A 288,358-nucleotide genomic window follows, 5' to 3' on the forward strand; every position below is an offset into this window, starting at 1 on the left:
ACCCAGAACTGATCCCTGTGGGACCCCACTCGTTATGCCCTTCCAGCATGACTGTGAATCACTGATAACCAGTGATCACTCTAATTTTTCCCACCCATGTGCAGAATGAATTTTGTTATGTGCACCAATATGGTGGTGATGACACATCACCTTCATATTCTTGCACATAACAAAATTCATGTGGTGGGTGGGCTGAGGGAGTGTGGGAGGGATCTCAGGGCAGGGACAGAGGGTTGGGGCGGGGGGATGAGGGCTCCAGCTGAGGGTGCGGGCTCTAGGGTGGGGCTGGGGATGAGGGGTTTGTGGTGCAGGCTGCCCCAGGGTTACGGTGGGGAGAGAGGACTCCCTCCAGCTCTCTCTTCCTGCAGCAGCACCTGGGCTGGGGGTGGGGGGGAGAGGTGCCCCTCCCCCAACTGTGGCAGATCCAGGGCTGGGTTGGAGAAGGGATGGGCTCCCCTGCGCGGCATTTAATAGGTGGTTTCGCGGCTGTGTAATTTACAGGGAACTTAGCTGATAACTACTCTCTGGGAACGGTTTTCCAACCAGTTATGCACCCACCTTATAGTAGCTCCATCTAGGTTACATTAACAATTAATGCAGTGAGTTGCCTGCTACCTAAATTTATCCTACACTTCCCTATTTGATTTTCATTTACCCTATAACTATTTTTATTGCTGTAGTAAATTAGAAACGTGAGGTTATTGCATTAATATTAGTCTCATTGGTAAATTGCTCTGGTTTTTCCAACAAATTACTTCAGTTATACCTCAAACAAGAGGTTAATTCTTTGCTTATTGTTATCAAAAATCAGGATTTAAAAAAAAACCCCATGTGCATGGACTCTTTCTTTCTCTGCATCCACCCCCCCTTAATTGCAGGATTATTGTACGGAGATATAGGTATAAAACTGAGACGTCTGTAGAAAATAGGCTGAGGGACCAGATCAAGCTGACTAGGAGACAGGGTTTCCTATTAGTCTCAGTAAGCAGTTTATCAACCCAAGGGAAAATTTATCTGCTTTTTTATAGATTGAGAAGTTTAAGGGTTTGTCCTCAAATGTGATGGCTTGTGTTTTGCTTTATATTGCAGTTTAGATGCTTTGCTGCTTTTATACGTATAGATTAAAAACTTTGTCAACTGCATATTGACAAAAATGCCTTGGGACTTGTCTTTTATATTCTTTCAGAAACTCACAAAAACAGGAATGATGTTAAACACAGTATTAGTGTGACTATGTAACAGCAACAGAATCACAAGGGGTTTTAGCTCAAATCCTAAGGTCAGATGCCACATGAAAGAAAATTTGCTTAAGATAAATTTTTCAGCAGTTCTGTGCATAATATAAAGGGAGGAGAATTTTTCCACAGGATTATGCACTTCACAAATGAAGATCCCACTCTATGGGCCTTACTATAATACACTAGGGCCATTTTATGCTGCTCTGGCTATGTAAAGGGACCTTAAAGTGGGCAGAAATGGCCTCTGGGGAATATCTCCTGGGCAGACAACCTCCTTTTCTAGTGTACAACTGGTATAAGGGTGGTATATGCCAGCCCTGCTGCCAGCATCTGGGATAGGGGCAGCTCAGGACATGGCTGGACATGGCAGGACATTCTCTGGAACCATGGAAAGTAGTACATAAATTAGAGTAGCCAAAAGGCTGCTCTAATTTACGCTAAGGACTATGCAGGTCCCTGCACAGCCCCTGACTATAGGGAACACAATGGTAGCTGAAAGCTACCCTTGCCCCGTCCCCGTCCCCCACTTCCTGACTCAAGGATAGGACCAAAGTAACTGAGAACCAGGCTCTGTGCTTCTGGCTACAAGTTACCGATGACAAGTGGCTGCAGATCAGCATTTCAAATACTCACATGGTCTGAGTCAATAAACTCCCAGTCTGGGCCTACGTTTGGTGTTTTGGTTTTTGTTAATTCAAGGTGCCTTGTTCTATATAATAAGCTTCCTAAGTAATAGTTTAAACTAAGAACACACTGATTGCCTTAGTAACTAAGAACAGCATTTTTGAAAGGCACCTGTTTACAAAGAAACACCAGTGTCCTCTCTGATAATCTGGGTTATCCTAGGCAGAAATGTTATCACAAATACCTGAAAAGTGGAGGTAGGTTGCCTATGCCAGTCTGCCACTAGGGGAAGCCCATTGTTCTCTGTTCTCTAGGGCTAAAAGAAGATTGCTCATATTTTGTCCTCAGTGTAGTCTATTGCCCTTTCAATATTTCCAACATCGGATACTTAGGAGGCTGCCAAACACTGAATTATACAGGCTATACCTATAACCGAACAATTCAATTTGTTATGCATTGCAGCATTCTGCAGTAGAGATTGAGGAATTCATGTCAGTGAAATGAACAGCATTTACCAATCATGCCTTTTGGCTATAGTCACCTAAACTGTGCCATGAAAACAATACAAGCCTGTAGTATGGCACAGTACACACTACACTACACACTACAGCTAAAGCATGTGTGTCACATGCCTCCTATTTCACTGACATGCATGCCATCAGGCACTGTAAGGGTATGTCTACACTACGAAATTAGGTCGAATTTATAGAAGTCAGTTTTGTAGAAAGCAGTTTTATACAGTTGATTGTGTGTGTCACCACACAAATGCTCTAAGTGCATGTAGTCGGCGGAGTGTGTCCACAGTACCGAGGCAACCGTCGACTTCCAGAGCGTTGCGCTGTGGGTGGCTATCCCACAGTTCTCGCAGTCTCCGCTGCCCATTTGAATTCTGGGTAGAAATCCCAGTGCCTGATGGGGCTAAAACATTGTCGCGGGTGGTTCTGGGTACATATCGTCAGGCCCCCGTTCCCTCCCTCCCTCCTTGAAAGCAAGGGCAGACAATCATTTTGCGCCTTTTTTCTTGAGTTACCTGTGCAGATGCCATACCACAGCAAGCATGGAGCCCGCTCAGCTAACCGTCACCGTATGTCTCCTGGGTGCTGGCAGACGTGGTACTGCATTGCTACACAGCAGCAGTTAATTGCCTTTTGGCAGCAGACAGTGTAGTATGACTAGTAGCCATCATCGACGTAGTCCTGTGTGCTCTTTTAATCGGGCGCCTGGGCAAACATGGGAGTGACTCAGCCAGGTCATTTCCCTTGTTTCGTCTCATGGCGATTCAGTCCTACTGGCAGTGTGCTGTTTTTTAACCTCCAGCCAGCAGAAGATGATGGTTAGTCATCATACTGCTGAGCACCCAGGAAATGATGATGGCTAGCGGTCGTACTGCACAGTCTGCTGCCAGATAGATGAAGTGGCTCAAAACAAGAAATAGACCAGATTTGTTTTGTATTCATTTTCTCCTCCCTCCCTCCTTCCCTCTGTGAAATCAACAGCCTGCTAAACCCAGTTTTGAGTTCTATCCTTGAGGTTTTGAGTTCTACCCTTGAGGGGGCCATTCAGTTTCTCGCAAAGCCACCCCCTTTGTTGATTTGAATTCCCTGTAAACCAACCCTGTAAGCCATGTCATCAGTCGCCCCTCCCTCCGTCAGGGCAACGGCAGACAATCGTTCCGCGCCTTTTTTCTGTGCAGACGCAATACCATGGCAAGCATGGAGCCTGCTCAGATCACTTTGGCAATTAGGAGCACATTAAACACCACGCGCATTATCCAGCAGTATATGCAGCACCAGAACCTGGCAAAGCGATACCGGGTGAGTAGGCGATGTCAGCGTGGTGACGTAAGTAATGAGGACATGGACACAGACTTCTGTCAAAGCAGGGGCCCTGGCAATGTGGGCATCATGTTGCTAATGGGGCAGGTTCATGCGGTGGAACACCAGTTCTGGCCTCGGGAAACAAGCACAGACTCGTGGGATCGCATAGTGTTGCAGGTCTGGGACGATTCCCAGTGGTTGCGAAACCTTTGCATGCGTAAGGGCACTTTCATGGAACTTTGTGACTTGCTTTCCCCTGCCCTGAGGTGCAAGAATACCAAGATGAGAGCAGCCCTCACAGTTGAGAAGCGAGTGGCAATCCCTGTGGAAGCTCGCAATGCCAGACAGCTACCGGTCAGTCGGGAATCAATTTGGAGTGGGCAAATCTACTGTGGGGGCTGCTGTGATGCAAGTAGCCAACGCAATCAAAGATCTGCTGATATCAAGGGTAGTGACCCTGGGAAATGTGCAGGTCATAGTGGATGGCTTTGCTGCAATGGGATTCCCTAACTGTGGTGGGGCCATAGACGGAACCCATACCCCTATCTTGGCACCGGAGCACCAAGCCGGCAAGTACATAAACCGCAAGGGGTACTTTTCAATAGTGCTGCAAGCACTGGTGGATCACAAGGGATGTTTCACCAACATCAGCGTGCGATGGCCGGGAAAGGTACATGACGCTTGCATCTTCAGGAACTCTGGTTTATTTCAAAAGCTGCAAGAAGGGACTTTATTCCCAGACCAGAAAATAACTGTTGGGGATGTTGAAATGCCTATAATTATCCTTGGGGACCCAGCCTACCCCTTAATGCCATGCCAAGTGCAGAATGGTGGTAGAATGTGCATTTGGATGTTTAAAGGCACGCTGGTGCAGTTTACTGACTTGTTTAGACCTCAGCGAAACCAATATTCCCACTGTTATTACTGCTTGCTGTGCACTCCACAATATCTGTGAGAGTAAGGGGGAGACGTTTATGGCGGGGTGGGAGGTTGAGGCAAATCGCCTGGCTGCTGGTTTCACACAGCCACAAACCAGGGCAGTTAGAAGAGCACAGGAGGGCGCGGTGCGCATCAGAGAAGCTTTGAAAACCAGTTTCATGACTGGACAGGCTACGGTGTGAAAGTTCTGTTTGTTTCTCCTTGATGAAACCCACCGCCCCTTGGTTCACTCTACTTCCCTGTAAGCTAACCACCCTCCCCTCCTCCCTTCGATCACCGCTTGCAGAGGCAATAAAGTCATTGTTGCTTCACATTCATGCATTCTTTATTCATTCATCACACAAATAGGGGGATAACTACCAAGGTAGCCCAGGAGGGGTGGTGGAGGAGGGAAGGACAAGGCCACACAGCACTTTAAAAGTTTAAAACTTTAAAACTTATTGAATGCCAGCCTTCTGTTGCTTGGGCAATCCTCTGGGGTGGAGTGGCCGGGTGGGCGGAGGCCCCCCCACCGCGTTCTTGGGCATCTGGGTGTGGAGGCTATGGAACTTGGGGAGGAGGGTGGTTGGTTACACAGGGGCTGTAGTGGTGGTCTGTGCTCCTGCTGCCTTTCCTGCAGCTCAACCATACGCTGGAGCATATTGGTTTGATCCTCCAGCAGCCTCCGCATTGAATCCTGCCTCCTCTCATCATGCTGTCGCCACCTTTGAACTTCAGCCCTCTCTTCAGCCCGCCACTTACTCTCTTCAGCCCACCACTTAATCTCTTCAGCCCGCCACCTCTCCGCCCGGTCATATTGTGCTTTCCTGCACTCTGACATTGTCTGCCTCCATGCATTCGTCTGTGCTATGTCAGTGTGGGAGGACAGCATGAGCTCGGAGAACATTTCATCACGAGTGCGTTTTTTCGCCTTCTAATCTTCACTAGCCTCTGGGAAGGAGAAGATCCTGTGATCCTTGAAACACATGCAGCTGGTGGAGAAAAAAAAAGAGGCAGTGGTATTTAAAAAGACACATTTTCTAGAACAATGGCTACACTCTTTCACAGTAAACCTTGCTGTTAATATTACATAAACAGCATTTGTGCTTTCGTTCCAAGGTCGCATTTTGCCTCCCCCCACCACGTGGCTAGCCCCTCACCCCCTCTACCCCATGGCTAACAGCAGGGAACATTTCTGTTCAGCCACAGGCAAACAGCCCAGCAGGAACGGGCACCTCTGAATGTCCCCTTAAGAAAAGCACCCTATTTCAACCAGGTGACCATGAATGATATCACTCTCCAGAGGATAACACAGAGAGATAAAGAACGGATGTTGTTTGAATGCCAGCAAACATACGCTGCAATGCTTTGTTCTACAATGATTCCCAAGTATGTGCTACTGGCCTGGTATGGTAAAGTGTCCTACCATGGTGGGTGGAATAAGGCTGCCCTCCCCAGAAACCTTTTGCAAAGGCTTTGGGAGTACATTCAGGAGAGCCGCAAATGCCAGGGCAAATTAATCATTAAACATGCTTGCTTTTAAACCATGTATAGTATTTTAAAAGGTACACTCACCAGAGGTCCCTTCTCTGCCTGGCAGGTCCGGGAGGTAGCCTTGGGTAGGTTTGGGGGGGACTGTCTCCAGGTCCAGGGTGAGAAACAGATCCTGGCTGTCGGGAAAACCGGTTTCTCCGCTTGCTTGCTGTGAGCTATCTACAACTTCATCATCATCATCTTCCTTGTCCCCAAAACCTGCTTCTGTGTTGCCTCCATCTTCATTGAAGGAGTCAAACAACACAGCTGGGGTAGTGGTGGCTGAACCCCCTAAAATGGCATGCAGCTCATCATAGAAGTGGCATGTTTGGGGCTCTGACCCGGAGCAGCCGTTTGCCTCTCTGGTTTTCTGGTAGGCTTGCCTCAGCTCTTTAAGTTTCACGTGGCATTGCTTTGGGTCCCTGTTATGGCCTCTGTCCTTCATGCCCTGGGAGATTTTTGACAAATGTTTTGGCATTTCGAAAACTGGAACAGAGTTCTGATAGCACGGATTCCTCTCCCCATACAGCGATCAGATCCCGTACCTCCCATTCGGTCCATGCTGGAGCTCTTTTGCGATTCTGGGACTCCATCATGGTCACCTCTGCTGATGAGCTCTGCATGGTCACCTCTGCTGATGAGCTCTGGCCAGCGTGGCAAGCTGCAGGTGACCATGCAAACAGGAAATTGAAATTCAAAAGTTTGTGGGCCTTTTCCTGTCTACCTGGCCAGTGCATCTGAGTTGAGAGTGCTGTCCAGAGCGGTCACAACAGAGCACTCTGGGATAGCTCCCGGAGGCCAATACCGTCTAATTGCATCCACAGTATCCCAAATTTGACCCGGCAAGGCCGATTTAAGCGCTAATCCACTTGTCACAGGTGGATTAAGGAAATTGATTTTAAGAGCCCTTTAAGTCGAAAAAAAGGGCTTCATCGTGTGGACGGGTGCAGGTTTACATCGATTTAACACTGCTAAATTCGACCTAAACTCCTGGTGTAGACCAGGGCTAAGCCAGGTTCTGGGTAAGTGATTTCCTTTCAGTAGACTCACACATGGTGGTTTGGTAAAGTAATTACAAAAGCAATATTTTTCAAATGATGATGCCAAATATATAGTATATATAGTTCATATAGTTTGTGTCTTATTCATGCTTAGAGGTACTCTTTCTCTTGAAATTCTGATACGAGGCAAAATGAAACAGAAGCAACAACAGAGCAAGATCCTTTACAGTTGAAAATCTATCTTTGTCCCATTTGTAATCTAGTCACTGGTTTATGACTCAAATCCTCCAAAATTCACACAATGCTCTTGAATTGTAGATATTTTATTTTGATCAGCAATTTTGGTGCAGACATAGGTGAGAGAAATCCATGGAGCCAAACAACAGCTTAGCTGCAAATGGAGAAGAGGAAAAGTCATTTCAGCTAAGGTTGACTAACATTTGGTCAATATTTCCCCTCTAAATCCAACTTTTTCTGATGGCAGAATATAGCTAGTGTTGGTATTGTCCACCTAGTCGGTCCAATCAAGCCCCTTTTAGGTGTTATTCCATCATAAACAAAGACATGAAGAAATAAAGATTCAGCCAGCCTGGAGGATGGGACAGTGTAAGTGTAGCCTCAGTTTGGTGAAAAGACTGCAATTAGTCCATGCAAATTAAAACCTAGTTCTCTTGTGAACAATTAATAAAGATCCAACCTTTCTCTTTCAGGTAATTCAAAGTGATCAGGGCTGTCGATTAATTGCAGTTAACTCGCGATTAATTAAGAAATAATAATTGTGATTAAAAAATGAATCACAATTAATCGCAGTTTTAATTGCTCTGTTAAACAATAGAATACCAATTGAAATTTATTAAATATTTTGGATGTTTTTCTACATTTTCAAATATATTGATTTCAGTTACAACACAGAATACAAAATGTACAGTGCTCACTTTATATTATTTTTATTACAAATATTTGCACTGTAAAAATGATAAAAGATAGTATTTTTCAATTCACCTCATACAGTACTGTAATACAATCTCTTTATTGTGAAAGCGCAACTGACAAATGTAGATTTTTTTTGTTACATAACTGCACTCAAAAACAAAACAATGAAAAACTTTAGCGACTACAAGTCCACTCAGTCCTACTTCTTGTGCAGCCAATTGCTAAGAGAAACGTTTGTTTACATTTACAGAAGATAATGCTGCCTGCTTCTTATTTACAATGTCACCTGAAAGTGAGAAGAGATGTTTGCATGGCACTTTTGTAGCTGGCATTGCAAAGTATTTAAGTGCCAGATATGCTAAACATTCATGAGCCTCTTCATGCTTTAGCCACCATTCCAGAGCCTAGCTGCTCCCAGTCTTATCATAGAATATCAGGGTTGGAAGGGACCTTAGGAGACCATCTAGTCCAACCCCCTGCTCAAAGCAGGACCAATCCCCAATTTTTGCTCTAAATCCCTAACTGGCCCCCTCAAGGATTGAACTCACAACCTTCACCCCAATGCTCAACCCACTGAGCTATCCCGCCCCCTGCCCCAAGCACATCTGCCACTCCCGGCTCCTCCCCAGCGCTCCCCGTCCCATCCCCCCATCTGCCAACCCCCGAGCTGCTCCGCCTCCTCCCCTAGGAGGCGCAGTCCCCCCCATTCAGCTCGGGTGTGGGCACAATATGGGCGCCGACGATGGGAGAGTTCAATGTCCTAACGCGCATGTGCACACAGTTGGCACGTGCGCATTCAGGGGACCCTAGGCGCAAGGTGCGCATGTGCACGGGCGGGCGCTCGGTTCGGAGTCCGCGGAAGGCGGCGTGCCGGGTCGGGGTGAGTGTGGACGGGTCGGGGGCTGGGAGCGCGCCTGCATCTTGCCTGGGCCCCGGGCGCCGTGAGCGGGGCGGTGACCGCGATCCCCCATCAGCGGGGGCGCGTCAGGGCTGCCCCGACACTGTAGGGCCCAGAAGGGGAGGGGCAGGATCCCCCCGAGCGCCGCAGTGTCTTGGGGGCGGAGGGGCGAGCGGCCCCCACGTCCTGGCGCAGCCGGGGCCAGGCTCGGAGTGGGCGGGGAGGGGGTTGTGGGGCAAAGACCTGGCGCGCAGGGGCACGGAGAGTGGGGTGGCCCCTGGTGGGATTGCTCGCTTGAGCCACCTTCCGCTGGCTGTTGGGCCGAAGCGTGGGCAGAGCTGGGGGATGTTTTTATGCTAAATCCGTCTCCCCTCCACCCCCCGCATAGTGCTGGGGGTGTGGGCCTGGGCGGGATTGCTACCTGCTGCAAAGGTGTGGGGGATGATGGCTACTGCGATGGTGCCCCTGCGGTTTCCACCTGCCCTGACAATGATAGGGTGCTGGCGGGAGCAGGGGTACACGGTTGAATTCCTTCCCCTGAAATTGAAGGGGATCGTACATCTGTGGCATTAGTAAAGTAGCCGCCTACCTCAAAGCTTGCAGCAAAGTCTTGATATGCAGGGTCTGTTGTCTGGTGAGTCCTGGGCTTATTCGGACTCCTGAGTGTGGTATAATGTAGTGCCTTTGGGTGGTGGCAAAATAAGGTGATTGTATTGTCCTCATGCACTAATGTGATGTCAAGATGCACTTTCACACCATATTGTTTTTTTTTTTTTTCATGCTGAAGAAATGGGTGGCAAACCTTGAGAATCAGGATTGTTTGGTTCCCCCCTTTCCAGTCCAGAAACAGAGATGCTGTTCTTTTTTCTTTTGTTGTACACTAGGCATAACAAGATTTGCCTTCCATGGGTATTTTAAAGTTTGTAAAGCACTTGGTGTACCATCTTGACATTGGTAACTCACAGGTCAACCTCTCAGCTAATGAGGTATCTTGCTTCATCTAGTCCTATCTTAGCTTGTTTTTCTGACATCTCTTCCTGGATGTCCAGTCATCATTTTAAATTAAACATCACCAAAACTAAGATACATATATATTTAAGTCTTTCTTCTCAGGTTCTCCCCTCTGGCCATTTTCTTTATCAGAGTAGACAACACCGCTATTCTCCCTGTCACTCAGGCAGTGTAGCTTTTAGGTGTCATCTTTGACTGGGTCATTGTGTTTTTAATCTTGCTTTTTAAAAAAAACCAAATCTCTAAAATCTAGCCTTTTTTCCCTCTCTCTACTAAGTGAAGACTCATCAAAGCCCTCTTCCTGACTTGACTGCTGTAACTTTTGCTTTCCTCCAGTCTGTTCAGATTAACGATCATTTTTCTGGTTTATCATTCTGATCACATTGAATCCCTCTTTGAGGTGTCCACTGGCTCCCCATTGACTTCCACATCAAATATATGTTTCTTATTGTTACCTTTTAAGTCTCTTCATAACTTAGCACCATCTCGTAACTGACTTAGTAACCTATTATGGTGTCAGCCCCTGCTTTTACTCTGCAAGTATTCCCATCCCTTATCACCCACCAGTCAGCTGCTTGCTTAAACACCTCTATGCTTGCTGCCATGCTGCCCTTTATGCTTAAGGAAAACTCCCTGGTAATATCTGAAGAGCCACTATTTTATCCTTCATATCCTTCTATAAGGCTGGTCTCTGCTATGATGCTTACTGATAGCACCTTGCTAATCATGGCTAAGCAGATGACCAGCTGAGACTATTTCTCTCCTTTCCTTTCTCTACTCCTTTACTTCCTATCTACCCTCAAAAAATAAAGTAAAAAACTGCAATTCATGTAACTAGCAAAGTTGTGACAGCATATTGATTGCTCATTTGTTGTATCTACCCCTGTCCTTTTGTTTGTGTCTTTAAATTGTAAACCTTTTAGGGCAGGTGTTCTCTTTTTTTGTTTCTATTTCTGTATAAGGCCCAGCACTGTTGGGCCCCAGTCCTGAATGGGGTCTTTGGGTTCTACTGTGATATAAGTAATTGATCATCATTGCCCTTGGTTACAAAGTCTGATTATAAGAAGAGATTGTCACCTCTTATTTAGTTTACTTTTATTTCTCCACACAGGAAAAAATAACATTATTTTATTTTCCAGATCATCGCTTTGGTCCTTTTTGCCTCTTGGAAGGTGACATACATATGCAGTTAGATGACTGATGACAGAAACTTGAATCAAAATGCCTAATTTCGAACATCCAGAGTATCCTGAAGCTACCTTGCTTCACTTGGAAAGTATGGTGCCCTGTCGAGAATCCCAAGTGTCATCACTCATGTCAATATTTGGAGAGGTAGCTCTTGCTATATTGTGTATTTGGGTAGATCATAGATGTTCTACTAAAATGTTTGTTTTTATGGACAGGTTGAAAACAAACTTAAATGCATTATTACTCTGAGCTAGGCTAGCTGTTTACATTGTAATTTGAGATCTTGTATTATCCATCTTTCATATCAGCCTCTGGCTAGTAGGTGTCTGATAAACTTGGAAACACAAGATGCTCTAGCTACTGTAAACAAGGGGGAGCTTTATAGCTATTTTCCCCCTCCTGGCTGCTGTTAGTTGGCTTTCCATTACCAGTCATTCTTAGCTGCTGTGAGGTGGTGATAGGAAAGATCCTTGCCCCTCTACTCCTCTCATCTTTTCTTGGGTGGTCCTCCCATATGGATAACTCTGGTACCTGTCTTTGCTGTTGTGCTGGTAGCTTTCCCAACAGAAACAACATGAAACATGATTCTTGATAGCTTCATTGCTGCCTATAAGGCTCTGGAATAGCTACTATACAACTTACCAGAGATTTGTTAATTTTTACTCTACTGGTGCTTGGCAAAGCTTTTGCAGTAGCAAAGGCAACGGCGCTTTTTATCTGCAGACTCTGGGAAGGCAGCATGGTATCCATTTACATTCAGTTAACTGTGTAAATTGATGTTGATAGTTTGTCTGGTACCGCAATAGAGTTTTTTTTACAAGGTATATATAAAGCTTAAATACTGGATATTGATTTATTTATTGTAGCTATAAAGGCTGGAAGCTTAATTTGTTTTTAAACAAAAGCTTAAATTCTGCAGAATCTTTATGGCTTAGGCTGTCCCCATGTTTTCCAAGGAAAGCTTTCTGCTTGCCACTGGAGAGTGAATTTTTCAAGCATTGCCTTCAGGACATATTGAAGACTTATCTTTACTTGGGCACTTGTTTTGAAGTCATGACCTGGGTGCATTCAGTTTTATTATTCAGAAGATGTTTTCTGTTAACTTTGTGTCAGTTTGGGTTTCTCAGGCCTTAGCTACACTTGCACATGATACTGCAATAAAGCCTCCCAGAGCGCTCTAACTCACTCCCCATCCACACTGGCAAGGCACGTAGAGCGCTCTGACTCCCTGGCCAGAGCGCTGCTGTACTCCACCTCCCCAGAGGGATAAGGTTTGCTGCATATTGGGTGAGACGCTACAGCATCAGTGTGAATGAGGAGTTACCTTAGAGCGCTTTGATTGCCCTCTGGAAATGTCCCATAATTCCATTAACTGAAGTGGGCTCCCTTGTCTTTGTTGTGAACTGTGCAGGGGGGGGGCGGAGGTGGCTCTTTCAAAGCTCTGTTTCGAGAGTGCGGGCTGCTTATCAGCTCTGAATAAAAAACAACTAATGTTTGCTTTGAGTGAGTGAGAGAGAGGCGGGGGAGGAAAGGGGGTCTGTACTTACAAGACAGTGTACTGACATACTCTCAGCACCCCAAAAAGCCACTCTCCTCCCCCCTCCCATACACACAACTCTCTCCACTCCACCGCCTCCCCATTTGAAAAGCATGTTGCAGCCACTGGGATAGCTGCCCATAATGCACTGCTCCCAGTGCAGCTATAAGTGCTGCAAATGAGGCCATGCCAGTGCACTTTCAGCTGTCAGTGTGGACAGACTGCAGCGCTTTCCCTACTGTGCTGTATGAAGGCTGGTTTGACCCAAAGCTCTCTACATCTGCAAGTGTAGCCAAGCCCTCAGTTAATTTAAAAAAAAAAATGTACAGCTGCGTTAAAGCTACAATGGGCACATTTTGACAAAAAATAAAGATACCTTCAGAATGAATTGGATTTGCTTCCAGTCTTCTCCCTCAAATCTCAGTTCTCTCATTTTTATTTTATTTTTTTAATTTCCCCCCACTTCCTCCTTTTCATTAAATTTAAACTGCTTTGGGTTATCCCTTTAATCATACGAACATAGGTTTTAACAGTCGGGTAAAATTTTCAAAGCATGTAAGTGATTTAGGCTCCTAAGATACTTACATGGTTTGGGTAAAATTTTAAATATCAGCAGCTGAAAAATGGCTGCTCAGGCTTTGTGAAACAATAGGAGAGCTTCAGATATTAATTTTTTATTAGCCCTTAAAATGATTTCTAAGTTTACCTTGAGAAATATAGCATGAATACTACTATACTGGGTAACAACCATGGTTTTAGGTATTATGGGTGAGGAGGCTTGCCTCCCTCTCTGTCCTTCTCCCTCTCCTTTCCTGTTCCAATATCTTCTGTCTTAGCCCTTTTGTAACTTGTATTTATCACTACATAATTTAAGAAATTACACTTTTTTTTTGAGTTGTAAGCGTAAATTAATTGCTTTCCATTATAGAAAATATCTGGAGGGTGGAAGTTGATATTCAGCCTTTTGACTCTAAAGGAGAGTACTACCAAAAAAACCCTCAAAATGCATAGTAAGACACAGAGCCCGGCTGTGCTACAGTGCTAAAAATAGCAGTGCAGTCTTTCCTGCTTGAGCTCTGCAAACTGGGAAAGGGGTAGGACTCAGGACCTGAGCTCCGGCCCAACCAGGAACATCTAAACTGCTATTCTCCATCACTGGAGATTTTTAAGAGCAGGTTAGACAAACAGTTGTCAGGGATGGTCTAGATAATAATTAGTCCTGCCTTGAGTGCAGGGGACTGGACTAGATGACTTACTGAGGTCCCTTCCAGTCCTACACATCTGAGTCTATGATTTTTAGTGCCGTAGTTTGATCTTGTTTTTTGCAGTGTAGATGTACCCTTAAAGGGTCAAAAGCAAATACGATCTTAAGGCCAGTCTGACTTCTTTACACATGTTGAATAGTACTCTGCAATTAGTGCCATCATTATCAGTGGGACATCTTGACAAGTAAGCTACTACTCAACATGAGTAAAGGTGGCAGAATCCAGAACACTTTTTTTTCCCTAAAGAAGACATGATCTAACTCGGGTTAGCTAACTTGAGTTAAAATCCCAGTTGTCATTTTCTTATTAGTTAACAGATTGAAGTAAAGCCAACACACTACCTTGTCTTCACTAGAATTTTACCTCAGGTTAGCTAACCTGAGTTAAGAACGCACCCTTTGCCTAATGAAGACACAGCCTTAATGTTCTGGGAGTTTCAGTGGTGGCTTTAGGGCCTTTTTTGAACCCTGCTCTCAGGTTTGGAGGACCATAGAATCAATGTGATAAAATACCATGTTGCATCTTAATTGGAGTGTACTGTATTTGACTCTCTTAATTTAAAACAAAGCTTTTCTTCTGGCAGAAAACTGGATGAGGCAAAGGTCTCTAAATCTCAGAAATAAAGAGAATGTTAAGTATTAACATTTTTTTAACTTTTTTCTAGCGTCAGCATTTTAGCTTCCCATCCATCTTTATCTATGGACATACATCTAGTGGCAAGACCTATGTGATGCAAACTCTTCTAGAAACGTTAGAGGTAAGAATAAATTCTTATGAAATTCATAAAACACTTTGAGCCAATGAGGAATTTTAAAAAAAAGAAAAAAGTTCCCAAACTAGCTACTTTCAGTTTGGTGGAGAACTGCAAGAACAATTTATTTTGCTCCTATTTCTTGTCTGTTATTCTTACAGTATCTCTCCCACTTATTGCTTGATGCCACATAAAACATCTTCCTTCTCATCAAGGCATTTTGGATGCTGCACAACACAATGCAAATTAAAATAGAATAAACTCATAAAATTCAAAATTGATAAAAGGAAATGTTCTGGAGTTGGTGGGTCTAGTACAGAAAGGTGGGTGAATGGTAATTAATAAAGGGCCAATGTTGATCATAATAAGCCTGGCTAGAAATTAAAAAGAACAAGCAAACAAAAAGGCTTTTTTTTTTTTTTTAAAGTGAGGAGTGGTAAACTAAGATGGCTGTCTGGACTGACTGCAGCAAAGACATCACTCACTGATCTGAGACAGTCATTTACAGATAACTTTTTTTGAGCTGAGAAATTCACCTTTAAATCTATTTTATTTGCATATAAAACTGTATTGGTATGCATGCTACAAATACTAAATATCCAAATTTTACTGGTTTTTGGCTATTTGTATTACAATGATGCCTAGAAGTTCTGATCATGTTCAAGGCACTACTGCACTAGGTGCTGTACAGTATATGAGTAACAAATTAATCATCTGGTAATCAGAAATGCAACATTCACCATTTTCTAGCTATTACAAAATTAAGAATCTGAATAACTCATGTGCAAAGCCATATAACTGCTTAAATAAATATATATAGATATAGCGTATCCTCCTGGTTAGCAAAATGAAGTACCAAAATATACTAACTGAAGTGAATGATTCTCTCTCTAGGAAAATTACTAAAGTACAAATGCAAAATAAGATTAAAATCAATAATTTAAGTTTTTTTCTGTTCACTGATTTAATTCATGATTTAAAATTAGGGCTCTCGAGCAGTTAAAAAAAACCTTTTTAATTGCATGATTAATTTTAATAGAATACCATTTATATAAATTTTTGGATGTTTTCCACTTTTTCAAATATATTAATTTCAATTACAACAAAATGCGAAGTGTACAGTGGTCACTTTATATTTTTTATTATAAATTTTTGAACTGTAAAAACAAAAGAAATAGTATTTTTCAATTCACTTAATACAAGTACTGTAGTGCAATCTCTTTATCATGAAAGTTGAACTTGCGAATGTAGAATCATGTATAAAAAAATAACTGAACTCAAAAACAAAACAATGTAAAACTTAACAGCCTACAAGTCCGTTCAGCCAGTCGCTCAGACAAATAAGTTTGTTTACATTTGTAAGCGATAATGGTGACCTCTTCTTGTTAACAATGTCACCTGAAAGTGAGAACAGGCGTTCGCATGGCACTGCTATAGTCGGCTTTGCAAGATATTTACATGTCAGATGCACTAAAGATTCATATGTCCCTTCATGTTTCAACCATCATTCCAGCGGACATGTATCCATGCTGATGATGGGTTCTACTCGATAACGATCCGAAGCAGTGCAGACTGACGCATGCTCATTTTCATCATCTGAGTCAGATGCCACCAACAGAAGGTTGATTTTTTTCTTTTTTGGTGGTTCGGGTTCTGAAGTTTCCTCATCGGAGTGTTGTTCTTTTAAGACTTCTGAAAGCGTGCTCCCCACCCCATCATTCTCAGATTTTGGAAGGTGCTTCAGAGTCTTAAACTTTCGGTCAAGTGCTGTTGCTATCTTTAGAAATCTCACATTGGTACTGTCTTTGCATTTTGTCACCTCTGCAGTGAAAGTGTTCTTACAACGAACGACATGCTGGGTCATCATCCGAGACTGCTATAACATGAAATATATGGCAGAATGCAGGTAAAACACAGAGCAGGAGACATACAATTCATGGAAGCATGTCCTCTGGAATGGTGGCCAAGCATGAAGGGGCATACGAATGTTTAGCATATCTGGCAAGTAAATACCTTGCAGTGATGACTACAACAGTGCCATGTGAATGTCTGTTCTCACTTTCAGGTGACATTGTAAATAAGAAGTGGGCAGCATTGTCTCCCTTAAATGTAAACAAACTTGTTTGTCTTAGTGATTGGTTGAACAAGAAGTAGGGCTGAGTGGACTTGTAGGCTGTAAAGTTTTACATTGTTTTGTGTTTTGAGTTCAGTTATATAACAAAATAAATCTATGGTGAAAGCGCAACTTACAAATGTAAAGAGATTGCACTACAGTATTTGTTATGAGGTGAACTGAAAATTACTATTTATCCTTTTTACAATGCAAATATTTATAATAAAAATAATATAGAGAGACCATTAGACTGCCATAATTGAAAGCTCATTTTGCAAACCTGCAGTCGTGAGTTAAGAGTGTTTAAGAGCTGATTTGAGCAATCTGATAAGGCAAATAAGATGTCATATAAAATACGAGCTTTGAGAATCTTAGAGCTAGGCCAACCTAACTTTGTCCACCCTGTTGGCGTCTTTTACCTTGTTTTATTGATGTGCCTCTTCCTTTACATGACTTTTTTTGGCTAAAAATTGCATCCTGTTTGCGCACTTAACCACTTGAATTTTTGTTGCATCGATGGTGGTGCTGGAGTAGACCCAGCCCCTCTCCCTTTAATTGGTTAACCGGTTAAATGATACAATTTTAATCATTTAAACAGTTATCTTTTTAAACTATATTTACATCTCTAGTTAGGATAAGTCCAAGAGAAGGCCTGAAGTGGACAAAAGTTTTGTATACTTAGTAACCATTACATCCTTGTGGGCATCTCCATACATGAGGGACTTAGAGCATGTTCCATTAGGTCCAAAGTAGCCTCTACAGCTTGTCTGAAGAATATCTATGTTGCCAAGTTATGCTACACTGAGTTGAAACCATACACTTAGACATCAGTCACTTGACTTGACAACTAGATCTTTGTGCAGTTTGTGAGAACAGTTCTTTAAGTAGCAGTAACCACCATTCAAAAGACAATTTGTTTAAGACAATTTAATCTCCCATGAGTGAGGCTCTTCTTTACAGTACTCAAAAAAGGAGATAAGGATGCTTTCTACTAAACATTGTTTGCATAGGTTGTCAGCATGTATCCACACTTTCCCACATCCACTGAGCCTTTTATATGGGTTCTAATTAAGTGGGACGAGTGTAATGAGCTCAGTACCGGGGCTTCTATATATAACCTTGCATGCGAGGTTTGGTTCTGCAAGGAATGTGTGTGTCCTAGTGACTACTGCTTTCCAGAAGGTTTTGATGTTCAGTGAAGAAGAACATATATTTCCTGAAGAGTGAGGTTCTGTGCCAGCAACCTATTTTAAGAGCTACAGTTGCTAGGTAAGTAACCTTTCATTCCTTATATATATGTGAGTGAGAGATTCCTTCCATTTTTATTGTTCTATGTTGTTCCATTAAGGCAGACAGCCTTAACTTTTGAACATTAAAAAGATACTGCCAAAATTGACAGGCCTAAAATTTTACTTAGAAGTAGCAGTAAAATCACCCCCCCACACACCTTTTTAATTTTAAAGCTCATTTTAGTGCTGAGATCTTTCCTCCCCCAACCCCCACAAAGTAATGGCTGAAGCTGTGGAAGAAGTCACAAAACTTGAACTCTTCTGCTGTAAACAAAATAAGAGCAGCTCTGGGTTTTCAGATGATTAGGGGCATGGGTTCTGGTGAAGTTTGTACATAGATCGTGCTCTCTCTCTAACTGGTCAGTTTCATTCCTCTGACCAGTCATGGAGTCAGGGTGGATTGATTTAAATCGCCAAGTGCAAAGCCTCAATTTAAATCTATTTTAATCAGCTTTTCTATTTGTACTTCAGTTATTTTTCTGAAGAGAGGTGCATTCTCATTGGTTGATACAACCATTAAAACATGTTGATTTACAGCCAAATAGAGCCTTAACACTACATTTGGTACTTCTTTTTGCTACCTAGGAGGGTACGCTGTAACTATATACATTTATTTAAGAAGTTATATCTTAATATTTTCAGATACTTATTAATTGTACATTTTAGTATGTTAAAAATGGTGACTGATTTATTGCTTATTTACTATATAATTAACTTTTTGCTCATGATTTGTGTCAAGCTGCATTAGGATGGTAAATGGAGTTTAATTAAACACACAAAACAGCATGTAAAACTTTTTATTAAACAAAATCTTAAAAGTTTTGGATACATAAACTTCTCTAGTCAAAGTGTTTCACATTTACAACTAAATGATTTATTAAACAGAGGGATTAACGGTAGTCAGTGAATTAAACTAATTATTTCAGGTCAGCCTAGAAAAATAATATAACAGGCTGACCTATTGTGCTATATTTATGAAGCTTGGCCACAAAAGTTAATGTTTTCCCACTGATTCTTTCTTTATACAGAAAAACAGTCTTCAACTCCGTTTTTCATAAAGGCCCATGGTTTCAGAAAATTTTTTTTATTTAAATGTTTTAAGAAATAATATGTTTAGGCCTTCACATATTTTGTATTAAATTCACATTTCATTTTAAACAGGCTTATTTTTAAAAGAACTTATTATAATTTAAATAGCAAAATAAAAAATTTGTCATTTTTATAATCCACTCTGAAAGGAGTTAAATATGTAAATAACCTTATGGAAATAAGAATCTTATGTATTTCAATGCTTTGACTATACAGGACTTCACACACTGAAGAAGTACGAGTTGTGTACTGTGTTCACACAGACCTGCAACCCAAAACAAACTGATACAGCTAAATTGTAGCATAACCGCCTTGAAATGTCGATATAAATAATGCTGTAAGGTGATCTTAGGGCTTCTGTTAATGAAAAGTGTTGCAGAAATTGATTTGAGAAATGAAGTGAGGAGATGAGAACCTGAAATAGTGAAGCAGTCTTTGCCACTGTAAAAGCTCATGGCAGGAGTATCTTTGAATACACATCATGCTATATGTAATGCTTCCAATCATCAGCACATTTTCACAGATAAATCATGGGTGCATGCTTCTGACAGTGCATTGGAACTATATATCAATACCTTGTCTCAAGAGCGTATGTGGAAGTTGCATTCCAAATATTTTTTTCTATTTAAACTAAATTCTAGATTTATTTAACATGAAACTTTACTGTCAAATGGAAGTCTGAGACCCAGACTGAGTCAGACGCTTTAGACCCAGTATGTGTAATAGATTAAAAAGTGTGTTTGATCAAAAATACATCCTTCTTTTTTCTTCTTGTGAGTTATTCTGAAGAGGGTTTTTTAAACATAATTTACACTGAATGTTTCATATTAGTAACTCTGTCACAAGATAATATGCTTAAAATCTGTTTAGTTGCCCTTTGTGGTATGTAAAATTTTGAATTGCTACACATATGATAATCCATTATTGATCATATTTCTGTAAATATTGTGTGCCTCTGGGGGTGATGCAGTTTATTCCTATGTCTGGGGAGCAAAGAAATTAGAATATTGAGCTCTGATTTTTAACCATTTAGATTATTTTTTATCATTTTGTATTTCTTTCAATATAATTGTCTCTCTCTTCTCCTTTTTTAGCTTCCTCATGTGTTTGTGAACTGTGTCGAATGCTTTACTTCGAGGCTCCTTTTAGAGGAAATTTTGACCCAGTTGCAGAACCTTTCATCTGAAAATAAACACGGTTCTCATGTGCCTTGTGACACATTTAATGATTTTGTATGTCTATTTAAGCAAGAAATTATTACTCAAGATCTACAGAATCAAACAGTATATATTGTAAGTAATTTAATTTGCATGTTTCTCCTGTTTTTATTTTGCTTAACTGTATTTATCAGAGTTCCTGTATGTATGAAAAAATAGGTGTTGCTCATCAATTTACATAGTTTCTGTACTGTGCTGTGTGAGCCTGAATCAAAGCTTATTGAAATTAATGAGAATCTTTCAGTTGATTTTCACTGGGGTTTGCTCAGGCCCTATATGCCTCTTTTTAGAAGACTATTCACGTGCAAATACTAATAGTAGATTGTGCTAAATAGTTAACTAAACATTTTAACAAAAAAATGTTGCCAGTAGAGAGAACGGAGTTGATTTATAATGAGGCAGAGAGTCAACCTCACAAATCTCTTTTGGGAGATAGTTCTATTAGAGAGAAACCAAATGGGGGAATAGGGGAAGCTACATGGGGAGTACCCAAGTGGAGAGAGTAGCTAGGCTAGCACAGGTTTAATCTAGAGGTCATGCTGATTGGTTCCAGTGGTGAGCTGGAGCCAGTTCATACCGGTTTGCACGAACTGGTGGTTAAATTTTGAAGCTGGTTTAGACCCGGTTGTTAAAGGGGTGGGGAAGTTCAGGCGGGACAGACAGGATGTGGCCCGTGGGACCGTCCTGTCTGTCCTGCCTGAGCTCTCGGCTGGGGAGGCTCCCATGTGAAATTTTACTGACCCGGCAGTACTCCGAGCCTTCGGTGGCACTTCGGCAGTGAGTCCTTCACTCGCTCCGGGTCTTCGGCGGCATTTCGGCAGCGGTTCCTTCAGTGCCACTGAAGACCCGGAGGGACTGAAGGATGTGCCGCCGAAGACCCGGAGCAAGTGAAGGAACCAGTTCTTGAGCTTCTGGCAGCTCATCACTGATTGGTTCCCTTATAAAAAGGGCTGTTTAACTCCCATAAAACTTCAATCTTCATTAGCAAGATTTAAAACTCAGTTCTTACCTGTAAAGGCAGCCAGTGTGGAGAAAAGTAGAGCAATGAAAAGTTAAATAGGCAAAATTTTGTACTTCATGTGAACAGTGGATGGAGGAAGAAAGGAGTCCAGCAGAAAGACTATAGTTGTACTCCAAGTGAAAAATAATGCATGAAGTATAGTTGTAGTAGCAGAGAACTTCAAATAATATAAATAGTGGACGCACTCTCCAGAATGTATTTTCTTTGGGAAAAAGGGAACAAAAGATTTGTTAAAGGAGGCCAAATTGACCATGTGACTAAAATTGAAGGTGTTCAGATCGCAAGTTTGATACCACTGGAAGACCTTTTTTTTTTTTTTTTTTTTTAAATATTCTCTCTAACCAGTTGAGTGTGGTGGTTTGCCTTACTTGAAGTCAAGTAAGGAAGAAGTGAACAAGCGTGTTTAAACATCTTCATGTAAATTTTGCAGGCACAGCTAAATGTTTTATATTTTTTTAAAATACATACAGTATTGAGTTGATGAAGTTCATACTCTGTATAGTGGATTCATTAATATCTTGTAACTTATACAGGAGTGTTTTGAATAAAGTTTGAATATTTAAAGAACATGGAAGGTTAGTCAGAACTTTTTTAATAGATAGCTACAAAAGTAAAATGAGTATTCTTAAACATGACTGTAAGATTGAAATGTGTGCCAGGGAATTTTACATAACACCATTGCTTTCATATTGGTATATGACTTAGAGGGGAAAATGCTTGATTTAAATATCCGTAGGAACATTTTATTTAGCATTACTATCCCTCAGAATATTAGACGTTACTTGAAAATTGATATTGGAAGACAGGGCGTTAAATACTGTGAAATGATCAATTGTATTGGGTAAAATGTTGCTAGATGAGGAGAATTACTTGATAAATTAGCGTGTTTCAACTCTGTTAATGGAAACAGATAGGAATTGGGGCGGAAATCAATTTGTGGGAATTAACTTGTCTCCTCTGGATTTATTAAAGGATGGTTTAAATTGAGATTGATGAAAGAACTGTGTACTGGCAGCATAAACTGGCAAAACTAATATTATTCTATTTGATTTCTGGGGTAAATCATTTAAAATATTTCAGCCCTAATTAAATCAGAGAAAATTAAGATAAATGGTTGCTCTCAGGCAAAGATTTCTAATCCAAGAACAGGTATTGAGCATGAAGACAAAATGATTTGTTCTATCTATTTGAAAGATGATGCTGATATGACTTGTATTTATTCTTACATTTAGAATTAGTGTTCTTTATAATGACAGGTTTCAGAGGAACAGCCGTGTTAGTCTGTATTCGCAAAAAGAAAAGGAGTACTTGTGGCACCTTAGAGACTAACCAATTTATTTGAGCATGAGCTTTCGTGAGCTACAGCTCACAACATCTGATGAAGTGAGCTGTAGCTCACGAAAGCTCATGCTCAAATAAATTGGTTAGTCTCTAAGGTGCCACAAGTACTCCTGTTCTTTATAATGTGATTTAACAATGAAATTGTAGCAATATTAAAAAAAAAAAAAAAGCTAAAACATATACCAAAAGTTATTCCATATTGCTTTCTGGTTGGGTTCATAACATCTGCAATTATAGGCTGTTGGTATTTGAGTGTGTGGGTGATGAGCCACTAGAAGTGCACCAACAACTACTAGCATACAACTGGTCATGTTATCACTATATATATTATCTGCTACAAAAAAACCCAGTCTGATGTGTTGATCTGTTTTGTTTTGTTTTTAAATTGTGTACTACTGTGCCAGAAAAAAATAAGTCTGAAGAGGGAATCTCTTCAGTATAATAAATAACGTTTAATATTTTCATTAATAGTTTACAGAGGAACAGCCGTGTTAGTCTGTATTCGCAAAAAGAAAAGGAGTACTTGTGGCACCTTAGAGACTAACCAATTTATTTGAGCATGAGCTTTCGTGAGCTACAGCTCACTTCATCAGAAATTAATAGTTTAGTAAGTCAGTTTGGGATGTTAGCCTTTGAGTATGTATTATGGTGCAAAGGGGCGATATAGAAAGTGACTTGGAGATTCATTTATATATCTTTTCAGTGACCTGGACCCTAGCTGTGCATTGTTAGACGCTATACATTGCTTAGTCATAACTGAAAAGGCCAAACCTATCAATTTGGATGTGGATTTGGACAAAGGCATTCCAATTTGTTTGCTTCCCACTTTATTATTAATTATTTGTATTACAGTGGCACCTGGGAGCCCTGATCATAGACCAGGAACCTATTGTGCTAGGTGCTGTACAAACGTGGAACAAAAAGCTGGTTCATGCTCAAAGGAGCTTACAATCTAAGTATAGGACAAGAGACACATGGATCTAGACGGATGGGGGAGTACAAATAAACAGTGAGACAGTGTTAGTCAACATGATACGCCATGGTCTCTCTATGCTAGCAGCCTATGGAAAACAGTTGCTTAACACATGCTTAATTCAAGTTTTTAGAACTTGATGCTAAACAGTTACAAGGGAATTTTGTTAAAGGAACACTAGTGAATATCTGGTGAGTAAAAATGCATGTGTTCCCTCTATAAGAAATTCTGAGTAAACTTGAGCAGTTCAGGTTTCCCAGAACAGATATCTTGAGTTCTGGTCCAATCAGACTTCAGTCTGAAATCTTGGGATGATGTAATCTTTACTACCTGAATAAAACAGATTCCAATAACATGAGCTTTTGTGACTGGGGTACTGCTGTATAATGTCCGTCCCAGTTTTGTGTGATCATGAAATACCATTTTTTAAATTCGACATTCCTTAATTTTCTACCTAGTGCTCTTCTTCCATGAGCAATGAAGATTCATGCCTTTCAATGGTTTGGAAAAAAAAATCATAAATAAAACTTTTTGAAAAGAAGGAAACTCATTAATGGGAACAGAATAATATAATCCTCTGCAGATCTGTAGTGTCATTACAGCAACAATAATCCAAAAGAAATAATCAACTTTAATATCAGTAGTTAAATTCAGCGTAGTAAGTGGAACATAAAATAAACCTGTGTTTTCCCTCTTTTATCCTTCAGTGAAGGTATTAATTGTGTTCATCTTAAGAATTCTTTAATGAATTATAATCCGCAATATTTTCACTCTGGGTAAGGCCTCCATTTCTCTCTTCAATATAGTAATTGTTTATATGCAGTTGTGCCCATTTAAAAAGTTGATATTTACTAATAGTTACCACATAGTGTTGGTTTTTTTTAGTTATTTCTTGGAGCAGTATTAGGCTTCCACGTAATAATACAAAGAATCTTGTAAATCTCTGGACCTAATTTTTGAGGCCAAAATACATTATTATTAGAAGAAAATCAGACTCTTTACTCCTGGGGGAATTCTGCACCAAAAAATCAATAATTCTGTGCACAATTTTGGAAATTCTGCATTTTTATTTGCTAAAATAACACAATATAATCATGCTAGTTTCAATTATTTTGGTAATTTATGTCAAAATATCTGTCAGCAAGTATGTCTGTAACAATACAGAGCAGGGAAAAAATTCTTGTAATTTTTTTTTTGACAAATAGATTTCTGTATTAATATGCCAAGTAAGAACTTTATGTAATTCATTTAAATTACAATACAGAACTGTATTTTCTGCCTCTGTCAGAAACAGCGCAAAGGCTTGGGGGAGTCAGGGGTAACAGAGGAGCTGAGGGAGAGGGAAAGAGCCTGGAGTGAACCTGGAGGGTGTTGGGTGTGGGTGGGAGGTTTTTCTTTGGGGCAAAGGCGGATTATTAGGGTGTTGGGATGCCTCCCCCATGCAGACTCTGGCTGACCCCAAGCCTCTTGCATTGTCAGGCACATCTGCCCGGTCTCTGAATTCCTCATCCCCATGGGTGTCTTCAGTCCCCCTTCCCCATTCCTACGCTCAGCACTGTCACCCTACTAGCTCCTGAGCCCATGGTCCAGTCTGTACCCCCCACTAGCCATTCTCAACCCTAATCTGTGACACATACCACCCCCAGCAGCCCTGTGTGACCCACTCTGTCCTAACCTCGCTCCGCCGGCAGGTGCTCTGGTGAACTTCTCCTCCTGCTGGAATTCTAGAGCACTGGGCTTAGAATTTTTGTATTTTCCCACACAAAATCCATTTTGCCTATGTGCTGCAGTTCTGCCTCTTGCCCACAGGAGGCCGCTGTGGTGCTAGAACAGCCAGCATGAAGGCAGCTGGCTGTTCTGGTGCCCCAGTGGCCTCTGGTGGGGAAAAGGCAGAACTGCAACATGTCTTAGGCAAAATAAATATTATGTGGGAAAATACAAAATTCTGTGAGACAGAGGAATTCTGTGCATCCACAGATGTGCATAATTTCCCCAGGAGTCTCTCTTTATGAACCTCAGAAGGATAGCTACATTGAAAAAAATTAAGCAGTTCCTCAAACACATTTAGTAAAAGGTAATCTTGATGGAAAAAAGTATTCTTTTGTAATAACATATTCATGCAATATCCTAATGTGTGGGATATTTTAATCTTCTGAAAAAACATAATGCTGGATAAAAATGAAACTTTTAATTGGCTGCTTCCGATGTCATGGCTTTATGAATAATACTCAAATAAGTCACTGATGCATTTCCACTTCATAACTGCAGTAAGACATGACAAAGTTGGTTTCTAGGGGGTTATCACTTTTCTTGGATGGCTAAACTGCTAAGGCTGCTCCCATCACCCTTGAAACAGCAATCCCCCAGACATGCTCTGTTTGTGTCTTACCACTTAAGTAGTTACCTTTGCCATCCAAAGTTATGGGTGAAATGTGGCTCTATCTGCTGGACTAGAAAGTTTTTTAAAATCCACATAAAAGGTCAGAATAAAATTGAGTATATAATAAAATTTGTTTGTTAAAAGGTGCTGGATAAAGCAGAGCAGCTGAGGGAAATGGAGGCAAATGTGTTGCCAGGGTTTCTTAGACTACAAGAAATGGTAAGTGACTGGGTAAAGTATTTTTGATGTATATTTCATAGAAGTTAAAGATAGATACAGGGTATTAAATCATCTACCCATTCTCACTACCAGTGAACTCCCTAGAGTAGAGAAGTTTGGGTATAACTTTTTTTTTTCCTGAAAGTTGTAACTTTTTGCAGAATTTTGGTCAGCGGCAGAACTCAAATCAGAATTTAAATATCACCATGGTCTGTCGTTTTGTGCTCTGTTTATTATTCCATTTAATATGTTGTCCTGTAAGGTCTGCTCTTTTATGCATTCTTTTGAAGCTGCTTCCACTGTACACTGCATCTTCTAAAATATGTATTGCTTTTTGAGATTACAAAATTCTGCCACTCTTCAAGGTTTTTTAATAGTTGCCAAAGAGTATAAAAATCTTGGAAGGACTGTAAGGTATATAAGGAGCAACTTCTAACTGAAAAGAGCTTAGCATAGCTCAGCTACTACTGTCTTGGTTAAACGGTAGCATGCTCTTAAAGCTTGGCAACTGGCTGTGTGGGGGTGCAAACCATCCTGAAACAGCTGCTTTAGTGGGAGCTAAACCCAAGTGTAGCGAGTGCGGGGTTGGACAGATGAACCGTATTCCCGGAGTGTTTGTTTTTTTGCAGTTTCTCCAGCAGTGTCTGAGAACCCTTTGTGGTGGCCCTCCTGGAGACAGGTGCAAGGACTCTTGGAACATTGGTCATGCAATTGTGGCTAGTCCTGTTTTTATCACCCGCAGAGGCTCTCTGACTTTTGGTGTGTGTGTAACAATCTCTTAAGAGTTTACCCTGTTGCAATAAGGCAAAGGCATTACTCTTTTGGGATTTTGTTTGGGATAGGAACAGAATATATTTTTCTGCTGCTCTTGCTAATGATTTAGGAAAGGACTGGACTTGAGTTAAAGCCCATTAAAGTTAGTGGGAGCCTTTCTGTTGTCCGTTGGGCTGTGTTGTTTTGTGAAATTGACTATTCCAATGGCTGTGGAAAGCTGTAGAGACTTGATGTGCTTGAGTTAGTGGATGGGACACTTTGTAGCTGTATGTTGATCTTGCTGGCAAGACACTTCTGTAGGTGCGTGTCAGTGTCACTCACTTTCTGCCTCACGTTTTCTTAGCAAATAACTTGTTTAAAGACCTAGTGTAAAATAAATGAAAAACGTGGTCGTTTACATTTTAATAAATATTTTTTAAATTGCTGATTAATTTGCAGCTGTAGAGGTAGATTAGAGAAGCATATCAATCCCCTTGCCTGTGGTGGGGACGATATTTAGGTAATTCATAAGCACTGGAAAATAAATAGATTGTTCCACCTTTCCCTTAAAGAATATCTTTGTGCAAGATGGAAACTGTATCCTGAATCATTGCACATCAGCCTATTGTAAATCTGTTTATTATATTTGAAGCTACCAAGAAACAGAAGTGTATGTAAGGAAGAACTGCATGCGCTATGCTTTTTCTGATAATCTGTGCTAGTCCCTTATTCAGTTGCACTTTCTGGAATCCATGTGCCACACTACTTTTCTGTTTACTTCAGTGGTTCTTAATTTCTGGTGATTTTTGTATTGTGGAAGTAACCTGAGGAAACAATTTTTTACTTTTCAACTTATGGGCTGCTTCTAGAACTCTGAAATCTCTTCACGGAAGAATCATACTGGAAGGCATCTCTCTCTACTGCTGAGTTTTTAGTACAGTTGCAATCTACCTGCGGAGATTAAAGAATGTAGCATTATATTTGTATGGTATAAGCTCAGAACATTTTGAGGATTGATTGGTTTACCTTAACCATGTAGTCTTCGTTCACTGAGCAAAATCTGTCCTAACAGTAATGATAGATGAAGATGACCCCCACAATGACATGTGGAATAACGGAATTGCACATTCTATTAAAATTGTATATGACATGTGAATATGCTAGCCTGTTTTTCTTTTTTTAAAGTAAGCTCTCAGATATTTTAAAAAAAAATTAATAGGACATCAGAAATATTTCTCTCTCATTCTTAAATTGTGGGAACTGTGTAAAATAATTTTTCATATAGAAATATTCTCTAATGACCAACTTAATATTAAGTTGGAACTTGCATAATGCCACAGACTTTGCTGAGGTGAAGGTTTAGTTACTTACCAGTCATAACCACATTTAAGATGGCAAAGCAATCAGTTAAGTACAGAGCTAACTTTGTAGTGTCATGAGTCAGATGACCTTTATAAATTAAGCCTGAGTGTGTTCCCTTCACAAAATTTTGGTCCTCCTTTACCTCCTCAACTTGTTCTGTACAATCTCCTAATGAAATTCTGGGTTTAATTATTGAAGTGAAATGTTGGCTTAATTTTGGGAAGGGAAGCAACTTCATATTGCCTGGTACCCCAGGTCCCTAGTAGCTTAAATGTCAATTAAACGGCAAGAGATATACAGGAATCCCAGATAATTATGAAAATTGCAAATGTATGAGCTCCTTGATTAGGCCACCAAAAGACTTATTAATATGCTAATAATTTGTGTTAAACACTAAATTTGATGAAATTCTTCAAATGAAAAATCCTAACACTTGTTCTTCTGATTAATATTTTAACATGCAAGGTGACCTTTTCCCTCTTTCTTCTTACAGACAGACAGAAATGTCACTGTTATTTTCCTTAGTGAAATTGTGTGGGAACTGTTTCGTCCAAACACTGGGTGCTTGGAGCCATTCACCTTGTATTTTCCTGACTACAGCATAGGTAATTTAATTTTTTTTCTACTTTTTTTGTTGAATGAATAACTAATATTAGTACTTTGGATCAAGGACTTTCCATCTAAGCATTTCAAACACCCAGGCCTGGTTTACATGTGGGGGGGAGAATCAATCTAAATTACACAAATTCAGCTACGTAAATAACATAGCTGAAGTCCTTGTACTTAAATCTATTCACTGTGGTGTCTTCACTGCAGTGAGTCGACAGTTGACGCTCCCCAGTCAATTCTGCCTGCACCTCTCGTTCCTGTGGAGTACCAGAGTCGACGGGAGAGCGCTCGGCGGTCAATTTATTGCATCTAGACTAGACGTGATAAATGGACACCCCCTCACACCACTCCCCCCCACCCCCCCACCCCGCCCCCCCGGGATCAATCGCTGCCTGTCGATCCTGCGGGTAATGTAGACAAGCCCTTAGTTCTTTTGTTAAGCAATGAGAGTAGGCTGAAGCTTCAGCTTTAAATCAGTTAGAAAATGTGACAGTTGTGTATGCTGGTTACTAGAATCCAGAAGGCAGTGTTTTGTTTTTTAATAACTAGAGGTGGCTTTGGTAAAATTACAAGCTCTATATTCCCAATCACCCTCTACTTAGGCATCAGAGATACCCTCCTTCTTAATTCATGTAGATTTCCAATATGGATCCCCTATCTCAAACCACACACTGCATGCTAACTAGTGAACTGCCCACCAGGGTCAGAGACTCCAGCCTTCTCATGTCCTCAGTTTTCCTCCCAGGGAACACCCATAACACATTTTGCTTTTGCATGCAGTCTGAGAACATACCACCCCGAATTATTATGCCACTTTAGTCTGCAAAGCCCAATCTACCTCATCCATTTTGACTAGAAATCCCATTTTACTTTTTTGTTCTTGTTTGAGAATTGTTTCTGGGGATCCCCATTAGTGAGATGCACATGGCCGTCACAGGAAGAGCTCAGCCAGCTGATGGAAGTACAGGAGCATGTTGGGAGATCTGAGTTTCTCCCCCGCAGCTGTGGTTAGCTGCAGATGTTGAGACTGTTTCTATATCCTTTGCCATTTTGGCAGCATATGGTTTAAGGCTTTTCTTGTAATTAGTTGTCAGTAAAGTTAGTGTGGTTTAGCGTTGTGATGGTGTTTAAGTTTAGGGGGTGTGGTGTGTTTTTTGGGGGTGTGTGGTGTTTTTTTTTTTATGTTGAGGGAACCGGGCCATTTTTGGTTTTGTTACCCCTATTGGTAGGGTTTTCTTTTTGCTGTTGATTTGGGTTCTACTGTACAGCTGACTATCATTGTTTGGCTTGTGTTGCACTTAATTTTTAAAATATGATTAGTACAATAAGACAATCGCCAGCTTTTTGGGGAAAAAATTCAAACTTGTTTATATCTGAACAGGACATCTACAAAAGATTCTGTCCCATTATCATCCTCCAGAATATTCTGCTGATTTCTATGCTGCGTACATTAATATTCTGCTTGGTGTCTTCTACACAGTCTGCAGGGACTTGAAAGAGCTTCGACATCTGGTGAGGGATCCTCTAGATTTATTTTTCTTGTCCAAAATCTCAAAGGCTAGATTTATTGTTCAGTTTGGATAAAGAGCATGTCATAAGCATATTGCATCAAAAGGTACTGGGCTTATTTAAATCAGTTAGTGAGGTATGGGTGTCCTTATATCCCTGGGGGCTTGTATCAGTCTTGTCTCTAAGGAGGGCCTCACCAGACCTGCAAAGAAACTGATCTTAAAAGAAAAAGGGAGAGTCAGTCTGACAGGAAGAAATACTACTTGCCACATATTTGACATTTTAAGTAAGGCTTTTGAGAGGTGGATGGCTAAAAATAAAAAGGGACGATTACCTGGATATTTTCCGGAGATAAACAGTCTGCATTGCTCTCTTCAATGAGATTCAGTATTTTTCCAGAGTGCGTCATGTTCATTTGCTGCATACAGCAAAAATCAGCTTTGTTAGTGTAAACTCTAAAAAAAAAAAAAAAAAAAAAAAAAAAAAGGGGTGGGGGGGGTTTAACCTATGGAAGAGTGGAATTCAGCTTTGAAGAGTTGAATAGAGTCAGACACACCAAATAAATCAATGGGACATCCTGATATTCTGAAATATTTTCATTACCATGATACAGATTTATTTTCTATTGATGTGAACACCACACTGCAAGGCAAGGATGTTGCACGGTGGTTACTTTGTGATACTCCATGACTATTTAACAGAATAGCTGCTTTCATTCTCCACTCCTAGGCCTGAGAGGTAAGGTAGTTTCTCCCTTGTCTTAGCTGTTGAGGTATGAGGAGAAGTTGTATAGGAGGGAGCAGCTGTTAGTGGAGGGAAAAGGGCTTGGCAGCAGTTTCCTTCTGATCTCCATAAAACACTGACTAAAAGCTTGTTAATCTGCTTCTGCTACACTCCAAATGTTGCCTTGTGTGCATTAGAACATAGGAACGGCTACAGTGGGTCAGACCAAAGGTCCATCCAGCCCAGTGTCTTGTCTTCTGACAGTGGCCAATGCCAGGTGCCCCAGAGGGAACGAATAGAACAGGTAATCACCTAGTGATCCATCCTCCTCCGTTGCCCTTTCCCAGCTTCTGGCAAACAGAGGTGAGGGACACCATTCCTGCTGATCCTGGCTAATAGCCATTGATGGACCTGTTCTCCATTAATTTAATCTAGTTCCTTTTTTAACCGTTATAGTCTTGGCCTTCACAACATTCTCTGGCAAGGAGTTCCACAGGTTGACTGTGTGTTGTGTGAAGAAATACTTCCTTTTGTTGTTTGAAACCTGCTGTATATTAATTTCATTTGGTGACCCCTAGTTCTTGTGTTAGGAGAAGGAATTAATAACACATCCTTATTTACTTTCTCCACACCAGTCATGATTTTATAGACCTCAATCATTTCCGCCCTTAGTTGTCTCTTTTCCAAGCTGAAAAGTCCCAGTCTTATTAATCTCTCTAAATATGGAAGCTGTTCCATACCGCTAATTGTTTGTTTCCCTTTTCTGAACCTTTTCCATTTCCAATATATCTTTTTTGAGATGGAGCAACCACATCTGCACTCAGTATTCAAGATGTGGGTGTAGCATGAATTTATGTAGAGCAATGAGATATTTTCTGTCTTATCTATCCCTTTCCTAATGATGCCCAACATTGTTAGCTTTTTTGACTGCTGCAGCAGATTGAGTGGATGTTTTCAGAGAACTATCCACAATGACTCCAACCACGATCTTTCTTGAGTGGAAAGACCTAATGTAGACCCTATCATTTTATATCTAGGAGTTGAGAGTGTTTTCCAGTTTGCATTTATCAAATTTGAATTTCATCTGCCATGTTCTTGCCCAGTTTTGGGAGAGCCCTTTGTAACTCTTTGCCGTCTGCTTTGGACTTAACTATCTTGAGGGCTTCCCTTAGCTGAGGGTCACTGAGGGAATTTGCAGACTTCGTGCTTGCACTTGCAATAAACTGATGCACCAGAGCCTTAAAACTTTAAATCTCATAACATCCATGTTAAGTACTGTAGCTAGTATAGTAAGTAAAAGCCAAAAGTTTTTAAGAGTCCACTAATTATGCGTACCTCAAGTTTTGAATATGTAACTGATTATTCAGGTGAGATCAGTTGGAGTCATGAGTTCTTGATGTGTCTGAGTATAACATTCAAGTCAAGCAGCTATGTATGAAGGCATCCCAAATTAGTAGGCACTTTGAAAAATTGGGCCCAAATGACTTGCTCAGGCAATGTGAGTTATTAGGAGAGCAGGCAGACAACCCCACGAGTCCTGACTTCCAGTCATATCCTCTTACTTCTAGATACACTGCATAGTTTGGAAGCATATTAGGCAGATAGTTTGCCTGATACAGTTAAACTACAATTGTTAGAGGCTGTTTGTTTTTAAATGAACATTGATTAAAACAGTGGATGAGAGAAAGCAGCACAACTTCATAAAGGCAGTTTACAGGGAAGAAAACTGCCTTTGTTTCCACTGGAAATTAAATGCAAAACTTCTTACGTTTTGCTATATTGTATAGATATGAAAATGTAAATTTTCACTTCAGAAAAGCAGTACACAGCAGGCAGTTAAACACACCTACTACAGACTACATCTGGTGCATAGTTTTGTAGAAACATGGTTTCTGAATTTGATCCAAAAGCTTTTCTATTGGTCCTCAGTTCTGTAAATGTTTCTATACTCCTATTAAAAATTCTAATAGAAACAGATAACCCAAACATTGCAGCGGTGCACAGAGGATCTGAAAGTGAAATTTACTATAATTTAAAAATGAAACTGATTCTATTACCATTGTCCAAACTGAGAAAGTCAAAAGCAAACAGGTAAAGAAATGTTTTATTTTATCTGACAGTGACTTGTGTAATAAAAGTTAAAATTCTTGACTTCAGCAAAACTAATTATTTGATTGAATTCGTTCATATTCAGATAAGTTTACATATATGTGCATGCACATTTATTTTGAACAGACTATGGGAAAACCACTGAATTTCACAAAAGCTAAAGTAAACGATGGCTTACGGTATAGTGTTCTAAGCTAGTTAATGGAATAATGAATACATGTTAAAATATGGAAAGCTTTAATTCTGTCTGTATTGCTATCAAATCGGAGTTAATTGTTCAAGGAGTGAGATCAGATCATGATCTGCCTGGCAGACTTGGGTTTTTAGGAAATTTGTGCTTCATTCAATTGTCTGTCTATCTTGGGAACACTGAAGTAACCAAAGCAAAGGAGCATGGGGGTATGGAATTTTGACACTTCTATTCACCTTTCAGATTTTTATAGATGATGTATGCTGTATCCTTAATGCTTGACAATAAAGCTTAAATTCTGAATTGGTAAAAGTAGCAAGAGGTCAGTAGTCAGCCATAGCTTACGTTTGGTAATTCCATGCACATCTTTCAGTTAACTTCCCCCCTCCCCCCCTTTTTTTCCCTCCCCAACCCTAAATTCTGACTGGGGTTGTGGGAAGGGGAAGAGAGTGGTTCCCCCCTCACCCCCCATATTGCCTTCTTCCTTCCCCTCTTTGCTACCAGACCAGCTTCACTGTAAAAGCTCTGAGTAAAGGCAGGGAGGCCATCTTTATTCTGCATAAAACTGAATTGGCTAATAGCTAAGCTAGGCAGAGCTGAGATCTTGGCTGACTAAAGTAGAGCTGGGTGGGAAACGTTTTTCCTATCCCACAAAAATTGAAGATTTCACAAAAATGTTTCGCAAAAAGAAAAGGAGTACTTGTGGCACCTTAGAGACTAACCAATTTATTTGAGGATGAGCTTTCGTGAGCTACAGCTCACTTCATCGGATGTAGCTCACGAAAGCTCATGCTCAAATAAATTGGTTAGTCCCTAAGGTGCCACAAGTACTCCTTTTCTTTTTGCGAATACAGACTAACACGGCTGTTACTCTGAAACAAAAATGTTTGCAGTTCTGTATCAGGACAAAGCCAAGACCTTTCAAATTTAGAGAGGGAAGGTGTAGGCACTCACCTAGGATGTGGGAGACACAGGTTCAAGTCCGTGATCTGCCCTATTCAGACAAAGTATAAAATGAGGGGTTTATTTCAAAATGCACTTAATCATTTAATTTTTGAATCTCTACATTTTGCCTTAAATCTAACCTATGAAACATCAAATCAGTGGGTACTTGTTCAGTAATGAGCTACTTCTTAGTTACTGCCAAGGAGCATGATTGTCTTTACACAATTTCAGTGGTTATGATTGCATAACTTGAATTAATAAAGAAATAAGAGATTATGTATCTTTGTTGTATACAAGTCCCTTGATCTTTAGCTCATTTGAGTTTTGAGATCACTGCATGGTTAAACAAGTATAGACAATAGTAGATAAAAGGATCAAGATCACAGACCCAGCTTTTTTCCCCTGTATCTGTGTATCTATAGCTGTCTTGGTAAACTATTGTTTACTGTGTTTCACTGATAAAATTGAAGATTCATGCTAGAGTGTGAAGTTAAGTTAGAAGCAGTCTTTTTCTTAAGAATACATAGAGAATAAAAATTAGCATAAAGGATTTGTCATTATGCTCTTTTCAGTTCTCATCAATGTTACACTCGTAATTTATGATTATATGTATGTTTACTTTAAAAAACAAAAAAAACCAAAACCCACAACCTACTATCCTGTTCACAAGACTGTTAAATGAGCTGTTCAGAGAGTGGCTTTTCGCTGTAATATTAGAGTATGAGGCCACTTAATGTGTTTACTGTTTTAACTTTCTGATATATTAAGTTTTATATTCTCACTTAAACACACATGCACACTGTATTTGAACATTACTTAGTATGTTAACTGGTGCATTTTTATTGACACCGAGACATTATATGGATGGCACCTAATAAGTTATTTTCCTGGACATCAAGCTAGGTATGTATCTCTTGGTGAGTGGGAGTAGGGAATCAGTGGGAACAACAAAATAGTCAAGATACAACACTGGCATACACAGGATCTTGTTGAAAATGTAATTTTTCTGTTAGTTTTGATAACCATATGCTGCAATTTTGAATGCACCAGAGAAAAATAATCCAGGGTATCTTTAATGTACGTTCTCTTTAATCCTATTAAAAGGAGCAGCAAACTGAAAATAAATCTTAAGCAATGCAAACACTTGTGGTACAGTTGTGGTTTAATTATTCTGCAAAAATTACCATAACTTAGAAGTAAAAGTGCCCAATAGTGCACAAATAAGGCTGGCTAAGAAGAAAAGAGTCCTGTGAAAATAGGAGTAGAGCTGCCACACATACTACCCAGCTAGTTTCCCTAGAACTTCGTATGTCCAGCAGTCTGTACCGTGTGTTGTTTCTTCTTCTTGGAGACAGGCTAGACCTGTGTTCTTGTGCTGTTACTGGAGTTTATTCCTAATTCTCTACCTGTCAGTACAATAAACTGCAGGATACAGGCTTCTTTTTGTAGTGGCTTTTTTTCCCTTAAAAATCCACCTAGATTTTTGTTAATTTTAAATTAGATCCTGAGCCTGTATGGCTCTCTGTAAGCTTAAATTCCGGGGGGGGGACACACACACACACGCACACTCTTGAGGGCTTGAGAGGAGGAGTGTATGGCCTGACTCAACCTCCTTTTATTCATAGGGGGGAAAAAAAGGATAGTTGATAGGGAGGAGAGAGGAAATGGGGAGGCCAGGAAACATTCTTCTTTTGCGGCACTCGAACAGCCCCATGCCAATGGTGCAGACTTCCTGCTGTGCCAGGATCCTCAGCAACAACAGCACCAGAGCTAAAGGTCATCTACTTTTACACTTTTTACCTATAGATACAGTATGCTTGAAAGGATTTGCTACAGTAGTTGAGTCATTCAGATTTGAGGGGCTCAGCCCTGCAGGCATGTATGTTCTTGAGCAATGGTCCCCAAACTGTGGGGAGCACCCCCCCCCAGAAGGGCACAGAGAAACATTCTGGTCGGTGCAGCAAGGCCCAGGCCAGCCCCCATGGGTGGTGGGGAGGGAGTACCACCCGGCCCCACTTGACCCCCTGCCGCAGCTCAGCCCTCATTCCCTCTCCGCTCCCAGGCCAGTTCTGCCTCTAGCCCCAGTTCCTCCCCCTGCTCCACCTTCAGCCCAAGCTCCTGAACTGAGGAAGCCTTGGCTGTGCAGTAATGGGGGCGGGGCGCAGACAGATTCCATTACTGGTAAGCAGGGTGCTTGATAGGAAAAGTTTGGGTACCACTGTTCTTGAGTAATTTTGCTAATTGGAGTTGTCCCAAAGTCATCAACTGGTCTACTCACATGAATAAAGATACTGTCTGTAAGGGTTTCAGGACCCAGTCCTACAGGCTTTTGTATGTGAAAGGTCTTTTGCATGGCATATGTTAATATAGACTAGTATAAATATTTCATAAGTTTCTGAACTACTCTACATATAATAGAATTTAGATTAATGCACACTGCTTTTTACTGCTGCATATGTGTTTTATGATTTTATGTATCACTGTAAATATGGTTTTGAAGCTGCATTGAAATCAATATGTTGATGTCTAGGTATTACTATAAATGCTGCATAGAGCTTTCTAAAGATATGGGGGCAAAGTTATTAGTTGGAAAGGTTGCTGTATTACAAAATTCCAAGTATAAGGGTCACAGGGTCCACTCACCACAAATGGCATCTCCCGCTGGCCATCCTGGGGATTTAGCTGTGCCAGCTTGCGCTCTCCCTCCAGCATGGTTTTCACCCGTCTTGTCTCACTCTGCTGCCCTGCTCACTCCTGGGTCTGTAGCTTCCTCTGTGTGGCTTGGTCCTCTGGCCAGGCCACTAAAGTCCTCCCCTTCTAGGGTATTCACAGTCTTTCCAGACCTGCTGTCTGACTGGTGTGTCCAATGCCGTAGCCACTCCCGCGGTGGCTGGTAGGGGAAGCCAGGCCCACATTCTACACTGGGTTCCAGCCCCAGGACCCTTTAACAATCCGCCACAGACCTACCTCTTGCTGCTGGTTTTCTGGGCTTCTTCCTGCATATCTTATCTGCCTGGCTTGCTCTTGCCCCCTCTTGGGGAGTGACTGCAGCCTTTCCCAGCAGCAGCCCCCCTTTCTGCAGTCAGTTACTAGGCTTTATGCAGGCCCTGCCTGTTCCTCCACAGGTGAGCCTGTCCTTAATTAGCTGCCTCCAGCCTAAATTGCCCCTGCTTGTAGCCTAAATAGCTGATTGGGCCTACCTGGCATAATTCAGCTCTTGTGAGGGTAGTGTGGGGAGTCCACCCCATCACAATTAGTAAATATCCAACTTCATAGGCTTATACAAATTGGAAAAAGTATACATTAGATGCCTAGATAGAGTAGAACAAATAATTCTTATCTTAAACTATTTTTGCTTATTTGAAAGTGGAAGAAGGGTTTCTGAAAATTGTGATTTTTTTTTATAATTTCTTCTCTGCATTTGCATGTAAATAGATATAATCTATTATTGAACATATTTGCAGCACTGATGAAACAATGAGTTTTAACCAAAAAAGGGTGAAGGAAATGAACTTGTCTTCAGTAAGTTACTTTCTGCACTACTGGTTTAAAAAGATACAATTGCTGTATTGAATTTTTTTTATATATCAGCATATTATAGTGAAATATTTTGTGGAGGTTTGTCTTTGCTTTTGTTGTGAATGTCATCTTGTTGTTTGTATTCCTGAATATTACACTGTGAAACATTACGACCTAAGTCAGAGTGAAAACCTTGGAAGCAAAATGCCATAATTAGTAGTTGAAACATATTTTTATTCACTTTACATCACCCAGACGTGTGTTATATGCTGTACAGTATAGACTGACCATGTCTAATACGTTGTCAATTTTTCTGTCTTTTTTCTGCAGGCTGCACTAAATTTTACTAAATATTGTGAACCAGTGGTCAGAGGAGAAGGTAAGTGCTTTGCTTTTCTATTAGGCTGTTTCTACGAGTGCTGCAACAACACTGCTGTAATGTAGACACTTGCTACAGCAGTGGAAGAGGTTTTTCCCATCTTTGTAGTAAATCCACCTCCTCGAGAGGTGGTAGCTAGGTTGACAGAAGAATTCTTTAATCAGCCTAGCAGTGTTTATGTCGGGGCTTAGCTTAACTATGTCTCTTGGGGTATAAATCTTTTACACCAGTGAGCGACGTAGCTAGGTCAGCCTAAGTTTAAGATGTAGACCAGGCCTGAGTAGCAGTCCACATTTAAAATGGTGCGGCTCCACCTGTGCCTCTTCTGGAGTGCCCCGCTTTGATTCACTTTCCATTCACTCTGACAATCACAGCAGTGTTGCTTTTACTGTCTAATACGGCTTCCGTATGAGGATAGATTAAGAAGACTAGTACTTTCAGCTTGGAAAAAGAGATGACTAAGGGGGGATATGATTGATGGCTATAAAATCATGACTGGTGGGGAGAAAGTAAATAAGGAAGTGCTATTTACTCCTTCTCCTAACACAAGAACTAGGGGTCACCAAATGAAATGAATAAACAGCAGGTTTAAAACAAACAAAAGGAAGTATTTCTTCACACAACACACAGTCAACCTGTCGAACTCTTTGCCAGAGTATGTTGTGAAGGTCAACACAATAACAGGGTTCAAAAAAGAACTAGATTAAATTCATGTAGGATAGGTCCATTAATGGCTATTAGCCAGGATGGGCAGGGATGGTGTCCCTCACCTCTGTTTGCCAGAAGCTGGGAATGGGTGACGGAGGATCACTGGGTCATTACCTGCTCTGTTTGTTCCCTCTGGGGCACCTGGCATTGGCCACTGTCGGAAGACAGGGTACTGGGCTAGATGGACCTTTGGTCTGACCCACTGTAGCCGTTCCTATGTTCTAATGCACACAAGTCAACATTTGGAGTGTAGCAGAAGCAGATTAACAAGCTTTTAGTCAGTGTTTTATGGAGATCAGAAGGAAACTGCTGCCAAGCCTTTTCCCTCCACTAACAGCTGCTCCCTCCTATACAACTTCTCCCCATACCTCAACAGCTAAGACAAGGGAGAAACTACCTTACCTCTCAGGCCTAGGAGTGGAGAGTGAAAGCAGCTATTCTGTTAAATAGTCATGGAGTATCACAAAGTAACCACAGTACAACTTTGTTGCCTTGCAGCGTGCTGTTCACATCAGTAGAAGATAATTCTGTATCATGGTAATGCAAATATTTCAGAATGTCAGGATGTCCCATTGATTATTTGGTGTGTCTGACTCTATTCAGCTATTCAATTGAATTTCACTCTTCTATAGGTTAAACACTTTTTCAGAGTTTACACTAAGAAAGCTAATTTTTACTCTACGCAGCAAACGAACGTGACACACGTCGACTCTGGAAAAATATTGAATCTCATTTGAAGAAAGCAATGCAGACTGTTTATCTCCGGGAAATATCCAGGTAATCATCCCTTTATATTTTTAGCCATCCACCTCTCAAAAAAGCCTTACTTAAAATGTCATATATGTGGTGAGTAGTATTTCTTCCTGTCAGACTGACTCTCCCTTTTTCTTTTAACGGTTTCTTTGTAGCCATAAAATACTACAACTATACTTGTGTGTCTCAGATAGGAAAATACAAACAAGTGTTCAGTGTGTTTTATGAGATGTTACGAAGCTATTAAGTTAATGTGTGAAGCAGATTTTAAGGCAAAAAGCATATAAAACTGTTTATTAACTGGACACTGAAGCAGTCCTCCACCAATGGAGATTTGCTTAGTCTTTCACCAATGCGCAGGCAAACAGGTGGACGTTGCATCATGCCTGGAAAGTCAACAATAATTCAGACTGTCTGGAAAGGGCCGTCTAAAGGAGAGAGCCCCTTATGGATAATGTTCTGTCAGCAGCTCCTCCCTGTTATAACAAAGGTCAGACATGGGTAAGGTGTTTCTGCTATCAATGGATGTGTTAGGTATGACTCAAGTGTCCTGTCTTGTTCTATAGTCTTTAATTTTTGGTATACTTAATTGGTGGGTTTTTTCAGTGTTGGGCTTTTGGGGTTTTATTATTGACTGACATTTTAATTTACAAAAATGAAAACCCCTTTTAAACATGCTTATAATCCAATAAATCTCATAATTCTATTTGGTAGGAAATAGAGGAAAAAATATAGGGTGCTTTTCAATAATTCATGACTTCTGAAACATGGAAATCCATCACCAGAATATATAAGGATAACTGAAAATGCTCTTTTCAAAATTGCCTCTGAAGTTCCACACTGTATCATTCATGTCTTACTATGCAAACCTCAGGATTCTTTAAGGTACTATAAATATGAGAGGCAAACACACAGGCTCCTCAAAATCATCTTATTGGGGCAAGGTTTATAAATCCACTGCACCATCATTGACCTGCAGTTCCTTTCTTTCCTTCACCTCCTGCTTTCATGGAACAAAAACCTTCTTCTCTTCATGGGATTATTTTTAAATAGCATGAAGAATTTATAGGTGGCTGGGTGGTGGTGAATTAAATTCTTGATCAACTTTTATTTGTGAGAAGGGCTAGAGACTGTCTCCATAATGGCACAGGAAAAAAAAAATTCAAGATGTATTTTAGAGACAAGCATAATCTGTGTTTGAATGAAGGGTATTTGTTCAAAAATTATGTGTCTCTGTGATTCAATCTGAGTGAAAAACCATAACCTTGCTCATAGAAAAGGCTTTGGTGGTTAAAGGACCCAAATAAAGCCCCCCTCCACTCCCCCTTGTTAATCTGTTGGATCTGACATCCAAAGACTTTCCTAAAACTATAAAGTGACCTGTGAGGAGTATCTGAGGGGCTCATTTTAAAAAGCATCAGAATCTTTGGATCTATCCCCATTGGGTAGAGCACTTGTGTACTCTCAAGCTGAGAGAACTTCTCAGATCTGTTGTTAGCAGCTTCCAGAAAGAAGCAGCATAGGTGCTCAAATATAGCAAGAAACACTGATCTTCAAAAACTGCTAAAGAGTTCTCTCCCCTTGGGGGTTCTAGAAATAGCTGCTCCAAGAAGCAGTCATTAATGGTGTCTAAAAACTTCATCTCAGAATCCCATACTGAGGGACTGCAGATATCCCCCATTATGATTGAGTTTTCTACTTTTAAAGCCACTCTAATCTCCTGGAGCATTTCACAATCACTATCACCATCCTGGTCAGGTGATGGATAGTATTTTCCTACTGCTATACTCTTATCATTCAAGCATGGAATTTCTATCCACAGATATTCTAAGGTACAGTTTGATTCATTTAAGAGTTTCTCTATTTGACTCTGTGCTTTCTTTCATATACAGTGTCACTACCGCACCACCTAATGTGTCAATCCTATGTATGTTGTACCCTGGTATTACCGTGTCCCATAGATTATCATCACTCCACCAAGTTTCTTTAATGCCTATTACAGGGAGTCCTCGGACTTACAACGTAGTTCTGAGGAATGAATTGTGTCGTAAGTCAAAACGTTGTAAATCAAAACCACTTTTACCATAGGAATCAATGGTATGAAGGGGCGACTGGTTCCTGAACCAAGGCTTGATATACTATTTTCACCACAGTAACCCAGATTTTTGTACTAAATGAATTATAGATGACTAATGTTGCATCAATGTATTTACTGTACCCTGTTCGTTTGAATGGTGTTTACAAAATACAAACTCACATATGCTGCTCAGAATGCAGGCAACACAGGCTCAGAAAGCCAGGGAGAACGACACACAAATGAGTAAGGTAGTTAAATGAAAATTAATAGGTACAGTCACAAGAGTGAAATGCCTGCAGGCTGCATGGAAACTTTTAAAAAACATCATAATAGAGGCTCAAATTAAATGTATACCCCAAATTAAAAAACACAGTAAGAGGACCAAAAATTGCCACCATGGCTAAACAGCAAAGTAAAAGAAGTAGTTGGAGGCAAAAAGGCATCCTTTAAAAACTGGAAGCTAATCCTTTTCAGGGACCATTGTCATGTACTTCCTTAAAAGACAGGAAGTACAATCTCTTGCAGTCTTTGTGGTGGTTGAATCAGTTCCATTGGATTTTATCAGGGGAGGGTTCTACTCCAGGTACTGTACTACTTGGGTTCCCAAGACAAGAGGAGGATGGAGACTGATTTTAGATCTCAGGACTTTGAACAGCTTCATCCTCTCTTTGATTCAGATTAGTAACCCTGGAAGTGATCATTCTCTCTTTGGATCTGCGGGGGTTGGTCTGTGTGTGTGTCTCTCCCTCCCTCCCTCCCTCCCTCTCTCTCTCTCTTCAAGATAAACACTTTCATATAGCTGTGACCCTTATCTCACGTTTCCTATGGTTCATTCTTGGCAAAGACTACTACCAATACTGCATCCTACCCTTGGGTTTTTCAGCTGCCCCAAGGGTCTTTAAAAGTGCCCTTGGCGGTAGCAACTCATCTTTGTCAGATGGGAATAATAGTCTTCTCTCCCTATTTGAACGACGCACTCCTTTCTCGAGGTGCAATCAGTAACCAACAGGACCCTATCTCTTTCCCACTCCTTGGGCCTCTGCCATTCTAGACACCATTACAGCCAAAGCATATTTGCCCATGGAGAGACTTGCTATAAGGTCCAGCCTCATTTCCACAATACGTCAGACCTGCAAGCCACAGTGAGGATTTGCCTTCAGCTCCTGGCCACATAGCAGCCTGTATATCCATAACATCCCTTGCAAGACTACACTCCTATTTTCTTCAGGTTTGGCTGTGCACAAATTGTCCAAGTGGGTGTCATACCTCAGAGGGTCATCAGCTTCCTCAATAGGTGGAAGGAGCCTCAAAATGTCTGCTTTGGGAGTTCCATTTTCATGTCCTCCCCCACAAAGATCATCTCTATAGATGCCTCCCTAGTAGGCTGGGGCACCCATTTCCAGGATTTCACAGCTTAATGGAGACCTTTCTCCAGATCAACATTTTAGAATTCAGTGCAGTCCATTAGACTTGCCATCACTTCCTACCCAACATCAGGGCCACTCAGAGTAATGCTGGGCAGCAGGGCTGCAATGTATTTTATAAATCACCAGGGAAGAGCAATATCCCAGTCCTTATGCACAGAATTAATAAAACTATGGAATTGGGGTACATATCTCACCACATAGAGATCTTAGCACTGGTCTACACTAAGGGGGGGGGTAGACATAAGATACGCCAACTTCAGCTACGTGAATAGCGTACCTGAAGTTGGCGTATCTTAGTTCAACTTACCTGTCCATGAGGACAGCGGCGAGTCGACCGCTGCCGCTCCCCCATCGACTCTGCTTCTGCCTCTCACGAGCTGGAGTTCAAGAGTCGACGGGGAGCGTATTTGGGGATCGATATATCATGTCTAGATGAGATGTGATAAATGGATCCCCGATAGATAGATCACTACCCGCCAATCCGGCAGGTAGTGAAGACCTGCCCGTAGTGATTTATCTACTGGGACTGAAGAACACTGTAGCAGACTTCCTGAGCAGGAAGTGGGATCTGAGTGACACAATATTTCAGACATCTGGGGTTCCCCAGAGAGAAATCTTTGTAACACCATCCATGCAGAGTACTGACACTTCTATTCAAGGGGAAGGCACAGTCACAACTTGTTGGGAGATGCCCTCCTTACGCTCTTGGCCTCACATGTCACTCTGTTTATCCCTCAGCACCGTTGTTTCTGAAGGTCCTAAATAAGTCCACACAAGAGAAAGTGGTGGACATCATCATAGTGCCATCATGGCCAAGGCAGGTATCTGATTTGCCTGTCCCTGTGACCACTACTTCACCTTCCTCTGGCAGCAGATCTCCTCACCCAGCAGTCAGGCACTATGTGACCCACCTCCATACCTGGCTCCTAGGTGGCTCTCTAGCGTACAACAGGACTGGTCTTCAGAAGACCAAATGATATGGCTCAATAGTAGAAAGCCTACCTACAGAAATGAAGATGTTTTCAAGCCTGGTGTATCCATCTATCTATACCTCCTCTTGAGTCTCTCCTTATGCACGTTCTCAATTACCTGCTAAATTAAAAACCACAGGCTTATCACTGAGCTCAGTTCAGGTTCACCCTGCTGCTATTACAACTTTTCACTTCCTCATGAGGTCTTTGCTCACTCAACCATTGCAGGATTCATTAAGGCTCTGTTTAACTTTTATCTATTTATGAAGAACCTGCTACACATGCACTTCAGCTTAGTCCTCAACGCTGTGAGAACACCCCCCCCCCCCATTTGAACCTACAGGGAGTTGTGTCCTTCATTTGTCCTTTTAAGACCTCATTCCTCATAGCCATCACCTCAGTCAGAAAAGTAGGGGAACTCGGAGCACGTAAGGCTGACCCACCTTACACTCTGTTCTGTGGCAGTAAGGTGACGTTATGTCCCCATTGCTGTCTTCTGCCTCAAGTTTAATCAGAATTCCATGTTAATCAGGACATTCATCTACCAGTGTATTACCCCAAGCCTCGATCTTTGCAAGAACAAGGGAGTCTCCATGTGCTGGATACACAAAAATGTACCTTGGCAGGATTAAGCTTCTTGGCTTTTCCTAGTCTGTTTTTTCCTGTTTCTATGGCAGAAAAAATGAAAGGGCAAAGACTGAAAATGGGTTTCAGGATACATCCTCACCAGTAACAAAGCCTCGAAGGTGCGTTCTCTACCTAGGGAGATGGCCCATTCCACCAGGGCTCAGTCTCCCTTTACGGCCTTACTGAAGAACATACTCATCTTGGACATTTGCAAAGCTGTCACCTGGTCTTCAGTACGTTTTCTCAACACTGCTCTTGTCTGTGCATCAGCTCTAGAAGTGGCCTTTGATGAGCCTCTTCTTTGGCTCATACTGAATCCACCTCCTCAGCACCCTTCCCCCTCAGTTGGGGTGCTCCTTGGGAAACTGCCAACATGGAGCACCCATAACAGCAATAACTCGAAGGAGAGGTTACTTACCTTGTACAGTAACAGGAGTTCTTCAAGATGTGGGTACTGTACTACCCACCCTCCTTCCCCTCAGCTTCAGAGTCATTAAGAGCACAAGAAAGACCATATTGTATCAGACCAGTGGTTCATCTAGCGCAGTATCCTGTCTTCCAACAGTGGCCAATGCCAGATGCTTCAGAGGGAATGAACAGAACAGGGCAATTATTGAGTGATCCATCCATTTTTTGTCCCAGCTTCCAGTGGTTAGAGGCTTAGGAAACCCAGAGCATAGATTGCATTTGTGACCATCTTGGCTAATAGCCATTAATGGATCTATCATCCAGGAACTTATCTAATTCTTTTTTGAACCCGGTTATACTTTTGGCCTTCACAACATCCCCTGGCAACGAGTTCCATGGGTTGACTGTGTAGCTTGTGAAGTAGTATTTCCTTTTGTTTAAAACAAACCTGCTGCCTGTTAATTTCATTGTGTGACCCATAGTTCTTGTGTTATGTGAAGGGGTAAATATACTTCCTTATTCACTTTCTCCACACCATTCATGATTTTATAGGCCTCTATCATATCCCCTCTTAGGCATCTCTTTTCCAAGCTGAAAAGTCCTAGTCTTTTTACTCTCTACTCTTGTGGAAGCTGTTCCATCCCCCTAATCATTTTTGTTGCCCTTCTCTGTACCTTTTTGAGGTTGGCAACCAGTACTGCACTCAGTATTCAAGGTGTGGGTGTACCATTTAATACCAGGCACTCGAATTCACCCATCTTTAGTATATAGACTTCTAGCATTTATATACAAACACTTATAAAAATTTTTCACTTTTTAGCTGTCTGCCATTATGTGATGTAATTGAATGGAACTCTTTTTTCATTTGACTTTCTCTTCAGTTCCTACCTGTACTCTATCAACTTCATTCCTATCTTGTTTACTTAGGATATAGAGAATTGCCGTTAATAGATACTTCCCTAAGGGATGTCTCCATCTGAACTATGTGCTCCTTTGCACCTGTCGGCTTTCCCTCAGCCCTTACTTTAAAAACTCTTCTACAACCTTCTTAATTTTACATGTCAGCAATCTGGTTCCATTTTGGGTTAGGTGGAGCCCATTCTTCCTGTATAGACTCTTCCTTTCCCATTCTGTATAGACTATATTTGAGAAGGAACCGTAGTGGTGGCAAGCCTGTCCCACCCTGTATACCTTGTACCTGAGCACAGGGATGCATAGGGCACAGGTCTGGACCTGCTCACAAAATCTTGGCTCACGAATCCATGGATTCTGATGTGGAGGACCCATAGGGACAAAACCATCTTGAACTCCAGTTACTCTACAAGGTAAGTAACGTCTCCTTTTCATTTGGATATAACAGGTATTCTTTCTTTAAACACCTGTCTTTCTTTTTTTAGCTCACAGTGGGAGAGAATACAGCAGGATGATGGAGAACCTGGGCACTTGAAAGGTATCAAATAGATGCAATAATTCTAAATAGTAGTAGTTATGGTAGCAGTTATTAGTGATGTGATTGCTGATCCCTAACAAACAGTTGAATGGAATTACTTTACTGAGGCCTAGATTGTACCTCCTTCCTTGGTGCAGAATATGCCTGGATGTTGAGCCTGGGCATGGGGGGGGGGGGGAAATAAACCACTACTCCTACGTGCAAAAGGGTGGGGAGTAGGCTGATCCACAACCCTGTGCATGACCAGCAGAGATGGCTGGATCTGAAGGAGAAATATGCTGCCTCTGGTAATGGGCTGACACAGCATATACCTGAGCAAAACAAGAACCCTGGACAAGTTGTGGCTGAGAGGTATGTGAATCATGACTGTCACAATTCCTTTCTACTGCTGCCTCTGGAGTAGTGCAGCTCTGTGTCACCACCACCCATTAGGCAGAACTGAGAGTTAAGTCTTAATCTGCTCTTTAGTTTTCAATTACTCTTCAGGGAAGATTAACATAATAACAGCCATACTGGGTCAGACCAAAGGTCTGTCTAGCTCAGTATCCTGTCTTCTGACAGCGGACAATGCCAGGTGCTTCAGAGGGAATTGACAGAACAGGTAATCATCAAGTGATCCATTCCCAGCTTCTGGTAAACAGAGGCTAGGAGATTACTAAAATGTCTTCTTTGAAAAGCCCCTCTGCCATTCAGCAATAGGTTCTTGCCCGGTTCTGAATTTTTGGACCATCTTTTCCCCCTAGTCTCCACAATGGTAAGACTCTCTTCTTTTGAGAGGCAGTCAGATGCAGTATGTTCTGTCAAAGCTGTGGTGATAGCTTATAGATAATGTGGTAGTGATCAGAGTGAGATTCAGACCTTTACTTTTTAAACAAATATGTTACTTTTGCAGTGTGTCTGGTCAAGGGAAATAGAATCATAGGGTTATTCGTAAACCTCCTATTTTCACCAAATGACAACAATACACTTATTCCTGATTAGCTCAAAAAAGAGAGATTTTACTCAGTTACTTTCAGGATACTTTAAGCTTATACGCTAGGGAAAATGGTTTTGTTGGTAAATAACATTTCTGACATTAGCATTGTTCTAAAGAGAAATTAATATGTAATAAACTGTACTGTGGATGTAATTAAGCAAACAGTTATTCAATGCATAATTCTAATCCCAGCAGGTCAGAAAGATGGAGTAGGAACACAGGCATTTCAGTATTCAACTCAATTGTCTACAAGCAGGAGTTTCTTTTATCTGGGATTGCATTTTTAATTAAAATACTGTACGAATAAAACAGCTACTTGACTGTTGGTAGAAGCTGAAAAAAATATGCCGTGCTTTCATGACTACCTGAAAGGAAACTTGTAAATAACCCTTCTCAAGTGCTCCACAATTATATTGTGGACTCTGAAATTTACACTAACTTTTAAACACGTTCCACTGTTTTGATCCTTATTCATTAAATGTACAAAGATTAAAGCCTACATTTTTTGTTTGTTTGAGCATTGACAGGTACATGCTTGGTATTGTACAAAGCACAGAAGACAAGCTACAAAGGGCAGGGAACAGTCTAGATGAAAAGACAAAACTGAGCAGTCACAAAATAGACCCTCTAGGAAACTGACCTCTCCAGCCAACAGCAAAGATAAGGCAGCTTGAGCCTGCTGGTCATACACATTTTAAATAAAAAAAAAATTACAGTGACTGGAAGAAAGTGGGGAAAGAGAAAAGTGTAGAAATGGAAGGGTGAAAGGAAGGAGGAAATACACATTGTAGAATACTCTTGTGTATGTAAAATATATGTAAACTTGCAAAATGCATGTATAGTAGACTAGACCAAACAAATCAGGCTGAGAGTTTTGAAGGTAAAAGTGGTGAGCTGGAGCCTGTTCGCACTGGTTTGCTTGAACCGGTTGTTAAATTTTGAAGCAGTTTTAGAACCAGTTGTTAACCCGCTTCCCTGAAGGGGGCGCTGAGGCTTTGATGGGCTCCGACCAGGAAGTGATGTAATTCCTCCTCTGGCCACCGGGGGCGCTGCGCTGCGGGAGCCATGTGGGCTGCCGCTTGGCCCTGGGCATGATCTCTGTTGCTGCTGCTGCTCCCCTGGCCCTGGGGCTCCCGCTGCTGCCTGGTGGGTCCCCCACTGCTCTGCTGGGCCTGGGCTGCGTCCTACTGCTCTCCCCGTGAGTACCCACCACCCTGCCTCCAGCCATCCCCTGCCTCCAGCCATCCCCTGCCCGCAGCTAGCCCCCGTCTCCAGCTGCCCCCACACCCTCTGTCTCCAGCAGCTCCGCACCCCTTGCTTCCAGCTAGCCCTGCCGCACGCCCGTCTGCAGCTGGCACCACGTCCACTGGTGCCCTGCAGTTCCCAGGGCAGTAACCCTGCACACCTGCTTCAATGAGGGGGGCATGGAGCAGCTGGGACCCACACATGTGCACACCCTAGGGTGACCAGACAGCAAGTGTGAAAAATCAGGACAGGGGGTGGGGGGTTATAGGAGCCTATGTAAGAAAAAGACCCCAAAAGCGGGACTGTCCCTATAAAATCGGGACTTCTGGTCACCCTAGCACACCCCCAGGGAGTGGCTGGGACCCACACATGTGAAATGGAGCTCATTTCTAGTTCAAGCCCATCTTTTTAAAAAAAACTTTAGGCAGGGTTAACATACATCCGTATTTTCCCAGACAGGTCAGGCTTTTTGGTTCTTAAATCGCCGTCCGGGAAAATACGGACGTATGGTAACCCTGTTGGTACAAAAAATACATACTGGGGCACATCCCTTAAATCAGAACTTTTTATAGGGAACCGGTTGTTAAGATTTTGGCAGCTCATCACTGGGTAAAAGGTTTCCAATCCTAAATAAAATTAAAAAACCAACATGTCCAGATGCTGAGCTGCAGCTGAGAAACCAGCCACCACCTGGGTGTTGATGTGTGTTCAAAGATGCAATTTGGCTCCCTAGTTGGAGTCTGGCTCATTGTGGAGCTGGTTCCTTGAGAAGTTTATAGCAGCCTGAAGGTCAAATCTCAACTGGGAAGAGGACAGATTGACAGTTTTGCCATATCCACACTAGCGAACCAAACTGTCTTAAACCAGATTGGCCTGAAACTGTTTTAAAATGTGAGGATGGTTGTTTTTTTTGTTTTTGTTTTTTAAACCAATTCAGCAAACAAAGATCATAGCTCAGTGGTTCCCAGATCATTCATGAAATCTGTCGTCTTCTTAGTAGTGGTATTTGTCACAGTTCAGGGTAACTGGACCTGTATTCCCCCTCCATGGTTCAGCAAGGGCATCCTCTCTACACTTGTGGCTCTTAAGCCATCACCTATCTTGAGTGGAGACCTGTAACTCTCTTCCTCGTGACCAGGGTACTTCTAGACTGCACAGCTCCTTGCCTATACTGTGACCTCCCCAACAAATTCAGGTTCCCTAAGTCGGTCTGCTTTGCTTTGCTGTTATGTTCAGAAACAGTAAAGAATGTAATTGCCCACCGTTAACCTACCACACAGCTCTTTCTAAGTAAGCACATTTATTCTTAAGGTGAAAGCATTACAGAGAAAACACTGAAAACAAAACAAAACCAACAACCCTACACACATGCTAATAAGCTTACTGGAGGTCATCCCCTGACTCCAACAAGGGCTCTGGCTGGTGAACAGTTCTTCAAACCCCACACAGGTGTTTTCCTCTGGTTACTAGTTCATTATTCCTTTTGCACAGAACAAGAAAACTCACTCTTATGGGGCCTCAGTAGGCCAAAGTCCTTCCCTAAGGATCCCCGCAACCATGGACCAGAGATCCTGTCCACTTGCTGAACCAGAAAGATGGCCCTAAGTTAGTTTAAACTCAGGCTGTTCATCCAAAAATCCTTTCTGTGCCTGCTGGTTCCTGGAGAATCCAGTTTGAACCAGTATATGTGAGTCTTTCTCCAGGTAGTGGTAGCTCTCTGAAAGTGTTACAACCTGAGTAAATTTGCCTAATAATCACCCACTGTCCCTGGAGGGCTGTTGTCCCTGTCCTCCATGGAATTACGTACAAACCGTATCCCACAATGATACATACATTCAATGAGGTTTCCCCTGGATATTGAAGAAAATTGTCATCTGTTGCTGTATTTATTTAATCTTTGTATTACCGTAATGCCTGGGAGCCCTAGGGCAGTCCACCAGCAGACTGAGTGCTGGTTTTGTTTTGATTCAAGGGCCACCTATGCATGTCACATTGTTCCACAGCACTGCCTGCTTTACTCTTGGGATACCCGGATTGTAGCAAATATCCATCTCTGCTGACTTACAGGAATGGAGCAGGCAGAGAAGAGGAATGCTGCAATATGTTTGCCCTTGAGAACCAGAACAAAACTTGTCTAATTTTAAGCCTCTCACAGTTAGAATGCTCCCTCAGTGACTCATAAACTGTGTTTGTTTTTATAGGACTTTCTGCACATGCTCACGTAGAACTTCCTTATTACTCCAAATTCCTTCTAATAGCTGCATACCTTGCATCCTACAATCCTGCCAGGACAGATAAGAGGTTCTTCCTTAAGGTAACTACTATGTATTTTTTTCTTACTGCTGTATGCCAGAGTCATGTGTACTTCTTCACTCAGGTCAGAACTCCTTTAGGTCATTTACTTTCAGTTCTCTTTTGTATCTTATTTATTTGGTTTGAATAAAACTGTGACTTTGGATCACATATTGTGGTATGTTGACAATTGTCACATCATTACTGATGTTTAATATGAAAAATGAACTGTTCTGATAATTAAAATATGCAAAATATGTATGTAGCACTATTGTCTTGCATGGCATTTATAAGGTGACATAGTCCCCTTCCCTGAAGTATTTGTGATCCTGCAAATCGATGCGCTGGTGTGTACTATTATTCACAGTTTGAATCCCATGGAAGAGAGCAGAATTCCATGTGGATCTAAAGGGTTTGCACTAGTACATCTGTCTGGAGAATAGAGGCCTTAATTTGACAAGATACAGACGGCGGAGGAGAGGAAAAGGTTGCAACAAAAAGCAAAGTGATTGAGCAGTTATGCTTACCATTTATATTAGTAGCTGTAACGGTTTTTATATTGTAAAATGTAGGTGTTGTAGGCAAGGATAAGAAATTGGAGAGTGAGAACACTGAGGGATAGAAGCTTGCTAATTCTTTAAGAAATCTTTTTTTATCCTCCCTCCATCGCAAAACCTATAAATATACTGTCCATGTTCTGAGATACATATACTGGAGTCCTTAGTGATGATATACTAATTAAGTAATAAACTTGGACGTGGTGTTCATTTTTTATGGTGGTTATATGTGCCCATAATGAAAACTAAATGTTTCACATTGGTCTGTATCATTTTGTATGTACTTCAGAAGAGGAGAGAATTATTTGTAACGATAATTTACAGATATGTGTACATAGCCAAATATTTCATTTCTAACATTTGGGAAGAGAAATATCACTGGAAGAACTTACTTGCTGAAAAATAACTCCTGTTTTAACTTCTGATTTCATGCAGACTTCTCTCTCTCCTCAGGATCTAAATTTAACTGTGGGAAATAAGTCAACAAAAGCATTTATTTTATTTATATATACTAAAAAGAACAAGGAAATTATGAGTGGTGAAAAGATATGGCTTTATTTATCTCCGTCATTGTAGCATGTCTGAAATCGGGCTCCAGTCCTTCAGTCCCTGTGTATGGGCATACTGGTGCTTCTCTTCAGTGCAGTGAAATGCATAGTTGGAACATGCTCCTCAAAGACCTTTGAAGTGCGAGGCCATGTAATAAATTTGTTGGCTTTTTAATTAGTCAAGTTAAATATCTTGTCAATCATTGATAAAGCATGAATAATCACCATTTCTACCACAAGTATCGCCTGAGAGCACTTAATCAGGTGTTAAGGCCAAGTTCACAAATTAGCGATATCTCAAAAGCTAGAACAAATAGCACTTTGGGAGAAGCTTTCTAATCCTGTGTCAATGTGTCCTGGGAGCTGTAGAAAGAGAACTTATGGTTGGAATTGTAATGAGATCTGATGGGATTTGGGCAAAAAACTTTATATTGGAATCATTAACCAAAGTCTCATAATTAAACAGGTGTGAACCAAAGGAACGTTGTTGAATCATTAAAGGCGATACTACTATTATTAAAATAGTTACCACTGTAGATAAATTGAGACAATGTTGCAAATTAAAAGCAGCAGAATGTTGACAAACAATTACAACATCAAAATAATAAATCTCAGTGATGTCATGAGTTGAAAGAAAATTCCAGTACAATGTAACGTACAATTTTTCCCTTAAAATCTCTTAAAACATTTTAAGTGCCCTTTTGAAAAAGGATAACAGTTGACAGGAGGTCACCGTTTTGTGCAAAGTAGGATTGAAAGAAAAAATGGTCTTGTTCTATTGCATACCATATTGAAAATCTGCTTAGAATTTATTTTAAGAAGTGTGTACATGTGTATTTTGTACTTTATACTAATGCTAAAATGGATGCCTATCTATGTACTGTAAGCAGCCTTGACATAACTTAAAAATATATTACAGATAAGATTTTAATGTAACTAGTCAACTGCAATAGTATAATTCATATAACCCACCACCCGCAATCCAGGTAATTTTAAAAACTCCAATTATCTTTCCCTTACCCCTCCATCAATTCCTTATTTCTTCCTCAGCCCCTGTGCTTTGCCCTTCCTTGATCCAATCCTTTCTCCCTCAACACAATCCTTCTAGATGAATTTTATCTGCTCACAGGACATCAGCTACTTTCTTTATTCCAGTTACATTTTTACCTGTCTACTCTTGACGTGACCTTCACATCCTGTATGTTGGCCTCTTTTTGACACTTTATTGCTTTATTTTTGGCTATCCTGTTGTCATCTTAAATATAAACGAAATAAAACTGAGTTCCTTGTATAGACTTCAAAAATGATGTAGGTGCAAACTGGATGCATTTAAAGATCAAGGGGCAGCCGCTTTCCCATTTCTAGAAAGACAAAGGAAACACACTATGGCCTTTTCTCAAGCTGATTTTGAGGCACGGGATGGGGTGAGGTGGAAGGAGACTCATAGAAATGGCTCTCTGCCTCTTCTGATTAGTGTCAAATTAATTTCTTTTCTGATGGCTAAGTATTTAATTTTCTGATTTTTAAATTTGTACATTCCCCCTTCCCCCCCCCCCCAATAAACCACTTTACAAACATCGCAACACCGCAGGGTGAAAGTTTTCACCCAATGTTCACACAGTTTATATATGAGGGAGCCAAGAAGTTATGCCTAGAGTGTGTTAGATACTGAATAAGCAGTATGCTGTTAAGGACAAAGATAACTAATTGGCATGTGATAAGTAGGCAGAACTATGGTAGTAGTACATTACTATAAATATGTAATGAACAGTTGTACGTTTGTTTTTTTTCCCCACCCTATTCAAGTTATATAACATGTAACTTTTTGCTGTCATATTTGCTCATATTTTGCTTCTGTGTTTACAGCATCATGGGAAAATCAAGAAGACAAACTTTTTGAAAAAACATGAAAAGGTATTTATTTAGCTTTCAATCCTCACTCACAACTAAATACTGCTTTCACCTGTAGTAGTGGCTATATATTTTCCCCTTGCCACCTGAATGTATGATTTAAAGAGCATACAAGAGCATTGCCTGCTATAATCTCTAGTTTATTGGTTTACTTGACGTTTACTTTTCATACAAGGTGTTGTAATTTATTAATAGACATATTTTTGTTTTAAGAGGACACGCATTACATTTAATTAGTCATGTAGTGGAGATCACTTCTGGTCTTGTTAGATAACATCAATTTGTACATTTCTCATGTTTCTACTTTTTTAAACCAATACCACTTTTCCTTCAGATGTGAAGTGGTGCAGTGGTTTTGCTTATAAAAAAAAAAAAATACTGATGTGGCTCATGTTAGAAAAGCAGAGACCCATTGCTTCATCCTCTTTTTTATGTCTGAGACTAAGTTTAAACTTTATGGACAAAATTCTGTGCACATACAATGTGAGAGGAACAATAGGCCAAAATCTTCAAATCTGGTGCCTCAAGTTTGGCTCCCAAATCCATATTTAGGTATAAAATTAATTGAATAGGCACTGATGTATTAGCTAAATATGGGACTTGGTATTTAGAAGGTCATAGTTAAGGCTATGTTTATGTCACAGAGGTCATGGAAGTCACAGAATCCGTGACTTCCAGAGACCTCCATGACATTCTCTGCTTCAGACCCAGGGGCGGCAGGACTCTGGAACAGACAGCCAGTGGGGCTCTGGCAGGGTTCCAGCAACAGTTGACAGCAGCAGCAAGTGACGGGGTGGGGGTCTCCTGCGAAGTTCTAGCCACAGGTGACAGACTCCTGAAGGGGCCCGCCTCAGGGTTCCAGTGATGGGCGACAGCCTTGATTAGGGGGAGGGGACACCTCGGATGAGCGGATGGGGTGTCCCATTTTCTCTCCAGGGTGACCATGTTTCCCAAAGCTCTCAGCTGCTTTTGGCAGAGGGGGAACCCCACAGGTCCCAGCCACTACTGTAGTGGGAGAAACCATGGAACCGCAGCAGCAAAAGTCACAGACAGGTCAAGGCTTTCATTAATTTTTGTTTATTGCCTGTGACCTGTCTGTGACTTTCACAAAAAATAACATGACAAAATCTTCACCTTAGTCATAGTACATGTAAACCCCGCTGTTAGTTAGATGTTCAGTAGCTTTGAAAATCAGACCACTTTTAGGTGCCTAAATATGGATTTAGGAACCTAACTTTAGTCACTCAGGGTTAAAGTTTGACTGCTTGTCTGTTGTGTGTAAGGAAAATGTATGTTCCTTAAGGAAATTTGTAATTATTCCATCAGGAGAAAGGATTTAAAGAATAGTGGCCAAACCCTTTACCCAAATAAGTTGTTGTAACTGCATGGATTTCAGTGGAGTTGCACCAGTGTCCGCTAGAAGAGAATTTGATCCTATGACTGAGTAACATATGTGTAAATTGGTATATTAAAAAAAAAAATTCTTAATCCACATAATTTCACCTGTCTAGAATGATGTGAAATGTTAAGAAATTATTTATATTAACATCTATCTTGTAAATCCTTAACTCCATAGAAAACAAGTATCCTTTAGTTATAGAACTCTCATGTGTTTTGTCTCTGGCATGTGAACTCCAGAGGATTTTCAAAGATTCTAATTATTTTCAGGACTGTTCTCTACCCTGAAAAACATCCACATCTCAAGTTGTGATCACAGGTCTTGTGGGAGGGAAAGAGAAACAGGAATGAATAAATACTGCATCACAGCCCAAATCTTCATCCTTCCCCTCCAGCTGCAGGAGGTGCCTTGCTCTCTTTCCTATAGGCAATAATATCTCATTTAAGGTGGCAAGATGGGGAAAGGCAGGAACACAAAGCAGCTGGATAACCAGAGATTTGATGATGGGACATAGAGCCCTCCAGTTCATGGTCTCTATTTTGAATTGGATTCATATTGACTGACTGTGACCAAGGGCTAGCACCATTAGCGTCATAGTTTATTGGAGATGGATTGATGTCTCTGTCTAATCCCTAGTGGACAGATGTACTTGCATTTAAAAAAAAAGTTTTATATTTATAAATATTTTATTTCTATTTGTTTGTTTGTTTATTTAAGCACCCACAGGTGCTGTGCAAACACATAGTAAGATGTGGTCCATGCCACCAAAGATTTTACAATCTAATGTAAAACAAGATGCAAAAAGTGAGTGTAACATGGAGTAAGAAGAGGAAGGAGGTCAATGTAACAGTGACAAGATCATGAAGTGACATAAACTAGTTAGTGCACAAATTGCTGATTGAGTCAATTACCTTTTTTCTGTTTTGTTTTTTACAAATTCTTTTCCTATTTTCAATTTTTTTCAATAAAGCCCCTGCCTATTTCTGTTTTCACTTATTTAAACCTTTCCTTACTTCCATGGTTTGTTAGCCTCTGCCTGTTAGCTTGTCACTAACTGGCACGCACTTATTAGCAGTATTAGCATGTAGATTTAAACTTCTCTATGACTGCATCTGTAGCACAAACTAGAGATGTGGTTCCCAGCTCTCATACACATACTTGCACTACCTCTCATCGAGTACAAACAAGCCTGAAACTGGTCAGGACGCACTTGGCACGTGACACTTCCTGGGGACGCCCAGAGTTGTGAGGCACCTTCCCTTATGACAAGGAAGCCTTATCTGCGCCTACTGTGGGTCAGTTCCCCAACACTACTAGCCTCTGGCAATACAAGCACTGCCTTCCAGGCCTCTACAGGCCCTGCTCTGTCTTTACAGGTAACGATAAGGTATACTGCAACCTCTGAGCACCGCAAGTGTCCCCCTGGAGTGTCTGCCCCTGTTCCACTGGACACTCTGAATTCACAGATCCAGTGCTCCCAAAGGAATAGTGTACACCAGCTTACCGGTTACACTTCAGGATCACCACTCCACTCAGCACACAGTACTTATATACGTTTGTAGGAAAAACAAAACATTAACAAAGAAATACAGACTCAAGAAAAAGCAAGTAGAATTAATGGAAACGGTTACATATAAAATCGTAACACTTTCTAAAGCCTATATTTAATTAACAAGACATTGTCCTATCATATAGAACAAAAATTGATCCAAAGTCCTTCTGGGGTATTTCATCCAGGCTTGGCTGTGATCTTCCATTCATGAGACAAATCACATTGTCCTCTTTTCAGTCCCAGATATATCAAAATAGCTTTTTGATCATTATTCATAATCAGGGCATCGCCTGCTGATTGTTCTTCCCTGTGGCCTCCCTCTTTTTGACCTTGCAGTCTTTTAATTAGCATCTGGCTCCGCATGCTGATAGGCTTACCTTGTGAGAGAGACGATGCACAATTCACACGTGACCAAACAAAAAGAGATGAATCTCCAATCCCCTGCCTGAATGAATTTGTCCAAGGCCAGTCACCTCCTGGTGACCTGCTTTTAACTTCAAGGCTTTAAGAACATAATTCCCATCTGAATAAGTATTATCTTAAATATTATTCATTCATATATTTCACAGTGACTAAAATGACCAGTGTATTGAGACCTCACATGCCACCGTTTGGCACTCTTATTTTGGAGATGTCAGATGCAGTGGAGCCTTCTAAACCTTATTCACCCCTCTGCCAGTTGACACCAAGATGTCCTTGGGTCACAGCATGGCTAAGCTGTGCTGCTGCCTCCTCTGCTATTGTGGTTTCACTATTCATACTCTTGTTAGCTCAGTGATTGTGTACGCAAGCTGGGAATCGCACCCCTAGCTCATAGTGTAGACACAGCGTAAGTGTTACCCTACAGTAGGGTTGAGGCACGTGAGTGGTGTGGATTGAAGAAGCTTTTGTTGCTGCCCACAACATAAATGACTTTCAGATAAATAGCGGACTCTTACCAGTTTGAATGGTTAATCTAGCACATGTCATGACCACAAAACATATTTTTTAAAGGAAGAATTCTTTGTCTCAAATTAAAATGAACCTTTTGAATTACCATTTACATTGAACATTGCCACGTGTACCTAAAATTGTTTTTTTGTTTGTTTGTTTTTTGTTTGGCTAGAGCATTGGTATGGGGTGACATTTTTTTCTAGCCACCATTGAGTCAGACTGCAAGCCTTGCTTTGCTAGTATAGGAAGCTGCTCTTAAGACTTGAGTGATCTAATTCCTGGGATTCAAGCTACTTCCTTGCAGTATTTAGCTTCAAAGTAAGACTGATTCTAATTAGAATCTCTGTTTGGAGCCCCTAAAAGTATTCTACATAATTCCATTTATTAGAATTGAGAAAACACCTTTACTGTATGGAAAATAGCTTGGAGTTGAATGTGTTCCCTTGATACTAAACTTCAGCTCCTGGGTTGAGATGGTTCCATATAAGAAACTGAGAAGTGTATCCTAGGGTTTAATCTGTATTTAATCTGTATTTAATCTGATCTATGCAACACTTTAAGTGGCTTTCCGGAGCAATTGCAGTATCCTGTTTCTCACAGGTTTCAGAGTAACAGCCGTGTTAGTCTGTATTCGCAAAAAGAAAAGGAGTACTTGTGGCACCTTAGAGACTAACCAATTTATTTGAGCATGAGCTTTCGTGAGCTACAGCTCACTTCATCAGATGCATACCGTGGAAACTGCAGCAGACTTTATATATACACAGAGAATATGAAACAATACCTCCTCCCACCCCACTGTCCTGCTGGTAATAGCTTATCTAAAGTGATCAACAGGTGGGCCATTTCCAGCACAAATCCAGGTTTTCTCACCCTCCACCCCCCCCCCACAAATTTACTCTCCTGCTGGTGCTAGCCCATCCAAAGTGACAACTCTTTACATAATCAAGTCGGGCTATTTCCTGCACAAATCCAGGTTTTCTCACATCCCCCCCACCTCCATACACACACAAACTCACTCTCCTGCTGGTAATAGCTCATCTAAACTGACCACTCTCCAAGTTTAAATCCAAGTTAAACCAGAACATCTGGGGGGGGGGGGGGTAGGAAAAAACAAGAGGAAACAGGCTACCTTGCATAATGACTTAGCCACTCCCAGTCTCTATTTAAGCCTAAATTAATAGTATCCAATTTGCAAATGAATTCCAATTCAGCAGTTTCTCGCTGGAGTCTGGATTTGAAGTTTTTTTGTTTTAAGATAGCGACCTTCATGTCTGTGATTGCGTGACCAGAGAGATTGAAGTGTTCTCCGACTGGTTTATGAATGTTATAATTCTTGACATCTGATTTGTGTCCATTTATTCTTTTACGTAGAGACTGTCCAGTTTGACCAATGTAAATGGCAGAGGGGCATTGCTGGCACATGATGGCATATATCACATTGGTGGATGTGCAGGTGAACGAGCCTCTGATAGTGTGGCTGATGTTATTAGGCCCTGTGATGGTGTCCCCTGAATAGATATGTGGGCACAATTGGCAACGGGCTTTGTTGCAAGGATAAGTTCCTGGGTTAGTGGTTCTGTTGTGTGGTATGTGGTTGTTGGTGAGTATTTGCTTCAGGTTGCGGGGCTGTCTGTAGGCAAGGACTGGCCTGTCTCCCAAGACTTGAGAGTGTAGGGTCATCCTTTAGGATAGGTTGTAGATCCTTAATAATGCGTTGGAGGGGTTTTAGTTGGGGGCTGAAGGTGACCGCTAGTGGCGTTCTGTTCTTTTTGAATACATCAGGCTGTCACTCCTTTAAGAAATCTTAAAGCTTGGGTACATTGATCGGGTTTTGTGAAGCGGTGTAAACTTGTGGTGTGATCAGAGAGTTAAGTCAAATAAATAACCGAGAGGTAGGGGATCTTCCACTGTAAAAGAAGAATGTAAACACAAGTAATGCCAACTAGGAGAAAAGCCTTAGTTGAAGTGGAGGGAGCTTTTCAGGGAAGAAAGTACAAGGTGTTTGTGGTGAAGAAAGCTGGGAAAGAGAAAAATGAATCAGAAGAGCTTTTAAAAAGAATACAAAGAAAAAAGTATAAAAAATTCTGAAAGGGAAAGTGTCTTTTATAAGTTTTTAAGTATTTCATATATAATGAAGTTTTTCTGCTTAGCTCCTTGTACAAAAGTCTTATAGAAATGAGACTTGAAAATTTCTAAACTATGCGTATGGGAATTTTAATAGTTTCTGCTACAGAATTCTATAAACTGCTTTTGAAATCCTTTTGAAAGGATCTTATTTAATTCTATCCCTATTAAATTATAGGGCTTTTTCACAAGGTACTGTTTCTAGTAAATAGTCTGAAACTTCAAAGTATGGGAGTCAGTCACAGTAGAGAGACTTGTGAATTCCCAGTACTGTTGAGAAGTATCTGTACAGTGGTTACGCAAATCTTTGTACTCTAATTATTGCTGTTAGCTAATTAAAGTATATGTATATACATACTTAAAAAAATAAAGTGAAAGTTACTCTTTGAACCAAATTCTACTCTGTGACATTGGTGCATCCCCACCTGCCTGCATTCCTTATACAGACCATCTTAAACAAGGGCTTCCTTCACTAATTTTGTTTTTGTATGGCATGTACCTCAATCATTCCTGTCAAGAATATAGGAACAAGCGTTCACTTCTCCTCTCTCCCACCCGTCTACACATACTTGCTGCCAGCCTCACCCCTGGACCTGACCCTAATTCTTATTCCATTCATACTGAAATCTAGAGAGCATTACAGCTTCTTGGGTATATTCCTAATTTTAGAAAATCCTGTATAATGATGGTCTCTTGGAGTTAGTCTCAGAGCAGAATTTCATAGCTAATTTCAGTATTGTGCTCAGGAAAGCTTCTTTCTTTCCAGCTTCCACAGTTAATCCTACTCCCCAGGAGAACTTGAAAGTTTTAGATGCAACATAGGGCAAGCAATTACAAAGCTCCTGTGACTACTGGTGATGATGATTTTTCTTTACTGGAAGGAGTTAAAGTAAAAGTAATGTTACTGACTTTATTCAAATCCTAAAAGAAGAGAGACAGGCCTGTAATAAGGTGGTAGGTGACCTGCACTACATTAAAAAGAAACGATTCCATCAAGTTATTCAAATGACATCCTAAACTAAAAGGATGTCACGACAGTAGTTTGAGAGATTAGATGTTGCCAGGATCTCCTGAGTTCTAATTCTGGCTCTGACACTAATTGTCTCTGGGGCCAAATCGTTTATCCCATCTACCCCATTTTTCCTCATCTTTAAAATGTTCTCTTTTGGGGGGAAGTATTGGGAGGATTGCTCAAAATGCTACCTGAGTGCTTTTATGATATAGATGTCAAATTAATTCATTGCAGCATTGTTTGGGTTTTATAACATGACTTTGAGACTCTTAAATTGTTTAAAATTGAAATTATTTTTAGCACAATTACCATTGGAATGTATAAAAACTAATGTGGTTGCTCTAAGTCAGTGGTTCTCAAAGCCGGTCCACCGTTTGTTCAGGGAAAGCCCCTGGTGGGATGGACCGGTTTGTTTACCTATCGCATCTGCGGGATTGGCTGATTTTTGGCTCCCATTGGCCGCAGTTTGCCACTCCAGGCCAATGGGGGCTGCGGGAAGGGTGGCCAGCATGTCCCTTGGCCCGCGCCTCTTCCCGCAGCCCCCATTGGCCTGGAGCGACGAACCGCGGACAGCGGGAGCCGCGATTGGCGGAACCTGCGGACGCGGCAGGGAAACAAACTGGTCCTGCCCACCAAGGGCTTTCCCTGAACAAGCGGTGGACCAGCTTTGAGAACCACTGCTCTAAGTAAAGGGGCTTAGGTTAAGGTACTGACTCTGAGAACGTGACTAAAGTAAAATTCCTAGTAGAATCTCCTTAATGGATGGACCTCTTGGAAATAAAAATGCCAATAAAGCACTTGTGTTCAATAAGCAAAATATACAAAATGTTCTCTTTATGTATTTATATGTTTAAAGTAACAACATATTTGAGGCTAATAGGCTTCTAAGAGCCACTTGCCTGGCAAATATAGCTTCTGATTGTGTGGGTGTGTAGTAGGTTATGTGATGACCATAACAATAAATCAAATCCAGTACTTGTGCTCTGGGTGACTTGTTTATTGGGGTTTTTGTTTTTTAAATCAGAGTTATTCACACTGCCCACTTTTGTGTTTAATAGTGTCAGGAGAGGGGAAAAATGGTCTTGTGGCTAAGGCACTGACCTGGGATTCAAAATCTACTTTCAGTCACCGGCTCTGCCACAGACTTCCTATGCAATCTTGAAGTCATTGATCTCTCTGCATCCGCTCTCCATCTGTAAAATAGAGAGGTGCTTACAGAGATGTTGTGAAGATAATTTTTTGTGAGGTACTCTGATGTATGTACTCTCCCTGCTATAAGTACCTAGACAATTCTATATAACAGTTTAGTGTTTTTTAAAAAAAAAAAAAAACTCTCTAGTTCCTGAAGGACCCATTAACATGGGAAATTTAGGACTTTTTTTTTTTTCCAGAGACAACTCTTATTTTCTATATCTTTCTTTTCCTCCCCCTTTTTTTGTTTATAAACATCTTGCAGGAAAACAGTTTTATTTTTTTTCTTTTAGATGTCGTATTCTTCTATTGAAGTCACTATTCTGTGTGACAGTGGTATTATGATTTTTATGATAAGTGAAGAGTAAGCATCAGGTACAGAAGCTCTTGTTAAAACAGTTCTTAATTGGGATAAAACTGACTTACATTGTTTAGCACTCAATTCTGTTACCCGTAGTGAGGGTTGTACCTTGCTCCCTGAGTAGTCCCATGATAGTGCTGAATCTAAATAAGCATGGCACAATTGAGTCCTAGGTGAGTTGGGCTCTTTATGACTGACAGGAAACTGAAGACCTGTGAGAAAATAGAATTTTTTCCCTTTTGCAACATTAGCTACAACTAGGGACTGTAGAACATTCACATGAAGGATCCTAGCACACTAACACCAATAAATAATAAAATAAAGCTGTTTACAACTTGAGAATGCCGTGAAATGTAGTCTGCCAACTTCTGTCCTTAGGACTAAATAATAATTCTTTTTTTACCTTTAACACTATATATATTTGACAAAATTGTTTTATGTCCTAAATGTGTTCTTAATTATGCATAAAGCATTTTGGACACCTGCCAGGTTAAATGGGTCTCTGTGTAAATTCAGAGCTGTGTATCTATTGAATGTTTTCCATACAGTGGCTGTGGGCCTTTGAGAAGGGATACTGTAAATAAATTGCCACCTAAAGACTAATAGGTATAATAAATAAGATCCCGTAGTGCTGTGCTCCAGAAAAATCCATTTAATTGAATGCCTTCTCTCTTACAGACCAGTAATCACCTCCTTGGGCCAAAGCCATTCCCCCTGGACAGATTGTTAGCAATATTATACAGTATTGTGGACAACAAAGTTGCTCCAACTGCAAATATATTTTCCCAGGTGAGTACAGATTTACTTGGGTTTTTTGTTGTATTTTTAAATTGCCTGGAACTTCTGAAAAGATTTACTGTGTTCTCTCAAAAGTAATCATAAGCTTGGGATGTTTTGACTTTGCAGTATAGTTAATCCCCTGGTAAAAAGTGCTTTCTGTCATCTAATGAGAAATGAACTGTAAGTCAGCAGTTTAAACCTAAGATTCTGGATAATTTTTTTTCTTCATCAATTATGAATTAAAAAATCCATCTCTATAAAGCTCTGAAACATTTTAATTGCTAACTTCCTGGATTCTGGAATGTGATCTGCACTGGTGGGTCTCTGTGCCAGCACGGACTTAGTTGAAGTCAATTAGATTACTTGCATGCTTAAAGTTAAATATGTATGTAAGTGTTTGGAGGATCATGACAGCCAGAAGAAAAAAAGTCCCATTCAATTACATCATGTAATGGCAGACAGCTAAAAAGTGACAAGTTTTTAAAGTGCTTATATACAATGCTAGAAGTCTAAATAATAAGATGGGCGAACTAGAGTGCCTCATATTAAATGACGATATTGATATAATAGACATCACAGAAACTTGGTGAAATGAGGATAATCAATGGGACACGGTAATACCAGGATACGAAATATATCAGAAGAACAGAACAGGTCATGATGGTGGGGGAGTGGCACTATATGTGAAAGAAAGCGTAGACTCAAATGAACTAAAAATCTTAAATGAACCAAAACTGTACCATAGATGGTCTATGGATAGTAATTCCATGCTTGAATAATAAGAATATAGCAGTAGGGATATATTCCAGACCACCTGACTAGTATGGTGATAGTGACTGTAAAATACTCAGGGAGATGAGAGGCTATTAAAATAAAAAACTCAATAATAATGGGGGATTTCAACTATCCTCATATTGACTGGGTACATATCACCTCAGGAAGGGATACAGAGATAGTTTCTTGACACCTTAAATGACTGCTTCTTGGAGCAGCTAGTCCGAGAACCAACAGGAGGGGGAGGCAATTCTTGATTTAGTGCTAAGTGGAGCACAGGATCAGGTTCAAGCAGTGAATGTAGCTGGACCGCTTGGTAATAGTGACCATACTATAATTAAATTTAACATCGCTGTGGCAAGGAAAACATCTCAGCAGCCCAACACTGTAGCATTTAACTTCTGAAAGAGGAACTACACAAAAATGAGAAGGTTAGTTAAACAGAAATTAAGATACAGCACCAAAAGTAAAATCCCTGCAAGCTGCATAGAAACTTTTTTTTAAAGACACCATAATAAGAGTCTCAACTTAAATGAATACCCCAAATTAAAAAACATAAGAGAACCAAAAAAGAGCCACTGTGGCTAAACAACAAAATAAAAGAAGCAGTGAGAGGCAAAAAAGTATCCTTTTAAAAAGTGGAAGTTAAATCCTAATAAAGAAAATAGAAAGGAGCATAAACTCTGGCAAATAAAGTGTAAAAATATAATTAGGAAGGCCAAAAAAGAATTTGAACAACAGCTAGCCATAAACTCAAAAAGTAATAGCAAAAAATGTTTTAAGTACATCAGAAGCAGGAAGCCTGCTAAACAACTAGTGGGGCCACTGGACGATTGAGATGCTAAAGGAGCTCTCAAGGACAATAAGGCCATTGTGGAGAAACTAAATGAATTCTTTGCATTGGTCTTCACTGTTTAGGATGTGAGGGAGATTCCCAAACCTGAGCTATTCCTTTTAGGTGACAAATCTGAGGAACTTTCCCAGCTTGAGGTGTCACTAGAGGAGGTTTTGGAACAAATTGATAAACTAAACAGTAATAAGTCACCAGGACCAGATGGTATTCACCCAAGAGTTCTGAAGGAACTCAAATGTGAAATTGCAGGACTACTAACTGTCATCTGTAACCTATCGTTTAAATCAGCTTTTGTACCAAATGACTGGAGGATAGCAAATGTGAAGCCAATTTTTAAAAAGGGCTCCAGAGGTGACCCTGGCAATTGCAGGCCGTTAATCCTGACTTCAGTACCGGGCAAACTATAGTTAAGAACAAAACTGTCAGACACATAGATGAACATAATTTGTTGGGGAATAGTCAACATGGTTTTTGTACAGGGAAATCATGCCTCTGAGAGGGTCAACAAGCATGTGGACAAGGGGATCCAGTGGATATATTGTATTTAGATTTTCAGAAAGCATTTGACATGGTCCCTCACCAAAGGCCCTTAAGCAGTCATGGGATAAGAGGCAAGGTTCTCTCATGGACTGCTAACTGGTTAAAAGATAGGAAACAAAGGGAAGGAATAAATGGTCAGTTTTCAGAATGGAGAGAGGTAAATAGTGGTGTCCTCTAGGGGTCTGTACTGGGCCCAGTTCTATTCAACATATTAATACATGATCTGGAAAAAGGGGTAAACAGTGAGGTGGCAAAATTTGAAGATGATATAAAACTACTCAAGATAGTTAAGTCCCAAGCAGACTGCAAAGACATACAAAAGGATCTCTCAGAACTGGGTGCCTGGGCAACAAAATGGCAGATGAAATTCACTGCTGATAAATGTATAGTAATTCACATTGGAAAACATAATCCCAACTATACATATAAAATGATGAGGTTTAAATTAGCGTTTTCCACTCAAGAAACAGATCTTGGAGTCATTGTGGATAGTTCTCTGAAAATATCCGCTCAAGGTACAGCGGCAGTCGAAAAAGCTAACACAATCTTGGGAATCATTAAGAAAGGGATAAATAATAACATAGAAAATATCATATTTCCTCTATATAAATCCATGGTATGCCTACATCTTGAATACTGTGTGCAGATGTGGTTGCCCCATCTCAAAGAAGATATATTGGAATTGGAAAAGGTTCAGAAAAGGGCAACAAAAATGATTAGGGGTATGGAACAGCTTAATAAGACTGAGACTTTTCAGCTTGGAAAAGAGACTACTAAGGGGGGATATGATACAGGTCTATAAAACCATGACCGGTGTTTAGAAAGTAAATAAGGTTGGTTATTCCTTCTCGTAACACAAGAACTATGAGTCACCAAATTAAATTAATAGGCAGCAGGTTTCAAACAAACAAAAGGAAGTATTTTTTCACACAACGCACAGTCAACCTGTGGAACTCCTTACCAGAGAATGTTGTGAAGGCCAAGATTATAACAGGGTTCAAAAAAGAACTAGATAAATTCATGGAGGTTAGGTCCATTAATGGCTGTTAGCCAGGATGGGCAGGGATGGTGTCACTCGCCTCTGTTTGGGAATGGACGACAGGGGATGGATCACTTGATGATTTCCTGTTCTGTTCATTCCCTCTGGGCATTGGCCACTGTCGGAAGACAGGATACTGGGCTAGATGGACCTTTGGTCTGACCCAGTATTGCTGTTCTTATGTTCTTAAATTAAGGCATCCTTTACTGTATTACAGCAATGGGTAATGGTCAACAAAAGGTACGGGGAAAGGTTATGGGTTCCAGCAGTGAAAGATCACACGAGGTGTTTGTTGTTATATGCACATCTTTGTATCTTGGCTCCTTTTCAGTGGAACCTTATTGATTATCTTTATCGAATATTGTCTTCAAGTACCTGTTTTTAACTATCCTATACACAATCCTAAATACTTAATGAAATAACATTTCAGTAGATGGCAGCATAATTATAGTATATGGTGTACAGAAAGAAACCTACAGTTTTCATTAGCAGTTTGGATTTATCAGGCAGCAATAGCTGCTCCATTGTTAACGTTGAAGCTAGCTTCATATTATAAACCTTATTCTCAACACTCTCACCTTCACCTTTGAGGATCACTATAAATCTCTATTACTTTCCTGCTTTCCTCTTTTATTCCTCTTAAGTTGCCTCTTATCATTTGCTTTCAAAAACTGGTTTTCCTTGTGCTTTTACTGTTTGAGCCAGAGCTGCATCTTCGAGGGAATAAGTTCTAATATGCTTAATTATAGTTAGATTTTTACATCCTTCTAACCCCCGCCCGCCAAAAACAAAACAAAAACACAAAAAACCACCACCAACAAACCTCAGTGTTAGGTATTGAACACTTAAGATATCCTTGCTGTCATATAACCCTTCTTCAATTTTAGACATACAATTTGTACATAGCATATTTCCCTCCCTAGCTCTCTGTGGTATGTTACAGGATAAATATTTTAAAAACAAACACATCATGCTAATTTAAAATGTACACTAGATGGCATTGTTGTCAAGTTATATCTTTAATAGTTAAAGTTTTCCTCTTAAATATATGTAGATTAAACTTTAAAAACTGCAATAAATAACAAGGTTGTAATAAACATCCAACAACCAAGAGAAAGCTAAGGGTTGTCAATCAACTTTGAGCTTGAATTTTATGGATTTTCGCTGATTGTGATAACATCTTTTATTACATTAGATTTTCAGTTAAATACTTTTTTTCTTCAAGTTTCTAACTGGAATGATATCAAATACATTTTAACAGAATATAATTTAAGTTTTAAAACCAGAATTTAGAATCATAGAATCATAGAATCATAGAATATAAGGGTTGGAAGGGACCCCAGAAGGTCATCTAGTCCAACCCCCTGCTCGAAGCAGGACCAATTCCCAGTTAAATCATCCCAGCCAGGGCTTTGTCAAGCCTGACCTTAAAAACCTCTAAGGAAGGAGATTCTACCACCTCCCTAGGTAACGCATTCCAGTGTTTCACCACCCTCTTAGTGAAAAAGTTTTTCCTAATATCCAATCTAAACCTCCCCCACTGCAGCTTGAGACCATTACTCCTCGTTCTGTCATCTGATACCATTGAGAACAGTCTAGAGCCATCCTCTTTGGAACCCCCTTTCAGGTAGTTGAAAGCAGCTATCAAATCCCCCCTCATTCTTCTCTTCTGCAGGCTAAACAATCCCAGCTCCCTCAGCCTCTCCTCATAAGTCATGTGTTCCAGACCCCTAATCATTTTTGTTGCCCTTCGCTGGACTCTCTCCAATTTATCCACATCCTTCTTGAAGTGTGGGGCCCAAAACTGGACACAGTACTCCAGATGAGGCCTCACCAATGTCGAATAGAGGGGAACGATCACGTCCCTCGATCTGCTCGCTATGCCCCTACTTATACATCCCAAAATGCCATTGGCCTTCTTGGCAACAAGGGCAGACTGCTGACTCATATCCAGCTTCTCGTCCACTGTCACCCCTAGATCCTTTTCTGCAGAACTGCTGCCTAGCCATTCGGTCCCTAGTCTGTAGCTGTGCATTGGGTTCTTCCGTCCTAAGTGCAGGACCCTGCACTTATCCTTATTGAACCTCATCAGATTTCTTTTGGCCCAATCCTCCAATTTGTCTAGGTCTTTCTGTATCCTATCCCTCCCCTCCAGCGTATCTACCACTCCTCCCAGTTTAGTATCATCCGCAAATTTGCTGAGAGTGCAATCCACACCATCCTCCAGATCATTTATGAAGATATTGAACAAAACCGGCCCCAGGACCGACCCTTGGGGCACTCCACTTGATACTTGATAAGTCTTTCCATCAATAAATAATTTAAAATAGGTTGAACAAGTTTTTATTGTTTTTAAGCATTTATGAGACTATTTTGATATTTCACTCATCACATTGTAAGCCATGTCTCATTAAAATAAAGCCTTGAGAATTGTATAATTCTTACAAAATCTGATTATTTTGCTAGTCTGTATATATAAAACTTTGTGGAATCTACTAATAAGAAGCTATATGAAAATTAGTACTGTACACTGTTTAAAAATGTTTTTCAAAGTAATAGTTGGCTCTTAGTTTGTTCAACAGTATTTTATTTTATCTACTTTGTGATCCACAGAGGAAAAGCTCTATTTTAGAGCCACTTGTTACATTTAAGTACAGTCTCACAATGAATTTTCAAAAACATGAGCCCATCTCACCTCTAAAGTTTATTAACTTTCAGCAGAAAATGTTAATCACTTGTAAAGGCTGCTGTAAAATCTAGAATATGTCATTGACAATGTCTTGATTCTCATTTCTGTGCCAAATTTCTATCCATGCAGAAATTCTACTCATTAACTTTTCAAAATAAGTCTTTCCATCAATAAATAATGAATAGACATACAGATTTTTAATTTTAATTTTAATGTTAATGTTAATGCTAAGATTTATTAAATCTAATTTTGTTTTTTACAATATAGACTTTCAAGGTGTAATTTGAAGATTCATCTGGGTTTTGCCTTTTATTGTTAGTCATAGCCCTTAATAAATGGGCCTTCCTTTAACTTTTTATGTGAGTAAATGTGTTCTTTTTTGTATGAGACTGAACTTTCTGGTTGATGAAATGTATGAGACCAAATTTTTCCTGGTGTAACTCCACTAGAATCAGCAAAGTTACACTGGGAATGAATTTGGACCATTTATTTTCTTTTCATTTCCTCTCTTGTTAGCATAGACTTTCAGCAAATCAAACTTCTCTCAAAAGAAATTTGTCTTAATTACCACTTTAAACGTTGAAACTCATTTTGGCCTTAGTACTGTGTTTTTAAATACAGTTTCACACATTTGCAGAGAATATCTAATGTATTTGAGGGAAACTTAAGAGATTCCCCCCACCCCCTTTCTATTATACTGTGTGTGTTTGCCTGTGAAGGCGTTCTGTTCACTAGGATGGTTTTGAATTATCTTTTTCTTCTGAAATGTTTATTTTTTTCAATTGGATTGTTCTAATTGGCCTGAGATAAGACATTACTGGAAATGGTAAGATTAATATATTTAGTATAGTTTTAAAATGTTTCCAGTAGGTTGCTTTTGTGTCATTGAAGTCATTTTTTGACAAGGCATCAATATTTCTTGAACTTAAGAGGAAAAAAGGGCAGATAGGAAGCAGGCTCCTAAACCTCTGAAGTTCTAGAATGAGGAAACATACTATTTTAGAGGTTATTCTTTAGACACACTTTTGTCTAATCATTTAATAAGCTGAAGATTTTATATTTGCCTTTCATAATCCCTTAATACAACTTTCTATACCTGGGTGAACATACATAAATACAGTTGATCCTATTGGGTTGGGCATTTGCCAAATCAACTTTGAGAACAAATGTTATTAATGAAAAATGGGAATAAATCCTACAATTACATAAGGCCCTAAAAACAGTGGAGCCACCATGATTTGCTGGTGCAGATTGAATAAAGGCCGTAGAGGATTCCATCTTCTACACACCACTGAGCCCTGCTTTATAGCACATCTGTGACAGCCCTATGGGACAACTGGGGTGTAGTCAGTGGATATACCTGGATCCAAGTGTATATGTGGATCCACTAGCTAAAACCTCAGTATAGGGCAGGTACTATTACTACAGTTTGGTTGTTGGAGAAGCTACCTAGTTGCTTTATGCGCATTGGGAGGAAGATTCTGTGAGTCCATTTAATTTTGCCTTTGCATGAGGGATGAGAATTTGGCTTTAGTTGTGCAGCATTAAGAGAGAAAACTATTGAAGATTATTGTATTTTTCTTGTTCCCTGTTTAAAGCCTAATAGGTATTAATAAAAACCATACTTGTGAATATATGTATGATTTCTCTGTGTTCTCTCTCACCATACAAAAATAAAACAAATTTAAATACTCTCATCCAGGCTTTATCTCCTGGGTTGACTACTATAGTCCCGACCACCCGTATCTTGGACTGCTACTGTACACACATACACTCATACACCCTTAGGTCCATTCAAAATTTAAGTTCTAAAAGATGGCAAATGATGCTAACCTCCATCTTTTGTTAGTTCTCTTCTCCTGCTAGTTCATAGGTGGTTTCTTCTGTGCCACCTTTTATATATGGAACACCTTCCCTGAACTAATCTGTTAAACCACCACACTGTAGTCCTCCACATCCCTCCTTAAGACTTGCTTCTACCATGATCACTAAAATAAACTGTGACCCAGAATTGGCTAGGTCAGCAGGTATTACTATTATTTTAAAAACATATTTTTGTTCTTTTACTAAATGAAAACTTCCTGCAAATTCTGCATGTAGCCCATTTACACAGTCCTATCACTCTTGGCATTTTTCTAATCTTATTCTCCCCTCCTCTCCCCTCTGATTGTTTGCTGGACCCACTTAGTGTGTCATGCCTTAATTTAGGCCCTGATTCTACAAGTACTTATGCACACATTTAACTTAAGTATATCAATAAACCCATTAAAGTCACTGTCGGATTTGTGCTGGAAATGGCCCAACTTGATGATCACTTTAGATAAGCTATTACCAGCAGGACAGTGGGGTGGGAGGAGGTATTGTTTCATGGTCTCTGTGTGTATATAATGTCTTCTGCAGTTTCCACGGTATGCATCCGATGAAGTGAGCTGTAGCTCACGAAAGCTCATGCTCAAATAAATTAGTTAGTCTCTAAGGTGCCACAAGTACTCCGTTTCTTTTTGCGAAGACAGAGTAACACGGCTGTTACTCTGAAACCTGTCCTAAGACTAAAGGCTTTGGTGTGAGGGTTGTCTTTTACTGTGTGTATGTTATGGCAATCAGCAAAATAGGGTATACCGTGCTAAAAGAGCACAGTTGGGTCTGAGAGCTCTACCTTGTATAAATAATAATTGTAACAAATATTAGTTAGAATAAAGAAATGTGTAGAAATGGAGAGGTGTATACGCTTCTATGCACAATAATTAAGTGTGTTTATAGTTGAAAAATGATTGGAATAGAATTGGGTTTTATTTGTATTTTCACTTTATACTATCACATAGTATTATAGTAGAACAAACTATGCTGGGTAATTTGAAAGGAGTTTGATGTTTATTTGGATCAAAAAATGAAGATGTCTACTGTCCCCCCGCTTGGGTTAAATTCAAAATAGGAATTATATGTATTTCGGAGTGGAGTAGTATAAGAGAACTGGAGCTCTGCAAAAGCCCTGTGTCCTCCCGCCATTTCCAGATGTTTTCTGTTTTTGTTTCTGTTGTCAATCATTTCATAAGTCGTGAGCATGCAATATAAAAAGTTTTGTGGTTCATTTGTTCCATGTTTCTGGTGTGTTTAACACCAGCAAAAGCAACTGAATTTATACAGGTCTGCCACGGGTATTACTCATAAAATGAGTGCAAACTGTAACATATACATGGCACTGTCTGGGATTCAAGTGTAGAGGAGGAACTTTCTAATATGGCAAAGCAATGGATGTAATTCCAAATGAAACTGACACTGGAGTTTGAGCCTTTTAACTTTGAAAAAGGATATATTTTATATTTACAGTTATCCTTCTTAAAGACTGTTACGCTAAATGCTAATTTAACGTGACGCCATCAAAAAAAAAAAACATATTTAATGTGCTTTCAGCAAGATGGAGCCAAAGGGACATTGCTTAAAAGTCAAACTGTCCCCTACAGAAGCATCAGAAATTTATTCAGTTTTCTCCATTGTCTCAAGTGGATTAGATTTGGGAATAACTCATTTTTATATATTATTTACATAACACTGTAGGTTTATGTGGCAATTTACAGAGTTTACTAAAAGACTCATTCCCTGACCCCAGCAGCTTAAAAGGGTAATTTAAATAAATCTTGTTTATTCTCTGAAGAATATCTGATGTTTTTTGTTTATATTTTATCCCTCTTTTTTTTCTTGATGACAAAGTGTGGCACCTGCTATACAGATTGAAGGAACCATGCTTGTTGCCCGTTCCGCTGTTGAATAGGTCAGCTGGAGTGCTCTTTTTACCATGGCATATCCTCCCCCAGGAGACCAAAGGTAGCAACACTATGTAGTGCTTAGTCTCACTGGTGTAGTAAATTAGATTTCCAAATCTGTTCCTACGCCTGATTTTGGTGTGTTTATTGTTACGCTACTAGGCCAGTCATGCAATACGATCTTAAAGGGACCCAGTCAGCTTTTAAAAATCATGTTTCTAACAGCTCAGATTATTGCTTTTGTAAATAAAAAAAACAAATTTCCTTTTTTCTTTTAGTTTTTCTCTTATTCAGTTGACAGCACTTAGTGTACAGTCAGCTTCAATCTTTTCTGTTTGATCAGTTGCACTTCCTTCCTCATGTTCTAGCATGATGCCATCACTTTCATGCACTGATCTGGGGATTGCTTCTATGTATGTTTTACTCCAGGCCCTCTTTGAGAGTAACAGGAGCAACAAAAGAGCAGTTGAAAATGAAAAGGGAGCATGCAGTCATTCTCACAGACGGGGAGTATTTGGCCAAAGCATACATGGTGGCTTTTCCCCAAAGGGTCTTTCCAGAAAACAGAAACAAGTTAATTTTTTGAAAACTGGTTTAAAAGCAAAAATCAAGATATACCTTTCTGTTTCTAGACAGTCCCCATTGGTTTCTGGGTTTTTAAAATTTAGTTTAAAAAGACAGTGCCAACTTGATTTTTTTAAATATGTTCCTTTTTTTTCTTTTTACTGGCTTGGAAGTGCCCTCCTCCATGAGGGACCAGTAAGATCTTGCTCATCCCCCTCCCTCTCACAGTGTAAGGTAGAGCCAGTGCTAATACTTCACCAGAGATTACTGAAATATTTATTGTAAACTTGGGAAATGTGTTGGGCTGTGGGGGTGAAATGCATTTTTATCCTGCTGCATCTTGGTCTCAACTGACTTGTGTGTTCATAACCTGGAGATGATTCTGGTTTTCAATAGAGATTACTTCGTATAGAAATGACGTTTTTGTTTTCTTGCTGAATGTCAGAAATAGTTTGTGAGATCATAGAAATTTAAAACCCACCCCAGAAAGAATTATGTAGATCATGCTTCCAAATTTGGACATTATATAACAATATCACTAACTTTTTTCCAGTCAGGAAATATTTTACTGCAGTTGCCCTCAAAATTATACACTATTTCTAATTGGCGTGTGTGTCTGAGGGACTTGACCCGTGGGAATTTTTTTCCCCCCAATATATAGAAAAGTGTTATTTCAACACTGGGGATGAAATATTAAGCTTTCAAAAGTGAGGTGATTGTAAAAGTTAAGGATGCGCTTCCTCAGTTTTAATTCATCACAATTTATTTTGCCTTGAGGGTTTCCACCATGCTATAGCTTCTGGGATACAGATAAATAAGTGATCTTTCAATTCCCAGCCCTAGATTTAAATACAAAGATGACACTCACGCTGAGCATGGTCAGATCATAGGTCCTCCAAGTAAAAGCTGAACTGTGCTAAAACAGAATTTATATCTGTGTGCAGTATTTAGGGTTAATGTATTTAAACAAAAATATATTTGTCTCGGACGCAGCAAGAAGAAAGACAAAATACCAGGAATGTGGCAGAGTCTGCTGGGGTGGGTGGGGAAGGGCGGTGGATTTAGCCGTGTCATGCTAATGGGCTCTCTTACACAATCAGGGAATCTATGTCCTTTGTACATCACTCAGAGTCCCTGGCTATGACTGCAGCCTGATGGTTGAGAACAAGCTGCATGGTTGCTCCGTGCTCATCAGAGTTGAGTTATTAAGAGGACATTCCTTTTACTGTTGTGTATACAAGAAACAATACCCCATTAAAAATGTTTATCTGTACTATTGCACTTGGTCACCACTATATACATTCCTTGTACATGTGTATGCACATGTGTCCATGTTTGTGCCGTATTTGTCTAAAGATCAAGACAATCCCTAATAAATGTAAGGGCTTTTAGGAAATAAGGAAGAAGGGAAGGCAGTAAATCAACTGTCTCCTCTTCCCTGCTTCTTATTTTCCTCATTTCTTATGACTTTTCTTGATTATTAGACAAATCTGGCAGAAATGTGTAAGCAAAAATGGGAACTGTGTATGGAACACAGCAGGGTATCATGGGTTAGCACTTCAACAGAGTATGGCAATTCGAGAGCCTGCTGTTAAACTAAAGAAAATGAGCAGGCAGTACTTCTCTTTAACCAAATAACTGACTAGACAACTTCAAGCCTCAGCATGGCTGTGAATAAAATAAAACCTGGACTCAGATCTCAATCAAAATAATGTTTTGTAATTAAAGCTATGGAGAAGCAGCTACTAATAAGCTCTGTAGGATTAATAGGTTTTTAAAAAAAGTTTTTCTTTGGGGAAAAATTGGTCTGAGCCATATTTTGTTGAATGGTCTAAACTAGATTTTAAAGTATTGTGATTAATTTTAGATATATAATTTGTGCTGTCGGTTTCCTAAAATATAAGTGTGTTGTCTTACTCAGAAGCTAAATGAAAAAGAAAAATTCCTTTCTAATTTAGAGCAGTAAATTTCTGTACCCCTGGTTTGGTTAGTAGGTAGAAAATTGCCAGGGATCTCCAAACATTCCTGGAACAAAGATGCTGTATGACTCTCCAGGTAGTTGCAAACCTTAATATCTTGCTGCTTTTTATTATTTTGTTGCTTGTGATTATATGCTGAAGGAGTCTTCAGTAGCCGTTCTTATATGCTGCTTATGATATAACTTGTTAACTGGAAAGCTGAATTCATTTAAACTTTACATTATACTAAGTCTTGTATGTGACTTTGCAAAAGTGAGATGATAAACGCCTGTATTATCACACGTTAAACACTGATGATACTGTGCACTATACAGTGCACTTTAAATGAAGACAATCCCTATACCAAGGAGCCTCCAGTGACAAGAGTCCAATTGTACAGTTTCACTTTTCTAAACATTCAGTGGTTTAGAAAAAGGATGTGATCTGTTTTTTTCATCCCTCTCCTAAAGATTATATTAATTTACAATAATTTCAAACAGATTTTCAGAAGAAAATCTTATGATATAATGGAAGGAAGGAGGCTAGGGGGCAGAACTTTAACACTGGTACAATCTATACGGAAGCACAGAAAATTAATCAGTTTCAGTGGTAAACGTTCTGTCAAGATTATTAATCCTAAAAGTTGACCTACCTTGAAAGTCTTCCCTTGTTTAGTTTTAGTTTCTTGGCTCCAGTAATTTTTTAAACAAATTTTGCATAGGCACAACATAAATAAGCCAATATATGAACATTACGACAGGGGATTGGGGTTTTTTTTGTACCAGTTTTTGTGAGGGGCGCACAGTATATTGGATTTTTAATTAAGTATTATGGTATAGTAGTGCCAGAATATGGTATATGATTGCTCTTTTCAAAGGTAACATCAGTCAGGTTAAAAATAAAGAGCTTTCAAAGCAAACGAATGTTTAGGCTAGCAATCTTGACAGTAGCGCGTAACTGCTTCAGTGCAATACATTCATTATGTACATTCATAAATAGAGCACATATATTGTGGCCCTCTGAGTAGAACACTAAATACTCTTTCATACTGTGGTATCACCTGAGACTGCATCAGGTGTAGCGTGGAGGAGGTTTCATATACTGATTAACTACTGATTACTTTTTTTTATTTTCTCCTTGTGTTACTTATACATTTTTAAAACGTTTGCAACATTAAGACTATCAATGAAAAAAATAGTTATTTCAAAGTTAAAATAAAGTTATTTCAATATTCTGTTCAATATACAATACACAGTATCTAAAAGTGGTCAATAAAAAAATGTGTTTAAAAAACAACCCCCCTCCATTTGGAAATTAGTTTATTTTTCTTAATGGAAGACGTATCATTTATTAGTCCGGGAACAAGTTCACACTGTTTTTACATCAAGCAGTTCCAGCTGAAGCTTGTTAGTGATTGCCTTCCAGATTTAAAAAAAAAAAAAAATCCACACTGTAGTACACGAACTCCTATTGTTTGGAGATAAATAATCTGCTCATCCCCTCTGCAGATGAGAACAAAGAACATAATAGTACATCTGGTTTATCTGTTAATAGAGCAAAGATTAATTAAGCAAGTACTGCACAACCTCTTAACTTCTGTATCTAAATCCAGCTTGCATATGTGACAGATTTAATGTATCTTTTAACTATTTAGTGTCTGTGTACATAATTCTATTCCAAAATGCTCTCCGTTTCATAAAAATAAATTTGGGGACAGTGTTAGGATAGGTAGTGATATTTGTGCTTGGATTAGGTAGAATCAGAGGGTTTAGTGGTAGATTTTATAGCTATAAATCTGTATTCCTCTCTGTTATATTCCCCATAAGGCCCTATGGATTTGTAAGCATCGCTGTCTGCCATGATGCAAAGACACAAAATATGATCCAGTATTCCTGGTGGAAGATTCAGATATAGTGTTAAATTCTTTTCCTGTTTGGTCCATGCCCCTTCCTGCTGTCTTGTTACTGCTCCCCGCTCCTATTCTGTACATATATACCACTGAGATACTTGAGTGCCTTTGTTGCATCATATTTAAAATTAGTTTGTAGTTTATCTGTATTGGGAGGCACCTATAACAATTTTGGGTGCTGTCAAAAATGAAATACCAATGTGTATATGGACAACTTATTTTAGCACAAAGGGGTAACAAAATGGAATGTTAAAGAATGTATTTTATCATGTGACTAAATATTTGTAGAGAGATGTATTTCTGCTTTGTCAAGTACAGTTCTAGTCACTGATTTTTTTACTTGACCCCCCCCCCCCCCAAGACCCTTTGCTGCTTTCTATTCATTTAATTGGGAACAGCGGGCTTTGACACAGCATCGTGGACAAAAGAAGCAGCTGCAGTACAGTTAATTTGGAAGGCAGGATTTTAAAATATGAAGCCTATTGACAAAAGAATGCCCCTTCATAGATGGTGAATAGTAAGAATTGGAATAATGTAGCTGTTCTTCTTGTAGGGAAATTAACAAATATATTATTTTGAGGAGTGGACTTCGGAAGATCTGGAGCTGGAAATTAGAGTAAATTTTCACTCTGAAAAGTTTATATACTTGGTAAACAGACGTAGAAGATGACAATTATTGTAGCTTGTTTAAAAATATAACATTGTGACAGAATGAGGCTAAGAAAAATACAACTTTCTGGTTTCCCATGACAACCTAAAACTTGATCCAAGAAAGTGAAGCTTAATGGTCTTGTCCTGAATGCAGCAAGGTGCTGATGTTCCATTAAAAGTCCTGCAATACCTGGGTAGCATGTCTGACCAGAGGATGATTATTATTTATTATTTTCAGGGTTGAAAACTGTGCAGAAAGTCTCACGGTACATAGATGCTGTACAAGGACCCTCATCTAAGATCTTGTAGTCTAATTTCACTTATGTAACAAAGGGGCAACAAAACATTGGGATAGAGATGGAGAGGAGAAATCAAGAGGACTCTGCAATACAGTTATATGGTGACTTAAAAGGATGGGCATAGCATAGTTCAGTAATCTAAAAACTGCCCTCCACAAATCTCAGGTTTCCTGTGAAAGCCATTGAAGGACCAGAGAAATCAATGACTTGCACTCCTGACCATCCCCTCTCTCTTGTGAATTCATCCTGTGGACTGACTTAACCAGTTGTGCTGCACAGTGTAATTTGGGAAGGGACACACTATGAGCGGTGTTGCACTGCTGGCTGGCCAGTGTCAGGCCTCCCTTTTAGGAAGGCTGCTGTTGGTTAACCCAGCAACAAGCACTGAAACTCTGGCAGTTGAGAAGAGTGTGTTGCTGGCAAAGACCTTACTTCTGTGGGAATCCCTGGGAGAAAGATGGGCCAGAGCTTTGCTGCTTTTAGGTCAAAGTACAAGCCTGATGTCTCTCAATAATGGTAGCAGCAGAAAAGCCTGGCAGTGTCTCCTGAAAGACAATACTGAAAGTGATCCCACTACAGGAAAACATAGTATGAGGAAAGGGTGCAGAGCCGGGTCCCTTCGTTAAACTGAAATGTTATCTGTGTAAATGGGGCATACATATAACTGGTGCACTAGAAACGCAGAGATGAATAAAAGGCCAGGCATTTCTCAATTACTGAAAGTTTAGAGTGTAAAAAATATATAACTTTTTTATTCATAACTAATTATTTTAGGCACAGTTAGCAGCTTAAATAAAAACTGAAATGTTTTAATACAACTTTTGATCATATGGACAGAATGCAAATGCAATCTGTCTGATTTGGAGATTTGTCATGAACATCTGATGGGGCAACCTTGAATATTTGAATGAAGATAATCTCAGTTGCCCTGCTGCTATCCACATGTAGAACACTAATAGCAGATTAATAGCAATAATTCAGTGTTTAATTTTTAAATATTCCACTTTTGTTTTGTTTATTAGTATTTGTTCTTGCAATATAATTCTAAATACAAATGGTATGTATGGATGTTGTGGTATATGCAGACATTTCTAGCAAGTTGTGATGGTAGATTATTATAACAGTGTAAATTCAATATTAAAAGATATTTATATATCTGAAGAGAAGTAATTTTAGTTATTGTAATCAATTTAATGCAAATAAAATGTACGTATTAAATTCATGATTATGTAGTGTACATATTTTATAAATTTTTCTTTCTAATAATCAAATGATCAGACTCAGTAGCCTGTGAAACAAGATGTCAGCTTCTTCAAGTGGCAGTGAATTCAAATTCTGATGAATTTGGCTCTAATGGGAGGGATGGTAGCAGGGGCATTGATTATAATTGATACACTAGAGATGTAAAAGCCAAGTTGATCTTGTTTAGTGATTGGATAGTGGTGAGTATAATTCAGGGTACCTGTGACCTAGATAAAATGGACATGTTGGTATACTGCTACCTAGGTATCAGAGCAAGAAGCATGAAAAAGAATGGCGAAGGATAACTTGGAGAATAATGGTGACGCTTTACTTATTATAACTTAAATTGAAAACAAAAAGATTGACTGAAGGATTGCTGAAAGGACATGGGCAGAAAACTGAAGACTCTGGTTACAAAATGATCTTTTTCAGCCTTTTTCCTTTATTCATAAGTACTTGGCTCTGGAAAACTGTTTGCAACACCTATTTTCTAGCCTGACATGGTTTCTAACGGATGCATAATGCTGATGGTATAGGGAGAAGCTTTGTAATAATTTGTGTGAATGTAATGCTTCTGAAAGATGCTAGATTGACCACTCAGGAGATTGACATAATCTTTTTATTTATGGAATGCATACAGCATCACAGAGTAATCTCCTCTACATTGTATTTTTCTAGTGTCTAGAAGAATCATCAGCTGAATTCAACCTCCATGCCCATTCAACTTTTGGCTTCTCCTGAGACAGATAATGTGGTTGTCAGTTAGTGACAAATGAGTTGTTGTTGAATGAAAAGGAGTACTTGTGGCACCTTAGAGACTAACCAATTTATTTGAGCATGAGCGCTCACGAAAGCTCATGCTCAAATAAATTGGTTAGTCTCTAAGGTGCCACAAGTACTCCTTTTCTTTTTGCGAATACAGACTAACACGGCTGTTCCTCTGAAACTTGTTGTTGAATGTGATCTGGGCGCTTACATGCTACAAACTACTTTTGAGGCTATCAGAGTAATTTCATAAAACACATTAAGCTGCCATCAGAAATAGGAACTTTTGGTCATACCAGACTCATCTGTCTAAACAAATGTGACTTATAAATGTAAGGTTTTGTATACCACTACCAGTTCCCCAAGCTATTTGGTCCACTAGTCAAAAGCTTAACAGTTACAATTTGGCAACGAATTGTGTAGCACATTATCTAGGAGACTATGGTCATACCATAATATAGTGGCTGATAGAAAACCAGGAAATACATGGGAAAAGTTAACATATACAAACCAAAAGGTCTGGACAATATTCATGCTAATACCTGGAGCCAGATTATGATCTTATTCACGTCGACTAGTGCTTTACACCAGAAGTATCTCATTTTAAATCAAATTGCAACTCTTTTGGAGTAGGGTACTACTTAGGGGCTGACACTGACTTCAGTGGGGCCAGGATTTCAGCCAGTGTGAGTAAAGCTATTAGGATTTTTTATAGTATTCAGCACCATAGTATCAAAGATTGTTTAGCTGATCTCTTAAGAATGTACTGAACATTAGCAGTCACTTAGAAACATTCATGGATTACTGGGACTTCAGCAAAAAAATATTAAAAAAAAAAAACCAAATGTGGTGAGTTTCAAAATGAAAAGTGATCATTGCAATTAATATCCAATTAATTTGTCTTCATTCCCTAGTAAAACTGTGAATCACATTTTTAAAAATATAAACCAAGTGCTAAGCACCCATCTTCTGGAAACCAAATTCCTTTAATGTGTGTCAAATTGAACAAACAAAAATCAAGGCATCCAAAATGACTAGTCACTTCAGAAATTTGTGGCCATAGAGAATAATAGCAACCAGATATATAAACAGCATGGATTTGTAGAGAACTCACACTAGTATGATTTTTTTCATAAATTATAATAAAACACTATTTAATACAGGTTATTCTGTCCCTTCCTTGTGTGTGCATGTGTTTTTTGGCGGGAATGGAAAGGGATAGCTTTGCTTTTGTTTTCTTATCAATATTACATATTGCTGTGCAACTAATGAAGGCCAAAGCTGATAAATTCAGCAAGATTTTGTAGAGGAAAATAACCTGAAATAGAGCTATTAGTAAGAAATACCTGGAAAGTGGTTATAATGAAAAAAAACTTAGAGATGAAAAGCAGCAAGAATTGGGGACTAGAGGGGACTGACTCTAGTCAGAAGAAAGAGTAAAGGAAATGTGCATGCATACTTATTAATGTGTGCTTGGTGATGTACAGCCCAAGAGAGATGATTTCCCCACCCCCCAAATTTTGGCAAAATAGCTACAGAGCTGCAATATAACTGTCTGCAAGTATTTGAAGGCTGTAAATACCAGAAAAAGAATAATTTAGAAGTAATTAAACAAAAAATTAGAGGAAAATAGCTTTTAATACCATGAACAAGCTTCAGTCAGTGGTATCTTAAACTATTTAGAGGTCTCCCATGAGGTTTAGTGGAAGACTCCACTTCTTGAATCATTTAAAATGACACTGGACAAAGCACACACAAATATACTTTTACTAAAGCGTTCTGCATTGGGGGGAGGAGAAAGAAGATGACTTAGATACTTTCCATCTCTAATTTTTATGATCACACAGTATAAATTGACAAAATAAGCCTCATAGTTTAGTAGGAAGGCATAATTTATGTAAATTCTCTTCAGAATAGGCATTAACCTTGATCCTTATTTCAATTCTGCATTAAGTCTTGCCTTTGATACAGTAATCTTAATTAAAAGTGAATATTTCATGATTTAATTCCATCCTCTCACCACAAGAACAATACTCTCTCCTCTATATTACAAGTAAAAATGCCATCTGTAGAAAATAGTATTGCAAATTTCAAATTATAGGTTTGCATAAGATGATATATATTAATAAAAATATCAAAACTTAGGGTTTTTTAACTGAAAAACTAACTCTTGTCTTTAAGATTTAATTTTTAAGGTTTAGGTTTAAAATTAGAAATATTTTTCCTTAATTTGACCTCTTTTATATATACTGAAACAGAGAGAAAATGTTTGTTCTACTAGTAACTCTCGTACTTTCAGTGAGAAGTACCACATTGATTAAGAAGTTTTTTTTTGCGCTAGTGTTGACACAAACATGTGATCGTGTTTGGGTTTTTTTAAACAGTCAGTGCCATCTGAGTATTACTTTCCATTTCATGCACTCTTGAGAGTGAGAAAGGTGGTCTTTTCAGCTTCATTTTATCTTTTTAAGGAGTTTGTGGAATGGCAGGTCAGGGATTTGGAAAGAAGGAAAATGAGCGCCGAAGAGTTTGCACTTTGCTCCTATATTTTCCTCCTTTGATTTTGATTTTGTTTCAGAACTCTCACATTAGTCTTAATAAACTAGCACTATTCTGAATAGTATTGATACTGGTTGTGTAAATGGTGCACAAAGAAAGATATCTTCTTGTCATAAGGGACTGTGCAATTGAAGTCACTACTAAACAAATACAGCTGTATTATTTCAAAACCCACAAATTCAACACTTGGCAAGTGGGGCAAAGACAACTGGGGAAGAGACATTTTGTTCAAGCCTCTAAAAGCAATTTGCAAGTAATCCAGAAATTACGTACACAGAATTATTTGGTAGAATAATTTGTAAACCTTCTAAAATCTTATTTTTCCAATTATACTGTTAGGAAAGTTGTTAATATGTAACAACATCTAAATAAGCATTGTACTGATACACAAATGAGAGAGTGAACAAACTGTCTGGGTGGCAAAAATATTCAGTCTTGACCATTACAGATATGTGCACTAAGAAAGCTTTAGGGGATAGGATCTGCTATTTAGAAGTGACTAACAGAATTAAAAACACACAAACTTTTGATTATACAACTCAGTTGTAACCCTGTCAGCGGTCAAGGAAACAATCAAACTACTGGAAGTATGCCTGGTATTTCAAAGGATTCAGTTCCACACTAAAGCTGATGATGGTATTCATAGAATCACAGAACAGTTTCTGTAGAAATAAAGTTGTGATTAAAATCTAATGCCTTGATTGGGATGAGTTTTATTTTGCCTCTTTATTAAGTAGCTGATTTGATTGAGCTTTTGAACTCTGTGTATAAAAGCCCTGGAGCCTTTGGATATTTGAGGAGTTTGGACTAACCAATATCAATTATTTTGGCCTTCCCTCCAACTAGCAACTAGATTTCTTATTTATTTAAGAATTTTCTGATCACTTTCAGGACCTGAGAGGTTAATACCTCCTGACCTCATTTATCTATTGGTCAGATTCAAATATTGAGCTACAGCTATGATTGCTTAAGTGGTCACCCTTAAAAAAATGTCATTTACTGTTACCATTATTTGTACAGTTAACTATATTTAAGATTGGTAGAATGATTTTTTTAATGTCAAATAATATCAGTGTTTGTTTTTATCAATTTAAATGTTCACTGTTGTAGGAAGTTTTTTGGGGGGTAGATACTGACCCTACACTTTGAGATTCAAAAAGTTAAAGATTCATAAATCGTTAAAGCACAAATTGTCAACATCATATGCCTAAATATCCTTACATCAACAAATCATACATGTTTCTACTATTCATTCAGTAGTCAATTTAAAACAAACCTAGTTTAAAAGCTGCCTGTATCACTAGAATTTGCCTATAAAGTCTTCCGTTCCCACAGTTAGGAGTTTTGAGAAATAAAAATTTATAATATATCAGGCTTTTTTTAGAAGTACTGGAATGTGTAATCTTTTGCTAGAGCCAGCAGATTATTCCAGTTTTCAAAAGCTCTCCAAATTTTGAGCTTATGGCCTTATAATAGTACAGAATGTTGAGCTGCCCAAGTCGGTCCTCGGAGAGGCACATGCAGTGTTTGTCTTGAACTTTTTTTAACAGGCTGAATGATCTTTCCACAAACATTAAAGTTACTTGCTCTGTGAGAATATGTAATGCCATGCTGGACATGACAGGCAATGACTGGATTTTACTTCTGCAGTATTCATGTGCTGTTACACTGTCATGACAGGGCACTTCACATGCCATGTACAAGTCAAAATTGTGCTTGACTTCTTACACTGTGCCAGGGAAAATGCACAGAGTATATTCCTAGTCACTAAAATTGTGTGACATCTGGGCCTTGACAAATGGATCAAACACTTTACAGTTGGAAAAAGTGATCCTGATCCAGTGTCTCTTGGATACATTGCAGGATATGGGTGCCTTTAGGTAATTTTGAAATTCTGATGCAAAAGCATTCATTGCTGATTAAAGGAATTGCGTTTTGAAGCCCATTGACTTGAGTTCCACTTCTTTTTTAGGTTTCATCTAAATCAGCAATAACTTGTAAACATCGCAATTAAACAGTGTATCAATGCGGTGTATCAGGGTGCATTTGTGTCCATTTGCAAATGAAACCCTGTGGATTTGTCACAAAAATACATGAAGAAAATATAGTTTGCAGTACAGTTCTCACTGGTTTCCATCATTCTCAACCATCTGGCAAAGTTTCCTTGCCTTCTTTGAGGTGACTGCATCCTCTTCAGTTGGAGAGTCTGTCACAGTCCCAATATGCATGATTGAATTTTGCTGCCTTGAAACAGGAAACACAGCGTAAGAGTGCGCACGCAAACCTGATGGGCTCACATTGTTGATCACACTGTCTTTAAAAACACCCCCCTTGTCCTTGGCAAGTTTAAATATTTCTGGAAAATATACCACAAATTTGGTCACATCATGGAACTCGTTAGTTTTGATTGCAATGAACAATAGCCACATTCAATAGATGAGCAATATGTGGAACATGCAGCACATGTGGATACATTTCTTTTGAGCCCTTTACTAAGCATTGTATATACATCACAGAATCACAGCTAGTTGCCATACTTAAAATCTGAATACCTTGCCAGTCCAGCCAGGAATCAGTTGGCTATTCTGTTGTTTTGCCTGTAGCTCCAGGCCTCATGAGCCACATCCATTTTGGTTTACACAACAGTATACATGTAACCTATTCACAAGAAAGCACGAGCCTTATCACATCTAGAACTTCCAAGGCCAAGTATGGGGGAAGTATGTTAGGAAAGGGAGGTGAGCATTAGCTAGGTCTTGAGTTTGTACTTAACCTAAAACTTTTTCTTTTCTTTTTATGTTGCTAATACTAGAAGGTATTGAAAGGGGAGAGAATGGCTATCTCTGGAAGAATCCACGGGCCTACAGCTGGGGTCTGCAGGGTTCGAGACAGGCACTGCTTCCTTGTTACCATGAGGGGCGTAGGCAGGGTTGCCCCCAAGAGGCTATGCATTGCAGGAAGTCCTGCCCTAAGGGGACATGAGCAATAGCCCTCAATCATTCCCTGATTGGCTGGCACTCCTGTAGCCCATAGGATGGGTTAGATGAACAAATACATAGAAGCTAGGTTTTGAGCTAAAGTTAGCAAGTGTAGAAAAGTATGACAAATTGAAGTTGCTAGTGTGGGAAAGTTGGAGATACAGTGTTGTGGGAAAGTTAGAGTTAGCCAGGATATGACCCAGGGTTATGTTACCATTACATTTTGGATATAACTGGTTTGAACAAGGTTTTTAATGTGTGTTTTAAGAATTGTGAATGTTTTATTAAAATTAGGGCTGACAAGCAATTAATCGCACTATTAATAATAGAATACCATGAATTTAAATATTTTGGATGTTTTCTACATTTTCAAATATATTGACTTCAGTTACTACACAGAATACGAAGTTTACAGTGCTCAGTTTGCAAATATTCGTAATCAAAAATAAATATAGTGTAAAAAAAAAAGTATTTTTCAATCCCCCCATTTCATGTACTGTAGTGGAATCTCTTTATGATAAAAGTTGAATTTAAAAATGTAAAATTTATGTAAAAAGAACAAACACACCTGCATTCAAAAACAAAATAATATAAAACTTTAGAGCCTACAAGTCCACTCAGTCCTATCTCTTATTCAGCCAATTGCTCAGACAAACAAGTTTGTTTACATTTGCAGGAGATAATGCTGCCTGCTTATTATTTACAATGTTACCTGAATGTGAGAACAGGCATTCCCATGGCACTGTTGTAGCCAGCATCACAAGATATTTACATACCAAATGCCCTAAAGATTCATATGTCCCTTCATGCTTCAACCACCATTCCAGAGGACATGCGTCCATGCTGATCACAGGTTCTGCTCGATAACAATTCAAAACAGTGTGGACCAAAGCATGTTCATTTTCATCATCTGAGTCAGATGCCACCAGCAGAAGGTTGATTTTCTTTTTTGGTGGTTCAGGTTCTGTGTTGCTCTTTTAAGACTTCTGACGCCTCGTCCCTCTCAGATTTTGTAATGCACTTCAGATTCTTCAACCTTGGGTCAAGTGCCGTAGCTATCTTTAGAGATCTCACATTGGTACCTTCTTTGAGTGTGGTCAGATCTGCTGTGAAAGTGTTCTTAAAGCGACGATGTGTAGGTCATCATCCGAGACTACTATAACATGAAATATATGGCAGAATGTGGGTAAAACAGAGCAGGCGACATGCAATTCTCCCCCAAAGAGTTCAGTCACAAATTTAATTAACGCATTTTTTTAATGAGCATCATCCGCATGGAAGCATGTCTCTGGAATGATGGCCTAGGCATGAAGGGGCGTACGAATATTTAGCATATCTGGCACATAAATACCTTGTAATGCCAGCTACAAAAGTGCCATGCGAACCTCTGTTCTCACTTTCAGGTGCCATTGTAAATAATAAGCAGTAAAGAATACGTGAGGCAGCCATGTGGAGTTCGGTACACACCTTTTCTTCTCACTGTGCTCTAGTACATTGTTTCTGCGACAGATGCCTCATTCGGCACAGCGGTCCTCCGTTCCACGGTTCTGCCATCTTCCTCGCACCCTCCTGCTATCTAGGTACTCTTTGTCAATCATCCTTAGTGGAATACAATATGGGCCGTCACTTGAGGAGGAGGAGATGGGGTTACTTACCTGTAACTGGAGGTTCTTTAAGATGTGTGGTCCCTGTCTGTATTCCACTGAGGGTTATGTGCATGTGCGCAGAGCCAGAGGTTTTCAAAGTAGTATGGCTCGGTGGTCCGTGCACATGCCCTTTATTGCCTCTGGCGAAACCATGGGGGAATACAAGGGCGCATGTGCGGACTGCCAAGCAATACTACTTTCAAAAGCTCTGGCGCATGTGCATAACCCTCAGATAGGGACCACACATCTTGAAGAACCTTCAGTTACAAGTAGCTAACCTCCTCTTCCAGTGTTCCTAATGTATACCATTGCAAAGTGTGCTTCAGAAAGAACTCTGTGTCTTCCTCTCCTAGCTAACCTCCTCTTCCAGTGTTCCTAATGTATACCATTACAAAGTGTGCTTCAGAAAGAACTCTGTGTCAGAGCAGGACACTTACGCACTGTTTAGAGAACCCAGTCTCCATAAAATACTGAATTCAGAGTTACGAATCATACAGAGCCCATAATATGTGCATAAACTGTACTTAACTAAAGAATTCCACTGAAACCCTCCACAAACCGGTCAAACTCTTCTTTGCCAAGACAAAAATGGATAAAAATAAGTTTGTTTTTAGGCTAAGCTCTTTTGAAGTTATAGTGAGCCAAAAAAGTTGGGAAAATCTTTTTCCAAGTGAAATCACCTCTTTTTTTTTTTTTTTTTTTATTTAAACCCTTATCTCAAATGCCTTGTCTAATTATCCTCAGACTGACCATTAGGGTTTTTTTTTCTTCTGGAAGTAGAATGTATGTGTAATTTCAGGCAGATACATTTGGTGCAAGTACAATTAAATGGGGGTCAAAATTGGGCTTCCAGTTGGAAGCTAGTTTTATTTTTAACTAGCTTTGTCTCCACAATAGATATATGGAAATGTTTTTCATAACTCTCTGATTTTTGAGTTTCAACCAGCGTATTATCCAGAGAGCACTTCTGTCTGTTTCAGGATTGATCGCCTCCAAATGGACAAAAGTTAGGCATCCATGCAGATTCTTTTGGATCAGTTAACTGATTAATACCACTGACTAGAGTTTACAACTCTAATGTAGTCGTAGATGTGCTGTTTAGTCATTATATATTTGAATACTTGGTTGCATAAATTAGTGGTTTCTCACCAGCAGTTTGGAAAAGGGATCTGGTCTGTGAATATGGTGTCTGATGATTTAAGCTGTAAGCAGGGAAGCTAACCTTCAAGAATTTCTGCAACCAGCCGAAAAGCAGCATTTAGGGCGATAAATTACTTCTTGAAACGAGTCTCTTTAAGATCTTAAGCTTTGTATGCGTGTTTTGTTTTATTTGCTTAGTAATCTGTTTTGTTGTGTTTGCTGTCCCTTATAATCACTTAAAATTTACCTTTTATAGTTAAACTTACTACTTGTTTATAATATAACCCAGTTTATGCAATTCATATCTGGGGTGGGAGGCAAGAAGCTGTGCATATCTCTTTCTGCATTGAGGGGGAGGGTGAATTTTTATGAGCTTGTGCTATTTAGTCTTTTCTATATAGTGCAAGACAATATTATTTTGGTTTACTCCCCAAAGGGGGTGTGCACTTGAGTGCTGGGCAATTTCCTAGTGGAATTTTCCCATAGAGAGCTGCTTGCAGACTCTGTGTGATTCTACAGCTGGTGTGTCCCCACCTGTGTGTGTGTGTGTGTGTGTGCGCGCTGCCAGAGGCCGGAGAGCCTGATTCAGCAAAACAGGGAGAGGGAGCCCAGGCTAGTGGAGCAGGTGGGTTCAGTGAAACCCAAGCACATCAGGTGGCATCCTGGACTTGGGGGGTCCAACCTGTCATGCTCTGTGTCTTGTCTTGTTCCAGGCCCCTCAAGTTCTGTTGGCTGCAATACTTTCATGGCTCGCTCACAGTGCAGCAGAAGCCTAGGTTACCACATCTTTGCAGACCGTTCCAAGAGGAATTGTGTCTGTGATGAACTGCTGGTTGAAGTTCTGGACAGGGCCAATAAGCAGGCCTAGTACCAAAGACAGAGGGACTTATAGCTAGAGGAAAGGCATAGCAAGAGGCCAGCAGGAAGGCTCAGGCTGGCTGTGCACCTTGAGGACAGGGCTGCAGCATGGGAGCAGGTATTTACTTTGCAGTTCCTGGAATAGGCATGTTAGCTAGGGTAGGATGACAGAGCTCAGCAGAAAGAACTGTTTGAGTGGCTCCTATCACTAGTGGCTGCAAAAGTACTGGCTCCTGCTCCACCCACACCACAGCTTGATTCCCCTCGGTGGTAATCTGCGTTGAAGTCCAGGAACAGCTTGGACAACTCCATGGCTGGATGGCCCGTGCAGTCGGGCCATGTGACTGAGTGGGCAGGGCCATTGTACCCCATGCAGTCCTCCATATTTATTCCCTCCCCCATGAATGCCTCCACCCCTCTCCCCTGGTACCAAATGCACAGCAAATATAGAAGGGAGGAAAGGAGAAGGGGGTGGGAGCAGAGAACAAGCAACAATAGGGGGCTTCTGTCTTGTACTTGGTTTCATTGTGCAGTTTTTGTAAAGGTTTTCTCGTTACTGGTGTTTTGGTATGATAATGGCACATGGTAAGTGGTCAGGTTATTCATAAGTATGTTGCATGGCAGTCAATCCCCCCTCCTTCCCCACACACACACTTTCAGCACATTCATAAAGGTACTATTTTCCATTGGCCCTTGCAAGTTCATAATGTGAGAGCACACCTTACTTCTGTTGCCTGGGTGCCTCGAGCTCCAGCTGTGGTAGGTGCACTTTCTGGCTGAGTACCGATTTAGCAGTCCATCACTGTCATAGTTCCCGTCAAAGGGTAATAGCTCACCTTTGGCTTCACAAAGACAGTGAAGAGCACAGCAAGCCACAATAATGTGCACCACATGGATGACACTGGAATCTAAATGTCTGTAGATATCTCCAACCCGATTTAAATATGCCAAACGCACTTTCAACAACCTGCTGAGTATAATTAAACCTTCTTTTTCCAGGTCTCTGATATCAGTGCAGTTTCATAGGCCAAGGAGGGTACACAGGGTCCCCCCACAATAACCATGGGAGACAGTAACTCCCTTTATGACAATGTCATTTGGTGGAATAGTGTCCTAGCCTGTCCTTGAATATAGACTCCTGATCAGCATCATGAACTTTTCCAATGCAGCCCACTTTGACATTCATAAATTGGCCTCTAGTCCACAAAGGCCTGTATAACAATGGAGTATTACTCTTTGTGGCTTATATTCTCATGTGCTCTTTGAGGAGGGCAAAGTATGGATATGAGTTCATAAGCAGCCCCAGTGTAGTTTGTAAACCCTGTTATCTCAAATCCAGTAATTACTTCAGGAATAACTTTTATGCCTGCCATCTTGGGGTAAACCACATGCCTGATCGATCCAGAAACCTCCACCACCACTTTACCTACAGTTGAATTTCCAGCACCAAACTGCTTGGCAACAAACCTGTAGCATTATGGGGTAGCCAGCTTCCAAAAGAGTGTAGCAACCCACTTCTGGACCAGCAAGGTTGGCCTTGTGTGTGTTTTTACGCTGGAGAGTCAGTGCAAGCTGCTCACAAAGCTCCAGAAATGTAGCTTTCTTCATGCAAAAGTTCTGCACTCCCTGCTGGTCATCCCAGGTTTGCAAGATGATGCCCCACCAGTCTAGGCTTGTGGCTGTGCTCCAGAACTGCTAGCTGCAGCTATACTGAGAGTTGTGAGTAGTATCAGCCAGTTTGAGTCTGATATATCTATCTCCTTCTCCTGCTCCATTAACTCTGTCAGGTGCCTTTGGTGGGTTAAAAAAATACTGCCACAATGTGCTCCATTGTTTCACGGAAGCTCAGCTCGTTTTCTGAAACGGCAAAAGCAGAAGCAAGATAAGTTCTTCAAATGATGCCTTCTCCATGCTGCTGGCTCAGGTTGCTGGGAGTGCACAGACCAAAATGACAGCCCAGAAGAAGGTGTAGGCAGACTGTTCAAACTTCCTGTAACGAGCAGGGTGGAGACTGTGCTGCACTGTGATGCAGTCCTGTGCTGCACTGTGATGAAGGGCCTAGAATGGATACATTTCAGGAGGGCACTAGGTAGTCTGGGACATGGTTAGTTGGACTCAGGTCTGTGTACTGCAGTATGGATGCCAGAGCCCCCAGATTCAAGCCTGGCTTAGAAAATTTTTAACCTAAAGTTGACAATTAGTGTAGACACTCATGCCCTGGGTTCTCTAACCTGGAGTCCGCTGACTTGAATCCCACTAACCTTGGGCTTACATTGTAGAGTAGACATACCCTTTGTCACGAGCCATGATGGGAGTAGTGTTTCTGTGTGTGGGACTAGTGACACTGCTCTTAGAATACTGCTTTCAGTTTTGGACTTCTTAACATTAGAAAGACATCAACAAAGAGGAGGGAATTTAGAGGAGAGCAACAAAAGGAGGTGGATGGAGTAATTTAAGTGGAGGAAAGAATAAAAGAAAATACATATAGCTTGGTCATGCAGTGCTTTAACTATGGGGGTATGACTGCATATACGTATTTGAAGGATATAAACAATTTGGAAAGAGAGAATAGGGCACAGAAGAAGGTATAATAAAAAATAATGGGATGCAATTAACCAGAGAGTTGTAGGCCAAATACTAGAAAAAAATTCCACATTTTGTTAAACTAGGAAATGATCTCCCAGGTTAAGTGGTGGAGTCAGTTAAGATGTGACCGTGTTGTTAGGTGATATTCATATTACCCAACTTAGTGTTTTCCAGGGTAAATGTTAAGAACCTGGGGCAAAGCAACATAGAAGAACAGACATCTGACATTGAAGTTGAAAAGTAAATGCCATTTTTTGGTATTATACTGTAATATTCTGACTTGCCTTCATTCAGAACAATAGCCTTTCCTTTTTAAAAGAACTTATGAAAACTAAATTTTCATCTGTTATAATTACAATACTAACTTTCTAAAAGATTATCCTAGTTTAAAAAAAAATTGTATTATAGGATTGTTACTCATTATTAAGATAAGATTATGTCACGGAGATCACGGATTCCGTGACTCCCGGAGATCTCGGTGACATTTTCCACCTCCGCCCTGGGGTGGCAGGGCCAGAGCTGTCAGGTGGCGGGGGCAGCTCTCAGTGCCATGGAGGTCCCACACAGCTCTCAGCCACCAGCCCCGGAGCTCGAAACCACTGCAGGCTGTGGGGAGACCCCAGAACTCCCAGGCCTCACTGGCAGCAGGTGCTGCCCCACCCCCTCCCTGCAGCAGGGCTAGGGTTCTCAGCCCCACCCCGCCCTGGAGTTCAGTCATTCCCTGTCAGCCCCCTCCCCATTATTTTTAGTAGAAGTCACAGACAGGTCGCAGGCTTCCATGAATATTTGTTTATTGCCTGCGACCTGTCCGTGACTTTTACTAAAAATAACCATGACAAAATCTTAACCTTACTCATTGTTCAAATAATTTTTAGAAGGAAGTGCTTCTTCTGGTTTTACAAAGGCTGACATACTTTACATACTCTGGGACTGCTTCTGACTGAATCATTTTGAACAGCTTTTTATGCTAGCATAATTTGTACTGGGGTCATTGAATTTAACTCCATGAGACTAATTCTGCACAGTCATTTTGCTGGAAATGTGTTTTCTAAATGACATCTGGTTTTCAAACTGCCTTTCGTTATACAGTAGTGGCTTTAACATCTATATGAATGTAACTACCAGAAGCAGTGGGTTTTGAGCAAGTGCAGCCAACAATGTTATATTTTTTGCTCTAAAAAAAGCTATGTATTTTCATTAGGTTGCAAAACGTTAGGATTTATGATTCAGAAAGAGAACAGTAAGAAGGCACTTACCCAAGTATGTCATACCCTAATTGGAGAATGACCGTCCTTAATTTTTCAATAGGTTTTGGTTTCAAAACCATAAAACAGATGAAAGTTGTGGTTGAAAGTAAGCCAAACTAAAGAGTTATTATTAGTACTCCCTTTTTGGGCAGGGTAATTGAGAATTGTAGATTCCAGAGATGGAAAATATCTATTAGATCATCTAGATGCATAGATTCCAAGACCAGAAGGGACCATTGTGATCATCTAGGCCAGGGGTCGGCAACCTATGGCACGCGTGCCGATTTTTAATGGCACGCTGCTGCCTGCCGGGTCCCAGCCGCCGGCCCCGCTCAGCCCGCTGTCGAACCCAGGCAGCGGGCTGAGCGGGGCCGGTGGCTGGGACCCCAGCAGGCAGCAGCGTGCCATTAAAAATCCTGCCCACCCCGGCCCGCTCTTCGCCCACCTGCCCTCCCTCCCTCTCGCCGATCAGCTTTTGGCCCTTGCACGGGAGGGTGAGATGCGGAGCTGGTGCACGCTCGCTGCTCCGGGGAGGAGACGGAGAAGAGGTGGGGAAGTGGGGTGAAATCAGGGCATATCCCCTCCAGCCCCCTGCTGTGAGCCGCTCTGGGCAGGGGGCTGGGAGCACCCCCATGACCCTAGCCCACGACCCTAGCCCACACCCCCAGCCCTCTGCCCTGGCTCCTGCACCCCCCACATTCCCACCCCCACCCTGCCAGTCTGGGGTTCTGGCTGCCGGCCCCTTGCCAGCCGGGGTCCCGGCCGCAGGTCCCGCTCAGCCTGCTACCAGGCTAGGTGAACGGAACCCCAGGCTGGCAGTGGGCTGAGCGGGCCAGCAGTGTAAGATCAGCATTTTAATTTAATTTTAAATGAAGCTTCTTAAACATTTTGAAAACCTTGTTTACTTTACATACGACAGTAGTTTAGTTATATAATATATAGACCTATAGAGAGAGACCTTCTAAAAAACGTTAAAATGTATTATTGACACGCAAAACCTTAAATTAAAGTGAATAAATGAAGACTCGGCACACCACTTCTGAAAGGTTGCCGACCCCGATCTAGTCTAATCTCCTGTATAACACAGGCCATATATCTTGGTCAAAATAATTGCTAGATCGTATATTTTAGAAAAACATCCAATCTGGGTTTAAAATTTGTCCATGATGGAGAATCCACCGTGATTGCTAGTAAATTGTTCCAATAATTAATTACTCTCACAATAGACAATTACCCTCATTTCCTGTCTGAATTTGTTTAACTTCAGCTTCCAGCCATTGGAACATGTTATATCTTTCTCTGCTACATTGAAGAACACATAAATAAATATTTGTTCTTCATGTAGAGACCCATAGGCTGTAATCAAGTCCCCCTTAACCTTCTCTCTGGTAAGCTAAATAAGCTAAATTGAGCTCCTTGAATCTATCACTATAAGGCATGTTTTCTACTTCTTTAATCATTCTCATGACTCTTCTGTGAACCCTCTCCAATTTATCAACATCTTTCTTGAATTGTGGGCACCAGAACTGGACACAGTGTTCCAGTGGCAGTTGCCCCAGTGCCAAATATAGAAGTCGAATAACATCTCTACTTGAGATTCCCCTGTTTATGCATCCCAGGATTGCATTAGCTCTTTTGGCCACAGCGTGTCACAGGGAGCTCGTGTTCAGTTGGTTACTTACCATGGCCCCCACATTTTTTTCAGAGTCACTGCTTCCCAGGATAGTCTATCATCCTGTAAGTGTGGCCTATATTCTTTGTTCCTAGATGTGTACATTGACATTTAGCTGTATTAAAACAAATATTGTTTGCTTGAGCCCAGCTTACCAAGCGATCCAGATCGCTCTGAATCAGTTACCTCTCCTCTCCAAATTTTTGTATCATATGTAAACTTCATCATTGATGATTTTGATTTCATCCTGGTCATTGATAAAAATGTTAACTAGCATAGGACCAAGAACCAGTTTCTGTGGGACCCTAATGGAAGCACATGCACTCAATGACAACTCCTTGTTGACAGTTACATTTTGAGACCTATTTGCTAGCCAGTTTTTAATCCATTAATGTGTGCCATGTTAATTTTATATTGTTTTATATAGTTTTTTAATCAAAATGTGTGGTACAATTTTCAGAAGTTTTAAGTATATTACATCAACTCGTTACGATTATCAGTCAAACTTGTAATCTCTTCAAATAACGTATCAGGTTACTTTGACAAGATCTATTTTCCATAAACCCATATTGATTGGCATTAATTATATTACCCTCCAATTCGTATTAATAGAGTCCCATATCAGCATCTCTGTTATCTTGTCCAGGATAGATGTCTGGCTGACAGGCCTATAATTACCTAGGTCATCTTATTTACCCTTTTTAAAAATTGGCACAATATTATCCAGACCTGCTGATTTAAAAATGTCTAACATTAGTAACTTCTCTGTAACATCCTCCAGAGATACTAGTGGAATGGATTCAGAGTAACAGCCGTGTTAGTCTGTATTTGCAAAAAGAAAAGGAGTACTTGTGGCACATTAGAGACTAACCAATTTATTTGAGCATAAGCTTTCGTGAGCTACAGCTCACTTCATCAGATGCATACTGTGGAAAATACAGAAGATGTTTTTATACACACAGATCATGAAAAAATGGGTGTTTATCAGTACAAAAGGTTTTCTCTCCCCCCACCCCACTCTCCTGTTGGTAATAGCTTATCTAAAGTGATCACTCTCCTTACAATGTGTATGATAATCAAGGTGGGCCATTTCCAGCACAAATCCAGGGTTTAACAAGAACGTCTGAGGAACGGTGCAGGGGGGGAAGGAATAAACAAGGGGAAATAGGTTACTTTTTATAATGAATCAACCATTCCCAGTCTCTATTCAAGCCTAAGTTAATTGTATCCAATTTGCAAATTAATTCCAATTCAGCAGTCTCTTTGGAGTCTGTTTTCGAAGTTTTTTTGTTGAAGGATAGTCACTTTGAGATCAGAAATCGCGTGACCAGAGAGATTGAAGTGTTCTCCGACTGGTTTATAAATGTTATAATTCTTGACATCTGATTTGTGTCCATTTATTCTTTTACGTAGAGACTGTCCAGTTTGACCAGTGTACATGGCAGAGGGGCATTGCTGGCACATGATGGCATATATCACATTGGTAGATGTGCAGGTGAACGAGCCGCTGATAGTGTGGCTGATGTGATTAGGCCCTGTGATGGTGTCCCCTGAATAGATATGTGGGCACAGTTGGCAACGGGCTTTGTTGCAAGGATAGGTTCCTGGGTTAGTGGTTCTGTTGTGTGGTATGTGGTTGCTGGTGAGTATTCGCTTCAGGTTAGGGGGCTGTCTGTAGGCAAGGACTGGCCTGTCTCCCAAGATTTGTGAGAGTGTTGGGTCGTCCTTCAGGATAGGTTGTAGATCCTTAATAATGCGTTGGAGGGGTTTTAGTTGGGGGCTGAAGGTGGCGGCTAGTGGCGTTCTGTTATTTTCTTTGTTAGGCCTGTCCTGTAGTAGGTGACTTCTGGGAACTCTTCTGGCTCTATCAATCTGTTTCTTCACTTCCGCAGGTGGCTATTGTAGTTGTAAGAATGCTTGATAGAGATCTTGTAGGTGTTTGTCTCTGTCTGAGGGGTTGGAGCAAATGCAGTTGTATCGCAGAGCTTGGCTGTAGACAATGGATCGTGTGGTGTGGTCAGGGTGAAAGCTGGAGGCATGTAGGTAGGAATAGCGGTCAGTAGGTTTCCGGTATAGGGTGGTGTTTATGTGACCATCGTTTATTAGCTCTGTAGTGTCCAGGAAGTGGATCTCTTGTGTGGACTGGACCAGGCTGAGGTTGATGGTGGGATGGAAATTGTTGAAATCATGGTGGAATTCCTCAAGGGCTTCTTTTTCATGGGTCCAGATGATGAAGATGTCATCAATATAGCGCAAGTAGTGTAGGGGCGTTAGGGGACGAGAGCTGAGGAAGCGTTTTTCTAAGTCATCCATAAAAATGTTGGCATACTGGGGGTGGGTTGGGGAGAAAACCTGGATTTGTGCTGGAAATGGCCCACCTTGATTATCGTACACATTGTAAGGAGAGTGATCACTTTGGATAAGCTATTACCAGTAGGAGAGTGGGGTGGGGAGAGAGAAAACCTTTTGTAGTGATAAACACCCATTTTTTCATGATCTGTGTGTATAAAAACATCTTCTGTATTTTCCACAGTATGCATCCGATGAAGTGAGCTGTAGCTCACGAAAGCTTATGTTCAAATAAATTGGTTAGTCTCTAAGGTGCCACAAGTACTCCTTTTCTTTTAGTGGAATGGAAACAGTGTTATCACCATATGATGAGACTATATCAACTGTTTTTCCCCCAAATACAGAACAGAAATATTTAACTTCTGCCTTTTCTGCATTATTATTAACTGTTCTATCACTTCCATCTGGTAATGGTCCAATATTATGGTCAGGATTCTTTATGTTCCTAATGTAGTTAAAAAACTCCTTTTTATTGTCCCTAACACTGCTGGCCCTAGAGTTCTTCTTGTGTCCCTTTGCTTCCCTTATCAATTTCTGCAGTTCCTAACTTCTGATTTATATTAATTACCATCAGCTTTCCCTTTTGTCCATTTGTTATCTATCATTTTTAAAAAAAGTTTTTATTGTTGCCTTCACTTCTCTAAACAAGGTCAGCTTTTTATGGGATTGTGGCTTTTGGGGCATCTTTTAAGGTGCTCTTCAGTGTTTCCCAATTATCATTTACATTTTTCTGATTAAATTCTTCGTCCCAGCTCATTTGGTTTAATGGTTTTCAGGTTTTAAAATTGGCTCTATTAAAGCACCAAGTGTATTCTGATCTGACTTTATTCTGCTTGCACATTATAAATGTGATCAGGTCAGGATCGCTTGTACCTAAGCAATCAGTTCCTCTTTATCTGTTAATACAAGGTCTAATAACGAATTTTCCCATGTAGCTGCAACAGTTCTTGCGTTAGGAAATTCATATATAATATTTAGAAATTCCAAGGATGTTTTAGTGCTGGCAGCATCAGATGTCCAGCATATGTCACTCAAATTGAAATTCACAATGATCATGCAGCTTTTTTTCCAAGATCATTTTCTTGGAGTTATCAGTAACTTAGAAACAGGTAATGCCATTTTTGACACACTGGAGAGATGGGCAAACTGCCGCCCGCGGGCCACATCTGGCCTGCGGGTCCGTCCTGCCCGGTCTCTGAGCTCCCGGCCAGGGAGGCTAGCCCCCCGCCCCTCCCCCGCTGTTCCCCCTTCCCCGCAGCCTCAGCGCGCTGTGCCGCCAGCACTCTGGCCCGCTGCTCCGGCCGGGCAGGGCAGCAGCGTGGCTGTGCGCTCATGCCGCTCTGAGCAGCGTGGTAAGGGGAGGGGGTCCCGGCGGGCAGTCAGGGGACAGGGAGCAGGAGGCAGTTGGATGGGGTGGAGGTTCTGGTGGGGGGCGGTTAGGGGCTGGGGAGCAGGGGGGGTTGGATGGGGGTGGGGTGTGGATAGGGGTTGGAGCAGTCAGGGGCAGGGAGCGGGGGGGGGTTGGATGGGGGTGGGAGTGTGGATAGGAGTCGGGGCAGTCGCGACAGTGAGCAGGGGGATTGAATGGGGGGAAGGGGCAGTTAGGGGCAGGGGTCCCGGGAGGGGGCATTCAGGGGACAAGGAACGGGGGGGTTGGATGGGTCGGGAGTTTTGAGGCGGGCAGTCAGGGGGTGGGAAGTGGGTGGAGGTAGATAGGAGGCAGGGGCCAGGCTGTTCGGGGAGGCACAGCCTTCCCTACCCGGCCCTCCATTAAGTTTCGCAACCTGGATGTGGCCTTCAGGCCAAAAAGTTTGCCCACCCCTGATAGAGTGCTATTCTCCCTCCCATTTTGCCCATACGGTCCTTCTTAAATTGGTTATAACCATTGATTTTAATAATCCAATAGTGCAAATCATCCCACTGGGTTTCACTAATAACAACTAGATCGAACTTATGCTCATAAATGAGCAATTCCAGTCCTTTTGTTTGTTACTCAGGCTCCTGGCATTAGCGTGTAGGCAATTTCAGTTTTGGTCTGAGTTCTTATCTTCCATCTTTTTACCCTCCCCTTTTGCTATTAGTTTAATGCTGTCCTGACTACTCTAGCCATTTTGCCCACGAGAAGATTGGTTCCCCTTCTACTGAGGTGAAGGCCACCCAAACTATACAGCCATCTCACCATAGAAGGATGTTCCACAAAATCAAAACCCTATACCTCTTAGCTGTCAACGGTTCACTCCAGAATCTTCTGTCTTCTTTTGTTCATGAGTTAGGAATGATCTCAAAGAGGAAGACTTGGATATTCTTCAGCATGCTTCCGAGTTCCATGAAGTCCTCTGTTATCTGTGAGATATCCCACAAGTCAAGAGCATCTCAACTCTTTGGCCTTACCATCAGTCTCGGTAAGACGGAGGTCTTGTTCCAACCACCACCTCGTTCCAGTGCTCCGGCACCAGCCATCTCCATCCCAGGCAAATAGCTGAAAAATGTGGATCAGTTAAAATGTTTAGGCATAACCATCTCTAGTGACAGTTCCCTTGGTAAGGAAATAGTCTCCAGAATCAGTAAAGCCAGCCTGGCCTTTTGCTGACTTCGAACAAAAGTCCTTGAGCAACACAACATCCATCTCTCCACCACACTGAAGATCTATAGTGCAGTGGTCGTAACATCTCTCCTGTATGGTTCTGAGACATGGACTCTTTATAGACAGCACATTAAACAGCTTGAGCAATTTCACATGTACGCCTTCTGCTCAATAATGAGATTTGCCAGCAGGACAGAGTGACCAATATTAAGGTCCTTGAGAGAGCAAACACAACCAGCATTGAGGAAATGCTACTGAGAGGACAATGTAGGTGGACTGAACATGTCATCGGAATGGAAGACCACCACCTCCCAAAACAGATCCTGTATGGGGGGCTGAGGTAGGGCAAAAAGAAAGGGTTGTCCATATAAGTGCTTCAAAGATAGCTTGAAGAGCAGTCTCTAGTGGTCTGGCATAAATCTCGAAGAACTTGAGCAAATGGCTCAGAACAGGACTGATATGCAACAAGTTCAAGCAGCATCAAACATCATGGATACAGACTTTCCATGGTCTCAGTTCAACTGACTCTGGGCATGAGGATTTGGACTTCAGAGTCATATGCATAGCCATAGATGAGAATTGCGACAATATTGTCATTATCATTAGCAATGGACTACTACTATCCCGCAAGACCATGTCATTAATGCCGATATGAGCCATCACCAATGGAATCTTGCCTGTCGACATTAGAAGCCTATCCAGTCTTAGAGTGATGTCTCATGTCTTGGCTCAGCAAAGCAGCACGCTGTCCTGTTGTCCACTTGTCCCTTGCAGAATGTTCTTTCAGTTCTTCAGAGAATTGAATCTCCAACAACTATCGTATGTCGTCTTTGGATGGTTGGACAACTCTTTGTGGGCAAGCTTAATTTTCTTACAGGTTGGGCCAAGTTGCCATCCACATGTGTCCTGTACAGCTCTCTCTTTGCCTGATCTTGAGAGGTATCTTCAATATTTCCACATTGAGGACTTGGTATCTATTTACATTTACAGCTGTGTGGAATTCTCTCTGGTGGCCACAGCCTGCCCATCCCCATCTGTCTCCTGCTGTGTAGAATGTCGCCTTGAATTCTTGCCTCTGATGCTTACAAACCTCCTGGCCTGCTTTCTGACTTCCTCTTTCTCCCCGATTCCTTGGTGGCCACCTCCATTCTTCCTTGAACCTGGGGTACTGCTGTTTTCCAAACCTGGCTGGCAAGGAACTCCTCAGCTACCGTGATTCTCAGTAGCTTCTCAAGGTGCCCCTGCAGTCCAAGAATCATTTCCTCCAGGACAGTCACCAACTTACACTTTGTGAGCAGGACATCCCTTCTGGCTGTAGGCAGGAAAGAGAACATGGTACAACCATTTCAGGTCTCTATCGTTGGCCATCTTGATATCACAACACGGCTTACTCTAGAGTGAAAGTCTCTAAAACGCCTTCTCTCAACTTCCTCCAAAACTCTCCTGTTAGCTGCTTCTGTTCTTGGCTCATGAGATCTCCTTGCCAGTGACTTTTTATAACAAGTTCTTCCCTGCTTCAAGCAGCTCAGCTCAACCCCCCTCACCACCTGAGAGCAATTTACTTCTGTCTTCAAACAGCTGGGCGCTCCAAGGATTAGAGCCTCAGGGCCTTTGGCAAGGCACTTGTCAAGGTTCCTCCCCCACTCTGAACTCTAGGGTACAGATGTGGGGACCTGCATGAAAAACCTCCTAAGCTTATCTTTACCAGCTTAGGTCAAAACTTCCCCAAGGTACAATATATTCCACCCGTTGTCCTTGGACTGGCCGCTACCACCACCAAACTAATACTGGTTACTGGGGAAGAGCTGTTTGGATGCGTCCTTCCCCCCAAAATACTTCCCAAAACCTTGCACCCCACTTCCTGGACAAGGTTTGGTAAAAAGCCTCACCAATTTGCCTAGGTGACTACAGACCCAGACCCATGGATCTTAAGAACAATGAACAATCCTCCCAACACTTGCACCCCCCCTTTCCTGGGAAATGTTGGATAAAAAGCCTCACCAATTTGCATAGGTGACCACAGACCCAAACCCTTGGATCTGAGAACAATGAAAAAAACATTCAGTTTTCTTACAAGAAGACTTTTAATAAAAATAGAAGTAAATAGAAATAAAGAAATCCCCCCTGCAAAATCAGGATGGTAGATATCTTACAGGGTAATTAGATTCAAAAACATAGAGAACCCCTCTAGGCAAAACCTTAAGTTACAAAAAAGATACACAGACAGAAATAGTTATTCTATTCAGCACAATTCTTTTCTCAGCCATTTAAAGAAATCATAATCTAACACATACCTAGCTAGATTACTTACTAAAAGTTCTAAGACTCCATTCCTGGTCTGTCCCCGACAAAGACCAGCATATAGACAGACACACAGACCCTTTGTTTCTCTCCCTCCTCCCAGCTTTTGAAAGTATCTTGTCTCCTCATTGGTCATTTTGGTCAGGTGCCAGTGAGGTTACCTTTAGCTTCTTAACCCTTTACAGGTGAGAGGAGCTTTCCCCTGGCCAGGAAGGATTTCAAAGGGGTTTACCCTTCCCTTTATATTTATAAAAAGAAAAGGAGTACTTGTGGCACCTTAGAGACTAACCAATTTATTTGAGCATGAGCTTTTGTGAGCTACAGCTCGTAGCTCACGAAAGCTCATGCTCAAATAAATTGGTTAGTCTCTAAGGTGCCACAAGTACTCCTTTTCTTTTTGCGAATACAGACTAACACGGCTGTTACTCTGAAACCTTTATATTTATGACAGCACTGATCAAGGTCTAAGAGTAGAGCCTCTGGGCCCACAGCCCAGCTGTGCAGCCTGTACACAGAGAATGAACAAACAGTTGACCAAACAAACTAGGCAGACTACATGCACCACTTACCAAATCCCACTATTTTCAAGCACTGAGTCTGCAGCTACCCCCTCCAAAACTCTCCTTTTATCTGCCTCTGTTTGTGGCACATCTTTTTGCCAATGCAGAATTGTTCTCTGTTGTTTTACTGGTGGTTTATCTAGCCCAGTTTTGCAAGTACCACTCAGTAGGGCTTCCATCACCCCTCTGGGAAACTGTTTCATAGGCTAATAGCTCTTATGTAAGTAAGGTTTTCCTAATACTCAGCCTAATTGTCCCCTTTACATTCATGGCATTGATTCTATTTATATCCCTCCTCCCCCTTTTAAACTATGCTGAATAATTCCCCTCCCTTCTATCTCATACAGTTGTTATCTATATTGGTGGACTTTTCCTACCATTAGTCAGTCTTCACTTAGCCAGGCTATATATTTATATATATTTCCTTGTAAATCGGTCTATCCAGCCCCTAATCAATTATTGCTTTTCTGTGAATATTTTCCGGTTTGTCATTATCTTCCTGGTAAGAGGCAGGGTCTTCTCAGTGAATGCTCTTTTCTCCTCCACACAGCCCTAATGACCTGACAAAGCTGGTCTTTGTTACCCTTTAAGGAATTATGCAAATTCCATCTCTTAACTATAGCTGGTCGGTGAAAAAGATATTGCCTTTAAGTGTGGCTTCTCTTATACCTGGGAGTTAGGCCTCTAAGTTTGACCAGTGGAGCTCAGAAGTATTTCAGAAGGTGTGTTCTCTTCAGGGTACCACCCTCAGCCACTTGCTATTCGTCACCCCTAACTCTTGATAATCCACCTACCCAAACACACACTTTTCAAGGATCATTCTCACACAACTACATTTCAGGGGAAATGTAGTCATTGTTGGATTTCAGCATAGCCTTGACACCTGTTCTGTTATGCCTTGAAGGTCAAGAATTCTTCTCCAGACTTCCTGACTACCCTTTCAGAAAATTTCAGTCACTGGTATGTGACATTTTACTGTTACTGTGGTCTTTGCTACTAAGACTAAATTATAACTACATCCAATTTTACTTTTCTGAACAGTCTTAGAATATTACTTCTAATTTCTTTCGTTCAAAATATTCTTGATAAATGTCCTTTTTTAAAATCACCCACACAGTTTTTCTGGCTACTTTCAAGTCTGTTCTCACCAGATGTTTTTTCCAAGCTTTTGTGACAATGAAATACAGCCACTGTGATACATTCCATGAAGAAAAAGCTTTGAGAACTGAATTTTTTTGCTAAGAGGCACGATTACTTTCATTTATATATTTCCAAACATGGAATAAATTTTTCTATATTTTTATTTGAAAACACATTACTTGCCAGGGTTTATGCTGCCTGAACTTTAGAAATAGTGAGATTTTTTTCAAATCTACAGTTATAAAACAGCATTATCACCTTATTAAGATTTAGTAGAATATGGAAATTTTAATGGGAATCTTTTTATTATATATCAAACTGCAAGTCCCCCATCCTCCGAGGAGTGCACAGACCCCAAGTTAACATCCAAACGCATTCCCTTCCTGGGGCTTGGCTTTATTAGTAACCCAAAAACAATAATACAACAGAAAACATAGTCTCTGCTTCCTGTGTGACTAGCTGTCACAGGAATACCTCTTCCTAACTCTCCATTTTCCTCTGTCTAGAAAGTCACTGCCACCTCCCCTATGTCTAGAGTTTAAGTTCATGAGCCAGATTTACCCCTGTGATTAAAGCAGAATGTCAGTGCCTTCTATGCAGGGTTCTAAAACTTGCTGACAGGACGAATTACCAGAAGAGTCCTGCTGCCCTGTTACATTTTCACAAAGTACTAAACTAGTATAGCTCTGTATTGTGTGGGCAGTAATATATTTAAGGATGTCAGTAATTTGAAATTGTTTCTTTCGAAAACACAAGTTGCAGTGGATTCCCATTCTTTTGTCTTAACTTTGGGGACAAGACTCAGACAGAACTTCCAAAGTGTTTTAAGGGTTGCATACATCTCTTCCCCCTCCCAGCATACGGTACATTCTGCCACTGCTTCATGGATTTCAGAACCCCTAAATGTACAAACTGATGTCAGTTCTCTTTCAGTTGCTACTAGCACTTAAAGGTTCGCCACCCTGTTCTTTTTTTTCTGTGTACCTGGTGCATCAAGTGTAGAACCTGTACATTCTCTGTATCAGATTAGTCTAAAGTAGTGCTTCTGAATGGAGGGCATAAGAATCAGCTAATGTAAGCAGTGTGCTAAGATTTTGGAAAATGTATTTAGGTCCCTGTACAAAGGACTTTTCTTGAGCCCCTACTTAACTTACATAGCCACACACTATTTGAGAGTCACAGTTTTAGTGGCTAGACTTCCTTGCTTTGGCACTAACACACTAGAGACTATGTCAAACCTTTTACTGGTTAGCCCTTTTATAAGGGCTGTGGAGTGACAAGGGTTTGTTTCCCTACTTTCTGTCCATTAGGCATCTTTCCTTAACTTGTTCTTTACTCTCAAGTTTTTTTCAGATATTTTGAAAAGTCTTTTTTTCTATTTTCATAGCTTAATCACAAGAAAACTACAAGAGAAGACTGTGTCAGGAACAAAATACTGTTGCATCAGTTTACGGTCACACATCTGGCTTCCCATTACAATACAATTTCTGATGCTTAGGTATTCCAGTGTGGTAGTTATACTGTTTTGATGCTTCATGACCATCTTCCACCTGTTTCTCCTATGTAGCAGAAGGTCTACTTGGGAAGGGTATGCTCCACCTGTTGGTGCATATAGTACTTAGGCTTCACTTTGTAGACATTTATGGAATTAGACTCAGTCTTCCATATCTTTTTGGCATTATCCCCCCACAAAAAGCAGCCAGCTTGGTCCTGACTAGTTTGCCCTATTTTCAACCTTTGTTTATGTTCCTCTTTAATCTCTGTCATTTGAGGCTTCTGTGCTTGGTGTACATCAGTCTCCTCATCCTGAGCCCCCTGCGTCTATTTGAATCCACAGCAAACTCAGGCTTAGTGTAGATTCCTCCATATATGCTCCTGGAGGTAAGGCTTGTATCCAGCGAAGCACTTGTCTCCTAGTGACCGCCAGGCATTTCAGGGAATGCTTTACCAGCTAGCAGAGGTGTTAAACCTTTCTTCATTTGGGAAAAACACTCATAATAGATTTGATATTTTGCAGTCCAGCAGTAATGTGAATTAGATTGTGTCATAGAATCATCATAGACTATCAGGGTTGGAAGGGACCTCAGGAGGTCATCTAGTCCAACCCCCTGCTCAAAGCAGGACCAATCCCCAACTAAATCAGTGAGGGGACTGGTAGATGGAGCTTGGCTGAGGAAGGTGAGGGGGATGAGGATAATGATGAATGAAAGAAACTCATGCTGCTAGAAAACCCAACAAAATATTTTCTGCCAGCAGACAAAGTGAGAAAGTGATGGCCGTAGGTGACAAAACACTGTTGCTGCTCATGACTTTCCCCAAATCTGACAGAAAAGTTATGCAAGGCCTGGCTGCTTCCACATAATTTATCTTGGACTAGCCACAACACACATCTTTTAGCCCCATGACCATGTCATCATGCAGCAGATAGCTCCACTATGTTCAGTCCTGCCATCTTACAAGATTCCTTTAAGAACTGGTGAATGTATTTCTGCTGGATCACAACACAGTGCTAATGGAGTCACCTTCTGAGCCTTTAGCGGAGTGCTTTTTATTTTGCCTGCTACTAAGGAAATTGTAAAATATATGGATAAAAAGCACTGGATAAGAGCTAAGTATTATTTATTTTTAGTATTTTGATTTTTAATTCCAATCAGATCTTTGAGAAGAGTGAGTGAAATGCAGTCTTTAATGACTGATCCACCATTCACTCTAAGTTGTCCTTTGTTCTCTTTCCAAATTTATAATTAAATTGTTTTCCGAGTTCCACTTGGTTCAGACCATCATCCTCCAAATATTTTTTACTACACTTCATTGTGATCCAGGGAAATTTAGACTCCATACCTTTTTAGATGTCAAAACATCTTTAGGGTTTTATTTTTTTAGGATTAAAACATTTTAGAACATCACTTACACATTGTCTTTTGGGGATCACTATAGGGGAAATTACATCTGTACACATCTTTCTAAGTGGGTTTATATATACAGTATATCTATAGATATAAAAGACCTGTTTATACATTAATCACAATGACGGTACACCAGGCCATCAGTATCCTTGTATTCTCTCCTGTGTTTTCCTACCTAGCAACTACCTCAATAGTCTCAGCTTTTTATACCCAAATAATCTTTAGGGAGTATTTATCCAAACCGTCTCTCACATGTATTGCTGAGTGTTTAGAATATGACCCACACTGAGTGAGCATTAGAATTCAGTCATCTGTAATAAAAGTGGCTCGTCTGTCTGCTGGTGCAGATATTGGCCAAACTGCCACTTGGAACTCAAAGCACACTTTCTAGAAGCTTTATTGTTTAGAGTTGGAGGGCAGTCAGATGCCCAGTTTAGTAGGGCAGTGTTTGTTTAATTATTGCAACTCTTAATTTCGTAATGGTTGCTGCTTGCTAGTCTTCGGGGGTTGAGAACTGTGGAAGCAATTTGGGAAAGGAAAAAAGGAAATTGCTTAACTGTAATTTGTAGTTCTCATACCTTGTTTCTCCCTTAGATCTACACTCTTTCTCTCTCCAGTGTCTTTAGAGTTTGGAATGTATGTTTGCTGCTCTGCATGAATTGGAAATAGCAGGCTTATCTACCTTTGCTTTTTAAGCATAGTCTCAGTATCTGAACCTGTAGGCTTATAACTCTGTTTAAACATTCACTACAAAGTGATTTTTGACCCATGTGCGTTGCATTAAACTTACAAGATTGAGAATTTACGGAAGAAGCATAGTTGGAGGGCTGCAGTTGACAAGGTAAATAACCTTGTTTTACTCTAAAAAATTATCAAAACTTTCGTATCTTGTAGCACGTTAAGCTTAAAACATTAATCAGAAACTTGATATCCAGCCTGACAGTATTTCTGATTTATAGGCAGAGGATTTAGTAAGCAATTTTACAATACGGTACTGACCTTCTGTTCCATATACAGTATTTGATGACAGTAGGGGAAGTTGGTCAAAATTTGTTATTAGTGCAGCACTGGAACATTTGTAATGCAACAGCAAGGTCACTTTCGATTTCTGCAGCCTACATAATATTTAGATGGGTCTAGCTCCAAGCTATCAAGGCTTATGGTGTGTTCATTGGAAGCTTTTATGAGCCTCATGCCATTCCTTCTGTGGGATATGACCTGCTTTCATTGGTAGTCTCTGAATGTAGGAGGCCAGCTGCAAGCATATCCTGCAAAAATGATTAGCCAATAATGGTGCACTGGGGTGTAAAATAGCAGTTGTAATAACGGATTACTCCATTATGTTTCTTCATTGACTGAATAAAGACCTGATTGAGTGAGGAATGTAGAAAAATGTACTATTCTGACTTAAACTTAAAGGATTTGATAAAATAACAACTTTAGGGGTAAGGGGAATGCCATTAAATTGAAACCAGAGAGATTTGCAAATTAGAATTTGAGTAATTTCCTATATTCTCACTTTTCCAGAGTGCTATAGACACTAACAAAAGGAATTGTGAATCAGCTGCCTTTAACATAATTTATAGATCTAAGGTAATTTATGGAATATTCAGGTTTGTGGGAACAAATGAAGTAGTAATCATATCATAGTTTTCAGACTTGTATTGTCATATGTTATAAACCAAAATTTAAATAGAGAAATACTAAGGAGATTAGAATAATATTTTAAAGTAATCAATTTTGGGGTATACCTTTAACCAGTAAGGAAGGTTTGAAAGTTTCATATTACTTTAGCGTTCCTTTGCTTATTTACACATACATTTACTGTGGTTAAGTACTTGCTTTCTTGATAGTTTGAATTTGCATGCAGTTGCCTAATGCAGGCATTTACTCTTACTTAAACTCTTTAGTACATTATATTTAATCACATACAGACTTGTTAACATTTTGCTTTTGAAATGTAGGACCATTTCCATTATATCTTTTCTGCCCGGTCAGATCCTGAACGACACAATGTCACTGTGTCATGGTGCATTGTCACCAGCTGAGGGGAAGTAACTAGGAGCATCTTCTTTCCTTCTCCCCAACACACAGCATCACAGAAAGAGGGGGCAACAGAGCAATCAGAATTTTTTTTATTTAAATAAGGCCAAAGTAGTTACATCAGTATATTCTGATGTTCTCACTCTGCTGTGATGTACGTCAACTAAGCAGGACAAATGAGGCTGCATTCTAATGGAATATATTCACAAGTATAAAAGACTATCTTAAATCTGTGTCCTACAGTTCAATATTTGCATTTTGGTGTATTGCACTTCAGGATGAATTTTTCAGAACATCCCTGTGCATTTGCAGAAATAGTCTCCCAGGCTGAAGCTCCCACCTGCTTCTTTAGAGCTGTGGCAGCATTGCACCAATACATTTCTCCTTTCTGCACTTGTTTCGTTTTTGTTTGTTTTTTTTCATTCCTGCCCCAGTCAAATGGTTCGCCAATCCTGACACTTCTTCCAGAAGTGGCTTTTTGGAGGCAGCATTTTCTGTGTGTGGCTCATCTGAAACACTTTCTTCCTTTCTTCCTCCCTTCCCCTCCTCGCTTATTTTGTTATCCTCTTTTTCATTTTCCACACCACCCATGAATAAAAAAGGCCATTCTGGGTCAGACCAGTGGTCCATCTAGCCCAGTATCCTGTCTTCCAACAATGTTCAGTTGCAGATGCTTCACAGGGAATGAACAGAACAGGGCAACTATCAAGTGTAGTATCTGTTCTTATCCATTTAATGGACTGAATCACAGAACATTACAGTAAATGCATTACTTTGCATTTATCAACATTGAATTTCCTCTGCCATTTTGTTGCCCATTCACCCAGTTTTGTGTTTTTTTTTATAACTCTTTGCCGTCAGCTTCAGACTTAACTATCTTGAGGAATTTTGTACTGTCTGCAAACTTTGCCACCTCACTGTTTATCCTCTTTTCCAGAATATTTTTGAACAAGTTGAACAGCACAGGTCCCAGCATAAATCCTTGGGGGACCCTGCTATTTATCTCTCTCCCCTGTGAAAGCTGACTGTTTCTTCCTATCTTTTAACTAGTTACTGATCCATGAGAGGACCTTCCCCCTTATCTCATGACTGTTTACTTTGCTTAAGAGCCTTTGGTGAGGAACCTTGTCAAAGGCTTTCTGAAAGTCCAAGTACACGATTTCAACTAGATCGCCACATGTTTGTTGATTCCTCAAGGAATTCTAATAAATTAGTGAGGGCCCTTTACAAAAGACCTGTTGACTCTTCCCCAACGTATTGTGTTCATCTGTCTGTGATAATTTTGTTCTTTACTATAGTTTCAACTAATTTTCTTGGTACTGAAGTTTGGCTTTCTGGCCCGTAATTGCCAGGATTGCCTCTGGAAACTTTTTTAAAAATCGGCATGACATTATCTATCCTCCAGTCACCAGTTACAGGGGCTGATTTCAACAATAGATTACATAGCACAGTTAGTAGTTCTGCAGTTTCATATATGGGTTCCTTCAGAACTCTTGAGTGAATACCATTTGATTCTAGTAACTTATTACTGTTTAACTTTTTGGTATGTTCCAAAACTTCCTCAACTCCTCCATCTGGGGCAATTCCTCAGATTTGTCACCTAAAAAGAATGGCTCAGGTGTGGAAATCTTCCTCACATCCTCTGCAGTGAAGACTAATGCAAGGAATTCATTTACCTTCTCTGCAATGGCTTTATGTTCCTTGAGTGCTCCTTTAGCACCTTGATCGTCCAGTGACCCCACTGATTGTTTGGCAGGCTTCCTGCTTCTGATGTACTTAAACACTTTTGCTGTTAATTTTTGCTAGTTGTTCTTTAAATTCTTTTTTAGCCTACCTAATTATACTTTTATACTTGACTTTCCAGGGTTAGCACTCCCTTCTATTTTCCTCACTACAGTTTGACTTCCAGTTTTTAAAGGATGCCTTTATGTTGCTATCTGCTTCTTTTACTCTGCTGTTTTGCTGATGTGGCATTTTGGGGGCCTTTTACTGTTCGTTTTTATTTGGGGTATACATTTAGTTTCAGCCTCTGTTATATTTTTTTAATCGTTTCCCATGCAACTTGCAGGCATTTCACTTTTGCGACAGTTCCTTTTAATATCCATTTAACTAGCTTCTGTGTTTAAAAAATATTCTCGTTTTTTAAGTTAAATGTTGCTGTGGTGGGTCTCTTTGGTACGTTTCTCCCTACAAAGCTATTAAATTTAATTACACTATGGTCACTATTGCTGAGCAGTTCAGTTATATTCACCTCTTGGACCAGATCCTGTGCTGCTCTTAAGACTAAATAAAGAATTGCCTCTCCCCTTCTAGGTTCCAGGACTAGTGCTCCAAGGAGCAGTCATTAATGGTGTCCAGAAATTTTCTCTCTTCATCCCTTCTGTGACGCCTGGCAGACCAGGTGCCACCTCATGCCAAGGCCCCTAGGTCTCACTACCCAATACATAGCTGGAAACCAGTCTGGCTCACTGGTGTGTTAGTATTGTTAAAATAGATGCTAAGTTTATAAGTATGTGTTTATACTTTATGAAATGCTTGTAGGATGCTGCATATTAGGGCTGTCAATCGTAGTTAACTCAAGTGATTAACTCAAAACAAATTAACTAGATTAAAAAAAATTGCTATTAAACAATAAGAGAATACTAATTGAAATTTATTATGAATATTTTGGATGTTTTTCTACATTTTCAAATATATTGATTTCAGTTACTACACAGAATATAAAGTGTACAGTGCTCACTCTGTTTTTATATTACAAATATTTGCACTGTAAAATAAAACAAAATAAGTATTTTTCAGTTCACCTCATACAAGTACTGTAGTGAAATCTCTTTATTGTGAGAGTTCAACTTACAAATGTAGATTTTTTTTATTACATAACTGCACTCAAAAACAAAACAATGTAAAACTTTGGAGCCTACAAGTCCATTCAGTCTAACTTCTTGTTCAGCCAATCACTAAGACAAACAAGTTTGTTTACATTTATGGGAGTTAATGCTGTCCGCTTCTTATTTACAGTGTCACCTGAAAGTGAGAACAGCATTGGCATGGCACTTTTGTAGCCAGTGCTGCAAGGTATTTACATGCCAGATGTGCTAAACATTCGTATGCCCCTTCACACTTAGGCCACCATTCCAGAGGACATGCTTCCACGTTGCTGACGCTTGTTAAAAAATTAATGCATTACTTAAATTTGTGACTGAACTTCTTTGGAGAGAATTGTATGTCTCCTTCTCTGTGGTTTTACTCTCATCCTGCCATATATTTCATGTTATGGCAGTCTCGGATGACGACCCAGCACATGTTGTTTGATTTAAGAACACTTTCCCTGCAGATTTGACAAAACACAGAGAAGATACCAATGTGAGATTTCCAAAGATAGCTACAGCACTCGACCCAAGGTTTAAGAATCTGAAGTGCCTTCCAAAATCTGAGAGGGTTGAGGTGTTGAACATGCAGACAGAAGTCTTAAAAGAGCATCACTCTGGTGCAGAAACTACAAAACGCACCACCAAAAAAGAAAATCAACCTTCTGTTGGTGGCATCTGACTTACATGATGAAAATGAATGTGCGTCAGTCCACACTGCTTTGGATCGTTATCGAGCAGAACCCATCATCAGCATGGAAGCATGTTCTTTGAAATTGTGGTTGAAGCATGAAGGGGCATTCAAATGTTTAGCATATCTGGCATGTAAATACCTTGCAACGCCAGCTACAACAGTGCCATGGGAATGCCTGTTCTCACTTTCAGGTGACATTGTAAATAATAAGCGGGCAGCATTATCTCCCATAAATGTAAACAAACTTGTTTGTCTTAATGATTGGCTGAACAAGAAGTTAGGACTGAGTGGACTTGTAGGCTCTCAAGTTTTACATTGGTTTATTTTTGAGTGCAGTTATATATAAAAAAAATTCTAGATTTGTAAGTTGCACTTTCATGATAGAGATTGCACTACAGTACTTATGAGGTGACTTGAAAAATACTTATTTTGTTTTTTTTACAGTGCATGTATTTGTAATCCATAATAATATAAAGTGAGCACTGTACACTTTTTACTCTGTGCTGTAATTGAAATCAATATATTTGAAAATGTAGAAAACATCCACAAATATTTAAATAAATAGTACCTATTATTTAATGATTTGATTAAAACTTCAATTAATCATGATTAATTTTTGTAATCGTTTCACAGCCCTACTGCATATATTAATCTCACTTATAACATCTGCACCTCATATTATAAAGTGATATTAAGTGTTTGCATTGTAATCCTCTGTGATTGTGTAAGTCATCAAGCAGGAAAGGAGCATTAATTATTGTAAAATGCTGGCTTCCTACAGAGGGTGTTAGGTCCTGCCCACCAAGAAGGCCCATTGAAACGAAATGAGACATTGTGAAACATCAAAGAACAAAGACTTTTATTAATTGTCTTCCACTGCACTCCCCTCCAAGAAGAGGAGATATGCGGGTGAACTCATCCCATCGCTTAAACCCTGGAGGGAAGATAAAAATCCTGACGAGAAGAAACTGTATCTCTGTTTTGCTTGGACTTTTGGAAGGGCAAGTTTTCTAAGCATAAGGATGGGATCCCCAGCTGCTTAGCCTAGGTTAGCTCTAAAGGACATATAGAGCTTGCATATTACAGAAGTTTCTATCTCCTTTTGGAACCTAAGAGTGTAACTCATTTATGTATGTATGTTTACCTGCTTTAACCTTGTAAATAACCTTTTCCTTGGTAAATAAATCTTTAGTTAGTATATTATAGGATTGGCTACAAGCATTGTCTTCGGTGTAAAATCTAAAGTGCAATTGACCTGTGGTAAGTGACAGGTCCTTTGGGATTGGAAGTAATCTAAACGTTGTTGAGAGTATCTGGTGTAAGGGACCATCTGTTACAGAGGCAAGCATGTGTAGGTGGCAAGATAGACTGGATTACCCAGGGGACTGTCTGTGACTCCGTCAGGCTGTTATAGTGCCTGAGGAGTTTACACTTGTTATTTGGTTGGTGAAATTTAAGTATAGAACTCACAATCAGTAAGGGGTTTGTGCCCTCTTTCTTAATGGTCTGCCTTGAAGTTGGTACTCATGCTCTTGAGCCCCTCCAGACAGCTTGACATCTTCCTGAGGTGACATAGGGGGATAGCTGAAATCCCCCATTATTATTGGGTTTTCTGTTTTTGTAGCCTCTCTAATCTCCCTGAAGCATTTCAGTCATCATCACCATCCTGGTCAGGTGGTCAGTAATATATTCCTACTGCTATACTCTTAATGTATGTATCTTCGCCAATGTCCTCCTTTCCCTTCAACCTTTGTCTGCCCCACGGCTGGGCTCTGTGGGGAGAGGAGGGCTGGTGGCTGCCTCACGGCTGGGCTCTGGGGAGGAGGGCTGGTGTATGGGAGGGGGAGACTGATGTTTGGGCCAGGGGGTGCCCCATGGCTTGGCTCTGGGGGAAAAGGGGTCTGGGTGTCTGGGCCAGAGGGTGCCCTGCAGCTGGGATGGCGGGGGATGGAAGTGCGGGTGTCTGGGCTCTGGGGGCCCCAGACAGCCCACTCCAGCACTCCCCAGCTGGAACTGGTTTGTTAGGGATTTTTTTAACTCTCTACTCCTGGGGGAATCTTTTTTGCTGTTGTCTGTATTGTTGACACACTTGTTGACAGCTATTTTGAAATAAATTACCAACATAATGAAACTGGAGTGATTATGTTGTGTTATTTTGACAAAATATGCAGAATTTTTAATATTTTGGCACAGAATTCCCCCAGGAGTAACTGTGACAGTAAGGAGCCAGACAAAGACAAAGCTTGAGCAGCCAGTAATGGTGTGCGGGCTAAAGATGGTGGCATAGTTTTGTCTTTGTCTGTCATCCTCTTGTCATTCCAGATGATGGAGTTGGGGATAATGGGGCCTTCATTTCTTCCTTTTCCCCCAGCAGAGTCCTGGTGGCTAGTTGCTACAAAGTCCATTGTGCTCTGAGCAAAAAGCTTTCCTCTTATGACTAGTACCCAGCTTGCTCTGCAGTGGCAAGCAGAGCTAGTGGGACACTGATCAGTGAACTCACCTGCACACCACACCAAGTTCAGAGATGCCTTTGGCAAAGAACTTTTTGGCATCCCACCCTCAATCTTGGAGTCAGAAGGAGAAAATAGCCACCAATGTGGACAATTTAAAAATAAACCCTGTAAATAACAGTTTGGCTTTAGCCTATAAACCCTTTATGGTATGGATTGTCTCTTTTCTGTATCTGTACAGTGTCCAGCACAACTGGACCTAAATCCTGACTGCAGTCTTTGGGTGCTGGTATAATACAGTATAAATATTTATTACTACAGATGATGATAATAATAATAATAAAAATCACCCTTGAGGGACACACTTAACACAGATTAGCCTTCAGGAGTTCTATTAAACTAAATGTATTTTCATATTGTATTTCTTGTGTCTTTTTCCCTTCTATTTCTGTATCTCCCAGCTTCACTCTTTTCCTATATCTCTACATTTGTACTTCCGCCTTTCTGTCATTTTCTTTCTCTCTCTCTCTCTCTCTCTCGTTTGTTTCTCACCATTCACACTTTTTCTAGGGTCTCCATACTCATTCCTTTCTTTTATTTTTAGTGTGTGCTTGGGCACCATTTAAAGTAAGTAGCAAAGTGTATTCCCTGTGTTTAATATGGTGTATACCCTCAATACTACAGTGTGGAAACTATCAAGACTTTAATGGCATTGAGTGTGCATGTGTGTGTATATATATGTATGTATTGATACATACATATCTAACTCTGCTAAGAGATCATCTTTTGGAAGAAGGAAAAGAGAGAGAAATGTCTATCTGTACACATTGGTTGATCTCTCAAGATAGTGTGTGTGTGCGAGTGTCTATACATGTGTGCACACACACATACATACCTCTCTCTTTCCTTCCTGGTCCACTCCCCAAGGGATGGGTTTTTGGCTTAGCACATGATCTTTAGGACCCTTCATCCTGCCTTCCAACCTTGGGGCTTCTTTCTCATGGCAGGGTAGGGTGATTCAATGAGTTTTTGAAATGTGGTCTAATCTGGCACAATGGGCTCTGGGGTATAAAACTCTGAGTATGACGATTCGAAAAGGTGGTCTCCACATGTGAGGGACGTGAACTTGATGTATGTCTCAGGTGGCTGTCAAGACTTAGAAAGTGCCAATGCAGGGAGATAACGGAACTGTAGAGGTATTTAAGAAGAATTTCAGGGTAACTTCTGATATGAAGTGCCCTAGGTTTCAACCTATGCATAAGGCTGCTCCTGCTGCAGAACTGGTCATGTGAATTTACACCCTTCTGGATCAGCTGGTTTCAGAACAGTGGGACAGTATTGCCAAATGTAGAACTTCCTTATGAAATATTGGACATTTGGTGGCCTTGCAAAAGTTATGTTGGTGACAAATGAAAATTTGGTCATTGTTATTCCTGTTTGCAAAAGTGAGTAATGTTTCAGTGATGTCTCTTGTTTCTAGATCACCTCTCTTGTGACACTCCAGCTTTTGACCTTGGTTGGCCATGATGACAAGCTTGATGGACCAAAGTACAAATGTACAGTCTCTCTAGACTTCATCAGGGCTATTGCAAGGTAAGATTGTTAAATAGCATTTAATGTTCCATGCACTGACCTGTATAAAAGGTTTAGGTTTCAAAACCAGTTATTTGTTTAACCATTTATACTGGCTTCCTGCAGTGCACAGTAGAGGATTGAATAGATTGTTTGTTTGTATTCCAGTAGTAGATAGAGACAACATCCAAAGTTAGACCTTCATTGTGCTAGGCTTTATACAGATATATAATGAGAGAGTTCCTGCTTGAAAGAGTTTATTTAAATTGGCAAGACAAAAAAAGGGAAAATATTATTCTGTGGAATCAAGGCCCAGAGAGACTATGACTTGCCCAAGATCACATTAAAAAGTCAGTAGCAGAACTGAGACATGAACCCAGATCTCCTGAATCCCAGTCTAGTTCTTTCACCTCAAGGCCATCCTTCCTCTTTTCTTTGCATCCATGTTTTGATAGTTGTGGTCTCTGCAACAACGAAAATAAAGAGTTAAGACCCTCTACCAAATTTTTATTGCATAGGGAGGTGGCTCAAAATTCATATCCTTGGTCTTGGTGTTATCGTAACTCTCCATACACCATTCAGTGTATTGACAGGTTTGGGATTTTCTGTTGTGTTTTTACTAATTTCCACTGTTATTAGCAAATGCACAAGTACCAGTAGCTTAATAAAAATGGGAAAAGATTCAAAATATAAAGTAGGGAGATAAAACAGATGTATGAGTCAACAATTTCAAAGAGTTTAAGTAGACATAACACACATTTTAGCCATTCAGTAGCATCAGGGATAGACCAGCACAAGATGAGCAGCCTTTGGTAGGTGTGCAGCATCCTCAACTGCACCGCAGCAATACAGAGGGCTGTTCCTGAGTCACCAGGTGTGGTCATTTCACACACATCTCACCACTCCACATCTGAAATGGTTGAATTTCTACAAGAGATTGCCTGGCATTGAGCTGCCACACTGTCTCTCATCATGCTGAGTGGTGATGGAGTCTGACAGAGAGCAGCTCATTCCCATTCCGCTCACCATAATGTGACAGCATCCGCTGTAGAGATGGTCGCTAACATACTCCACATTGGTCATGTGCTGATGAGTCGGCGGCAATGCACCTCTCATGTATCTTTTTTTTAAAGTGGTAGTTGTGGCATCTCCTGTATTTTTGCTGCAATACAACACCTGATGTTAGGAGGTGGGATATTAAAAAGGACTGGTAACCACTTGGTGTTTTTTGGTCTTATTGTTCCTGTTGTTGTTCTCCAACTGAGTAGCAGAGTGTTTGCACTTTAACTCCCCCAGTTGAGCCTACTAGCTTATTTAGAAGGCCATTTCAGTTCTTAATCTCCTGAACTACCTTGGTGAAGTGTCCTTTTAGGTACTTAAGTGTACAACCTTGAGTTCTTCTTTGAGTGATGACCCTGTGGGAGCTCCACTTCAGGTGATTGTGCGCTCTGAGCCTCTAGTCGGAGAACTTTGACAGCAGTATCTGGCCAGGCTGCACATGCGCTCTCTCCGGCTCTCGCCTGTGGCGGCAGTTGATTAGCAGTGTCAGGCAACCACCCTTCTCAGTTCCTTCTCAGTTGCCCTTGGTCCCTAGTCGGAGCTCTGGCAGTGCTTTCGCTCACTTTACCTCAGAATTAGTTTAGTTAGATTAGTCAATTAGTATAGTGTAATTAGGTTTTTTGATTAAGACCCCTTTACTACTTTTCTCCGCATTTAAAAAAAAAATCTTTCATTTCACCCCCTTAAGGGACATTATTTTTCCTCAGAATGCCAGGGTCTCCTGGCTTTAAATGCTGCCTCTCCTGTCACGAGGCAATTCCAATCTCCAACGGACGCTTGCAATGTGTCCGGTGCCTGGGGGAAACTCATGTACCCCAAAAGTGCACACAGTGCCACAGTCTTAAGGCCCAGACAAGGGAAGTGAGGGACCTTAAACCAAAATTTATCCTGACGGAGAAGTCCCTTCTTCCCGCTCGGAATCTCAAACTTCTCCTGTCGCCCTATCACCGCATGCGGTTTCTGACAGTTCCCTCTCCTCTACCCTGCAAGGAAGGAACCTGTCTCCTAAACGACGGGGACAGAGGAGAGCTAACACTCCCCCTACCAAGATTGTGTCAGAGGAAGCGTTCCCTGACTCTGTCCACTACATCGGTACCGACCACGCCGCAGCTTAGTACCTCTGAGTCAGCAGGGACCGCCGTTCCCGGCGCTTCTGTCAAAGCCACAGACCCTAAGCAGGCAGGCTCTAAGAAGAGGGCAGAGAAGACTGCCCCCTCCACTTCAGCACAATAGCATGGACAAAGCGCTCGGTACCGAGCGACTCTGCATGCTACAGACAACGTCACCTCTTGGCTCTATGATGCACAGCATAGATACTGCACCACAGATTACCATGCCATCCTCTGCATGGTCTACACCGGCTCCGTTCCCATTGGTACCTCGTTGTCTCCCAGTACATCCACAATTCTCCATACCGCCTTCCACACAGATACCTTCATCAGTACTGCAACCTCAACAGTTTCTTGCACCAAAGGACCTGACGATTGCCCCAGTACCAGAAACACCTCTCCTCGGTACTTATAGTGCTTTGGTACTTTCACGGCCACTCACGCCACCAACTAGATCTGCCCCTCCTTTCTGTAGTGAGGGGGATGAGGAAGGGGAGGCTTTCTCCTCCCAACACTCTTCACCTATACAAGGCAGTGTTTGGTCTGCACATCAGGAGCACCCTAAACATGTGTCGCAGCCTGATTTTCAGGGATGGTACGGTCACCTGTCAGGGCCTGAGCCTATGCCCTTCCCACGTCAGTGGGCATTCTGGGACCCGCAGGCAGCTTATAGACAGTATTGCCCCAAACCTGAGTGGCACCACGAAGGTACATAGGCACTCTTCACCAAAACTCACAGTGCCAACAGATACTCCTCCCGAACAGACCTTTGAGGAGATAGAAGTAGTCTTAGATCAGGAGGCAGCTCCTGCTACCACCACTTCATTCTCGCCAGACGAGACTATTGTGCCCCCTCTGCCTACTGCTGGAGATGATTTCAGAAATTTCCAAGAACTCTTCAAAAGAATAGCAGACACATCCCAGATACCCCTAGAGGAGATCTCTAAGTCACATCACGAGCTCTTGGACATACTCCACACGTCCGCCTCCTCCAAGATTGCCCTCCTGATTAACACAGCATTCATGGAACCTGCCACAATCATCTTTCACCCGCTACCATCCCACCCACATGTAAGAGGGAGGACAAAAAATATTATGTCCCTTCAAAAGGGATGGAATTCCTATTCACACACCCTCAGCCAAATTCATCAGTAGTCAATGGAGTTAATGAACGGGGCAACAGCATTGCTCTAGAACCACCTCTTATGATAACCCAATTTGCTCACCCAATTACCAAGATTCCTCCAGGGAGTGTGCAGCCTCTACCCAGAACCCAGAGCCCCCAATGTCCCTGTGGGACCTGACTTCGTTGCTTCGATCTCTCACAACTGCCCCATTCGAACTTTTGGCCATATGTTCTCTTCTACATCTTTCCATGAAAGTAGCCTTCCTAGCTGCCATCATGTCCGCTAGACATGTGGGAGAAATAGGGGCTCTTATGGCAGGTCACTCTCAGACCTCACCCTAAAGTTTTGCTTGAAGTTTCTTCTTCCTTCCACATTCATCAACCTAGTCATCTTCCCACGTTCTTCCCTAAACCTCACAAGGATAGACAAGAGGCAATTTTCCACACCCTGGACATCAGAACAATGCTAGCCTTTTATCTTGAACAGACGAAGTTGTTCAGGAAAACTCCTAAATTGTTCCTCTCCACCACGGAATGTTCCAAAGGCAACCCATTGCTAAGCAGAGACTTTCCAGATGAATTTCAGATTGCATCTACCTCTGTTACTGACAACATGACCTACAACCCCTCCCCCCATGGGTTAGAACACACTTCACGAGATCTGTAGCCACACTGGTTGCCTTCCTGAACAACATGACTATTATCAACATTTGCAAAACATCTAGTTGGACATCACCTCCCACATTCATACAACACTACGTCATTGATGAGGCCTAAGCTTCTGACACATGGCTGGGACACATTGTCCTCTTGTCTATTCATAACCAACTCTGAATCCCTCCTCCCACCAAGGGGCACAGTCACCTAAAGTGGAGCACCCACAGGGACATCACTTGAAGAAGAGAGAGTTACTCACCTTGTGCAGTAACTAAGGTTCTTCGAGATGTGTGTCCCTGTGAGTGCTCCACTACCCTCCCTCCTCACCTCCACTTCAGAGTTCTCATCAATACTCTGCAGTAGAGAAGGAACTGAGAGGTGGGGAGGCCGCACAGTGCTAATCAACTACCATCACAGGTGTGAGATGGGGAGAGCGAATGTGTGGCCTAGTTGGGTACTGCTGTTGAAATTCTCTGACTAGAGGCACAGGGTGCACAATCACCTAAAATGGAGCACTCACAAAGGAACACATCTCGAAGAACCTCAGTTACTGCACAAGGTGAGTAACCTTCTCTTACACCTAGATATATTGGCTTTGGGTCATGTGCTAATCATTCTCCATTCAAGATATTGAATCCTCTGAGGTGAAAACATGAGGACGCTGTCTTTGACACACTGTGTTTAAGACACCAATTATTGAAGTAGCCACTGATAGCTTCCATATTTTGGTTCAGATTGTCCTTAGTCTTTTTGAAGTCCCTGTCTCTTGAAGCTAGGCAGATGTCATCCACATACTTAAATGGCTTGGAGATTGTTGGAGGCAGATCTTTCTGTAAATATATTGAAAAAGGTAGGGCAAAAACAGATCCCTGAGGGAATCTGTTCTTCTGGATCCTCTGTGTGCTCAGTTTATTTCCTAGCATCACCTGAAATTGTCTGTTTCAAAAGATCATTTCTGTAGCTATAACACCCATCGGGGTGACATCTTTGACAACATGATCAACAGGCCAATGTGCCAGACAGTAGTCAAGAAACACAGCTCTGTCTTTTTTCCTTCTGTTGGAAACCATTTTCTTTTCAGGTGGTAAGATCAAGAACTAGGTCTGGAACCTTGCCCTGTTCATCACTCAGATCCTGTTCTACTATGGGCATGATTCTTTGCGGAATTAATTGCTTTTAATTGCTTTTTTAGATTTTAAGTGGTTCAAGGAATAGCAAACAGAACAAAGCAGATTACTAAGCAAATGAAACAAAACACACAAACTGAGATTAACACACCTAGATAGGTAGGATACAAATTAGCAGATTCTCACCCTGAGTGATAAACAGGCTGGCAGATTCTTAAGGCCCAAGTTGCCGTGGCTTTTCCAGGTTTTCTTACACAGGCTAAAAATCCTTCCAGCCTGGGACCATCACTTCCCACAGTTCAGTCTTTGTTCCTCAGGTGATTTCAGGTGTGTTGTAGGGAGAGTGAGATCCTCTCCTGTTGTCATTATCCCTCTTTTATATCTTCCCCCCACTTGCTGGAAAGCTTTTTTGCTATGATCTGGGTCAAACAATTCCCATTGTGTAGTGCTATCTGACCCGGATCAAACTGTTCCCATTTTGTAGTGCTATCTCTGAGAGCTTTCTATTGCACACAGTTCCTGGGGTAATCTTTATGCTTGTGTGCATTTCTTCAGTAAGCCACTAACATTGTTTGGCCTCATCCAACATAGCACATTTGAAATACAGAGACGTGGTCAATATTCCCAGCTTCAGATACAAAAATGATACATTCATACAAATTGGATAAACACATTCAGTAAATCATGACCTTTCAAATGATACCTCACGTGGGACATCTTGCATAAAGTACAACTTAGCTGTACCATATTCATATCATAACCATATTTCTATGAAAAATATGGAGTGTAATTTCACAGCCCTCTGTTGAGATGTCCCAGATGAGGTCAGGAGAACAGCAGTGCTTCCATCATGGGGAGAAAAAGTGGCTGTCTGCGTAAGGTAATACAACAACTATAGATCATTTATAGAAGCCCGGTCTGTGAGATCCAGTCCATTCTTGTCAGATTCTCTTATAGCCCCAGGAGGTGTGGTGATTGTTGAAGCTCCAACAGATGGATGGATGTTGAAGTGTTTGTAAAGATGGGTTGTTTCAGGCTACATCAGCAGGCTTAGAAACATTTGCAACTTCAAACTGACTAACTCTTACAATATCACAGTGCAGCAAAGTAGTTGGTAGGGCCTCCACATAAATATCAGACTTCACATAAATGGCTCTGCCACATTTTCCATGAAGATTGTAGCTAACAGTGTCATAGCCTCTCGCTGTCAGCCGCCTGGCAAGGAAGGAATCTGCATGCTTTTCTAAGAGACAACTAAGAAGCACCCTGTGACAGACCATGAGATTCTCTATTGCTGAATGCTTTGCAGCTGACAGCCCCTCAGTACTGAGTTGAAGAATGGAGAGAAAAGAATCAACAAGAACCACTCCTGCATTGCTGTTGCCGGGATTTGGATTGTCCAGAATCAGTCTGCTGTTTTCTGCTTTAGTTTCCCCCAAAGGGTTTAAACAGGGTGCATGATGAGAACATAGCAGCACTGCTTCACTCATTTCTATAACGCATGCTTGTGTAGTACCATAAAAGTTTGTCTCTATACCAAGGTGATTGTGAATTTGAAACATGGGGAAAGGAGCTCTTCTATTAGCCCTTTATTTTCCTCCCTTAAGTTATCTCCTCATCTTGATTGAACAGAATTTTTTCATATTTTGCTGCATATCATTTTCAAAACGTGGTCAATATGTTCCTATCAAATAATTCTGCCATTTCTATCCATTGAGCCATTACAACGTGTTATGCTAGTTCAAAATACAATAAAGGAAATCAGCCTTATTGAAGTGGTTTGAATTTCTTTAAAAATATTCCTTATATTGTGTTGTTTTATTTTGGAGGCTTTTGTTTTTACTTACAAGGTACTTGCTTTCAGTTGGGACAGAAAGCTTTTGCTTGACAGATGTGGCTCAAAGTCTGTAGCTCTAGTTTTTTGCTCCTGCAACATGGGGAGGTCTTATGAAATTTCCAGTGAGCTGTCTTTGCCAAGTTACTCTGACCTTTTGATGTTTGTAGCCTTCTGGGCTTAGTTACCAGCATTTTTCAAAATTACCTTAAAAACAGATAAGGATTCTGTGGAGGTATCCTGTGAATTATAGGAGGTTCAGTTTGCAACATAAGAGAATCTTTAAATATTGACTTGGACTTGTGTAGAAAAATAATAGAGCAGAAATTTGCACAATATCTAATAAGAATACTGGAATATTATCTTTTTAATTTACTTTATAATTATTAGTTTCAAAACTAATGAAAAATAAAACACCAAAGACTTTCAATACCAATCTGTTAACAGATTTCTGGTTACAAATTCTAATTAACCTGGTAATTGTGTCCAAATAGCATCTTTCTGAAATCAAGACTTACTTATTAAATGCAGATATCCTTGGATTGTTCTTAAAATACATTTTGGGTTTTTTCTCTTATGTTTTTGCAGTGGGAAAAGAACTCACTGTAACAAGCAAATCAGAAGCACAAGATGATTGATCATCAAAAGAAAAAGCTATGCAAATATAGACCTTATATCAAATTCGAATACAACAAAGTACAAGTCTTATGGGGAGTTAAGAAATCAAAGAAAAAGATTATACAAAGAAAAAAATGAAACAAAAATCCACAATGATAATATACAGACGCCCCCTGACTTACGCAATCGTTCCATTCCGGAAAGCCTTGCGTAACTCGAATTTGCGTAAGTCGGAAACGTATACCCGTACGTTACACAAATATTTCCGCAACTCGAAAATCCTATTTTTGGCTTATGGAACTTTTTCCGTAAGTGCGAATTTGTGTAAGTCGGGTCTTGCGTAACCCGGGGAGCGTCTGTGCTAGATAATCAGGTTATATTGATCACTTAAATTAAAAAAAAAAAAAAATTCTTGGGCAAGCCACCAAACTTTTGGCTTCATAGATGTCCCGTTCTTTTCCTGTTGCTTCGGTTTTAGCTTCAAAGAGCATTCTAGCCTCAACAAAATACCAGCTTTCAGGTTAGAAACTGCATTGTATTAATTGCTAGTGGAATTACAGAGGGATAAGTTTAGCTCATTCAGTTTTAAGTTGGTTTTATGTTATCAGACTTAAGTCAGAACCCCAGTTGTGAATACTGTAATGTATTCTATGTCCCTAATACAGATCAGTGTTTTTTCCATGAAAATATTGCTCTAAAATGGTGATCCACTACATTGTCAAAAAGCACATTATGGTTCTGATGGTTGGACCCTCCCCCCTTTGGGGTGCCATCGGATATGCTGGGATCCCACTGAGCCCACCTGTCCTATCAGCCTGGGTTTGCCTTACACTGTGCTACTGTGACAGACTCTCAAGCCCCTTTCCAACACACACACACAGGCAGGGACACCCCCAGCTGTAGAATCTCACAGTGTCTGCAATCAGCTCTCTGTGGGAGGACTCAGCTAGGGGATGCCCAGCACTCTTGTTCACACACCCTCTGGAGTGTAAACCCAAAATTATATTGTCTTGCGCTGTGTAGATCTCTATACAGCGTAAGCTCATAAAAATTCCCCCTCCCTCAATGTGGAGGAAGATATGCACTGCTCTTCCCACCCCTCCCACCCCAGGTTATGAATTGCACAAACTGGATTTTGAAATAAACAAAAAACAAGTTTATTAACTACAAAAGGTACATTTTAAGTGATGATAAGGGATAGCAAACAGAACAAAGCAGGTTCCTCAGCAAATAAAATAAAACACACAAACTAAGCTTAATACACTAAAGAAACAGGTTACAAATAGTAATTTCTCACTTAAATGTTGTTTTAGGCAGGTTGCAGAGTTTCTGCAGCTCAGGGTTCCAGTTACTTCTCTTCACAGGCTACCCCTGTCTCCTTGCCTTTCCCCAGCTTTGTTCTTTTGTTTCTTCAGGTGTTTTCAGTAGTCTTCCTTCTTAGGCAGGGAGGCAGTAGAGAAGAGCTCTGATTAATTCATTCCCGAGCCTTAAATAGGATTTACGTGTGGTGGGAACCTTTTGTTTCCCTGTTTGACCCCCACACCCTTTGGTGGAAAACTACCAGCTCAAGATGGTGTCCTGTACCAGGTGACATGATCACATGACCTTGCATGGTCAAAGCAACCCTGAGACAAAATTTATTTGTAATGTCACAGGAAGGAACTTCAGGAAGATGGGAGATCAGCATCTTCAAAGACTCATTGTCTTTCCTAATGGCCCATCCAGGCTCATTCCCTACTGTCTGGTGGGCGTTCCCCAAGTACACACACAGTTGTAATTGTTACATAGTCAATATTCCTAACTTCAGATACAAGACTGGCACATGTGTGGATAACAACATTCAGCAAATCATAACCTTTCCAGTGATACCTCACATGACCCATCTTGCATAAAATGTATCTTAGTTATACCATATTCATATTATGAGAATATTTTATGAAGAATATGGGATTCAGCATCATAATGGTAGCTCAACCCTAGCTAATACTTAGCACTTAACACAAAATTTGTTGCCAACAATATATAAAAACCAGCATAGATTATGAGAATTCTTATATATTCTCTCTTGTGTGATCTCCAATTTATATAAGCTAAATCAAACCAGAAAAAAAAAAAAATCTGTTCCTCTGGAGCCCTCATTTACCTGTGGTCTCTGACAAGGCTCAAGCTCTCCCCATACTAGTCACTAGCTATACAAAGCAGTTAGAGTTGGTGAAACAGCCCAGGAAGAAGTGTATGCAGTACTTAGACAACAATCATCCCTACGTCTCCTTTGCATCAAATATAAATACCCCTGTCCTCCACCTTTTCTCTGTGTCTAATCAAATACAGAATCAGCTCGTGGATGAGGAGCAGCTAGCCAAAGCTGAACCCAGGCAAGATATGGGATGCTGGCAGGAGGAAAGGAAGCACTTCAAAGATCTGTCCGCCTCTAACACATCCAACGGTTGAGGGAACCTACCTTTAGATTTTGACTCATAGCCTTGGGTTCATTTGGACTTCTCCATGTTATTGGATGTCCAAATAGTCTTGTCAGCAAAAAACACCCAGTTCCATATGCAACATGGCCTAATCCTATCTGATTCAGGGCCTGGCCAGAGTGTGAGCCACACAATCCTGCCCTCCAGGCTTTATTGTAACTCACTGTGCCCAGGAATTAAGTCACGTGAATGATGTCTGGAAAAAACTTCCACTGGTTTAAAAAAGAAAAGAAATACAGCAGCTCATGTGCAACACAGTTTGCTGTGAACAAAACCACCCTGGTGCTCTGCTGCTTGTACTGGATCTGAAATGAATAGAATCCAGTTCAAGGACTCTGTCCTGATATTCAAAGTGCTCCATTGAATTGAACCAGGCCACTTGAGAGATTAGCTCTCCCTTTGCAATGTGACCTTCCACCAAACCTATGTTCCATTGGAACTAGGACACTGCCCAGGAGCATAGGGAGGCTCAGAGCACAGGAGCAGAACCTACACTGTGGAACTCACTCCTGCAAGAGAGCAGTTGTTAGTCTTCACCACTTTCAGAACTCAATGCAAAATATAACTTGTTAGCTCAGCTGTCTCTCAGTAGGACCTGCATACACAACCTATTCAAGCCATTTTTGTGAAGGGGAGAGATTATGTTTGTTTCCAGTTAGTTGGACCTGTTGAGATACTACAGTGATGGGGCCATACCTAGATAGTAATTGATAGGTCTGAAAATGTAATTGTAAACAGGGAATCATCGTTGACTGGAGGTGTATGTCTGGTGGGGCCCTTCAGGGATTGGTTCTTGGCCCTATGCTATTTAACATTTTTATTAATGACCTGGAAGAAAATGTAAAATCATGAATGATAGCTTGCAGATGACAAAAAAATGGGGGAGTGGTAAATAATGAAGAGTACAGTTCACAATTAAGGTGATCTGAATCACTTGGCAAGCTACTCACAAGCAAACAATGTGCATTTTAATATGGCTAAGTATATACATCTAGGAACAAAGTATGTAGGCCATACTTACAGGATAGCAGGCTCTATCCTGGGAAGCAGTGACTCTGAAAGAGATTGGGGGAGGAGGGGTTGGATAATCAGCTGAACATGAGCTCCCAGCGTAACACTGGGGCCAAAAGGACTAATGTGATCTTTGGGTCCATAAACAGAGGAATCTCAAGTAGGAGTGGAGAAGTTATTTTATTTCCATATTTGGCACTGGTGTGACCGCTGCTGGAATACTGTGTCCAGTTCTGGTGCCCACAGTACAAGAAAGATGTTGATAAATTGGAGAGGGTTCAGAAAAGAGCCATGAGAATTATTAAAGGATTAGAAAACATAGTGATAGACTAAAGGAGTTCAGTCTAGTTAGCTTACCAAAAGAGAATGTTAGGGGGTAACTTGAATATAGTCTATAGGTATCTACATGTGGAACAAATATTTAATAATGGGCTCTTCAATCTAGCAGTGAGATATAACATATTCCAAAGGCTGGAAGTTGAAGCTAAACAAATTCAGACTGGAAATAAGGTGTACATTTTTAACAGTGAGAGTAATTAACCACTGAAACAATTTACCAAGAGTCGTGGCGGAATCTCCATCACAGAAAATTTTTAAAACAGGATTGAATGTTTTTCTTCATGATATGCTCTAGGAATTATTTTTGATGAAGTTTTAGATGATCACAATGGTCCCTTCTGGCCTTGGAATCTGAAAATCTCTATTATGTCTTCTGACATCTTTCTCATTCCCTTTCCTTCTCTGTTTCTTTATCTCATTTCCATTATTTCTATCCCCTTTCCATCCCTCTGTCTGTCATGTTTTTCTAAGAATGACAGGCCGTAGTTACAAAAGAAATTGGTTGGTGCTGTAATCCTACACGTAAGAGATTTTTCCGCCTATACTCCATGGTGCCAGCTGCAGGGTGAAACTTATCTCTGTGATCTAGTAAGATTCATTTGCAAACTGCAGCAGATCGTGCTACCGTGCAAGGGTGCACCTGCCTTTAGTTTCTACTCCGGCTGCTTGCTTCTCCCTCTTGTGGGAAAAGGCATCCTATCAGCAGCAGAAGAAAAGGAGCTTATTCACCACCTCGGCCACCAAGCAGGCTACTGATTTCTTGTGCCTTGATATGATAGTGCTAAAACAAATTGCTAGTAAATAAAAGTCCCAGTTGTGAGAGTCATCTGGTTTCTCATCTCCATTACCCAGCATATTTCCTAATGTAAGCCTGATGTATTGAAAGGATAGAGAGTAATACCTTCTCTCTGTCATTCAAGCCCTTCGGTTTTTATCTTTGGACTTCTACAAGGAAAAATCAAAGTAATTTCCCTTTGTTTTTGAAACAAAAATTAAAGTTTGCAAAGTTACCTTTGTGGAGAGGCACATAGTCACATTTCTCCTCCCTGTAGAATTCCTACATGGTCAATGCTACTTGTGTGCAATCATTTTCTTCTCTGCCACAGAGATCCATTTATCACGTAGTTCTAAAATATTTCAGCAGGTCTTCGTACCTTCTGCAGACAAACTCCTTTGTTTGCCTTGTGCTATTACATTTTTTCGGTTGTTGTAGTTTGAAGGCAAGGGGCACATATGTCATTAGAAGTTTTAAATTATTGTTCAGATACCTCCAAATTTAAGAAGTAGGTTAATTCAGGTCTTCCTTTGCAACTGCAGGAGGAAGCTTTTGTGTGTGTTGAATGTGGCAGGTCTTGTCATACGGTCACTACTGGTACTAATCATGATGACATGATGATTACAATAGTTTTTCATTTAGTAGCTGGTAAGGTTAACATTTGTCAGAATGAGTGAGTGTTACTTTAGAAAGCCTTATAAGTAAGGTACTTACTTGTACCTCTCTCTGACATTACAGAATATAATATTGCCATAATGACAGGTTTCAGAGGAACAGCCGTGTTAGTCTGTATTCGCAAAAAGAAAAGGAGTACTTGTGGCACCTTAGAGACTAACCAATTTATTTGAGCATGAGCTTTCGTGAGCCACAGCTCACTTCATCAGATGTGTACCGTACACATCTGATGAAGTGAGCTGTGGCTCACGAAAGCTCATGCTCAAATAAATTGGTTAGTCTCTAAGGTGCCACAAGTACTCCTTTTCTTTTTGCGAATATTGCCATAGTTCACTTCATTTAGCTTTATAATGGTTTTAATAAGTAGACTTCAGAAAACATATGATTATATATCTCAGGAAGGTGCCACAAGTACTCCTTTTCTTTTTGCGAATATTGCCATAGTTCACTTCATTTAGCTTTATAATGGTTTTAATAAGTAGACTTCAGAAAACATATGATTATATATCTCAGGAATTTCTGGATTTTCTGTGCCCAATACAATACTTTGTAGAAACTTTTTTAAAATGTAGATTGCAAAGTGATGTGTGAGCCAAGAATATAAAATGAGTGGCCTGACAAATAAGACATCCAATTAGTTAATCTTTACTTTGCATTGTGATCAGCTATTTTTGCAGCACTGAATACTTTTTTAATTTTATACTTGTCATTATATCCAGTAATTTTGGTCATTTATTCAAATAGTAACCCCAAAAACCTGAATGTTAGATTGTACAGCAGAATGAGTTTGGAGAAAACAATTAATTACATGTTTTACTCCACTGCTATTTTATTCTCCCCGCCATCAAAGTACAAAAGTATACATTAAAATCTTCTATCCTATTGAGTAGCATTCTTGGATTTTTCAAATTTAGCTATGAACATGGGTCAACTAGTGTCAAGACTGAAAGAATGCAGACTGCAAATGAGTACAGATGAAGGAGTTATGCAGTACATAATGCTAAAACAGGTGGTTTGGAAGAGGAACAAAATGTTTAATAGCTTAAAAGATTGCTGCTCTGCATCTCCAACTAGTGTATCGTGTTTACCAGGCTAAAGAAATAAATTGCTGTCAACTTAGATCTAAGTTTGTTTTTACAGCCTAAAGAGTCTTTCTTTCAATCTTTAAATCCTTGGTAAGGGATTCCTTTATTGATGTATTAAATTCCTCTAAAGTTTAAACAATCAAAAGACTAATACTATAAATAATGATGTCTTTATACAATTTAAATTCTGTAATTCAGTGTCTTATTTTATTTATCTCTGAGGAATTGGTTGCTATCTGTTGCAAAGAGTGTCTTGTGTGCATTGTCACCAAACAGATTACAGTCTGAGCACTCGAGGGTTTATTGTTCTAAAATACTGTATGTTTTTGTTTACAGGACCGTGAACTTCGACATAATAAAGTACTTGTATGATTTCTTGTGAAAACAAGCCTCCCAGCCATATGGACACCGTGACAATGACTAAAGCAAGCTGTGTTCCTCTATCTACTTAGCTGGCCAGGGAGAGGAGCATTTTGGCTCTCCTGGATTTGTCCAAACAGGTGCTGGCCCAGCATGCAATCAGATGAAAATATTCTGATTGGTCTGGGTGGATCTGAGCAGAGGACTATTTACCGGGGACCCTGGAGTATTTGGAAGCAATGTGTTAATTATAAACAGCAGGGTTTGAGCACAATCTGTTCTACTCTTAATGATGTTATCTTAACACTGAAATTGCCTGAAACCCATTTACTTAAGACTACATTTTGCTCTATGAACTATCCCCTGTGCTTTGAACATGGCAGCAGCCCTTGTTTGTATGCCCAGTCTTTTCACTTCCTCTCTGCAGGAATCTTTGCAATTGCCTGCCAAAGCAGCTTTTCCTAACGCCACCATTTTAAGAGAGTGAAGCAGCAAAATATAATAAACGTAAGTGCATGTTTAAAATCAAGCTGATGTATGCTTATCTGTGGATCATATATAGATTAGATGTTCAACTCACATATATAGGGATTATGATAGGAAAACCCCAAATTTATCAGCACAGAATTTATCTTGAGACCCACTTGTAAATGTTAACCTTAAAACCTCCTTTTTACCATGTTTTTAAAAAATCAAATTTTAAAATGTATGACTGCTAAATCTATCATTTACATGCTAGATGCCAATACTGGCAGGGCTTTTCCACTTACCAGCTTTCAAGGAGCTTTTTATTTAAATATTCCTGTAGTTCTTTTGAGCTCAGCCAGAGTTTCTTGAGTGCAAAATTCTTGTGCAGTTCTCAGTGGAAATATTTTAGCATAGTGTGTTATTGAAGCAAAGCAATCTAGTTTGACATATACTTGTAAGTACACTCTAAAGCCAGGGTATATACTATAGTTTGGTGCAGCATGGGTTCTTCTGCATTAACGTGTATGGAAGATAAAGATTCAGCAAGTAGCATGATGTACCTGTTGCACGCTATTCTTAGCAGAGAAAACACTACTGTCTGAAAGAGGCAAAAAGTTGAACATATGTTATCATACCGTAAAGCCTTTATCACACTTGCTGAGAAACTCCAACACTTAATTTTCAAAACATCCAAGTTTTCAGCTTCAAAAACTTTTTTTTGTTAACCAAAAATCATGTATGATAGGGTAACCGTAGTTTGTAATAAATTCTAAATTTCCTTCACTTTTCAGAATCAGATGCTAGGCTACCCACTAAATGGCATTTTTTTTAATTGCACTAGAAACTTGAGCAAGAATGTGCAGTATAGGATTTTGAGAGTTCCAGCATCTATTCCTGGGAGTCAAAGAAGGGGACACTAGGAAATTTTAGCTGGCTGAACACAAACTGGATCACCTGCTATGTAATACATACCTACAGGAGCACATCACAGCTTTGCAAGCTATGTTGTCATCTAGTCCAATTCCAGATAAGCTTTAAGGTCTACAAAGTCCTCCAATGGCTGGGCCCTGACTCTTCTCCACAATCTACCACATCAGGAACTCTGACATAAGCAAAGCCCAGTCTGAAGCTCTCAATGATGATGGGTAAGGTTTTATTGGTGGCAAATCCAACTTGTGGAATCCCCTTTCACCAGAAATCAGGATGACTACAAATCCTTAGCATGTTCAGAATAAAATGTAAGAAGCATTTAAAAAAAAAAGTTCCTAAAATAGAAGTGTGTCCGAGCCACATTTATGTGATTATTCCTGCTATTTCTAGTCAAAAGCAAACTCCATGTGCACAAGGGATGGTGGAAAGCAAAGTCCTCTAGACTATATACTGCTCTACACAATTTTGCTGGTGCTTCGATACTGTGGTGGATGGGTTTATTGGAGATACATAGACATCGGAAATGTGAATCTGGCCTCCTATAGGGGAGTACAACTAGTTTTCTTGCCATGATGTTCAACATACAAATTATTAAAGAACATCCTCAAATTGTTGTATGATAAAAGAGAAATGCACCTATTGCCAGCCTGACACTGTTTGGTTCAATGGATTGGGCAAATGTGCTTAAAAGACAGATCAGTAGATGTAGGAGCTGGGTATACCTTTGAGACCATCCTGAGAGTATGGCACAAATTAAAATCCAACTCACTCTTTTTTCTTTTCCATGTGTCATTTGGCAGAATTGTGGGCTACCACCCACCATATGCTATCCCCAAAGCCTTTAATAAAACTAATACACCAAACAATATTAAAAATGTAAGGTTGTCCGTAACTCTGAAATGTTCATAGTTCTGAACAAAACGTTATAGTGGTTCTTTCAAAAGTTTGCAACTAAACATTGACTTATTACAGCTTTTAAACTTTACTATGGAGAAGAAAAATGCTGCTTTCCCTTTATTTTTTTAGTAGTTTACATTTAACACAGTACTGTACTGTTGCCTTTTTTGGTCTCTACTGCTGCCTGATTGTGTACCAAATGAGGTGTGTGGTTGACTTGTCAGCTCATAACTCTGAGGTTCTACTGTACATGTGTTGTACCAGTCTTCTGGGCCTTTTTGGACCTTTGGTTTCCTTTAACATTGGCTAATGTATGTAAATACATTGATCTTTGTAATGTGACAGCAAATTGAGCCAAATCCAATATTTTTCTTGTCATGTGGTTGCATTAATTTCAGAGTCTCAAATTGCACAACAGTTCAAATATAGAGGTTTTGGGGTTTACCTGCAGCTGCTTATTATGTTATGCATAATGAGCGGGGTCTTGCAGGGATCAGTTCTGGGTCTGGTTCTGTTCAATATCTTCATCAATGATTTAGATAATGGTATAGAGAGTACACTTAAAAAGTCTGCAGATGATACCAAGCTGGGAGGGGTTGCAAATGCTTTGGAGGATAGGATTAAAATTCAAAGTGATCTGGACAAACTGGAGAAATGGTCTGAAGTAAATAGGATGAAATTCAATAAGGACAAATGCAAAGTACTCCATTTAGGAAGGAACAACTAGTTGCACACATACAACATGGGAAATGACTGCCTAGGAAGGAGTACTGCGGAAAGGGATCTGGGGGTCATAATGGACCGCAAGCTAAATATGAGTCAACAGTGTAGCACTGTTGCAAAAAAAGCAAACATCATTCTGGGATGTATTAACAGGAGTATTGTAAGCAAGACACGAGAAGTAATTCTTCTGCTCTACTCCGTGCTGATTAAGCCTTTTCTGGAGTATTGTGTCTAGGTCTGGGCTCCACATTTCATGGAAGATGTGGACAAATTGGAGAAAGTCCAGAGAAGAGCAACAAAAATTATTAGAGGTCCACAAAACATGACCTACAAGGGAAGATTAGAAAAAATCGGGTTTGTTTAGTCTGGAAAAGAGAAGGCTAAGAGAGGACATGATAGCAGTTTTCAAGTACATAAAAGGTTGTTACAAGGAGGAGGGAGATGAATTGTTGTTCTTAACCTCTGAGGATGGGACAAGAAGCAATGGGCTTAAATTGCCGCAAGGGATGTTTCAGTTGGACATTGGAAAAATTTCCTAATGTCAGGGTGGTTAAGCACTGGAATAAATTACCTAAGGAGGTTGTGGAATCTCCATCATTGGAGATTTTTAAGAGTAGGTTAGACAACTACCTGTCAGGAATGGTCTTGATAATACTTAGTCCTGACATGAGTGCAGGGGATTGGACTAGATGACCTCTCAAGGTCCCTTCCAGTCCTATAATTCTGTGATTATTAATTATGTTTATTATGGTAGTGCTGAAGGTGTAACCAAGAATGGGGCACCCATTGTGCTAGGCACTGTATACGCACAGAGTAGGTGGTCCCTTCCCAAAAAGCATACAGTCTAAGTGGACAAGACAGACAGAGGGTGGAGGGAAGAGATAGAACATGCCAGCAGACTGAATAATGTGATGGCAGCGAATGTCATATTAGTTGCTTGATTTTTTTATTACATTTCATAACATCCTTTTTAGAATTACACTATTGCTGAACTTAAAAAAAAAATAATGAAAATTTGGAACTGGAAAAGATGTTTCTGAAAATGACTATATTATAACAATGATTTTTTTTCAGTATACCCATACGTGTTTTAGAAAAGTTCTTCAAGGCCACAACCAGGTCAGGAACTTCATTGGGTTAGGTCCTGTACAGAACAAGACCTCCAGTTACTGCCCCAAAGAGCTTATTGTTTAACATTGCACAATTGCAGTTCCTTCTTCCATCATTTTAACTCTCTCCAACCATACTTGGGCTGAACATTTGAGCAGAAATCTGGTGGGAATCACTCAGCCTGAAATTATGAATAAATAATACAGTTCATGGTCCATATTTGGCAAATGTCTGCTGATATACGAGTCAGAGTCAAAAACCTTGACAAATGCCTTGTTATGCAGTAATCCAGCCATACAACTAAATAGAAGTATTACTGTAGTTTGCAACTGGGAAAATATACATTCACTTGCACTAAGGAATACATACGTCAAGGGACAATTTAAATCTCTTGTACAGTGCTAAGCAGAACATTCATTCTCTGGCGCCTCTTTCTTCAATATTTCCATTCTTGCCATACTTCTCAAGCTGCTAAGGCTCAAATGTGGGGCACAAGGTATGACAGAGACCCAAAATAAGGGACACAAATTAATAATGCAGGAAACTGAAAATGCTATGGGATTTCTTCCTTTAGTGTAAATAACTCCAGAACATCATAGCTTCGTGACTATTTGATGTAAATAATTTTCAACCTAAAAGTGGGAACAAATTCAAATTTGTGAGAGATGTAGGTAATTTTGGGACTAAAATGAGTGATGTCCCTCTAAATGAGGTACATTTTGAGAGAGATGCAGTTGTCAACTTTGCTAAGGACCCATTAGACAAAACAACTATCCTTAAAAACTAATTCCTCTCTCTGCCCTTTTGAAAGACATCTCCCAGTGATATAAAACTTACTGCTAAATCAGCAGAATAAGAATGGGCAAGGTGATTGAAGTGTGGAGGATTGATGTAGACTAACTATACTGACAGGTTTCAGAGTAGCAGCCGTGTTAGTCTGCATTTGCAAAAAGAAAAGGAGTATTTGTGGCACCTTAGAGACTAACCAATTTATTTGAGCATAAGCTTTCATGAGCTACAGCTCACTTCATCGAATGCATCCGATGTACTTTTCTTTTTACTAACTATACTGATGATGAATAGCAGGATTTGTTCCATTAAACTAGAAATATTTCTATAATCTACATCTATAAATTACTACAATGTGCCTATTATTGTATAACATGGAATGTGAAAGTTACCAGGCTGAGATTTCACTTATGGGTGAAATCCTGGCCCCGTCGAATTCAATGGCAAAACTCCTGTTGACTCCAGTGAAGCCAGGATTTCGCCCCTTGTTGATACACATGGTGTGGTCTTTAGAATTGTGGCAAGAAGATAGAGCAAGATAATTGTTCTCCCAACTAGCAGTCCCCAAGTATTTTTGCACAACCAGGGTGTAAACAAACTTACGACAGATAGTTATGAAAATATTTTCATATTTTATCATCCAAAAGAGACATTACAAGGAATTACATTACATTAGAGAAATCCTATAAACTCATAACTCCTGGCTTCAAATACTCAGTCTCATTCTTCTGGGAAAGGTTGTGCCCCAAACTTCCACTAGTTCTGGGATATAAAACAAGAAAAGACCAAATTATTTTTAAATATAACCCTCAAGTCCTTAATATTAGTCTAGGCACTATTAAATTCCTGGCTTAATGTTCAGTCTACCTGTAACAAGAGGTGTACATTCCCTAATGTGCAGCGTAAGTAGCTGTTGGCTTCCCTTTCTTTATTGGTTTAGGGGTTTATTTTGGATTATAAATTGGTATTAACACAGTTGCAACTAAAGAGTTGCCATGGGCTGGACTCTCCCTTTGCACTGGCAAAGAAAAGCTAAAGATGACAGTGCTGGCCAAGGCAATCTGCGGTGGGGAGCAGCAGGTTCTGCAGGACAGTAGTCAGGTGAGGGTGTAGCCTGATATGCCACCTGTTGCACTCCACCCACAGAATTTCTGAGCAGAAATCCATCCAAGAGTAAATGTTCCATTTGGCATTGACTTCCCCTCTGTTTTCTAATTGTAAAATAGCAAATCATGCAAAAGGTCCTCATCCTTGGATATATCCAGCTGAGGTAGTGATTTGAATCAATTAGCAAGATGAATTAAATGCAGTGAGAAACTTTGTGTTTCAAATTGTTGGATTGGCTCTGCTAGAATGTTGAATGGATGAATGCTTAACAGAAAAAAGCATAAAGAAAAGGAGTACTTGTGGCACCTTAGAGACTAACCAATTTATTTGAGCGTAAGCTTTCGTGAGCTACAGCTTACTTCATCGGATGCATACTGTGGAAAGTGTAGAAGATCTTTTTATACACACAAAGCATGAAAAAATACCTCCCCCCACCCCACTTTCCCATTGGTAATAGCTTATCTAAAGTGACCACTCTCCTTACAATGTGTATGATAATCAAGGTGGGCCATTTCCAGCACAAATCCAGGGTTTAACAAGAACATCTGAGGAGGGGGGAGGGGTAGGAAAGAACAAGGGGAAATAGGTTACCTTGCATAATGACTTAGCCGCTCCCAGTCTCTATTCAAGCCTAAGTTAATTGTATCCAATTTGCAAATGAATTCCAATTCAGCAGTCTCTCGCTGGAGTCTGGATTTGAAGGTTTTTTTGTTGTAATATCACAACTTTCATGTCTGTAATCATGTGACCAGAGAGATTGAAGTGTTCTCCGACTGGTTTATAAATGTTATAATTCTTGACATCTGATTTGTGTCCATTTATTCTTTTACGTAGAGACTGTCCAGTTTGACCAATGTACACGGCAGAGGGGCATTGCTGGCACATGATGGCATATATCACATTGGTGGATGTGCAGGTAAACAAGCCTCTGTTAGTGTGGCTGATGTTATTAGGCCCTGTGATGGTGTCCCCTGAAAAGATATGTGAGCACAGTTGGCAACGGGCTTTGTTGCAAGGATAGGTTCCTGGGTTAGTGGTTCTGTTGTGTGGTATGTGGTTGCTGGTGAGTATTCGCTTCAGGTTAGGGGGCTGTCTGTAGGCAAGGACTGGCCTGTCTCCCAAGATTTGTGAGAGTGTTGGGTCATCCTTCAGGATAGGTTGTTGATCCTTAATAATGCGTTGGAGGGGTTTTAGTTGGGGGCTGAAGGTGACGGCTAGTGGCGTTCTGTTATTTTCTTTGTTAGGCCTGTCCTATAGTAGGTGACTTCTGGGAACTCTTCTGGCTCTATCAATCTGTTTCTTCACTTCCGCAGGTGGCTATTGTAGTTGTAAGAATGCTTGATAGAGATCTTGTAGGTGTTTGTCTCTGTCTGAGGGGTTGGAGCAAATGCGGTTGTATCGCAGAGCTTGGCTGTAGACAATGGATCGTGTGGTGTGGTCAGGGTGAAAGCTGGAAGCATATAGGTAGGAATAGCGGTCAGTAGGTTAGTAGGCCAGTCGGAGAACACTTCAATCTCTCTGGTCACGCGATTACAGACATGAAAGTTGCGATATTACAACAAAAAAACTTCAAATCCAGACTCCAGAGAGAGACTGCTGAATTGGAATTCATTTGCAAATTGGATACAATTAACTTAGGCTTGAATAGAGACTGGGAGTGGCTAAGTCATTATGCAAGGTAACCTATTTCCCCTTGTTTTTTCCTACCCCCCCCCCCCCGCACCCCCCAGAAGTTCTTGTTAAACCCTGGATTTGTGCTGGAAATGGCCCACCTTGATTATCATACACATTGTAAGGAAAGTGATCACTTTAGATAAGCTATTACCAGCAGAAGAGTGGGGTGGGAAGAGGTATTTTTTCATGCTTTGTGTGAATAAAAAGATCTTCTACACTTTCCACAGTATGCATCCGATGAAGTGAGCTGTAGCTCATGAAAGCTTATGCTCAAATAAATTGGTTAGTCTCTAAGGTGCCACAAGTACTCCTTTTCTTTTTGCGAATACGGACTAACACGGCTGCTACTCTGAAACCAGAAAAAAGCATGTTTTTTTTGTCTCAACTTTCACCATAACCTGTCCATTGTCTTCAGGCGGTCGATCCAGATAAATTGTATGCAGTACAGCTGTTGAACTATATACAGTGTGTGTGGTTTTATTTCTTGCATTCATTATATTGTGTGTTTAATTTATCAGAACAATTAAAGAAAATTAGATTAAAAAAAATCTACAGATACGTTCTGTTTTCCAGCTTCCTTCAAAAGCACATGCATGGAGTTCTTTCTAGGTATACAGTGTGAAAATGTGTGTGCAATAAATTACATTGGAGGAATTTTTTTTTTTTTAAAAAAGTCAGTTGAAATGCATTATTTGGACATTCTGAAGACCACCCTGTTCGTTGTAAATAATATAATTTTTTACACTAGCAATATATTGGTCTAATATAGTGCTGGTTTAATAGCCAAACATATATGAGTATTTAAATAATATCAAAAGGATATTATTAGGGCTGTTGATTAATTGCAGTTAACTTTCACAATTAACTCAAAAAGTTAATTGTGATTAAAAAAACTAATCACAATTAATTGCACCGTTAAACAATAGATTCATAGATATTTAGGTCAGAAGGGACCATTATGATCATCTAGTCTGAGCTCCTGCACAATGCAGGCCACAGAATTTCACCCACCACTCCTGCAAAAAATCTCACACCTATATATGTGCTATTGAAGTCCTCAAATCGTAGTTTAAAGACTTCAAGGAGCAGAGAATCCTCCAGCAAGTGACCCGTGCCCCATGCTACAGAGGAAGGTGAAAAACCTCCAGGGCCTTTTCCAATCTGCCCTGGAGGAAAATTTCTTCCCAACCCCAAATATGGCGATCAGCTAAACCCTGAGCATATGGGCAAGATTCATCAGCCAGATACTACAGAAAATTCTTTCCTGGGTAACTCAGATCCCACCCCATCTAATATCCCATCACAGGCCATTGGGCCTATTTACCATGAATATTTAATTACCAAAACCATGTTATCCCATCATACCATCTCCTCCATAAACTTATCGAGTTTAATCTTAAAGCCAGATAGATCTTTTGCCCCCACTGCTTCCCTTGGAAGGCTGTTCCAAAACTTCACTCCTCTGATGGTTAGAAACCTTCATCTAATTTCTAGTCTAAATTTCCTGGTGGCCAGTTTATATCCATTTGTTCTTGTGTCCACATTGGTACTGAGCTTAAATAATTCCTCTCCCTCTCTGGTATTTATCCCTCTGATATATTTATAGAGAGCAATCATATCTCCCCTCAACCTTCTTTTAGTTAGGCTAAACAAGCCAAGCTCCTTGAGTCTCCTTTCATAAGACAAGTTTTCCATTCCTCGGATCATCCTAGTAGCCCTTCTCTGTACCTGTTCCAGTTTGATTCATCCTTCTTAAACATAGGAGACCAGAACTGCACACAGTATTCCAGGTGAGGTCTCACCAGTGCCTTGTATAACAGTACTAAAACCTACTTATCCCTACTGGAAATACCTCTCCTGATGCATCCCAAGACCGCATTAGCTTTTTTCACAGCCATATCACATTGGCGGCTCATTCTATGATCAACCAATACTCCAAGGTCCTTTTCCTCCTCCGTTACTTCTAATTGATGCATCCCTAGCTTATAACTAAAATTCTTGTTATTAATCCCTAAATGCATAACCTTACACTTCTCACTATTAAATTTCAATTGAAATTTATTAAATATTTTGGATGTTTTTCTACATTTTCAAATATATTGATTTCTATTAGAACACAATACAAAGTGTACAGTGCTCAGTTTATTATTTTATTACAAATATTTGCACTATAAAAATATTAAAATAGTATTTTTCAATTCTCCTCATACAAATACTGTACTGCAATCACTCTCTTTATCATGAAACTAACTTACAAATGTAGATTTTTTTTTTGTTGCATTACTGCACTGAAAAACAAAACCATGTAAAACTTTAGAGCCTACAAGTCCACTCAGTCCTACTTCTTGTTCAGCCAAATCGCTAAGACAAACAAGTTTGTTTACATTTTCGGGAGATAATGCTGCCTGCTTCTTATTTACAATGTCACCTGAAAGTGAGAACAGGCATTCGCATGGCACTTTTGTAGCCAGCATTCCAAGGTATTTACATGCCAGATATGCTAAACATTCATATGCCCCTTCATGCTTCAGCCACCATTCTAGAGGGCATGCTGATGATGCTTGTTATAACAAAAAAGTTCATTAAATTGTGACTGAACTCCTTGAGGGAAAATTGTATGTCTCCTGTTCTGTTTTACCCACATTCTGCCATATACATTTCACACTGTAGCAGTCTCAGATGACCCAGCATGTTGTTCATTTTAAGAACACGTTCACAGCAGATTTGCCAAAAAGCAAAGAAAGTACCAATGTGAGATTTCTAAAAATAGCTACAGCACTTGGCCTAAGGTTTAAAAATCTGAAGTGCAGTCTAAAAATCTGAGCGGGACAAGGTGTGGAGCATGCTTTCAGAAGTCTTAAAAGAGCAACACTCAGATGCAGAAACTACAGAACCCGAACCACCAAAAAAGAAAATCAACCTTGTGCTGGTGGCATCTGACTCAGATGATGAAAATGAACATGCGTCAGTCCACTCTGCTTTGGATCGTTATTGAGCAGAACCAGTCATCAACATGGATACATGTCCTCTGGAATGGTGGTTGAAGCATGAAGGGACATATGAATCTTTAGCACACTTGAGTTGACCACGCTGATTCTCTTCCTCCACCCCACCATGCTTGGTGAGGAGCCCCCTGGATTCCTTCCAACCCCTGGGAGACAGAACACCAATGGGGCTCCCAGACAAGAGAATGACAAGGAGCCAGATGGAATTTCAGTCTCTTCCTCATTCCCCAGACCCTCCCCAGATACCAGGACACTGTCCTACAAAGAGGAAGAGAAAGCGGTAAGAAGAAAATTGGCAAGGGAGGATGTGGGAGAGGGGAAATGATTCAACTTCCCAGTGGCAAAAGACTTGATTTAGTTCTGCTTTTTCTAGTTGTTATAAAGTGCTTATTACCATGGTATTAAGGGTTGGGTTAAACCTAATTGAAACTGGTGAGTATACCTACCGCCCTTCATTTAAGATAGTTGCTATAAACTAGTAAGCTCTTTCATGGAAGCTGGTAGCTGATGCAATTGAGTCCTCCAAAGAAAGGCATTTATGAGACAAACTCAGAAGTATGTGAGCGGAGCAGCTTCACTGGGTATTGTTTTAATAGAGACATGTGTGTGAGGAGAAAAAAAATAGCCTAATTAATTACATGATCACATGCTATCTCATAAGGCATATGCACAAGAGGTCTAAATTAAGGTTGCACAGGCATCCTTAATTCTGCCATTTTGTAACTTTTAAGTACTTGATGTTACAACCTTCAAAATTCTATTAATGTAGTTTTGTGTGTCACTTCACAGGTTTTTAAAAATTTAAACTGGGAGGAAGGTGGGACAGAGAAAAAGAGGCTCCAGTAGGTGTAGCTATATTGACTCCTACATGGTTGATCAACAACATTGGAGCCTTTAAACCCGCAGCACAGACCTCTGCCACTTGAGCTGAGTAATGGATAGCAGCAGGTTGTCAGGCTCTATGTGGACCAACCACAAGATGGAAATGAGACACAGGTTGCCATGGGTTTTGCAGCTATTTACTGATAGCAGGGGAATAACAAATAACATACAGTACCAACTGAAGTTTGTGATGGTGGAAGGTTAGCACACAGATTCTTCTTGGGGAATTCAGCCATACAAACACTGGATCTGATCAGGGTACAGTGTCAGAATGTTATAGCTGTGGTGCAAGAAACAAAAGGGAGAATCCAATGGACAATAGAGACTATTTTAAAAGCATACGAGCAATGGCAAATGGGTGTGACTGGAAGTACATCCCACAGTGGAACCTGTGTGCTTAGCATGAAGGAAAATTCCAGTGGTCCTACATAATCCAGCACACAAGGAGCTTGAAAGGCTGCAGAGCAGGGGTATCATAGCAGTCGTAGAGGCCAGAACAGCCTGGGTAAGCAGCATGGTGGTGGTAAAAACAAAAAACCCACATTGGGCAAATTACAGAGCTCCATAGACCCATAGCCATTGAACTGGGCACTGAAAAGATGCCACTTCCATTGCCCAAAATTGACATTTTGCCAAAACTTTCCAAAGCCAGAAGCTTTACAGCTTGATGTGAGGAATGGGTTTTGGCACTTATGGCTGGATAAAGAATCCAGGACGCTGACAACTTTTGCAACACCATTTGGGTATTCCAGATGGCTGCGCATGTCGATGGGCAGAAGCCCAGGACCAGAGGTGTTCCAAAGAAGACTCGCCCAAGTGCTGGAAGGGCTGCCTGGGGTGAAAATAATTGCAAATAACTTCATTGTAGGTGAAGGGAACAATGATACAGAAGCAGAACAAGACAACAAAAAACGACAAGCTTTTCTACGGTGATGCAGGATGAGAACATAAAACTGCATCCAGAAAAAAATGCAACTTAAACACTATGGGGTGACATATGTTGGACATCTGCTCATAGCAGAGGGACAGAAAGCAGATCTCAACAGGATCAAGAAAGTCAGAGACATGCCAGCTCCAATAGACATGAAATGGGTACAGAGCTTGACAGGAATGACAGTTTTTCTGTCCAAATTCTGTCCACATCTAGCTGCAGTAGCAGAGCCCATTGATAACTACTCTTTTAAGTATGGTCTTTAACCAGCTATGCACCCACCTTATAGTAGGAGCTAGACCACATTTCCCTACTTTGCTTATGAGAATGTGATGTTGGGTGAAACCTGTGATGTGCTGAAACCTTACTAAAAATCAAGATAAATCATATCTACTGCTTTTCTCCTACTGACTAGGCCAGTAACCCTGACAAACAAGGAAATTCGGTTGGTTTGGTATGGCTTGATCTTTACAAATCTATGTTGCCTCTTACTTATTATCCTATTGTCCTAGCTGCTTACAAATTGGATTAATAACTTATTTCAATATCTTTCCAAGAATTGAAGTTAGGCTGACTGGTCTAAAATTCCCCGGCTCCTCTTTGTTTCCAATTTTTAAAGATGGGTACTTTTCCTGAGGATCCAGCCATTAGAGTGACACAAGGAGGACAGGTCTAAAGAAGTTGTGAGAGGTGCAGTGGCACCCTGGTCATACGAGGTAACTACGCAAGTGGGACAACTGATCCAAAGGAACAGAAGAGACAAGCCAGCAGATACAACACCCCAAAAGAGCCTTCAGAGATAACCACAGAACGGAGAGACAGAATAATAGAAACATAGGGCTGAAAGGGACCTTGGGAGAGCCTGAAATGGTTAGAACTATTTGCTCTCTCTCTTGTCTAAATATATAGAAAAACTCAGGCCACAAAAGTGTCAGTAACCCATTTGCTATTTACATGTCAAATGGTTCTGGCTGGTTAAAAATACTGAATTTGAAGTGTGTTTATATCAAAAGAATAAAGCAGTGCACGTTGCTTTAAGAATCTGTGCTTGTAAGTTGCTGAGAAAGTATTTTGTTTTATTTTCAGTAGATTATGCAACAATTTTATGCTAACCTTTTCTGTTTTAAATTCTGTTCTACAGATACCTTCCAGAAATCTTTGGATGTTCAATGTGATACTGTAGATATATAGTAAAATTTTGACAGCTTCCTTACTGCTCAAAACCTGCACTTCCCTGCAGAGATCTTTTCTCCACTGTAGCCTTATTGCCAAGTTGTCATAACATTAATTAAACTGGAAGAATAAGGCATTGCATGTCATTTCTTATTCTGGATGCCTTCATATGAGGGACACATCTCCATGGCGAGACCCCGTATACAAACAAAAAAGAAAAAGCCTAGTAACAGTACGAAAGCTCATATGGGATATTAAGTGCAAAAAGCGGCTAAGGAAAATATTGAATTTAAAGCAAAGAATGTCTGGGCAAAATGAAGAAGAGTTTCTTGTACACGCAATTTCTTAAGCACTAATTTCATTCAGTTACTATGCATAGAGTAGTGAGATTTTAATCTCCATATTTTAGGCATTTTAGATATTACATTAAACTTTAGACACTCTCATTTTAAAAATTCTACAAACTATAGAGAGACTGAATGCACCTTGGTGAAATTATAGATTTTCTGTGCCAGAACATAAATAGTGTATAGTGAAACTTTATTTTACATTAACTACTAATAATTTGCATAGTTATTTCATTTTGCGTCGTGAATCAAAATGCCTTCATTTTAAATGATGTGTTTCATCACACATTTTTTATGTATGGTTAACCTGGCTGTCTGGAAACAAAAAATATAACACATATGTTCATGCTTTGTTGTAGAGAATCTCCCAAAGACATTAATAGATGTTTACATTTTATTTGAAGCCTATTGGGTCAAAATCATTGCTGACTCTCCCCCCATCCCCCAGCAAGCCCATTGAGTACAGAGATTTTCTTGCTCTTAGCTGCTTTTTAAATAGAAAAGTGTAGTGGTCTCATGACAATGCAATGCGCTGCCATGCTGGGGTGCACAGAGCCAGGTCAACAAAAAGCAACATACACAATCCCTTGGGAGAAAGAATGCCGTACATTACTCTTTAGTGACCCCTGCAATATAGTCAAGAAATCGCATTGTTGGGCTCTGGAGAGAGCCATGGCCAGTCTTCCGCCCACTAGAGGAAGGGATGGTTGGGATGTGGAGGCTGTAGGAGCAGGGTGAAGGATGGAGGACAGATCTTTGCCCCTCTGCTAGTTACCTCAGGGATCTTCCCTTTCTCTGTACTGGGATCAGCACTGCTTACCATAAGTAATCTATAGAGACCCTCAAGAGAGGTGTGAAAGTTGAATGGCTTTCCCAGAGGTGACTTCCCAGTCAAGGGGGACAGGAAGTAATGGGATGGGAAAGGAAGAAGAGTGAGAGAGAAAAGAGATGGTTGTACTGCTAGAGACTGAGGCCAGAGGCCGCAATGGTGCATATGGCTAGAGCTCTGCGCGAATACAAAAATTTGGATCCACATCCGCAATAATTAACTTGTACCTGACCCATGATCAATACTCCAGCTTTTATATGTATCCACAGCTGCACCCACTACAGCAGCACATCTCCCTGTGTGGATACAAACGTTTGGCTCCACATCCGATCTACAATCCACAAAGATAACCATACAACCGCATCTGCATCCGCGGATTTGCAAGGCTTTACGTATGGCCCTGATTCACAGTGCGTGAGAACTGGCCCACAGATAACGATGTTGGGAATAATGGCAGCTGTTTGAGCCTGCTTTTGAAGTTGAGGGTTTTATCATGGGTGAGGCAATCCAATCGTGCAATACTAAATATCAGCTAAACTCCCCATTCCAGAAAAATGAAACCCAACATCCTCCACTTCCAAGAATCCCCTCAGACAAAGCCTAGGTAATGAACAGGTGCAGCATGCCCTGAAGGGCAACAAGCTTTTCCATACTAAGGGAAAGAAACCGTGTCAAGAGCCCTCTCTCTTTAGTACCCAGAATAACAAATCTAAAGACTTCTAGCTCTAGCTTCCTAGCTAACCCCAGCTGCCAGGCTAACACATGAAGAGAAAGTCAATCTTGGATACATGGGACCCAAACCATTAAGGCATTTTGAGATTAAAACCAGGACCTTGGATTGACCCTGCAAACTACCTGGCAGCCAGTATGTTCCACAGAATTTGCAAATCTCCAAATGAAGCACAGGAGAAAATCACTGGCGGTGGGAGCTAGTGTTTAGCTCAAATGATCCCACTTTCAACCATTTTCAAACAGCTTGGTGCCAGTAGTAGGGCTGTGCATACAGTGATAGAGTGTCCATAGCGATAAATTGCTGAGAGAATAGCAATTCCTCAAAAAATATGCGAGAGTGGCTCTGACATCCTCTGGCTTTACAGGGGGAGGCTTTGAAGTGAAATATCTACCACTAGGTCTATTCCTCTGTTGCCTTGCATCTTGTGCTGTCATTTACACCTAAATAAAATCCTAAGGGCTTGTCTACACTACCAAGTTAAGTCAACATAAGGCAGCTTATGTCTACCTACCTGTGGAGGTGTACACACTGCCATGTTCCTCCTGCCAATTTAACTCTCCTGCTACATTGACATAATAAAACCACCTCAACAAGAGGTTTTGCCCTTAGGGTGACATAGTGTCAGTGTAGACACTGCATTGCTTTTGTTGCCCAAAGTGGCCTCCAGGAGATGTCCCACAATGCCCATCGTGACCGCTGTGTCACCAGTTTGAATTCCACTGCCCTACCGCCAGGTATAGAGGCATACACCTTCTCCCCTTTAAAGCCCTGGGAATTTTTGAAATTCCTCTTCCTGTTTGCTCACTGTGGAGAGCTCACATAGCAATTGTCCAGCTGACCATGCTGGCTCCCTGCAGCAAACATGGTCCTGCCTGGAGTACACTGGTGGATCTGCTGGGTCTGTGGGGAGATGAAGCTGGGGAGTCACAGCTCTGCTCCAGCTGCAGAAACTTTGATACCTACAGGCAGAGTACTCATGGTCTAGAGGAGAAGGAATATGATATGGACACACAACAGCACCATACAAAAATCAAGGAGCTGAGGTAGGTGTACCAGATGGTGCAAACCATCCCGATGTGTAGAAAGAATAGTAAATATGGCAGGTGACCAGCTTGGCTTAACAGTGAAATCCTTGCTGATCTTGAACACAAAAAAGAAGCTTACAAGAAGTGGAAGATTGGTCAAATGACCAGGGAAGAGTATAAAAATATTGCTCGGTCATGCAGGAGGGAAATCAGGAAGGCCAAATCACACCTGGAGTTGCAGCTAGCAAGAGATGTTAAGATTAACAAGAAGGGTTTCTTCAGGTATGTTACCAACAAGAAGAAAGTCAAGGAAAGTGTGGGCTCCTTACTGAATGAGGGAGGCAACCTAGTGACAGAGGATGTGGAAAAAGCTAATGTACTCAATGCTTTTTTTGCCTCTGTCTTCACGAACAAGGTCAGCTCCCAGACTACTGCACTGGGCAGCACAGCATGGGGAGGAGGTGACTAGCCCTCTGTGTAGAAAGAAGTGGTTTGGGACTATTTAGAAAAGCTAGACGAGCACAAGTCCACGGGGCCAGATGCGCTGCATCTGAGAGTGCTAAAGGAGTTGGCAGATGTGATTGCAGAGCCATTGGCCATTATCTTTGAAAACTCCTGGCGATCGGGGGAGGTCCTGGACGACTGGAAAAAGGCTAATGTAGTGCCCATCTTTAAAAAAAGGGAAGGAGGAGGATCCTGGGAACTACAGGCCAGTCAGCCTTACCTCAGTCCCTGGAAAAATCATGGATCAGGTCCTTAAGGAATCAATTCTGAAGCACTTGAGGAGAGGAAAGTGATCAGGAACAGTCAGCATGGATTCACCAAGGGCAAGTCATGCCTGACTAATCTAATTGCCTTCTATGATGAGATAACTGGCTCTGTGGATGAGGGGAAAGCGGTGGACGTGTTGTTCCTTGACTTTAGCAAAGCTTTTGACGCCGTCTCCCACAGTATTCTTGCCAGCAAGTTAAAGAAGTATGGGCTGGATGAATGGACTATAAGGTGGATAGAAACCTGGCTAGATTGTTGGGCTCAACGGGTAGTGATCAATGGCTCCATGTCTAGTTGGCAGCTGGTATCAAGTGGAGTGCCCCAAGGGTAGGTCCTTGGGCTGGTTTTGTTCAATATCTTCTTTAATGATCTGGAGGATGGCGTGGATTGCACCCTCAGCAAGTTTGCAGATGACACTAAACTGGGAGGAGAAGTAGATATGCTGGAGGGTAGGGATAGGATACAGAGGGACCTAGACAAATTAGAGGATTGGGCCAAAAGAAATCTGATGAGGTTCAACAAGGACAAGTGCAGAGTCCTGCACTCAGGACGGAAGAATCCCATGCACCGCTACAGACTAGGGACCGAATGGCTAGGCAGCAGTTCTGCAGAAAAGGACCTAGGAGTTACAGTGGATGAGAAGCTGGATATGAGTCAATAGTGTGCCCTTGTTGTCAAGAAGACCAATGGCATTTTGGGATGTATAAGTAGGGGCATTGCCAGCAGATTGAGGGACGTGATCGTTCCTCTCTATTCGACATTGGTGAGGCCTCATCTGGAGTAGTGTGTCCAGTTTTGGGCCCCACACTACAAAAAGGATGTGAAAAAATTTGAAAGCGTCCAGCAGAGGGCAACAAAAATTATTAGGGGACTGGAACACATGACTTATGAGGAGAGCCTGAGGGAACTGGTATTGTTTAGTCTGCGGAAGAGAAGAATGAGGGGGGATTTGATAGCTGTTTTCAACTACCTGAAAGGGGGTTCCAAAGAGGATGGATCTTGACTGTTCTCAGAGGTAGCAGATGACAGAATGAGGAGTAATGGTCTCAAGTTGCAGTGGGGGGAGGTTTAGGTTGGATATTAGGAAAAACTTTTTCACTAGGAGGGTGGTGAAGCACTGGAATGCGTTACCTAGAGAGGTGGTAGAATCTCCTTCCTTAGAAGTTTTTAAGGTCAGGATTGACAAAGCCCTGGCTGGGATGATTTAGTTGGGGATTGGTCCTGCTTTGAGCAGGGGGTTGGACTAGATGACCTCCTGAGGTCCCTTCCAACCCTGATATTCTATGATTCTACGGCAAAGGAGACAGTGGCCAGCGAAGTGAAACCCAAGGATGATGAGGTGGCCGAGGAAGTGGAGTTGGAGGAGGATGGGGGACAGGAGACAGGGATGACTGGTGGCATGGCAAGCCAGCACCTCTTTTTAATTTTGGAGGGGTCTAGCCAGTCCCAGCACTTCATCTCTGGCATGCCTGATGCAGGAGAGAGATGCCCCAGTAAGTATGCATGCTTCAATACTGCAGGGAGACATGAAGTAGTGCTCTGCTTTTTATTTTTTAAATCAGGGTAGAAGACAGATTGAAATAACCATCACAGGTGCCATTTGTATTTGCTTCTCATTCCCCTGTGCAGCTAGGCAGAGGTGGCCCGGCGGAAAAAATTTGTTTATGCACACCAGGCTGTCCCAGGAATCCTCCATAGAGCTCTACAAAACTTTCCTGGAGGTACTCTATAATCTTCTGTTGCAGGTTTCTTGGGAGGGAAGCCTTGTTTCTTCTCCCCCGGTAGGAAACTTTGCCACGCCACTAGGTAATGACTTTTGCAGGCACCATAGCAGCACATAGGCAAGCAGCATATGGACCTAGTCTGCAGCCAAACGCATGCAGAAGCTGCGCCCTTGCATCCTCAGTTACTTTAAGGAGCATGGTATCAGTTGCTATCACCCCCGTCGGTGGTAAACGGTGCCAGTATTCAGAATACTGGTCCTAGGTGCTTGTAGTGATACCCCTCTGAAATTCCCCCCACCCCCTTTGTTCCTTCTTTCCCCTTCTCACATGGGCCAAACTCAGCATGGCTGGGGCTCTTGCCGTGCTGTGTGCCTGCCAAGGGAAAGTGAGAAAGTGGTGTTCCTAACTTGTTTGCATCAAGGCTGTGAGTGCACTCACAACAGTGCCTTGGTCTATTGTTTCTTTAGCATCTGCAGATGTGCCCTTGAGGGTCTCCTTCTGCACACCAGCTGAGTGGCTCTGTCTGATCAGACAAAACAAGAGGAGTAAGGAAGACATGTTCTGGGAGGTGCTGCAATCCTTGGATGCTTTGGATTGCGAGCAGAGAGCATAGAGAGAGGCTATCAATAAAAAAAGTTCCACAGGAGAGGAAACAGGGGCAGGAGTGGATGATACAGCTACTCCAGGACCAAACAGACATGCTGAGGTCCCTGACTGAACTTCACACGGAACACATCCATGCTTACCTCCACCTGAATCCCATAAAGAACCGCCTTCCATTCCCTTGCTACACACATTCCTCACACTTTCCTGGGCCATCACAGTACCCCATGTACTCCACCCCGAGCGACGTGTCACAATGACAGCTGGAAGTCTACCCAGCTGTGAGAGCCTCGTTGGCAAATGTGCTTTTTATTTTCATGTTCCTTGCAGAACATAGAAATGTTTGCATCAGTGTTTAATAAAAATGTACTTATAGAAAGAGAATGAATCTGTATTTGTCTCTTACATACGGTGGTTGCTGCTGAAATTCATAGACAGTGGTAATCGGTGCATTTGGATTGTAATTCTAATGTGCACACTGCAATCATTACAAGGTTTATACTACAGAGAAAGAAAACAGTGCCTGGCTTAGTGCATTACAGAAATCCACATTACTGTGGCTCATTGTCAAACTGATTCTTTAAAGCTCCCTGTTAAGCCCCTGTAATCTGGCTGCTCAAAAGCAGCAGCCAGGCACCCCACCTCAATGCTCCACCCCTGGGGAAACTTTTCCCACTTAGCTTCACACATATTATGCAGAGCACTGCAGGCTGCTATGGCCACAGGAATATTTTTTCTCATTGAGTTCTAACCTGCCAAAGTGGCAGCACCAGCTACCCTTTAAATGGCCAAAGGCACATTCATTAGTCATTCTGCACCCGCTGAGCCTGTTGTTGAAGAGCTCCTTGCTGCAGTTAAGGTTGCTGGTGTACAGCTTCATGAGCCACAGGAACAAGGGGTAAGCTGGGTCTCCAAAGATCACTAGTGGAATTTCCACATCCTAGTTGGAATTGTCTGGTCTGGAAAGAAAGTCCCTGCTTGGAGCTTTGTGAACAGGCCAGTGTTCCTGAAGATGCATGTGTCAGGCACTTTCCCTGACCACACCGCACTGATGTCAGTGAAATGACCCCAGTGGTCCACCAGTGCCTGCAATACCATAGAAAAGTAACCTTTTCTGTTGATGTACTCAGTCACTATGTGATCTAGGGCAAAAATGGGGATATGCTTGCCATCTATCACCCTGCTGCAGTTAGAGAATCCCATTGCTGCAAAGCCATCCACTATTTCACATACGTTGCCCAGAGTTATAGTCGTTCATAGCAAGAGGCGATTAATGGCCCTGCACACTTGCATCACTGCAACCCCCATGGTGGATTTCCTCACTCCAAACTGATTCCACCTGATCAGTAGCAGTCTGGAGTTGCCAGCTTCCACACAGCAATCAACATGCACTTCTCAGCCATTAGGGCCGCTCTCATTTTGGTGTCCTTGTGCTGGAGCGCAGGGCAAGCGCCGCACACAGTTCAAGGAAGGTGACTTTGCGCATCCGAAATTTCTGCAGCTACTGCTCATTATCCCATATCTGCATATCAGTGCAATCCCACCACTCAGTGCTTGTTTCCAGAGCCCAGAACTGACAGTCCACTACGTGCAGCTGCTCAATGAATGCCAGAAGCAAGCTTGAATTGTTTCTATCCAGGGCACACAGCAAGGCAGACATCATGGTGTCATCATCAGAATTGCAGCTCATGAAATACTGCAGGATCAGCAGTGTTGTGTTCATAACACTTGTCATAAACATAAAGGGAAGGGTAACCACCTTTCTGTATACAGTGCTATAAAATCCCTCCTGGACAGAGGTAAAACCCTTTCACCTGTAAAGGGTTAAGAAGCTACGGTAACCTCGCCAGCACCTGACCCAAAACGACCAATGAGGGGAAAAGATACTTTCAAATCTGGAGGCAGTGGGGACAGGGGACTAAGGGTTCTGTCTGTCTGTGTGAGACCTTTGCTGGGACCTGATCAAGGATGCAAGCCTTCCAACTCCTGTAAAGTTAGTAAGTAATCTAGCAAGAAAATACGTTAGATTTTCTTTTGTTTAATGGCTTGTAAAATTCGCTGTGCTGGAGGGAACGTGTATTCCTGTTTTTGTGTCTTTTTGTAACTTAAGGTTTTGCCTAGAGGGATTCTCTATGTTTTGAATCTGATTACCCTGTAAAGTATTTACCATCCTGATTTTACAGAGGTGATTCTTTTATCTTTTCTTTAAATAAAATTCTTCTTTTAAGAGCCTGATTGATTTTTCATTGTTCTTAAGATCCAAGGGTTTGGGTCTGTGTTCACCGGTACCAATTGGTGAGGATATTATTATCATCAAGCCTTCCCCAGGAAAGGGGGTGTAGGGCTTGGGGGGATATTTTGGGGGGAAGATGTCTCCAAGTGGGCTTTTTCCCTGTTCTTTGTTTAAATCACTTGGTGGTGGCAGCATACTGTTCAAGGACAAGGCAAAGTTTGTACCTTGGGGAAGTTTTTAACCTAAGCTGGTAAGAATAAGCGTGGGGGATCTTTCATGCAGGTCCCCACATCTGTACCCTAGAGTTCAGAGTGGGGAAGGAACCTTGACAACACTTATCACAATACCAGAGAGCAGTGCAGGATCCATGCTTTCAGATAGAGAGGAGGGCATGCAATTTACAGGGGCAGTTGAAAAGTGGTGTGAAATGTAGTAGGAAGCTCATGGAATGATGGGACAAAACAAAAAACAAAAAAAACCAACAACTTACATCATGGGACCACCTCCATGAGGCAACCTCCACGAAGCACTGTGATCCCTTCCCAGAACACCCAGCAGCAGATGGTGGTGAGTTGCACAGTGGGATAGCTACTCATGGTGCACTGTTTTTTCTGTTGATGCAAGACCACCAACTGTGGATGTGCTCAGCCATCACAAGGCACGTCCAAAAGTGGTTTAATTACAGCAGTGGATGAACTTCAACATAACTTCAGTTGACTTAACTTTGTAGTGTAGACATAGCCTTAGTCTGATTTGGCAGGATTTTACACCCCCTTGGCCCTCTGTCACACAGGTCTAGGTGATTACACACTGCAGGGCAGCAGACAAAAGCCCTAAATCTCTACCCCATGGTGTGATATAAGAACCAGGCCCAATTTCATGCTGGTGTAACCCCATTGACTTTAATGTAGTTACTCCTGATTTGTTACTGGCTGGAGAACAACAACAAGCCATAAACCCCTACATTAAATCTCAAGGAGAAACTTCCAAAAGTTATAGATAAATGCTCAGTGACTGCCAGTGGGATCTATGCCAAGCCTTAGAATGTATACCACGGAACGCAGACATGTCTCCAGCACATGGGACACTTACTTAATGATCTAATCTGCCAAACTGACTTAATTCAGAAATTTGATGAATATGGCTGAATGCCACATTTTGATTGGCTGAAACATTCCTCCAGTCCTCTCCTTACCTTCTGTCCTCCCTCAACTACATAGCACCATCACTATTAATTGAGCAATCAGATTCCTTTTTTTGAAAAAGGAAATTTTTTTAAAAAGGCTAATAAATAGCATTAATTTCCAATGAGAAGAGCACTCCTGATTACTTGGCTACAGATCTATTTTACTCCTGAGCAGCACTGTAATAGAGCTCTCGGAGGGCCAGGTTGCCTAGAGGGTAGTGCATCCAGCGTCCCCTCCCAACTGGAAGGCCTTTCAGTCCAGTTCCATACCCAAGAATGGGTTTAGCTTCACTTTGGGTTGCAGTGTCCTTGCTCTCTTCTGATCAGAGGGGCAGTGAGACTGGAATGTGGCTTGTGCCCCTTCCACTCTCCGAGGCTGCAGCCCAGGGCCCTGTCAGACTCAACAGTGTTGGACACCTTGAAGTGCCCTCTGAGTTATACTCCCTGGTCACTTCCTACCATCTGTCTCTCCCCACGGCTCCAAGGCAAATAAAAGATAACAAAAGAAAAGCCAACTGAACATTCAGCCCCGACCGGGCTCAGCACACAGTCCTATTCCTCACAGGGAGGCTTCTTCAGCATCCTTGTCCAGGAGCCCTGAAGTTAGGTCTGTCTTCTTCCTCAGCATCTCCTTCTGAGCTCCTATTGGAGCATGCTCTGCAGATCTGGATGGGCGGGGTACAGCAGACCACAGACTCACCAGCATGGTGCCTCCTGCTGGTCATCCAGGGAATTAGCTCATTTCCAGCCTTGAAGCACCCTCTGCTGGCCAGTGGCTCACCTGCCTCAGGCCCCCCATGTCCCTCCTGGACCCCAGTGCCCTTTACCTCAGGGTTCTGCCCCTGCAATACCCCCAAACTCCAGGTCTCCCCTCCCAGGGGAACCCCCAACCCTCTACTCCCACCTTGCCTCAGCAGCTACTGCCAGTCATCATCTAGCCCCCGCTCACTGGGGCAAACTACAGTCTGTCATGGCCACTCATCATTGGGAAGGCGGTTGGACTAGCTGCCTCTGCCTAACCCGGGCTGCACCTCCCAGCTCCAGTACCCATGTAGGCCTTTGCCAAGGCCTCAGCCTGGGGAGTTGCCAGGCTAGAACTCCCCAGCTCCTCTTACCCTTCCCCAGAACTGCTCTGCTCCCAGTACCCTATTCCCCAGCAGCTAGGTCCTTCTCTCTCCACAGCTAGAAAGAGACTGACCTACCTCCTCCCTGAGCCATCATAACAGGGCCAGGTGTGGCCTGATTGGGGTGTGGCCCCAGCTATGGCTGCTTCCCCAATCAGCCTAGCCTTTTTCCACCAGAGCAGGGTAACTGCCCTGCTACCTGAGGCTACCCGGGCCCAGTACTGTCCTTTAACCCCTTTGGGCCCAGGGTGGGGTTTGTGCACTCCATCAGAAGCATACACCATACATTTAGTGCCTCACTCAAGCTGCTGACATTATTTATGAGAGGAAAAAGCACAAGGGGAAAGTCTTCAAGGAAAATTAGTGTTTCAGGCTACCGTCTTGAAATCAATAATTAAGACCATTCAGATGGTCTAAGAATTAAGTTACTGTTGGAATTCTATATTTGATTTCTCCTTATAAATTACGATTAAAATGACTCTGAGGTTTAGTTCCAGCAGCTTATGGGCCAGATCCAAAGCACTTTAAAATCAGTGGAAAGACTCATTGATTTCAATGAGATTTACATCGGGGCCCTAAATAGCATCATAGCACCTAGGAGCTGTAGTCATGGACCAGTACCCCATTGTGTTAGGCACTATAAAGACACAAACCAAAAAGACAGCCTCTGTCCCAACGGGCTTGCAATCTAGATATAATCTAGATACAGACAGGGGAGTACAAGGAAACAATGAGATGATATGGATCAGCACAACAGCGATAGGCAGGGATCAAGATTATTGTAGGCATCACAGCAAAGGACAATTTAAAGGAGGGCTTTTAGTATTTAGATCTTTTCTAGGTTTGTTATTTTTATCTCCCCTATCAGTGCTCAGTTCAGAGTTGTCTGTGACGTGCAGCCAGCCATCCTGTGCCTCAGTCCAACAAAGTACTTAAGCATGTACATAACTTCATGTATGTGAGGAGTCACATTAAAGCCACTGGGTTTACACCTGTATTTAAGTGCTTTGCTGGACTGGGAAAATGGTATCTCCCTCTAGCAAGGGTCATCCCACAGGCTCAGATCCCTGTCTGTTTTACAAGCAGAGTGAAACCTTATCTTGGGGGGGTGGGGTGTTCTTATAGACCCCCTCATTACCCTGAGAAAAGAGATCAGACCCAATGTATGCAGCCAGTACTATTTGCTAATGCATAGCTGTTCCCCTCACAAGGCCAACACCCTAGCTGGTGTCCCTGTGGCCAGTGCCAGCAGAGAGGTCAAGGATGAAACGGATATTTTAAATTAACCCTTTAAATAAATCTTACCCTTTGGGGAGGGGTATTAGCTAGCCAGGCTTAAAACACAATGTTAAGGAGCTGGGGAAAAGCTTGTTACAACCTGTACTGTGCTTATTATGTGTCTAAACAGAGGACTCCAAGGGTATAAATCCAAGCCCTTTTATGAGCACTAAAATCACGAGAAACCTTTTTTTAATCACACCATAACCTTTCCATGGAGAGGCTTATTGAACATAACACGAGCTTAGCAATACTGTTCCAAGGAGAACCAGCCACCATCTGAGGTGTTCTCTTGATTTATAGCTGCAGCAGCATGCCCTGCATGAATTCCATATAACATGATAATATTCTATCAAATCTAGGAGCTCTACACTGAACCCTATATAGATAACTGGTTGAACCTCACATTGATAAGTAGGATGTGAAATCATGTCTTTCCTTCAGCATGAAATAATGTGATTTCAAATGCCATACTTTGGGTGTAGAAGCAGTAATCCCATTATCAGTCATCAACAATAACTTACACTACCGTAAGTATTAATTTTGTTTGTGGTGATATATAGGCACTATTAGAGGGCAGGCAAGCTGGGAGAATTGGTTTTTACATGCCAAATATATCTGGTATTTCACCTGTACTTTTCTCTAAATCACCTATACATATATATTAGTTATTGCTACCAATATGAGGATATTTACTTCACATTGACTATGTTCTTGAAAGAAAGAAAGAAAGAAAGAAAGAAAGAAAGAAAGAAAGAAAGAAAAGCTGAATTTCAGTGCTGAATGGGGGTGACCCCTGCATATTTTTGAGCATTTTACCATCATTAGGAAATATATATTCCTGGTCAGAGGACAGAGTCTCAGGAAAAAGGTGTTATAGAACTGTGAAGTAGCATTATTTTGTAGATATGCTGATAACCTCCACATAATGGAATGGGTGACAAAGAACAGTGAGGGAGCCTGACATAAATTGCCTGCTGGAAATCTTTATAGATCCCCAAGAAAACTAGGTGTGCAGGTAATGCCTGACAGACAGAGCCTGACTGATTGTGCAAATCTGCAGAAGCAGATAGATGGATTTCCATCATCCTTCACTCCATTTCCATCCTTTGAAGCTATGACACACATTTTGATTACATTCTATTATGATTATTATTTTATCATCATCATTATAAAACATGTATTTAGTGCTGTAAATTTACACAGAGCTCTGAGAAGTCACATTCCTCTTCTGTAGATCTTACAGTCCAAATACACAAGAGCTTTATAATTACATGACGCAAATTATATTGAGGGAAAAAAGACAACTCGTATTCCAGCCCATGACTTTAGAATTCTTTCTTAAATTCAAATATAACTCCATGAACTAAGCATATTATCTGTGTTTAAATTATTGGTGTATGCCTAACACATGTATTATTTATTTTATTTAATTAGATTAGGTTAGATATTTGCCTATCCAAACACTGAGCATGTGTTCAATAAAATAAACACCACAGTTAGAAAACAAAATAGACCAAGAGGAAAAAATACAGATTCTGCCCTTCGTCAATCTACCCCAAACCACTTGGATTATGAATATCCACTTGCCCTAGACTTGAATAGTGGAACAAAATGAATTGGCTGTGTTCTCTGGAATATCTAGGCCATAGTGCACATCAGCATCACATCACTGTATTCACCAGGTAAGAATCTGGATTGTAATTAACCCAAGCGAGCAGTGTCTAAATAGTTAAACACTTAAAGACAAGACAAAGTACATTAAAAAAACACAGCCCTGCTCTGGTACACTTAAAAATGGGATGTTTTATGAAAACCTCCATTACTCTGCTATACATATTTTCAGAATCTCCTTTTGTGGCTTATTAGCTATTACCAAGATTTTTTCCTCTATAAGTGGAAGCTCTTGCCTTCATCGGGCAGGTTGATCCACCTAGATAAGAGGGCCTGATCCTGTGAACCGCCGAATGCCTCATGCAAGGGGTTGAGTGCTCCCATTTGAAATCAGCGATTTCGTTATTGATTGTGATATCATGAGTGCTTCCTTTCTTCCTCCGGTGCATTCAATTGTTTCTTTCTTTCCTCCGACTTTTTTCTAAAGGTATTTGCATATGCATGCATATAGGTGTATGCATGTACACGTAAAAACTATGCGTCTTAAAGGTAATGAAACTGGAGTAGAGCAGTGAAATTTTTTTTTGATGAATAGTTTATTCACTGAAAAATGCAGTTGACTGAAACTGTTTGTGAATTTGGGTTGAATCCAGCAAATAGTTTTAGATAAAAACAAATGGGGAAACAATTATGAAATAGTCAAAATATCTCCTTTCAGCGTTTTCAAAATTAAATGTTTCTACTTTTCATTTCAAAGTAGTGTTTCATTTTGAAATTCAGCTAGATTTAGCAGGGGGGAAAAGAGGGGAAAACACCCAAAACCCAAATGAAACATTTTGTGTTAGATTGGACAAAATGTTTCATTGAACCTAAAGGGGGAAGGGCTGATTTTTTGTTTCAGCAAGAAAAAACAAAAGAAATTGTCGTGTTAGGACAAGCAAAACTGGAGGGGAGGGGGAAGGAGGGATTTTTTAGTTCAGCCACTAAACTGAAAAGTCAATTATTAGTTCTTAAATGGAGGTAAAGGATTCTGCTTCATTTTGAAGGGCACTGTGCAAAGAATTTGTGCAGTAGTTTGTAGCACCACTTAGATGAAGTATCAATTTTTCAGTTCTCTGACTGGAGAAAAGCAGCCCTGGCCGTTGTTTCTGAGGCTGGGAAGAAGGAAAATAAAAAACCAATATGATCAAGCTGGGGATGGTACAATCCTTAACAAATGGAAAAGCATAACTTAAATTTATGCTATGAAAATGGTTTTTAAAAACATCTGATGCTTTCTGGCATGTCGATGGTGTTCATCAGGGCAAGAGCTGAGTTTCTCACTAATCTTAATTAAACTTTATGATGGAACTGTGTGTATAATTGACCTTTTCAGTTGAGTTGGCAGTTCGAAAAAAATTGGGGAAAAAATGGGCAAACCAAAAAGTTGAAAAACTGTTTGCTTCAGGGTGAACAAAACATTTTATCTGGCCTGACAGGAAATGTATCATTTTAATAGTGAGCTCTGTTTAAGGCTTTTTTAAAAAAAATAATAATTTGAAAGAAATTTCTAAATAAAAAGTATTTTCAAATAAAAACGTTTTGAAAATCTCGAAATGAAACATTTTGATTTTTTTCAGAATTTTTTTTCTAATCAAAACAATTTGGCAAATTTGATATGATTTTGCAAAATGTTTTGGTCAACACAAATCTACAAATCTTGCCGCCCCCCCAAAAGAGAGAGAGTTTTGTTTGAAAATGTTTGTCCAGCTCTACCTTACAATAGCCTTGTGCAGCATACATATATTATCTCCATTTTAGCCATCCTTACACACACACACACTCAAGAGGGAGAGGGAATTTGTTCTGCATTCTTAAATTTAAGGACTCCATATTCTTCCCTTTCCCCACCCTGCCTGGCCATGGTAATTAATATCACCTCTGGCTAATCAGTAGCACTCACACACAGTGCATTTCTTACACCATACTTTATGTTCCTGTGTTCAACCTCCATGGCTTGGAATCAAGGAATAAACAGTCTGTCTCAGATGACAGATCTCTCTACTCACTCTACAATATGCTATGCCAGCAGCATTCATATGGGCTAGTTTACTTTTATAACTCTTGCACTGGACATTGTGTTATGAGTTGACACAATGGATTCCTGTGGAGAACGACTTGTCAAAATGACATTTTTGTAAAATCTTCAGTTGTCAATTACCTAAAAATAAACATGGGATCAAAGTTCTGTTTACCACAGGATTAATAATTATCTTATTGATGTGAACCGGAGCACATTGACACAGCAAAACTTTCCTGCATGGTTTGACATCTGTATGTTTAGCTTATAGTGACTTATGATTTCAGTCAATATTTACAAGTATTGTCATTGGATAGCTCCTGCTTGTCGTGTAGTGGGTTTTTCTCAATGGAATTTCCATGGGCAAACTGAAGCACTTAAGTACCTAGGTATAAAAGTATGAAGAAACATTAACAAACTAGTGAAGATAAATTTAGAACCTATACTCTCTCAAATAACTAGTAATAAAAATAGATGGCCTCCAGTCTGTGAGCCTGTGGATAAGAGTTTATACAATCAAAATGAATATTCTGCCTAGGCTCCACTATATTCTAACTGGCCTATATATTTCTCCATCTTATTTTCTCCATCTTATTTTAGAAAATGTAATAACATTTTTAGAACCTTTTATGGGGCACTGGTCAATGCCCACAACTATCACTTTAAAAAATAAAGTTCCCCAGAGCCAACAGGGAGTTTGAGCTTCCAGACCCACAAAATTACTATTATGCTTTTATAATGTTACAGATGTCAGATTGGTTCCAGCATGCTAACACCCTTATATCCACATGGGTGGCAACTGAATGGGTATTAATGCAATTCATTTCCTCTGTGGGTCTGCTCAGTTCCTCTTTTTGTTCAATGGAGAAAAATAAGGTGCCCAGAGTGGTGGTTGCACAAAGGGTCTGGGCTATCCTGGTTAAGAGGTATCAATTTCAATCTCACTGTCATGCAACGGCACCTAGCTGGGTAACCCAGACTTTCAAATTGAGAAGAAAAACCACTATAATTTGGAGAACTGGCACCATATGGATTTCCCAATTAGTCAAGAATTAGGGCTCTTCTAACACTAATGCAATGATATGACCTGCCATCCTCAGAGGAGTGGCAGTACTTACAACTAAAACATTTGCTAAAGTATCAGTTTGGCCCAGTTGCCCTAGGACTGCCAGAGGGCCCAGAGCTACTGGGAACCTTGGAAATGCTTCATAAACAGGCCCATGTCCACAAATGAAGAGGAACGCCGTTGGTCTGGAGTTCTTTGTGAAAGTGTGGGAAGGGGAGTTATTATAGCCCTTAAAAGAACCTCAGGCGCAGAGCATATTATGAAATGTTAAAAAAGGCTTTTGTGGATCTCAGGCTATACCTAATGCCGCAAAAGATTCTATTCAAAATGTCCTGGATGCCACAGAGATTGTACAAGATGGGGGCCTTGTCCTCTGGTGTTTATTGGTGCAGAAATAAAGAAAAAGGAACCCTGATTCATATGCTGTGGCATTGTCCAACAGTCAGGCAGCTGTGGAAAGAGGTGGACACAAGAGTGAAAATGGTGCTTGGCTTCAGCAACCAAACCTCAAGTGAAAATTGTATCCTAGATTATGTAACTACTATGATGGGTTTAACTTCATCACAAAGACTTTGGTTCTGGAAGTTTCTTACCAAGAACATGATTTTACAAAAATGAACTAGCAGGCTTATGCCCAGCATTAAGCAGAGATATTTGGACCTGTCTGGATTAGCAAAGAAAGAAAAAATAGCTTATCAACATAGTGAGCAAGTATATGAATTAGAAGAATTTGAACCCTATTTTGATACATTTGAATAAGAAATGCTAAGATAGCTCAAGTAATGCCAGACTACCATTCACCCAACTTCTGCAGGGTCTCCACTTTTTCCCTTCCTATGTCCCCACTTTCCCTTTTTTGCCTATTTGTGTATGTCTTTTGTTCGTTTGTTTGCTTTTTTGTTACCCACCTATCTAATGTGTTATGTCCATGTAATATTGTCTGGTGTTGCATTGTCTGGTTTTCATAGAATCATAGAATATCAGGGTTGGAAGGGTCCTCAGGAGGTCATCTAGTCCAACCCCCTGCTCAAAGCAGGACCAATCCCCAATTTTTGCCCCCGATCCCAAACGGCTCCGTCAAGGATTGAACTCACAACCCTGGGTTTAGCAAGCCAATGCTCAAACCACTGAGCTATCCGTCCCCCATAAGGGCTTCCCAGCTGCAGGAAAGCTCTACTAATGACTCTTCACCCTTGAATAAATCAGTAGCCTGTGGATTTTTACCCTTCCCAAAAAGGTGAACACCAGACACTAAAGACTCTTTATTATGCACCTGTGTCCAACCGCTTCTTCTGTAGGCCCATGCACTCATTGTGGCAACAGGAATAGTCCTTGTTCCACGAGCCTCAGCCTTTCAAGCTGTTTGTCTACTGTCTGATCTTGGCAGAATAAACCCACACTGGGCGCTTTGCCACAGTGTGACAGAGAACTGTAATTCGGTCTCCTCAGTTGCAGAGGGATATAGTGATGATGCAAGCTGAGGGATTCTTGGGCCTACAAAGGAAAGTTGACTCCTGCTTGCTTTGCCACTTCCCTACTGCTACTGGTGTGTGGAGTTGGGCCCAACCAGATATGTTGGTTGCTGGGATGGCCTCAACCCACCGCCCGCCTTGCCGATCGGTCTCCCTGGGACACAATGGCACTCTGCCAACAGACCACCCTGGTCTTGCCCACAAATTCCCCGACTGGTAACCATTCTGGGTGTCACTTGTACTTGGTCACGGCAAGCCCACTCAGTCGCCTTTGCCGAGAGTCCCTTTTTAACAAAAATTGAACCTTTGACAAGTTATAAAGTTGCATAGTTGCATAATTTTATTGGATAGCCTGTTAAACGGGTGGCACTAGGTAACATATACAAGCTATATTTTTTGTTTGTTTCTTTATGACAATTAATAAAAAATTAATCACACGAAAACAAAACAAAACAAAAAAACCCAAACACCTCCCCACGTATGCACACATCTTGACTTGAGAGTTCATTACAGACCAAAATGAATGGAGTTATCATTAAAATAGGATGTGTAGAATTTCCCCTTAGAACAGACACTTATTTCTAGAGGAGGAATGAAGAAAAATTGGGATTTAAGGTATGTTGGTGAAATTAAACATCTTTTCCCCTACTTTGTTTCTTAATGACATATTAAGGGAAGGTTTTATATTTACCTGGGTCTAAACATTTATTACTATGGTATGTTTGCTTTAAAAAAACAACCTACAAAGTACTATGAAGAGGTGAAACGGAGGTCACTATTTAACTCACGGATCAATAGATCTTTTGCATCCTTGAACTGTAATGTCAAACATCATTGCCTAAGAAAGCCCCAACATTAAACCAGTTTTGCATTATAGATGCATTGTGGACTATATTCTCCTCTCAGTATGCAAATATTATACATAAAAGCTCTATTAGGTTTAATAGCTGTATGTATAAATCCCTTCTCATCAAGATAAGAATATTCCCTAATTTCAGAGTGTATAAATATACCATATATAATCCATTTTTAAACTTAAATAGGATTCACACTGTTGATGCAGTGTTTATTCTCCTAACCCTGTTTCATTTCTTAATCAAACTAAAATCCTTGATCAAGCTCCTCTTATTCACAATGACTACAGAAATTTAACAGCTTTGTTATTCAAATAAGTGAGATCTTCTCTAAGAACTTCAGGGGGGAAATATGAAGCCTGACAGAATAGCATAATATTCCCATATGAAAATCCTATCTGAAAGTGTCTACACATTTCAAATTAAAAATCAAAAGTCACCATTAAAAAGGAGCATGTTGTCTAAAATGTGTTGAAATGAGACATGTATTTATTCTTTCCCTAAGGTAAAACCTGTACAATTTTGGGTTTACAACCCATAAATTATCCAGTAATTTCTCACTTATAGAATAAATAGCAGCCTAGTGTGTCTGAGCCCACACATTAGCTGAGACTGGAGAGAGCTAAATTTACAAAACATTGAATCAATAAGTATGTGAGACTTAGTAAACAGCATGAAATTCAATAATTTCAGCAAGAGGGCAATGCAACTAATCAGCTGTTTTTCAGTTTCTCCCAAAGTTTCTCTGAGTGTTCACAGAGCTGCCAGCAGCCTCCTGAAAACTTCACAAAGTCAGCAGAAGAGAAAATATGCCACAAAGTGGGAAATAAGAAAATGCCATTAACAAGATGAAACGAAGAGCAGATTCATGAGAGCCAAGCTGAGCAACTCACACAAAAGCTTGTGCAAAGCAAGATTTGGTTGGTTGTAGGTCTTTTTTGTCTCTTAGGAGTCCAGACACTAAGTTGTGAAGTTTTTGTCCTGTCCTTTAAAAGGTTCAGGACAGTCAGGGTCAATGTTCCCTCGAATTTTTGACAGGCCATGTGCGCAAAAAATTTCTTCTGTGCAAATTGTTGTGGTTCTGTGCAAATTTCTGTGGGCGTGGTGTTTCGCCATGTGCGTGGGGTTTAGGATCTGTGTGCACAAGCGCACAGCTTAGAGGGAACAGTGGTCAGGGTTATTTTTTTATTTCAACCTCATTCCAAGTCATATATTTCCCTATTTCAGTCGCCCACTGAAATCCATCCATCTTGACAACTATCCTCTGACTGACATAGCAAGCAAAATGGCTTCCCAAATCACGACTTTGTAGACCAATATATGTAACAGATCAATGAAGCAAGTGTACTCTAGACTGGGATTTTGGAAAGGTTTTAAGGGAGCTAGGTGTCCAACTTCCATTTAATTTCAGGATTAAGTGCCTTTCAAAATCTCAGTCTTACAGAGCAGACGTAAGTACTGCAAACCTGAGTAGAACTTCTGTGATGACCCAGCACAAGCTACTTTCTATACAGTAGCCAAAAAAAGGACTATAACAATCATCATCATAAAACTTTTCTTGTACATTGCCTTTCAGGTAAAGAGCTCAAGTGCTTTGAAAGGTGGATAACTAGTATTAATTCTCATTTTACAGCTGGGGAAAGCACTTATGACATACTGCCAAGGCCACACAGTGGCATTCTGATATGGAATCTACTTCTGCTCTGAACACTTCTTTGGAAGGTTGGGGACCATCTGATGGCTTGTTGCTGAAATAAGCTGGTGACCTTGGTCCATTTTTTTTAATGGGCAGATGTCCACAATCCATATACAAAAAAGTCTTCATAATTTGGCACTAATAAGCACTCTTGCTGGCAGTCTCGGAAGAAGCCAAGGATTTGAATGGGCATTGAGAGTTAACCCAAATCCTATGGCTGCTTTCTCCATAGACAGACACTAGCTATTGTGTGTCTGTACTCTGGATAAACAGACAGCTTCAGCCATAAAGCCTATTGTGAACAGTGACAAAAGAAAATCTCTTTACAATTTGTTTTTTGGGAAAAAAAGAAATTGAGAAAGATAAATGTGGCTATATGAAATTTAATCAAGGGTGTTAATATAAGGGCAGATGAAGTCTAAAAAACCTTGCACTCAGGATATTAAAATTATATTTCCTTTTGTACAGCATCTGCACCTGTGTTCCTAGCATCATTTCTTCTACTCCAGCCTTGAACATGGAAAGAGGCTTTTCATATGTGAAGCAGTCATCGTGCCAATAATATCAACCCACGTTTTGAATGAACTGAAAATATTTTTTCCGCCTTAAACAAAACTTGTGTCCATACTGAATTAGTTAAATCCTCTGTCATCTAATGTTTGTTTTGTCAATAATATTAACAACATCTGAGTTGTTCATCACCTGATGTATGGTGTAATGCCACTGGTCAAAACATAGGGTTTTTTTTAAAAGAGAAATCTCAATTTCTAATGCTACTTTTTGTACTTTTGGATATTATGGACGAGATTTTTTAAAACTGTGTGCTGCAAAGTTTGATACCTACTTTGCAATGGTGTAAATGACTGCACAAGATGAAAGCCAACATACATTGGGGTTTGCAAGTACCTGAGTCATGTGCATATATTGAATTATTTTAACAGAATGTGGTGGTAATACTATCTGAGAGCAATGATTTGAGTTTCTGTAATTATGATCCTAAGCCTGTAACCCTTATTCACAGCAGTAATCACCCAGTGCCCAAAAAATAAAGTATGATTGGGACTACTTGTATGAGTAAAGGTTGCAGGGCTGGAACATATGTGATATCATTACAATGTTTTTTCTAATAGGTGGGACACGTAGGAGAAAAAATGTGGTCTACTGGTTAGAGCCCAAGTTCCTTTTTGTATAAAATCTGAGTTGTAATTCTTACCCTCATTTATAAAGTGCTCAGAGGCCCTGGATAATAGAATCTATGTACATGCAAAGTATTGTCATTATTTATTAGCTTTCTTTAGCACTGTGGGAGTTATATAGAAAGCAAAATATACATTTATCTTGATCCTGCACACCCACTAGCCTGCAGGAATAATATAATTTATCAATAGTTTCTTTATCGGTCTTATTATAATATGGAATGAAAATACAATATAGTGTTCTCCTAATACCATTGAGCCTGCATATGCCATTGATCAGGTGTGAACATTAGCTATGCAACAGTCATCTGTTTTTTCCAAGCCAGCTCTTCCAAGTAAATGTGTACAGGGTGAAGTGCCTCAGGACACTTAGGAATTGGGTGGAGATTACTGACTGGGAAATAGCTATAGACAGAATATAACTTAATTAAGGTTACTAGAAAAAGAATGAAGTCAATATTTCTTGATATGTGGTTAAGTGATTTATTGTATATCTGATTTCTTAAATAAAGTTTGCTTTGTACATTACTAAACTAATCTGTTGTTACTTTGCTGTTTTATCCCCCAAGGATGCACAGAGGTGAAATTGCTAAATGTATTGAGCTTACTATATATGGCTGAAACTGGCACTCCTAAATTACTTAGGCACTTCTGAAATTTTTTCCTAAGGATAGGGATTAATTCAGCCATTAACACTCATAAAAGAGGGAGAAACTGAGTACTATATGTCATTGCTATTATTATTCAAATAAAAAGTGAAATATTTAATTATACTGTTAATTTCCATAATTATTGTACTTGACACTGATAAATGTAAATGGATACTAGACCACATAGAGCTGTTCATTTTATAATTTATTTATTTACTCTATTAAACTGATGGGACTGAAAAATGGGCAGTACTAGCTTAGTGAAAATGATGTAAGGATCGTGACATACGCAACAAGGCTGTGTCAGAAATCATATACTTTGCAGTCCACATTTTTTAATGCTATAATAAACAAGAGGGTGCAATGGGACATAATACTATGTACAAGCAGATGCTTATGACTCATGCCTATAAGTGTAGATCTTTCCTCAGAAGCGGTAGTAATAAAATGATCTACAACAAACAATCGTAACCCTATGACTATGGCAAATGTTTTTCTATCTGCATGAATTTCCTGCGGCAGTGATTCTTTTGAATACATGAACTCACATATTATAATATTTTGCTCTGTATGTCAGATATAGTTACATTTTTTACCTTGGCTTCATTTGAAGAGGTTTCTTTAAGCTGCTTGTTTCTTTCTTTTTTATTTTTCCCCAATATTTTCGGACATCTTATTTTTCACAGTAAATGACACAATACTTTCTGGAACAATATTCTGCTTTATCTCTAGGAGAAAACAGTAGGTGGCTTACTTTTGGGGATTCCTGCCTTATTTACTACTTTTCTAGGCCACTTTCCAAAGAAGAAGAATACTGTGCTTTGCACTTCTAGAGGGCTTTCCATTCAAGGCTCCCAAAATATTTGACAAATATTAATTCATTTAGGGCCAGAGAGTGGCCTGGTCTACATGGCTGTGCAAAGGCATAAGGGAGAATAAGATCCCCAAATATCCCTGTGCATCCTCTCGGGACCTTGTAGATATCAGGAGGTAAATGCATGCTGCAGACCTCCTATTCCCCTCCGCCTGAGCAAGTCTTTAAGGAGAGAGGCAGAAATAGGCAGACCCTTGACTCCATCCCACCTTGCTCCTTCCCAATACTCTGGCAGCTGAGCTGGTAAGAGCCAGTAGCATGTCAGTACTGGTAAGAACCACTAGCAGATTACTGGTAGCAAAGAAGGAATCATACTTCTCCGAAGCTCAATTCATTCTTTGGGGGTGCTCTTGAAGTGGTGATCCAAGGACTGGAAAGCATGCCTGACTGAGAGAATTAAGGGGCTCAGTTTACTAGCTTACTGAAAAGAAAGGTAAGAAGTGACTTGATCATGGCAGTGATCGACTGCTCGATGTCTAGTTGGCAGTCAGTATCAAGCAGAGTGTCCCAGTGGTCGGTCCTGGGGCCAGTTTTATTCAACATCTTTATTAATGATCTGGATGATAGGATGAATTGCACCCTCAGCAAGTTCCCAGATGACACTAAACTGTGGGGAGAGGTAGATATGCTGGAGGGTAGGGATAGAGTCCAGAGTGACCTAGACAAATTGGAGGATTGGGCTGAAATAAATCTGATGAGGTTCAACAAGGACAAGTGCACTTAGGACGAAGAATCCCATGCACTGCTACAGGCTGGGGACTGACTGGCTAAACAGCAGTTCTGCAGAAAAGGACCTGGGGATTACAGTGAACGAGAAGCTGGATATGAGTCAGCAGTGTGCCCTTGTTGCCAAGAAGGCCAACAACATATTGGGCTGTATCAGTAGAAGCATTGCCAGCAGATCGAGGGAAGTGATTATTCCCCTCTATTCTGCACTGGTGAGGCCACCCCTAGAGTATTGTGTCCAGTTTTGGTTCCCTCACTACAAAAGGGATATGGACAAATTGGAGAGAGTCCAGTGGAAGGAAACGTGAATGATTAGGGGCTGGGGCACATGACTTAAGAGGAGAGGCTGAGGGAACTGGGGTTATTTAGTCTGCAGAAGAGAAGAGTGAGGGGGGATTTGATAGCAGCCTTCAACTACCTGAAGGTAGTTCCAATGTTCCAAAGAGTATGGAGCTAGGCTGTTCTAAGTGGTGGCAGATGATAGAACAAGAAGCAATGGTCTCAAGTTGCAGTGGGGGAGGTCTAGGTTGGATATTAGGAAAAACTTTTTCACTAGGAGGGTAGTGAAGCACTGGAATGGATTACCTAGGGAGGTGGTGGAATCTCCATCCTTAGAGGGTTTTAAGGCCCGGCTTGACAAAGTCCTGGCTGGGATGATTTAGTTGGTGTTGGTTCTGCTCTGAGCAGGGGGTTGGACTAGATGACTTCCTGAGGTCTCTTCCAACCCTAATATTCTATGATTCTATGGTGTATGATTACCTACACAGAGAGAATGTATCTGATACTATAGGGCTCTTAAGGCTAGCAGATAATGGCATAACAAAATCCAATAGCTGGAAGTAGAAGTAAGATAAACTTAAACTGGAAATAAGTTGTAATTGTTTAACAGTAATGGTAATTAATTATTGGAACAATTTACCAAGGGATGTGGTAGATTGTCTGTTACGTGAATACTTTACGTCAAAACTATCCTGTAGTTCAGCCACAAATTACTGGATTTGATGGAGGAATTGCTTGGTGAAATTCTATGGCCTGTGTTAAACAGCAGGTCAGACTAGATGATCCCCAAAGTACCCTCTGGCTTTAAAATCCACTGGCCAGATTTTTAACTATACTAAGGCCCTGTTAACATCACTCTGGCAGTGTAAATAAGCCTTACTGTGATTGAAAATCTGCTCTATTTAATATCTGCCAGTACAATCCAGCTCTTAGTTTCAAAACACCCCTGTGAAACAGGTAAATATTATCTCATGTTACAGGTAAAGAAACTGAGACACAGAAGAGTTAAGTGATTGCCAATGGACACACAGGAAGTCAGTAGCCATGCTGGGAGTAGAACCCAGATCTCCTAATTCCCAGACTCATGCCTTAATGATATAACCATCATCCCTGCCTAGGAATATAATATCATGTCCTGATGTATATTTTGCACTATGAAGGAGATTTTCATTGACAATCAGTCACTGTAAAAGATTTCTCAGTGACCTTAAAGAGAGGTGGGAGAAACATTTGACTCACAAGTGATGAATTTTATATTTCTTGTAGACAATTGGTAATCAGGAAAAAATATCTGCTCATTGTGCAATATTCTGGCTTGCTTAAAGCTCTGGCTTGCTCTTATATTTAAAATTTTTATTTCATAATAACTTGCAATTCTATTTCTTTAGTCCATCTAGTTTTGTTGCTTGCCAAAGTCACTTTTTTGGGTCAGAATTGGAGTAAAATTCTATTCTACTCTTCATTTCCTCACTAAAAACACACACCCTGTGCCACCCTCTCAGCATTTACCACACACTGGGCCCATTTTATATGGTCTTCCCATATTTTTTGGATTAGGGATTATTATGAAAAACAAGTCATTTGACAATTTATAAATGCCAAAATATGAATGAAGTTAAATAACAATAATTCAGTCCTTTTTCTGTGCAATCCTGAGCTGACTTTTTACATAAGTTTCATAATAAGTAGGACCTAAACATGTGGGGGATGCTGGGACTGGGAGAATGAAAAGTGAGAATGAAAAGAATGAAAAGTTATTTTTTTTCTCTCTATTCATGGGTCCTGTTCCTTTGGTGCTTCCCCACCATCTCTCTTCCTGGTTGCTTTGCCATTCTATAAGTATGCACACATACACAAACACACATGGCATCTCTCCTCTCCCACCACTCCCTTTCCCTCCCCTAAGGTGGCAGAGCAGCAAATAATGGTGAGACCATTGCACTGCTGCACTTTTGTGTTGTTCCTCCTCTTATACCTGGAGCAGAACCTAGAAAAGTGTCATTGGGCTGTACCTGTGTACGCCAGCCCACTTTGGCCCCAATCTAATTGTACTAGCTGGCCAGAAAGTGCCTGTATAGATGGGAGAGAGTGTTTCTTTCGGGGAATTGTTATAGTCTGCAGCAGTTCTCAAGCTGTGGGTCAGGACTCCAAAGTGGGTTGCATCCCCATTTTAATGGGGTTGCCAGGGCCAGCATTAGACTCACTGGGACCTGGGGCTGAATTCGAAGTCCAAGGGCTTCACTCCAGAGCGGCAGGGCTTGAACTTGGGCTCCACCCCTCCACCCTCTGCCTGGGGTCATGTAGTAATTTTTGTTGTCAGAAGGCGGTCACGGTGCATTGAAAACCTGTTATAGAGGACACAGAAATACTTCAATGCATTCTATACTGAGCTGACTACAAGGCAGATTTGTTTTTACCATTTGTATTACAGTAGCCCCAATAAGGCCCACTCAGGATCAGGGCCCCACTTTTCTGGGCGCTCTACAAATATGTATTAAAAGACAGTCCCTTCCCTAAAGAGCTTGTAGTTCAGAATGCGGCAGCTCAGTTACTGTGCTTGGGCAAAGAGTTACTGCCTACCTGCAGCTTTGCTCCCTGCACTGGATGTTTGTTGATATGCAAATAGAGTTGAAGGTTCTAATTTTAATATTTGAAGGCCCTGATAGGCTAGTTCTCACATAAGTTACCAAGCTTCTGACACCCTGTGTATGTCTCATCTCACCCCATAGGTCAGAGAGCGTGGAGTTTTTACTTCTGGGCGGTGGTGTGTCAAGCTAGAATGTGTGCTGCCTATATCTTTGCTGTTGTGACTCTTGACCCTTGGAACGCCCTCTCTTCTGAGTTGAGAAGTGCTCCAGGGTTAGCCTTATTTCAATGAGACTTTTAGACTTTCTACTAATTCTCAAGTTTTTGGTATAACTTTAGTCATTTTAAAGAATGTTAATTGACTTTAATCTGTGTTTTTTACATTTAGCTGTCATTTGTATGCGTTTCCTGACAGGCACTATATTAAAAAAATGAATTATAGTAATGTGCTCTTCCTGCACAAACCAGTATTGTGCATATGTTTGAGAAAAGTGTTGAATCCTCATGCACAGTTTCACTGACATTTGATTACAGAGCTCATCTTCATCATAAGTCATGCACTTTATATACACTTTAAACACATTGATGTTAAGACAAATTCTCAGCAACGGCAGTAAAGTATATTGGTTGACTGTGTGATTTCTGGTGCTCTGTAGGATTAACAGTTATTAGGTGGAACAGAAGGAACATCTTTTACAGACTTCCTCACATTTGAATTCTAGCTTCCTTAAAAAGGTAAACAGTCAAAATTGTCATAGGCTGTTAGTCATGTGTACTTTAGGTCCTTGAGGTTATTTTAGTGGGAATAGTGAAGTGGAGAGATAATTTAGGTTGTAAAATGGTCTAAGGGTTTCTTTTGTGGCCACTGACATTTAAAAAATTCTTCAGATAAAGGCTACTGAGGATAAATATTTGCAGGTTAATAAAAACCTTGGAAGCCTGAGCAGGCAGGTATTACACATGTAAACATCTAGCATTTTTTTTTCATAAATCCTAGGTTACAAATATACAGTAGGAAACAACATTATTGGACATCAATGTTTGTACAGGAAAATGTTTCCTAAAAACACAATTATTCAAATTACACCCAAAAGCAAATTTTTAAATAAAAAATTGATCAAGAGATTTTAAATTACCAGTGTCAATTTAAATGTATTGACATACAGTCTTTGTGATATATTCATAGGGAGCATCAATGCACTGGATCAGAAACAGAGAAGAATCTATTCTTATGCCTATATATAACGTCCAGACCATGCACCGAAGGAAACAAAATCCATGAATTCTCTGAAGTAATTAAAACTACAGAGAACTCAGACCCCATTTTTAAGAATGGTTGTGTGCCTGTCTGATGTGCACATCTTCATATATGACAAATAGTCAGAAAGTTTAAAATAAGTTTTATGGTCAGAATCACACAGGGTACCATTGGTTTGTTTTATAAACTAAACAGAGGTTGCTTGTAGTAGATCTGAATACTGAACAGTTTATAGTAGAAAAAAGCAGAATTCAAAACAACATGACAAAACATAAATGTTTCATGCACATTAAAGTTGTAATGCCTAACATTTCCATTATTAAATCACACAGAGGAATGTTGTTGATGTTATTTTGCTTATTTGAAGGCATTTTCTAAATCTCTTTTTTTTGTAAATGGCTACAACATCAATGACAAATGTATGGGAGTAGGCTCGAAACTGACCAATTTTGTAACATTAACAGAGTTTGACACATTAGGAAGACGTGCCAGGTTGTTGTTAAAAGAGAGACGTCATCAATATTCTCTTTTATATTCATAATTAATTAATGTTAATGAGCAATAAGGAAATGTTCATTTAAAATAATTTGTTGGAAATGCAATGTAAGGGAGAGAGAAGGAGAACATATGATGGTAAATGTTATATTTTCAGATGAAATGGTGAGATTCAGAGCTGCCAGAAAACAAAATACATATTATATCACTCCACTGGAAAATGAAGCAGACAAACACTTTCCATTGTTCCCATCACAGAAAAATTAAAATCTCGTAATAACTTAGGCATGGAAGTTGCCTACAGTTTCACTTTTAAGGCTTTGTTTAGAAATGACTTATGCCTCACTTAAGATCAAAGTTCATGTAACTGGCAAGAAAAATTGCATTGCTGTATGACTATGACAAGTACCATGCACAAAAAGGGAATTCATCCAGAAGGATTATTTGGCATGGCAAAGATGCCCCAGCCCTTTCTGGTACGTAATTGAGGCAGTTGTTGCATAAATAGGGAAAGAGAATAGAAGAATTAATAACCAAAATACTTTATTTTGAAAGGGAAGGCAAGTTTGACTAGCTACTAACTATTTCTGATGTGCACAGACAGCACTCATAGGATAGATGCCCCAGCTTTTACTGAACTTTACAGCCGAAAGGAACACATTTTTATCTCGTTTAAGACAGCGACAGAATTCCCATTGACCTCAATTAATGGGATCATGATTTGACTCTGTAAGTAGGAGGTAGCTGGAGAAGAACTTGACTACCTGGAATAGAACTGTCTTGATTGTCCCTAGTTTGTATTCTGTAGTGTGGGGATCTCGGTTTTTCATATTTTCTCAGCTGCATTGCTGTGGCAAAAATGGGTGGGATGGAAAATATATTCTGCGTAACTTGATATGACTGTGTCCTGCAGTTACAATGGAATTCTCTGCTGAATACCTTGTATCCCAATATCTAGACCATCCACTGGTGTGCAGTTAAAAACCATCCCTACTGTCTGAGCTTAATAACATGCCTGAGCTACAGCTCATGTTAAGCCCAGGGGTAAAACTGCCTCTAATAATGTGGTAATATTTTTTCAAGGATGAAGTGTTCATGAGCAATTTTGCCATTGTATCAGGTACAAAGATGGTTTCTCATGAAACCATTTATCTGTATCAAACACACCACTCTTCCTTATCCATCAGTGATTTATCTTCAATGAAACCTTTAAAGAAGTAAGAAGTACAGATGCAGCATATGCACTTTTACAGTGGTCATGGGTGGAATACATGCATAGAAAATGTAGTTTGTTTGCATTGCTGAGTTTTAAATAGAAATATCCAGTGGAAAGAAGATTTTCCACTTTTAACTTTTCACTGTGTGTCTCCATCTTAAAATCCTTATCAGCTGTGGTGAAATAGAAAGTATTTCAACTTCCTGTCTTGTTTCTGATTCTCCTTAAAGACTTTGAGTGCTGTGGAACAATGGATGAATGGGTCTTTGACATCACTAGTTTCAAACAACACAAGACAGATGTGTAGTCATGTTGTTTAATGCACTGCTGCAAGGCGCTGGGATACTATGGTGAGAATATTTCTGTGATTTTTCATCTGCATATGTAGAAGTCTAGTCAGTTCCTTTATCTTGGTGCTATCTGTAAAGAATGTGGAGACGGGATCAGCATCAGAATCAGCCAGATGATCAAAATGGCAAAATAGCTCTCTCCTACTGTGTTCCATGTAACCGTTTATCTGTATCCAATATGTTCTAATGTTGGCTCTTTCTTTATAGGTCAAAAATGTTCAACATATACAGTGGACATTGCACCTTGCAAAACCACATACCATAGCCAAATTAATAAAGAAGCTGCTGTTTTCATGCCATTCAATTCAGTTTTTACAAGTCAGTATGGACTGCAGGCATGCCGTGTTGTGATCTCCCACATCCTCTACCATATATCACAATGATGCTGGGGTTTTGTCTGGCTTTATTAGATGGCTCATGAGGATCCTTCGATCAAAGGCCATATAAAATGTAAATTATTTATTATAGCTTTTGTTTTCATTTTGAGATGCATAGGTTGATCTTTAGTCACTTTTCCTATATAAATTGGAGTAATAATAATCTCTCTACTATTAATAAATAGCAGAGGGGTGAATGGGAAATACTGGCCAAAGACATTGGGGCAAACTCATGCTCTTACAAAATGTATCATGGGAGTTTAACTGTCTACACCAGTCAAGGAGTCACTGCACTAGTTGCTAAAATCTCATATGAAAGATTCAACACCCTCACTTTTCTGAAAGCAGACTGCATAAAACACGTTTCTAACTTGGAAGGGTGAAGGATGGTTGAGTCCAGTGGTGCTGCTCCTCCTAACCTCACAGCTGCAGCTCCCACTGAGCGGAACCAGGTCTGTAAGGCACACTACTTCCAACATACCCCACAGTCTCTGAAGTCTAACAGGATGTCCAGGTAAAATGCTTTATGCCAACACTCCTGCTAGAGTCTCAGCTAGGTTACTCCAGCCATATCCTGGCTCGACCTAGTTGAGACCCAGAGCCGAGGGATGTTTGTAGGTAGAGTCTTCTTGTTTCCCTGGAAGATTCAAACTCCCATTCAGGAACTTATGAGAGAGCAACCAAAATCAGAAAATTTGATAGGCATGATTCTTGAGATATGTGAGAAAGCAGAGGAAATGTGCGTGGAAGAGGAAGGAGATGATGCTCTTCAAAGAAAGTAGAGGTAAGAAGACAAGAAAGAGGAATAAGAAATAAAGGAGGAGCTGTGAGATGGAGACAGACAGATAGGATGGGTTGGACATGGGAGGAGCGAAAAAAGGATAAAGAAATGGAGGAAGGAAATAAGCAAGGAGAGACACCCAGCTTCTAGGTTAGTACATATAATTTGCTTGCAATCCTTTACCTTATTTCACTTACCTGGTAGGTGTTACCTATCTCAGTAAGTTTAGGAAGAAAATTACTGGATGGGCTGTTTTGAGAACCTGCATTAATATTGTTAGCTACTGTGGATTCTAAGCAAATGGAAACAAAGACAGAGAAAATGACCGAAAATTTGTGAGAATGGGCCTATCCAACTCCCAGTGAAATGTGTGGAAGTACTCCCATTGACATCAGTGGGAAGTAGATCAGGCCCCAAATCCCTCTGGCAGATTAGCTATGCATGTTTATTTGGAGAATTTTCCTTTGAAAAAAATTCAGTGTTGGCAACTATACCTACATCCCAGTATCAGAGTAACAGCCGTGTTAGTCTGTATTCGCAAAAAGAAAAGGAGTACTTGTGGCACCTTAGAGACTAACCAATTTATTTGAGCATGAGCTTTCGTGATGTAGCTCACGAAAGCTCATGCTCAAATAAATTGGTTAGTCTCTAAGGTGCCACAAGTACTCCTTTTCTTTTTACATCCCAGTAGAAGCAGCTGAGCTCCACTTTTCCTGCAGCAGTGGAAGCAAGTGATGGCCCAGAGATTCCCTCTTCTCTCCACCTGCTCTTTTTTAATACATAGAAAAGTCAGTTATGTTTGGCAATGCCCAAAATTGAATTTGTTGGCTCCCCCCAAAATTGTAAATCCAGTCCGGCACAAAACTGTACAGCCATGCCCACAGTGGTGAAGAGTTAAGTGTAAATATGTTTGGGGAATGGCTCAGTTAAGAGGTCTAAATCATACAAGGTTCACTCCATAAAATCACCTGGCATAATTTGGCACAGTTTGGCATTGCTGGAAATCTCTTCTTCGGAAAAAGTGAGTATTCCATAGCAAGACTCCAAATGTATTGTATTGGCAGAGCAATTGTGAGCGAGCTTGCAGAGCATTTGCCTCCACCTGCTTGGCTGTACCAAAAGATATTATTAGCCCATCACTTTCATGAGCACTGAAATTCATAGAGACTCACAAAAGTAAAATAAATACATAGATTTTAAAAGGAAGACACAGAGCCAGCTTGAGTCTCATCTGAGAACATCAAGAGGTTCAGCGTCCAAGGCAGTGGCCCAGAATATTAGGTCAGTTGGAATGGGGTTGCAGATTGTCTTCTCCCTTTCATCACAGGCCACCCTCTCTTTATGAGGAGTCTCTATGGGAGTGAGTGTTTTCATGGTCTGATCCAGGCTTATCAAAAACAATAATAAAAATTCCCTCTGCTACTGAACAGGACTGAATAAAATGAAACATGGTAACGGAATTTTGCTAGTAGCAGGTTTGCCTCCGTTTGCTGTAGAGCTGGCACTGCAGCCAGGTACAGCAGATGGTGATGACCTCCCTTGGGTCTAGTATGTAGAATCTACATCAGATGCATGGAGGTGGGCCAGGGAAGCAGGCTGTATGAGGAGACGAAAAGATGTAGGACAGATGCAAGATATGTTCCATTCTACTTTTTCTTCCTTGAAGGGGGAACCTTTCCCTCTGGCAATGAAATTAATCCAGCAGGGACCCCCTGGACTGTCCAATTTTTGCACTTCAAAACTGCTGGCAGGTACGCTCTCCTTTCCAATTACATCATGTCACTAGTGGCTGTATCTGGGCACTGGTTGGGATCCAACTGTGGGGTGGGAAGATGCATTAAAGCCTGGCAGGTCTACTCCCATCTCCTGATGCTCTGGTCCTTCTGCCAACCCATCCTCTGTTAAAAATGTATGTTTTTATGCAGTATTCCTGTAGCCAGCGCTTCATGTCCAGCCGCTCATTTCCCCCTGCAGTCCCTGTTGCACTTACTCCTTTGGCCATGGCTCCCTCTTTCCTTTCCATTACATAGGTCAGGGCTGAAATATACATTACAACCCAAATGTACCATCCCCATAAACGCTTCTGCTCACAAGAAACGGCTCTTTCCCCTAGCTCACGAACTCTCCTTTCTGGGTGATAGTACCAAGGTGCCAACCCCACTTTTTTTAAAATAATTTTAGCAAATGTCACAAGCCCAGGGGACCAGGAGGAGGGAGCAGCCAATACAGACAAAGACAGAGCAAACGGGCTCTGCCTAACTCTCCCAACCAGCCCCTGCCCGTCTCCTCTTCATTCGCAAGAACAACAAAAAGGGGGAGGGATTTCCCCCCTCCCTTCTGCCCAGCCACCCGGGGAAATAAATTATTTCCAGCCCCTGCGTTTTCTGCCTCGTCTCCCCCCCTCGCCTGTCACTGACACCCTGAGGGGCGGCCGAGGCAGGCGCTCGCCCGGCTCCCACCAGGTTGCCCGAGAGCGGGCGGGGAGCGGCGCGGCGAAGGTGCGGGGACTGAGGCGGCGGGCAGAGCGGGGCGGCTGCTCCCCGACCCCCGGCCCCGGGGGAGTCCGCGCAGCAGCCCACAGCCGGCCGGCGGCTCCTCCCCAGCTGCCAAACTTCCCGGGCGGCCGCCGCGCAAACTTTGTTTTGTTTTGTTTTGTTTTTTTGCCGGCTGGGTTTGGGGTCGGCTGCTCCCCGCCTTCGCCGGCGCTGCCCTGCAGGAGCGTGCGGGGCGGGCAGCCGCGGCAGCAGCATGGAGCGGAGGCAGCCGGCGCCGCCGGGCTTCCCTCGCGGGTGGACTGTGCTGGTGGCGGTGCTGGGGCTGATGCTCCCCGGGCGCCAGGGGGCGGCGGGCTACTACCCCCGCTTCTCGCCCTTCTTCTTCCTCTGCACCCACCACGGGGAGCTGGCCGGGGACGGGGAGCAGGGAGAGGTGCTCGTGTCGCTCCAGCTCGCGGGGAACCCCACCTTCTACGTACCTGGCCAGGAGTATCACGGTAGGTGCCCGCGCCTGTTCCCGCTCCCCCACTCGCCTTCTCCGCTGGGGGGCGGGGAGGGGGGGGGTCCTGGCCCCTGGGGGCGGCGGGGAGAGGGGGAAAGTCGGGGACTTGCCGCCAGCGAGGGAGCCCGCTGGGCGACTCGCCTCGTCCGCGGAGTTCCCTGGGCGGGGTGTGTGGGTGAAAGTTGGTTGAAATGTGCATAAGGAATGATTGATCTGGGCTGGGGAAGCCAAAGGAATCTCCTTTCTCACACCCCCCCCCCCCATCATCTGCTTCCACCTCTAAATGCTCATTGCTTTCCCCAGACAGATCAAATATATACCCCCCACTCCTCTCTCTAGTTCTGTTATCTATCAGCTGATAATATTGGGATAGGCTATTTACCTGCCAGAGCTTTTGTGTGGCGAGGAATCTCTTCAGAACATCACTGGGACACTTTACATACTTGGTCCTTGGATTTGTAACCTTGCCGTCTTTTATATATATATAGTGTTGCTTGCAGGTCCAGCCGCAGGGAATTACATGGCTTGCTGGAAAAGTTCACATTGTTGAATGACCCACAGTGGTCTCACATTTTCATGCAATATTAGCCCCCCCATCATAATTCTCCTGATGTTCGGTGGTGTTAAACAACTCCATATACCTATTGGAAAATTGCACTGTTTTCCTGTAGGGATTTATTTTCAAATGTCACTATTTTTTTAGATGTTAACATCAGAACTCTACATTCCGTGTTAGACCAAGATGAAATATCGCAACAACAGCAACAAAAATTAGCTGGTACCTATATTTCAAACTATCAACCTATTAATTTAATAAAACCGAAAATGTGGGCAGAGGTTGTGTGTTTTACAGGACATATGTATAAAGAGAGAGCCTGCTGGCTAGTTCCCTGCCATAGAGATTTAAGTACTTAACACTAAGCTATTTCATGGATTTAATGAGGACTTCAAGAACATCAAAATATTCTAGACCTATCCTGATAATTTAGTAGGGCCTGCAGGTGTTTTCAGTCTTTGCTATTTGTACTAACTGTGACATGAAAGGAAAATAAGTGATTACTTATAGAGTTGGTATGTCATTTCTGATGTAAATTATGAAGACAAATTAATCCTTGAGGGCTCCCTTCTACTTTGTTCCATTGTCAAAAATATAGTAGCCTAAAGAAGTGAATTTTAGTTTATCTGTATTTGAATACAACTTCTCTGGATTACATCTGTGTTGTAAAACTGCCTGGGCATTCTGGTCCCCATCTCTTAGGAAACACAGCTGCTTTTTAATGGAAATTCTGGTTCTGCTCATTCATTTAAGTCCTGATCCAGAGCTCACTGAAATCAGTGGAAGTCTTTCCATTGACTCAAGTGATCTTTGTGTCAGACCTCTCCCGAACAGAGCCAACACTAGGCATAAGCATGCTAAGCAATTGATTAGGGCCCTGAGCAGCAAAAGGGGCCCCTCTCCTCTATTCACTTTTTTAATACATGTTGTGTGTGGGGGTGAGGGGTGGAGGGGCTCCCCAAAATATTCCTGTTTAGGGCCTGCAATGGGCTAGAATGGTCTCTGCTCCTGAGTAAACTGTAGTCCCTTTCCTTGATATACGTGCACTGAACGAGCTGATAGGTGCCATTTGGAGGTCACCAGTATCTTTCATTGATTAATCAGCCAATACGATTGTGACACAGGCTTGACATGATGGGTGATTGAGCTTTGTCACTCAATATGACCCCAGGAAGGGGATTTATCTATAAGGGCCAAAAGTGAGAGTGTTAGGTCAAATGTTTACAGCTTGTCTTGAAGACGGAGCAATCAAGTTTTATTGGGAAATCATGCACTGTCATGATGAATAACTTCATTTTTCTAACTGCCCAAACTGAAGAGAGTTAACAGATGTAAGTAAATTATCCATTCGTGCAAAATCTTTACTTCCCTGATTTAATACTGTTTATCACCTTGCTGACTTCCCCACCACATATACATATGTTTTAGCTCCTGTGAAATAGTGTACGTGCTTTTGGTTTTTCCCATAAAGTAACTATGTAAACAAGTAATGGTATAATTTAATGGTATTATAATAATTTCTTTATACAAGAGGCCTGTATATGTAGAACCTTTAAAATCCATAGTCACTGTACGTTATTTAGGAGGCATTCACTACATCTCCTTCTCTCTCTTTGTATCCTTAGGTAGTATTTCACAACTTCAGAACAAAAGCTAATTTTAGAATACATTTTAAAAAGTGAGGAAATTAAAAGTAAAAACTTAAACCACCTTGTTAAGAGAAAGATATAACAGCACTTGGTTAAAGATGGAATTAAACTCTTAACTTTGAATTATCTGATTATTATTCTATCTCAAAAATTTAGTTTTATGTAAGCATTTTTGTGTCAAAGTTCTTGGTTTTTTAAAAAACTGGATTAAAATATGTATAATGTTTTTACTTTATTAATTACTAAACCTCCAAGGGAGTTCCAGTCTTTACTTTTTAAGATAGACAATGTGCTTTTGATACAATTGCTAAAAATCTTATAGAGCTTTCTTTAAAAAATAGTTTGAGGCCCACATGTAGTAAACTGCATGTGTAAAAGATGCATACTTAGCCATATTTATATTTTCTCCATCATCTCCAATCTACATCATATATTAAAAATCCAATTTTAGGTTTTAAAAGTTAATGATAAAACTAGGAGAAAAGAAGTTTAAAAGAATACATTTGTTTCAGAAACTCTTAAATACTGTTTGTTTTTCTTCCCCCAAAAATATATATAACTAAAACTTCTTATTCCATGGCTAACACCTTATTTTCCAGGTCTCAGCCTGAAGTCAATGTTTAGACCCAAGCGTGTCACCTTTGAAAAATGTGTTTTATCCTAAACGTGGTGAAAGCACTCTTGAGTATGACTGCCTGTTGTGTGGATTCCAAGGCATTAGGTGACCAGGGATTGGACATGTTATGGAGCTGACAGTTTTAGTCTCCTAGATAGAGACTTAGGGGAGGTGCAAATTTTGTGCTGCTTTGTTCATGCTCTCTCCATAGATGTCAGTGTAGAGCAGCATCACAGCCTCAGAGGAGCATGTTGTTCCTCTTGCCTTTGGGGCTTGTGCTGTTATTTGTGTTTTGGATTGCAAAGGGAGGGGAGAAATTATCCCCCAGGAACAAAAAAATCCAAATCAGAGGAGGGTCCTTAAATTAGGCAGGTATGGCTTTGCCTTTGGTGTTTTGAGTTAGAAACAATGTGATCTTTATCAACTGCTATAACTGGTTTCTGAACACACCCTTACATGTCATTTTTGCGTACCCACTTTCAGATGTTGCCAAGCTCCTGTGAATTTTGGACAATGGCCTGTATTTATCCTGATGAGTGATTGCAGGGGCTCAGGAGATGTGTAAGCATTAGATCCAGACCAAAAATAATGCTTTTGGTTCTGATTCTCAACTGCCTTGCACGTTGTGTAGGCATTTGTGTCCAGACTTTCAAAAGTGCTCAGCATCTACAACCAGGGCCCAGTTTTCACCAGACACCAATATATATATACGTGGCTAGATTTTCAACATAGCTCAGTAAATTATGTGCTTAGCCCTTTGAAAATTTGGACATAGGTGTCACAGTGAGAGTTACTGGGTGATGAGCTCTTTTGAAAATCTGGCCCTTGCAGCCTGATCTAAAGGCCATTGAAGTCAGTGGGAAGACTCAGATCGGGCCCTTATATGTGTGCAGAAGGGATATAAAATGCAGCTAAATAGGGTTGCCAACCCTCCAGGCTTGTCCTGGAGTCTCCAGGAATTAAAAATTAATCTTTCATTAAAGATTATGTCATGTAATAAAATCTCCATGAATACATCCAACCAAAATTGACAACCCTAAATCAGAATGATAATGTTTTACAATCGCTTTGCACTGGTGTAAATGAGTACACAAGGTGCAAGACAATGAGAGTCAGGTCATTGAATATGCCTTTTGTTAGGCCCACTTCAGTTGTATCATCACACATAATTTATTAACTCTGGCTTTATTCTCAATGTTTTGATTGAACTTTAAATTGTAGGTTGACTCATTGGATCAGATTCAGACCAAGTGCAAGCAACTGCTGCTTCTTTTAATTCAGTCCTTGAAGTTGAAATTTGGTGCAGTAATTTTAAATTCACAAAGAATTTTAAAGTATCTTTTCATACTATCATAGTAGGGAACAATACATGAATCAGTATTCTAAGAGCTAATCCTATTCTAATGAGTACAGAACAAAGTACATACAAATGATCTTGAATAAATCATTAGTTTATATAGCAATAGTTCCGAGAAAATTATACGTTTTTGTAAAATAATCTTATACAATATTTCCAACTTGTACAGCTTGGTTTTTTTCATTTTTGGTACACTAATTCAGTGCTCGCTGTTAGGAAAAGAAAGGGAAAGGTACTAATTGCTCTGCTGTATGCGGTCCCTGTATCACATCTGAAACATGTTTGTGTTATACACAACACGTACACAGACAATTATTTTAATTATTCTTTTAACAAACACAGTACATTAAGAAAATAAATTAATACAATCTGAAGAAATCACATGGGACAATTCTGTTTTTAAACAATATGTTTAACGTTACTGTAAAATGCAAATACACTGTGTGTCACCATTTGTAATGTAAAAAATATCCTTTAAAACTTCTCTCGTAAGGAAACAAAAATAGTGGATTTTCAGATGCACTACTGATGTAGAATACAAAGTGAGTTTTAAATATGTGGCAATTATTAAGGACAGGTGATTAAAAATAGTTTACTAAAATATCATAAATATGGTAGGCCAAATTCAGAGAGGAGTGTAATCTGGTGAAACCCACATGCCAAGTGACTGGAAGAGAGGAATGTAGCAGGAGAAGCAAGTAAGAAAGGGTGTAAGAAAGTGTATATTTATTAAAGTGACCCCATTCTTTTACTTATAGTTCATACTCTTACAGCTTGCTCTGGCTTGTCAGTGTGTAAGTAATACCAACTTAGAGCCTTGTAGATTCATATACCTGCTTTTACCCATTTGCCCATCTCACACCACCGTATGCATTGAGAGAGAAAAAACAGTCTTGTGATAAGAAAATGAACTGGGAATCAGGCAATTACGACTGCAACCACAGGCTTCCTGTGTGACCTTGTGGAAATTGCTTGACCACTCTGTGCCTCTGTATCTCATCTGTAAAATGGGAGGTAATAATACCTTTCTGTCTGACAGGGATGTTTTGAAGCTAAATTCTTTAATGTTTGTGATCTGCTCAGATACTCTGATGATGAGAATTATACAAAAATGCCTCAAAATACATGATTAAAAATCCCTAAAAACCACCTCTGAATATGGCCCTGTCTCTGGAATCAATAAATATTTTTTTAAAGTAATTCCTTATTGAATAAAGAGAACTTTAGAATATCTCCTGTTCTTATATGTGATTAATTTTATTTGCTTTGGCAGATATTTTTTCTTTCTTTAGCTTATTTTATGCTTAATTAAGGCCTTGAATTGGCAAAGCAATTAAGCATGTACTTAAGTCTATCCCTACTCAGTAAACCTTGTATGTACTTGCTTAACTTTAAGCACATGCTTACTTCCTGGTGAAACACTGGCACTTAAACATGTGCTTAAGTGCTTTGCTGAATCAGGCCCAACTGATTTTCTACTGGCATGTTGGTAAATGATACTGATCTTTCTTTATATAATTTATATTCCTCCTGGGCCTTCCAATGTCATCTGCAAAATGGGATAATATTTCTTCAGCATCTTATTCAGAACATTTAACTTAAATTTAGATCTCTATGGCAATTCCTGTATTACTTTATTACCAGTCTATCGTATAATCAATTTCCATTCATCATCATACCAATTTTTGTGCAATCGTATAACGGAGATAGGCAGATGGGTGGAAATACATATATACAATCTGTACCTTAGATAGTTATTTTCATTGCACAATTATATTAAATGTTTTTAAAGATACAAAATCTAGAAATGAACATTTGTAGTGTAATTTTATAAATAATGCTAACAAGATAGTTTAATACAATCTTATTTTTTCACTTTTCAACAACATTTTTTTTGCTGCCCTTAACTCAAAAGTGCCTATTTTTCCCAACGTTTGCTTAATCTTTAGATCTCTTAAAAGCAGCATCCAACTGTTTTCGCATGACTGATGTCAAACTGACATGTGAAAGCTCTAATTCTACTCCTAAAATAGTTTTCTTTAATGAGACTTATGTTTCTATTCCACTTTCTATAGTTATTTTTTTCCAGAGCTGATCAAACTTCTAAAAGTCTCTTCTAATGTTATCAGTTTCCATCAATGACTGTTGCTATTCTTAGATGTACTCTATATTGTCAGGAACTATTCCTTTGTTAGGTACTGAAAAACTATGTCCAGTAGTAGGTAAGTTCTTATAAAATGTTCCTGAAAATCTAACCCTTTTCCCCTTCATTGGTCAACCACATGACTTGTAAAAATAAATAATGTGGTTTAGTATCTCTTTATTTCAGCACTCTTTGTTTTATTCTTAAAGGGAATGGATCATTTTGTTGCCCATTTTGTATAGTGCCTATTCTTATAGTAAATTCTTATTTATTTGTTTATTTTTGAGATGGTTATAAAAAAACAAAAATAATATGATGGACTCCATAGCGAGAGGGTAACAGAAAGAAAATGATTGGGGGAAAAGGAGCAATATGAGGTACAAGGGTGTAACAGTGTGACACAGCATCAATTACAACCATTGTTTTCGATAAGCATATTCAATTATTCAAATAATCTAAAGGGCTCATTGGAATATCCAGGAATAAAGTGTGGGGTGCAATATCCGTGGGTTTGTTTTGGTGAAAGTGAGGACAAATTTCCAAATTTGCTTCCATTTCAAATTTTGCCAGGCTGTTCTCTTTAAAGCTTCCATTTCATTCATTCATTCATTTATACCAGTGTTTGGTCTGAGAAAGACTGAAGAGTTCCACCTTTTAGAAGTATCAGTTTCTTCTAAGTTAAAGAGGCATGTAGAATCTGTTGGTCTCAGGAGTCCAGTTAGGCACAGGGATGCAAAGGCTGGAGGGTGGTGGCAGAGAAGAGAAAAGTAATAAGAATAAGGAAAATGTTAGTGGTCAGATCTCTTCTCTCTCCCCTATTTTAAAAAATCTCCACAGTAGTGGGACACTTCCACAGGACATATAAAAGGAATCCTTCTGAGCTCAGCGTTGGCAAAATACATCTGATCTACCAATGTTCACAGAATGCATCCTACTGAGATTCCATTGTAGTCAGAATATATTCTCTTGAATAAACTGGATATGGAGATATAAAATGATTTCTTAATATTCTGCTCTATTCTCTATATAGTCTATATTATGTTTGTCATATTTTAGCTTCAGGACATATTTTAAGGCCCATCTCTTCTCTTAAGTTTGTGCCTGATTGGGTTGTTATGGTCTTAGTATAGAACTGAATGATGTGTGAGTCTTTTAATTTTGAAATTATTGTATAACTCCAAGACCAAATGATGGGAGCCTTTGTAAATTAAAAATAAAGATCTGCTTTTGAGATCCAGATCCCAAATCGAACAATGCCAGACTTATTTCTATGAAGTTCATAAGAAAAACATAGACAGCATTACTGCTGACAGCCTTTTACAGACAGTGTTTCACTAGAGGAGATTTAAAACTGTAAGGAGTGCAGCTACCACCATTTTTAATTCTGGGTCCAAATATGTGGTCAGCAGATGGCTCATTTATAGATATTGTCAGACTTGGGTTTTGTGGAGGTTCAAGGTCCAAACAGACCCAAGTGATTCATTCTTACAAATTTGCAAGAGAGGCATAATACCCTTTAAATTCTTTCCTCCCATCATCAGAGGGTTGGCTCCTCCTGTAAGGAAGGCTGCATTGTCCCACATTACAGAAATCAGAATCAGCATATAGAAATGGATTGTATATTAAAGCTGGGGTGCCAAAATGATTGTGGGAGAGGAGAATTATTATTGTTTGTATTAAGACAGTACTCAGTATATACCAGGTGCTGTATACACAGAGAGGAAAATATTATTCCTGCCTCAAAGAAGTCTAAGACCCAGATCATGCACTGAGGTTTGTGTGGCTGCAAAGGCCCTCCCACATAGAACTCATTGCGTTATTGAAACCTGTCACACACCGAGGTGTAGGCGGTGCGACCTAGTGGTCAGAGCAGGAGTTTTACTGGTGGTAGGAGCAGAATCAGAGGACAGAACTGCAGGTATGGTCAGCAGGCAAAGCCAATGGTCAGAGCATGGGGAGTCAGGAACCAGAATAGAACCAAAGGGCAGAGCTGGAGTTGTGGTCAGGAGACAAGCCAGTGGTCAGAACTAGGAGTTAGGAATCAGGAGTTCAGAGGTAGGCAGAGATTAGGGCTGGAGTGGAGTAGGCAAAGAGGGTGGAGAAAGGGCTGGGCAGTGGAACTCTTGGTGTGGAATGCATTGAACAGCCACCGTGCTGCTCTTGCTAGGGCTTAAATGGGGACCTGTTGGCCCTTCTGACCAATCAGGGAGCACAGTCAGTTAGTGAGGGTTTATTGGGCTCTACCAAATTCATTGCGTTGCTAGGCAACGAAGCCCACAGACAGCTGAGTTCTTGATGGTACCTCCCTCCTCCAGGGTTCCTCCCAGGGACCCTCAGTAGGGGAAGAAGTTGTCAACAAATGGTTTAAGGAGAGAAACATGAAAGATGGGGCAAATCTTGAGGGATTCTGGGAGTTGAAGCTTGCAGACCACTGGGTATATTTGTTCAGTGATCTGAAAAGACCCAGGTATTGGTGGTCATGTTTGGCTGAAGGATGGTCTGTTCTCAGTTTTTAAGTCAAACGCCAAACCTTATCTCCTACTGAAAGGTTAGGGGCAACTTGTCACTTTTGATTGGTGTAGTGCTTATGTGGTTTTTTTTAGCAGCAAGTAAATGTTCTTTGAGTTCCTGGTGTGTTTCCTGAAGATGGTGGACTAGGTTTCTTCATACGGGCACAGCAGCCATCTGACCTAACATAGTTTTTAACATCAGTTCATAGGATTGGCCACCAGAAGTACCTAGCAATCAGGATCCAGGTTTTAAATTGGCCGAAATGTCCCACTGTGGGCATGTCATGGCACAACCGTAGCGCCTGAAGCTGCCCTTGGGAATGTAGAGATGATCCCCGTGATAAAGGATGTCTTGTTGTAGATAAAACTTTAAATTTGGGGAAGCACTGTTGGTTCTTAGCGTTTGGGGCTAGTGCATATTTGGTGATGTACCTGACATCCTGCTGGAGGGTGCGGAGAGCAGCTTCTACAGTATGTTCTTAAGTAGGGCTATCAAAAATACTTGCGGTTGTCCATACAAAACTCTCAAAATGTTCAAGGAGAGGACTGGACCATTTAGGAGCAAGGATGCCCACTTGAGGACCTCTCTGGTGAGCAGGCTAAGTACTAAGCCGACTCAGGACCAATCCATGGGGTAAGACTGTGGCCACAGAATGAAGTGGAGATGACATTGGTTAAGAAATCCATAAAATATGGCATGATCCCCATCAAATTTATTGGGTAGGGCCAGCTTGGGTTCACGGACAGTGGATGTGAGAGTTGTGGGGGACAGAAAATGCGGTCTGGGCTTGTACCTGGGCCTGGAGTGCTGCATCTGCTCATGATGAAGTTCCTGCAGGACCTCAGCACGTCTGAGAAGGTGGGTTGGGCTCCTGTTGGGCCTGTTCTGGAAGGGAGCTCCAGGGCCTGGGCAAAGTCCCTACTGTTTTCTAGTGGGCTGCTCAAACTGTCACACACTGAGCTGTAGGCAGTGCAAGCTAGTGGTTGGCCTAGTGGTTGGAGCAGAATCAGAGGACAGAACCAGTGGCGTAGTCAGGAGGCAAGCCAATGGCTGGAGCCAGGGGGACTGAGCCTGGAGGTAGCTGAGTTTCTGACAAAACCTAGGAAGACAAGCAATATGTAAAGGATGGTGGAGCAGGATATAATTAAAATATCCACACAATTCTTATGTATTTGTTTTTAATATAAATATTTACATACATTTTATACATCAGATCTATATATTTCAAATTGATAAAAGGACAGACTTTTACACAACATAATATAGCTGTGGAACTCATTGCCAGAATATATCAATGGGACCAAAAGTTTAGCAGGATTGAGAAAGGATCAGACAATTATAAGGATAATGAAAATTGTAACTGTTATGTGAAATACCATAGGATAAAAATATACATATTTAACATGATATATAAATCCTTGTGCTTCAGGGCATAAGCCAACTGCTGACTGTCTTGTGGGCAGGTTTTTCCTTTATGATTTTTCTTTTTTCTTCTTGTACTTTCCTCTGCAGCATTGTGCATTGGCCATTCTTGGAGACAGTATAACAGACTAGATGGACTACTGGACTGATTTGGTATAGCAAGTCCTATGTTCCTATTATTGTTAGCTTTTTGGAAATAAATTGTAGCTATTTATCTCTTTCCCCTTATTTTGTGAAGACTGCTTTATTAATAGCAGAATATGCTAGCATGTAGAATAGAGTCTAATGTGACCACCTTTGAAACACACTAAGTAGTCTAAGGGTTTGTCTGCACTGACTAGCAATACTCACTAGGGCTGGGATTTCTAAAGCACACTAACAGGTCATGCTTGGAATGGTCCATGTAGACTCTGTTGATGTGCAATAAAAGTTCCCTAGTGAGCACCAGCAGGGGCTACATGGACTAAATAATACGCCACACATTAATGAGCTGTAGTGTACATTATCTCACTATGTAGACAAGCCCTAAGAGGAAGCCAAATACGTGATACTTACTCCTAAACCACTTTCAGGATTAATTTAGTGGCAGCAGAATCCTAATTTATTTTACCTCCTATTGAAACAGATTTACCAAATTAAGCAGGGATCAGACATTGACCGAATGCCATGTAACTTTCTGTATTTGATCATATATTTCCTCAGTCTGCATTTTTAAATGCCATGGTTTTGAAATACTGTGTCATTATTTGCATATCACTTATTATCATATCACTTTAATTCTGATAAAAGACAAGGTAAAAAATGAGGGATGCTTCCACATTTACCTTTTATTTATTATGTCAGGGTCATGCCCTAGGACGGACCACCAGGTTTGTCATGGCTCTGTTAGTTATATAACCAGGAAAGAAAACAACACTATCTTACCTTCTAGAACATACGATCTTCCTTAATGATCCTAGAGTTGCTATGAGAATTCCAATAGCCTCTGATGAAAGTTTCAATCTTTTTTACATGCTTCCTTTATTTTGTTAACATTTCCTGCTTTCTCATAATGCATAAAGTTGTACAGTGTATAAATGTGTATCTGGAATATTTATTTTATTCCAACTTTTTCCAGTTGTCCCTAGCCAATGGTCTAGGCAAATGGCAAACACTTACAATGCAACATTTAAAATCTGTATAATCACAAAGAATAGACTGCCTGTGAAAGAGACCTTCCCAGTCTCTAGGAAGACTCCCTCTCATCAATCCCTCCTCCAGTCCTTAGTTTCCATCCCTTCCCTAGAAAAATCCTAGAAGAATGGGGAAATCTTACAGAGTGTCCTGCAGGTCACCAAATCCAGTCTCCTTATAGTAATATCAGTCCCCCAGGAATATGGAGACAATAATATCTATGAGTCCATAGTTTTCATTTCCTTAATCATTATCTTCTCCCAGTCTTTTAAAACAGGAACATGTGATGGAGCAGGTCCTCAGCTGATATAAACTGGCATAGCAATAATGGGAACTGAAGATCTGGCCCATGATATTTCTGAACAAAAGGAGGCTAATAAATCCGTCTGATCCATTCCTCCTTTGAAATAGTAGCTTTACCTTATAATGTTTTTTCTTAACAGTTGTTTAGTTCCTATATGAAAAATATATTTGCACTACTTCTTTCTATCTCTACTGTATTAATTCAGTAGCGCTTACCATCATTTTTTATTTCCTAAAATAACGTCTGTCAAGGTATTTATCGCCGATTTTCTTTTAGTGACTCTATGTAGTGTATCCTTAACTCAATTTGAATATTCTAGGAATTACCCTGTTCTCTACATATCTATTACAATGGGTAGGTATGTCAGCTCTTTGCAGCTTGAGGTCAGAACCAGACCTGGCAGTAGGAGAAGGCTTCCCTTCTCCCTCCAGAGTTCTTTCCTGTGTATCTGCATTCCCAGCAGACCTCCATGCAGCAGAGCTTTTCTGAGGGAAATTCCAAACTTTGATTTCAAATTTCTGACTAACAGTTCAGCTCAATGTGTCTGTCCAATTACCGGCCATTTCCAATTCCCGGCTATTTATTCCCAGTCGTTATTTCCTATCCGTTAAAAAGTTACTGAACAATAAGAGGACCTTCTCTCTTGTCCCACGACTGACTATTTTGCTTAAGAACCTTTGGTGAGGACCTTAAAGGCTTTCTGAAAGTCCAAGTACACTATATCCATTGGATCACCCATGTCCACATGTTTGTTGATCCCATTAAAGAATTCTAGTAGATTGGTGAGGCATGATTTCCCTTTACAAAACCATGTTGACTCTTCCCAACATTGTGTTCATCAATGTCTGAAAATTCTGTTCTTTACTGTAGTTTAAATCAATTTGCCTGCTACTGAAGTTAGGCTTACCAGCCTGTAGTTGCCAGGATTGCCTCTGGAGCCTTTTTCAAAAATAGGTGTCACAGTAGTTATCTGCTAATCATCTGGTACAGAGGCTGATTTAAGTGGCAGATTACATACAATAGTCTGTGGTTCTGCAATTTCATATTTGAGTTCCTTTGGAACTCTTGAGTGAATACCATCTGTTCTGGGGGACTTATTAGTGTTTAATTTATCAATTTATTCCAAAAATCTCCTCTATTGACACTTCAATCTGGGACAGTTCCTCAAATTTGTCATCTAAAAAGAATAGCTTAGATGTGGGAAGCTCCCTCACATCCTCACCATTGAAGATGCAAGCAAAGATTTAATTTAGCTTCTTTTCAACAGCGTTGTCTTCCTTGAGTGCCCCTTTAGCACCTTGATCATCCAGTGGCCCCACTGATCATTTGGCAGTCTTCCTGCTTCTGATGCAAATTCAGTGGGGTTCCACTGGGGTCAGTCCTGGGTCTGGTATGATTCAATATTTTAATTAATGACTTGGATAATGGAGTGGAGATTATGCTTATAAAATTTGCAGATAACACCAAGTTGCAAGGAGTTGCAAGCACTTTGGAGGACAGGATTAGAATTCAAAATGACCTTGACAAATTGGAGAATTGGTCTGAATTCAACAAGATGAAATTCAATAAAAATAAATGCAAGGTACTTCACTGAGGTAGGAAAAATCAAATGCACAACTACAAAATGGGAAATAACTAGGTAGGTGGTAGTGCTGCTGAAAAGGATTGTGGGGTTATAATGGATCCCAAACTGAATATGAGTCAACAATGTGATGCAGTTGCAAAAAAGACTAATATCATTCTGGGGTGCATTAACAGGATTGCCATATTTAAAACATGGGAGGTAATTGTCCCACTGTACTCGGCACTGGTGAGGCCTCAGCTGGAGCACTGTGACCAATTCTGGACACCACACTGTAGGAAAGATGTGGACAAATAGGAGAGAGTCCAGAGGAGAGCAAAAAAATGATACATGGTTTAGAAAACCTGACCTATGAGAAAAGGTTAATTAAACTGGGCATGTTTAGTTCTGAGAAATAAAGACTGAGGGAGAACCTGAAAACAGTCTCCAAATCCATTAAGATCTCTTATAAAGAGGATGGTGATGAATTGTTTTCCATGTCCACTGAAGATAGGACAAAAAGTAATGGGCTATATATGCAGCAAGGGAGATTTAGGTTAGATATTAGGAAAAGCTTTCTAACTATAAGTGTAGTTAAACTCTGGAATAGGCCTTCAAGGAAGATTGTGGAATCCCCATCATTGGAGGGTTTAAGAACAGGTTGGACAAACACATGTCAGGGATGGTCTAAATGTTCTTGGTGTTGCCACAGTGCTGGAGGCTGGACTTGATGTCTTCTCAAGGTCCCTTCCAGCCCTACATTTCTGTATTTTTATGAAATAATGAAAGTATAATTTGACTCCCTCTACATGCTTTCACAAGCAATGCCAATGTGGCTGCACGCTTTGTAACCCTGAGCCCTCTCAATCCCATATCCAAAAGTTTCTCTCTGAAGAAGATAGTGACACACAAATATGTTTCATGAAGGTATATGTGGCATTCATCACTGAGATTAGACACACTGGCAAATCAGTTCTCAGCTTTCTTAGTACTATAGAGGGAAACTATGGAAAGCTGAAGCTATTCACGGAGTCATTGGAAAAGTAGATTTGCAATACTGGCTCCTGCCAGACACTATAGAAAGGAAGACAAATCAGATGGGAAGTTGAAGCAGTCCCTGAAGTACAAGAGAGAATTGGAAGTGGAACAAATCCAGGGTGCTCAGGTAAGATCAGTAAGTTGGCCTCAATTGCCTCAGAGCAATTTATATGACCCCGAACCAGCCATACCTAGGGTTAGCCCCCAGTTGGTGCCAGCGTTTTAGTTTGGAAGAAAATGGCTAGCTAGGTCAAAATGATGTGACTGGACATTGGCCAGAGGCGGTACTCTACACTGCTGTGCAAGAATCCCAGGGACAGTTTTGTCCTATTTCCAGTCTCAAGTAGCCCATGGAACTGCCAGTACATGCATGAAACCTACATCATCTACTTCATGTCAGAGTGATATAACCCATTCCCTATCAAAGGCTCAGAGAATGAGAAACAAATATAGCAGGGCTCCATTTGAAACATCTGAACAAGTTCCTAAAGGAAGCTTATCTTCACATTCCGGTTTGAACATTCCACAGGCCATTTCCCCACTTTGCATAAGTATGGTGGAGTCATTGTCCCCGTCCACTCCAACCCCAATTCCGATCATTACTTTCTGATCTGACAAATGCTCCCACGGTCTTTTTCAGCAGAACCTTGGTATTATTAATATTGGCTTTAAGAAGAAGTACAGACGGCATTTTGGGCTGTATAAGTAGGGGCATTGCCAGCAAATCGAGGGACGTGATCGTTCCCCTTTATTCGACATTGCTGAGGCCTCATCTGGAGTACTGTGTCCAGTTTTGGGCCCCACACTACAAGAAGGATGTGAAAAAATTGGAAAGAGTTCAGTGGAGGGCAACAAAAATGATTAGGGGACTGGAACACATGACTTATGAAGAGAGGCTGAGGGAATTGGGATTGTTTAGTCTGCAGAAGAGAAGAATGAGGGGGGATTTGATAGCTGCTTTCAACTACCTGAAAGGGGGTTCCAAAGAGGATGGATCTAGACTGTTCTCAGTGGTAGCAGATGACAGACCAAGGAGTAATGGTCTCAAGTTGCAGTGGTGAGGTTTAGGTTGGATATTAGGAAAAACTTTTTCACTAGGAAGCACTGGATTGCGTTACCTAGGGTGGTGGTGGAGTCTCCTTCCTTAGAGGTTTTTAAGGTCAGGCTTGACAAAGCGCTGACTGGGATGATTTAGTTGGGGATTGGTCCTGCTTTGAGCAGGGGGTTGGACTAGATGACCACCTGAGGTTCCTTCCAACCCTGATATTCTGTGATTCTATGAACTGAAAGAGGGTTTAGCTGCAATGAAGAAAGGGAAGGTGGCTGATGGAGATGGTATTCCAACCCCCTCCCCGAATTTTTTCATCAATTTGGTCCCAGAGGGCTCCAATAGCTGGTGAAACTGTACACCAAAACCCAGAACCCGGATGCATCCCAAAAGCCTGGCGGGAGGCGATAGTCATTGCCATACTCAAACTGGGCAAACCGACTGATGACCCAGGGAGTTATTATCTGATATCACTCCTGTGCACTACCTAAAAACTCTTGGAATGTATCATTCTCTGGAGAATCAGTCCTCTTATTGAGTCAGTGATCCCTGAAGAACAAGTGGGATCCCAGCCTAAATGCAGTTGTTGCGACCAAGTTTTGGCCCTTGTAACACATATTGAGGCTGGATTCCAGAAGAAATTTAAAACCAGTGCAGCCTTTGTAGACCTTTCATCAGCCTATAATCCAGTCTGGATTAAAGGTCTGATGCTGAAGCTCGCAAGGATCATTCCCTGCCACAAAAGACTATGCCTGCTAGGGATGATGCTGAGCAATAGGCAGCTATTTGTCCACTTGGCCAATGAACTCAGTTCGCCCCAGTTCCTTAACCATGGACTGCCAAAGGCTCAGTACTCATGCCGATGCTTTTCAACAAAGTCATGCAAATTTGCATATGCGGATGACCTTGCCCTGGCAACGCAAGTAGCCACCTTCAGCAACATCAAGTACAGCTTGAACAGGGACCTAAACACTGTGGAGAAATATTTCCAGAAATGGAGGCTCAAGTCAAATCCTCACAAAATAGTCACTGCATTCCATCTTGATAACAGGAATGCTATGCACACCCTGAAAGTGACCTTCTGTGGCAACACTGTGCGACATGACCCCACTCCGACCTATCTTGGAGTGAAGCTGGATCTCATGCTAACCTTCCACAACCCTCTGAAGAAGGTAGCTGCCAAGATGAAGACAAGGGTCAACCTGGTCCAGAAACTGGCAAGCACAAACTGGGGAGCATCAGCATCAATGTTACAAACATCAGCAGTGGCCCTTGTGTACCTCGTAGCTGACTACTGTGAATGGAACAGAAGTAGCCATGCTCGACTTGTTGTCCAACCAAACACTGGAAGGTGGAGCCCTCAAGTTGACCCCAACACCTTGACTGCCAGTGATGTTGCATATTGCTCCCCTATCCATTGCCTCCACACTTCAGGAATTCCAGAGGGTCATGGAAAATGAACATCTTCCCATCTACCAAGACTATAACAATGTCCCTCACCACCACTTGAAGTCACATAAGCCCTTTTGGACCCAAGCATTTAACCTTTAACAATGCAATTTCAATCCTGGAAAGCTGAACGGAATTCACAAGAAGTAACAAATAAACACCTTGTGAAAGATCAGATGCAGAAGATCCATGACTTTGATCTCCCATGATGCTCATGGGCAACCCTAAATTGTATCCGCATAAACCATGGCAGATATGGATCCTTGCTGCACAAATGGAAAATTAAAGACTCTCCACTATGCAAGTGTGGTCACCCAGAACAGACCATGGAACATTTCACAACTCAATGCCTGATTCACAAATATGAAGGAGGCATCACAGCAAATACACTCAGCTACTCCAGATGCAAATATCTGGCTTAACCATCTAAATGTAAAATTATAGTTGTTGCTGTACATATACATCAGCCATATGAAGAAGAAGGAGGAAGAAGAAAATTGTTTCCTATCTCTTCCTTAAAAATTCTGCTGATCAGGGCTCTGTACACAGAGAGGGAGCTGAAGCAAGCTCACAGAATGATACAGTTTCTGGAGTATCTTTGAACCATGATAAACAGATATATAGTATCAGGGAAGTCCATCTTAGATCTGAGCTGAGGATGAATCCTACTGGGTACAAGGTGTCATCTCAAAAGAATGTTAACAGAAGATGAAGAGGTCCACAAAGGAAAACAAGTGGTATGACAGAAACAAAACTTGAGTTCTTAGTGAAGTCTGCTGGAAATGCTGATCTCATAAACAGATGTCCTTCAGTGAACTAGAGTTCACGAGATCAATCCAGTAAATCCTGTTATCCCCACCACATCTCACTCTATCACGTTGTTTAGCAGAGGTCAAGGTCCCATTGTCTGTCATCCTCTTCTGCAGCTGATGGATGCAAAGAATCAGATTTTTCAGAGGGATTCATCCGTTAGAACCAGCTAGAATGATTCTTATGGCAGATACTAGCTGGGAATAATGGAGCAGACTCATTCAGGTCCCACTTCTGTCCAGGATATGGATACTAGTAGGAGAAAAAGCACAGCATCCACTGGGTAGAATATTGTGATTCATTGAGGTTTTGGAGCACTCCTCTTTCTATGGATAACAGACTTGCTCTAGTCATGACAGTCAAAGTGCCTGATAAGATTTCCCTAAAGGTAGGAAGAACACAATCAGCCCAATCTAGAGAGAAACTTGACTTCTGTCTAGGCAAAGTAAAGTTGGCTATCTGTCTGTGCACTGCTCCTCAAGAGGAAGATGGACACTGAATGCTGCATGGTGGAAGTTGGATTAAGCAGAGTGAAACTTGCACCGAGAAGTATCCTCCACACTGTGAATTTGATGTTCTTGTGATTGACCTCTTTGCACCTGGAAACAGCAGTAAAGCACCCTGTGGCTTCTCCATGTGTCAGGACTGGAGATGCAAGGTAATATATAGTCTCTCATAAAGCTGCACAACGTCTCTGGTATGTGCCTTCCCAGATTTCCCACGGCTCCCAGGACCATACAGAGATAGGAACTAGAAAGCACCAGTGATACTCTTTGTCTTTTTGGCTGAAGAGGCGATGACTTTTTGGCTGAAGAGGCGATGACTGTCAGTCCAGATTAACTTAATTTTGACTCTTCTGATGTTTATACCTCACAGGGGAAGCCTGCTATTACAAAAAACAATCCTCATCCAGCAATAAACAGGTTCAAAATGGATTCTTGGATGAAGTGATTATTACCATTATATACCCCAGAAGGAAGTCAACAAATAGAACTTATTCTACTGACAAAGTACATGGTACATGGTTTAGTACACGGTTTAACTACAAAATAATTAAGTGAAATGAAGGGCAAGCCTACACTACAAACTTTTGCTGAGGCAGTTAGTATATCACTGTGTGTGTCCACACTTGGCTCTTTGCTTCGGCGCTGGGTGTACTCACCAGGAGTGCTTGTTTCGATGCACATTGCGATGAACTGTTAGATAGTCTAGCAGTAAAAGCTTCTAACAGGTGCCAACTATGTTAGCATTTGAAATGGTCATACTTAATTTGAGTAGGCATGAATTCAAGCTTTTCTTTGTGCTTTTGTCTAGGTCAAGAATGCTGTGCATTAGTGTAGCCTGTGATAGATAACTTTGCAATTGGCTGAACAAGTATTTTAGGATCTGATTCTCCGCTGCCTTGTACTTTGTGTAGTCATTTACACCTGGACACACTGTATGCAAAGTGGGTGGGAAATGCTGCCAAATAAGACTTCATTGGAACAAGCTCTCCTGGTGTGTACACACAGTACCAAAGGAAAGAGCCAAATGTGGATGCGCACAAGCTATGTACTAACTGCACATATTTAACAACTACTTTGCACAACTGTAAAGAGTACCGAGAGTGTCTTAATTATAAATTTAGGGCTAGATTCTCGTATCTTTACTCTCATACTTGACTAGTGTTTTGCTCCATGCGAGCTCCTATTGAAGACAATGGGTTATTGTTAGAGTAAACAGCTATTCATTGTGAATAAGGGTGTTAGAAACTAGGCCTTTGATTCTGAAGAGCATATTAAAAGGTAGAGGCACGACAATGGGGTCCTGGTCCATGACTAGGGCTCCTAAATGCCACGATAATTCAAATAATAAATAATAATAAATGGCAATTAGGTGCTTAATTCCCATTAAAAGTCAACAGAAGTTGGCTGCTTAACTGCCATTTGTGCCTTTGAAAATCTCCCCATAATATCTGGGAGGAACACCAGATTTCTATGGATTAGAGTTGGATTTCTGTTACAGATTTGTAGTCTTTTTCGCTGAGGTATATAGCTGTTGATATGCATACAGGAAGATTAAGAAACATTGGGAAAACACACATTATGCTTTTAAAATAATAGTAAAAAAATCCTTTAATATGCTCCAATATAAAATTACTTAAATTTATCCAAATGACCAAATATGTAACTCTTAAGGAAAAAGTCCATTTTATCTGTTTTTTGTCCCTGGCATGGATACAAAGATACTGAGGGATGTAAACACTGTAATTTAAACATCTGTCATTTGTTCAAAGAGGAGTATCTTTTGTTGAGCTTATAAAGCCTATAAAATATTGTATTAATTAAAAACCTACGAACTGGCATTTTTTCATGGGAATATGGTAGGGAGGGAAAAAGTGTTTCTCTAAATGAAAGGAAGGTTTTTACATAATAACTATAAATGTCTTGAAAACATATGATTTGCTTTTAAATAAAATAAAGCGGCTTGCTGTTTCTGCAGAAATGAATTGGAGAAAGGGATTTATCCAGAGTAATTCAGTCAGATGCATGAAGAGATATGTCCATCACCACTATAATAATGGTTATTCCTTCTAAATATAAACTGATAATATTATATATTAGAGGCTTGATTATACCGTTAAGAAGATTAGTATATTTAAACTGAAAATAAAGGCTCATGTGCCCTAAATGTGAAACTAAAACAGGTGATCTTAGAATACAGCTGTAACACAATATTCAACCCTTTTGAACAAAGTATTTTCCCTTCAAAAATATGTGTGAGGAATAATCAATATATACTGTACCTGTGACTCTACAGGCAGCTGTAAAACTGACCTCTCGAGTTGTGATTTAAACAGTCTCAAAGTTATTGCGGGTATATTTTGTTAAGGTGTCCAAACAATTGCAATATCATGGCCAGCTAGGGAATTCTGAGACTCATCCATGTTTTCTGTAGTTATCTAGGGACATAGTTATTATTAATTGCACACAGTCTGGAAGGCATCCTAAACAAGATGGTGAAAAAGACAGACAACGATGATGATGATGATGTTTCTGTGAATCAGATCCATACCTTTGAGATATTTCACAACTGCTACCGACTTTGAGGTCTTACCATGCTAATCTTGATTACTACAGCACAAACTCTAATAAGAACATGATAGTTTGAATCTTTTTTATGGTATTGAATTTATGATACTGAGTTTAAGACTTTGTGCTTATATCATGAGGCTTGTTAGGTAGTGTTTAACATGTAGTCTTTTTCATGTTTATATTTTGAAAGTCTTACTCTTTATGTCATGTTATTTCTCGTCAATAAAAGATTTTTATTATAGGCATGGGTGCACAGTTGCTCATTTTACAGTCACTTTTTTGATATATAGCACTTTTTGATTTATCTCTTTCTCTTGCTCCTGTTTAGACAGTCTACCTAATTCACAGCATCGCTTTACTGTCTTTATCTTTTAAATTTATAATCATGATAGTTTTAACCCATCTCAGAGTAGACCCCAGGATACCCTATCTCAGAGGGCTTATCTCCACTGCATAGTTAACTCAAGTTGAATTCAAGTGTTGCCTCCAATTCATGTCCCGTCTACACACAAAACCCCTTAACTCAAGAACGGGGGTGATTTTGACTCAAGTTGGTTGGGATGTCAGAGGTTATAGGCAACAGCACAATAGATGAGCTGCTAACATGACCACTCTGCAGTATGGATGCAAACTAGCTCCACTCGCATGTGGCTGGTCCTTCAGAGCCTTCCCACAATTTCCCATCTGACCAAAAAGGACAGAAAAGTTTTCCCCCAGTTCCCTGGGAAAGAATTAAGTAGCTCAGCATACTGCAATGCAAAGAACCATGGGATATGCTCTCAGAAGACTCAGGGCCACACATGAGTAAATACAGAGCCACTGTAGCCACAGCAACTTGAGTGTAATTTCACACTGTGGCCATTCTCAAGTTAGGCTAGCTTGAGAGAAGTAACTTAAGTTCTTCAGTGCAGGGTAAATGTAATTCATTGTAGCCTGGTGGACCTGGTAATTCAGCCTGGGACAAATGATCAGTCAGGCCCCGTTCAGTTTCTAATTCTTGCTTCTAAGCTCTATTTATTCTTTAAAACAAAAAACAAAAACAAAAACAAAAAAGTAGGGTGGGTGGGAAAGTGAAGCTACAGTCCTGTTCTCAACTGGGATTGTGGGGTCTTCTTATCTCCCAGTAGCTTGATAGCCTGGACCTTCCCCAGCTTCAAGGAATCCACAGTGGCTTCTTGTCCTGAAGCCACAGGAAAGCATACTCTTGGCCCTCTCCTCATCACAGGCTCCCTCCTGGAGCTCTTGCCCTCTTTTATATACCCCAGCTAGGAAGCATCAGAGTCAATCACTAGATGCTATCAAGCTGTGTTGGATGATTCCCAGCACCTTCCTGCTGGGCTCCTCTCCATAACAGGGCTGACTGCTCCCCAGCCCTTAAAGGGTCAGGCTGCCCTGTTACACTCAGGTATAGTCAAATAATTTTGAACTCTTCTCACTAGTCTACTGTAAACAATACTCTTAAAAAAAATAGCCCTTGCTGACTATTACTTGCCTGCTATGACTCCAATCCTGCAAACATTTAAGCATGTGCTTAATTTTACTCATGTGAATAATCCCATTCACTTGTAATGACCATAATGGTAAAATCCATTGTGTGCATTTAATGCTTGTTTTCCCGTTGTCCTAATGTTTCTTTCATTAGCACATGGAGACATTGTAGATGCTTACCATGAATGTCCTTCAGGTCCCTGTGTTGTGGTTTTCTTACACTGAATGTTTTGTGCTTGAGTCTATATTTTCCAGGAGTTTTCCTAGTTAGGTGCCTCAGGGCACTTTTTGAGCAAGGCACCCATTTTTTAAAAATACCTGCCGATAAGGTCATTTACTATAGCTCAGTCATTCTGGCAAGTAGGAAGAAAGCAAAGACAGTGAATAACACATAGAGGAGACACAATAGGGAAAACCGAGAGAATGCATTTCAAAGACTTAAGAGGAGAGGAGCAGAATCTGGTCCTGTGTCTAGACTTACTGTGTAAATGTGAAAGGAGAATTTTCACTTTGGTACCATGTCTGTCATTATCAACCTTTTTACTACACCTTTTTCTCCTGCTTTGTGGTTTCAGTCTCTTCAATAATCTCTCTAAAGTATACTGTGATTTTGAAATATCTTATTCTATTTCTTTATTTGACCATTCTCCAGGTTACATTTTATCCTTTTATGCATTCCTTAATATTGTTTATTGCTATTTACTATTGTTGTTCTTTACACTATCACAATCTAGTTCAATAATTTACACATTATCAGCTTTTTCAGTTTGCTTTGGACCTTCTGTAATTTCCTACGTTTGTTTCTCTCTGTCTTCAGTAGTATGAACATCTGTATAATGTTTTTAGCAGCCATTCATCTGTCCTGTACACTTACTGAGAAGTACTTCTACTGGATAAAAACATTCTCAGTTAATGTTGCATTATGGATTTAGTTTTCTTAATAATGCTGCTCAGTCATTTTGGATCTCAAACAGTAGATTGTTGGCTTCATAAGTTGATTTAAAGAGACGATTTAAATTCTTGTTAATCCATTTGTTGTTGCAGATGGACCTTGATGTGTTGGGAATAATCTGTCAAACCCCAAATGTCTGTTGACCCATTTATCTATAAAATCACTTCTCCCTTTATGTCTTGTCATGACATTTGTCTCTATCGGGAATATTTCTGCTGACTGTCTATAAAGCTGAATTTCTGAGGGTAGGTTGTAGGCATATATTGTGGCAGAGGGCTCTTGGTTCTGGAATTTGTCCCCTACAGCAGTCTGCAGTAGGGAACAGTGTGGCCCCTGGAACACAGCTCTGATTAAAGGAAGGACATGTTGGGTGATATTCCATACCTGACAGAAGTCTGTAGCCAAAATATTGACTTTTTTCTCTGTTTGCTTATAAAAATTACAGTAAGTTCAGTTTATTTTGTGCAGTGACTTTCAAGCCAACTGTGTCAAACTGTTTTACAGAGTTCAATATTAATAATTGTATTTATTATTTGTATTACCATAGAGCCTAGGAGCCCTAGTCATGGACCAGGACCCCATTGTGCTAGGCACTGTACACAGCTGCAAAATTAAAATACAAAATAACAGAGGGAGAGAAATTGTGACATATAGGCAAAAGAATAGAGATGTTTTTAGAGGAAAGCTGACAATAGAAAAAGAGATAGGGGAAGAGTGTTTCAAACAACCAGAACTGCAGCGGAGAAGGCTCTCACAGCAAGAGTGGCCTAACAGTGTGAAGAAATAAAGAGGCCAACACTAAACAAACACAGGGAAGAAATATTGATATTGAGAGAGACCAGGTCAGTGAATCAGGATGGAGCTACCCAATGTAGAGTTATAAGAAGGGGGAAAAAGCACTTTCCAACTGGCTCATGAAGTGAGTGGGATGTCAGTGGAATTATTTGAGAAAAGGTGACAATAATGTGCTCATTCAAAATAATTGTGCCTCAGCTGATGATACACGAGACAGTCTCTTGGTAGTATGCTCTTTCCCTCCCTCCAGTTGTGTCAATCCATGCCATCCCCACTAAAAATACTGATCTCGCAGATACTCTACCCCCCATAATCATACATTCCATACCCTTCTGCCTCCCAAAATCTATCAGTTTTTCCAACACTACCCTCCCAGATCCATCAGTCTTTCCTTCCTCTCTGTCTCCACCATATTTTCCCTTCGTAGCACTATCTGGTAGCTCCTCCGATGGCTGTGCTAGCTGGCAGCCATCCCTCATAACTACAGTGGTGGTGGCAGCCATGTTGTTTTGTGATTTCTGCCAGCAGCAATGGTGGCTGGTAAGTTATCCTGAGGCCTCTGGCTGTGGGGTGATTGGTCAGATAGGGATTGGTCCCCACTGGTGTTTGGCTGGCTGTGTGATTGGGGCATTGGATCCCCTTTGGTTCTAGAGTTGGGTGTATCTCCCTAGATTGCTGATTGTCTCCTTTCAGTAGTTGATGGCATCAGTTTGGGGAGTGGGTCTCCCCTATTTGATGTTAGGGTGTCTAGTGGGAGAGCAAGTTTCCCTTAGTTGGTGTAGGAGCTCAAGTAGAGGGATGGGCAAACTGCTGCAGAGCTCCCACTTACTGCAGCAACAGCAGTCTGGGCGTACCTCCTCTGTCCCCTTTGTGAACTTCCGAAGCAGCTTGCTGGGGTGGAGAACAAGGTGCATCCAAGCATCACGGGGCGGGGGGCGGGGGAAGCAGAAGGGGAATTCCCGTTTACTAGGTGCCCAGGCTGCAGCAATGCTGGGCATACCAGTGGTGTAACAGCTGCCCGAGTGTGCAGCACCTGTTCGCTCCAAGCTTAAAGGTGGCTGAAAGTCTTACAAAGCACAGTGGAGCTTTGCATTTTTAGGCATGTCTGTGAAACAACGTTTTGCTGACCACTCAGAAATGTAACTGATTGTTTTCCACCCTGGTCAAACCACTCACATACAGTGCTGGCCTGAAGATTTTGAGGTGGGCTAGTGAGATGATTCTTTGAGATACAATCCACATGTAACTGACTTATTTTACATCTAAAAAGTGTGTTTGTCAGAGAGGCATCTTTAAGTCCCATCCCAGCCTCTGGCTTCAGAATTGGACCCCAGCTGCTTGCTCCTTTCAATCCTGAAGATCATTTCACAACTGTTTATGTTTTCCAGGCTTATTTTAAGGAAAAGGGCTAGAAATATTTCTCTGAAAATGAAAGCTAAAATTCTCTTTTGTGGGAGCACAAAAGTCAGTTCCCTTAACAAGGGGCTTGCCTATATCCTCACAAGTCTCCTCCAGCCGTCTGTGGAAGGTGAGCTTTCAATACATAGTGGATCTGGAGACCTGGGCCTTGAGGAGGACATAGAGAAGGGAGTCAGGATGAGACGAGATGAAGGGAGATCTCAGCAGAGCTGCAGTAGAGGCGGTGACAAACATGGACATGTTGCAGAGATGGTAAGGACAGTTTTCATCAGAGAAGTAGGAGAGGACTGAGGGTTCTTTGTTTGTTTTGTTCCCACATGTGCCACTTAAAACAAATATTGAGGCAATGTCCCTTCCCTAAAGAGCTTACATTTTTTTTCAGGGACAAGAGTCACACTAAGATTATGGAGTGTGGGTAAATAGGAAGTCTGAGTCAAAAAAGGAACTAGAGGAGATGCAGTTAAATATGTTTTTCTCTTTAGCAAGTAAGTGAATCTAAACGAGTCTGAGCACTTGATTTTTTTGTGTGAGCATTTGAATAGTTTTAGTTTTAGATGTGCAAATTTTTGTAATGACTTTAGGGGGCTGGGGCACATGACTTATGAGGAGAGGCTGAGGGAACTGGGCTTATTTAGTCTGCAAGAAGAGAAGAGTGAGGGGGGATTTGATAGCAGCCATCAAATACCTGAAGGGGGGGTTCCAAAGAGGATGGAGCTAGGCTGTTTTCAGTGGTGGCAGATGACAGAACAAGGAGTAATGGTCTCACGTTGCAGTGGGGGAGCTCTAGGTTGGATATTAGGAAAAACTTTTTCACTAGGAGGGTGGTGAAGCACTGGGATGGGTTACCTAGGGAGGTGGTGGATTCTCCATCCTTAGAGGTTTTTAAGGCCCGGCTTGACAAAGCCCTGGCTTGGAGTGATTTAATTGGGGTTGGTCCTACTTTGAGCAGGGGGTTGGACTAGATGACCTCCTGAGGTCCCTTCCAACCCTGATATTCTATGATTCTATGATTCATCCTGCTCCCATTTGTATTCCATTTAATCTTTTTCCTGCCTCACAGCATGCCCTGCCTGAGTCTCTCACTGCTCTTATTTAATCGGCCTGAGTCTCATATCATTTTTTCTCATCACTGTGCTGCTTTCTGTTCTCCTCCTGTGATGACTTAGCCTCTCCTTGCAGCTCAGAACAGCTTTGCTATCCTTATGACCCTAATTGCTTAAGATAGTACCTTAAAATACTCTTTTTCAAAAGAGGCACTCTTGGAAAGAGCCAAGAGCTAGTCTGAGTAAAACAGAAAAAATTGAGCTGTAAGTCTAGGCTGGTAGACAGTACACATATCTAAGCCCAGCCTACTGATATTCAGCAGTGGGTGAAAATTAGCTGGTGGCAGTGGTGAGCTGGAGCCGGTTGGAACCGCTTGTTAAATTTAGAAGCCCTTTTAGAACCAGTTGTTCCGCTTCTAAAAGGGCTTCTAAATTTAACAACCGACTAAAAGTGGCGCCTTAGGCGCCGACTCCATGGGTGCTTCCCGCTCAGGCCCAGGGAGGCGGAGGTGAGCTGGGGCGGGGGGGGTCCGCGAGGAGGGCCGCCCGCGCGGCAGCAGGTAACCTGGCGGGGGGGTCATGCAGGGGAACCGCTCCCTGTCCCAGCTCACCTCCACCTCCCTGGGCCTGAGCGCGAAGCCGCCACCTGCTTCTCAGCCCTCCCCAGCTTCCCACGTGAACAGCTGATTCGCGGGAAACCGGGGTGGGGGCAGAGAAGCAGAGCAGGGCGGTGCGTTCAGGGGAGGAGGCAGAGCAGAGGTGAGGTGAGCTGGGGCCGGGCGTGAGGCGGGGAGCTGCCAGTGGGTGCTCTGCACCCACCAAATTTTCCCCGTGGGTGCTCCAGCCCCGGAGCACCCATGGAATAGGCGCCTAAGGTGCCACTTTTGATGTGATCAGTGCAGGGAGCGGCCACTCCCCCTGCTCTCCCCCAGCTATGCTACCCTGCCCCTAGGAGCCAGAGGGACCTGCCGGATGCTTCCTGGGAGCTGCCCCAGGTAAGCACCACCAGGACTCCCCACCTTGCCCCCCAGCAGGTCCCTCTGGCTCTTAGGGGTGGGGTGGGCACCCACTACGGTGGCCCACGAGACCCTCCTGCCCAGTTCTGGGGGCAGTCAGGGGCAGGGGAGGGGGGCGGATGGGGCAGGGGTTCTGGGGGGGGGCATCAAGGAACGCGGGAGGTTAGATGGGGCAGGAGTCCCGGGGGGGTGGGGGTGGGCAATGACCCCCTCGTGGGGTGAGGAGGGAACCAGTTGTTAAGATTTTGGCAGCTCATCACTGGTTGGTGGCAATGTGAGATGAGAAACTTCAATTTAATTTTCCTTTTAAAATTATTACTTACATTGTCTTTATTGCACAGAGGGTCTTTATGAGGACAGTTCAGAGGAAACTGCATATTTTATGCCTTTTTGTTTTTTAAGCTTTAAAAATAGTTTTCCCAAAATTTCTATAGCAATTTTAAAGTAAAAATGGATGGAATCATCAGCACTCTCTTTCAAGGTAATATTAGGTTGCTGATGACTTTAGCACTTGTTAAAAGAATTCTTTGAACAAGCTCCTGTGTTATCCAGCAATTTTCTCAGAGTGTGATGAGGGTGAAGGGATACAGCCTGATACTCTCTTTTGTCTATGGAGTCCCACTGAAGCAGATTTGTTCAGCCACTTCCACCTGGTCACTGGGAATCAGAAGTATCTTTCCCTGTTCTTTGTTTAAAATGCTTGGTGGTGGCAGCATACTGTTCAAGGACAAGGCAAAGTTTGTACCTTGGGAAAGTTTTTAACCTAAGCTGGTAAGAATAAGCTTAGGGGGTCTTTCATACAGGTCCCCACATCTGTACCCTAGAGTTCAGAGTGGGGAAGGAACCTTGTGTCCTTGCTCAGATTCTCATTGTCCTTCCTTTAACATACTGCAGGCCCCAATATTTATTTTGTAACACTGTGGCAACACCTGCTTTAGACCTACACTCCACTCCACTTCTCTCACACCAGTGCAAACAGGAGGCAACTCTACTGGAGTTACACCAGTGTAAATGATAAGAGAATCAGTTCCCAAGTCTTTCAGTTCCATTGTGCCATGCTACTTGCACCTATTATTTTTCAGCTTTGAAGACACGTCCCAAAGGCTTTCACAAGGACTTCAGAAATGCCAGTAAATTCTGCAGTCTACTACTGTGCTGTATATTTAAGGTGACTTCTTGCAGTAGAGAAATGGAACCTCTCATTTATATGAGAAATTGCATTAATAAAATAGGAATCCTTTAGTATCTTGTTGGAATTGTATTTATTTATTTATTTATTTTAGAAAAACTGGAATAGACTTCTTCACATCCTGTCCTAAACTGTAATGTAATGTCATATGCACTGTAAAATAGTTACCACACTATACCTTAGTATTTGCATTTCAGTGTCAGATGATTCATTCATATATTCTTTACCCACCTCATGTGAGTGTTGTAAGGACTTACATAACATGTAAAGTGTTTTCAGGTTTTCAGATTAGAAAAAGATCTATTAAAGTGAAAAGTATTATATTGTTTCTATGGTTGTTAATATGCTCAAGTATCCTCTGAGTTAAATGAAATGTTCTGTGACGGGGCAAGGCCAGATGGCTATAAAAAAGTAGTGGGAGATAGCTATATTAGCTCCAGGGTAGACAAATCCCTGGTACCAGGATAAGTTAAATGGTAGTTGCTCCAGGTCAATTAAGACACCTGGGGCCAATTAAGAACTTTCCAGAAGGCAGGGAGAATGCTAGATTGATTGAGACACCTGAAGCCAATCAGGGACTGGCTAAAACTAGTTAAAACCCTCCCAGTTAGTCAGGTGGGGGTGGATGTCAGGAGCTGTGGGAGGAAGTTGTGTTGTTGGAGAGACTGAGCAGTACACACCATATCAGGCACAAGGAAGGAGGCCCTGAGGTAAGGGTGAAGTGGAGCTTGAGGAAGTGGGGGCTGCTGTGGGGAAGTAGCCCAGGGAATTGTACGTGTCATGTTTCTAAAAGGTCAACTACCATAGCTGACACTATTAGAGTCCCTGGGCTGGAGCCCAGAGTAGAGGGTGGGCCCAGGCTCCCCACTTTGCGCCCACCCCCTCCCCCAATTAATCACTGAGACTGGGAGACAACAGATACTGTGCAAGGGAGGATAGCTTCTCCTCACCTCCCTTGCTGGCTTATGATGAAAATGGCTCAGTAGACTGTGACCCTTGTCTCTAGAGAGAGAAGGGTTTCATGGAGGGTCACAGTGAGCCTCTGAGGCTAGCAAAATCCGCCAGGAAATGTGGGACCCACGGAGACAAGGACAGAGCTTTGTCACAGTATCAAGTGAACAAATACTTTATATCTTGCTGGTTTCCAAGACAAAAATAAAAAAATTAGGCCAATGATGCTATTAGATTTACACACATGCAGAAACTATTTGGAAGCAGGGGGGAGGGTAGGCAGTGGGGGAGGGGAGAGCACTGCTTGGCAAATTCATTAGCTGCTGTAATGAGGTGGTGTAGACAACATTGAATCTATTCCAGTTCTGAAGCTGGATGTAGCAGCTCTAATTCCACTCCATGACCTGGAAGGAGAACTTCTTCACTCCAGTACTGAAGGAGATTCCCCCAGCACACAGCTCAGCTCCTTGGGCAAGTAAAATGATTAGACGATTTGGAGCCAATAGCTCAAAAATAGCTATGCAAACCTCCAACATGGCCTGTGACTTGTTCTTATTGAGGACTGGTTGCTTTGCCAAATTCAAATTGTTTTTTTAAAATAAGTGTTTTAAAAATCCTTCCAAAGTATGCTCAATAACAAAGGTGTTAGCAATCTACAAAGGATTCTCCAATGCACCTATGTGTCTATAATGGTTGGTTCTCCAATATGGTTGCAGTTGCTTAGTGTCTCCTTCTCGGCATTCACCAGCTTAGCTGTTTGTCTGGGACTGAACATCACTTCTGCTTCCTGCTGGACAGCTGTGGTCTGGTGAATTTGAAGTGTTGCAGCAGTATCGGAGTTCTGATTATCTTGGTTGGGACTTGCTCAGCTTCCCCTTGCCAGGCTAATGGGCGTGTCTCTTAACGCCTCTTAATGGTCAGGAGGAGGGACTAGGAAAAGACTATCGGGTTGAAAAGAAGGAAGGGAGTCTGGAAAAAGAGGTGCTGAGAAGAGAGGAAGATTTTGATTTTTTCTTTCTTCTTTTCTATTTCCTTTAAAAAAAAGCAAAAACAAATTAAATACAAAAACAAAACGAACAGAAACAAACCTATGAATGCAATGCTAAGTTTACAGGTCTAGGGCCTGAGTTTGTGATATTTACTCACACAAGGAATCTTTACTTGAGTAGTCTTTTGGATTTCACTGTAACTATTTGAGTGAAAAGGATTACATGCATGAGTAAGAGTTCATAGAATCAGCACTTGAAACACAAAAAATGCCAGTAAATGCTAAAGTTAAGATTCCCATATGTTTGTAATTATTAGATGGTTACACTACTAAATATATACTGGTTATACAGTATGTGGGCAAGTTAATGTCAATGGGATATCCTTAGCTATTGCATTTCCATGCATTTGTAATTAAATTTGTATCCTTAATTTTACATTAAAGTAACATTTTTTTTTCATTTAATATAGCACCTATTAATAGAGAGAACCCTATACAGTTATGTTCAATAACTATCAATTTTACATCAAAGATATTTCCCAGAACCCACAGGAAGAAAATATAAAACTGAGAAAGATTATAGAAACAGTAGATATGAGGATTCATCAAGTAAAATCATCTATATTTCTATGCATGTGTCTACAAATATATTTTAAATATCTTTATATCTTTTTCCATTTTTTTCTGTTCTCCTCCTCCAGGTCTGCCAATTCCCTTAGTATAAGGTACCAGGGCAGGAAATAATAGTGATGACTATTTGAGTTGGAAGTTAAATTAATCCGTCTTCATGTTCACATTCTATGTTTGCATATATTGAACATCTCTTCGTGATCTTACTCTTCTTTTCCATTGCTTTGTTCTTGGTGTGGAAAGTGGTCAATTGATGTCCTGAGATCAGGCAGTCTTCTCTAGACTGGACTAAAAACATGGCTTTAAAATTAGTTTTTGGCTCTTGTGCTTATGCTTGGAGTATCTCTCAAAATTCATACAGGATCTTCCAGTCCTTTTAACACAGGTGGTTATCTGTGCAGCACACTACATTCAATTTCATCAAAACCAAAAATGAAACCAAACAACATCAACTTTCTGGGTGATCAAACCTCCAGACCCTCTAAAATTTACTATTGTCATCAATTTATGGCAGGGGAAACATTTGCTTGACTAACACATAAAATGCTCAGATAGACGCTTTGGAGACTTTTTAAAAAAGCCATGCTCACCAACCAAGCTATTTGTAGCTACAGACTGTGAGTAGTTTACTAACTTAAACTCAGTTGTATAGAGAGAAGAGTGATGCGTTGGTTAGCAGTAGAGGACTGTGACCCAGAGGCTCGTTAGTTCTAATACTGGCTCTGATACTGCCTCCCTCCATAGGGCTTGGGCAAACTATTAAACAGAGCAGTCTGGAGGATGACAATTCTGTTTTTCCACAGCTTTTGAGGTTTCAAAATGTATTTTTGTTCCACATTGGAACAAAATCAAAACCTTTTGAAAGTTTTCATGAAACGGAATTGTGCTGAAACATCCATTTCCTGATTGAAGTGGTTAGGTTTTCGATTTGGGTCTCCCTCTCTGTTCAGAAGTGACCAGTGAGCCCTGGAACTCAGAAACCTTCATGTCAAAAACTTCTTGGAAACCAACACATCTCCACAAAACATTTCAGCTTTGATTAAACTGCTTGTTTTGATGAAAATACATTTATTTGAAAATGTTCTGACCACCTCTATTGTTTAACCTCTCTGCCTCAGTTACCCCATCTTGCAGGGATGTTTTGAGGATTAATCAGATAATATTTGAAAAGCAATATTAAATGTGAAGTTTCATAAGTATTAATACTAAGTGGTGTAGATATCTGAAGGCATATTTTTTTAAAGGGTGGTTTTGTGAGCACAAAGTGCAACCACAAAATCTGAGCCTGCAAAATTAATTGCAGGTGTAAATCAAAGTGCTTACCCAGCTGCTTTATTCCTCAAATCAAGAAATTAGAAGTGCAAGTATCCAGATATGTGCCCACAATTCACTTTGCAGACACAAATTTTGCAGCTGCAATTTGTGAACATAAATATGAAACCATCCTTTTGAAAATCTGTCCCTAATTAGTATTCCAAAGCTGTTTTGTTTGGCACTTCTGGGATGCATTTAGCAGGTTTAAAATGATGAGAATGCTCAAACAGGAGAATATGATTTTATGTATGTGCCTAATATGGTTACATATTAAAAGTTACCATTCAGATCATTTAGTTTTCCCTGTCCCCACACTTGTCCTTGTGTGGGCTCCTTGTTGGGATTGCCTGGGGTGAAAAGATTGTAGCCTTCTTTGCTCATGGCTTTATGCCTTTTCAGTTACCCACTCTGGATTTTGGCTTGCATAGAGTCATCATTTAATTTCTCTTCAAGGTGCTGTACATTGATTTTTCCCAGTAAGAGTTTCCAAGACCCAGTCAGCTTATCTTAAATAAAAATAGACTGACTGGCAAAATGCAACAATAGAGAGAAAACAGAGAAATAAAAGGTAACTAGAAATAAATACATCTATTCAATAACATTTTTTTATTGCAGCAGTGCCTAAAGTCAGGATTGCCATATGATTGTGCTAGATCAGGGGAGGGCAAACTATGGCCCGCAGGCTGGATCTGGCCTGTTAGGGCTTTCAGTCCGGCTCGCAGGATTGCCAGCCCTGTGGCGTAGCAGAAAGTGGCCGGCACTGTGTCCTTTGGGGAGGGGGTGGCAGAGGGCTCCGTGTGCTGCCCTTGCTGAAAGGCATTGCCCCCCGCAGCTCCCATTGGCTGGGAATGGAGAACCACAGCCAATGGGAGCTCTGGGGGTGGTACCCACAGGCGAGGGCAGCGCACGGCGGAGCTGCCTGCCCCACCCCACCCCCAGGAGCCACTGCTGGACATGCTGCCCACTTCTGGGAGCGGTGCGGGGCCAGGGCAGGGAGGGAGCCTGCCTTAGCCCAGCTACGTGCCTCTACCACCCTGGAGCCGCTCGAGGTAAGTGTCACTGAACCCCTCCTGCACCCCTTGCCCTGAGCCCCCTAACTGTTCTCAGTGGTACCAGATGACAGAACGAGGAGTAATGGTCTCAACTTGCAGTGGGAGAGGTTTAGGTTGGATATTAGGGAAAACTTTTTCACTAAGGGGGTGGTGAAGCACTGGAATGGGTTACCTAGGGAGGTGGTGGAATCTTTTTCCTTAGAGGTTTTTAAGGTCAGGCTTGACAAAGCCCTGGCTGGGATGATTTAGTTGAGGATTGGTTCTGCTTTGAGCAGGGGGTTGGACTAGATGACCTGCTGAGGTCCCTTCCAACTCTGATATTCTATGAGTAACCCCCTGCCTTGAGCCCCTGTCGCACCCCTCCTGCACCCCAACCCCCTGCCCTGAGCCCCCAACCCCCTGCCCTAAGCCTCCTGCCGCACCCCGCACCCCTCCTGCACCTCAACCCCTTGCCCTGAGCCCCTTCCTGCACCCCGGACCCCCTTGCTGCACCCCACACCCCATCCTGCACCCCAACCCCCTGCCCCAGCCCTACATTCATGGCCCTGCATACAATTTCCCCACCCAGATGTGTCCCTCGGGCCAAAAACTTTGCCCACCCCTGTGCTAGATAGTGTACAAACACAAAAGAAGATACTCTCTCCATCTCAGAACATAGTCTAACCTAAAAAGCACTCCTTGGTGGGCACAAAAATTGCCTACAAAATGGCAGAACAGTGTCCACTCTTATCTACAGCATAAAAGCTCTCTGTCCCAAATTTTCAATTCTGTGCCAGCCTCGGGTGACTCAATTTTTGAGTGTCCAACTCTGGACACGTACGGCTGATTTTTAAAGGTATTGAGCACCCAGAACTCCAGTTGAAATTGATGGGGGATATGGGTGCTCAGCACCTTTGGAAATTCAGACCCTATGTGTTTCATGTTGTGGACTCAAAAACCCCAAGTTATTAGACAGTTTACAAAAACGAATTGGTTATCTTTCAGTGTCCCTGTCTAATATTTACCATTAAAGTATTTGTAACCAAAGCCCTTTCCTACCCTGTATAAAACCAGTTTTCCACCGCCATGACATTTCATGAAAATGACTATAAAGTATGCCCTGTAGTCAGTTTTCATCTTTTTTGTAAAGATAGTAATTCTCCATTCACTTAAATGGGGTTTTTCTACATCCCAGTGGTTTCATAACTATATTATTGCAAGTCTGTGGTGTCTTTTTTTAACAACGTCAAGATTATAGCAGAAAGATGTATAGTACATTGAAATTCAAGTCTTTTAGAAATATTACAATGTCAAAAGGAACAAAACCGTGTCACCACAAGTCTGTAGAGATTTTGTTATAATGTCAAAATTAAATTAAAGTAAGTTATACTACTGGTTAAAAAACAAAGAAATGAAGCACAAAAAATTTAGAATGAGACAAACCTACCCTAACAAGATAGGCTACAGTCATGGCTTAGCCTTACTGTACCAGGAATTGCAGTGCCTATAATAGATGTCCAGAACACTGAATGATAATTAAAAAAGATCTGTGAAAATGTTTATTTCACCAATTTGGCCTATGTACTCTGCTTCTACTTTCACTGCAATCCCTTTGTATGGAACCATTTGGGTTATGTAATATCACCTAGAATTTGAATGATTTAACGAAACAATAAAGACTCTCTTAATCAGAAATATTTCACTAAAAGTGAGGGGTTATAGTAAAGGGAGGAACAAGTCCCCATCCTCTGCCAAAGGCATAGGGAGCACTCCCCCACCTTTCCTTATCCATGGCATCAGAGAGTGCTCCTCTTCTTTCACTGGTGGACTGATGACTTGGCAGGAAGAGGAATGTGACATGGGAGTAGCAGGAAAAGTTCCTTCCCGGTTGAGGAATTTCTGGGGCTCCTAGCATTCCAATCAGTGACTGAAGCACCATCAGCATCTGATGAAGGACAAATCATAGATGGCACTGAGGCAGGACTCAGTATTATTTAGACCATCCCTGGCAGGTGTCCCTGTTCTTAAAAACCTCCAATGACAGAGATTCCACAACCTCCTTGGGTAATTTATTCCAGTGTTTAACTACACTAGGGTATGTCTACACTACGGAATAAGGTCGAATTTATAGAAGTCGGTTTTTTAGAAATCGGTTTTATATATTCGAGTGTGTGTGTCCCCACAGAAAATGCTCTAAGTGCATTAAGTGCATTAACTCGGCGGAGCACTTCCACAGTACCGAGGCTAGAGTCGACTTCCGGAGCGTTGCACTGTGGGTAGCTATCCCACAGTTCCCGCAGTCTCCGCTGCCCATTGGAATTCTGGGTTGAGATCCCAATGCCTGATGGGGCTAAAACATTGTCGCGGGTGGTTCTGGGTACATATCGTCAGGCCCCCGTTCCCTCCCTCCCTCCGTGAAAGCAAGGGCAGACAATCGTTTCACGCCTTTTTTCCTGAGTTACCTGTGCAGATGCCATACCATGGCAAGCAGGGAGCCCGCTCAGGTAACCGTCACCCTATGTCTCCTGGGTGCTGGCAGACGCGGTACGGCATTGCTACACAGTAGCAGCAACCCCTTGCCTTGTGGTAGCAGACGGTACAGTACGACTGGTAGCCGTCATCGTCATGTCCGAGGTGCTCCTGGCCACGTTGGCTGGGAGCGCCTGGGCAGACATGGGCGCAGGGACTAAATTTGGAGTGACTTGACCAGGTCATTCTCTTTAGTCCTGCAGTCAGTCCTATTGAACCGTCTTATGGTGAGCGGGCAGGCGATACGGACTGCTAGCAGTCGTACTGTACGATCTTCTGCCAGGCAGGCAAGAGATGAGGATTGCTAGTAGTCGTATTGTACCATCTTCTGCCAGGCAGGCAAGAGATGAGGATGGCTAGCAGTCGTACTGTACCATCTTCTGCCGAGCAGCCATGAGATGTGGATGGCATGCAGTCCTTCTGCACCGTCTGCTGCCAGCCAAAGATGTAAAAGATAGATGGAGTGGGTCAAAACAAGAAATAGACCAGATTTGTTTTGTACTCATTTGCCTCCTCCCCTGTCTAGGGGACTCATTCCTCTAGGTCACACTGCAGTCACTCACAGAGAAGGTGCAGCGAGGTAAATCTAGCCATGTATCAATCAGAGGCCAGGCTAACCTCCTTGTTCCAATAACAACGATAACTTAGGTGCACCATTTCTTATTGGAACCCTCCGTGAAGTCCTGCCTGAAATACTCCTTGATGTAAAGACACCCCCTTTGTTGATTTTAGCTCCCTGAAGCCAACCCTGTAAGCCGTGTCCTCAGTCGCCCCTCCCTCGGTCAGAGCAACGGCAGACAATCGTTCCGCGCCTTTTTTCTGTGCGGACGCCATACCAAGGCAAGCATGGAGGCCGCTCAGCTCACTTTGGCAATTAGGAGCACATTAAACACCACACGCATTATCCAGCAGTATATGCAGCACCAGAACCTGGCAAAGCGATACCGGGCGAGGAGGCGACGTCAGCGCGGTCACGTGAGTGATCAGGACATGGACACAGATTTCTCTGAAAGCATGGGCCCTGCCAATGCATGCATCATGGTGCTAATGGGGCAGGTTCATGCTGTGGAACGCCGATTCTGGGCTCGGGAAACAAGCACAGACTGGTGGGACCGCATAGTGTTGCAGGTCTGGGACGATTCCCAGTGGCTGCGAAACTTTCGCATGCGTAAGGGCACTTTCATGGAACTTTGTGACTTGCTTTCCCCTGCCCTGAGGCGCATGAATACCAAGATGAGAGCAGCCCTCACAGTTGAGAAGCGAGTGGCGATAGCCCTGTGGAAGCTTGCAACGCCAGACAGCTACCGGTCAGTTGGGAATCAATTTGGAGTGGGCAAATCTACTGTGGGGGCTGCTGTGATGCAAGTAGCCCACGCAATCAAAGATCTGCTGATATCAAGGGTAGTGACCCTGGGAAATGTGCAGGTCATAGTGGATGGCTTTGCTGCAATGGGATTCCCTAACTGTGGTGGGGCTATAGACGGAACCCATATCCCTATCTTGGCACCGGAGCACCAAGCCGCCGAGTACATAAACTGCAAGGGATACTTTTCGATAGTGCTGCAAGCTCTGGTGGATCACAAGGGACGTTTCACCAACATCAACGTGGGATGGCCGGGAAAGGTGCATGATGCTCGCATCTTCAGGAACTCTGGTCTGTTTCAAAAGCTGCAGGAAGGGACTTTATTCCCAGACCAGAAAATAACTGTTGGGGATGTTGAAATGCCTATATGTATCCTTGGGGACCCAGCCTACCCCTTAATGCCATGGCATATGAAGCCGTACACAGGCAGCCTGGACAGTAGTCAGGAGCTGTTCAACTACAGGCTGAGCAAGTTCAGAATGGTGGTAGAATGTGCATTTGGACGTTTAAAGGCGCGCTGGCGCAGTTTACTGACTCGGTTAGACCTCAGCGAAACCAATATTCCCACTGTTATTACTGCTTGCTGTGTGCTCCACAATATCTGTGAGAGTAAGGGGGAGACGTTTATGGCGGGGTGGGAGGTTGAGGCAAATCGCCTGGCTGCTGGTTACGCGCAGCCAGACACCAGGGCGGTTAGAAGAGCACAGGAGGGCGTGGTACGCATCAGAGAAGCTTTGAAAACCAGTTTCATGACTGGCCAGGCTACGGTGTGAAAGTTCTGTTTGTTTCTCCTTGATGAAACCCCCCGCCCCTTGGTTCACTCTACTTCCCTGTAAGCTAACCACCCGCCCCTCCTCCCTTCAATCACCGCTTGCAGAGGCAATAAAGTCATTGTTGCTTCACATTCATGCATTCTTTATTCATTCATCACACAAATAGGGGGATGACTACCAAGGTAGCCCAGGAGGGGTGGTGGAGGAGGGAAGGAAAATGCCACACAGCACTTTAAGCACAGCACTTTAAAAGTTTACAACTTTAAAATTTATTGAATGACAGCCTTCTTTTTTTGGGGCAATCCTCTGTGGTGGAGTGGCTGGTTGGCCGGAGGCCCCCCCACCGCGTTCTTGGGCGTCTGGGTGTGGAGGCTATGGAACTTGGGGAGGAGGGCGGTTGGTTACAGAGGGGCTGCAGTGGCAGTCTGTGCTCCAGCTGCCTTTGCTGCAGCTCAACCATACACTGGAGCATACTGGTTTGGTCCTGCAGCAGCCTCAGCATTGAATCCTGCCTCCTCTCATCACGCTGCCGCCACATTTGAGCTTCAGCCCTGTCTTCAGCCCGCCACTTACTCTCTTCAGCCCGCCACTTACTCTCTTCAGCCCGCCACCTCTCCTCCCGGTCATTTTGTGCTTTCCTGCACTCTGACATTATTTGCCTCCACGCATTCGTCTGTGCTCTGTCAGTGTGGGAGGACAGCATGAGCTCGGAGAACATGTCATCGCGAGTGCGTTTTTTTTTCTTTCTAAGCTTCACTAGCCTCTGGGAAGGAGAAGATCCTGTGATCATTGAAACACATGCAGCTGGTGGAGAAAAAAAAAGGGACAGCGGTATTTAAAAAGACACATTTTATAAAACAGTGGCTACACTCTTTCAGGGTAAACCTTGCTGTTAACATTACATACATAGCACATGTGCTTTCGTTACAAGGTCGCATTTTGCCTCCTCCCACCGCGTGACTACCCCCTCAACCTTCTCCCCTCCCTGTGGCTAACAGCGGGGAACATTTCTGTTTAGCCACAGGCAAACAGCCCAGCAGGAATGGGCTCCTCTGAGTGTCCCCTGAAGAAAAGCACTCTATTTCAACCAGGTGACCATGAATTATATCTCACTCTCCTGAGGATAACACAGAGAGATAAAGAACGGATGTTGTTTGAATGCCAGCAAACATACACTGCAATGCTTTGTTCTACAATGATTCCCGAGTACGTGTTACTGGCCTGGAGTGGTAAAGTGTCCTACCATGAAGGACGCAATAAGGCTGCCCTCCCCAGAAACCTTTTGCAAAGGCTTTAGGACTACATCTAGGAGAACCGCAAATGCCAGGGCAAAGTAATCCTTTCACATGCTTGCTTTTAAACCATGTATAGTATTTTAAAAGGTACACTCACCAGAGGTCCCTTCTCCGCCTGCTGGGTCCAGGAGGCAGCCTTGGGTGGGTTCGGGGGGTACTGGCTCCAGGTCCAGGGTGAGAAACAGTTCCTGGCTGTCGGGAAAACCGGTTTCTCCGCTTGCTTGCTGTGAGCTATCTACAACCTCCTCCTCCTCATCATCTTCTTCGTCCCCAAAACCTGCTTCCGTATTGCCTCCATCTCCATTGAAGGAGTCAAACAACACGGCTGGGGTAGTGGTGGCTGAACCCCCTAAAATGGCATGCAGCTCATCATAGAAGCGGCATGTTTGGGGCTCTGACCCAGAGCGGCTGTTCGCCTCTCTGGTTTTCTGGTAGGCTTGCCTCAGCTCCTTCAGTTTCACGCGGCACTGCTTCGGGTCCCTGTTATGGCCTCTGTCCTTCATGCCCTGGGAGATTTTGACAAAGGTTTTGGCATTTCGAAAACTAGAACGGAGTTCTGATAGCACAGATTCCTCTCCCCAAACAGCGATCAGATCCCGTACCTCCCGTTCGGTCCATGCTGGATCTCTTTTGCGATTCTGGGACTCCATCATGGTCACCTCTGCTGATGAGCTCTGCATGGTCACCTGCAGCTTGCCACGCTGGCCAAACAGGAAATGAGATTCAAAAGTTCGCGGTTCTTTTCCTGTCTACCTGGCCAGTGCATCTGAGTTGAGAGTGCTGTCCAGAGCGGTCATAATGGAGCACTCTGGGATAGCTCCCGGAGGCCAATACCATCGAATTGTGTCCACAGTACCCCAAATTCGAGCCGGCAACGTCGATTTAAGCGCTAATCCACTTGTCAGGGGTGGAGTAAGGAAATCGATTTTAAGAGCCCTTTAAGTCGAAATAAAGGGCTTCATTGTGTGGACCGGTGCAGGTTTACATTGATTTAACGCTGCTAAATTCGACCTAAAGTCCTAGTGTAGACCAGAGCTTACAGTTAGGAAGTTTTTCCTAATGACCAACTTAACCCACCCTTGCTGCCATTTAAGCCTGTAACTTCTTGTCCTGTCCTCAGTGGTTAAGGAGAACAATTTATCACCCTCCTCTTTACAATAACCTTTTACTTACTTGAAGACTGTTATCATGTCCCCCTCCTCCTCTAATCTTCTCCTCTCCAGACTAAAAAGAAAAGGAGGACTTGTGGCACCTTGGAGACTAACCAATTTATTTGAGCATAAGCTTTCGGGAGCTACAGCTCACTTCATCGGATGCATTCAGGGGAAAATACAGTGGGGAGAATTATATACATAGAGAACATGAAACAATGGGTGTTACCATACACACTGTAACGAGAGTGATCACTTAAGGTGAGCTATTACCAGCAGGAGAGCAGGGGGGCGGGGGGGGGCAGACCTTTTATAGTGATAACCAAGGTGGGCCATTTCCAGCAGTTGACAAGAATGTCTGAGGAACAGTGGAGGGTGGCGGGGGGAAGATAAACATGGGGACATAGTTTTACTTTGTGTAATGACCCATCCACTCCCAGTCTCTATTCAAGCCTAAGTTAATTGTATCCAGTTTGCAAATTAATTCCAATTCAGCAGTCTCTCGTTGGAATCTGTTTTTGAAGTTTTTTTGTTGGAGAATTGCAACTTTTAGGTCTGTAAGCAAGTGACCAAAGAGATTGAAGTGTTCTCCAACTGGTTTTTGAATGCTCTAATTCTTGACGTCTGATTTCAACGTCTATTTTCGACGTCTCCGACTCAAGGAATATTTCCAACACACCTCTGAACAACATACTAATCCACAGAGACCTTCCTACCAACACTACAAAAAGAAGGATTCTGGGTGGACTCCTCCTGAAGGTTGAAACAACAGACTGGACTTCTACATAGAGTGGTTTCGCTGACGTGCACGGCTGAAATTGTGGAAAAGCAGCATCACTTGCCCCATAACCTCAGCTGTGCAGAACACAATGCCATCCACAGCCTCAGAAACAACTCTGACATCATAATCAAAAAGGCTGACAAAGGAGGTGCTGTTGTCATCATGAGTAGGTTGGAATATGAACAAGAGGCTGCTAGGCAGCTCTCCAACACCACTTTCTACAAGCCATTACCCTCTGATCCCACTGAGGGCTACCAAAAGAAACTACACGATTTGCTCAAGAAACTCCCTGAAAAAGCACAAGAACAAATCCGCACAGACACACCCCTGGAACCCCGACCAGGGGAATTCTATCTGCTACCCAAGATCCATAAACCTGGAAATCCTGGATGCCCCATCATCTCAGGCATTGGCACCCTGACAGCTGGATTGTCTGGCTATGTAGACTCCCTCCTCAGGCCCTATGCTACCAGCACTCCCAGCTATCTTCAAGACACCACTGACTTCCTGAGGGAACTACAGTCAATTGGTGATCTTCCTGAAAACACTATCCTGGCCACTATGGATGTAGACGCCCTCTACACCAACATTCCACACAAAGATGGACTACAAGCCATCAGGAACACTATCCCCGATAATGTCATGGCAAACCTGGTGGCTGAACTTTGTGACTTTGTCCTCACCCATAACTATTTCACGTTTGGGAACAATGTATACCTTCAAATCAGTGGCACTGCTATGGGAACCCACATGGCCCCACAGTATGCCAACATTTTTCTGGCTGACTTAGAACAATGCTTCCTCAGCTCTTGTCCCGTAATGCCCCTACTCTACTTGCGCAACATTGATGACATCTTCATCATCTGGACCCATGGAAAAGAAGCCCTTGAGGAATTCCACCATGATTTCAACAGTTTCCATCCCACCATCAACCTCAGCCTGGACCAGTCCACACAAGAGATCCACTTCCTGGACACTACGGTGCTAATAAGCGATGGTCACATAAACACCACCCTATACCGGAAACCTACTGACCGCTATTCCTACCTACATGCCTCCAGCTTTCATCCAGACCACACCACACGATGCATTGTCTACAGCCAAGCTCTACGATACAACTGCATTTGCTCCAACCCCTCAGACAGAGACAAACACCTACAAGATCTCTATCAAGCATTCTTATAACTACAGTACCCACCTGCTGAAGTGAAGAAACAGATTGACAGAGCCAGAAGAGTACCCAGAAGTCACCTACTACAGGACAGGCCCAACAAAGAAAATAACAGAACGCCACTAGCCATCACCTTCAGCCACCAACTAAAACCTCTCCAACGCATCATCAAGGATCTACAACCCATCACTCTCACAGATCTTGGGAGACAGGCCAGTCCTTGCTTACAGACAGCCCCCAAACCTGAAGCAAATACTCACCAGCAACCACGCACCACACAACAGAACCACTAACCCAGGAACCTATCCTTGCAACAAAGCCCGTTGCCAACTGTGTCCACATATCTATTCAGGGGACACCATCATAGGGCCTAATCACATCAGCCACACTATCAGAGGCTCGTTCACCTGCACATCTACCAATGTGATATATGCCATCATGTGCCAGCAATGCCCCTCTGCCATGTACATTGGTCAAACTGCACAGTCGCTACGTAAAAGAATAAATGGACACAAATCAGACGTCAAGAATTAGAACATTCAAAAACCAGTTGGAGAACACTTCAATCTCTTTGGTCACTTGCTTACAGACCTAAAAGTTGCAATTCTCCAACAAAAAAACTTCAAAAACAGATTCCAACGAGAGACTGCTGAATTGGAATTAATTTGCAAACTGGATACAATTAACTTAGGCTTGAATAGAGACTGGGAGTGGATGGGTCATTACACAAAGTAAAACTATGTCCCCATGTTTATCTTCCCCCCGCCACCCTCCACTGTTCCTCAGACATTCTTGTCAACTGCTGGAAATGGCCCACCTTGGTTATCACTATAAAAGGTCCGCCCCCCGCCCCCCCGCTCTCCTGCTGGTAATAGCTCACCTTAAGTGATCACTCTCGTTACAGTGTGTATGGTAACACCCATTGTTTCATGTTCTCTATGTATATAATTCTCCCCACTGTATTTTCCCCTGAATGCATCCGATGAAGTGAGCTGTAGCTCCCGAAAGCTTATGCTCAAATAAATTGGTTAGTCTCTAAGGTGCCACAAGTACTCCTTTTCTTTTTGCGAATACAGACTAACATGGCTGCTACTCTGAAACCTCTCCAGACTGAACAAATCTAAGTTTTTCAATCTTTCTTCTTAGGCCATATCTCCTACACCTTTAATCATTTTTATTACTGTTCTTTGGACTTTGTCCAATTTATCCACTACTTTCCTGAAGTGTGGTACCCAGAACTGGATACAGTACTCCAGTTAACACCTTCAGTGCTGAGTAGAGTGGAAGAATTACTTCTCATGTCTTGCTTGCAACACTCCTGCTAATACATCCCAGAATGATGTTCACTTTTTTTGCAAGTGTTACTTTGTTGACACATATCTAGTTTCTGATCCACTATCACCCCCAGATCCTCTTCTGCGGTACTCCTTCCTAGGCAGTCATTTCCCATTTTGTATTTGTGCAATTGACTATTCTTTCCTAAGTGTAGTACTTTGCATTTGGCCTTATTGAATTTCATCCTATTTATTTCAGGCCATTTCTCCAGTTTGTCAAGATAATTTTGAATTCTAATCTTGTCTTCCAAAGTGCTTGCAACCCCTCTTCCTACTGAGGTTTCCCATCTCAGAGTCCCCTATTCATCTCCTTTTCTCTATATGAATTGTCCCCTCTACTGCCATTCTTCCTCCTTTCCAGGAGAAAAGGGAGAACCCTATCTCACAATATCTCCATGCCCTCCAGGAAGCAACTCTTCTCTTCTCCCTCTCCCAGTTCCCCCTACCCTCTGAGGGGACAGGCGATAAATAATACTGTAATTATTGGGGATGGTCCATACCCTGGGATGGACCACACTGAGAATGCCACAATCAGGGCAGATTGCAAGAAATAGGGCAGACAATCCCCCAAACTGGTGGTTTATTCTATAATTAGATTCACCAAGCCGGTAAGAAAAGACCTTCTGCAGTACCACACTGGTTAACCAGAAGCCAAACATAGTCCCCTTTAGGCATTCCAGCTCTTGGTTCCCATTTAGATAAACAGGTGTAATATAGTGAGTGGTTATTGAAAACCCGTTTCACCATATGTGAGGTTCTTACTAATCCCAAAAGATCACTCACTTACCCCCAGATCAATATGTATCTCAGGTCTGGTCTTCAGTATGGAGAGATTGATGCTGCTGCAATTGATACAGCAGGGATCGATTTAGCTAAGTCAACGGCAGAGCGCTCTCTGATCAAACCCAGTACTCCAGCTCTCTGAGAAGAGTAAGGGAAGTCGACTGGAAAGCATCTACTGTTGACACAGTGCAGTGAAGACAGTGGGGTAAGTCGACCTCAGCTACACTGACTCCAGTGTATTCACGTAGCTGGAGTAGTGTAACTTAGGTTGACTTACCCCCATAGTGAAGACAAGCCCTCAGATCTTACCCAAATACCACCCTGTCAGCCAATCTTCAGCAAACTAACTAAAGATTTATTAATAAAAGAAAAGAAGAATTATAAATGGCTAATTGATCATATAATTACAAATGATTGCAAAGTCCCTATATCAGGTTTGTAGCAGTGGTGGAATAGACTGCTGGCTTGCAAAAGTCTCTCTGGTAACTTCCAAAAGATTGGATGGTCCTCAGTCCATAGTTCAAAATACTCCTTTTAGTTGTAAATCCACTGTCCAGAGAATTAGAGCCAGTAAGAGCCACAGTGGGGATCCCTCAGGTGTTTCTGATATCCTTTGTCATGTGCATGGAAATTTACTGTACCAAACAAAGCCCACGGTCCCTGTATGTGGAAAGTTACTGGCCCATGATGGAGTTCAGGGTCACATGACCATATCGCATGCCCTTACATATTTTGCTGAATCATAAGGGGTGGCCATTGGCTCCTCCCTGTCTGAAGCAGCCGCAGGAAAACCTACTGGGAGGGATGAGATTCTTCAGTGGCTCACTGTAAGAGCGGAGTGTCCTTAATGGGCCATCAACACATAGCTGGCTAGCCCTGGTGTAAATCTGTCTGAGGGGTATCACCTGGGATACACAGACCATATTCATAACTTCAGATACAAAGATGATACATGTAAATAAAAAGGATAATCCCGCTAAGTAAAACAGAACTTTCCCATTAATACCTTACATGACATACGTTGTACAAGACTTATGGAAATTGTTTAATAGTGGTAACAGCAGCGATCTAAATGTCACTTTTCTTATACATAGCATCACACAGATTCCAGCCAAGGCTCAGTTAGTGTCTCTCATTGAGGCCCCTCTGCACTGGCTGCCTGCCCAGCTGCTACTACTACCACCTCATCAGTCTTACACAGACTTGCACCCAGCTGCAATATCCAGCACTCATAACTTGTTCCACACGCAATTCTGCATCCATTCCTGCCTTCAGCTTCTCTCCAGCTTTCTGCTTGTCATCTGGCCACTGCTTTAGTTTTCCTGTAGCTCCTTGCTTTCCTACAGTCGCTGCTCCCAAACAGACCCCAGCCACCTCCTCTTTCAGGACATTTCCCTTTACCTGGCATGGGAAAAGAGAAGTAAAGTGGGGAGGGGTTGAAGGCTGAAGTCCTCTGCTTTCCAGATTCATTACTATAGGTACATTTTGCATCAAAGCTCTTTGAAATACCAACAGTCTTATAAAATGCAGGGAAATATGAAGGAGAAGATCTGTCTAGATTCTCTGTTATTCTCTGCTTTTACATCAGTACAGAGTCTCCATCCTGGAGAAGTCTAAATGTTGGTGTTTATAAAAGTGAGGATAGCTAGTATCAGGGATGTGCCCCTAACCAGTTCCAGAGCGGTAGCCGTGTTAGTCTGTTAGTCTATAAGGTGCCACAGGACTCTTTGCTGCTAATCAGCACACACCCACTACAGTTTGTCCAGCCATGGGCCTGATTGGGACATGAAGTTCTTTCACATATTTTTCTTTTGTTTCCATTCTCGTCCTTTTGCTATAAACCATCACAACAAGATGAGGCAATCCTAATTCATAACATGACTAGCATTATAGTCACTTATGGATATCTTTACCTAAACTCTCAGCTTGTGACCTGCCCTTGTCAAAGCAGACCATACTAGTATAGATTCAGATGCTGAAACACTCTGTTTGTGATAGGTTGATGTCCTTCGATATAATCTGAAACCTGATGGAGAATGGAGCTTCCCAGCTCCATTCCAGAGGCAGACAAACATTTACAAAAGCAATTAATTAAAAGCAAGTGTTGTGTATTGTTAACAGCAAGGAAAATGTTATACAATAATAATAATCTAAAAGTTGTTTGCTCACTTTCCCTTAAATCCAAGAAAGCAGAATAGGAGACAAAGAGTGGTTATCAGTTTTAAGAAGAATTGGACATGGTTAGGTAAATAAAATAGCAGAGTTTGCATATATACGTATATCTTCTGATGTGATACACAGGAGGCTAATATAAGGCACAGACAAGGAGGAACATAATGTGTGAATTATTGTGAGGTCAATTTTTTTTTAAAATAAGATGAATAGATATTAAAGAAATTAATGAAAATCTTTGTGTCCAGGATTGTAATATTTACGCTGATAATTGTGCATCTCAGGAGGAAACTGATTGAATTTTGTGGTATGGCTAAGTAGGCAGAGGTCTTGAGAGTATAAAAGGAATAGTAAAGCCAGCTTTGCAAAATTGCCATGAAGATTTACCAGTTCAGATACAAAATCTGCTTGCCTGCTCTTTACTGTTCTGACCTGAGATAAGGAAAAACCTAATAATATTTTACTCAACCATCAAATGCCCCGGGCAAGTGGGCAAGTAGAATTTTACAAGACTAAGTGAAACATATTGAAAAGGAACTGCTTTCTCATATGAGAAGCAGAACCGTAATGTTTTTTTAAAAAAGAGAGAGAGAATCTTGGCCATATAAATGGACTGAATACTTTTAAATGTGTTTTTTTTTTAGAATGCTATAGTGTGATTGATATATTCAGTAACAAAATATATTTATAGTAATTGTGCTTTTACAATATTTTGAGTGAGGCATATGATACTGTAATATTTGTTGGTGGGTTTTTTAGGATACCTTTTCAAGTCTCAGAAAATGTTTTCCCAACAATGTTTGGATAAGCTGCAAATCATTCCTCTGTGTATCAAAACATTCTTTCAATTAATATATTGATGAAACTTTCAAAATGCAGTTCGTTTTTTAAAGTGTCATCAAAATATGTTTACTTGTCTGTTTGTAAAGACATTTCATCCTTATAAGTAGCTAAACTAATAGCTGGTTAAATGCAGGTGGTTTCATTTACTAATCAGATAGATAATTGTTTTCACTGGTAAAAAAGAAGACAGCTGCAATTACTATAGAAGATTGTTAGGAGTTTCTTAGCATAACAATGAACAGCAGCACCTGCCTTTCCAATATGCTTTACAATTGTGCTACTGGTACTATTTCCATGACCCGCTGCAACACAGAAAGATGTATGGAATACTATAGCTATCGCTGAGAGACATTTTCATTTTTAAATGCATTTTCATTTGCTTTTAACTTTCTGATAATCTTACTTTTTGGAAGGATATTGTTTAACATTTTTTTCCCCAGCAAAGTGGTGAATTGTTTTGGGGAGTTTTGGAAGTGTTCTAATGTAATTTTATATGGCCATTTTAAAGTTATTGTTGAATTTAAAACAAACAAAGAATTTTTAACCTGATAAGTGGAAAAAAATCTGTTTTTCCCACTCTTTCAAATAATTTTGAAATGGTTTAATTTTACTATCTCAAGCTTGACATAGTCTTTTGACTCAATTCTGCAGCCTTGTAATACGTAGAACTCCTCCTGAAGTCTGCAGTTTGACTCTTGTTCCTTAATATGTCTTTTGATGTATTTGAAGAAATTTGGTTTACTATTTAAAAAAGTCTTATTTGTCATATTTGTGCATTTATATACCCGGTGTGCTACACATGTAGCATTTATTTCAATAGGTGATCATATAAACCCATAAGCAATCACTTTTTGTGTTTGATGTTGTTGGGTTTTTTTTTGTTTTTGTTTTAAAATGGAAATTGAATTCCAAAAGCTACTACAAGTGAATGCAATGCTATGGCTGAGAATTTAATTGCACAGAAGTCAGGGAATTCAAAATTATGATGTACACAGCAACTGTAACTTGGTTATGTTGCACAAAGATATTAAGACATAAAACTGTATAGCAGATAGAATAACACAAAATGCTATGGAATCATTGCACAAAGTGGTCAGCTAAATATTGCTAAGACAATCATAACTTTAAATTTTGTATCACAGATGGGAGGCATTATGGTCTAGTGGTTAAGGCTCCAATTCAGCAAACTTCTTAAACATGTGCAAAAGGTTAAGCACTTTAAGCACCTGAGTAGCGCCACTGAAGGATTTGGAAATCAGAGCATCTGGGTGCTGTTCCTGGGTCTGCTACTTAATCACTTTCAGATACTGGACAAGCCCTTATCTCTTCTCGGTCTCAGTTGTCCCAACTTTAAAATGAGGAATGTTTGCTACCTTTGTAAAGTGTTTGAGAATCCTTCGAATGAAAACTGAAAAATAAGCCTAAGGGCAAAGTATTGTCTTTTGTTTCAGTTATCAACAATAAGATTGCATTAACAGGGTTGGGTTTTTTGTTTGTTTTGGGTTTTTCATTGAAATAGGTCTATGCATTTCCAGACAAGATTTTGGTTAAGATACATTTAATGCTCCCAAAAATATCAGTTAAATTAAACCAATATGATTGGAACATTGTACTACAGTGATTTAAACAAAAAAACACATGGAAAAACTCCCATACCAAATGGTTGAAGTCTTAGTAATTCACTCCCTGGTTTTCAAAAAGAGCGTCTTGAGGTCTGCATGTATTGTAGTTTGGTGGCTCATTATTGGTACAAACACAATAGGCCTAGTTTTTAAAGAAGGCCTTTACTTGGCCCCTGTTTTTGCACCCACATGTAATTGTGGATGCAATTTTGTAGGCTCTGATGAGAACAGAAAATCCTATAACCACCTGTTTTACAGGATAAATGGACACAAATCAGATATTAGGAACAGCAATATTCAAAAACCTGTGGGAGAACACTTCAATCTCCCTGGACACACAATAGCGGATTTAAGGGTAGCCATCCTGCAGCAAAAAAACTTCAGGGCCAGACTTCAAAGAGAAACTGCTGAGCTTCAGTTCATTTGCAAATTTGACACCATCAGCTCAGGGTTAAACAAAGACTGTGAACGGCTCGCCAACTACAAAAGCAGTTTCTCCTCCCTTGGTGTTCACACCTCAACTGCTAGAAGAGGGCCTCATCCTCCATGATTGAACTAACTTTGTTACCCCTAGCCTGATTTTTGCTTGCATATTTATACCTGCCTCTGGAAATTTCCACTACATGCATCCGACGAAGTGGGTATTCACCCACGAAAGCTCATGCTCCAATACGTCTGTTAGTCTATAAGGTGCCACAGGACTCTTTGCCTGTTTTACAGGTTTGCTCATGTAGTTGTATTTCTACATGCCCTCCTTTAAAATTTCTCTCTCTCTCTCTTTTTTTTTTTAAAAGAAGGAGGCCGGCATTGGTTTCTTGTAGGCCTATTTTAGACAACTACTTTCATAATTCTTATAATTCATATTTTAAAGTACCAATATTACCAGTAATGCAAAAAGCCTCAGAGATGTTTACCCTTAGCAATGAAAGAATTTGTTGACAGATATTTTTTATTTCCACAGCTGGTGTTTTGGAGAAGATTTACTATACTAACACACTAACACTAATACTCTGTGATATGTAAAATGCCTTTAGCATTCCATTTACGCTCTAAGAGATTTAATGAAAGCATGATTTTTAGTAAGCCTTCATAAGTTGTCCATCGTGCGTGGGAGACTTAATCAAATACCAGATGTACTTACCTTTCGTTTAACGTTGTTATTTTCATTGTTATCCCTATCTCATCTGTGGTGAAAGTGTTGAGAATTTCAGTTGCAGCTGAATACATTATAATTATGCCTTCCACAAAATACAGCCCAGCACAAAATCTATAACCACAATTCAAATATTATACGTGGTAAATCCTCTTGGTGTTCATTTTATAAGGGACATAGTAAAATTTAATATTTCTACAGGACTGTAGAAGTAGTATCATTAAATATTAAACATTTAAATGTGCAGTTGCTGATTAATTCAGAATATTTCTGAGCATCTCATGAATGTTTAATATCTGTATTTTGCCTGATTGGATATAATTTAAGCTGTGTGTTTCATCTAGTGCTGTAGGACCAGGTACTCATCTTTTATTTCTTGGTCCAGTTTAAAACATTATCTCTCTTATTTGTAGGTTAATATTAATATTTGAACCTTTTACTGTTATTGTTCATTGTTTCACAATACCTTTTGCAGAATTAATAATTAAAGTCTAGCTGACAGCTGCTGCTTAAAATCCCTTTAAAGTATAACTTCCTTTAAAAAAGTCAAGCTTAAATTTGAACAGACTTAGTATGCCAAAAAATTAAGAAGCTGTGATTTACCTTTACTGACGTTCTTAGTTATTCTGATCTGGTTATCATTCACATGATAAATGTGCGTGAACTGAGTCAATGCTAAAATTATGCTAGGATTAAGCCCCAGAAGATCATGGAAGAGCCTCACTATTTCACAAAGCACAATATGGCCTAGGGATTTTCTAGATGGTGAATTAGTGCACAGCAAGCCAGGGTATGACTCTACAGGACACTAGCTTGCTGTGCATTAACTTGCCATGTTGCTACAGCACACTAAACGTGTTCTGAGAACATCAAAGTGCAGTATGGCACTTTTAGTGCTCTGTGGCAGGATTCATGCAGTGAGTTAGTGCATGGCAAGCTAGTGAGCTGTAGAATCACACCATGGCTTGTTGCTCAGTAACTTGCCTTGTAGACAAGCCCTAAATGAAAAAGCTCAAGAAGTAGATGAGGTACCTCTCAGGATGGGAGATCAGGCCAAATGCAAGTAGGGTCTGAGCTAGTCCTGGTGCTGAATTTCAGTGCTGAAGTGAGTTCTAAAATGGACTGTAATACTGTGGTAGCAGGACTATAGTTATGGCTGGGAGGCACTTTTCTGCTTATAAAATGTTCAAAACTTTCTGAAAGGTGACCCTTTTCATATGGTGCTGTCATCCCAAAGGTGAATATTTTGGAAAGTTTGAAATGGATCCTTTCAGTGTTTCAGGATATTTACATGAGGAAAATCTGTTACCCCAAATAAATACAGTCACTCCTCACTTAACGTTGTAGTTATGTTCCTGAAAAATGCGACTTTAAGCAAAATGATGTTAAGCAAATCCAATTTCCCCATAAGAATTAATGTAAATGGGGCGGTTAGGTTCCAGGGAAATTTTTTTCACCAGACAAAAGACGATATATATATATATATATATATATACACACACACACACACACACACACAGTATACATTTTAAACAAACAATTTAATACTGTACACAGCAATGATGATTGTGAAGCTTGGTTGAGGCGGTGAAGTCAGAGGGTGGAAGAGGTGGGATATTTCCCAGGGAATGCCTTACTGCTAAATGATGAACTAGAACAGCTGAGCCCTCAAGGGTTAACGCATTGTTGTTAATGTAGCCTCACACTCTACAAGGAAGCACGAATGGAGGGAGGGGAGACAGCATGGCAGACAGAGACACAGACTGTGTGTGAGAGAGAGAGATGCGCATTGCCCCTTTAAGTACATTGACACCACTCTAAGTACATTGCCTTTTTAAGTAGATCAGCAACTTGAGACAGCCCCTGCTCCCAGGACGCTCCCTCCATCCTGAACCCTGTCGTCTGTCCCCCTGCTCTGTGGAAATGGGGTAAGCGAGGGGCTGGAGCAGAGGGGAGGGGGACACCTTGACATTAGCCCCCTTCTCCCCCCCCCCCCCGCACAACAAACACAACAACCTAAGAAGGCTCCCGGGAGCAGCTTCAAGGCAGAGGGCAGGAGCAGCACATGGCAGTGGAGTGAGAGACAGCTGAACTGCCAGCAATTGATAGCCTGCTGGGTGGCTGCTGCACAGGGAACTTAGGGGAGCTGATGGGGGCTGCCAGTCCACCCTGGTTCCAAGCCCCCACCAGCTAGCTGCAATGGGCTGCTCTTCCTGCAAGCAGTGGACAAAGCAGGAGGCTTCCAAACAACGTTATAAAGGAACATTGTGCAACTTTAAACGAGCATGTTCCCTATTTGATCAGCAACGTAACAACAAAACAAAGTTAACCACGATGACTTTAAGTGAGGAGTTACTGTAAGAGCCACCTTCAGTGACAAAGAAAGCCTATCTTATCAATACTTTGAAAGCAGCACTAGGTCTTCCTCCATAGCTCAGGGGGTTAGCGCAGTGGTCTTGGAATGCAGGAGTCACAGATTCAAATCTCTTTATTTAGTCCTGCCATGAGTGCAGGGGACTGGGCTAGATGACCTCTCGAGGTCTCTTCCAGTCCTACGATTCTATGATATGGAGTTCAATGTGTTGGTTTTAACCTCTACATTTGTAAACAGTTTTATATCCAGTTCCCTGTAAGGCTGCCTCTCTCCCAGTACATGCTGCCTTAATTAAAATCAGCAGAGGTGCTGGAGCTCCCTGGATTAAATGAAGGGGCTGCTGGCAGGGAGATCATTGTCAGGGGTCCTGAGTTCTGGAATTTACTTCCCTTCTTCATCTGCCTGAGCTTGGAGTTATTAACTTCTTCCAATTGTTCCATACTGCGTGTTGCACTTGTAAGATTTCTTCAGCAGTGTCATTTTGTCTGCCTACAAAAAATACCTTTTTCCTCAGGAAAAAGGCCTCCTTGGAAGGCTGGCAGCCCAGACAAGCCCACACAGTCAGCTCTGACTTATAGCAGAAAGGTAAAGAAAGCATCTCTGGTACTGAGAGGCCACAGGCTTACTCTGAAGCTAAATTAAATGCACAATTGGCGTCCCTCCCCCATAATGTTTGTTTAACTGCCAAATCCTTGAGAAAACAGTGTTCTTAAATCTCAGTCCAAGTGAGTCAGCAGATTCTACAGGGGCAGGTTGCTACCTATTTTTTCCAAAAAGCCTCCTTCTGAAGAGATGTATTAGCTAGAGAAAGATTTCCTCTACCTTGGAATACTCCAAAAAGGAAGGAGAGATGATATTATTATTAATTATTGTTGTTATTGGTGATTTGTACTGCAATAGTACCCAAAGCAGTAACAGAAGTCTACACTAGTGCTTAAATTGATGTAAGTTATGTTGCTTGTGAGTATGAAAAAAATCATACAATCCCCCCTTCCTCCCCCTGAATGACATAACTGACACTGACTTAATGCGGTGTCTACATTGCGCTGTGTCGGCGGGAGATGCTGTCCTGTCAATGTAGCTTTTGCCTCTTGTTGAGGTGGATTAATTAAATCGACGGGAAAATACTCTCTTGTTGATTTATTATGTCTTCATCAGACCTGCTAAATCAATACTGCTGCATTGATCGCAGTGGCGCTGATTCAGCGCGGAAGTGGAGACAAGGCCTGAATTTATTGGCAAAGCCCCACTGATTGCAGCAAGACTGGTCCTTTAAAAGTGTCTCACATATAATAATAGACTAGCAGATCAATTTACTGTAGTCCAAGGTACAAATCTGCTTATTCTGGTACAGTTTATGCATTTCACGAGTGCCCTCTGTCCCTGCTTATCTCTAGTCTTGTCTACACTGCAATTCAATACCCGCGGCCAAGCCAGCTGACTTGGGCTTGCGGGACTCAGTCTGCAGGGCTGTTTAATTTCAGTGTAGATGTTCGGGCTTGGGTTTTTTTATTTTTCCATCCAGTAATGTCAGTCCCACAACTTCTTGTTTGAATGACAGCCTTTGGGCTCTTACTAAGTTACTTTCTGGGATAGTTAGATATAATCTGAATTCATTGGCCTATATTTCTTCTTGGCCATTTCAGGGGTGGATGGGGAGGAGATGAGAAAGCACCAAGTGTCTCTTCTTGCACACCCCATGCAAGAACTAGGAACGATCACAGTTCCAGAACTTGGGAGCCGGCCATGTGTGCCTGGAGGAGAAGAATGTACTGTATAAAGCCTGGTGCAGCTCGCATACTCCTCCAGTGTACCAGGGAACCCAGGGAGAGACTGTTACTCCTGGAACTCCCCACTGGAACCCTGGGGCTTCACACCATCCCTATGCAGGGATGTGGCTAAATGACACAATCCAGATTTTTATTAGACTGGGTTCTTCTGGATCTGAGTAAATGCCAGGCCCTCACTGTCTTCCTAAGGGGTAATGTACACATTATCCACTGGCTCTGTGGATGAGGGTAAAGAAGTGGACATGTTGTTCCTTGACTTTAGCAAAGCTTTTGACATGGTCTCCCACAGTATTCTTGCCAGCAAGTTAAAGAAGTATGGGCTGGATGAATGAACTATAAGGTGGATAGAAATCTGGCTAGATTGTCGGGCTCAATGGGTAGTGATCAATGGCTTCATGTCTAGTTGGCAGCCGGTATCAAGTGGAGTGCCCCAAGGGTCGGTCCCGGGGCCAGTTTTGTTCGATATCTTCATAAATGATCTGGAGGATGATCTGGATTGCACCCTCAGCAAGTCTGCAGATGACACTAAACTAGGAGGAGAGGTAGATATGCTGGAGGGTAGGGATAAGATACAGAGGGCCCTAGACAAATTAGAGGATTGGGCCAAAAGAAATCTGATGAGGTTGAACAAGGACAAGTGCAGAGTCCTGCACTCAGGATGAAAGAATCCCATGCACTGCTACAGACTAGGGACCAAATGGCTCGGCAGCAGTTCTGCAGAAAAGGACCTAGGGGTTACAGTGGACGAGAAACTGGGTATGAGTCAACAGTGTGCCCTTGTTGCCAAGAAAGCCAATGGCATTGTGGGCTGTATAAGTAGGGGCATTGCCAGCAGATCGAGGGACGTGATCGTTGCCCTCTATTCAACATTGGTGAGGCCTCATCTGGAGTAGTGTGTCCAATTTTGGACCCCACACTACAAGAAGGATGTGGAAAAACTGGAAAACATCCAGCGGAGGGCAACAAAAATGATTAGGGGACTGGAACACATGACTTATGAGGAGAGGCTGAGGGAACTGGGATTGTTTAGTCTGCGGAAGAGAATATTGAGGGGGGATTTGATAGCTGCTTTCAACTACCTGAAAGGGGGTTCCAAAGAGGATGGATCTAGACTGTTCTCAGTGGTAGCAGATGACAGAACGAGGAGTAATGGTTTCAAGTTGCAGTAGGGGAGGTTTAGGTTGGATATTAGGAAAAACTTTTTCACTAGGAGGGTGGTGAAACACTGGAATGGGTTACCTAGGGAGGTGGTAGAATCTCCTTCCTTTGAAGTTTTTAAGGTCAGGCTTGACAAAGCGCTGGCTGGGATGATTTAGTTGGGGATTGGTCCTGCTTTGAGCAGGGGGTTGGACTAGTTGACCTCCTGAGGTCCCTTCCAACCCTGATATTCTATGATTTTATGATTCTATGATATGATGGGGCAGCCCATAATTTCAGAGCGAAGGGAAGTTGATGATATGGAGTGTATAAGAAAGAATGACTGTATAAAGGGTTTCCGAATTATATGCCCATGGTATTATTGCCCTTCTCTCATAGAAAGTATTTGATACAATATCAGCTGTTATAACTAATTTTGGTGTTTTACCATATGTCATTTAGCTCATTTGGATTGGGCAACATTTGATAGTTGCTTCTAAGGGTCCCCTATTGATTATCTTTGTCAAAAAGAATGATTCCTCTAGGTAAGCCATCTTCAGACTATACTGAGACCAGTAGGACCTACTCAGGCTGAATGTCAGGTGCTCCTTTTCCAACCTCAAGTTTAGACTTATAACAAAGAAAAAAACTTTTAATTATACTGGACCGCAGCCAGACTGCTCAGAATTTGCTTAAAAAATATAGATGTCGGCTGGTGGAGTAGACAAACACCTGAGATCTCTTTAGTCCGTATACTGTGGAAATGCTCTGTGGTCTGAGGATTTGGGGACCATGTGTGCATCAAAATCAATCTTCCTTTTCAGGTAACTATTCTACCTTCGCTTAGTTTAGTAGTAATCCAAACATGAAAGATGAAGTGGCAGTTTGTGATTTTTTTTAAATGCATCTGAGCTGAAGGCTGAAAAAGGAACATCAAAATTCACTCAAGTCCTGGCCTCTTGATCAGCTAGAATATCAGTGTTAGTATCCCACCCTGAATCATTTAGGATTGCCCAATAGCTCTAGAAGACATCTTTGGTAGCCCAATATTTATTCAAAGTTGGAAAGTGATAGCTCCAAGAATAGAAAGGTGCAGCATAGTGGGTGATATGGTAACTCTGTAGAGTTTTGCATATGATATAAATGACTAGACTCTATATGACTTAATTGAAATTCTCCACATTATGTTGCATATGTCTGATTATTACTGTTCTCCCTGTATAAACTTTGCTAAGTTTGTCACATTTTGCTTCTTTCTGTTTTTTCTTCTTTGTCTCATTTACTTTGGTCTGACTCAGGGGCTGGTCTACACTTAAAAGTTTTACCAGCATAGCTATGCCAGCAAAATTGTAGATGCAGTTATACCAGCAAAAAAAGGTCATTTTGCTAGTATATGGTATAAGCTAATTGTTTGGCAGTACAAGCTACATCTCCACTAGGAGGATTCACTGTTATAGCTATAGGCCTTACTCTGTTGCAGGAAAGAAACCCCCTCACTTAACATAACTGTATTTTATGCTTTATTTATTTTCACCTGAAGCAATAGAAACCTTTATCATAAATAAACAAAAGTTAACGTAATTATAGAACTATAGAATATTTGGTATCCCCCACAATTTACAGTAGCGACGTAGAGCCAACATATCACTCCTCTTCAAGCTCTCTGCCACCCAAGAACATTGCCGTTTCTCACACACACTCCCACCTCACCACACAGTCCTTAAGAATGAGGCATGCTGTATTTTCATTCCATCCAGTTTATTCCATGTCTGTGTCTCAGACACACCTGTTTTTAGCTGCATAACTACCATAGGAAGGAAAGTTGCACAGCTGACCACCATGACCAAAATGAAAATGATATAGCTTGTGTAGCTGCAAATAACTATCCTGTTCCCTACCCCTGCTGCCATCTTGTAATACATGTTAGCATGCTGAATGTCACCTTCTACTTTACAAGGTACTTCTTCATATTAATTGTCTCCTGTGGGATATGGAAGACCTCTATGGAACAAAGCAGCTGAGCGTAAACTGATAAACTATAGGCCATTTTCTAGCCAAACCACTGCAGTATTTTCTTTTCACAAAGCCAACAACTGTAACTGTTCTAACAAGCTGTGATTCAGACTATGGACATGGCTGTGAATAGATAGGAATATCACTGACATTATTCCATATAGAAACGGTTTTAGTTATGGGTGAGGAAAGAGGGCATAAAGTAACTGATTGATATGTCAAATATTTTCTTCGTTTTTGTCTTTATTTTAGTTCATAATAGTGAAAGGAGCCATCATGTTGTCCATATATTTTAAAGGGGAACATGAGTGTCCTTTATATCTCTAAATATAAGACAAAATCAGCAAAATTATGGATTTTTAAAAACTTTAAAACAAAGTTTCTTAGTACTGCAGCTTACTTTCTCTGTATACTATATACATGTTTGTTTGCTTTTTGTCTGAATTTTGGGCCTGGTTAAGAGGTGACCTTCCATTCTGAATCAGCCATTTTGCATTGCACAAATAATTGAGGGCATAATTTTGCATCAGAAATCATTGTGGGCTCAACTGGTGTTATTTAGATGTCTACTTACCTGTTTAGTCCAACAAAGCATGTAGTTAGATATCTTAATTGCAACTAATAGGGTTGCCAGCCCTCCCGGTTTTGCCAGGAGTCTCCCAGAATCAGGCCCTATCTCCCGGAGGCTACTGAAGCCAAACCGGGAGATTTTAGGTGCTGAAAGTCTGGCGGCGCAGCGGGGCTAAGACAGGCTCCCTGCCTGCCCTGGCTCTGCGCAGCTCCCGGAAGCAGCTGGCATGTTCCTGCGGCCTTGTTTGGGGGTGGGGAGAGGGAGCAGGGGGCTCCGCATGCTGCCCCCACCCCCAGTGCCAACTCCACAGCTCCCATTGGCTGGGAACTGTGGCCAATGGGAGCTGCAGGGGTGGCACTTGTGGGTGTGGGCAGCTCGTGGAACCACCTACCCCCCCAGGGGTCCCAGGCATATGCTGGCCACTTCCGGGAGCTGCATGGAGCCAGGGCAGGCAGGGAGCCTATCTTAGCCCTGCTGCACCGCCAACTGGGAGCCACCCGAGGTAAGCACCACCCCGCTGGAGCCTTCACCCCGCACCCACTCCTGCACCCCAACCTCCTACCCCAGCCTGGAGCCCCCTCCTGCACCCAAACTCCCTCCCAGAGCCCGCATCCCTCACCCCTGCCCGCACCCAAACCCCCTGCTCTGGCCCTGAGCACCCTCCCACATCCAAACTCCCTCCCAGAGCCTGCAACCCTCACCCCTCCCGCACCCAATCCCCTGCCCCAGCCCTGAGCCCCCTTCAGCACCCAAACTCCCTCCCAGAGCTTTCACCCTGCACCCCCTTCCTGCACCCCAACACCCTGCCTCAGGCTCAACCCAGAGCCCCCTCCCAGACTCCAAACCCCTCGGCCCCAGCCCAGAGCCCGCACGCCCTTCTGCACCCCTGCCCCAGCCCAGTGAAAGTGAGTGAGGGTGGGGGAGAGTGAGCAACAGAGGGAGGGGGGACGGAGTGAGTGGGGCGGGGCATCAGAGAAGGGGTGGGGCATGGGCAGAGCCTTTTGGGGTGGGGCAAGGGTGTTTGGGTTTCTGTGATTAGACAGTTGGCAACCCTAGCAACGATAGATAAGCACAGATGCACTTTTACTTTTGCAATTATTTATACTTGCAAAATTCTGGATGCAAAGGAGGTGGGTTAAGTCCCCAGTCAAATTCAGATCCTGTACGTGAATTTAGTTTTTGTTAATGTGAAAGCTTGCTTCTATCTGATAGTATTAGTCTAAGTGTGGAGCAGGCACCGTGCAAATATTCCCCCAGAGCCCTGCCAAATCTTCCTTAATCCTGGCCTGCAGTACACCTGCTGCTCTAGTTCTCAGCCTCTCATGCAGACCCTGGCAGTTGTGACAAACTGTGCTATATTTTTGTGATGTAGATAGATATCTGCTAGTGAGTATGATGAGACCAGCAAACTCATTTTAAATGAGACTTAATCCAGGATTTGAAACCAGAGAACAAATTTAACACTGTCAGAAAATGATATAGCTACAGAGGTACTGCAGTTGCTAATGCCGGCCGTGAATTTGGTCCCAGGTCTCTGAATGAGATGGGTTAGTTTATTAATCCCCTGAGCCACCTTATCCTCTACAATTATACTGTAAAATAAAAATGATAAATATATATACTGTATTTACTATGATTATCTGTGCCTCAGAATCATTTAGTAATGTATGTCTTTATAGATGCAAGAGACATAGACACACTTAAGCTGTAATCTCTCTTATTTTAGAAGTTTTGTTGTTAAAACACAGTATTTTTCATTATTTGGCCTAGTTTCCTTTAAAGATATTAAAAATATCAAAAGAATAAAATGAATGCCTTTTTTATTCTTTGCCATCTGTTTGTGCTCTGACCACTACTACTTTAACAAATTGTTCAGTACGGCACTGAATTGAAGCTTTGATCCATATTTTTTCATCAATCGGGACTGAGAAGATACGCATAATATTAATATACTGTATTATGGTCAAAAGATTAAATATGCTTTTATCCACAATTCAGCTGTTGCACGTATGGCTAAAAATATGTATAATCACTAATGTATTTCCTTATGGTTATATTTGAGTTTTTTTCTGTGTAAATCCACACTTGCCTGCCCCAACCAGCATGTATTTACAGGGCCGGTTTCTAGGCTATTTTGAAGTACAGTCCCATGTTCTAGACAGATGTTTCCCATTTAACTAACATGGAAAACATAGGTGGTCCTTGTAGTTTTTTGTTACAAGTTGCATGGTGGATGAACTAAGCAACCACTGTGTGCTTTTGGTAGAATTATTTTGTTTATGAATCACACATACAGTCTGCCCTTGGAAAATTGTCACATGCACTTGTACAGTGTTGTGCCCTGTTCCTATAATCATTAGCTTCAGATGTGCTAGTCCTGTGCCTTCTGTTCAAGGTTCTCAGTAACTCCCATCTCATTGCAATCCCCACTATCCTGGACAGATTACTCGCTTCCTTCTCTTTGCCCTCACCCTTATTTAGGTTATTCTGCCTCATTCTTGCCCATACTTTCTATGTAGTGTATACCAGGAGACCTTCCAAAAAGAGCTGAAATGGTGTTTTCTCTTCCCTCAAATATTTTCAAGAGTTCAAATTTTTTCCCCTATTTTTAATTGGGAGGAAAAAGTGAAAATCTCAAAAATGTTCACAAAAGGAAAAACTAATTTTTTTTTGGTTAGGGTGAATTGACATGTTTTGTTTATAAAATTTTGAAATGTTTTGATTTCAAACTTTTTCTTGCTTAACCTTTTTTTAGTCTAATTAGCTTAAATTTCTAAACAAATTGTTTCAAATCAGAAAACAGTTTTTTTTTTCATTTAGAAAATGTTGAAACACAACTTTAAACTGTTTTTTAATTTATTTTTGAGTCTGGAGATTTGTCAAAATTGTCTCTGATTTGTCAACAGTTTGGTTTTGATGAATTGGCTTTTTTTTTAGCTTCAAAAAACCTTCAGTCGAAAAATTCCCAACCAGCTCTAGGTATCTGTCAGAAAACATGTATACAGTTTGTATTATTGCTGCATTGTGAAGCCTAAGTTGTACATATGACCCTTGCCACCAGAACACCTTTGTGAAGCTGTTTAAAAGTAATATTTGTTAAAATGAGTCAGTGCTTACCAACAGGGAATTGGATGCTCTCTACCTTGTCAGTAATTTCCCCATTGAGCTCCATTATCTCCTCTTTGTGGCCTCATTCTATGATTGTTATCTGCTTCTACTTTGGCTCTTCCTTCTAAACTGGCTGGATTCCTTGTCAGTCACTCCAATACCAAGGTGTCATAGTAATACTGTGCAATCATCATCCCTAGTGGACAGAGCATTGGACTGGGACTCAGACCTGGCTTCTATTCCTGGTTCTGCCACTGGTCTGCTGGGTGACCGTGGGCAACTCACTTCAATCCTGTGGCTTAGTTTCCCCATCTGTAAAATGGGGATAATGATACTGGCCTTCTTTGTATAGCGTTTGAGATCTATGGGTGAAAAGTGCTGTATAAAAGCTTTTATTATTATTCCTCCAACCAGTTAAACTTCATTTCTGTAAAGAAGACTAGAACAAAAGTTAAACATAAATGGGGTCAGTAATACTTTTACCTCTCATTCCTTTCCTTAGCTTAAACCATGATGGAGTCCTAGCTCTTTACTTTAACTCAGGTCTGTGTTTATTTCACATAAGGAATCCTATTGACATGAATGGTGCTTGATGAGGAAGGACCAACATTTTCAAAACAGGGTATGCTAAAATTAAGCATGTAAATCCAAGTGACCTGAAATTCAGAGATTGAGAATTCACAAATCCCATTGAAGTTAGAGCAGGCTTTCAAAACAAGGTGCTGAAAATGCCCCCTAGTCTATACTTGTGCTTACACTATTGCTCACACTGGTGCAGATACACTGATGGTGGAAAACAGGTATGAAATTTTGTAGTGCAGTTGCACCTTAAGCTAAGTAAATGGCTTGGACTTTCTTCTCATTTATACAAGGCACCTTTATGCCACTTTGGCAGTGAAAAGGGGCCTGTAAATGGGTGTATAGTTAAGCCCCTATACACTACAGGGTGATGTAAAGACGGCTTAGCTCAAATGAAAATTTGGCCCATTGTATTTTAAAAAATAATAAAAAAAGAATTGTAGGACAAAGCTGCAAAGAGTTTCGTTTCCAACTGGTAAATAAGAAAATATACTGTAGAAAAGATAGCACTATTATGTATATTTGGAGCTATGCCTCATATTATATATTTTAATTGGTAAATGTTTCCTTATTCTCCAATGTCACTAGAACTGATGCACTCCACTCTATTTGCTTATCAGAATCACAGTTCATGTGTCTGTAAGAGGATTTGTATTCTTTTAGTCTGAGATAAACATATTCAAGAGCCTGTGCTTAGCTGACATGCTCTCCTAAACTAAAAACAAGACCAAAAAAAAATCTTGCAAACATTTTGAGATTATGGGGTTATAATAAATTTCCAGCAGACAAGAATATTTATTCTCTTCTGAGTTGTCTTTATTTTTTTTAAAGATATTATTCTTAGTTATGTAGACAATAGCTGCTTATCTTTTGAGAACAGGAGAATAAAGGGATTTACCACTCTGCTGAAAATCTGAACACTACACTCATATTCATATCTATTTAATAATTTATTGAGAGCATGGCCAACACTATGAAATTTTCATGTATGGGTATCAAGCAACCAACCTCACATAAACTTGAAAGGCTTAAAACACAGAGGTCAGTAACTTTGCACTACTGTTCCTGGCTTTACAGTACTTAAAAGTTAATCACAATAATTATTTTTTTTCAAAGAAAAATCTAATTTTTTCAATTCATAGAATCACGGCAAAATTCAAATTTCAGACTCAGACTTAGTGTGATGTTGGTATTTGCTGGGTACACACACCCACCACCACCACAAGGTGGAATATAAAAAGTTTACACACTGAGACTACTTTTGCAGTATAAGCATTTTTTGAAACTGACTGTCTGTAAGGCTGCATGTGTTATCACTTCCAACAGATGTGTCTTGATACAGTTGTTATATGCCTGGATACAGCACCAAAATAAATTTGTTGGATTTCAGTACTGCTGTTCCTGCTGTTATCATTAAGGGTCTGTTGGAATGAGTGTTAGGAATTGTTGTTCAAGTGTTTATGTGGCTGCCCAAAAAATCATTTTAGACTGAAAGCTGGCCAGTGCAGGAACATGTTTTTTTAAAAAAACAATTTGATTTAAAGTGGTTTAGCTGCTTTTAAATTTTAGAAGAAATAAAATAGAATTTTTCTGACGGTTTTAGAACACATTATTTTCATTCTGCTAGTGTCCAATGTGAGCTTGTCACTTTGTGTAGTAAAATGAATGTATTAAAATTGTTCTAATACTGAGAATTTAAAAACCAGATAAAGTACCTAAACATTATAGGCCGGATCCACAGCTCCTTGAAGTCAACGGGAGTGTTTCCATTGACTTTATGGGGCTTTGGATGAGAGACTATATTGCATTATATATTACTAATACAATTGCATATTTCAATTTTGGCTCTTGACAGCATCTGCTAGTGGCCATTTGATTTCAGGGACAGCTATTGTTGGATATTTTTCTTGACTAAATTTTGTTTCATGCCCATAGTAATTTGTTTATTCCTTATGCTATTTATAATTTTCAGGGTTCAAAAAGCTGTCACGGAGCTACAAAATCGAGATCCAGACATTTGGCAACATTCTGTGGAACTTTTCAAATATTAAGGAAATAACGTTATTGTGTGTTGTATATCATTTATTAAGCACCGATAATGTTCCTGGCACTGTACAGGACACAAAATAAAGATTGCCCATGCTCCTAAAGCCGTTTACTCTGAATAAGATGTACACAGAGCATATATGATGCACTGGAAGGCCGAGAACAGTGGTTCTCAACCTATTTATCATTGTGGGCTTCATATGCGGCCCACAAAGTGTTACCTGGGCTGCAGTTTGAGAACCACAGTGCCCCCACTTAACCCCACCCCCCCACAAACCCCTATGCCCAGTGCCCCCCACCCAGAGACCCCTCCACAGAGTGGGCCAGGAGCGGAGAGCCGGGTCTGGGGAAGGGGACAGGGACTCCAACCCCAAACCCCGCCGCAACCCTAGACACCGTTGTGCGGGGCTGAGCAGCAGCCAGGACCCCGGACCCGGACCCTGCTGTGCTGGGCCACGCAGCAGCCCAGACCCCAAGCCTGCCGTGCGGGGCTGTGTGGCAGCCGGCAGCCCAGAGCCCGCAGCCTTTAGCATACAGCTGAGCTGGGCTGTAGCTGTGTGCTAATTGGGCCGCATGCAGGCTGCGGGTTGAGAACCTCTTCCTAGAGGAAGGAAATTTCTGGGGTTTTTTGGTTTGTTTTCTTTTTTAACAAATTAATGCTATTTTTCACTAGCTTCTTGTTGGCATCATGGAAATAGAGAGTCTTTGGAAGGTTTTGAATACTAAGGGGATATTGCCTTGGCAAACTGGAACAGGTAGGGAGTTTTCATATATGAGAAGGGTTGGGAAAAGGCCTAGATACATTTATGGAAGAAATGAACAGGGAGGGGACGTCAAGACGGGTAACAGTGGAGTGGAGGTGATACATGAAGGCCTAATCCAAAAGCACATCAAAGTTTATCAGTCATGTTGCTACTGTGCCTGCCTTCAGTCTGGACATTTTTTCCATACGTAACAATGCTGCAATATTTTTTCCTCTGCTTTTTCTTCATCAAACTGGGGAGAATACGTACCCAGGATGACTAAGCCTCCCCCTACGTTTATTGCTTTTATTTTTGTTGGATGGGTTCGAGGGTTGTGATTCAGACTATCCTTAGGAAGTGTCTAAAAATTCATATTTGGAACTGATGCATCATGATGGGTTCCTATGTTTTTGGATTCTCCTGAAAGCAAAATTATTTCTATATGTAGTCAGGTTTAGTTTGCTATTAGCATATGTGCCACTATTTGTTTTTAAATAACTTTTTCTACAAATGTGGTACTGACTGTAACTAAATTTACAGGGCATCTGGGATCCTTCTAACTACACACACATCACTTTAATTATAAAGATTTTATTATCATTTTTATTTGCAGTATTCATGCATGCCTTTAAAACAGAGGTTCTCAAACAGGGGGAGGGGGGACGGCACAGAATGTTTTCAGGGTGTGTGTGCGTGTGAGAAGCTTTAGGAAAAACCTTACTGCTCACATTTTACCCACAGCAATGAATAACTCGCGAAGCTAAAATTCCTCCAGACATATCAGGTCCTCAGATGGCGCTGTGCATTTGACTCTAGATGGCGCTGTGCATTTTGATGGATTTCTGTTAAGCTTGCGTAGCAGTATACAAAGTCATTGCTATCTGTACGTTAATCTGTTTGCTATGATGCGGTGTGCACATTTAATTGTAAGAATAGACCAGAATTGCAGTTTTGCTTTTGCCCTTATTACAATGAATCATTGGCTCTGCTTGAATCAGTGCCTTCCAGTTTTTAATATTTTAGTGAGAGTTGCATGTTGATTTTTTTTTTAGTTGGTATATGTTCTTGTGTGGCGGGGCAGGGTGGGGTGTGAACTACTACAGACACAAAGAAGGGGGTGTGGTCAAATAAGGTCAAGAGACACTGCTTTAAAAATGTATCTGAGTATTTAAAAAAATTTATCACTGTGGCATCTGAGCACTTTGCCAAACACTTAACAAAGCCAGAAAAACCTGGCAACAATTTGACTGTGCATTTTCTTTTGTTCTTCCCAACAGTTGTACGTAATCAAAGTGTAACTGGGTGGGCTGGCCCTCAAAGGGATTGAGTTCAGCCCCTCTGTACCTTGTCAGGCAGTCGCAGGTGATGGAATTGGGATTGGGCCTAGGCCAGTGGTTGGGTCAGGCATCATGTGATGGTAGCCCAGAGGCAGGGATTTCATATAGGACAGACTAACAGACAGACAGACCATGGGGGAGGGGTCTCTAGAGAAGGCCTGGTAGAACGCCTCTGCTCAGAGGGAGCTGATGAGCTGAGAATGAGTGAGCTGGGGCCTGAAGTCTTGATGCAAAGGCAATAAGGAAAGAAAACTTGCAGGGGACCCAGGGTCAGAGAAGACTGGGAAAGAGACTCTCCATACCAGCCAGCGGGAAATGCCTCAAGGGGCAGGTCAGAAACCTTGAGAGGATCTACAGCCTTAGAGGTAAAAGACTTGAGGAAGTGCCTGGCAGCAGGACCTTAGTTTTGGGAAAGAATTGCTTCAAGAATTGCTTCAAGGAAAGAATTGCTTGCAGGGTTGTACTACTTCAGGAGTAGTGTCTCGCTTATGATTTTCTTTGTTCTTTCAAATGCTTGTTCGTGGGTGTCTGGCCATTCTCACTCAGCATCATTGTGTGTTAACTGTTTCAAGGCTTCACAGGCTCCTGATAGTCATGAACAGATTCTGGAAAGCTAGTTGGCATCCCTATAAATCCCTTCATATCCTTTGGCTGGGCATTTCCTTAATGGCTCTGAGTCTTCAGGGTACAGCCAGAATCCCTCAGGTAGCAGATGCATAATGTAGGGGACTAGGGTTCTCCTCAGCTTCAGCTTGTCTGAACTCAGCCTAGCATTCCACGCCACCAGGCACCTATTTAGGAGTTGTTGCAGCTTGGTATCATGGTCCTGGATTGCCTCTTCCTTGACATTTCCTTCTGCTACAATATGAATGTCATCAGCTACAGTCTTGGTGTCTGGGAGTACCTCTAGTGCCTGGTTCAGTTTACACTGGAACACCTCTGGGGCCAGGCTAATGCCCAGAAGCCTTCGTCACTGCTTAATTAGTAATGAAAGAGGTGACTAGGATCAAGCAATTTTTATTACTTTCATAACTGATGCAGCAAGCCCAGAGGTGCCAGGACTATGAACTGCCAAGCCTAGAGATGCCAGGGCTCAGCACAATTTATTGGCACAAATTAAGCACTGGCATTCATATCCAACAATAACTGCTAAAATATGCAGCAAAGTCTGTCAGGTGGCTGGATGGCTCATACAGCTTGATATATCAGAACCCGTTCTTCACATCACAAAGAGTGAATGTTTTTGCTCTGGAGAAATTGGGTGTATATACTCAATCATTGATAATGGGTAGTGACTTCTTTTCAGTGCTCTTTTCATTGGTTTTGGGTTGGTGCAAATCCTCAGTTTACCTAAAGATTTTCTCACCACTGAGAGGCAGTTGATCCACTCTGTGCTGGTTTCAACAGGTGTAATGATGCTTCTTTACAGGCTTGCAAGTTCCTTCTTTAGTTTCTGCATCTGGCCTACTGTTTTATTAGTCTCATGGCTTAACGTGGGGGTCTGTTTACAACCTCAGCTTACACTCTAGGTGTTCATCTCTTTGGAATATGCCATTAATGTTAGAATGCTGGACAGGCCCACAGTAACTGTTCTTCCTTCTCTGTCACAATGGCTATATTCTGGAGTTGTACTGCAATCGAATTCATGGCTTGCATGGCCCCACTGCCCAGCAGTAGGTGGTATTCCTGGTTGTGAACTACTAGAACTCAAAACAATAATGCCTTTTGTTTCATGAGTTTCTTATCAATTGTCTGTGTTTACCCACTGGCTTCTGAATAGTTTTATTGTACATCATCAGCACCAGGTCATACTTCTCTAGTGTAATATTGTTGCTTATCAGTGTTGCTGGGATTACATTGCAGCTGTCTTAGCAGTGCAGCTGGAATCAAACTGATCATTGATCCAATAGCATAAGTGCAAATATGGCAGTTGAGTGCCTGATAGCCTTCTTCTGCAGTGCATGTTCATTGAGAGCCTTTGGATCTGCTAAAGTTACACTGCTGATATCTTCACTGGAAGTCTCTTTCTCAATCACTGCATGTACTGTTGCTTTTTTTTCTTCCTGGGGTAGCTGTGGCATTGGACTATAAAGTGGTTCTATTTCCCAGGCCCCTTTCACAGTTGTCCATAAGCTGGGCGTTTTTCTTTCTGCATTTTGTATTGCTTTTCACTGTATATAGACTGGGATGCCTGCATTCCCAGTCAGTCTGTCTCTGTCTTGCATGCTGGGTTCCTTTAGCTGAACCGTCATACTTGTTCTGCAGTAGTGGCTGTCCTTGTTTTGATCCTTTCCCAGACAGTTTTTGCTGCCTTTGCTATTTTGGAGGCATTTCCATAGGATTAGATCAGTTTCTTTCAACAATCTCTCCTTTAAGATGAAATCATGTGTCCCACAAAAGATCCTGTCTCTAATTAGGGCACCATTAACATCTCAGAGTTACAGAGAGACGCCAGAGTTCTCAGCAGGGTAATATAAGTATCTATCCCTTCTTCTGTTTCTTAGGGCTAGTCTACACTGGCAATGTTAAAGCGTTGCTGGGGCAGCGTTTTAATGTGGCTTGCGTGGCCGTGGCACCAGCGCTGGGAGAGAGCTCTCCCAGTGCTCTGAAAAAACCACCTGCACGAGGGGCGCAGCTCCCGGCGCTGGGGCACTGTCTACACTGGTGCTTTACAGCACTGAAACTTGCTGCGCTCAGGGGGCTGTTTTTTCACAGCTGGATTCAGACACATCCAGCCAGGCAGCAGGCAAGAGCTGCTGCTCCTCCTAGAGGCCACTGTGGTGCCCAGCTAGCACGAAGCCCTGGGGCAAGGGCAGCAGCAGTAGCAACAGGCGAGGATGGGAAGCAGAATGGAGAAGAGGTGAAGGAGAGAGAATAAGGCAAGGTCTGAAATGCCACAGGATTGGTGTGGGATGGGGGCAGAATGGAGGAGGCTGCTGCACCCCCGTCATGTGGGCAGGAATGAGGAACTGGTATGGCAGGGGAAGAATCTGTTGACCAAGGTCTGTTGTAAATGAGTTTGCTCCAGGAACAAGGGGGAAATCAGTGAACTGTGACTCTCACAAAAAGAACAGGAGTACTTGTGGCACCTTTGAGATTAACAAATTTATTCGAGCATAAGCTTTGTTGGGCTACAGCCCACTTCATCGGATGCATAGAATGGAACATATAGTAAGAAGATATATATAGAGAGAGAGGAAGAGGGAGAGAGGCTAATTAAGTAGAGCTATTATCAGCAGGAGAAAAAAAACTTTTGTAGTGATAATCAAGATGGCCCATTTAGATAGTTGACAAGAAGGTGTGAGGCACAGTTCATTATGTGATCTCTTCCTCGACCACAGCAGATTGTAATGTTGCAATCTAGTCCATAATAAGTATCCTAGATAAGAGCTTGATCCTGTGGGATGCTGAATAAGGGTGCACAAATTGTTGCAATTCTAGAGGTCAGTGATTCCCAGTAACTGCTGCTGAAAATCTACTGATTTCAGTGACAGCAAAGAGGACTACATGACTCTCAAAATCATTGAACCCAAAGGGTATCTCAGGCCTCAGAAACAAACTAAAACAAAACTAAAATCCCCCCCCCACACACACACACAACAGTGAGTCTCAGAACCTGGGTCAGGTGACTTGGTCTCATGTTATGGGGCTAAAAATAGCAGTGTAGATGGAGCTTGGGATCTGAAACCCAGTGAGGAGGATGGGTCTCAGGGCCCAGGCTCTGCTACTTTTAGCCCCAAAGCACAAGCCTGAGTGAGTTGATCCAGGTTCTGAGACTTGCTGCTGTGTCTTTTTTGTAGTGTAGACACCCAGAGTCATCTCTGTTTAAAGAGTTGTATATTGGGTAATATACAACATATTGATGAATCAGTGAATCTAGACATTGAAGGCAAAAAGACAATCAACTGTTTAAAAAAGAATTAAAGGCATGCCTTATTATTTTCTTCATAAAATATTGGAAATATAGATGAAGCATAGCTCCAGTACTATAGTGATGAGTGCCTTAGAAACACCTATGACTAAATACAATTTGAAAATCTCATCTATCTCTTGTGTGATACTATTACATCCAGATGCAGTCTGCTTCCAGGCAGCTTCTTGGCCATCTGATTGTCCCTTGAGATGCAATAGTTGCAAGCGTTGCTTGAGCTTTCTAGTTCTTAATTCCAAAGGAGGCACCAAATTTAGGTCTGATTCCTGCTAACATAAAGGCCACTCATGGGAAGTCATCTTCTAAGAATCTCCTGAGAGAAGCTGTCAAAAATCCTCTGCTTCCCGTGAAATGTACTCAGCAGCTCTCTAAGGATGCTCAGCATCTTGCAGGATCAGACCTATATGTATACATTTTATTATTTAGTTGCTGTTTATTACATGTTTTGAAGATGTAGAGCTCTGCTTAAGTGCTGACCATTATTGGTTGTTTCCTGGACATTCAGATTTCAGGACACCTTATCAGAAATTGGAACTGATATATTTTATTTACTATAATCCTGTGGAAAAATAGTATGTGATCATGTAATTCTGGCATTTTCTACCTTTTTGAATACTTGACCGTACAACCTTAATGTTCGTCTAACATCGTTTTTTGTGTGAACTTGCTAGGCTTTTAAAAAAAGCAAACTGAAAAAACAAATTCAATTGTGTGGCATCATATTGACACTCACGTGTGTCATTGGCAAGGTTGGAACTTTTATATCCACTACACGGATCTCTGGCATTTGAACTAATAGAGTAACTGTTGCTATAGTAGGTTGTCTTCCTCTACATGGACTGACACTAGAGGGGGATGAGGTACATGCTTTGCCAGTGGGTGCTATAGTAGGTTGTCTTCCTCTACATGGACTGACACTAGAGGGGGATGAGGTACATGCTTTGCCAGTGGGTGCTATAGTAGGTTGTCTTCCTCTACATGGACTGACACTAGAGGGGGATGAGGTACATGCTTTGCCAGTGGGTTTCATGGCTATTTGCTGACAGTAGAGGAATTGGGGTGAGAAGAGGCCAGGCGGGGGTGAGGGTTTGGGGGCAGGTGGGGGAGGAGGGAGGGAGCTGAGCACCCCCGGGGCCCAGAGGAAGCTGGCACCTCTGGTCAGATTCTCAGGGAAAGATATCCTGCTCTCAGTCTGTCACTCCCTTTTTGCAAAAAGAAAAGGAGTACTTGTGGCACCTTAGAGACTAACCAATTTATTTGAGCATGAGCTTTCGTGAGCTACAGCTCACTTCATCAGATGCATACCGTGGAAACTGCAGCAGACTTTATATATACATAGAGAATATGAAAAAATACCTCCTCCCACCCCACTGTCCTGCTGGTAACAGCTTATCTATAGATAAGCTATCTTATCTTTAGATAAGCTGTTACCAGCAGGACAGTGGGGTGGGAGGAGGTATTTTTTCATATTCTCTATGTATATATAAAGTCTGCTGCAGTTTCCACGGTATGCATCCGATGAAGTGAGCTGTAGCTCACGAAAGCTCATGCTCAAATAAATTGGTTAGTCTCTAAGGTGCCACAAGTACTCCTTTTCTTTTTGCGAATACAGACTAACACGGCTGTTCCTCTGAAACTCCCTTTTTGGTCACTAGGCTATCTGAGGGTAGGTGGGGGCTTCCTGTGTGGAGCTATGACCTGTTTGCCTATGAGCTTCCTTCTTCCAATGACTTTCTCACATGACTCTCCTCATTGCCCTGGTGATCTGTGTGTGAAGAGGGAATCAAACCAGCTTCCCCCTCTAGCCCCTGCTGATCTGTTTCCCTTCTAGGCAGGCTGCCAGCAGCTTTTGGCAGCCTGTTCGCATTCTCAGTGGCAGCATGTGGTGGCATCCCACCACTCAGCTGGATTGGTGCCTGCAGCACAGTTCTTGGAGGCAGCCCAGTGGGTCCCAACTCCCCAGTTGCAGATCCATGGCTCCTCGCAGTAATGTGGCCAGGGAAGTGAGAGGTACATTTCTTGCTCCCCTGGTTATCCCATGAGGAAGAGTATTTTGGTGGGGGTGGTGGGGGGGAATAAAGTTGAGTGAAGGGATTTCCTACACTCTTTGCTAGGTACCCACAATCTCTCTCAGGCCACTGTCTCACAAAACAGCTGCAGCACGGAGACAGCCACCACTTGCAGGGCTGAGGCGACTCCCTACCCCCAGGTAGGCCTTGGTCTAGGCCAGGGGTAGTCAATTATTTTTTTTGTCAGGGGTCCAAATTTCTTGGTTAAGATATAGTAAAGGTCCAGACTCCAGAGAAAATAATACTACTCCCCACCCCAAACAATAATAATGATAGTAATAAGTAAATAAAAAGATTGTGGAGTCTGTTCATAAATGTCTGATTCAAATTTGGCCTGCAGTCTTCCTGTTGACTACCCCGGCCTAGACTTTAATTCCCACTCCACCCTCCTCCAGGCTGCGAAGAAACGCTGTTGACTGTTTAACAAGCAAGCCACTATATGGGCTGAAACAAATGACTGAAAAATGATTATTTTGCTGCTGTTCTGGAGCACAGAAGGCAAAATAACGTGTAATAACAAGTCCCTGTCCCTGATATAAAATCAGAGTCCTGTACTTTGGGCTGTACGTTAGCATAGCTTTCGTATTCATGATTGTTAGTACTAATATGTAATACAACATATCGTCTTTCATTTGAGATGAACTATTTGATGTCTTCCCCATTGGACTGAGATAAGTCCTAAAAGAATGTCACTCTTCTTTTTTGTCATTCACACCTTCTGAGAATGTCACTCTTATTATTTTCTCTTATAGAACTAATTCTGAAATTATTCTACAATGTATTACAAATGTATAACAACAATTTAGTGCTCCATTAAAAAGTGTTTCAAGGCAATCTGCAGTTTCCCAGGGGCTTAATGGGGAAACCATACTGTGTTGGATACTATTCAGCAATGAAAATTGATCCATTACATGTACATGTAAACTGGGGATTGGTGATCACGCAAATATGTCCAAAATCAAATATGGGCATTGTAATATATCCCTTCTGTCCCAGAGAGAGTGCTCACCATTTATTCAAGAAAGAATAAGGCTACCTCACAGTGAAACAAAATGGCAGCAGAGAACTGGCCCAGTGCCCTTACTCGGTCCTGCTTTGAGCAGGGGGTTGGACTAGATGACCTCCTGAGGTCCCTTCCAACCCTGATATTCTATGATTCTATGATCAATGCTTTTCACCCACTGTTTTTTCTAGTCTTCAAAAATAAAGCTTAAGCATAATTTAGAGCATACATTTTCCTTTTTCCAGACTAAAAAGTACAAAGGAAAGAATAAACCCTGCAAAATTCACTACTTCAACATCGGATGAAAGGAGAATTCATTGTTTTATATTTTTTATTTTATTTTATTTTATTTTATTTTGTTTTCAAAATTATTTTACTTTATGGAAATCTTGTTGCTTTTGTGGTCTGCTTCTCATTTGTTTTTGTTTGTTTGTTTTGACATGTATGTTATGAGGGGATGCATTGTAGAATGGAGATTAGGGTTCTGAACCTGCTCTCTTTACTCAGGTGAAACTCCTGTTAAACTTCATGGGAGTTTTTCTTTGTCCTGGAATTATTCATAGTACTATTGAATTTTAGAATAAATACAGATAATTTAAATGTAAATTATTTAGGAGTAAATTAAACACACTGGATGTTAATCCTCTAGTTAAAAACCGAAACAGCCTTCTCCCTGTTGTTTTTACAGGTCCAACTAATAAAAAAAACCAAACCCCCAAAACAACTGGTATGAATGCGTACCACAGATTAACCACTGAAGACTGATGATGATACAGCCAGAACAACAGACTAGTCCTGCTGCTGAATGTACTAGGAATGTCTTAACATGACACTGATTTACATGGTTACTGGACAGAACCCTGAACCAGCACCTCACCACCTATCCCCGCTTCAGTTACTGAGTCATCCCCAGCACATGGCATTTCTAGCAGGAGTAAGAAAGGACTACATTGGGGTGGAGAGTATGTTTGCCCTATCTGGCCAGATATTTAGAACCAAAAAAGTTTGGAGGATAAGGGAGTCTGAAGTGATCAGAGACTATAGTCCATCGTTGAGCTCTGTGTATGAGAAGGTGGGTGGAAGAGGAACCTGTAATAGTTACTAAGGTCTCTATCATGCAAAAAGTTGTGTGGGACATCAATCAACTCAATGGAACTCTTCACTGTTGCAAATGTCTGCCTGTATGCACCCCTTTGCAGGAACTGGGCCTTTGATAGCCTCCATGAAATTGCTGGTCTTTGTTCTTTATACACAGCTATAGGTGTAAAACATGGTTTACAGACACTTTAGAAAAACGGATTTTACAAAGTAGATTACAAACAAACACCAAGACACGCGAGGGGGTGGGAGATTTACCTGATAGATAGTTTAGTTGCTTGCTTTAGTTTTTGTGCTTTACGTTAGTTCCATTTTAAAAAAATATATAGGTATATGGGCAAGTGTTAGAAACTGTCAGAAGAAATGTGTTTTTGACAATAGATTTTAAAGAGGCAAAGGAGGTTGTATGGCATTACGGGATCAGTGAGGTCATTCCAGGCATAGAGGCTATTGCTATGTATATTGCATTTACATAATAGAAAAAAACTTGTCACTTAATAGTTCTGGCCGTTTTAGGATAGAACATTCAAGCAGATTGTACATAGGATTTTCTGTTTAAATTGATAACATCTGATAAGACATCAAAGCAAAAACCTGAGGATGAATGTTTACAGAATAAACTGCAAAAATTGTGAATTGTTGTTGTTTTTTTCAGTGTTCAATGCCTTCCTAAATATGCATTTTCAGCTGAAAATTGCAAGTGTCAAGAAAATCGGGACAATGGTTTTAACTGATATAGCTAAGAATATTTTTTAAAATTCTCCAGTGGATTATTTTAATATACTTGGTCTGTAATGACCTATGTGCGTATATGACTTAACTGCTTAATACACTAAAGTGTATTACTATTGTCATGTAGCACACATTTGAAATCCAGAAAGAGCGATACTATAAACCTTAATTATTTTATTGCTTATGTTGTTTATTCTGTGGTCTTGACAGCCAGCTGTAAACCACATGTTCTACTGACGGTGATGTTGAAATTTTCTAAAAACCAGTTCATTTAGTTTAATATGAGGTTTTTTTGCCTTCTAGGAAAAGGAGCTTATCGGATAGAGATGAGTGACCTTTCTGATGTTAATTTCAAATCCTGATGCTGTAATTCTCAATTGTGTCCATTTCATGTGACAGATTATTACTGATAAATGATTTATGATTAATTTAGGAGTAAAAAAATAACAAACACCAATTGTTTTCTTCTAAATACAGTCTCTTTGCTAAAAATAAACCCTGAAAAAATATTAAAAATAAATTCCAAAATCAGGAACCCTGATTAGATATTGAGCAATGATATTTGTGAAATTTACATTTGCAAACTAATTTACAGTCTCTAAATCATTGTATATGTAGTGAGAGTAGTATTTCAGGACAGTTTCTTACACAGAACTGAAGTTCATTATTTGAGCTCCAAGAGTCTGCTACTCTTATTTATCTAGTTGTGCTTCTCCATGAGAAGAACCACTGTGTGCATGTGCGTGTGTGTGTGTAGCAAGGTTTTTAGTCAATGAAGTAAGGATGGCAGAATCTTGTCCTTTGAAAGAGTACAGAACTCAGCACACAATTGAGTGGTCCTTACAGAATTTTTATATCTTTCATTTCAGTGACTATTTCGACAAGTACATTCTTCGATGGCTTACTGGTAACAGGACTCTATACGTCTACCAGCGTTCAGGCTTCACAAAGTATTGGTGGCTCTAGCGCTTTTGGATTTGGTAAGTCTAATGTGATTAACAAACCTAGACTTGTATTTGTTGTAATTCAAAATATTCTGCAACTCAAGATAACAAATACTTAGTTTTGTAGAGAAATTAAGGTGAACACAATTTAAATAAATTGACTTTATATTGTGTGCTGGGACCTGATCCAAAATCTGTAGGAGTCAATAACTTCCATGAGCTTTGGATCAGCTCCTTAAACTGTGTGTGTAAAAAAAAAAAAAAAAGGGAGGGGGGGAACCAATCAGAAAGTCTCCATCCCAAAGACATGCCTTAGATGCACAGAATTGCATGCATTCCACAGAGAACCAATTCCCACAAGAAGACCCTGATTCTCTCACACAAATGACACTACAAGAGTGGTCACCTTTCCCTTCCGGGAAAGTTGACCAGATACTCCTTACCTCTGGAAATATTGAGCTGCTCTAGAGAGGAAATGATCTCTCCTCTGCTGGCACTGTTTTCACAAACAAACAGACACACACACGAATAAGTGATACATAGCAAAGTGATACATACAAAGCAAAAACTTGAACCTTAGGAAATGATAGATGGGCACGCATGTGCATCCAACCTGTGCACTGAATGAAGCCTAGATCCTGTTGGAAAAAATCATTTGTGATCATGTAGTTAAAGACTGTTCCATAGTGCCTATGTACAATGGGACAAAATTAAAATTGCATGGGAAGCATGAAGCTAGCATTTCTTAATATTTGAGAGCTTGACTCTGTGATCTAAATAACATTCTTTTAATGTAGCCTTTTATATAATTTTCTAGGGTTTTGTTAAGGGAAAAATGTAGATCAAACTTTTCTTTGCAATTGTAAAAACCTTCCTCCATTGCATATCTGTAGAGTTTGAACCCTGAGTTGTCAGCATTGTAGCACAGACTTTTCCCACTTGAGACATAGGACTAATTATGTTAGCTGGTGGTGGCAGATTAGGCTGCTACCCCGGGCAGGAGAAAAACAGGCTCTGGCACCATGTGCTACATCCATTGGGTAGTCGTCCAGGGGATTGTCCTGGATTGGCTCTGTCATAACCGTACAGCTAAGGGTAGCCTAGAATTCCTCCATACCTGTAAGGGGTTAAGAAGCTCAAATAACCTGGTTGGCACCTGACCAAAAGAACCAATGGGGAAAGAAGATACTTTCAAAACTTGGGTGTGGGGGGGGGAGGCTTTGTTTTTGTGTATTCTCTTGGGAAGCAGATAAGCATTAGGTCAGAAAACTCCTTCCCCTTATAAACCATCCTAAAAGTCTCTCATATTACAAAAATTGTAAGTAAAATCCAGGCAAGGCGTATTAGATTATCTTTTGTTCTGCTTGTGAATTTTCCTTTGCTGGAGGGAGGTTTATTCCTGTTTTTTGTAACTTTGAAACTAAACCTAGAGGAAGTTCTGCTGTGTTTTTGAATCTTCTGTTACCCTGTAAAGTTATTTTCCCTCCTGATTTTTACAGAGGTGATTTTTACCTTTTTTTTTAAATAAAATCCTTCTTTTAAGAACCTAACTGATTTCTCCATTGTCCTAAGACCCAGGGGTTTGGGTCTGTGATCACTTTGTAACTAATTGGTTAGGATATTATTCTCAAGCCTCCCCAGGAAAGGGGGTGTAAGGGCTTGAGGGGATATTTTGGGGGAATAGGAACTCCAAGTGGTCCTTTCCCTGATTCTTTGTTAAATCACTTGGTGGTGGCAGCATACAAGGGCAAAGAATTTGTGCCTTGGGGAAGTTTTAACCTAAGCTGGTAGAAATAAGCTTACGGGGTCTTTCATGGGGGTCCCCTCATCTGTACCCTAGAGTTCAGGTAGGGGAGGGAACCCTGACAGGCTCTTTTTCCCTTCCACCCCACCCCATAGTTGTGGAGGACTCATGCCTCCAGAGTGGGGGATGGGCTGCTGGCACCATGTTTGGGTCTAGGGGAGGGGGTTATGGAGGAAACACCATACTTTTCCCTCCCCCCACCATGAGTTGTAAGGGCTCCTGCCCTATTAGGTGCCACCCAGAGTTGGGGCCATATGTTAGGACCATGAGATTGCTTGGGGGAGCCCAACTCTTTCCCTGCTTTATTCTCCCCCAGCTGCTCTAGGTTCTCCCAGTGCTGCTGCAGTTTTGGAAGCAAGATGGATCCAGTGTTAGAATTTTTGTAGTCAGTTACAATTTTGTCATGCTACCTGAGGAAGGCAAGTGAAAAAAGGGAAATGGTGATACTTTTAACAGTTTTGATCTCAACAAGGTTTCAGAAGAACTTCATGAGCCGAAGAAAAAGCACTTTTTTAGCTGGAGGAGGTTCTTATGGGTGAATTTCAAAGGCCTGCAGCAAACTATGGAGGTCTGAGAGTTTTTCAAAGAAAAGGTTGCTAGAATTGTTTGTAATGGAAAGTGTTAGACAATTTGAATAGAGAAGTAACTAACAGCTGCCCCTATGCATATGAAAATAATTTACTTACACCCACATGCCCCAAAATTTGTTCTGAATAAAAACAGGTTTTTAGTCAATATTACTATGTCCATGATAATACAAAAGAGACAGGACCGAGTTGTAGTGAATAAAAAGGTGATTCTGTAGTCGGGCTGTTGATGCGGTTAGGTGGCCCTCTAGTTATCCGTAGCAGTGTAGCTCAAATATTAATTAAACACACTGTCTGGTGATAATCAACACATAGGTTTCCCATAAGTCCTGGCCTGGAAGGGATTAGTGATTATGCTACAAATGTGAGGGATATCTGTGAAAAGTGAGAACAGTTTTCACATACATTTCACATATATTTATCTAAGGTGGATTCTTCTATTACTGCTGGAGCAATTCTACTTGCTGAAAGAATCATATGAACTGAAAGAGAAGCCTCAGCAGAGTAACTGAAGGAAAACAGTCATTTCTAAATGGTATAATGTGCAGCATTTAACTGGAAGCATTTAATTCATAAAGAAACAGATTGGAAAACCAACTCCGCTGGGCAATAATGTCAACCACTTTTTCCAGTGACTGAACAATAGCTTTCTATTTAAACCAAAACTCCATTCAATATATATTATATGACTGATTATTTTTGTCCAGAGTTTTAGTAAAAGATTAAGGAGGAGGATTTTCAAATGTTCTGAAGGTTTTATCATTGAATTCATTGGTAAAAGTTAGGCCAATGGTAGAATTAGGCCAACGCAGAGCACTTTTGAAAATCCCGCCCCAAGTGTGTACGAATAATTTGCAGCCACCTGTTTTTGCAGTTCATCTCTTGGAAGCATCTTCTGCATTAATATAAATTAGATTCTAAAAGAAGACTAAGTGAAAATCACAAAGATGTTGTCATATGCAGAGTTGGGAGAAACCCACTACTAGTAAATCCAGTTTGCATGGTTTTATCTTCTGCTGCCAAAATTTTTTCACAGTACAAGTCCTTTACCTTTGTTTCTTTGTCTGTTTTACAACTTTTATAAACGGCATGTAATACATAAACTCTCTACATTTGGTCAAGACTTAGTGATTTTTTTTTTTAAATAAGAACTCTTGCTTATTCTCAGATAACAGATGTCTCTACAGTCATTAACTCCAACCAAGAACATTTTGTACAAAATAGAATGGACATTTTGGTACTATGATTATTTGTGACCTTTAACTTTATCTGTTCATTGAGATGTAGCTGTTGCATCCAATCTTCTGCTTTATCTTGATGGTCTTTTACTGACACAGTTACTTACTCTGCAAGACTTAACTTTATTATGGCCCTTGCTTCTGAAAACAAATAATTGGGGCTTAATTTCCTAAAACAGATGTAAACGCAGTGCCTGCAGTATAAATATATCTCTGATCCGCTAAATGGGTAGTTATGCTGCAGCATATCTGAATGAGAGAAAAATACACATTTTGCGTTTGCACTAACCTGTTTGTATGTTTGTGTACATTTTATAGCTAAACTGTAAACACCTTGTTTATAGGAATCTTAAATAATTAGGAGGATGTAACACTCTCTGTTACAATGCACATTATTAACATTACTCTTATAACTTCTTGGTAACTTTCAGATAGCAAACATACATAGCAGGTTATTATCATTCTTAAAAAAAATCATTGAGTCTGTGACTTATCTGTTTCACCTCCAAAACATAAAATAGCCCAATTTTTTAAAAAAGGTTTTAATACCAAATATTGGTTCATTAATATTCACTGATGGTAGCTACCAAACAGCACCATTTTCACCCATCCCAACTCCACTTAGCTTGTGTGTCTTCTTGCTCTGCATAAGAACCATTCAGAGGGAGGCAAAATGCAGATATCACAGGTACTTTCTATGGTGCCTGAGACAGCATGGGAATCACGTGCCAAACTGTGAGTCACTGGAAGGTTGAGTACCATTGTTGTATAGTATTTTTATATATCCAGATCCATGATGTAGATGAGGTACCTTCATATTTGATTTGAAAACTGTAAATGATAGAGATTGTACAGGGTTTATGTACATATCTCAAATTTCTGGGATGGCCAGTTTACTGTCAACTATAATATTGCAGTATGAAATGTTAAATAGTTTAAATCAAACATCAGAGAATATTAGTAATTTCCTAACAACTCACAAAAGTAAGCAGAAAATATTATGTTTAACTAGGTCTGACTAAGAATGATGGTTAAGTAAGATATTTAATAGGGTCTAAACAGGATTGGTCATTTACAAAAAGGCAAATATATTTTTCCTTAAGTTTCTTCACTGGCATTATCATACATAAAATGTGTGTGTTATGTTGTGCTCCTCACTGTGCCCAGTATTTATAGAACATACACAACAAAACAAAACTTGATCTCTTCTTTATGTGTCAGATATCATTTTGTAACCTAACTCTTTAAGTGTTAACATATTCTTGGAATAGTAGTTAAAAAGACTCAATAACAAGACTCTCTAAAACGTGTGCACTCCTGACCAAAAGGATCTCAAAGCCTAAAGGCCAGAAAAAAATTAAAGCAGAAGATATGCAAAATCAGTCATGCATAGTTTGAAATATCTCATTTTTCTTGTCAATATGAATACTGAAACACGATGCCCTGAGGAAGTCCGCTGTTTAATTATGAATATCCCTTTATGCGTTGCAGAAAAAATGTTTCCATCTCTGACCTGTCTTTTGAGCTGCAGCTTAACCATGCAAACTGTAGGGCTTATTGTGTTATCTGAGCAGAGTTGTTTAAATGGCATTTTAGATAAAATCTCATTTAATTTTTAATTGCTCTTTTTCTTTGCTTGCTCTTAAATTTAAATATAAATTCAAGAAAATCATTGGGATGATCACGATGACCTGGTGCTATTGTGCTCTCTCCTAACACTGGCAGTAAAAAAGAACCATGAGAACAATGGTGATAACAGCGTTTAGTTTTTAGGCTCATTTGGGAACTTACCCTGTGAAGTGGTGAAGGCCTCCCCAATAGCAATCAGTACATTGTAGGATCAGATCCTAGAGGAATGAAGTAGTTTTAAAAATATATTAGCCACAATGTTTAATGTATTTCAGGGTCACTGGAAGCAAAGTAACAACAGAGACAATGGCATGTGTTTACTTTTTGAAAGAAACATAAAGCACATTGCTAGGAAGGCTGATAACAAAATGAAAAATGAAACAATGTTATTGGAGAAGCAGATCTACCTATCTGTCCATCATATATGGATGGGATTGTCATAGTACATACGGAACTGAACTTAAAAAACAAAAATTGGCTGAGACTGTGTGAGGCCTAAAAACGTCAATTTGGAGACTTGTGTGTGGCATTTTGTGGAGAAGAAACTTGACAGAAGTTGGCCCTTACAAGAACTGGAGGGATGAAAACTAGGACACTGGGCTTGGTAGTGTTTATCTGTGTAGTAGGATAGAACAGTGTTCCCCAAACTTGGGACGCCGCTTGTGCAGGGAAAGCCCCTGGCGCGCTGGGCCGGTTTGTTTACCTGCCGCGTCCGCAGCTTTGGCCGATCGCGGCTCCCACTGGCTGCAATTCGCCGCTCCAGGCTAATGGGGGCTGCGGGAAGCGGCGGCTAGTACGTCCCTGTGGCCCATGCCGCTTCCCTCACCCCCCATTGGCCTGGAGCAGCGAACCGCGGCCAGTGGGAGCGAAATTGGCCGAACCTGCGGACGCAGCAGGTAAACAAACCGGCCCGGCCCACCAGGGGCTTTCCCTGAACAAGCGGCCTCCCAAGTTTGGGAAACACTGGGATAAAATTCTCTCTACTGCATGAAATACTAGGGGGAAGTTTAATGGCCTGTGTTATGTAGGGGGTCAGACTAAACTATCTTAATGGTCCTGTCTGGTGATAAAATCTATGAAATCTTTCCAATAGATCTATCTTTCATGCTGTCACGATAATTATCTTTTAACTACCTAACTTAGAAAAACATTTGCTAGAGACCCAAATGCTGTTAATTCTTCTCTGCGACAGTTGGCTCAAGTTACTCCACTCATGTCACTCCATTCAAGCTAGCCTAGCTTGAATGAGAGTGGCCACACTTCAAGAAAACTCTGAAGATACACAGAGTGACTGGATTAGCAGCTGATGGGGGCGTGTAACTCAAGCTGCTGCAGCCCCACTGCATTACTGGCTCCAGCATCAGAAGCAGCGGTGCTTCAGCCCATACCAGCTGACAGGCCAGCTAGCTCAAGCTTTAAGCACCACTTAAAGCTAGAGATTTTTGTGTGTGGTCAGGTTAGGGTCAAAACTCAAGTTGTAGCTCACGGTGACAATGCAGTGACAACAAGCCCTAAGTTAGTTTCCTCTGTTTGGAATCATTGGGGGTGGGTGGGTAGGGGTGAGTTATACTGATAGGTTTATTCCAAAGGGGTTAGGTTTCTATGTTTATAGGCATAAAAACATATATTCTCTGGCCAAGTGAATGGGTCACTTCTGCTTTCCTGTGTGGACTTTACCATCTTATCAAAATATTAATTTGAAAATTCGTCTAACAATCGTGTTAGGAAGGAATTAGTGAGCTGATTTGGGTAAAATGTAATGAAGGTCCTAAATCTTTGTCCGTTGACCCAAACAGAACCTTTGGTAAGGCTCAGTTAGACATGAACTGTAAAGCTAAAATCAGAATTGAGAGAAGACAGAAATATGTGCCGTATGCCTGACTAAGCAGGCTGTGAGAATCTTTCAGCACAGAAAAAAGCTTTAAACCTACTTTTTAATATGACTTATTTTCTCCTTGTGAGATCTCCTGGCATATACTAGTTCACTAAAGATATCTCAAGCTGCATCTTTCTGTATCATCACTTATACCATTAGTCCTCAATTAGTGCAGTTTGTGTTTCTGGGCTCAGCTCAATTTTCATTTTAGTGTTGTTTATCTTCAAGTTTCCACTCTCCTTCCTTGTCCTTTCCAGGATTCCCCCTTGTCCCACTCCCCCTCTAGTCCTCAAATATCCTTCCCTATGGACTCATCTTCATCCTTGATTATATTCCTTACCCCTCTTCAACTGCTATCCCTCTCCCCATGTATGAGGGCCCAACTGACAATTTTCAAATCAAGGTTGGATGTTGTTCTGAAAGATATGTCCTAGGAACTATTTTGGGGAAGTTCTACAACCTGTGTTATGCAGGGGGGGTCAGACAATCACAATGGTGCCTTCTGGCCTTGGAATCCATGAACGTGGCTGATGGCCTCACTGCTACGTCTTAGTATATTTGCTTATTGCACCCTTCAGTTTTATGGTTACTTGTACCCCAGGACTGCACCTCTTATGCAAAGCTGTAAAGCAGGAAATCTCTTGTTCTGACATTTTCCTTCAAAGAGGTGTTGCACTTTGAGGAGCAAAGAACTGGAAGGCTTCAGCATGCAATGAGTGGCCCTATTGGGAAGCTACAAGACCTTCTGCACTCTCTTTTAAAAGCGAAGGAGGGAGACAGCAAGAGGGGTGAAAATTACAGGTAGGAAACTGGAGATTTGATGTGGGGTTTGGTGAGAGTGAGGGACTGGGAATTGGATTCAAGTTATATCAGGAATGGGGGTTGCGGGAGTGAGAGGAGGAAGTTAGTGCAGTGCATGAGATGAGGTGTCTGGAGTGCATGCTGCACCCTGTAAGAGCATGCAGTTGGAATCATTCTGATTTGTGCTCCCTTTAGCCATCATAGGAATTGGGCCCATTTCAATCACAATTCATCTGATACTCCTGAGTGAATTCTGCACCAAAAATTTAATATTCTGTGCCAAAAAATTAAATGTTCTGCACACATTTTAAAATTCTGCAAAATTCTGCATTTTTATTTGTCAAAATAACACAATATAAACACACCATTTTCAATTATTTGCTGACAAGTGTTTTAAAATAAATTACCGAAATAATTGCAAATGGTGTGATTATATTGTTATTGTGTTTCTATGTTATTTTGACAATTAAAATATTCAAACTTTGCAGAATTTTAAATTTTAAAATTTTTCTATGCAGAATTCCTTCAAGAGTACTGGGGTTCTGTGTGGGGCAATCTGGGTATGGGCAGCTCGGTGGGGGGAATCTGGGTGCACGGCTGTTCGGTGCAGGGTTCTGGGTCCAGGGGGAATGTGACTCTGCAAGGCGGGGCGAGGTGAAGTTGGTTAGGGCTCAGTGGAGGGGGAGAGTGGGACTTGGTCGGGTGGGGGCTCATGATGCAAGGGGTGAGGCTCGGCAGGGTGGGAGTTTGGAGGGCTCTGTGGGGGGGGGGTGGTCTGGGTGCTGGGGCCTCCTGATATGGAGGGGGCTTGGTGGGGGGTTCCAGGTGTGCATGTGGGGGGAGGGGTCACTGTACAGGGAGCTGCTCCCTCTGTTCTCCCAACCCTGGTGCATCCAGACCTCCCAACAACAACACCCCTGCTGAGCCTCAACCCCTGCACCTGGAAACCGCCTCCCAGCCTCAACCCTCCGCACCCAGACACCCCCCCACCCCCATGCTGCAGAGCTTCCTGCAGCTAGGGGAAGCACTGGTGCAGCTTCTCTTTGCTTCCCCGCAGATACCATTTTGCAGGGGGCATTTTTCTGCTGCACTGCAGTTGCACAGAATTTGCCAAGGAGTAATCTGAGAGCTTCTAGTGCAGCAGGGCACTTCCACTGCCCCTACACTGATCTGTGTATTAGGATCACTACCTACCCTTCAGAGACTTATGCTCAAATATAGATATTTGTGGAGTAATGTTTTAGCTTACAGCTCTAGATAAAGGAAAAACATCTCCCGTTACCATTATAAGAGATGGAAAAAAGCCAGCTGTTGAATTTTATGCATAGGTGAGCCTATGAAGATTTTTTCCAATGGCTATACTCACAGCTTTCAAAATAGGGAATATTCGGTAAAATGTTATTTTTAAAAAAAGTTTTCAGCTACGCACATAACATTTTTGGAGAGCTGCTTTGTGAACTACTGAACTTGCTTCAGATCCCTGGTTTACTTTGTGACAAGCCAAATGGGCTCCAGGACCCTCCCTTCACACCAGAGATACATGCCAGAAACCAAACAGATGGTAAACTAGGAAGAAATTACCCTCGGCATTCTCATTAGAACAGTTGGGGAAATTTTAATAGGCCCCCATTTGCCTTGTGCTGTATCTAATACCCTTTGAACTGCCACTTCTTTTTTTGTTACAAGTCAACTACCGCCATGTATATTTTAATAGGGATTATCAAACACAATTTGCCCAGAAGATGTACCAGCCGCCCACTGCTAATTAGCCAACTTTAAATAATCACTGAGTTCTGGAATAATTGGAAAGAAACAGTGTTTTTCCTGCCAAAGCATAATTACTAATTAACAGGAAGATAAAATATCTGTATAGCAGTCATATCTGGGAGAATCTGTTAACAGTAATTAAAGTGTGAGTTGATGCCAAGCTGACATTGGTCAAGAAAGTTTACATTTGAATATAGTTTTAAGATTCCTCTCATTGTCAACATTCTGTACCAGAACCATAATGACAGTGAAATCTTTAAAGATAAAATGTCATGGCATTGTCAATTCTATTTAATGTACTTACAGTCAGAAGTTGACCCTTCCTATAAAAAGTGCCTGTCTCCTGTCATACGCATTACATATAGAATTTGATTTTTTTTAATCCAGTATATTTTCATAATCATAAAATTGACAATAATTGCTTAGGTTCACCTAATCTACAAATGGAGTACTGTGATCTCTGAATATTCTGCTTGCTAAAAGACTGGAGGTTCTTCCAATGTAATTGTACTTCTAACTGTCCCAGCAATAGAGAGGAGGATAATTGGGGAAAAAAGACTGCAAAAAATCTAAGGTTGGATTCTTTTAGTTGATTAGGGCCCTAATCCATCACCCTCACTCATGTTGACATTATTCTGCAAGTAGTCCTATAGAGTGGTAGAGTAAGGTGACGATGTTAGAATAAGATACCTAAGTTCATGTATGTGAGGGTGATGGAATCAAGCCCATATTTTATTTTTTGTAAAATCTCTCTCTAGCAGTAAAAGCTTTGAAAGTAGTTTTCATATTCCTGTGACTATACCCTTTCATATGTCTTAAGGTAATGACATCAAAGATAACAAGACTTATCCTTTCTCAAAATGAGGAATGCATAAAATTGTGTTTATTTCTGATCTTTGTCATGTTACAGAGTAGCAGGTAAGAGATTAATAGCATCAGGCAGCACTTAATGTTTTACAGATAATTTGATCAGCTGTTGGACAAATGGGAAGGAGGCAGACTATTTTGTGGGATGATACAGTGTTTGTAAAGGAGCTCCAGGGTTTTCAAATAAGAAAGCGTTCACAAGCAGTTTACATAGCCAAAGCCAAAGTGGTAAACAGTTGTACTGGGGCCAATTCTGGGTCAATTTGGCACACATATTTATTAGATAGTGGTGCTTCTCCAACTATTTGATACATCTGTTGTTCTCCCTGTGGATGACCCAGAATATATTCAGGTGAACAAACAGAGCATTTTTGAAGTTCTATTGCATTTTAATTTTTAATAAAAGCATTTAATAAAGCACTGCTTTAACATTTGGAATGACTGGAGAATTCCTTTTGCTGTTATACATCTAGTAAAATGATTACAATAAAATGAAGGAATTCAGTAACAGGTATTTTACAATGCTTCATTGTAATGGGTTTGTGACTGTCATGTTTTGGGGTGCAGTCCAGATAAGTAAGGGGTTGTGTCACCGCCTGCCTTGTAACCATGGGTGCCTTTAATGCTCTGCTGCTATGGCTCACAGCATGGACACCAACAGCCAGCCAACTAGCATGCAGTTCCCTGAGTCTGTGTGCTGTACAGTCCTGGTTCAGCACTCTGATCCCAGCAGCCTGCCTATAACACAGCAGTTCCATCCTGGTTTCCACCAGCTTCTGGTTACTACTTGTAGAAGTGATCCCAAGACACTACTAGTCCCAAACTTCCCCAAAGCCATCTGCCCTGAACTGTCCCACCCTTTCCTGGAACACTCAGAAAAAGAGCAAGGTTCATTTGCTACTTTTAAAAGCACATTACAGTTTATTAATTTAACTGGGATAAATACACCCTTCCCTTCAAGCACAGCACTGAATTGGTTTATTGTAAAACTAAAACAAGTTTATTAACAAATGGACATAGATTAAGTGATACCAAGTAGAAGGAATAAAGTTAGAAAATTTCACAAACAAACAAAAGTAAAAGTATGCTTTCTAGTGGCTAAGATGTGACTCAACAAACTACAGCCTTGGTTCAAGGTAGACTTCTTAATGGTCTTTTTCTTTCCAGCCATGGCTGGTGTTCTCTCAGTCAGGACCTCCCAAAGAAGTACAAGGTGCTGGTTTCCATTGTCTTCCTAAGTGAAAGATCTTTGCCTAAGCAGGTTTCCCACATATATTCAGTTCCCTTGGTTGAATGGCCCATCTTTCTCAGCTTGCAAGAGCTCTGGCCCCTGGTGTCTGTCCAGAGATTAATGCCATTTCTCTCTCCTTATTATAAGATTATTATCTTCCCAAACTTATTGTTTTGTCCCCAGAGTCAGGATGACCTCATGCTGTTCTTACCTTTCTCTTTCCCATGCTGGACTTCCCATCCCCTGCTGATTCATATGTAAATAGGGCTTCAGTTGTTCTGGTTCCACAATGCTACCTTTCCTTCTATTGGGGGTGGGGCGGGATAACCGGTTTTTCTCTGTGTTTGGTCACAGACTTTAAAGCATAATTCCGTTGAGTATCCATATTTCCATATTTCATCATATAGTGTTAATACATACATTTCACAGTCATATTAATCACCACTGTGCCATTAGCTTTTATAAGACCATACCTGATATACTTTTATAGTACAGTAATATTGTACACAGACAGTTGATTCAATTACTTATCGTTTGAGGTTCAGACCCCATCTTTTATAGCCCAGATAAAGTTTCTCTCTCCTGCTGAGGTGGAGACACTATGATAGCATTGTTTACCTTATGTGTAAGTGGCCCTTCGTGGTCTTTGGCTGATGATCAAGCTGTACAGACAAACAAATATACATTCCTTTGTCTAAGGCAGACGGTACTTATACATTGCTTGCCAAACACATTTTAATAACATAATTCTAGCACATATCCATAACTGTTTGTACACACCCCATATATGCATCACACAAGTATATTAATAAGTGACCAGCAGGGACTGCTGATATCTGTTTCACTTTACTGTTTCTGTCTGATTATATATGGCATACAGCTATGTTAGTAGAACATTAAGGCTACCAATTCAAGACCTCAGAAGTTCCTACTAGTATTAAGGTTGCCTGTACAACCCTAATTCAGACCCTTGTGCATATGCATTATCATGCATTCTTTAATTACATAATCACCTACTACTTTTTCCCACAGCAGCCTTGCCTCATTCAGTGCAAAGAATGAGCAGAGTTTACTTAATGAGCAGTTATTCAATATTTTATTTTATCCTCATTGTTAATGTGTTAGGCCTTGTTTACTGCATGTTATTCAACAATTCTGCCTTCAGAGCAAAATTTAATTTCCTCCTGGGCTTTTCTGTGGTGCTCATCACTATAATATCCAAATGCTTCACAAATATTAATTAATTTATCTTTCTCGCACTGACGTGAGGTGAGGCAGTATTATTATCTCCATTTTTCAGATGGGGAGTTGAGGTGCAGCGGGATTGAGATAAAAAATATTCACTAGTTTTGGTGCCCAGTTTTACCAATATGTAGCACTTTGTATGTTCAAACTGCAGTTCCCACTGACTTCAGCTGCAGCTGTAACTGCTTCACATGTCTGCAAATCAGACCCCAGGCTATGAAATTGGCCATCCGGAAAATGAGGAAGACACAGTTAATGGCCCCCTGTGAAAAATATGGTTTATGTGACTTGCCTAGCGTCGCACAGGAACTCTATGGTAGAGGCAGTGATAGAATCCATTCTTCGGGGCAGCATTCAGCTGCCTTAACCATAAAACCATCCTTTTTCTTCCTTCAATAGTCCACCCCATTCACTACATACATTCCAACTTCTGCAACAAATGGGGCCTGGGTCCAACAGGCAACAGCCTCTTTGGCTGCACAACCCTCATTCATCCCTAGATTAAGACCATCCTGTGCACTGAATGAAGTAGGGGTTCTGGGGAAAATATAGGATGTGATCAGGTAATTAAAGTATATTTCATTATGTTTTTGCACAAGGGGGCAGAATTAATGTTGGCTTTGGCTGCTTAACTTTGCAACCTTAATGTTCAGTCAATTAATTTCTGCATAATTACCTATCTTTTTTAAAAAAGCAAATTTAAAAAACAGAAATTCCATCATGTGGTATCAGACTCATATCCCCATGGTTCATCAGCAGAGTTGGAACTCTTAGATCCACTACGCAGACCTCTGGCACTTGGACTAAGAGAGTAACTGACAGCAATAGTAGGTTGCATCCTCTAGAAGGGGATGAGATACATACTTTGCCAGCGGTTTTCACAGATATTTGCTGATTTCAGAGGAATGGTGAGTCTCAGGAATCTTGGGTTCCGTTCCATGTTCTGGAGGGGAGCGTGCTGTAGTAGGCACAGACTCTCATGCCTCTTTTGCCCATAAGATTGACCCCTTCTGCCAGATCCCCTCCGAACTGTGTGTGGACATATGAGGCTCACAGCTTGGCTATTCTGAAGACAGTAGTTTACTTAGATCAAGTTCCTGCAATTGCAAATGTAGATGCCCTCAAATATTTTATGGACAAAAATATGCATTGCAAACAGGCACATGCACATATGTAACCCTTCTGCCAGGTGAGAAGGACCGCAATAAGGGCCAGGTTCAGTCTGCCAAGGTGTCAAGTCCAGTCCCACATCTGAAGAAAACTTTTAGGAATCTGTCAGGTGTGTTTGCTGGTGTTACTGCACCAAAAGCATATACAACATTGCAGGGTTACAAGTGGAAGCTGGCACGAGGAAGATCAGGCAGCTATGTTTGAGGAAGATCAGGTAGCTATGTTTTTAAAACATAAAAAGTTGCCAAGACTTAAAGTGGGAATGCTGTTCAGTTTATAGTTTATAAGAAATTATAGTAATGTTCATCCTGCTATTTCCTATTCTTGTTAAATCCTTTTTCATAGCCTGTAAACTAAAATTTATTATTACTATGTCTGTGCATAGCACTTGTGAGAAGAACAATTGACTACATATCTTGATGACTCTTAATAAATGGGAGTCGGAAAAACTTGAGTAATTTAGGTATAATTTGTCAACACTATTTTATGCTTAATTTACAAGTTAGTATATAAGAAAACTGCACTGTAGTTTCTTTAATGTGAAAAGGAATATCTTTGTGTAAATGCTTCCTAGAATTTAGTTTTCATTTCTGTTGAGTAACTGCTGTTGCCAAAGCAGGGCAAGGAACGTGAAATCTTTTATTTTAAAACTAATACTCAGCTTTGGAATCAATATATACATATTTTTCATATTTTTTAAATGTATGCTGAAATTCGAGAATAGATGAATGAAAAATAGGCTCAAAGATGAAAATAAGAGGTATAAAAATCCAGCTATCTATTGGATAAATCTGAAGGTAATCTATTTGTCAAAACCTATGGAATTTATTCAGTGCGTGGAATAAACCATATTAGAAATTTTCTTAAATAAAACATTTTTTACTTTAAAAAAATTGATATTAAAATATAAATTTACTTAAAAGATAGGGATTTATGAAACTCAAACCAGGCACCATACTGTAATCCCCATCTGACTTTTAGCAGCAGTCAAAAGTAATGCAGTTATTAAAACCAAAGATGGCCTGTAGCCAAACCATCTATCTCATGAGTTCAGCAGGCTTCGGCTAAGTTAGTGCTTAGACAAGAGAAATCAAGGTGATATAGGAAATCCAATAGTGTTCATTCATCCCAGAAGAGTTGATAAACATATTCCAGTTTTGATCCCTGAAGCACTGTATCCTGATGGTTGGAGTTATTTTTCAGATGTGATGTAAAACTGAGGACTCAATACTATTAAGTACCATGAGTATCAAAAGACATTGGGTGTTGATCATGGTGTCCTTGCAAAATTCTAACTTGTGTAATTTTACTTGGGTAATTTCTTGCCTAAATTTCCCCCTGTAATTACAACAGTAAAACTTATTCAGTTAGAATATCTAGTGAATTCTGAATTTCAGTGATGGTGGGGAAATTGTTCTTATATCGAATTTAAAGCTTTTAGAGTGGTTTTGGAACCTTTATGGTAAAAGGTACTATGCAAATGTAAGCAGTTATTAGTAATAGTTTACTAGGAATGGTGGAAAATATAAATAGCATTCTCCATGACAATAACATTGTATCAGACATATAATACAGGGAGTAATGAAACATGTTACATAACAGATTACTAATAAAGTCAATAGTCTGCTTTTTAAACATACTCATGCTCTTTATATATCTGTCTTTGAATGACTAGCAGACACAAACGTATTGTGACATTACAGACATACTGCAGTCAGATGGCATCACGGTCATCTTGACGTTCTTTGACTTACTACAAGGGCAGTGTAATTGTCAGTAAAATGAATCAATAAATACTGACACTAGCTTCCGGATGAAGACTATACGTGGTAATGAAGCGTAGGTTAGAAAAGAGCCTGGTCAGCCTGGAGATACTGGAGCTGCTCCTTTGGCAAAATGGGTAGAAATCTTAGGCCCTTTCTACATGGGTATTTTTTTGGGGGGGCCGGGGGAATAAATTGCCTTGTGTCCACACACAAGTTTTTTTTAATTATCTGGCATCTTATACCATGTTAATTAATCTGCTTTGGGAGTAAAATAATTTCTATACTGGAATGAGTTTTTGGGGATAATGTTTATATGGATGCATATAGCAGCTGTCATATTTTAGATGAACTATTTGGCTTCTGGTAATCCTTCCACTGCTACCCCATACTGCATAGCTTCTCACCTGGATTGGCCTGTGTACCTGTATGCCCTCTGTTGTTACAGTGTCATCTTCAACAGATGTCACCTCCCCATTTAAATGCTGGCATGCAGCCATGTGCGCATCTTTGTGATTCTAGCTCATGGCAAGTATACAGCCATTATAGCAGCCATGCCCCATGCTTCCACATGAACCTGTAGAACAGTGGGTCTAGTGGTTAGAGCAATGGGGCTTGGAATTGAGACAATCATGGGAAGAAGGATAAAGGCGTTTGAGGCACAAGTAGTGTTCTCGTCCATCCTCCCCGTGGAAGGAAAAGGCCGGGGCAGGGACCGTCGAATCGTGGAAGTCAACGAATGGCTACGCAGGTGATGTTGGAGAGAAGGCTTTGGATTCTTTGACCATGGGATGGTGTTCCATGAAGGAGGAGTGCTGGGCAGAGACGGGCTCCATCTTACAAAGAGAGGGAAGCGCATCTTTGCGAGCAGGCTGGCTAAACTAGTGAGGAGGGCTTTAAACTAGGTTCACCGGGGGAAGGAGACCAAAGCCCTGAGGTAAGTGGGAAAGCGGGATACCAGGTGGAAGCACAGGCAGGAACATCTGGGAGGGGAGGGCTCCTGCCTCATACTGGGAATGAGGGGTGATCAGCAGGTTATCTCAAGTGCTTATATACGAATGCACAAAGCCTTGGAAACAAGCAGGGAGAACTGGAGGTCCTGGTGATGTCAAGGAATTATGACGTGATTGGAATAACAGAGACTTGGTGGGATAACTCACATGACTGGAGTACTGTCATGGATGGTTATAAACTGTTCAGGAAGGACAGGCAGTGCAGAAAAGGTGGGGGAGTAGCACTGTATGTAAGGGAGCAGTATGACTGCTCAGAGCTCTGGTACAAAACTGCAGAAAAACCTGAGTGTCTCTGGATTAAGTTTAGAAGTGTGAGCAACAAGAGTGATGTAGTGGTGGGAGTCTGCTATAGACCACCAGACCAGGGGGATGAGGTGGATGAGGCTTTCTTCCGGCAACTCGCACAAGCTACTAGATCGCACGCCCTGGTTCTCATGGGTGACTTTAATCTTCCTGATATCTGCTGGGAGAGCAATACAGTGGTGCATAGACAATCCAGGAAGTTTTTGGAAAGCATAGGGGACAATTTCCTGGTGCAGGAGCTAGAGGAGCCAACTAGGGGGGGAGCTTTTCTTGACCTGCTGCTCACAAACAGGGAAGAATTAGTGGGGGAAGCAAAAGTGGACGGGAATCTGGGAGGCAGTGACCATGAGTTGGTTGAGTTCAGGATCCTGACACAGGGAAGAAAGGTAAGCAGCAGGATACAGACCCTGGACTTCAGGAAAGCAGACTTCGACTCCCTCAGGGAACGGATGGATAGGATCCCCTGGGGGACTAACATGAAGGGGAAAGGAGTCCAGGAGAGCTGGCTGTATTTCAAGGAATCCCTGTTGAGGTTACAGGGACAAACGATCCCGATGAGTCGAAAGAATAGTAAATATGGCAGGCAACCAGCTTGGCTTAATGGTGAAATCCTAGCGGATCTTAAACATAAAAAAGAAGCTTACAAGAAGTGGAAGGTTGGACATATGACCAGGGAAGAGTATAAAAATATTGCTCAGACATGTAGGAATGAAATCAGGAGGGCCAAATCGCACCTGGAGCTGCAGCTAGCAAGAGATGTCAAGAGTAACAAGAAGGGTTTCTTCAGGTATGTTGGCAACAAGAAGAAAGCCAAGGAAAGTGTGGGCCCCTTACTGAATGAGGGTGGCAACCTAGTGACAGAGGATGTGGAAAAAGCTAATGTGCTCAATGCTTTTTTTTGCCTCTGTCTTCACTAACAAGGACAGCTCCCAGACTGCTGCTCTGGGCATCACAACATTGGGAGTAGATGGCCAGCCCTCTGTGGAGAAAGAGGTGGTTAGGGACTATTTAGAAAAGCTGGACGTGCACAAATCCATGGGGCCGGACGAGTTGCATCCGAGAGTGCTAAAGGAATTGGTGGCTGTGATTGCAGAGCCATTGGCCATTATCTTTGAAAACTCGTGGCGAATGGGGGAAGTCCCAGATGACTGGAAAAAGGCTAATGTAGTGCCAATCTTTAAAAAAGGGAAGAAGGAGGATCCTGGGAACTACAGGCCAGTCAGCCTCACCTCAGTCCCCGGAAAAATCATGGAGCAGGTCCTCAAGGAATCAATCCTGAAGCACTTACATGAGAGGAAAGTGATCAGGAACAGTCAGCATGGATTCACCAATGGAAGGTCATGCCTGACTAATCTAATCGCCTTCTATGATGAGATTACTGGTTCTGTGGATGAAGGGAAAGCAGTGGATGTATTGTTTCTTGACTTTAGCAAAGCTTTTGACACGGTCTCCCACAGTATTCTTGTCAGCAAGTTAAAGAAGTATGGGCTGGATGAATGCACTATAAGGTGGGTAGAAAGTTGGCTAGATTGTTGGGCTCAACGGGTAGTGATCAATAGCTCCATGTCTAGTTGGCAGCCGGTGTCAAGTGGAGTGCCCCAGGGGTCGGTCCTGGGGCCGGTTTTGTTCAATATCTTCATAAATGATCTGGAGGATGGTGTGGATTGCACTCTCAGCAAATTTGCGGATGATACTAAACTGGGAAGAGTGGTAGATACGCTGGAGGGCAGGGATAGGATACAGAGGGACCTAGACAAATTGGAGGATTGGGCCAAAAGAAATCTGATGAGGTTCAATAAGGATAAGTGCAGGGTCCTGCACTTAGAACGGAAGAACCCAATGCACAGCTACAGACTAGGGACCGAATGGCTAGGCAGCAGTTCTGCGGAAAAGGACCTAGCGGTGACAGTGGACAAGAAGCTGGATATGAGTCAGCAGTGTGCCCTTGTTGCCAAGAAGGCCAATGGCATTTTGGGATGTATAAGTAGGGGCATAGCGAGCAGATCAAGGGACGTGATCGTCCCCCTCTATTCGACATTGGTGAGGCCTCATCTGGAGTACTGTGTCTAGTTTTGGGCCCCACACTACAAGAAGGATGTGGATAAATTGGAGAGAGTCCAGCGAAGGGCAACAAAAATGATTAGGGGTCTGGAACACATGACTTATGAGGAGAGGCTGAGGGAACTGGGATTGTTTAGTCTGCAGAAGAGAAGAATGAGAGGGGATTTGATAGCTGCTTTCAACTACGTGAGAGGTGGTTCCAGAGAGGATGGTTCTAGACTATTCTCAGTGGTAGAAGAGGACAGGACAAGGAGTAATGGTCTCAAGTTGCAGTGGGGGAGGTTTAGGTTGGATATTAGGAAAAACTTTTTCACTAGGAGGGTGGTGAAACACTGGAATGCGTTACCTAGGGAGGTGGTAGAATCTCCTTCCTTCGAAGTTTTTAAGGTCAGGCTTGACAAAGCCCTGGCTGGGATGATTTAATTGGGGATTGGTCCTGCTTTGAGCAGGGCGTTGGACTAGATAACCTCCTGAGGTCCCTTCCAACCCTGATATTCTATGATGCTATGATTCTATGACAATTGATCTGTCAGCACCAAACTCATTAGCTATTGACTGGTAGTAATCAGCAGTAGTAATCTTCCAGGTAGTGATGGCTGAATTTGTCTCCCTTTTGAGAGGCACACTCATGTTGGATGTTCTATCATGGCAGCACTGGGATGAATCCTGCAGATTTCTAGGAAAGTAGCCTTTGACCTCCTGAAGCTCTGTCACCACAACTGGTCATTCTAGGTCTGCAGCACTATCTTTTCCCACCGGTGTGTGCTTGTTTGCTGAACCCAGAAGCAGCTTAGTACTGAGTAAAGCCGCACCAAGAAAATGGCCCGCAGAAGTAACTGCTTGATTTCATCCCCATCTCCTCCTTACTCAAATCATCACAGCATTATAGTGGCTGTCTCCTAACCTGCTGGAATTAGTGTCATGGTAATATCCTGCATGAATAATAATTTAATCATAAATTCCTTTATTAAATCCAAAGGCTGAATGGTATTTATGCAGTTGCTTTAAACACATTTGAAAACCCTAAATAAGCAATTTACAACCAAAGAGTGACAAAACATTATATATGCATTTGATCAAAATACTTGCAAATGGGCTAAACCCAGGGGTACATATTAGTCAGCTCCAACTTGATCAGGCAAGTATTAGCAATGAACCTTTTAAGAGTTTACTTTCTTATACCCTTTAACAAATAAATGGTGTCATTGCCAATTATCCAACCTTAGCTAAGGCCGGAGGAAGCAGTTTCTTATATTGCCAATTATTTACTACACCTGGTACCCAATTAACTGTTTTATTTCTGTTACTTGAGCCCAAATCTTAAATGAGGTAACACTGATATTTCAAAGGGTCACTGCAAGTTTAACACCACAACCGCTCTTCTTTCTCGTGATCTCATTCTTTTTGGTCGCATGCTTTGAGCCTATTGCTTATGGTAATATCCCAACACAATTTAACACCAAAGTTCACCAGTATCTAATGTGGCCTATTTTCCTACACAACCCATCCAAAGTCATCCAGCTGCGTGAACACCAATGCACGTGGAGGAGCCTATTCATATTAACGATGGTCAGGATTGTGGTGCTCAGCTGTGTTTTCTCTGTGTTGCCTGACAGCAGTTCAAAAATGACAATGGTTAAAAAACACAGATAAATTATGGAATGCCAGGAGAGGAATTATGGGAGTAGTTTAATTTGACCCCAAATCCCCGAATTCAAGTCGATTCAGGTAGGTATCTCCCAGTGCACTGTGAGAAAAATCCAAGAGTGCACAGAGCCTAGCAGTAGAAAACTGCATCATGCGGTATCTCCCTAGAATGCTGGGCAGCTATTTTGAAAAAGTACAGAGTTGTGTGGACGCTATGACTCACAAGTTTAAAGCAGAACAAACAAAGCCTGTGGATGCGCTCTTTTGCTATAGATACTCTGTGTTTGCAGCAGAAAAAAAACATTAAAAAAGACATTTCCATGTCGACTTGTTAAAAAGCAGATCTAAATTTTAAATATGAATTCATATTCAAATAGTAAATATAAAATATTCCATCTGTGCACTCAGCATATTAAAGTCAGTACTTTACAAGAGGAATGTCATTCTCCCTAGATTCCCTTTAATAGTCTTGGATGGGATTTCTCTCAGTCAATTACCTCCTTAATTTTATCACTGAACATGTAACAGTAATATCATAGCACTCATAACCAACTAATAGTAATAATTCACTTGTGTGGGACTTTGGGGATAAACTTTACTTAAGAAGGGCAAAGATGTAATGAACTCTTACAAAAATCTTCAGTCTTAAGCTGCCAGAGTTCACTTCAACTAAATTTGAATGTACTAAAATACATAAAAGCTGCTTTCGCTGCAATTTTCTCAGCGAATATCAAAGAAATGAAACAGCACTCTGGCATCTAATTGAAGTTTGGCTAAAGATTTAATTTGAATAGAAATCTCAGATCTGGATCTGGGAATTTGTTTTTTGCTTTTTTAATCACAAGTGTGACTTTTTGAAAACACAAGGCACCTTTTGTTCAATAAAGTATTATTATTTTTGCACTTCTGATATACTCTGCTATACAGATACCAAGCAAGACATGTTCCTTGCCCCAAGAAATATTTGTGGTGCATTTGGCCACTGAGTTTCAGACATTCTTAAAATCAGAGGAATTTTCAAAGCTGACAGTGGGTGGTTCAGCCATTTGGAAAATTCAGCCTCTGCTCTGAGTGCCCTAGTTTCCTGGATCTTCTGCATAGTCAACTACAGGACATTTCGAAAGGCAGCTGTCACATTCAGTTATGATACCCAGCTACATCTGTGTCCAGTTGCTGGTAAATACAAAACTGTTCCTGCATTATTTTTAGAACCATCCAGCAGGGCTCCACAAAGGCTCTATGTTGTGGTTATTGAATAATATGAAGAATCAGTGCAGGCTCATGGACCATACAAGACATCAGAACTGCAAGTACTGCTAGGATTAGTATGGACAATTAATCACATCAGTCATATTCCTTCTGAAACTAGTTGCCAGAGACATTTTGCAGAAAAGGAACATTACGTTGACAAGGGTAGTAGGAGAAGTAACTAGTAAAGAGGGCATGTTAAAAATGAACAAGAAATATACTATATTTAACAACAAAGAACATAGTAATGTGTTAGTGAGCACCACAACTATGTAAGTAGTTGGTTAAAGTGGATAGCCCATGAGGTTTCATAAGCTTGTGGTCTCATGGCCATGCTTGTTGGGATTCCCTCTGAGACCTCTTTGCCCTAGGCTACCCAAGAACTCAGTTTAACTCCATATTTCATCACTCAGGTAAATTTGGCATACAGCAAAGCTAGGCTGAGTTGACCAGACTGAAATATAGGGGGTGGGTACAAGGTGTGACACACCTCTCACATTACACAGAAAACCTCTTCCTTTATATGCATTTACACATTGCATTGCATTTACTATCCATTGCATCACACATTTTGGAATTGGCTTGGTTACTTAGTAGGAATCAACCCCTGTACAGCATGCTCTGTCCATGCACTGTTCATGCATAATATGACCTCTACCTTGTCTTACATTTAGGCTTGTTTACTAATACCTGGATGCGCCTGCTGATCTTAGCTAGCCATCCTCACTCCAGGATACTGTTTGTTATGGTAACTTAATCTTCCATTCATCTTCCTTATCATGCCTACTAAGAAATGAAGCAAGTTACTTATATCAAGCCAGGCCTAGAATGTTTAACTTAAGAAATGTTACTTAGAAGCTACAATTACTAATTTGTACTTAATGAAAATTAGCTAGATCTGATAAACTTTCAGGGTTGGACCAGACTGGCTGACTAGATTTCTTAAAGTACAATATTGACACGTAGCATTTTGCTTTAATAACAAGCAAGGCAGATGTACACATCTGAGATATTTCACAGACAACTAACTTTTCTTAGTGCTCAAGTCTCAAATGTAGTAATAAGAAACATACATATCTTGTTACAAACAGTATCTGAAAATAAAGCCTGGAACAAAAAGTCACTCCTTCCTTTTAACAGGTTAGATGTACACAAAAGATATAAATACAGGCTATGGCATAGTCTCCTCTGTGAAACTACATAGGATTGCCTCTATATCCTTCCCAGCAAATTTACTTGTATGCACATCTAAATCTTGAATATACAGGCCAATCAGAAGAGGTGGAATAGTACACTTGTACTTTGAGTAAAAATGTAAAGAAGTTCTTAGGGACTGAAAAGCCACATCGTGTTCTATCCCCTAAGATCATTTTAAAAAAAGAACAGGAGTACTTGTGGCACCTTAGAGACTAACAAATTTGTTAGAGCATAAGCTTTCGTGGGTACAGCCCACTTCATCGGATGCATGGAATGGAACATCTAGTAAGATATATATATATATATACACACACGCATATGAAAGTTTTTTTCTCCTGGTGATAATAGCTCATCTTAACTAATTAGCCTCTCACAGTTTGTATGGTAACTTCCAACTTATCTGTATGTATGTATATATAATATATATATATAATATATCTTACTAGATGTTCCATTCTATGCATCCGATGAAGTGGGCTATAGCCCACGAAAGCTTATGCTCTAATATATTGGTTAGTCTCTAAGGTGCCACAAGCACTCCTGTTCTTTTTGAGGATACAGACTAACACGGCTGATGCTCAGAAACCCATCATTTTAAAGGCAGACTGTTTATAGTTGGTTAATTTTCTCTGTTAACTAACTTTTCATATGGATTAGTCTTGCTACACTAAATTTTGGTTGTAAAATTTGGCAATTGGTGCTGTATATGTGCAGTGATATTGTGGGTGTTTTGGCATTGTCACAGCTGAAAGCAGTTTGAATGTAAGCCAATGATTCAAACACATTTCTAATTCACAAAAGGAAGACTGACTAGCAAAACAATTTCCTATCCTGTTTGGTTTTGGATTCAAATTGCAGGGGCTCTTCATGGTGAACAAGTCCACTTAGTTGAACTATAAGGCCATAACACTTGTTACAGACTATGCAGAAGTATCAGAGTTTTACCATGATGTTGATGTATTTGCTTAAAAATAGATTTTTTTGGAAAAGGATCAAGATTTAATTCAGTCATATTTCCCTCTCCAGTAACATTTGGTGAGTAAGGAGCTGTCCATAAATTACATAATGCAGTAGGTGGGTCCTTAATGTTTGTTTGCATGTTTGTTTCAGTGGTACAAGGGGTGGGTGAGTCTTGAAAAAATCACCAAAAAAGCATTATGTAGTTTATGGACAGTCCCTACTATAATTTTTAATAGCCTTTTACATTTGAACTTTGCTTTGCAGTATATCAGCTGTTCCATATACAAAAACTATCCGAGTACTTTATCATCCCCCTACCTGGGCTATTCCTGCATAAGGGACACAGGGAACTGCAAGTTTTCACTCTTGGGCTACTTCTTTACTGCAGAGTTAACTTGTTATTGATCTACACTTGAGTTAATTCCTCTAAAGTGAGAATGGCTATGCTTCAAAGCAACATATGAGCTGCACAGAGTGATTGTTATCAGCTGACGAGTTGTGCTAACTCAGGCTGTCGCCCATGCCCTCGATGGGCCAGCCAGCTCGAATTAAAAGCACCACTGCTGTTGAGTTGAGTGGTGCCCCTAACTCAGATGCTGTCCAAACACAACAGCCCTTAAGTTATAACTCAAGGTAACTCTGCAGTGAGGACAAGCCCTCAGAATTGCCTTTATTTTTCTCTTGGAGGTTTGAGGAGGCCCCATACAACCAAATGTATTACACTCAGACAGAAGCAGAGAATTTGCTATGGTGCTGATTGTCTTGATTCCTGTGATATGATCATTATTTAATTACATTGTAGATGTATAAGGTATCAGATACCAACACAGGGAAAAATTTACCTGCTATGAATCAATTTTTTTTCTGCAGTTCTATGTTATTCTGCTAGGTCTGTTCATTTCTTGTTAAGCAGAAATTGGGGTTTTAAGCTAATACTACAGCGATTTCTTTTAATGTACAGTAAGTAATATGTAATTTGATTAACTAAGAGTTCTCCTATTAGACAGTTGCTTGTGATCAAGAACTAGTCCTTTGTCCTAGATGTCCCACATGGTGCTTATGTGACTTTCTCAGGGCTTCCCTGTCATGATTCTCTCACATAAGGTAAATACTGCTCATTCCCAAGTGAGAATGCTCTTTTACAAGATTCTAGAGATTTTACAAATGTCAATTAGCTGCTTTGGATTTTGAGAAGCATAAATAGCATTATCTATTTCCTATGATGAAAGAGAGTATATACACGTTTAAGATTCAGTCTTTGGAATAACTATTAATTTATGTACCACAACCTTCAGAGTAGCAGCCGTGTTAGTCTGTATCCACAAAAAGAAAAGGAGTACTTGTTTGTTAGTCTCTAAGGTGCCACAAGTCCTCCTTTTCTTTTTGTACTACAACTGTTTTCTTTCAACAAATTACTTATTTTTTCATAATAATATTGCAGAAGTTAGACCTGTTCAGTGAATCTCTGTTCAATGAATTTGTTTGAAGTGTTCTTGATGATTCATGACTAGAAGAAAGGAGAAGTAGCTACTCTTAAGGTACTGTAGATTGTTTTAGTGTTTGTTGTGGAAATTCACACTACCTGAAAGCCTCTGAAATTCTCAGGAGGAAGGAATCTCAAAATAAAAAGTGACTTTTCATGTGTTGCCTTATTGAGTTACATTAGGGTTTCCCATATGTACTCAAAGGCTGAATTCCACCCTACAGTATGTCTCTAGTGAATGACTCAGAAAGTATTTCATTTTGAATTGGTTCATTTACAATGTCCCACTGAGGCTTCAGTTGGGTCAATCGTGAGAGATGGTTTGAAGCTCTTCAGCTTCATTTACCGTAATCTTTCACAAATCTTCACCACATTTTGGAGGAAACACAAGCCTACTATAATTCTCCTTTATTACTGTAATTTAAGAATCTATGCACTCAAGATGGCATCTTGTATAATATTTGGAGACAATTCCACTGATTTGCTGAGAGTTTACAGATTAATATCTACACGTGTGTTCCTAAAGTGGTGTGCCATAATTAATCTGCATGAAAGAGACATCAGTTTAATACCTGTATGTATTGTACTGTGTCTTAGATATATTCAGCCTGTTAAACCTGAGCACACAGTGATGGAAGATGGAGCATATTGATTTGTTGGTTGGTATTTGAAAGGATAATGTTCTGGCCAAAGGCAGGTTGGTAGAAAATACTAGTAATTATCATATGGGCTTTAAAAGAACAGTGTTTACTATTTAAGTCCCACAAACATATCCCAACATTTAAGAAATCAATTTGACTAGGGGGTCTTTTTGGAAATCACTTCATAGTATTGTGAACTCTAACAAAATATTCTGCTCTGTTTTGTTGATTTTCATTGTCTGTTTAATTGACACACTTCCCTGCATGATTTACTAATAAAACAAAATGTGCTCTGGTGTACTTGTCACAGTACAAAACCTCCTGGAGGCAAACAAAGGCACTAGGGAAGAAATATGTCAAATCTGGAGTAGTGCCCCTGATAAAAATGAGATATTGCCCACTGGTAGCATTTCAGAGGTAACAAAACTGAGGCATAAGTAAGGTTTTATGTCTTCCACAAATCATAAACAAAAATCAGAGATGTAGTGTTTTTCAAGCATTTAATATAATTTCTAAGTCTAGAAAAACTTGCACTTTAATACATTAAATCTCAGTCCAGGTTATTTGCAAGTTAATTTTCTTGGGGTACTCACTGTCAAAATTTACAATTTGGTCTTGTGTTTTTAACTGTGTTACCATTACGAGGGACTACTTTATTAGAGCATTTGAATAATTTAGGAAGGCAAGTGTCAATAATGCAGTAGGTTGTAAATAAGATAGAAATTACAGTAATCAAGACAAAGGAACATGGGTTCTTCACAGATGTTTTTTGTATTTTTGTGCCCTAAGGACAAATAACAAATCCCTAGCTTTTCAGGGAGGCAGTGTAATGAAATAATCTTTTGTGAAAGTTAAGTTTTTTTTTAAATGGTCAGACTGGGAAATATAACTGGACAGGAAAGTAGTGTTATCCTCCTAATGAAGGAGACACATCACTACATTATATTCAGCAAGAAAGCTTCATGCAGAAACATTTATTTCATAAGATCAAATTATACAATATTTAGGAGAATTATTGTTAATAAGTGTCATTTTGTGGCTGTTGGAATTATATTTGTTTCCCCTCCCCCCTCCCCATCAATTATATTCAGACTTAACAAGAAAATATACTTTCAGTTCTAAAATAGTTCTTATTTTTGGCTAGTGGTACTTTATATAAATATATTAAGCATGAGTTGTACAACCCATGTAAACTCTGACATTCTTTGCAGAATTTGAGCATTTTGTTGAAAAAAAAAAGTTTTAAGGAAACCTTCTGAATATGAATATGAATGGATAACATCTGGATCAACACAGAGCCTGAAATGATAACTTTCAGAGGTGTAAACTGACCCTATTCCTCCTAATGAGGTTTTAATGCTGAATCCTGATCATCACTGCTAGCTAGCTGATTGCTGCTAATTTTAACAGACTTATCTAGCTAAAATGCTAGTCGGGTATGGTTAGCTATCATGGGCCCAACAGATCTACCTTTCCTGGGTCAGTATTAGAAAAAACTATACCCTTGTCACAGGGCTTAGTGATGTCCTGATACTACTGCTCTACTGGCTACTTTGACATCCACCCTTGTGGGAGGCCCCTCTTCCCTGAGCCGTGTGAGTTGGGGGAAGAAGAGTTCCAGTGACGAGCCACGCCCTTGTGCCAAAGAAACCAAATATGGCAGAAGCAACACAGAAGTAGCAGTTCTGCAGCAAGGACTGATGGATACTGATGATATCATCAGAGCATTTTCTACTGTTTTGATTCTGGACATTTGAATTCTCTTCCCTGCACTGATTGGCTGTTAGCTACAACCTTCTCCAGCCCACTCCCTCATAGTCTCTTCATCTTAGCCTCTCAACCTGCTCTCCTTGTCCATCCTTCCCTCCTTCTCTTCTTCCCTATCCTGTCCTCCTCACCGTTCTTTCCTTCAGTATCCCCTCACCCTTCCTTTGCCTTTCCATTTAGCTAATTTCCTGCTGTAGCCATTTACTGAACATCTGTTCATGGCTAGAGTTCACTTTGCAGGCACCCTACTCCTTACACAGTCTCTCTTATGGCTAACAGCATCCCCACCTAGGTTTATGTCTGGTTTAATAACAGAAATGATTCAAACAGTCCTCAGGGTCCCCAAATAAAGTCCATATCCATAACACAAACATTCATATTCATCCCTGGTTCTTCTACCACACTTGGAGCTCTTCCTCTGACCCATTCTGGTCCACCCAGAACCACCAGTCCCCATCCTTTCTGGCTGGAGCCTTGGCCATAGCTTCCTTTTTCTGTCGGTCACATCCTCCAGCTTCCCAAACCCTTGGTATCAGGGTCTTCCCTGCACGAGCCTTTCTTATGTCCTGCAGTTTCCTGAGCTTCCCTCCTTCACTGCAGCTACCTGTTGCCCTTTATAGGTAATTACCTGATCCGATCCAGTAATCAGGGTTGGCTGGTCCTCGGCCCTCCAGCCCTTAGGAGGCAAGTCACTCCCAACAAAACCTAATCTAATTTTATTTTGCTTGCTTGGTTGGTTTTGTTATATTTCTTTCCCCTACTGCCTGCCTTGCCTGTTTAGATTGTAAGAGCCTGGGGACTGGAACTGTCTACTATTCCGTTGGACAGAGCCTAGCATAGTGGGGTCCCATTTTCACTCCGTACTTAGGTACTTATTCATTGTAATCAAGACACCTCTCAATCTTCTTTTTGATAATCTAAACAGGTTGAGCTCTTAAAGTCTCTCACCATAAGGCTTTTTCTCCTGCCCTCAAATCATATTTGTGGCTCTTTTCTGTACCCTCTTCAGTTTGTCAACATACTTTGTAAAATATAGCCATTGGAACTGTATGCAGTATTCCAGTTTCAGTCTCACCACTGCCATATAGAAAGTAAAATCTACTCACTACTCCCCTGTTTATACATCCAAGGATCGCATTAGCCCTTTTTGCCACACATTGTACCTGGAGCTCATGGTGAGTTGCTTGTGTACTATGACCCCCAAATCCTTTTCTCAGTTATGTTTTCCAGGATACAGTCCCCCATTCTATGTCTAGGAAGAAGCCTGCATTCCATGTTTCTAGATATACCACTTTGCATGTGGCTGTACTAAAACACATTTTGTTTGAATGGGCTCAACTTACCAACCATTCCAGATTGCTCTGCATGGCTGCCCTACCCTCATCATTATTTATCACTTCTCCAGTCTTTGTGCCATCTGCAAATTTTATCAGCAGTGATTTTGCCAGCAGTGACTTCCAGATCATGGATGAAATTGTTCGGCCCAGAAACACCTCTATTCAATCATGGTGCTCTATGGTCAGCTAGTTTTTGAGATCTGTCGGTTAGACATTCCTTAATCCATTTATATTGCACTTTGTTGATTTTGTGGAGTGCTAATTTTTAATCAGAATATTGTGCAGTACTAATTCAAGTGCCTTTGAAAAGTCTAAAAGGATTATATGAAGCTAAATGAATAGAAATTAGAAGGCAAGAATCAAAAGTTTCAGGAGCTGCTGTGCATAGAATTGTAGTATGTCTTGGAAAACAGAGGTTCTATCATTTTTCTGCTGTGCTAAGTAGCGATGGGAAAACAAAATGAAGAGTGACTATAATATGAAATTCAGCCAGTTCAGTGAGTAGTATCAAGGTCATTAACACAACTGGAAAAGTGCCTCTCTTATTCACATGCTGTCTTCTTAATAGAATCTGTTAAAAAGGTCAAAAGTCAAACTGGAATTGCTACATAGGCCAGTTATGAAACTGCTAAGGTTCAAATTATGGGGATTTCATGAAGCAATGCCCCTCAACTGTTGTCATGAATCAACTTGGAAGTCTGAAAATTTGACTCTCACTCAAATGTCTGTACAATGTAGAGAAACAGAATGATCTGACATCACATTCTACCTCAACAATATTATCATTATCTATTATTTGTTCTAGTGTAATATATTTGCCTGATATATTACTGACATTCATAGAAAAGTTCTTGCTCTAGGGAACTTACCTGTCTGAAGAGAAAAACTGTGAACCAAGGCTATTTTGCAGGGGGAGCAAAAAGCAATCAGATTAAGCCCATATATTTGTCAGGCATCTTCAGAATTCCGCTTCTTTTTGAGGAGGATGGAGAAGGTATTACAATGGTTTGCTCTTCTTTCTTGGAAGGACTTGTGTTTGTAGTCTCATGGAAGAAACGTGAGGAGGAACACAAAGGAATATAGGGTTTAGTGGAGCAAGTCAGGAAGGAGAAAGTTCCAGACGCATGGAGGAAGATAAAGTTAAGAGGAAGAAAATGGGGCAAAGAAAGCTGTTGGAGATGCAGCTTGGGTGAAGTGAAAGCAATGAGGCAGGGGAGTAATAAAAATGAGAGCAGAGAAGCTGGCTGGAGCTAAATTGTGCAGGGCCATGAAAAATAAATTGCTAGTGTTCTTATGACCATTGAATCGGCTGATTCTACGGAGAACTTAAATGTTAATTTTTTATTTGTGGGCTAACAGAAGGTTTATGTAATTCATGAAAGCTTATGGCCTGGCTTCAATTTAAAGCCAAAGGCCTCTCAAGAACATGATGCAAGATGTGGTATCTCTGCATTAATCTAAATTTGCTGGCATCACAACCTCTTGGTGATTCTTCAGTAGAAGGAGTGAAGAATGGCATGATTTGCCTTTCTCAGTAGTTGTGAAGAAAAATTAATTCAGTACCACTGTATCAAACCTTAGCAAAGGCTGTATGGGAAGGATTTAAATGGTCATCCTTGAAATTAGATCACATGGCCAGAACCACTGCTAGGTAAGTCTTTGTGTGAGGAAATCCTAGCTGAATACAGCTGAATGGCTGTAAGGTTTGGTGGCTCAGCAGATCAAAGGTTGTGTAAGATTTGATGAACTTCCAAGATCTGATCCACACAGTTTTTGTACTGGTATTAACTATTTTGACTTGTGAAAATAGCTATATTGGTACAATTTCATGTGGATGCAGTTATATGAATGTAAAAGTGCCTTATACTGGTATAACTTATCCCTCTTCCTGTTCTGTGATAGCGATATAGGTATAAAGCATCTTTATGGCCGTATAACTATGTCCATGCTTGGGGGGTTGTACTGCTTTAGCAGTTGTAGTGGTACAACGTTGTGTGTGTAGACAAGACACAAGTAAGCCCCTTCAAACTGAAAAGCATTGATCAGTTGGTATAGCTGAAGACTAAAAGAGGCTCAGTGATCTTGCATTTCTGATGGACATCACCACACAATGAAATGATCCAAATCACAGCTTCAGAACTAGAATCCATCAGTTAAGATATTCTTCTTGCAAGGTAACAGTCCTCCAAAGAAAGCTGAAATTTATTCATGGACAGCTAGGGTTGCCAGTATGTGGTTTTCGAATGGAATGCCCGGTCAAAAAGGAACTGCTGACTGGGCCGTTAAAAGTCTGGCTGGCAGTGCAGCGGGGCTAAGGCAGGGTCCCTGCCTGCCCAGCTCCGTGCAGCTCCGGAAGCAGCGACTTGTCCCCCCTCTGGCTCTTATGTGTAGGGGCAGCCCGGGGGCTCCACACGCTGCCCCCACCACAAGTGCTGGCTCCACAGCTCCCATTTGCTGGGAACTGTGGCCAATGGGAGCTGTGGAGGCGGCACCTGCGGACAGGCCTGGCCATGCCTCCGTGTAGGAGCCAGAGTGGGGACATGCCACTGCTTCCAGGAGCTGCTTGAGGTAAGTGCCGCACTGAGCCTGTACCCCTGGCCCCCTCCCATAACCCAGCCCAGAGCCCCCTCCTGTACCCCAAATCCCTCATCCCCAGAGCCCGCACCCCCAGCCGGAGCCCTCATCCCCGCCCCCCCACTCCAACCCCCTATCCCAGTCATGATCCCCCTCCCACTCTCTGAATCCCTCTGTCCCAGCCTGGAGAGCCTGCACCCCTGTTCCCCTGAGCCAGCCTGGTGAAAATAACTGAGTGAGGGAGAATGGGGAGTGTGAGTGACAGAGGGAGGGGGAATGGAGTGAGGAGGGGGTGGGAACTCTGAGAAGGGGTGGGGCCTTTCAGGAGTGATAGGGCAGGGGCAGGGCAAGGGTGTTTGGTTTTGTGAAGGAGAAAATTGGCAACAATATGGATAGTTTATGTGGAGTGACATGGATAGGTTTCTGGTTTGCCAACAAATGGTGAAGAAATAGGAGCATTAAAAGTATCCTATTAAGTTGATCAGTTGGACAAAGTTCAGGTTGTTTGCAGACCTGTTTTCAGCAAAACCCAAAGAAGCTGAGGCCAAAGTTCAGAGACAACTGATTGACCAGGAATTTTCAGATCCACTTTGTTCCAAGTTTCATGTGGGAAACTTATCGAAATTGTTTGTTTTGATAGTTTTACATCAGTTTTATTTGAAGTCCCCGTTGTTAATAGTGAGGCTGGTAGCAACAGCTAGGAGAGCTGGTAGTTTAGTTTGCCTAACACTTTCTGTTATAAAACCTGTTTTCAGTTGCTTATAACGTTACCTAACTTGAACTGCTCAAGCTGAAATTAATCCACCCCCCTCCCCCACGCACCAATCATCTGTTTGAGAAGCAGAGATTTGAAATTTGAGGGATAGTTCTAGGGTTTGGGAG

The 288,358-nt window shown here is 41.1% G+C and overlaps 3 protein-coding genes across 8 annotated transcripts in view; 2 read left to right on the top strand and 1 right to left on the bottom strand.

The window, feature by feature from the left end:
• Window positions 1-8,854: 8,854 nt before the first annotated feature.
• ORC5 (origin recognition complex subunit 5) lies at window positions 8,855-131,736 on the top strand. 5 transcript variants are annotated; one of them, XM_048836406.2, is made up of 15 exons: window positions 8,855-8,944; window positions 11,113-11,305; window positions 14,628-14,720; window positions 20,300-20,497; window positions 26,282-26,356; window positions 28,965-29,076; window positions 30,462-30,592; window positions 38,406-38,454; window positions 39,849-39,939; window positions 46,823-46,875; window positions 51,298-51,410; window positions 54,360-54,407; window positions 63,655-63,765; window positions 116,861-116,973; window positions 131,184-131,736. In XM_048836406.2, the coding sequence occupies exons 2-15, from the start codon at window positions 11,195-11,197 to the stop codon at window positions 131,227-131,229; spliced, it is 1,344 nt and encodes a 447-aa protein (XP_048692363.1). In that variant the 5' UTR covers window positions 8,855-8,944; window positions 11,113-11,194; the 3' UTR covers window positions 131,230-131,736. The 5 variants fall into 5 exon arrangements, with proteins under 5 accessions (XP_048692363.1, XP_048692364.1, XP_048692366.1 ...); XM_048836407.2 differs by having other exon boundaries at window positions 30,501-30,592; XM_048836409.2 differs by having other exon boundaries at window positions 30,561-30,592.
• A 47,014-nt stretch (window positions 131,737-178,750) lies between these two features.
• RELN (reelin) overlaps window positions 178,751-288,358 on the top strand; it is a 468,214-nt gene continuing 358,606 nt past the window's right edge. Inside the window, exons 1-2 of one of the 2 annotated variants that reach the window (XM_048836399.2) lie at window positions 178,751-179,290; window positions 255,193-255,303. In XM_048836399.2, coding sequence (XP_048692356.2) covers window positions 179,047-179,290; window positions 255,193-255,303 — 355 coding nt within the window. In that variant the 5' untranslated portion in view covers window positions 178,751-179,046. The remainder of the gene's footprint in view (window positions 179,291-255,192; window positions 255,304-288,358) is intronic. The other variant, XM_048836401.2, reaches the window with a different exon arrangement.
• On the bottom strand, window positions 217,750-219,335 carry LOC125630453 (uncharacterized). Its single transcript, XM_048836413.2, has 2 exons — window positions 218,880-219,335; window positions 217,750-218,291 (listed from the first exon to the last, which is right to left on the bottom strand). The coding sequence occupies exons 1-2, from the start codon at window positions 219,283-219,285 to the stop codon at window positions 217,750-217,752; spliced, it is 948 nt and encodes a 315-aa protein (XP_048692370.2). The 5' UTR covers window positions 219,286-219,335.

The sequence above is a fragment of the Caretta caretta genome, chromosome 1 (genome assembly GCF_965140235.1).
Source record: "Caretta caretta isolate rCarCar2 chromosome 1, rCarCar1.hap1, whole genome shotgun sequence".
Lineage (NCBI taxonomy): Eukaryota > Metazoa > Chordata > Testudines > Cheloniidae > Caretta > Caretta caretta.

Excerpts from the sequence above, each read along its gene's own strand:
- LOC125630453 (XM_048836413.2), bottom strand. The coding sequence starts at position 219,285 with ATGAAGGACAGAGGCCATAACAGGGACCCGAAGCAGTGCCGCGTGAAA. Across the intron at positions 218,292-218,879 it reads AGGCGGAGAAGGGACCTCTG|CTGCATGTGTTTCAATGATC; the intron begins GTGAGTGTACCT and ends TTTCTCCACCAG.
- ORC5 (XM_048836406.2), top strand. The coding sequence starts at position 11,195 with ATGCCTAATTTCGAACATCCAGAGTATCCTGAAGCTACCTTGCTTCAC. Across the intron at positions 20,498-26,281 it reads AGAATCAAACAGTATATATT|GTGCTGGATAAAGCAGAGCA; the intron begins GTAAGTAATTTA and ends GTTTGTTAAAAG. Across the intron at positions 54,408-63,654 it reads TTTTGAAAAAACATGAAAAG|ACCAGTAATCACCTCCTTGG; the intron begins GTATTTATTTAG and ends TCTCTCTTACAG.